General features: G+C 39.7%; 5 protein-coding genes and 1 pseudogene across 11 annotated transcripts; all 6 read right to left on the bottom strand.

The window, feature by feature from the left end:
- Positions 1–87,818: 87,818 nt before the first annotated feature.
- Positions 87,819–108,374, bottom strand: ASB9 (ankyrin repeat and SOCS box containing 9). The gene is made up of 7 exons (XM_036304788.1): positions 108,231–108,374; positions 101,692–101,771; positions 99,486–99,593; positions 95,854–96,004; positions 94,836–94,970; positions 92,871–93,062; positions 87,819–88,443 (listed from the first exon to the last, which is right to left on the bottom strand). The coding sequence occupies exons 1-7, from the start codon at positions 108,322–108,324 to the stop codon at positions 88,319–88,321; spliced, it is 885 nt and encodes a 294-aa protein (XP_036160681.1). The 5' UTR covers positions 108,325–108,374; the 3' UTR covers positions 87,819–88,318.
- Positions 108,355–147,852, bottom strand: ASB11 (ankyrin repeat and SOCS box containing 11). Of its 4 annotated transcripts, none has more exons than XM_036304786.1 (8): positions 147,201–147,852; positions 137,464–137,543; positions 133,468–133,575; positions 129,913–130,063; positions 126,509–126,643; positions 124,372–124,563; positions 121,492–121,652; positions 108,355–108,470 (listed from the first exon to the last, which is right to left on the bottom strand). In XM_036304786.1, the coding sequence occupies exons 1-7, from the start codon at positions 147,379–147,381 to the stop codon at positions 121,528–121,530; spliced, it is 972 nt and encodes a 323-aa protein (XP_036160679.1). In that variant the 5' UTR covers positions 147,382–147,852; the 3' UTR covers positions 108,355–108,470; positions 121,492–121,527. The 4 variants fall into 4 exon arrangements, with proteins under 4 accessions (XP_036160679.1, XP_036160678.1, XP_036160677.1 ...); XM_036304785.1 differs by lacking the exon at positions 108,355–108,470 and adding an exon at positions 119,835–120,804; XM_036304784.1 differs by lacking the exon at positions 108,355–108,470 and having other exon boundaries at positions 121,073–121,652; positions 147,201–147,849.
- LOC118653885 lies at positions 118,030–119,226 on the bottom strand (annotated as a pseudogene).
- Positions 147,853–150,873: 3,021 nt separating the features above from the next.
- On the bottom strand, positions 150,874–166,394 carry PIGA (phosphatidylinositol glycan anchor biosynthesis class A). 2 transcript variants are annotated; one of them, XM_036304783.1, is made up of 6 exons: positions 165,973–166,394; positions 162,998–163,771; positions 158,078–158,210; positions 157,217–157,349; positions 157,049–157,051; positions 150,874–153,145 (listed from the first exon to the last, which is right to left on the bottom strand). In XM_036304783.1, the coding sequence occupies exons 2-6, from the start codon at positions 163,710–163,712 to the stop codon at positions 152,891–152,893; spliced, it is 1,239 nt and encodes a 412-aa protein (XP_036160676.1). In that variant the 5' UTR covers positions 163,713–163,771; positions 165,973–166,394; the 3' UTR covers positions 150,874–152,890. The 2 variants fall into 2 exon arrangements, with proteins under 2 accessions (XP_036160676.1, XP_036160675.1); XM_036304782.1 differs by having other exon boundaries at positions 156,845–157,051; positions 165,973–166,390.
- Positions 166,395–170,810: 4,416 nt separating this feature from the next.
- On the bottom strand, positions 170,811–200,792 carry VEGFD (vascular endothelial growth factor D). 2 transcript variants are annotated; one of them, XM_036305440.1, is made up of 7 exons: positions 199,972–200,792; positions 187,035–187,236; positions 183,643–183,833; positions 180,246–180,394; positions 178,918–179,018; positions 172,060–172,255; positions 170,811–171,440 (listed from the first exon to the last, which is right to left on the bottom strand). In XM_036305440.1, the coding sequence occupies exons 1-7, from the start codon at positions 200,059–200,061 to the stop codon at positions 171,314–171,316; spliced, it is 1,056 nt and encodes a 351-aa protein (XP_036161333.1). In that variant the 5' UTR covers positions 200,062–200,792; the 3' UTR covers positions 170,811–171,313. The 2 variants fall into 2 exon arrangements, with proteins under 2 accessions (XP_036161333.1, XP_036161335.1); XM_036305442.1 differs by having other exon boundaries at positions 171,348–171,440; positions 172,083–172,255.
- A 68-nt stretch (positions 200,793–200,860) lies between these two features.
- PIR (pirin) lies at positions 200,861–283,489 on the bottom strand. 2 transcript variants are annotated; one of them, XM_036305443.1, is made up of 10 exons: positions 283,359–283,489; positions 281,587–281,726; positions 275,783–275,875; positions 258,339–258,422; positions 255,528–255,734; positions 227,969–228,053; positions 223,195–223,239; positions 214,002–214,084; positions 205,415–205,481; positions 200,861–201,181 (listed from the first exon to the last, which is right to left on the bottom strand). In XM_036305443.1, exons 2-10 carry the CDS (start codon positions 281,680–281,682, stop codon positions 201,069–201,071), a joined length of 873 nt encoding a protein of 290 aa, XP_036161336.1. In that variant the 5' UTR covers positions 281,683–281,726; positions 283,359–283,489; the 3' UTR covers positions 200,861–201,068. The 2 variants fall into 2 exon arrangements, with proteins under 2 accessions (XP_036161336.1, XP_036161337.1); XM_036305444.1 differs by lacking the exon at positions 283,359–283,489 and adding an exon at positions 282,636–282,987.
- Between the last annotated feature and the right edge of the window lie 4,869 nt (positions 283,490–288,358).

The raw sequence follows: 288,358 nt of genomic DNA, 5'->3' as shown, positions 1-288,358 counted from the left end.
GACTTTGAGGGAAAGGCTGGAGGCATGGAATTAGCAGGCAGGGACTATGATCCAGCTATATTTGGGCATTAAAAATAATGTTATCATGCCCTAACCGGTTTGGTTCAGTGGATAGAGTGTCGGCCTGCAGACTGAAGGGTCCCAGGTTCAATTCCAGTCAAGGGCATGTACCTTGGTCAAGGGCATGTACCTTGGTTGCTGGCACACCCCCAGTAAGGGGTGTGCAAGAGGCAGCTGATTGATGTTTCTCTCTCATCGATGTTTCTAACTCTCTATCCCACTCGCTTCCTCTCTATAAAAAAATCAATAAAATATATTAAAAAATAATATTATCACATTTTATACCTCGGCTTGTGAGAATTAAGGAACTTTTGGGTTTTGATTATCTTGTCTGCCCCACCCACCAGATTTTGTTCAGATTGTGATGGAATAGAGCCCATAGATTTGGTTCACACTTGGCTGTGTATAGCCTGATGATTCCCATCTTCTGATATTCACATCCTTGCATAATCCCTTCCTGTTAATTCTGGGCAGGACCTAGTAACTTGCTCCTAATAAACAGAATATGGTAATGTCATGGGACGCCAAGTCAGTGATAAAGTTATGAAAGACTGTGACTCCATCTTGTTAGTAGACTATCTTTTTTTTTTATTATTGCTTAAAGTATTACAAAGGGTATTACATATGTGTCCATTTTATCCCCTTGCCCTAGACAGTCCCCTAGCCTCCCCTATCCCCCAATGTCTTATGTCCACTGGTTATGCTTATATGCATGCATACAAGTCCTTTAGTTGATCTCTTACCCCCCTACCTCCTGCCCCCCAACCCTCCCTGGCCTTCCTGCTGCAGTTTGACAATCTGTTTGAGGCAGCTCTGCCTCTGTATCTATTATTGTTCAAAAGTTTATAATGGTCTCTATTATTCATGAATGAGTGAGATCATGTGGTATTTTTCCTTCATTGACTGGCTTATTTCACTTAGCATAATGCTCTCCAGTTCCATCCATGACGTTGCAAATGGTAAGAGTTCCTTCCTTTTTAGAGCAGCATAGTATTCCATCGTGTCGATGTACCACAGTTTTCTAATCCATTCATCTACTGATGGGCACTTAGGCTGTTTCCAGACCTTAGCTATGGTGAATTGTGTTGCTATGAACATAGGGGTGCATATATCCTTTCTGATTGGTGTTTCTGGTTTCTTGGAATATAGTCCTAGAAGTGGGATCACAGGGTCAAATGGGAGTTCCATTTTCAGTTTTTTAAGGAAACTCCATACTGTCTTCCATAGTGGCTGCACCAAGTCTGCATTCCCACCAGCAGTGCACAAGTGTTCCTTTTTCTCCACATCCTCTCCAGCACTTGTCGTTTGTTGATTTGTTGATGATAGCCAGTCTGACAGGTGTGAGATGGTACCTCATTGTTGTTTTGATTTGCATCTCTCAGATGATTAGTGACTTTGAGCATGTTTTCATATGTCTCTTGGCTTTCTGAATGTCCTCTTTTGAAAGGTGTCTATTTAGGTCCTTTGCCCATTTTTTGATTGGATTGTTTATCTTCCTTTTGTTAAGTTGTATGAGTTCCCTATAAATTTTGGAGATTAGGCCCTTATCAGATATGACATTGGCAAATATGTTTTCCCACACAGTGGGTTTTCTCGTTGTTTTGTTGATGGTTTCTTTTGCTGTGCAGAAGCTTTTTATTTTGATGTAGTCCCATTTGTTCATTTTCTCTTTAGTTTCAAGTGCCCTAGGAGCTGTATCAGTGAAGAAATTGCTTCGGCATATGTCTGAGATTCTGTTGCCTTTGGATTCTTCTAGAATTTTTATGGTTTCCTGTCGTACATTTAAGTCCTTTATCCATTTTGAGTTTATTTTTGTGTATGGTGTAAGTTGGTGGTCTAGTTTCATTTTATTGCATATATCTGTCCAATTTTCCCAACACCATTTATTGAACAGACTATCTTGGCTCCATTGTATGTTCTTGCCTCCTTTGTCAAATATTAATTGAGCATATTGGTTCGGGCTGATTTCTGGGCTCTCTATTCTATTCCATTGATCTATATGCCTATTCTTGTGCCAGTACCAGGCAGTTTTGAGAACAGTGGCTTTGTAATACAACTTGATATCTGGTATTGAGATCCCACCTACTTTGGTCTTTTTCAGGATTGCTGCAGCTATTCGGGGTCTTTTTTTATTCCAGATGAATTTTTGGAGAGTTCGTTCTAGATCTCTGAAGTATGCCGTTGGTATTTTAATGGGAAGTGCGTTGAATTTATAGATTGCTTTGGGTAGTATGGACATTTTAATGATGTTGATTCTACCAATCCATGAACACGGTATGTTCTTCCATCTGTTTATGTCTTCCTCTATATCTTTTTTCAACGTCCTGTAGTTTTCTGAGTAGAGGTCTTTTACCTCTTTAGTTAAGTTTATTCCTAGGTAGCTTAATTTTTTTGGTGCGATGGTAAACGGGATTGTTTTTATAATTTCTCTTTCTGAAAGTTCACTATTGGTGTATAGAAATGCCTCGGATTTCTTGGGGTTAATTTTGTATCCTGCTACATTGCCAAATTCATGTATTAAGTCCAGTAGCTTTTTGATGGAGTCTCTAGGGTTTTGTATGTATAATATCATGTCGAGTAGACTATCTTTATTGTCTTCTTAGCTTGCACACTTCGATAAAAAAGCTGCCATGTTGGAGAGGCCCATATTGCAAGGAAATGAGGGAAGCCTCAGCCAGCAAGAAATTGACCCATCAGTCCAACAGTGCTTGAGGAAATGAATCCTGACAACAATCATATGGGTGAACTTAGAAGTAGATACATCTGCAGTTGAGCATCATATGAGACCATAACCTTAGTCAACACTTTGACCACAGTATTGTAAGGGTCTCAGAGCCAGAGGACCCATACATCTAAGCTATGCCTGAATTCATGACTCACATAAACGTTGAGATAATAAATATGTGTTGTTTTAAGCTGCTAAATTTTAGGGTAAAGTGTTATGCAGCAATAGATAACTAACATAGGCTGGGAGACAACAGACATTTGTGTGGGTTTTTTTTAATTTCAGGTTGGTGCTAACAGTCAATCATAAATCCTACTACAAAAAGAATTTTTAAAAGATAGCTACAAGATGGCAGGCTATTAACAAAAAGAGATACAGTGACAAACAAGTAGACTTTGGAAAGTCAAGTGAATCTAATTTCAAATTCTGACTGTCAAGTATAAGGCAAGGCCAAGGCCTGACAGATTTGGCCAGTAAAGAAACATGAACCTTTTTAAGATTCAGACAATTTATTACATAAACACTGAAAGAAGAATAGCCAAAGATGTTGGCTACCCATGACCCTTGCACAGGGAAACAGTGAAATAAAAGGGGCTAGGTGACTGCAACATCAATTATTGTATATTTTCATGTCTGTAAACAAGAATTATTTTGCATTGCTATCAGTATGTACAAGTTAGAGTTGTAAAATAGCTCCCATAGAAGAAGAAGCTAATAAAGAGGAAAGGTATATAGGTTTACACTGAAACATAAATTTTTCCTTATACCATTATTCCAAGTGCTATAAAGGTATTAACTCATTTAAGATTCACACTAATGATATAATATTGGCAGTATTATTATCAGCACTCTGTAAAGAAGAAATTTAAGACACTCAGATGTTAAACTGAGTTATTCAAAGTCACATAAAGTAAATGGCATGTCCAGGCTTTAAACTGGGTCTATGATCTTAGCCACTATGCTCTCCTGCCTCTCTGCAGTGAGCCAATTAGTTTGGTTGGACAAAAGTCCTGAAGATGAAACTATGGTAAAAGGGAAGCTCCTGACATTTATGGTCAGGAGCTCCAGAGAACCAAGAAAGAATGACATTCAGATCATAGACAGTTCTTTATGTTCCAGAAGCTGCTATGCTTGTTGTCTTCTATGAAGGAGACAAGAAACTAAAAGCAAAACAAAATGAAGCTTCTGTAAAGGGCGGTGTTTTCTTTCTTGTATAGACAAGAAAAGCACAAATAGGTGCTGTTCCTGAGATGCTGACAACTTAAAAATAGTTCAACAAACTACTGAGAAGAACCTTGTCATGTGGTAGCCACATTTTCTCTTAGGACATCCTCAGTGGCAGGTACTGATGAGCTTCTGTTGTTGGCCTGGAGGCTCAGAGACAGAAAACACTGGAAACCTCCACTTGGCACAGAATACACCCTCTCTCTCTAAAGCAGTGCTTCTCATTGGGGTAATCTCCCCAAGTCTCACCATAGGGGAAATTTGACAATGTCTGGGGATTTTTGTTGTCACAACTGGAGCAAGGAGTGGGCTACTAGCATCTAGTAGGTAGAAGCCAGGGATGCTATTATATCTCCTACCATGCACAGGATTGTCCCCACAACAACGAAGAGTTGGCAAATCCTATCCTAAAGGAAGTTGTGTGCTGAGTCATGACTCAGGCACCACCTGATTAGCAGGAAAAGAAGAGGGGGAACAGATTGATGAGCATAAAAGCAAGCACCACTGCATTGTCCTTTGGTGAAATGAGTTCCGCAAAACAGCCAACAAGATGGATCAATGGAGCTCTAAATTTGTTTCTATCTTAAATTATTGGTTTTACACATCTGGAAAAATCAGACATCTAGCTCTGAGCTGGAGCCAATAACTGAGAACCATGCCATGAAATTTAATCTAAGCAACCTTTTTCCCATGTCTGCAGCATCCTCAATCGACAATTAGGATCATCAGGTACCTTGCAAAATGCCTGGACAGCCAGTTTCTGGTTTCTAAGTATACACAAAAATATGGAAAACCTGAGTTCCTTCATTATTCAGCAACAAAATTAATTCAGTGAGAGCCCACAAGCATAACTGCTTTAACTTAACAGATACATTAGTATAATTTGAATTGCATAAAGGCAAAGCCAAAAAGCCATTCAGTCATTGACAGATACAAACAAGCCCAGGAAATTTAAAAATAACAGTTTTCCCAGAATAAAACCCAAAGAGAGAGAGAAATAAAATAATCCTACCAACAAAAAACCCTCTGTATCAATTATATTGAGAGAGGGAACACAATTTATTAAAGCATAAGCACAACCAGATTTACATGCATGTAAGCAAGCTCAAAAGTATCTACAAAGTCCAGACAGAATTTTATACAAGTTTCCACAGTGAAGCAGCAGGATGAATATTTCAATCTTCTCTTGTCTCCTTGAGAAATAAATAAATCCACCTTGTATAGTCTCCTGTATACCACACGAGACAGTTAATTTTGGAGGCATGTGTATATAGTGCCAAGGATCAGAAGGCTCCTGACCTTGCATTATAAAGTAAAAAGGTCAGGCCTCTTATTGATCCTATTATGTTTTCAAGGAAACACTCTAAGGATAAGAGGGTGAGGGAAGCAGTTACCCATCCCCCATGAAAGAAAATTCATAATTTTACCCTTATGCATATAGAGAGAAGACAAAGGAATAAGTATTTGTTTAGCTCCAACAAAACACCAGGCAGTTAGAGTACAGTCAATACTCATTATTCATGGTAGTTTCAGTCTATCAAGTCAACCCAAACACTGAATTAGCAAACACTGAACCATTGCTCATAGGAGAAATACAGGGTTAGGTTCCTGCGATCATCTGGTCACAGTGTTTTTGTCAACTGATCAATACAGGGCCTCATTTTGTGTGTTTCTGTTTAAAGACACTTTTAAAGTACATTGCTAATTTATAAACATTGAACTCACAATCAACAGCCCTATGACACATGCCTGAACAAAGATTCTCTAACACATATTTTTTCCATAGGGCATATCACAGCTTTCTCACACTTAGAAACACTAGCGAGCACATTAGCACTATCTTTGGGGGCCATTTTTAATAGTGAAATCACCAACAGAAAGTACAAAAATACAAACAATATGGCACTAAATAGACCCCAAAAAAGGACACTTGTTTACAGTATGAGAGCTGGAATAAGAAGACAGAGCATCATCTCTTTTTTACCTCAGCTAGGAATGTGTGCTTTGGATGACTCAAATTTTTTTGCCATTTTGTGTATCTCTGTAAATGATCACAAAGGAGATGTAAGTATTGATTTGGGGCTACAAATAAATTTTGGCAAATTCAAAAATACAGAATCAAGAATAATGAGGATCAACTGTAGATTACCCTGTTTAAACCTTACAATGTCCTGGCAAAGTAAGCATGATAAAGTCTATTTGAAATAAAAAGAGTATGCTAAGGAAGGTTAAATAACTTGTCCATGGTTATAAAACTAATAAGTGCTTGATCTGTTGGTGAACAATTCTTGTGTCTCCATTGCACCATGCTGGGACTTGATGTCACCCAACAGCAGCAGACAGGCAAAGTAGAAGTAAGACACATTCAGAAACTGTTCCTTGGCCCCTATTAAGACCTCTTTTTCAGTAATACAGTCAAACACACCCTCTAGTTGCCACCTCTACATGTTCTTCTCTATCAAAAGAAGCAGCTAGGTGGGCACTGCCTCTCTGGAAAAGCAGTTAAACAACACCTGCATGGGAAAGTTGACGCCCAGCCAGAAAAGACGATGGTACTTCAGAAAAATTGTAAATGTGGGGGTAAAAATTGTTTCTCCTTAGCCCAAACTCCAAGTTACCCAATATGGTGACTCTGAAGATTTAACTGTTATCAGAAAGATCAGCTGTCAGAAAGGTGAGCAATGTTCTCCAACTTAATGCTTCCTTTACCTTAAACAGATGGGTCAGTTCTCAGCCTGAAAATGGCATATTTACCTAGTCCAGTGGTCGGCAAACTCATTAGTCAACAGAGCCAAATATCAACAGTACAAAGATTGAAATTTCTTTTGAGAGCCAAATTTTTTTAACTTAAACTATATAGGTAGGTACATTGTTATTAACTTAATTAGGGTCCTCCTAAGGCTTAGGAAGAGCCACACTTAAGGGGCCAAAGAGCCATATGTGGCTCGCGAGCCACAGTTTGCCGACTACTGACCTAGTCTGAGTTTTTGGAAACTTCCACTGGGGGTTTAAGATATCCCAGGAAGCACAAAGACTTCAAGTTTCCTGGCCCTTTGGATCCGTGGTCCAACAACACTTCACCTTATTTATATGTGGAGTCATAGTCTCTCCTGCTCTCAAGGTCAATCCCTTGATCCTCTCTCCTCCCACTACACTCATTCTCAAGCATGTAAAGTCCCTAGAAACTTCCTCCAGAATTTTAAGTGAAAAAATAAGAGTTGCATAAGTTTGGCTAGTATAGTCCTATGCTCCAACCTGAAGTAGAGTCATTGCCCTTGCACCCTTTCTCCACTCCTCTCAGTGAGGTGACCATCAGTGTCCCTGGCCACCTGCTTAAGAAGCCTCAGTTACCTGAGACTGGATGCTCCATGTCAGGAAAACAGGGAACTTCAGGACAGCAACCTGGAGGCCAGGCAGACATCAGTTAAAATGGCAAAAGAGAAGATTCCTAAAAGGGATATGTTTGCTAGCACATACGGGAAACTCCAGGAATTCTGAGTTTCTCTTGGATTAGCAAGAGGAATCGGTTTTGTCAGTTCTGGGCTAGGGATTAAGAAATATTGCTTTACAATTATTATTGAGACCCTATTTTTTATGACCAGGCCTGGTGAAACTTGGAAAATGTGTGTTAGATCAATAATGTGCTTCCCAGGGTTCACAGAAAGGTATTCTGTTATACTTAGTCTAAATATGGCACCGTTTCTTTTCTCCCATCTGCAAAGGGCCGTAGCTGTGTAAATCAGTGCAGAGTTCTATGTATGAGTGATATATTCCCATGGGCACTAGGTGGGGATATCATAAGATTATAATTTCTGGCCTTATTTTAGGGGAATGGGAAATATTTATTATCAGTTCATATTTGATGCCTACATTTCAAATGAGACTTCTTATAACTATAAAAAGCATTGGTAGTTTATTTATTTGATTTGTCTTTATTAGATTCCACATATAAGTGAAATCATATGGTATTTGTATTTCTCTGACTTATTTCACTTAGTATAATACCCTCTAGGGTCCACCCATGTTACAAATGGCAAGATTTCATTCCTTTTTATTGTTGAATAATAATCCATGGGACTATAGTAAATAATATTATAACTTTGTTTGGTGACAGATGGTTAGCAGACTTATTGTGTTGATCACATTGCAAGGTATATAAATGTAGAATCATTATGTGGTACACCTTAAACTAATATAATATTGTATGTTAAATATGCTTTAAAACAAAAATCATTGGTAGTTTATAGAAAACTGGGGCTACTGGCAATGACAGATAAAAGGAAATAAATTCAAAAGAATTATTAATATTCTTCAGATATCCTTGTTTGACACCTAGCTGAGAATAAGTTATACTTTTAAATTACAAACACTGTAAGTTAGAGAGTAAGAAGTTTCCAAAAATACCTAATGTAGATCTTTAAGAATGTTTGAAGCAACTTCAGTGAAAAATATAATAAAAAACATTCAGAAGGAACTGAATAAATCTTATTTTTTCAACTGTTGATGTTTTTGACTAGATCACCATCTAGAAATTCCCAGCTCAAAAAAGCAGAAGATTCAAGAAAAGAGGTCTTATTTCATTTTACAAAGAAATCCATTTCCTTCATGAGTGAGAATGAAATGAGATATTTAAAAAGTGTGTAGGGGTTAAGTATTACATAATGGTTTTGCCATAATACAGAGTAGTCCCTCTTAGGTGCCATTCTTTGAGAAAGTGCTATAATTGAGAGGACAATAAAACAAGATTTTTAAAAAAGAATAAAACAAGTAAGCCAGCTTTAATAGCTCCCAAGGAGCCTTCATGTCTTTGTTTAAATACCTGCCTGTGAGATATTTAGTTCCATTTAAAAAGTTGTAATCAATAGAAAGAGACATGGTCCCCTTTGTCAAAGCCAGGTTGTAAAACTACAAGTAACAGACTAGTTGGTCAGGAGACAAATTGCATGAGTCTCTAACTCAGGCTTATTAGGACTACGTCTTACTTGTGAATAAACCATGGTGCCTAAAGAAACATCTTGCTCCTAACTGGTGTCTGATAATTCTTGCAAAATGAACTCAAAGATGGTTGATTGTATGGGGAGTGGGGGTGGGTGAGCAGAGGAGGAAATGAATGAAAATCTCACCAATGATAACCCATAGGAACATGCCACTCAATAAAGTTCTACTTTCTCCTTTGAATCTGACCTTTTCAGAAAAATCCCACAATTTTACCTGTTGACTTTTTTTGTATGGAAGATTTATTCTCTCCTCTCTTAAGCAGATATACTAATAAGCCAAATTAACTGTTATCTGGGTTAAAGAAAAACTGTACCAGATGTAAGAATGGGGCTGGGAAATATGTTAAACTCCCTACCTGCAGTAGCAGTGAGAATCTGTGTTGCTAAGTTATCTTAACAAAGCTGGTCATGTGTAAATAACTATGGTATGTCATTATATGCTAAGATATTAGTCTACCATTGTACTAATATTTACTATACATGAATTTAATGACTCCATTACCTTATCTCCACAGGAGTACAGATACTCAGGAGAGGAGTTTAGCACAACTCCTTTAATGATGCCGTTAATGTTTCATAAATCTAACTATAAGACTTAAATTTCATCTTGATGTTTTCCTATTTCTAAAAATCTTTTAGCCTAAAGTGATTTTTCAATTTTATGATCAACCCTTGGAAGAGATTCTAAAGCCAAGAGAATATCATTGCTGCTACCACCCATTGATTCAGCAAACATTTGCTGGGCTCCTTGTATGTGATTGGCTGTGAGCTGGTTGCTAAGGATACAAATGAATAAGCTATAGGCCTCATTAATAAGCACTTTTAGTCTAGGAATCATAAACAAACATCTCTGTAAACAAATAATTCTATAAAGAGAGACATAAACTGTGATGAATGCATGTACAGTATACCGTGAGACCCAAAGGAGACCATCATCATTTCTGCCTAAAAGATTACAGAAATGCTTTACAAAAAAGAAGAAATTGGCCTGGCTGGTGTTGCTCAGTGGTTGAGCATCGACCTATGAACCAGAAGGTCATGGTTTGATTCCTGGTGAGGGCACATGCCCAGGTTGCAAACTCAATCCCCAGTAGGGGGTGTGCAGGAGGCAGACAATCAATGATTCTCTCTCATCATTGATGTTTCTATCTCTCCTTTTCCCTTCCTCTATGAAATCAATAAAAATATATTTAAGAAGAGAAGAAATTTAACTAAGCCCTGAGTACTGACTTAGTCCCAAGGTAACTTGAACCCTTACAATGAAGTAGCATTTGTCAAACTTAAGTGATAAAATGATAGAAAAAATGGTTTGGCCTCTCAGAGTTGACCTATAATATTTTTTAAAAACATTTATTGTTGAAAGTATTATATATGTCCACTTTTTCTCTCATTGATCCCTTATAGTATGCTGCCACCTTCACCCCAGGCCTCCACCACCCTATTGTTTATGTCCATGGGTTATGCATAGATGGATACAAGTTCTTTGGTTGATCTCTTCCCACCCACCCATTCACCCCTGCCTTCCCTCTGAGATTCGACAGTCTGTCCCATGCTTCTATGTGTCTGGATCTATTTTGTTCATTAGATTCCATGTATGAGTGAGATCATGTGATACTTGTATTTCTCTAACTGCCTTACTTCACTTAGCATAATACTCTCCAGGTCCCTCCATGCTGTCTCAAAGGGTAAGAGATCTTTTTTTTTTTCTTTTTCTTTTTTTTTTTTACTGCTGCATAGTATTCCATGGAATAAATGTGCCATGGCTTTTTTATCCACTCATCTACTGATGGGAACTTGGGCTGTTTCCAGATTTTAGCTATTGTAAATTGTGCTGCTAGGAACATAGGGTGCATATATCCTTTCTGATTGGTGTTTCTAGTTTCTTGGGATATATTCCTAGAAGTGGTATTACTGGGTCAAATGGCAGTTCCATATTTAATTTTTTGAGGAAACTCCATACTGTTTTCCCTAATGGCTGCACCAGTCTGCATTCCCACCAGCAGTGTACTAGGGTTCCCTTTTCTCCACATCCTCACCAACACTTGTCATTTGTTGATTTATTGATGATAGCCATTCTGACAGGTATGAGGTGATACATCATTGTCATTTTAATTTGAATCTCTCTGAAGATTAGTGATTTTGAACATTTTTTTCATATGTCTCTTGGCCATCTGTAAATCCACTTTCGAGAAGTGTCTATTTAGGTCCTTTGCCCATTTTTTAATTCGATTGTTTGACCTACAGTATTTTTTAATTCTAATGATATTTTTTGTAATGTGCATACACAACACTAGGTATAAAATCTGTATGCCTTCATTCCATTATCAAGTCAAAACAAATTTACAAAATAAATATGATCAAAGTTACAATACCAATGGATTTCAAATTAGCCACATTTCATTTAGTGTAATGGATGAAGTTGTTCTCCTGAAACCAAATTGCTAATGTTGCTGATGATGCATCTTCTGTTTCTCTGGCTTATCATACTAATATGTGCAAAGTAATATACTAAAAATGAAATAGTACAAAAGAGCATAAGATGAAAAACTGCAGTTGCCTACCTTGGAAGAAACCACTATATTTAATTTTGCTTCCCTAATGGGTACCACTTTATTTCTCAATAATTTGCATATACTGGTATTTTTTATTTATGTATCAATCTTAAGCATTTTATATCAATTTCCTGGTTTTTAGATGTAGACTTAACCCACTTATCTACTCCTCACTTTCCCTCTACATTCCACCCAAGAGAGTGAAAAGAATGGTCACCTCTACAACATTAAATTGCATTTTAAATCTCCATGTCTGGAACAATCAAACGCAGGTTCTTTTCTATTTTATTTTATTTTTAACATTATTAAATATTTTATTTTTTAATTTATTTTTTTCTTTTGTTATTTTTTTCTTTATTGATTAAAGTATTACATATGTGTCCTTATCCCCCCATTGCCCTCCCACCCCCACCCTCATGCCTTCACCCCCTGTTGTCTGTGTCCATTGGTTAGGCTTATATGCATGCATACAAGTCCTTTGGTTGATCTCTCCCCTTACCCCCACCCTCCCCTACCTTCCCTCTGAGGTTTGACAGTCTGTCTCTGGATCTGTTTTTGTTCATCAGTTTATGTTGTTCATTGTATTCCACAAATGAGTGAGATCATATGATAGTTATCTTTCTCTGACTGGCTTATTTTGCTTAGCCTACTGCTCTCCAGTTCCATCCATGCTGTTGCAAATGGTAAGAATTCCTTCTTTTTTTACCGCAGTGTAGTATTCCATTGTGTAGATGTACCACCATTTTTTAATCCACTCATCTGTTGATGGTCATGTAGACTGTTTCCAAATCTTATCTATTGTAAATTGTGCTGCTATGAACATAGGGGTGCATATATCCTTTCTGCTTGGTGTTTCTGGTTTCTTGGGATATATTCCTAGAAGTGAGATCACAGGGTCCAATGGGAGTTCCATTTTTAGTTTTTTGAGGAAACTCCATACTGTTCTCCACAGTGGTCGCACCAGTCTGCATTCCCACCAGCAGTGCACGAGGGTTCCTTTTTCTCCACATCCTCGCCAGCACTTGGCGTTTGTTGATTTGTTGATGATAGCCAGTCTGACAGGTGTGAGATGGTACCACAATGTCAAACATAGGCTCCTTCTCTTTTCTCTCATTCTGTTAGATGAGGACAGTAATATCCCACCCTTCCTTCTATGTCTCCTCCAATCTTTCAGCTCCCAACTATTGTCAGTTATATCTTTTTTGGATAATAACATTTATATCCTGAGTTGTAACCATAGTTAAGTTTCTTGTGATTTGTCTATAGACTGATTCTAAAGTTTAAAAACCTGTAACATTAGTTTGACCAACTATTGTTCACCCTAGAAGCAAATGTTCTCTGGAGGAAGACTGCCAGAGGCAGACTTAAAAGGTCACCTTCGTTTGTACTATCAGTGTAATCTTGGGTGAGTAACCTCACTGTGCTTTCATGACCTCACCTGAATAGTAGGGAATAATAATTTACCTACCTCATAGGGTTGCTATGAGTATTTAAGTGAACTAGTACACATAAATTGTACAGTGCCTACACATAGTAACTCAATAAATATTAGCTTTATTATAATACTAGAGGCCTGGTGCATGGATTCGTGCACATTGAAAGGAAATTAATTAGAATGTGTCTGGTGGGGCAGGACAGAGCGAGATGGGCCGGACACACCCTGCAGCCAACCTCCCACAGTCCCTCCCCTGCTGACCACACCTTGGGCGGCACTGGGGCTCAAAGGGCATCTGCAGAGTGAGCAGGGTCCCTCTGGCAGGTGGGGTCCCTCAGCCTGGCCTGCGAGGATTGGGCCAAAACTGGCAGTCCAACATCCCTCCAGGGGTCCCAGAGTGCAAGAGGGCACTCTGTAAAATTGTTGTCGCTCATCAGCCCCTGCATTGAGCGTCTGACCCCTGGTGGTCAGTGCACATCATAGCTACTGGCCAGTTGGCTGGTCACTTAGGCTTTAATATATATAGACAGTTCCTTCCCATGCCTTTCAGAGGAGAATATCCCTAGTGTCAGGTTCAAATTGATTATATTCTTTTATATATTTGACTAAATGACCTTTGCCTCATTCTATATCACCTCCAAATTGTTAATGTTGTCTCTTCTGCTGACTCCCTTTATATCTGGACACTGGACACTTTACTTTTAGATTCCTCCATTCTCTTGTGTCCTTCTTCCTATGGTTGAGCTGAATGTTCTCTAAGTAGGCTCACAGCTTTGTGAGCTCAGATTTCCCTGCCCCTTCACCACAGAATTCCTTTTTCCATCTCTTCTTTTTTAGGCCCTTATTTTCTCTGTCCCTTCTCTTTTTATCTCTTGGCTTATTTTATCACTCTTTCATCTAATACACATCTCTTCACCCCCACCCAATCTGGCATGTCATATATACAAACAATTTTGGCTAACAGTCATAAGCAGTGACTTTATTGATTAATTGGTTGATTAATAAATAATGTTTCTAGTTCTAAGAATAACTTGTTTTGTGTGTGTTTTTCAAAAATTTATATAATTGGTTCTATTTCACCATTTTTTTAAATAAAATATATTCTCAAGTATCTTACCAAGAAAAAACATGCATGGGTGCCACACTTTTCTTGCATGTCTGAAAGTCTTTATTATGTCCTCCTACTGGTTCAATATTTTCTCTATTTATGGAATTTTAGGTTAAAATAATTTTCCCTCTGAATTTTGAAATCCTTGCTTTAACAGCTTTTGGTATAACGACCATTTGTCCCAGTGTGCCTAGGATAGTCATGGTTTGTACCTTTTATCCCAAACACTGATCCATATGTTCCAGGTAAGATTTCCTGGGTTGAACAATATATTACATGGTACCAGTAGCATTTAGCACCTGGTGTTGCTGATGAAAAGAAAGATTGTGGTTTAATTCTTGCTCCATTCTAGAAGTGGAACAAAAATATTCTTCTTGAAAATGTTAAGACTTTTCTCTTTAGCCTCAGTTTTCTTTTAAAAAATGTCATAGGATGCATAGGTGGGTGTGTTTTTTTCCTTTTATTGTGACAGATTATCCCTTTCAATTTGAAGGCATTTTCTTATTCAGCTATAGAAAATTATCTTTCCTAATTTCGTTGAAACCTTCTCTCTTTCCATTTTCTCTATCCTCACTTTCTTTAATTCCTAAGTTTATGATTTAGTGACTGGGAGGATATTTGGTCTACTTATCAAAGCAGGGAATACAGACGGAGAAGCAGATGTAGTGAGGAAATCAGTTTTGGACAAATGCTTTGCCTGTGGGGACATCTAGGTAGAGATCAAGATAGCATGTTCTGTACTCAGAAAATTTTCCTCTCCCTTTATAATTCTCTAAGACTTAGGAGTATGTCTCATTTGTAGTGTTGATGGGGGAAAAACATCCACTTGGGAAAATATTTGGGGGAAGTGTATTTACCCAAAATCCCAAGAGTCAAAATATGTTTTCTCAATTATACCAAAGGTCTTAGTGCAGGTTAAAATTTTCCACTCCTTGTAATAACCAAACAATAACATTCATGATAGGCAGGGGAGAATTAATGCTAATTCCAAAGGCACAAAACTGGCAGCCAGGGGAATAGAATCGAACAAGATGTATAAAACATATGCCTCTCCCATCCTTTTCTTTTCCTTCTCTAATTTCTCCCTTCTTAATCACACATTACCAAAACTTTTCAGCTCCACATTCCAGGGTAACTTGCAAGGCTTGGAGTATAGTATAAAAATACTTCAAGGTCATAAGACATTTTCAGTTGATTATTCCACTTGAAAGAGAGAAGAGGCTTGAGAAGATGAAATATTAAAATGTCTCTCATAAAACTCTCCTGAAACCCTGTGGGTGCCACTACACAAAATGTTCCCTTTTAGTACAGGAAATTTGGAGCCTTGGGGACCCCAGTGGCTGTTCAGTTCATTTAAACATTTAGCCCACAGGATTTTAAGATGGTTCCTAAGGGATTCTCCTCCTTAGTTCTTTCCCACTGTTATTTCCTTGACACAGTGTTGGCAGACATAAATGCTAGAGTATTTAAGTAGGCTCCAATCTGGCCTAGGAATCTGTGATTATTAGGAGGACCTAAAGAATGGGTTGATTCAACAGACTGTTGAGAATTAGAAGTAGAATATTGATAGCAGAATGCCTTCTATCTTGCATGATAGTGAAATTCTGCATACAAGAAAGATTTAGAAGTCAAAGGGGTAACTGAAAAAGCTATTATTTCCTTTTTGTGATGGAAAAATCTCTTATTGGAGGTCCACAAAGATAAGTAATGTTGTGATGAACACTATAATGGACTGCTCAGATGCCCCTTCAGGATTAAAGGGCTTATATTCAGTAGAGATAGCCCCTGATAGCCCCTGAATCCTCATCAGGGGCTATCTCTACTGAATCTAGCAAATTGGACCAAACTCATGCACTCTTTCCAGGGCAATTTTATCCAATGATGAGCAATGCATGGGTCATAACGTCTCAGATACTGGGACATTCCTGGACAAGTTTGAAGGGTTGTCCCATCTCCAATGTTTCCATGAAATGAGCTGGCACTTTGTTTAGATTACATCCCAGCTCAACTTCTCCCTGGCCCATTCCTGCTTCCTCCCTATCCCTTCTAAATGTGTGATCCCAAACATTCCCTACTCCAAGTACCATACTATTCCATCCTCATGTCTCCTTCCCAGGCAACCCAACTTGTAACAAATGGAAAGAGGTTAAGTGCAAGTGCCTTGCCAAAAGGTATCCTGATAACTTCTATGGGAGGAACCTCCAGATGTCTGTGTGGTGTTTCCAAGCTTATAAGCTTCATCTCATTAGAATCTTAAATCCACGCCGTGAGTTAGGGATACTTTTATCTCCATTTTACAGATAAGAAATGTGAATCTTAGAAAAGTTAAATGACTGGTACATGGCTCAATTCACTAATCTAATGGTGGGAATTCTAATGATGGTAGTGTAAAGAGTGGCCTTAAGGTTGGGTACTGCTAAGTTTGACTTATCTCTTGTATTGGTTTCTCACTGCTGCCATAACAAATCACCACAAACCTAGTGGCTTAAGACAAGATAAATTTATTATCTCACGGTTCTATAGGTCAGAAGTCCTAGTGGGCTTAGCTGGCTTCCCACCTTCATATTTTACAAGGCCAAAATCAAAGTGTTCACTGACTGGGGTCTTACTGGTAGACTGAAAAAACTCAGTTTTCAAGCTTGTTCAAAATGTTAACCAAATTTACTTCCTTGTGGTTGTAGGACTGAGGACCTCATTTCCTTGTTGACTAACAACCAGGGGCTGGTCTTTGCTCCTAGAGGCTGCCCACATTCTTTGTTTTTCCTTTTTCTTTATTGTTTAAAGTTTTACATATGTCTCCTTTCCCCTCCCCCCAATTGACCCCCACTGGCCACTCGCACCCAGGAGGGCAAGCCCCCACTGCCCCAGTGTCTGTGTCCATTGGTTATGCTAATATGTGTGCATACAAGTCCTTTGGTTGCTCTCTAACCCTCCTCCTCTGCCATTTGTCTCTGGATCTATTTTTGTTCATCAGTTTACGTTGATCATTATATCCCATATATGAGTGAGATCATGTGATATTTATCTTTCTCCAACAGGCTTACTTCACTTAGCATAATGCGCTCCAGTTCCATCCATGCTGTTGCAAATGGTAAAAGTTCCTTCTTTTATACAGCAGCGTAGTATTCCATCATGTAGATGTACCACAGGTTTTTAATCCACTCATCTGCTGACCAGCACTTAGGCTGTTTCCAAATCTTAGCTATGGTGAATTGTGCTGCTATGAACATAGGGGTGCATATATCCTTTCTGACTGGTGTTTCTAGTTTCTTGGGATATATTCCTAGAAGTGGGATCACTGCATCAAATGGGAGTTCCATTTTTAGTTTTTTTGAGGAAACTCCATACTGTTGTCCACAGTGGCTGCACCAGTCTGCATTCCCACCAGCAGTGCACGAGGGTTCCTTTTGCCTCCGTATCCTCACCAGCACTTGTCATTTGTTGATTTGTTGATGCTAGCCATTCTGACAGGTGTGAGATGGTACCTCATTATTGTTTTCATTTGCATCTCAGATGATTAGTGACTTTGAGCATGTTTTCATATGTCTCTCGGCCTTCTGTATGTCCTCTTTCGAAAAGTGTATATTTAGGTCCTTTTTTGATTGGAATGTTTATCTTCCTTTTGTTAAGTTGTATGAGTTCTCTGTAAATACTGGAGATTAAACCCTTATTGGAGATAGCATTGGCAAATATGTTCTCCCGTGCAGTGGGCTTTCTTGTTGTTGTGTTGATGGTTTCTTTTGCTGTGCAGAAGCTTTTTATTTCGATGTAGTCCCATTTGTTTCTTTTCTCTTTAGTCTCCATTGCCCTAGGGCAGTGATAGTGAACCTATGACACGCGTGTCAGAGGTGACATGCGAACTCATTTTTTTGGTTGATTTTTCTTTGTTAAATGGCATTTAAATATATAAAATAAATATCAAAAATATAAGTCTTTGTTTTACTATGGTTGCAAAGATCAAAAAATTTCTATATGTGACACGGCACCAGCGTTAAGTTAGGGTTTTTCAAAATGCTGACATGCCAAGCTCAAAAGGTTCGCCATCACTGCCCTAGGGGCTATATTAGTAAAGATATTGCTACGACATATGTCTGATATTTTGCTGCCTATGTAGTCTTCTAAGATTTTTATGGTTTCCCGTCTTACGTTTAAGTCCTTTAGCCATTTTGAGTTTGTTTTTATGTATGGTGTAAGTTGGTGATCTAGTTTCATTTTTTTGCATGTATCTGACCAAATTTCCCAGCACCATTTATTGAAGAGACTGTCTTGACTCCATTGTATGTTCTTGCCTCCTTCGTCAAATATTAATTGAGCACAATGGCCTGGGTCAATTTCTCACATTCTTTCTTATGCTTTCCATCTGCCCTCCTCGCCCCAGCACCTCCCCACCTGCCCCTTTCAGCAGCATCCCGTAAAGTCTTTCCCGTGCCTCAAATCTCTACAAGTTTGTTTTGTTTTTGCTGCATCTCTCTAAACACCTCTCTTCTCATTCTGGCCACACAATTTTTTTTTTTTTACTTGTCAGGGCCTATGTGATTGGACCCATCTAAGTAATCTGGTTAATCTCTTGATTTTAAGGTCCAGTAATCAGAATTACATTGGCAAAATTTCTTTACATACTATAATAATGTTTCAATGAATAACTAGGGGATGGGAATCTTAGGGAGACATCTTTGAAATTCTGCCTACCACATTTCATGATTTGTTTATCTAAAGCAGATGGCAGCTTCAGGGCCCAGAGAGTGGGCTGTGTCTGATACATTTTAACTTGCTAACTTTGATCAGTGCTATTGTAATTGCTGAGTCTAATGAGAGGCACTATGAAAGACCAACAAAATGACACATTATTCTTTACACTTAACACCCATCTTTTTGACAAATCTATGGTCTAAAAATCACTGATATTTCCTATGGCTAGGGTTTCCCAAGTATTCCTAATGATAGCATTCATCTGTTCCCCAAGACTTTCCTCCATAGATCCCGATTCATTGAATCTAGGATGGGGACCAGAAATTTACTTTATGAAGTACCCCTCCTCCAAGTCACCTTGTCTTAAGGGAAGATGAAGCTACTGTCACAGGACTCAGGCCCTTTCCTGCCACTAGGCCTTTATATTTCCTGTTCCCTCTGCCTATGTTATACCTCCCCTTGCTCTTTGCAGGTCCAGCTCCTCCTCATCCTTCAGACCTTAGTTTTTACATTCTCTTCTCAAAAGGCTCTTCTATGACCATCCTATCTACTGAGATTTTTTTCTCCCTAGTTATATTTCAGCCTCCTCACTGTTTTCATTTCCTGTGTAGTGCTGATCATAATCTGAACATATTTTATTAAAGAATTTACTTGTTTCTTATCAACCTCCTAAACTAGCATGTACTATTGAATAAGGCAAGGGACATTTTGTAATCTAACTCTAATCTAAGCACACTGCTTGATGCTCAACAAGTGTTCATTAAATGAATGAATGAATGAACTACAGCAAACCTGCAAGCATGGTGTCACACTCAAATAAAAGCCAAACAGTAATAGGGCAAAAACATCCCTTAGCAGCTCATCTGGTGATCATTCCATATTATCAATAAGAATATGTAAAAAAATTCTGTCCAATTCCATTAAATACATTTTGGAGATATGGGTGCAATATTTATTCAAGTGAGAAAAGATTTGTGTAACACCATTGTTTCAAATATTAAAGACATAATATTTGTTTCATGAACACTTATTACTATCTATTGATATGATAGTTATTGCCACAGTTCTCTGCTTAAATATGTAGCCAAATGTGTATAAACTTTCACATAAATGTTAGGGATAATTTAAATTTTAGGCTAAAAACTATATCAAGTGTTCCTTAATTGGTTATTGTAATTGCTGCGTCTAAGTTCTATCCTTTGGGGGGCTAAAGCACTCCTGAAACTTCATTTCCTTGGGTATATTTCAGATTTGATTCACGAGTGAGTAAGCAAAATGAGAGCCTCCCTCTTCCTTCAACAGTTCCTAGATCTCTTCTACATCTTTCTTTGTCCTTCTATGTGCCCCAGCAGGCCTACTTCCATGGACTATATCAGCCAGACCTCTGTACCTCTGGTTGTAGTTGGGTTTAGTTAATAGGAATTACCTGGAGAGTGAACAGAGTACGGGAGACTTAAAAAAAGATCAAAGCAATTATCCCCTGGCTCTCTCCCAGCTCTATACTATTCTTCTGTGATGACAATTCCTATGGGGAACAGACTTCCATGGTTCCAACTATCACTGTGTCTGGTAGCCCTGTTTCCTTTTTTGCCTCATCAAGCCCGAGGGTGCTAACAGCTTCCCGATGTTGCTATACTCTGGTGTCCCAACATCTCTTAATGGTTCCCTTAACTCTATACCTCTAAATAGTTCCCTCACTAGAAAGATTTCTTCCAGCATCCTAGCTGCATGTGCTGTTTTCTTCTGGGACTCTGACCTATATACTCATTTTCCTTGGCCCAATTTGCTACTTCATTTGTGTGATTGCAAGACTAGAGAACCCGAGAGGGCATTCCTAAGATATCTTCTGCTCCTGCCTGTTATTTATGACCATCAAGGATCTAGGCACATTTCTTCCACCAGTCTTTTATCTATCTTCATACTTCTGATGTTTTCAGAGACTTAGAGCCCTGTCCAGGTAGCTCAGTTGATTAGAGTGTTACCCCAATACACCAAGGTTATGGGTTTGATCCCTGGTCAGGGCACATGTAACTAACAACTAATGAATGCATAATTAAGTGAAACAACAAGTTGATGTCTCTGTCTCTGGCTCTGTCTCTCTTCCCCTGTTCCTCTATCTCTCTCAAAATAAATTAGCTTTAAATTAAAATTTAAAGACTTATAAAGGTAAAATAAAAACAGTTCACAATTGGACAGGGATTTTCTTTTCTGCTTAGTAGAAATTAGAGCTAAGACTTTAAAGCTAATTTTATTTTTTAAATGAGGAAGTCAACCTTGAGTACTTACATTTGAAAGCTTAATTGTGCATTTTCATTTATTTGTGAATGATAATAAATCATTTGAGTGGCCTATTTTGTTTAATTTGGCTGTATTTCAAGAAATGCAACACGACAAACAATACATTGTAATATGAATGGCTTGCAAAACAAACAAAGCTAATAAAGTCTCCATTCTCTGAATCACTGTAAATGGGGCCCTAGAACTTGAATATAGCTCTCATCTAATGAGTATTTACTACGTTTTCTAACTGCAAAGGGGCCACTTTCAACAATTGGCTTGTAAAATACCCAATGTCTGTCTATAATAATGAGTTTTTATACAGATAAATGAGATATTACATGGGAAATGCTTTGGATCTTAGGTGGAAATGAGACCCCGATGTTGTGGAAACAGTGGGTCAGAATATATTCCTAGATATCACACATCCTATTAATAAAACTTTGAACAAGATACTGCACCTATCCATGCTTCAGGTTTCTCATCTTTAAAATAATAAAACCCTCCAGCTTCATAGATAATGAATTAATATATTAGCTTCTGTTTTCTCCAAAGTAGGGCCAGCAACAAGGACTAAAGAGCAAGTGGTTTACTTGGGAGCTAGTCCCAGAAAGCAGGAGTGAGAGAGCGAGAACAATGAGACAAGAAAAGAGAAAAACACAATTAAAATCTTCATAAATGAGCTTGTTACCACAATGAATAACTTGAATTCAAACCCACCAGAGTCTTTGAGCATATATTTATAGAATGATTCTTAGAATTGCTTCTGTGAAGGAAGTGGAAGAAGACGTTGGCTAAAGCCTTCATATAGAGACTTTCCACTTGTTGAAAACTGCCACCAGATATTAACTTCCTAGCACCTCCAGTTATTACTGTCCAGAGTTTAAGAGGGCCTGTGGGACCCTAGGGCAGAAAAGAAAAGCAATGCTCTAGGTTCCTGAGGTTGGATAATTTTAGGTTAAATGGAACTGCCCACCTCAGAGGTACTGAAATCAGAAGGTATTTGTTAGAGAAAATATATTATAAATGCTTTTCGTTTATGGCCTGAACTAAAGTGGTTGTGATTGGGGTAGGGAGGGAATAAAGTTTCAAGAGACAACAGAGGTAGAAATGACAAGGCTCCTGACTAACCAAATAGAAAAATCCAATGAACTTGATACTTCTAGCATGGAAAGATGGATAAATAATTGTGTTGATCACTGAGGTAGTAAATGTGGTGCCAGGACAATTTTCTTGAAGGAAAATAAAGAAATTGGTATTAGGTAATACTTGGTTGAGAATAAGAAATCTGTTCAATTTTTGGTTTTCACAATGTTCAGAAAGGTCTCTTAGCATCATGATGTCATTACAGAATTCTGCATTTTTTTTTTGTAGTACCAGCATTCTCAACCCAAGCTAATAAGTAGGAAATTAGTGGAGCTTTCTTTTCTGCAGCAAAGTAGGGAGTATGATGACTCAATGGGTTTAGAGCTCAGGTAGTAGAGGGATGCTATTGAGGATTTGTGAACCCCCACAAATGAAAGCCATTTAACTGGAAAGAACCACCAAAGCCCACAAATTCCAGCTCATTCCAAAAGGGCCTTTGTGGTAAACAGAGAAACTTAGTGATTACTTAGGAATCTGCTAGGTTTTGAAAATGAAACAAGAAAGCACACATTTCTAGAAATTTAAGAAAGGAATAAGCCAGAAATCTAGACAGAGCTTTGACCAGTTTTAAAATATATTTTTATTGATTTCAGAAAGGAAGGGAGAGGAAGAGAGAGATAGAAACATCAATGATGAGAGAGAATCATTGACTGGCTGCCTCCTGTACACCCCACACTGGGGATCAAGCCCATAATCGAGGCATCTGCCCTGACCAGGAATCGAACCATGACCTCCTACTTCATAGGTCGATGCTCAACCACTGAGCCTCGCCAGCAGGGCCAGAGCTTTGACCTTGAATGACTCCAACTGACCAGACATACAATTATGTATGTAATTAGAGTGCATAGGTGGCATACAAAGGAATATTGAAAATACAAATGGATAGAAAAAAATGAAATATTTTCTTTTGGAATAGAATGTCTTCATAGAACATACTGATCTAATTTACCAGAAGGAACAGTGTTCTCTGGCTATTTCTCTTTCAGGGCCAGACAGCCAATTGTCCCTGTTACCAAGCATCTTGTCAGAATGGTTGTCTCTGTGTGTTTGAAAGGGCTTTAGAAAATTAATGCAGCTCCTTTATTTTCTGTGCCCTCTAAGCCAAGGTAGACATTTTTTTCATAAAGGCCTGGACAGTAAATATTCTGGATGCCACATGGCCTTTGTCACAACTCAAACCTGCCATTGTGGCACTGAAAGCAGCCATGGACAATTTGTAAGTGAAGGGGCATGGCTGTGTGCTAATAAAATTTTTCCAAAATAGGCAGTGGGCTAGAATTGACCTGTAGGCTGCAGTTGGCCAATCCCTGCTTTAAACCAGTGCTACTTAAAATGTGGTCTATGGATCAGCACCCATCCAAAACAAATGTTTGAGTCCACAATGAATAGGTACAGAAATTGACAGTAAGCACTTAGAAACTTGCATTTTACTAAGACATTGGTGTCACCTGAGCACATGATTTGTTTAGTAATGATTCTTAAAAAAAAGTATCAGTCAATGATGAATTGGAAATAAAACACACAATCCTTCACCCGTACAGTTTGAGAAGCAAGACTCTAAATTCCAAGTTCATCCTCATTTTCCAGATAAGTAAGGAGATTCAGAGAATGGATCTTTTCAGTGTAATCCAGACCGTTAGGGAAAGAGCCATTCTTAGTCCAGCGATGCTCCGTCATGGGGTACAAATTTCACAGTCTACGTTGACTTTGTGCCTTAAACTCTTCCTGCAAGACCATAGCTATAGCTTTGAATCTTTTCATCTGCTCAGAAAGTTGGACAGTCACATACCAGGTGATTTTCTGTCAGGGTAGAGAGTATAACTCTTCAACTTCGGAACTCCTAATCCTGTGTCTGGGGTTATATGGACCCAGACAGTTGTTCCAGGATAGTCTGCTCTTTCTCAATTATTTAATCAAGATTCTGTAACTTCCAGGCTAAATTCCAGTATTACTTTTCATTTCAACCCATGCAAAGTCACTCAGTTATAAGGAGGGCCCTATGGATCGCAATCAAACAGAAAGCCACATTATTCCAAATACTCTGTTCCCCTCTGTTCCCTACCACCCACCTAGAAGATTTTCAACCCTCAGTTACATCGAAAAAATAGATAGCTACTTATATACCTAAGAGTCCAGAGAGCTATTAAAATACAGTGAGTAATGAGGGACAACTACAATGTCAGTGGAAGATGGAACAGCTGACATTATTTGTTGGAGGGCCCTTAATGGCCCACAAATCTAAATAATGCCAGAGATTCATCGACCATGTTGACAAGATCAGCTTAAAGTATGGTTACTTAAAAATGAATGAAAAATATCGATTTAGACATAAAAAAGATGATTCCTGTTAACATAATTCAGCCTGTGGGAGAAAATGGCCACACCATGATAGGCCAATGATCAGTTTTAGACAAAACTGCTTGAATTTTAGTTAGAGAATATTTAAATGCATAACAGTCTCAATTTCAAATTCCACTGATTTAACATCATTGGTGAATGATTTAATACTTGGCAAAAGTTTCCCTTTTCTGAAAAAACTCTACAGAGATTGGAGACAACTAATGTTAGACATTTATTATGGACTTGATTCATACTTATAGACTTATTTTGGAGCCCTAAAGAGTTTTTGAAGAGACTAGGTGACTTACAAGCTTATTTGTTTCATTTAGTTTCTAAATATCTGAAAAAGCTAAAGGAGTTCATCACCAGCAAACCAGTATTACATGAAATGTTAAAGGGTCTTTAAGAAGAATAAGGAAAACAACATAAAAATATGAATAAAAAGGCAATAAATACATACCTATCAATAATTGAATCTAAAAATCAAAATAAATGAACAAGAAATCTAATGAACAAAATAACTGATGAATAAAATAGAACCAGAGGCATGGAAACATGGAAGAGTCTGACAAATCTCAGAGGGTAGGAAGGGGTGACGGGATGAGATTAACCAAAAAATTTATATGCATACTAGAGGCCCAGTGCACTAAATTTGTGCACTGGGGGAGGGGTCCTCAGCCAGGCTTGTGCCCTCTCTCAGTCTGGGAGCCCTTGGGGGATGTCCCACTAGGAATTGAGCTCACTACCCGGATATGTGCCCTTGACCGGAATTGAACCCAGGATGCTTCAGTCTGCAGGTTGATTTCTTTTGCTTAATCCCTTTACCTTTTTAAAAAATATATTTATTGATTTTTTTAGAGAGAGGAAGGGAGAGGGATAGAGAGTTAGAAACATCAATGAGAGAGAAACATCAATCAGCTGCCTCCTGCACACCCTCTACTGGGGATGTACCCGCAACCAATGTACATGCTCTTGACCAGAATTGAACCTGGGACCCTTCAGTCCACAGGCCGACACTCTATCCACTGAGCCAAACCGGTTAGAGCCCTTTACCTTTTTTACCTAGCCCCCAAACTCCATCTCCTCTAACAGCTGTTAGTCTGTTCTCTGTAACCATGAAGCTGTTTTCTATTTTGTTTGTTAATTTATTTTGTTCATTAGATTCCACATATAAGTGAAATCATATCATACTCTGACTGGCCTATTTCACATAGCATAATACTGTGGGGCCTTGACTTACGAGTGTCCCGACTAACGAGTTTTTCGAGATACGAGCCGTCTCTCGCCGATTTTTTGCTTTGAGTTGCGAGCTAAAATTCAGGTTACGAGCCAGCTTCAGATACCCCACCACTAGTTGGCGCAGCGAACATCACAGTGAATGCCACAACATCAGCCCCGCATCATGTGTCTCACTCGTCCACTTTTTGATTTGACATATGAGTAATTTGAGTTATGAGCTCTGTCACGGAACAAATTAAACTCGTAAGTCAAGGCTCCACTGTACTCTACATCCATGCTGTTACAAAATATAAGATTTCCTTGTTTTTATGGCCAAGTAGTATTCCATTATGTAAATGTGCCACAGCTTTTTTATTCACTCATCTACTGACAGGCACTTGGGCTGCTTCCAAATCTTGGCTATTATAAATAATGGTGCAATGAACATAGGAGTACATATATTCTTTCAAATCAGTGTTCTGGGTTTCTTCAGGTATAGTCCAGAAGTGGAATCAATGGGTCATAAGGCAGTTCCATTTTTAATTTTTTGAGGAAACTTCATATTGCTTTCCACAGTGATTGCACCAGTCTGCATTCCCACCAACAATCCACAAGGGTTCCTTTTTCTCCACATCCTCCCCAACACTTGCTGTTTGTTGATTTATTGATGATAGCCATTTGGAGAGGCATGAGGTGCTATTTCATTGTGGTTTTAATTTTTATTTTTCTGGTGATTCGTGATGTTAAACATCTTTATATATGTCTACTGGCCTTCTATAACAGAGTAATTTTAAATGATGAGCCCACACCTCTTATTATTCCAACTCTCCATTTCCCAGAAACAAAATAACCTTCTCAATTAACGACCTGCACCTGGCTGCAACTAAGTTTTGCAGGCATTGGTTTTGAAAGAAATAGTCTGTTTTCAAAAGCCAGGAGGAAAACTCTTCATACCACACTTCATCCCTTCTGTCCTTGGATAAATTCATCTCCATGCTCACATATGCTAGCTGTCATACAACCTACATGTTTTATGCCTGGGAGTTACAGATTATAATGCCATGTATTGTAGTTACTCTAGAATTTGTCTGCAGTGTGGATTATGGGTCTTCCTTTTGAAATTTTCATCGTAGGAAAAACTTGTCATGGAGTATAATGATTTTGGCTGTAAATAATTTTTAATACAGTGTACTGGGTTCTCATGAAATGTGAATGCACAGAAAGAAAAGGTCAGATGACTATAAGAGTGGTGGGTGGGTTTTTTTTTTTCACCTTAAGTGATCAGTAAAAACAAAGCTCTTAAACAAGTTTTATATGTTGATTAGTGGCCCAGTGCATGAAATTCATGCACATTAAAAGGGAATTAATTAGAGGAAATATTTTAATATTGCTATTTTCACTTTCTCTATAATAGAAGTGTCAGAGAGGAAAGAAAATTAGTAAAATATATATGAAAATTTCCCTCCTGCCAGAGTCTGGAGTACAATGTGGGACCTAGAGTCAAGTCCCTGCCCACCACCTGCATGCACTTCGAAAACACAGGAGACCCAGACCTGGCCAGCCCCACCCCCATTGGGTGAGACCCAGACCCAGCCAGCCCCACCCCTGTCAAGCCCCTTCAGGGTGCAGTCTCAGGTCTCCCTTCAAGCCCTACCTGGCGGGGGGCAAAGCCACAGGTCCCCTGGTCCAGCGCCAGGGTGGGGGGGCACGACCTGAGGTCCCCTGACCCAGTGCTGGGGTAGGGGGCACCACCTAAGGTCCCCCAGCCTGGTGCTGAGGCGGGGGGCACAGCCTGAGGTCCCCCATCAAACCCTGCCAGGCAAGGGGTGTGGCCTGAGGTCCCCCATCAAGCCCTGCCAGGTGAGAAGCATGGCCTGAGGTCCTCATCAAGCCCTATGGGGCGGGTGGGGGGTGTGGTCTGATGTCCCCTGTCAAGCACCGCAGGGTGGGGGGCACAGCCTGAGATCCCTCGCCCCAGCCAGGCGCCATGCAGCCTCACGTCCCTGCTGTTTGGTCGTGATGTTACAGCGTCCTGGCTAATTTGCATATTCCTCTATTATATAGATAGACTAGAGGCCTGGTACACAAAAATTTGTGCACTCGGGGGGGGGGGTGTCCCTCAGCCCGGCCTGTGCCCTCTCACAGTCTGGGACCCCTCGGGAGATAACGACCTGCTGGCTTAGGCCTGCTCCCGGGTGGCAGAGGGCAGGCCCAATCCCTAGGTGCAGCCCCTGGTCGGGCTCAGAGCAGGGCCGATTGGGGAGTTGGGGCGCCGCCCCCTGTCATGCACAGAGCAGGGGGGATCGGGAGGTTGTGATGCCACCTTCAGTCGCGCTCAAGGTAGGGCCGATTGGGGGGTTGGGGCACCGACCCCTGTCACACTCAAGGCAGGGTCGATGGGGAGGTTGGGGCACCGCCCCCTGTCACACACAGAGCAGGGCCAATCAGGGGGTTGGGGTGCTGCCCCCTGTCACTCACAGAGCAGGGCCGATCAGGGGGTTGGGGAGCTCCCCCCTGTCATGTACAGAGCAGGGCCAATCAGGAGGTTGAGGAGCTCCCCCCTGTCACTCACAGAGTAGGGCTGATAGGGGAGTTGGGGCACCGCCCCCTGTCACACACAGAGCAGGGCGGATCAGGGGGTTGGGGCCCTGCACCCTGTCACACTCAGGGCAGGGCCGATGGGGAGGTTATGGCTCTACCCCATCACACACAGGGCAGGGCCCGTGTGGGGGGGGGGGGTTGGGGCGCCGCCCTCTATCACCCACAGAGCAGGGCTGACCAGGGGGTTGGGGTGCTGCACCCTGTCACACACAGAGCCACAGGGCGATCAGGGGGTTGGGGCGCCACCACTCTCACACTCAGGGCAGGGCCGATGGGGAGGTTATGGCTCTACCCCGTCACACACAGAGCAGGGCCCGTGGGGGGGTGGGGGTTGGGGCGCCGCACCCTGTCACACAATAAGCAGGGCTGATCAGGGGGCTGGGACGCCGCACCCTGTCACACACAGAGCCGCAGGGCAATCAGGGGGTTTGGGCGCTGCCCCCTGTCACGCTGATCCCGGTGCTGGGAGGCATATTACCCTTTTACTATATAGGATAGAGGCCTGGTGCACAGGTGGGGGCCGGCTGGTTTGCCCTGAAGGGTGTCCTGGATCAGGGTGGGGGTCCCGCTTGGGTGCCTGGCCAGTCTGGGTGAGGGGCTGAGGGCTGTTTTCAGGCTGGCGGGTGACTGAAGCTCCCAACCGCTCCTTTTTTTCTTTTCTTTTTTTTATTCTGGGCCAGCTTTTTCTCTGAGGCTTGGCTCCAGCTCTAAAGCCTCCGCTGCTGAAAGCAGGTATCTGGTTTGTTTGGGTTCTATAATTGATACACTGTTTCAACTCCAGCTCTGAGATCCCGGCTGGCTGAAAGCTGGTTTCTGGGGTTTTATTTAACTTCTATATTTGTAACAATGTTTCAAACTGCAAGCTCAGAGGCCAGCAAGGCAGGCGGGGAACGTTGGAGTCCTCCGTCACTGAAGCAAGCAAGCCTCATGTTCGCTTGAAGTTGCCTGGCTGCCGGCTGCCATCTTGACTGGCAGTTAACTTGCATATCGCCCTGATTAGCCAATGGGAAGGGTAGTGGATGTATGGCTAATTACCATGTTTCTCTTTTATTAGATAGGATTATCTAGTCCAGGGGCTAGCAAACTGTTTCCTGCAAAGAGCCATATAGAAAATATTTCAGGCTTTGCAGGCAACACTCCCTCTGTCACAACTACTGAACTCTGCTGTTACAGCATGTAAGCAGCCATAGATAATACATAAATAAATTAGTGTGGCTGTATTTATGAGCACTGCATTTATGGACATAGAAATGTGTTCTAGTACAGGTGTTTTTATAAATAATAAAAGTTAATTTCAAATAATTTTCACTTGTCATTAAATATTATCCTTCTTTTGATTTTTTCAATGATTTAAAATTTAAAAATATCATTCTTAGTCTGTAGGTTGTACAAAAATAGGCCACAGGCCAAATGTGACCTGTGGGCTATTTTTGCTGACTGCTGATCTTGGTAAATTTTCATTAGGAATGTTCTCAATACCAAAAGGGGTCCTAAATGTCTACAAAATAAAATCCAAACATCTTACTGTAGCATACCAAGTTTTGTTATGTGACCTGAATATATTTTCCCACTACTATTCTCCAGCCATCTTTCATCTAGGTATATCTAATTTTTCATCATTCCAGAATATACCATGGACTGTCACATCCCCATGCATTTTCCTCTGCCTTCTCTTTCCTTACCAGCTCTACATGGTAAAAATCTACCCATGGCTTAAGGTACAGCTCCCATGCTATGTCCTCCATGAAAAATTCCTTGATGCACTCCTTCCCCTAGTCAGAACAAACCACTCATATCCTTCTAGTTCACATCCCTTCCTGTATATTTCACCTGGAACATATGATAATGACATGTATCATTATTATATTTTTACCTATATTCTAATTAGGTGGTCAATCTCTTGGTGCAGACTGAAAATGTGTTTCATTTTTGGCTGTGTTTTTACTCAAAGCCAATTAACACAATGCCTTGCATGTAGCAGGTGTTCAGTAAATACTTGTTGATGACTGTATTTATTAATATATCCAGTCACAGGATCATAGCAAGTTTAAAATACATCTCTATCTTTGTTCCCTCTGAACCCTGATTGGGAGGGAATGGGGAAGAGTTTTCCTCTGATAAGGGGACAATTCCTGAAGAGTTATCAGACATTTTGGACGACTTGCAATCTGAGCCCTTACTCCTGCGGGCAGCAGGTTGGCACAACTTTCATGGCTTCTGCCATGAGTCACATCTCGAGGGAGTCATATTCCATACAATCTTAGCACATAGAACTTTAAGGAACCTTAGAAATCACCCAATCCCACAAATTCTTGTAAAATGAGAAGGTAGACCTCAGAAGATGACAGAACCCACTGAAACCCAGAGTCAATGCTGGGACATAGCTCTGAGTCAGAACTTGTTCACTTCCATTTGGTTGAATGTACATTTTCATTCCTTATGGGTAAATACCTAGAAGTAGAATTGCTAGGGCAAACGCAGGTGTGTGTTTAACTGTTTAAGAACACTAAGCTCTTTGCCCAAGTGTTTATACCATTTCAAATTTCCACCAGTAACATATGAGAGAATTCAGTTCCTCCACATCCTCGCCAGTATTTAATATGGTCAGTGTTTTCAATTTTAGCCATTCTGGTAGGTAGTAGTACTTCTGATATAGTTCCAGGGAACACCTCACACATACTTACTTTGCATTTTCCTGTTAACTAATAATGTTGATAACTTTTTCATGTGCTTATTGACCAGTCATATATCTTCCTTAGTGAAGTTCAAGTGTTTTGCCCACTTTTTTTTTGCCCACATTTTATTGAGCACTGGGTCTTTCTACTGGGATTTAGTAGTCCTAGAGTATGCTATATTTTAAAAAGAGATTTTCAAATAGCTTTTAGAACCTTTGACCAAAACAAATGTATTTTGTCTCACAGTATTTCATTAATGCCATATATATATATATATATATATATATATATATATATATATCCCACATCATATTCCTAAACAGTGATACAACCTATATTTCTTTGTTCACTAAACTGACTTGTACTCTCAACTTTAGCTGAAACACTCAATTTCTGCCACAGATTCCCACAAAAAGCCAAATCTTCCAATCCAATATATAAAAATAGATGGGGAGTAAATTGAATTTCTCATATTGTCATCAGGCCTGTTGACCAAAAGCTATTTGATTTGCAAAGCCCTTCCTGGGTAGATGGGTCAGTGTTTATTTTCATGGATTTTGCTGCTCTAAATCAAATCAACCAACCAACAGGTCTTTATTGAGTGCTCTAAGTCATCTCTGTAAGGCATTTCATGCATACATATTAAATTCCAGTTCACAAATCCAATTCCTCTTTTTTGACCTAGTTTTATTTGCTTCCCTTGACAGCCAGTATTAAGCCTTTTCATCATTTTTAGCAGCCAGATATCCAATTTGGAAAGCAAATTCTTTCTCTGAAACTTGACATCATCATAATTCCAGTACAAGTAACAATAACAATAATAATAACACTAATAAAAAAACCTTAGTTTTTCATAATAATTCATAGCATGTGCATACATTACAATTACACCATACTATACTACTCCACTGGGTAAAAAATATCTTCCTGTTTCACCCTTAAGGAAGTAGTTTCAAGAAATAAAGAAACTAGTCTGAGGCCATGTGGCTCAGACTAGTAAGGAGAAAATCTGATCCCTTGTCTCATAAAAAAGCTCACTGGTCTTTCCACATTGTGAGGACGTTTTTCCAAAGGCAAAGTCTATTCCATAATTCCACATGAAATTGTAAATATAATTCCTGCTAAGTGTTTCTATAAATCAGTAGCCTGGGAATTTGGTTCCTTACTTAGCCCATGTACAAATATTTTAATGACATAGTCTCATATGTAAAAAGAAAAGTAAAAGAAAGCAGAAAGGTACAAAGAAGAAATTAAAAATCAGTCAAAGTCATGCCACAGTTAATTTGAAACATTTAAACATCTTTCCAAACTGCTTGCTCTCAATTTCCCTCCATTTTGTCTTTCATGCTCTACACACACACACACACACACACACACACACACACACACACACACACACATATACACAAACCGATTTATGCACATACACATACCCTTGTATGGAATTATTGGGATCATGCACTTGTATATATTTATTGCCAAAGGTCCTCCACCAGTTTTATCAGAGATTCCAAGGAGCACCTCACACATGCTAGGAAGTACATTCTACTCCAGCATCCCTGTTACATGGCCAAGCTGCTGCCTCCCCTGGTACAGAGTATTTATTGTGAGCTCAGTCCCAACTCTGCAGGGTATTGCTGTCTTTGCCAAATGACTGCTGCTGATTCTTTACTCTAACTGTTCACAAGAGAACACTATTATCTCCTCGCCATCTTTATCACAGATGAGGGATATAACCTCTTTTATATCTCTCATCAGCATATCACAAACCAGGCTCTGCCTTTTCACAAGGCATTCCTGGTGATAATCAAAAGAAAGTAAAAAACAGGATAGTTAGATAGCAGTAACCAAAGGAAGAGCTACCGTTAGGGTCCCTCAGAAGGGGAGTTGCTCCCAGACACCACATGGCAGATTACACCTAGGAATTATGGGGCTTCACTAGCATCCTGATCCTAGGTTCCAGAAAGAAAAATTCCTTACTACACTCTAGTAGTCACCTAACCAGTGCTCATTTCACCTAACAAATTAACTTCTTTGTAGGATAATTAAGAGGGAGAATAACATGCTACCTAGGTACAAACTAGGAAGATGCGGTCCAATTTTACATCTTCAAGAGAGGTAAGGTAATACCTATTAAAGGAAAAGTTTATTAGGCAATGGGCATGAGAATGTGAACTAATTGACCCTTGACCCACTGGAATTTCAAGCAACCCATCCCAAACTTAATTGAAACCAGCTTCCCGGCATCAGTCATACAAAACTTAAAGGCAACTTATCATGACTTGTACTCATGACCTGCCTTTTTTGGTATACTTCCTTTTTGTCTTATGTCTATCTCACCCTTTCAATTTCTGTTTAGAGAGATATGCTGAACTCACACCTGAGTGGCATAACTCTCCTTTTATAGGCAAATTCAGTTACAGAACTACTTCATTATTTTTTCCATTTACCACATAAGTTCAGTTCCCAAAGTTCCCATTACTCAGGCTCAAATAAAATTACATGGAAGAACAAAGAACTCAACAGCCCATTTCTGGCTTGCTAAGAGCAAGAACAGGCAACAACAGGAGGTTACCCTTAATTTCTTCCTATGTACTTGTTCTGTCAGAGACAGAGGAATATATCTTACACTCTTTCACTATTATTCCATGTCTTGCAAAACATTTTTGTCATATTTCTTAATGTTAATTGGGATAGCATGCCTTCTGACAGTTATATCTTTGTTGTAGATTTTACCCTTCATGGTTTTAAAGTGGCCCTTTTTGTCCTACTTAATGCTTTTTAATCTCTAATTAAATCCTTGTTGCTTTGTATTTGCCTGATATATTTCCCATATACTTTTATTTTTAATCATTTGATTCTTTTGTGTAAGTTCTCTTATATTTGGATATATTTGTATTATAGATTTTTCCTTGTACAGAGCATGCATTTATGTTTTTAATATCCATTTTAGAGTTTTATCTTTTAATATGTAAATTTACCCTCTTCCATTTAATAATAAAACAAATGTTTTATTTTAAATAATCTTTTAAAAATATTTTTATTAATTTTTAGAGAGAGGAATGGAGAGGGAGGAGGGAGAGAGAGAGAGAGAGAGAGAGAGAGAGAGAGAGAGAGAAAGAAAGAGAGAGAGAAACATCAATGTGAGAGAGACATTGATCAACCTCCCACATGCACCCATACCTGGGATCAAGCCCGCAACCTGGGCAAGTGCCCTGACCAGGAACCAAACTAGCGACCCCGGAGTGAATGGGACAACACTCCACCAACTGAGCCACACCAGCCAGGGCTAATGCTTTTTTGACATTTCCTTATTTATTTTTTTTTACATAACTGTTTATCATATCTTAGCTCCCCTCTAGTAAATTTATAGTCATGCATCTTATTTTAAAATATTGTGATTAACATACATACATATCACCTATATAAAATATATTAGTTTTACAATTCTAAATGGGAATGGAACAGTGTATTCGAATAATTTTATGAGAACTGAGAGACAATTCTGACTCCTCTCACCTCCTAGTTTTGTGACGGTTTCTTTAATGTTTCACCCAATTACTTATATTATTTATTTATATCATGGGATCAAGTAAGTTTAGATTTAGCTACAAATTAGAAATTTCAACTGTGGTACATCTACACAATGGAATGCTATGCTGCAGTAAAAAAGAAGGAATTCTTACCATTTGCAACAGCATGGATGGACTGCAGAGCATTATGCTAAGCGAAATAATCCAGTCAGAGAAAGATAAATAGCACATGATCTCACTCATTTGTGGAATATAATGAACAACATAAGCTGATGAACAAAAACAGATACAGAGACAGAGAAGCATCAATGACTAAATAATGGCTTGAACAAATAATGCTCATCAGTCATTCTTGCTAAAGCCAATTCACAGCTCAGCCCTGCCCTAGTCCTCAGAAACTTTATCTCTCATCTCCAGTAATATTGCACCTACCTCACATGCAGAAAAATCGTTCTTAGCTCCAAAGTCATCTCTCAACTTTGACTACTTTTTAAAAATTTATCTTTATTTTTGAAACTATTACAGATGCCCCCTTTTTATCCCCCCTATGAGTCCCTCCTCCTTACTCTCACCCCCTCCCAAGGCCTTCACTGCACTATTGTGTGTGTCCATGGGTTATGCATATCTGCATATAAATCCTTGGTTAATCTCTTCCCGCCTCCTCCTTCCCTCTGAGATTCCTCAGTGTGTTGCATGCTTCCAAGTCTCTGGTACATTTACACAATGGAATACTATGCAGCTTTAAAGAAAGAAGGATCTATTACCCTTTGAGACAACATGGAGGGACCTGGAGATTATTATGCTAAGCAAAATAAGCCACTCAGAGGAAGATAAATATCACATGGAAGCATGGAACAGACTAATTTTATTGTGTCTGGCTCCAGAGACTTTGTAAAATATTAGTGTCTCTCCTTGTATCCATGAAGATTTTGAATTAAATTTTGTTTTTTGTGTACATTTTGGTAGGTAGAAATCATATTTAATCTACTTTTTATAAAGGAGTATACCTTTATTGTTAAAATTTGGAAAATATCAAAGTCATAAGGAAGAAAATGAAATTATTTGTACATGTTAGCATATTTCTTTCCAGTATTTCATATATGTATGCAAGTGTGAGTGAAGGAGTGCCTTTTTGCTTTTTGGGTTTTGTTGTTATTTTTTTTACAAAAATTGGGATCATAATTTATATCTTCCTTTTTCACTTAATTCAATGTTAACATTTCCTATGCCATCATATAGTCTTTAAACATATTTAAAAGCTACATAGGATTTTATTATATAGATGTACCATAATTTATATAACCATTTGCTGTCTTTAAAGATCTGTTATTTCTAATTCTATGTCATATTAAGATAGTGCTACAATGAATATTGTTTTCCATATATCTGTACTCACATACCAATTATGTCTTTAGGATATGTATCCCTGAAAAATAAATATCTAACTTTTAGATGCACATTTTAAATCTGCCCTCCAGAGAGGTCAACATACTTGGACTCCCAACATTTATTTTGTGACTATTTAACCACACCCTTACCACTACCAAGTATTATATGTTCTTTTAAAAATTACATTTTTGGACAGGCAAAAAAATTTCCTCATTATTGCATAAACTAGAGGCCTGGTGCACAAAATTCGTGCACTGGGGGAGGGAGTTCCTTTCGCCAGCCATGAGCCCGGCTTCTGGCTGCGCGGCACCCCCCCCTGTGGGGTCGGGCCGAAACCGGCTCTCCAACATCTCCTGAGAGGGCGCAGACCAGGCTGAGGGACCCCACAGGTGCACGATGGGACCAGGGAGAGACACGGGATGTTGGCCTACCATGGAAGAGCTCCAGGGCGTGTCCAGCCCCTCTCACTCAGTCCCCATCCCCAGGACCCCAGCAGCAAGCTAACCTACTGGTAGGAGTGTCTGCTCCCTGGTGGTCAGTGCATGTCATAGCAAGCGGTAAGTGGCCTTAGCATTTCATTAGCATATTACGCTTTGATTGGTTGAATGGCCAACTGGTTGACCAGACACTTAGCATATTAGGCTTTTATTATATAGGATTACATTTATAGTGCTTGACCACCAATGCTGTACATGTTGCCATTTGTGCTTCTTATTTTATGATTTTTGTTTCTAGTGCCTATATTTTTCTAGATGAATTTTAATGTTTCATTGATTTCTTTCTTTGGTCTTTTCCACCTTCACTCTTCAAAGATGAAGTACATCCAAATTGCATGTTGAAAGAAAACCTTCAGTATTTTATTCTATAATCTTAAGACAGAAAAGAAGGCAATCAATTTTTCAACAGCAAATTTTCTCATTTTCTTTCAGAGCCAGAGGCACATTACCATGAAAACTGTGTTGTCTTTATGAAAGCAAAATGTGTGTTCCATTAATGGACACAGGGGAGAAGGTAATTAGCTTGCACTAGAAAATAACTATATTTAATCTTCTTGGATAAAATTATATGAAATAAACTCAATCAGTTCAGATTTGCTCAGCAGACTCCTTGCGAAGTTTTAATCACATGAGTTCGTTCTTGCATATCTGTATTTGGAAGGGATCCCAATGTGGACAGGGCCTAATTTGGGAAATGAAATCCCAGGCCTCCAAACAGAAATGATATTAAAAATATTTCATGATGATGTTAGGCGTGGAAATGTACCAATTAAGATAGACATTGGCTGTAAACAATGTTTCTAGCCACCGTGGGTGTACAGCAGCTGAAAAAAAATGTCATGCCCATGAGGAAACTTCTCTTATAAAAATGAAACATATCTAAGGGCCTTTAGCTCCTTTTTCCTTCTTTAAATCCTGTGATTCTTCTTTTAGTTGGTATTCTACCATCAATTTAAACCTCCCTAAGCACATTTTTTAAAAATACCTGGGTATTGTGGGGGAGAAATTAAAAGGGGGTGAAAATAGAGGAAATAATTTTAGGCAAGTATTCAAATTCAATAAGTGTCTATAATTGAATACCTATCAGGACATAATTACTATACAAATTTACACAGAGGCCATTATCTAGAGACTGGAGAACCAATTGAAAATTCAAGGATTAGAAGTTCTGTGTATAGTTCCATTGGAGAGGTTAAATATTTAATAGTTGGCTAAGAACTCCTGTCCATTAAACATAATGGTGTTTTACAAAATTGTAATTGAAAAAATTTCACAAAGTCAAAGAGAAAAGAAAAAATTCCTAAAATTGGAAAACAACTGAAATAAAAGAAACGAAGTATATATCAAATTGGCAATATAACCAGAGAAAATAATTATTTTAAGTGTCTCTAAAACACATTTTGATTTTGCATCCTTAGGATATATATTACAAGGGAAAAAAGAAATGCAAAAAAAAAATCTTAAATTTCACTCCGTAGTTTTTTGGTTAGTGGCAATACTATATTGTATTTTTAATTAAATTTATTCGGGTGACATTGATTAATAAGATTATATAGGTTTCAAGTGTACATTTGTCTGATACATAATCTGTATATTGCACTGTGTGCCTACCACCCAAAGTCAAATCATCTTCCATCACCATATATTTGGCCCCTTTTACACTTTACTACCCACCAGTCCAGCCGTGGGCAAACTACGGCCCGCGGGCCGGATCCAGCCCGTTTGAAATGAATAAAACTAAAAAAAAAAAAAAAAGACCGTACCCTTTTATGTAATGATGTTTACTTTGAATTTATATTAGTTCACACAAACACTCCATCCATGCTTTTGTTCCGGCCCTCCGGTCCAGTTTAAGAACCCATTGTGGCCCTCGAGTCAAAAAGTTTGCCCACCCCTGCACCAGTCCCTTCCTTCTGGTAACCACCATACTGTTGTCTCTGAGTTTCAGTTTTATATCCCATATGTGAGTGAAATCATATGGTTCTTAGCTTTTTCTGACTGACTTATCTCGTTTAGCATGATATTCTCAAGGTCCATCCATGTTGTCATAAATTGCAGTAATTTCATCGTGTCTTATGGCTGAGTAGTATCCCATTGTATATATGTACCACATCTTCTTTAACTAATTATCTATAGAGGGACAGTCTGTTTGCTTTCATGTCTTGGCCACCATGAATAATACTGCATAGCCCATATGTTGGGTCACAAAACTAGCCCCTCAAAATTTAAGAACACTAAAATCATACCAAGCATATTCTCTGATTACAGTGCCTTAAAATAGAAATCAACTTCAAAAAGGAAGTAAAAACACACAACCATGTGGAGATTAAACAACATACTACTAAAAAGTGACTGGATCAAAGGAGAAATAAAAGGTGAGATCAAAAGATATATAAAGACAAATGAGAATGACAATACAACATCAAAACTTCTTGGATACAGTGAAAGCAATAGTAAAAGGTAAGTTTATATCATTATAGGCCTATATCAAGAAACAAGAAAAATCTCAAGTGAACAACCTAACATTGCATCTTAAAAAAAACTAGACAAAGAACAAAAGCAGCCCAAAGTTAGCAGAAGAAAGGAAATAAAAATTAGAGCAGAATTGGATGACATAGAGAACAAAATGAGTATACAAAAATTTAATAAAACAAAGAGCTGGTTCTTTGAAAAGATTAATAAAATTGGCAAATCCTCTGGCTAGACTCACTAAGGAAAAAAGGGAAGACCCATATAAACAAAATCATAAATGAGAGAGAAGTTACCACAGACATCACAGAAATATAAAAGATCATACTAAAATATTATGAAAAACTACATGCCACCAAATTCAATAACATAGAAGAAATGGATAAGATCCTAGAAATATATAAACTTCCTAGACTGAATTATGAAGAATTGGAAAATCTAAATAGACTAGATTTCTACCCTGGCCTGCTGTGTGGGTCAGTTGGTTGGGCATCATCCTGTGCACTGAAAGGTTGCCAATTTGATTCCCCTCAGAGCACATGCCAGGTTGTGAGCTCGATCCCCAGTAGGGGGTGTGCAGAAGGTAGCCGATCGATCGATCGATGATGTTTCTCTCTCATCAATGTTTCTATCTGGTTATCCCTCTCCTTTTCTCTTTCTCTCTCTCTCTCTCTCTCTCTCTCTCTCTCTCTCTCTCTCTCTCTCTCTCTCTCAAAAAAAAAAAAAAAAAGTGAGGAAATTGAAAGAACCATTAAAAACCTCCCCAAAAATAAAAGTGCAGGATCAGATGGCTTCATTAGTGAATTCTACCAGACATTTAAAGAAGATTTGATACCTATCCTTCTCAAACTCTTCCATTTATATTCAAGAAAAGTAAATAGTAGAATACAAGATTTTTCAGTGTAAGAGAAAAGAGCCATCAGTATAAAATCAAATAAGAATGCTAAAAAATCAGTTAGACTCAGTGTGTGTGTGTGTATGTGTGTGTTTTCTAAGGCTGTCTGCTGATACTGCCTAGAAACAATGACATGCCCTAAACTACAATTCCTAAATGCCATCAACAGCTAAAAAGTGGCAGGGTTCTTGAGAGTAACAGCTGTTTCTAGGTATGGGATGTGGTAAATATGGGATGGCCTGGTGAGCCAGAAAGAAAGTACTCAAAGACTAATGGGATTGAGTTTCCACTGACCAAATTTGGGCTTATTAAGAATCAAACAGCATATTAAGGGTGTACATTTAAAAAATAAAAACTAATTTTCATAATATTCTAATCGAAATTAGTTGGCAAGTTTATAAACCTCTGTAGCAATAAATGAAAACCACATGCCTTCCAAAATATAATGACTATACTGATTGAAAGGCATTAACTATATTAAAATCCATAAGTCTATAAGAAGAAAACAACAACAAAACACTCATTTGCCACCACTGGAGGAGATTAGAACACCTACTCTTTACCTTGGAATTTATCCCGGTTTGCAATAGGAATTATACTTCAGAGTAACTAAATTGACACAGCTGATGAGAAAGCTCTTTCTCAAAGTAGAATGACAGCTGACAAATTGTAGCACAAATGATAGAATTAGAAAACTACCAATCAGTAGCCCCTTATGTAGTCTTTCATTAGGGCAAGCATTATCCACAGATGTTAAAACCATTAGGTGAATTGTTGATGAAGAATTGGATAATCACATGGTATCAGAGTTCTGCCAGAGATTACAAACTGCTTGCCAGGGGGGAAATGTAACTTTACAAGGGAGGGATTAAGCTGTCACCACTTTAACCCAGTGATCAATCAGCATTTTCAAATAATAATGGGACAATTAGACCTTAGGAACCCCCTGAGGTGTTGAAGTAGGAAATATACACCATCACTTATGAAGTATTCCTTCCAATAAATGTTTAATGTGAGCTAAAGCAAGCCTGAAGATCTGACTTCCACTTTACAGGAATTAACAGGGCATAGCAGGGCATAAATGACTCCACAAGGTAAAACTTGATCAAGTCCAGGAAGTGAAACTATTATGGAGCTATTGTTTGAAGCAGAGGGTCCCATTGATTATCAAAGGCTCTGGACAAACACCAACCATCTTGGCACAGTGTATGCTGGAATTCACAGGCAGAGGGTTCTACAGTAGGATATGTGCACAGCAGAAAGCACCATGAGTGATGTTACAAAAGAGGGACTCCCTTTCATGACCCACCTTGAAAGCAGAGGGGGGAGTCTGGGAATCCTGAACTCAGGAAAGTGGTAAAAAAAAAGTACAGTGGGGCCTTGACTTACGAGTTTAATTCGTTCTGAGACCGAGCTCGTTAAGGAGCTCGTTAACTCAAATTATTCTATCAACTCAATGCAAAAAATCGGCCAAGAGACACCTGGTATCTCAAAAAACTCGTTAGTCAGGACACTTGTAAGTCAAGGCCCCACTGTATTGTGAAGTGGATGCCTCTGCCGATAGCATCCAGCAGTCTTGTGGGAAGTTGAGGCCATGTGCAGCACCATTTGCTGGGCTACCAATTCCAGATAGCAGTACACCTGGAGAGTGCCACCCAGTAAACAAGTCTACTTGTCTCCTTAGGGCAGCGGTTCTCAACCTGTGGGTCGCGACCCCTTTGGGGGTCGAACAACCCTTTCACAGGGGTCGCCTAAGACCATCCTGCAGATCAGATATTTACATGATGATTCATAACAGTAGCAACATGACAGTGCAGTGATGAAGTAGCAACGAAAATCATTTTATGGTTGGGTCACCACATGAGGAACTGTATTTAAAGGGCCAGAAGGTTGAGAACCACTGCCTTAGAGGGATAACCCCCTATGGGGACTTCTGGCCTGGTCTCTTCACCAGGTCAATGGGGGAAGGGGAGAGAGAGAAAGACAGAACTTCCAATGTCTGTGTCTGTGTCTAAGAAGCTTGGAAGTTACCACCACTCAATCCTAACAACAAGTAAAAAACTGAACAAGCTGAAAAATTAATAACTCTTCTTAGATGCGTAAGAGAAATAAGGTCACAGGGGAAACCGCTTCCCCCAAAATTGGAGAGAGAGGCAAACACAGAAAATCACAACTTACCAGAGCAGAAACTTAGGACGTTGCAACTCCGTGGGAACCAGTGATGAGGCAGGAAAACCTGAACTGTGATTGATGAATTGCTGGAGGCTCAGAGTGGACAGATCTGAGAGCTAAAAACTCTAGGGGACCCAGTCATAAAAGGGCCCCCACACTTTTGTAAATTTTAACTCCAGGAGCTCAACCTGGTGCTTCTGACAAGGGGAGAAGAAAAGGAACCACTTTGAAATGTGCCAGAACACTCTGCTCTTAACAAGGTCTACCCTCAGGAGAAGCTATTTAACCAGAGCCTAACTGACTTGAGGAAAGAGAAATACCCAATTCCAGCCCACTCCAGCCATCCCGTTACATCCAAGACAGTGGTTCTCAACCTTGGCTGCACATTAGAATCACCTGGGAATCTTTTTAAAATCCTGATTTCTGGGCCTCTTCCTCCGGAAATTCTGTTTCTTTGTTATGGGGTGGGGCCACAACGTTAGTAACAAAGAAAGAATTTCCGGAGGGTGAGGCCCAGAAATCAGGATTTTAAAAAGATTCCCAGCCGAACCGGTCTGGCTCAGTGGATAGAGTGTCGGCCTGCGGACTCAAGGGTCCCGGGTTCAATTCCGGTCAAGGGCGTGTACCCTGGTTGTGGGCACATCCCCAGTGGGGGGCGTGCAGGAGGCAGCTGATCGATCTCTCTCATCGATGTTTCTAACTCTCTATCCCTCTCCCTTCTTCTCTGTAAAAAAGCAATAAAAAAATATATTTTAAAAAAATTCCCAGGTAATTCTAATGTGCAGCCAAGGTTGAAAACCACGGATCTAAGAGGTGGAAAGGAGAAACCGAGAAGCACTTGTGAAGGTCACAGTCCAGAGGCACGGGCTCCCTAAAAGACAAGCCTAATCACAGGACTATAGAGCCACCACATCACTGAAGGCCTATTTACAGCAGTTCCTTTTACCTGGCTATCAAGAAAATTTACAAGGCCTACCAAGAGGCAAAATTCAATTTGAAGAGACAGAGCAACTATCAAAACCAGACATTCCAGGGATGTTGAAATGATCAAAGCTGGAATTGAAAACAATGATGATTAATATGCTAAGGGCTCTAATGGATATAGTAGACATCATGCAAGAACAGGTGGGAATGTAAATAGAGGTGGCAAACCTAAGAAAGAACCCAAAAGAATGCTAGAGATCAAAAGCACCATACAGAAATAATGATGGGCTTATTAGTAGACAGGGCACAGCAGAGAGAAGCATACTGAGGTATTTAGGAGTTGTCACAAGGTCTGTGAGTTACTTTTAAATACTTCAGACAAAATAGATGAAGCAAATATGGGGAAAAATCTAGATGATGGATGTCCATTATATTTCTATTTTATGTTTATTTGGTAAATTGATATATTCCAATAAATGTTTAATGAATTAAACCAAGCCTGCAGATTTAACATGTTTAATTAAATATATATCCAATATAATAAAACATTTAATTATATGTATTTTTAATTATATACAAATAAATTATATATAAATAATAGAGTTTATTATATTATCATTTATACCAAGTACTAAATGATTGCAAGCAAGCTGAAGACTTTAATTAAAATAATTAACATGTCAGTAGAAGTCTAAGCAGAACCTGAATTAATAAATGTGCTTATTGGATAGCCCTACTGAGACCCTTAACTCATTTGGATTTAACTGTGGCATACATTATTTCTTATAGGAGATTTAATATTTGTACAGTACTTCATTTTTATAGCTTTGTTTTAAAACTTTATCCAAATATTGAAAAGCAAGTATTCCTTATAGCTTAGGCCCCCATAACCTCTTCAAAGAAGGAAAACATATTTTCCCAGAATTTTTTTATGCAGATTCATTATTAGATTATTACACTTATTATCCACCTTGCTTTTTTATTTTTATTTTTGGTTCATTTTAATGTTTTTAGCTTTCATTTTTAACTATTAGTTTTGACTTTTTACTAGGGATAATTTCAAACACTGAAGAAATAAGAGTGTAATAAAACCCCATGCTTTCATCATCCAGTCACAGTAATCTTCAGCTCAGGGCCAGCCATGTCTCATCTATACTATCCTTCCTTCCCACAGATTAATAGATTATTAATCTTTATAACCCATAGGTTATTATGAGCAAATCACAAACACTATATCATTTTACCCAGAATGTTTTATTGTGTGTTTTTCTTTTAATATAAGGGCTCTTCTTTAAATATAACTTCAACATCAATATCAAACTTAATAAAATAACAATAATTACTTAGACTCACCAAAATATCCAATCAGTGTTCAAATTTCCTTAAATGGCTCATAAATGCACTTTTAAAGTTCATTTGTTTTAAGGATTCAAAGAAGGTTCACGCATTGCATTTGGTTAAAATGGCTTAGTCCTATCTAATTTATATGCTATTTTAATGAATAATGCCTCATTCCAAAGACCTATTTTTTTCTTGCCTGCATTTTTTACCATTGTACAGGTGTTCCACAATGTATTTTATCAGTCCCCAGTGATGGATAGTGAAGCTTTCTTCAGCCTCTTACTGTTATAAACCATGATACAATAGTCTCAAATATATAGTTTTGTACATATATGCAAGTGTATATGTAAGACAAATTCCTATGCAAGGGATTGTTAGGATAAATGGCATGGGACTGCAATTTTGACAGAAACTAACAAATTATCTTCCAAAGAGATCACCTCAAGGGTATGTCTGTTTTCCCATACCCACATTGACATTGGGTGCTGTACAATTCTGCCAATAAAATAGGTGAAAAATGGTAACTATTATTTATTCTCATTTTCTTAACTAAGAGCAAAAATCAATATTCTCTTGTATGTTTATAAGACATTTGTTCTTTGTTTTCCTATGAACTAACTCTTTGTGACCTTTGGACCATTTTTCTATTGGATTATAGGTCTTACTGATTTGCATGACCAGTTTATATAGTAGGGAAATTAGTTCTTTCTGATGTGTGTTGCAAATATTTTTCTTGGTTTACTGTGTTCCTTTTATTTGTGGTATTTTTTGTGCATGGCATCTTCCCCCAAAATTCCACATGTTCTATTTTATCAGCTCCATAACAAAATTTCTCCTCTGCTTTCTCTATACATAGGACATTAGAATTTCCAAAGTCTCCTGCATATGTTATCTCATTTGTAACAAATAAAGTGTGACAAGAGTTGGCTAAGCCACTCCACTCACATCTTTCATCTTCACTGTGAGCACTTGACTGGTAAACATTAATAAATATGCAAGCATGCGTTTCTCCTTAAATTCATCCCAGATGTGTTCCACAAGAAATGAACACATTAGTCAAATAATTTTTAGAAATACTGGATAACTTCCTGGATGGTCTCTATTCTACATGTTACATTTTGTAATTTAACTGAGAGTAATTGAAAAACAATTGGTGAGTAATGGTAATTTTCCTGAGTATTAATAGAATTTCCAATATTGGTTAATTGAGTTAGGCATTCACTGTAATTAGTTACCCCAAAAAAACCAATTGAAACAAAAGCAAAAATAATTTTTAATGGGAAAAGCTAGAATTCAGGTTTGTTTAGCCCCTTAATATTGGATAATAGAGGAGATAACTTAGTCCCTTTTGCTGAAATTCTATGTTGCTGAGGGGGAAAAAATGAGAAGCTAGACATTAAATGAGTTGCCCAAGGTCACCCAGAGAGTAAGTGGTGAAGCCAGTATTCATATCCAAATTTCGCAGTTTAGATGCAGCCACTATCCATTGAAAGTAAATTTTGGATGTCACAGGGCTTCATTTATCTTGAAAGACAACAGTTTCTGCCTCTAATTAAATTACTTTGCTTATACAACCCATGAAGCATTTATTTATAAAAAAAACTTTTGACCTTCCCTACCCCCTGGCACATGCCCTCACCCACCCCAGTGTCTGTGTCCATTGGTTATGCTTATATGCAATACAAGTCCTTCAGTTGATCTCTTACCCCCCCCAACCCCCTCCCCTTTTGCATATATTATTTCTTCTTCCCATAGTTGTTGAGGAGTCACACCATACCTTCTAAGCAATAAAGACTTGCTATCTGTTGAATGGACTCTTACTGTTACTCAGAATCTCAAAGGAAGTTCAACAGTTGGCTGTTACTTATGAATCTTGCTTTTCTATACACATGTACTCATATGTAAGATGCCCACATTAGTAAAGTAGCCTTTTTTACTGTAAAAATATAAAATCATTTGATTAAGAAGTTTTCATCATTAAATACAAAACACAGAGCCTGAGCTGTGCCAAGGAAATAAAACACAGACTTTCTTTTTAATAAGCAAAATTAGCACAAAATTAGTATAAATAAAACATTATATAATCATATATATATATATATATATATATATATATATATATATATATATATATATATATATCAGCCCACTGAAATCTGATGTGTAAACTATAACAACTTTTATTGAATATTTTTCATGTGCTAGGAACTGGATTAAGGCCTTATTTGGATGATCTCATTTCATCTTTATAAGAAACTTTTGAGTTATATACTTTTAATTTTTTCATTTTATAGACAAAAATACTATGGCTAAGAAGTCAGGGTGTATCTAGAACTCAGATTAGGGTTATACAAGATTGCTGTGCAATCTCTCTCATTTGCTGAGTGCTGAAATGATCTGCTAGAACTTAAGGACCCAGCTTTGTCATTATGGCACCATTTATCCTCAAATCTATGGCATGACTCAGAGAAGGTTTAAAGAAGGAATTAGACTGGAACTAAGTCTTAAAAATCAGGGATTCAAAATAGCAGAGAAATAGAAGGGAAATAAGGAAGGTCCATCCCAGGAAGCAGAACTAACATATGGGGGATTTTTAGCATTAATATTTGACAAATGACTTAATGTATTAACTTTAAAAATGTGATTCACAGGCTTTTTTTTAGGAATAATAGTCCCATACTTTCATTTCCATCCCTAACTGGTCTAATCAGTTACCCAACTTGCCAAGAAGCCTCTAAAATCACCTTCTTCCCTGAGATGCAAATTCTAGACATGATACAAGTTAAATGTAAAACTGAGTCATGTTTTAAACTTTTCAAGTTTAAACAATGTGAGCCTTCACATACAATGGACTGATAAATACAGTCTAAACATTGAAATAAAATTAGCATGCTGTTGTCCTTCATGGTGCAATCAGTCTTATCAATTACAATGACAGTAGCCGTGAGCACCTTGTGAAGAATTGCCAATAAAAATATTAAAATAACTTTTGCACAAGATGGGAGTATCATGAAATCTGCTTTCAAAATTAATCTGCTGTAATTGTTGAATCTCATTATAGTTGGTAACAATTGTATTCTTTCACCTGAGGTAAGTGCCTGTGATTTTAAATAGCATCATTTTAGAAATGACTATTACAAATCCAAGCTAATTATACCTTTGTGTCATGCTTGCCATAAAGAGAGGATTCTTACCAATGATCTGTATCAGTAGGATGTTTATTGTTGTGGGCAGCAATGAACTTCATATCAAACTTAGGCAGGGAAGTAATATGATAAGACATGCAACAGAAGTCCAGAAGTAGGGTGGGATTCCATTGAGCCATGAAGGACTTGAGTTCTTTCTGTTTCTCCCCTCTGAGGATTTGCAATTGGCAAAAAGGAGAAACAATTTCTTCTCAAGCCTGTAGGTTGGTTTCATCCTAAATTAAGCTTCCTTTGTAGTTGCAGGATGGATGCAGGTAGTAATCTGCACCCTATCCACCCTCTCTCATGTCTATCAAGTGAGGGGAAGCTTCTCTCTGAGATCTCTTCTAATATTGAGGAAGCTTCTTTTCCATATACCCTCAGAAAGTCTCTCCTAGCATCTTTCTTTGTCCAAACTGGCTGTCCAGCCCTGAACTAATCATTGGCAAGAGGGATAAAAAAAATCCATAATTGGCTTAGAGACTAATTGGCTGAGGTAGAATGGGTTCTGGAGAATTAACCACAATATCTACCATACCACAATATTTTAATTCAATAGTAAACCTTAGGCCATCAAGGAAGCCATCTCTGAAAAACTGAAATAGTCCCAGGAAGTATGATTTAATTTAACAGAAAAAGTCCAGGTAAGAGATGGTAGAAAATGTGGAAAGTTGGGAAGTGGGAGTGGAACTAAATGAATGGATTCCAAATCTCTGTGGAGGAAGAATAGAAATGGCTTAGATTGATATCCTCTCTTCCAATAAGCCCTCCCTGATGGCCCTTGCCTCCTTCCATTTGCTTTCTAGAACTCCACTCTGCTTCCACTGTCATTCCTCCTACATTCAGCTTTAGTCATTGGTGGGGAGTGTAGCACAAAGAGAGGCACAGAACAGGAGTCAGAATCCCTGGTTTTGAATTCCAATTATACTACTTAGTTACTCTGACATTTTAGGCAAATTGCTTAACTTTTCTACTGTATGTCTATAAAATGTGAATTTCCAAACTTTATACCAGAAAGTTGGCTTAAGACTCAAATATGATAGTGTTATAAAGATTAGATAAAATATGAAACACTTGTTTTGATATTATTGTGTCCATGACTATCTCTTACCTCCCCCAGTTCACATATAATATACACAGACCATGGGCAAGTCATAATCACCTTGAGACTTGTTAATAATAATAGCAAACACTTCCTATATAGAATTAAAGCTAAAATTTTCTAAATAGAACAAAACAGTTTGAACTACTCTGCATGTTTTACCTTATTTAATCCACACAATAACCCTATGATGTAGGTATTGCTATTATTCTTCCCTTTTTATAAATGAGGAAACTGAGGCACAGAGAAAGGGAATACTATGCTCAATGCTTCACATTTAATAAATATTAGAGCCAATATTTGACCCCAGACAGTCCATTTCAAGAGCTGGCATCCTTGACCAGTCACTACGAGTACCTTCTAGCTATAAGAGTACGATTTTATGTTAGCACATTGCAGGGTTATTTGCATGTAGGTGTTTCACTCTTTTTTTTTTTTAAAGGCTATTTGTAATCTCCATTTTCATCCTTAGCTGTCCTTGATAATTTGCCAACATGTACATTTATCTCATTAATTTCTCTGGACTAATCTTCTAATCTTCCCATGAGTATTTCAGGGCTAGACAAACTCTCCTAAGATGTATTATGAGTCACCCTCCCTATTTCAGATGCTTGGTGACTTCAGCTATTTCTCTAGGGAGCCTAGTTCCTTGTTTCACATCCCAGTAATTCTTTAAATGAAAGTCATTTCTAAAACCATCCTCTCAATTTCCTTTATCTCTTGTTTGTGGTCACACGTTTTATTTGGTCCTTCCTACGTGTTCTTAAACACAATCACACATGACCTCAGTCAGCAACCCTTCATCCTGGTAATTCACAGAATTTCTCAATCCCTGTTCTAATACCTAAAGGTAAATATAAAAATCACACTTTACTTTAATGAATATTTTATTCAATGAATGTTCATTTTTCATGCTCTGTCAACATGCATAAAATACATTGAATTCTAAGACCTTTCCAAGGTATCTTGAGGTGTTCCTCTCTCGCTCTCTCTCTTTCTCTCTCTCTCTCTCTCTCTATCTCTATCTCTCTCTTCACACACACACACACACACACACACACACACACACACACACACACACCTTTTAAATTCTTTCACCCATATCAGAGACCAGTGAAATATTTTATAAAACTCAACAAACACCTCTGACATTTCACCCCAATGTTCAGTCGCATCTTCAAGCCATAATAGAAACCACAGCATAACACATCCAGAAGGTTGCTTCTTGTGCTAATGTCAGGACTGAACCTATTTATAAATGGCCTATCTTCTAAATGGCCATAATTTAAATAGTAATAAATAGCTAAAATCTGTCCAACAGTCATTTCATAAACAGTGTTTAGATAGTATCTAACCAGTAGTTGTCAACCTGGGGTGATTTAGCACCCTAGGGAACTTTTGCAATATCAGGAGACATCTTATTTGTCACTACTGTTGCAGGAACAGGGATGCTATTGGCATCTGGTAGGTAGAGGCCAGAGATGCTGCTAAACATCCTACAATAGACAGAACAGCCCCTATAACAAAGAATTATCTACCCCAAAATGTCAATAGGGATGAACTTGAGAAACTCTTAAAACATCTGTCAACATTTAACACAATTTATGTTTGCACAATTCAACTTCCTAAAAATATGCTTTCTGAACAATTACATAACATTTTAGCCTGCAGACAACTTGGTGCCGCCAAAGTTCCCCTCATAAGTCAATCATTCTGGAAATAAAAGCATAGCTACAGCAGATTGTAAAGATAAACCAGGCCCCAAACCTTAAGTAACCAAAAAAAAATCAGCAATCTACAGCCAGATTTTTTGAATGTTTCTAAAATTCTTCATTTTTGAAAACAAGCCAACATTTAAAAGCAAGGCCAATTTCTTCTTGTAATTTAATTTCTTATTCTCAGAATTTCAAGTTTCTAAGACTTAGTGCCTGTCATCTGATCTCACTTTTGCCTTAATTTTGTTTTCCTATGAAAGACTATGTGATATAAGCCCTCTTGAGCTTCCAAATGAGAGAATCTAATGTTATGACATATGACATAGCTTCAAATGCACCTCCAGATGAGATCCAAATCTGAATAATTAGAGAGAGGTTATGCTGGAAAGGGTTTTATCTTCTTAGTTTTCATACAAAAAGTTCTATTTATTCTTATCAACCTCATTTCCACAGTGAGTCACCAGTGGAAGAAAATGGCATCCCTTCAGTTACTCACAGGCATAACCTTCTAAACCCAGCCTAATGGCCTTTCTCTGCTTGGCTTAGTGCCACCAAGAAATGTCCCCAAAATCAATCCTCTCGGCTACTCTCTAATTTTTATTTAGTAAATTTAGAATTTTATGAAGAACCCTTCTAACCTCTCTCTGGGATGATGTCCAGGAGCCACTTTGCCTAAACAAAGTCATTGATTTTAATGGAACAAATGAGAGAGCCAATTTGTATTGCATGGCACCCTGACAAAGATGGAAAAATGCTAGGATTCATTTGTCCCAAATTCTATCCCTAATTATAACTACTCTGCAACGAAAGCTATTTTTTTTTAAAGTAAATTAGATCATGTCATTCCTGGGTTAAATCTCTTTCATAGCTTTCCATTACTGTTAGGATAAATTCCCAAATCTGCTCTATAGCCTGTGAAACTATTTTCTAGTTTCTGCCTTTCTCACCAATCTCAACATACTCCCTCTCCATTGAATTCTGTGCTCCCCATTTCTGGATCTCTTTAGTATTCTTCCCTCTTCAAGGAAAGCTCATCATCCCAAAGCCTGTCCTCTTCCTTTAATTGGGTAAACTCTGCTCACCTTTCAGAGATTGGGTTTAATTCATTTCCTAAAAGAAGTCTTTTCTGCTTGTGTTAGGTCTGATAAAAATTCCATTGTCCAAAGCAAGTAATATGGCCAAGTCCAATGTCAAAAGGTAAGGATTTATACTATGATAATGCCAAGGAAAATGTATGGATGTAGGGAAGAGGGAGGAATTGGGGCCAAAAAAAAGCAATCACTACCTTTCTTTTCCATGTGTTTACAGGAGATGATTAGGAATATGCCAGTGCTCATCTGGGCATTTATAGAGTTGAAAGTTGTCTAGTTCAAGTTTTTGGCTAGGCTTGTCCTCCACTTGAAGCCCTATCACACCCTACAATACCATAGTGATATCTGGTAAGGTCCCTCTTTCCTCCAAAAACCTTAACAGCTTATTCCTTCTTTGAAATTCATCTGAAATTCAATCTAATGGAGTAATTAAATACAAGAGGCCAGGGGCAGGTCCTAAAGTTGTCCTGAACAAGAAGGCAGCCATGTGCCTGAGAAAGTGATAAACAGCCCTATTGGAACCAACCCTGATATTCTCAGCTGACAATAAGAAAAGCTGACAGAGAATGAACTCTACTCTGACAAGTCCATCCTGTGACCATGTCTGGGACAAGGCTAATCCACAACCACAAAAATGATTTACTTACCTCCCCTTATGATCTGCATGAGTGACTACTGCTTCTTTACCAGTGACCGCTCAGCCTTGCTTTAATTCTCCTGCCTCTTAGATAAACATTATTGAGATACCCAATCATCAAACTGTCCAGCTCCTTGATAACAGGCAAGCTAGAAGGGGCCCTGATTTCTTAAATCCTCTTTAGCGGATTTAATACAAGCTGGAGCCCTCTAAGTAGGCCTTCCCAGAAACCTCTTACTGAGATGCTCCTAATTCTTCTGAAAGATAGTATTTCTTATGGCAACAAGCTCAATAAACCTAACTCTGAGCACAGGTGCCTTCTTAGGGGTGTTTGTTCACTGGGCTTCAACCCACTTTCTGGTAACTCATCCCTATTCAATGGGTTACGTGCACTCAGGCCTGGATTGAAACACACTGAATTTCAGGCACAGCTGAGCAACATAAAGGAGGATTAAATGGTATCACCATGTGAATTTAGTATTCACCTAGGCTAGACAATGTGCTAAGTACTAGATAGATGCAGGAAACAGTTACTGGTAAAGCAAGATGTTCCTCTCCTATAAGTTCTGAATAGAATAGTCAATAATGTAATCAGTGAGTATATTTATTCTCCCATTGGTGCCTAGACTCCAATAAGATAAAGTAAGGTTCTGTAAGGTAAAATGGTTTTTATTCCTCCCACATTAACTTCTTATCAGACACAAACCTGCACTGAGTAAGCAAAATCAGTTCTTATGAGGACTCAGAGACTCATTCTTTAGAGTTTGTGTGGCCTAAATTTCTGGTTCATTTACCTTCATAGTTTTCCAATGAGTATTTTATACTCTTATATGGCACTGCTTTCATTTGTAGTCACTGAAGAGTAAAAATGAGCAGTAAATTATCAGTTCTATCAATTTTCTAAATTTCATAAAAACCATATACTACCATGGTGCTAGAAGACATGTGTACACCATTGCAAAAATATCATTAATCATAGTATTATCAGTAACTGGTATATTTTCTTAAAATAAATTAGTATTTGGGAAAAGTAGATATGCATGTAGTATCACCCTGATTACCAGATCAGAAATGTTAACTCCAATTGAAACATTTTCCCAGGTATTCAATCAATAGGAGCAACAACCTACTTTTTCAACATACAGTGGGGCCTTGACTTACGAGTTTAATTCCTTCCGAGACCGAGCTCGTTAAGGAGCTCGTTAACGCAAATTACTCTATCAACTCAATACAAAAAATTGGCCGAGAGACAGCTGGTATCTCAAAAACTCGTTAGTCGGGACACTCGTAAGTCAAGGCCCCACTGTACTGTAAATTCTCTGGTTCCATGAAGGACTTGTATGCATGCGTATAAGCATAACCAATGGACACAAGCCACTGGGGGATAGGGGAGGCCAGGGGAATGTCAAAGGGGTGGGGGGGAAGGAGACATATGTAATACTCTTTGTAATACTTCAAGCAATAAAAGAATAAAATAAAATAAATAAAAAATAAAAGAATTCTCTGGTTCCATAAATAAAGGTGACTGTTTTTTACTCAAATGAGGAAGGGAGTAGGTAAGTAACTTTCAAGTGTTGATAAAGTTTTTATGAATGTGGAGGTCTGAGTTCCAGTTTTCTCACTTAGCTTTTTCTTCTTTCATAATTAAAAAGAAAATTATGCAAATGTGGCAGACATTAGGGCTATTCTCCTCTCTTTGGACACAAGGTCTATTTGTATTTTCCCACCCTTAGGGACTCAGGATGGCCATGAGATTCGCTTTGTCCAGTGTAATTTAAAAAGGTATGTGTGTTAATTCCTTCTAGGAGAAAGGCTTTACACTGTCACTGCAAGAGCCCGTATCATCTCTGTCCTCTTGCCATGGTAACCGGTGAAGCTTCAGGTGTAGGCTTCATCAACCTGGGTCCTAGGAGGACAAGACGTGGAGCAGAGCCCACCAGCCAACTCATGATGAACATGTGCAATATGAAATAAGCATGTGTTAAGTCACAGATGTTTTTAGGGCAGTCTGTCATTACACCATAACCTAAAGGTAAGTGTTTTTATTGTTAAAAATATTATGAGTTTTTTCAAACAATACAAATGTATGTAGAGCTGCACTGTCCAACAAGCAGCCATGTCATATATAGCTACTTAGTAAAAAATAAATAAAATTAAAGATTCATTTCCTCAGTCACATTAGCCACATTTCAAGTGCTCAACAGCTACATTTCACTAGTGGCTGCTGAACAGGACAGCACAAATATAGAACATTTCCCTTGTCACACAAAGTCCTTTCAGACAGCACTGAAAAGTTAAACATCAAAGTACCCAAATCACCGCCCATACCCCTTCACCAACCCCCTTCCCTAAAGGCCATCATCCCTTCCAAATTGTTAGATCTCATTCCAGTCCTTCTTCTTCTATCTTTTATAGTACTTTTTCTTTGGTTTTACACTATAAATATAAATACTCAAAAATGGCACCTGAGTGTATGGTTATTTATTTTTCTTGACATCAGACTTGCCAAAGTATAGACAATTTTGGGAGATCTTTTAAAAGAATCAGGTTTGTATTCTATTGATCAATATAATTTTTAAGAAAAACACTATTAACATCTGCTTTACCTTCGTATTTGTTTCTACTTTTTAAAGATTTTCTGTTGTTCTTTTATTGGGTTTTAGATTTCACTGCTACTTTCATTTTCTCTGTCTCTCTAGGAAATGCATTTATAACTGCATATTTTTCTTCACTTTTTTGTCTCTACCCCAGATGTTTTGTTTTTTTGTAGAGCTCCTATTAACATTTTCCTTATAATTTTCTTTCTTTTCCTCTTCATTGCAAGAATAATCTGGGTTATTTTGGCTTTTATTTTGTCATTAACTTCTAATGTTATTACATTGTGATCAGAAGATATGGCCTGTGATTTCTGCTTTGGAGAATTTGCTGTCATACATGTTTGGAAAGAATATTATCTTCAGTCTCTTGGTTATGAAAATATATAAAGTTAAGCTTCATAAATGTGCAATTAAAAGCTCTAGATACCAATGCTTTTGTGGTTTTGATAATTGCTTTCTGGAAAGTTGTGTTAAATTTGACCAATATACTTGAGAATTTGTTTATTGTCCTGTATTTCTATTCAGTTTTCCTTTATATATTTCAAAATTCCATTGTTCATAGCTGTAATGTCTTCTTAAAGCAATGTGTTTATTGTCAATATGAACTCTTTTACTACTTTTTACCTTAAATTTTATTTTTAACAATGTTAATATTTCTATACTTTAATTTTTCTTTTTAAAAATATGTTTTCATTGATTTCAGAGAGAGGAAGGAAGAGGGAGAAAGAGGTAGAAACATCAGTGATGAGAGAGACTCATCAATTGGCTGCCTCCTACATGTCCCCTACTTGGAATTCAGCCCAAAACCTGGGCATGTATCCTGATGGGAAATCCAACCAGTGACCCCTTGATATATGGGATGACGCTCCATCAACTGAGCCACACTGGCCAGCCTCTTTGTTCTTTTTTTCATTTTAGCATTTCATGATACGTCTTCCACCTTTTACTATTTAATTTTTCTATGTTATTTCATTTTAAGGTTATTTTTATAAATAGCAGAGAGCTGGATTTTTAAAAACTAATCTAAATTTTTCCAAACAGTGTATATAACCTATGTACATTTAACACAGTTATTAATATTCTTGAATTTATTCATGCCATCACATTTAAATTTTTCTTGTTATAATGACTTTTTCTTGTTTCTTTTTTTTACTTCCTTGCCTACTGCTATGCTATTAAATGTTTTTTATTCTATTTAATTTTATCCAGTAACCTAGAACTAGTCACCATTTATGTATTTTGCTACTTGATACTCTTAAATTTTTAACAAAAGTATATTTATAATTACAGAATTTTAGTTGTTTTGTCAATCAGTATCTAAATCCTCTTCCTGAGCCAAACAGAAATCTCCCTTCCTTCTCTCCTTTTGATCTCCCTTTTAACATCTAGAATTTTAGATTCTAGATCATATTAGTAGTAGTAGTACCAGTTTACTTTTGCATCTATAACCTTGTACAATTACTGATAGCTTTTTCTGGTATTCTTTTGCTTACCACTATTATTCTTATGTCACATTTTTCTCTCTCTTGGCTCACATTTTCACTCTGTCGGTAACCATCTTTAAGTAATGGTTTCAAAATGCCTCATGAGTCCCTGCATATCCAAAAATAACTTTATTTTTCTTTACACTTGAGTGGTAGTTTGCCAGGTTATAGGATATAAAATTTAAAATCATTTCCCTCAAATTTTAAAAAATAGTAGCAACAGGGAAGGGAAGAAAACTAATATTTATCTAGTGTGGGCTACTCTGCCAGCCACTTTCAACAAACTCATTATTTTTACCATCATAATAACCATCATTTTTTACCATCAAAATAAAGTAGAGGTATTAGTTTACACAAGTGGAAACAGAAGCTCAGATTGGTATTCTCTGGCCAGAGTTACAGAAAGAGTGGATGGCAGAGATACTTTTAGTTTAATGTTGTTAGACATCAAAGCCCACATTCAGAGTCTAGATCACTGCCTTCCAATAGAAATATAATGACAGGCATATGTGTAATTTCACATTTTTAGTAGTAAAATTTTAAAAAGCAAAATTCAACAGGTAAGATTCATATTAATAACATATTTTATTTAGTACAATATATCCAAAAATACTATCATTTTGGCATATAACCGGTGTGAAAAATTATCAAGGAGCGATTTGGATTTTTTTCTTCCTAAGTCTTTGAAATCTGATGTCCCTTTTACCCTTACAGCCACATATTGGGCAGCCCATCTCTATGCCCTGCTGCTTTTGAAAACAAATACTTTTCAGCAGTGTTAGAAAGGATCCTATGTGGGTGACTTTTTTCCATCCCATTTTGAATGAGGAAGTCTGGCTCTTTCTGGAAAAAAACAATTTATGGCAATTTTTTTTTTCTGATTGCAGATACACAACTAATTCCCTCTCGGCTCACATCCTCATTATGTGGCACAGCCTCTCCTCCTGGTCTTCTCACGGCCAAAAGTCAGAAGTGCTTTCTTAAAGCCAACTGTTAATCCATTCAAAAGAGATAGATTAAACATTTCTCCCATTCGATGCCAGCTGCATGAATATTTCTATATACGCCTGACTTCCTTTTTCAGGCAAATACCTGGCCCCAGTTCAGACAAGGTTTTTTATCATTCTTGGGACAGCACTGGGGCTGGAGTGAGCATCTGATAGTTTTCCTTTATTCAGCCCCCAAGAGTGTTATGAGAAGAAAAAAAATCACACAAATAGCAATTTATTTTAAATCTCAGAAGCATCCACCATTTCATGTTTTCTTCTGCCAGCATTTCCACCAAAATTAATCTCCCAGGCCCCTCAAACAAGCACCCCAGAGCCTCATAACTTCAACAATGTCAACAACTTAGAGACTGGAGTTTTAAATAATAAAAGACACCCTTTCTCAGTGGTGCGTATAACAGGTTGACAGGCTAGGCAAATAGAGACTGGATATCAGCATTTGGGAGCTCCACATTGCAGCTTGACTTACATGACAGCACAGAAGAGCTGGTAAAAGCCATTGCAGAAACCCTTGGGAGCAACATACACAGCTCTGTCTCATTTACGATTTGTATGATCTTGGGCAAGTCATTTAATCTCTCTACCCCTTATTTCCTCAAAGTCAACAGCTCACTCCCTGGGGCTGTTGGGAAGACTAAAGGATGTGATGTGTATAATGGTTCATTATGTCTCCCACAATAAAAGTTAGCTGAAAAATATTTTTAAAGAGGCCCTATCCGGGTAGCTCAGTTGGTTAGAGTGTTTTCCCGAAATGCCAAGGTTGCAGGTATGAACCCTGGTCAGGGCACAGGGGCACATACAAGAATCAACCAAGGGGAACAATAAATCTCTCTCCTGTTTCTAAAATCAATAAATTTAAAAATATTTTAAACAGTTTATAGTCTTCAGCTTTATTGAGGTATAATTAATAATAAAATGGTATAATTTAAGGTGTATAGTGTAATGATTTGACATATGTATACTTTGTGAAATGATTACCACAATCCGGTTAACTAACACAGCCATTACCTCACATAGTTACTGTGTGTGTGTGTGTGTGTGTGTGTGTGTGTGTGTATGTGTGGTGAAACATCTAAGTTTTAATCTCTTAGCAAATTGCAAGTACACAATACAGTGTTGTTAACTATGGCCACCATGCTGTACATTAGATCTCCAGACTTATTCATCTTTATAGCTGAAGCCTCGTACTCTTCCCCCACCCATCCACCCAAAACACCTGGTAACCACCATTCTACCCTCTGTGTCTATGGGTTGGGCATTTTTCTTAGATTTCATATACAGTGAAATCACACACTATTTTTCTTCTTGTTTGTGGCTAATTTTACTTACCATACTGTGCTTTAAAAATGTTGATACTAAAGCAATTACCTTCAAGCTTAGGTTCAAATGCTGGCTCTGCTGCTTACTAGGTTTGAGGCCTTAGACATGTTTCTTATTTTTCTAAGACTCACTTTCCTTGACTCTAACCTGATAGAGTCAAGGTCTTGATCTCACAAGACTGTTGCTAGAATTAAATAAGGCAACATATATAACGTACTTTGCACAATATGAGCCACACATTGAGTACTGCTCTTGTTATAGTGGATTAATGTTATATTATAATATATCCATCATAAAGTTTTAAGAAGTGAAGATTAATTCTAATAGGCTTTCCTGGAGGAATGTTGATCCAACACACCAGCATACTTCAAATTCTTGCAGGTATAGTATCAATAACCAACTGGTGACCTTTGAACATACTAGTAAAAACATTGCATTTATTTTGAAAGGAACTTATGAGGATACTAGCAGAGGACACATGAGACCTTAAAGACAGGATTATTGGAAAAGTGTGTTTAGTGCAACACCTTTGTGCCCAGAGCAGTAGTTAATCAGGCTTCTTCTTAGTCCACCTGGTATGCCCTGTCCAGGTTCTCTAATCACACACCCTGCCATTTGTATCTTTCACATCCAGTCTCAGAGTGGCTTTTGCTCACATCGCTCAAGATGCATTTCATCCTGATCACTTAGCTCCTGATGTTAGATAATCCTTTTGCTCTCTGCCTGACCCTGCCTGGCCATTAGCACCATATGGGCCCTTGGTAGATTTTTCTTCAGCTTCTTTAATGACAACATGGTATTTATTTCAGCAAAGCAAAAGAGGACCCTTATTACCTAGGCATCAGGAAAGCAAGATATGGCTATATAACCAGAAAAATCTCATCTCTTTGGCTTAAATTAAATTTGTGCTGAAAATGAGCAAATGCTGGCATGTGGCAACTGATTTAAATCTATCTATACAGTGGTCCCTGTTTTCCGTTGCTTTCAGGATCTCCAAAATAGTCAATGCCATTAGCCATGAAAATGCCTCTAGCAGAGGAGCAGCTTGTTAGAGGACAGTGACAGCAGGATGTACATGCAGGCCTGATGAAAAGCAGGCTTCTCAAAACAAAGGGCTTCCCCTGGGAAATTAGGGCTGGCAAGCTCAGGAGCACACTCCATATGCCTTGTCTACCATCATCAACCACAGCCACCTGTGACAAAATGTCCCCACCTCCTAATGTGCTGCAGGGCTAGGATCACCCCAGCTGTTGGCTTCTTTGTTTACATCTCCCCATTTGTAATCTCATTTTCACTCATCTCCTGCTCCTTGTTCAGTTAATTATTCATTTGACAAACATCTCTTTAGCACTCTGAGAGACCATGTTCTCCCCATTTCTCAAAATTGCCTTCCTGGTCTACCTGCACCAAAATTATGTAAGCTAAAGATTAAAAATGCATATCCTGGGCCTCTTCCCAGCTCTGTTGAATGTGCGGAGGTCAGAGATTGGATTTGTGATAAGCCTTCTAGGTATTATTGTGATACCTAAGTAAGTGCATAAAGCATTCAGATGGGATTCCCTAGTCATGGAGTTCCCTTCTGCTTTGTGTACCTTCCTCCTAGTGCAGAATTCCCTTTCAGCATCAATCAAATCTACACAACACCCAGTCCCTCATAAATGAGACAAGGTAACACAAGCTGCTTTAACAGACACAACCCCAAAATTTTGTGGCTTAACACAGTAGTGGCTTACTTCTCACTCATATAAAATTTCAATGCAGTGTAAGCAGTCATGCAACATTTCTCAACATGGTGATTTAGGGCCCAAACCCCTTCCATCTATGGCTGCATTATCTTCAAGGTGTAGCTCCCAAAGTATCCTCCATGGGTTCCCTCCTTCAAAACCTGCCAGAAGAGGAATATGAAGGACCATAGTGGAGGTTTTCATGAGTCAGGCCTGAATGTGGCACTTTCCACTTATGTCTATATTCCATTGGTCACACTCAATCACATAACCCACACCTAACCTCAAGGAATGCTGAGAAGTAGTCTAGCCATGTACAAGGAGCAGAGGATTTCAAAGAAAAGTTAATGGTCTCCACTTCATACAGCTCATTCAAAGAAAACTGTTTTTTCAACACTGGGTCATAATAGCCATAAGCCTGCAAACTGGGAGAAGCTCCAAAGTCTTGAGACTTGAGAACTTCATTCAAATGGGCTGCAACTACTGATGCCAGCATGATCTTTGTGAAAGAACAGAAATGAATCAATCTACTCCATGCATTCCTTCTCCACCCAACTCCCTGCAGGCTTCTGGGATCATGCTGGGCCCTAAAGGTAAGTTACATCCTTGTTGTAAAGCTCAGGACCAGAAATCTCAGGTAAACTCCAGATGGCTTAAAAAAATTTTACCAGTTGCAAATCTGACGACAGTTAATCTGTAAGCTAAAATAGAATATTCTTTTGTTGTTGTTGTTGTTAAACCTCATCCAAGGATATTTTTCTATTGATATTTTAGAGAGAGGGGAAGGGAAGGGGAAAGGCAGAGAGAGAAACATCAATGTGAGAGAGACACATTGTCTCCTGCATGCACCTCAACCACAGTCAAGGATCAAGCCTGCAACCGAGAGGTGTGTGCCCTTGACCAGAATCAAACCTGGGACCCTTCAGTCCGAGGGCCGACACTCTATCCACTGAGCAAAACTGGCTAGGGCTAGGACAGACTATTCTTGACAGACAGGAGAATTCCTGTAAGGCCTGGTCACCAGAAGTATTCAGTTAAAGGTGTGTTATACTGATAGTGATCCTGTAGCAAACCCAAAGCCCAGAACCTTGAAGGCTGTGATAAAAATAAATAAATATAGCAATCCAGAAGAGTCAAAATTCATTATCTGAGCCCCTTTACTCTGGGGCTATAAAAGGACTAGCAGAGAAGTGAAATCTCGGGACTCAGTTTTTTAAAAAAGAAAGAACCTGCCCCAGGTGAGTCTTAATCGTGAGATGGGCAGTTAGTAACAATGAGAAAGGCACCAGGGTACTGTTGTTTGATGACAATACAAACCAGGTCCTCTGGGATGAGTCTCTTTATATTGTCCCTGGACTCAAGAAGATGCTACAGCTCCAATTTGGCAAAACAAACAGGGCATATAGGGGCTTTATTTAAAGCCCAGCTGCATTGTACATGTATAAAGATTAACAAACCATGCTCCACAGCTATACTTTTGCCATAAATGCAGAAACAGCAAAATATAATTAACTACTCAGACACACATGAATCGGCACTGCTAGCTACTTAATTTTTTGGTTGACCTTTGGCTGCAGAGATGTATGTGACAAAGGAGGTGACCCTGTATCCACCTCCATAATAATTCCTGACATTTGCAAAGAACTCTGCCATTTACACAGCACTTTCACTTAACATGGGGGTTATAATAATCAAATCAGAAAAAGTGAGAAGTAAAATTGTATCTTCTTCATTATCTTTGTCATCACCAACATCACCACAATCTACAACATTTCCATTTCATACATCCATTGGTCTTTATTAATCTTTGCTGGAAATGTCCCCTTATTATTCTCCACTTCACCCCAAACTTTCAAAATCATATCTATATTAAACATTCTATCAAAGCTTTCCCAATCCATTCACCTTGATGATCTCTCGTGGAGCTTTTAATATGATATGGTTACCTGCTTATTTCTTTGTATCTTTAATTCTTCTTTAGGAATAAGATAATGGGTGATTGAATAGCCAGATGAATTTTTGAGTGGATGGGTAGGTAGATGGATGGATGGATAGATAGGATAAATTGGTAGAAGAGACAGAGCTATAGAAATGTAGAAAAATAAGCAATGTAATATTACAGTTAAATATTTGAGCTTTGGAGCCACCCTGAGTTCCAATTTCAGTTCTTCTACTTACTTGGTTAAGTTACTTAGTCACAGTTGTATTTCCTCATCTGTATAATGGGGCTAGTAACACCCTTCTCTGATGTTATGACTTGTATTAAATGAATTAACTCATGTAAAGTGCTTAGAACAGCATTTCATATGTAAGCATTCAATAAACATTAGCTGCTTTTATTTACTAGTAGAAAGATAAATAGACAGTGAGCTAAAACAAAACCTACACACTTGTGTTTTCTTATCCACATGTCTGTATGCATTGTGAGGGTTCACTCATGCTTTGTGCAAAATTCCAAACAAACCCATCAGGCTATGAGCTTCTCAAAGCAGGGATTAGGTTCTGTTCATCTTTTTATAGCCCGTACAGTGTCTTACACAGAGAAGAAACTTAACTGTTATTTCTTGAAAATGTGACTGAACAAATGACTATTTGTTACATTTAACTCATAGCTGACCTACAGAGTGCCAAAAAATAAATAAAAATTGTCAACTCTCTTCATTTTCTTTCTTTTGAAATAACATTAAAAATAATCTAGGGAATATGAGACGTTTATGGAAATTAATGCCTTTTACTCCAAGAACTACTAGAACTGGTTAATATTAGCTGGGAATTGAAAATCTTGTTATACCTGAAGTAGATTTCCTGAAATAACAAATAAAGCAGCCTGGGTGGGACTTTCTAGAAATATAGATACTTGGGCCCTGGCCAGTGTTTCTCAGTGATCAGAGTATCAGTCTGAGCACTGAAGAGTGTGGGTTCGATTCCAGTTAAGGGCATACCTGAGTTGCAGGATCATTTTCCACCCTAGTTGGGCATATGCAGGAGGCAACCAATCCATGTGTCTCTCTCACATTTCTCTCTCTCTCTCTCTCTCTCTCTCTCTCTCTCTCTCTCTCTCTCTTTCTCTCCTCTCTCCCCCTCCCTTTCTCCCTTCCACTCTCTCTAAAAGCAATGGAAAATATCTTCTGCTGAGGATTAACAAGAAAGAAAGAAAGAAAGAAAGAAAGAAAGAAAGAAAGAAAGAAAGAAAGAAAGAAAGAAGGGAGGGAGGGAAGGAAGGAAGGAAGGAAGGGAGGGAGGAAAGAAGAGAAGAGAAGAGAAGAGAAGAGAAGAGAAGAGAAGAGAAGAGAAAAAAGAAAAGAAAAGAAAAGAAAAGAAAAGAAAAGAAAAGAAAAGAAAAGAAAAAGAAAAGAGAGAAAGAATAGGGAGACTTGGGACTGGTTCTATGTTCCTTAGGATGGTATCACCAGGTCAGGGTTTTCAGGAGGAAGAGCTCTGAAGTCAGGATGTAGTACCAACTAGTCCTGCCTCTTCTCTTCAAGAGAAGAATGAGCTCTTTACTGGTCAGCAGACAGATACTCATATGTCCTCTGAAATTACTCACTATCCTCTTCCACATGCACAATGAACCATGCTACTAAGAGATAAAACCTGGATGTCTGGCTTTGATAGGATGAAGTTCAAGGCATACCAAAGCTGTCAGGAGTCAGGTGGGATGTCTCAGTTGGGCTCCCACAAAATCAGAGACTGAGGCAGCTTATTTGAGAGGTAATGCCAGAAAGTTAAGTGGGACATGGAGAAGGAAAAGCCTATATCAGGGTGCAGAGAGGGAGAGGGAGAGGGAGGCACAGACTAAGAAGTGAGCCCTCCAAAGTCAGGGACATGAGTAAAAATCAGCAAAATATCCTTCAGTTTGTGGTTCTCTCCTCACCCAGCACAATTCCGCTTTGGGAAGTCTCTATTAAACTCATGACTTCTCCTGTCACCTACTGCCAGACCTTCCTGAGGTTCAGCATCAAATACCCACATGAGTGCTAGTGTCTCAGGAACTTTTTAGTTCACATAGCCAAAAGTGTACTACTTATTCCTTCTCATCCCACCACTGTAAAAGAAGCTCCTTCTCTCATCAGCATATTCTGATTCATAGAACCATTATCTAGACCAGTGATGGTGAACCTTTTGAGTTTGGCGTGTCGGCATTTTGAAAAACCCTAATTTAACTCTGGTGCCGTGTCAATATAGAAATTTTTTGATATTTGCAACCATAATAAAACAAAGATTTATATTTTTGATATTTATTTTATATATTTAAATGCCATTTAATAAAGAAAAATCAACCAAAAAAATGAGTTCGCGTGTCACCTCTGACACGCGTGTCATAGGTTCGCCATCACTGATCTAGACAGTAACACAAGTCAGAAATATGTGTATCATCCTAGCCTTCTCCATCTCCTTCTCACCCAATGTTCAGTTTCCACTGGCATGCATATTTCCTCTTTCAGACTGAGTAACATCAGCAAGATGGCCAAATAAGATGTCCCTTATCATATTCCCCCAACAACAATTTGGCATCTATCCCAGGATAAAAGTGCCTTAATTGGAGCTATGGGATCCATATAGGAGATTGTAAGGCCCCAGTGCAGTCCAAGAAAGAGGAGAATCATATTGAGAGGACAGACCCATATCCAGGTGGTTGACTCACTAACTGTAGTCCTGGCTATAGACTCATGAACAACTCCATGCCCCTGGGAACTTGGCTCTGGCCCATTTGGCCTTGGTTCTGTCACCAGCACCATATGCCAAGAGATCTGCATTGAAACAAGCTTTTTGGAGTCATCAATGATTCTTCAGACTGTAAAGACTCCCAAGACTAAAATGTTTGAGAACTGCTTATTTCTATTTAAATAAAGATTATTTTATGGAAGACTGGATGAAATAGTTAAAGGGATTAATAAGTACAAATTGGCCCTGGCAGGTTTTCCCAATGGTTAGAGCATTGTCCAGAGGACTGAAGGGTCTTGGGTTAGACTCTGGTCAAGGGCACATAGCTGGGTTACAATCTCAATTGCCATCCCCAGTCAGGGCGCATTTGGGAGGCAACCAATCAATATGTCTTTCTTACATCAATGTTTCTCTCTCTCTCTCTCTCTCTCTCTCTCTCTCTCTCTCTCTCTCTCTCTTCCACTCTTTCTTTTTTTCTTTTTCCCCCTTTATTGATTAAGATATTACCAATGTGTCCTTATTCCCCCAATGTTCCCTCATCCCCCCAATCCTGCCCTCACCCTGACCCCCTGTTGTCCACATCCATCGCTTATGCTTATATGCATGCATATAAGTCCTTTGGTGGTATGAAGGGGAGAGATCAACCTTCCACTCTTTCTAAAAATCAATGGAAAAAATATTCTTGGGTGAGAATAACAGTAACAACCAAAAATTACAAATTGGTAGTTACAAAATACTCATGGGGATGTTAAGTACAGCATAGGAAATATAGTCAATAATATTGTAATAACTATGTCTGGTGCCATGCGGGTACTAGAAATATTGGGGGGAACACTTTGTAAAGTATATAATTGTCTAACCACTATGCTATACATCTGAAACCAATATAAAATAATACTGAATGTAAAATGTAATTGAAAAAAATTAAAAATGGGCAGAAGACCTGAATGAGTACTTTTCTAAAGAAGACATACCAGGTCAACAGATACATGCAAAGATGCTCAACATTACTAATAATCAGGGAAATGCAAATCAAAACCACAATGAGATATCACCTTATACCTGTTACAATGGCTATTGTCAAAAAGTTGATGATCAAATAAGTGTTGGCAAAGATGTGGAGAAAAGGAAACCCTCATGCACTGTTGGTGGGAATATACATTGGTTCAGCCACTATGTAAAACAGTATGGAAGTTCCTCAAAATATTAAAAATAGAACTACCATAGAGTCCAGCAATCCCATTTTTGGGTATGTATCCAAAGGAAACAAAATCAGGATCTCAAAGAGATATCTGCATGCCCATATTCATTGCATTATTCACAATAGCCAAGGCATGGATACAACATAAGTGTCTGGCTATGAATGAATGAATGGATGGATAAAAAAGGTGTGAATATATATATATATATGAATACTATTCAGCCATGAGAAAAAAGTAAATACTCCCATTTGGGACAGCTTGGATAAAACTGGAGGACATTATTCTAAATTAAATATGTCAGACAGAGAAAGATAAATCCATATGATCTCACTTATATGTGCAATCCAAAAAAGCCAAATTCAGCCCAGCCAATGTTGTTGGTGGTTGAGTGTTGACCTATGAACAAGGAGATCACTATTCAATTCCCAGTCAGGGCACATGCCCAGTAAAGGAGATGTAGGAGGCAGTAGATCAATGATTCTCTCATTGTTGATGTTTTTATCTTTCTCCCTCTCCCATCCTCTCTGAAATCAATAAAAATATATTAAAAATAAATAAGCCAAATTCATAGAAACAGAGTTGAGCTGGTAGTTGCCAGAGGCTTGGGGATGGGGAGCACAGGGAGATGCTGGTCAAAGGGTACAACTTCCAGCTGTAAAATGAATAAATTCTGGGGAGCTAATATATAGTGCATTGACTATAGTTAACAATATTGTATTAAATACTTGAAAGTTGCTAAGAGAGTGGAGCTTAAATGGTCTCATTACACCCATAAAAATGGTACTTATGTGAGGTGATGGAGATTTTAATTAACCCTGTTGTGGTAATTACTTTTTGCAATTTGTATGTGTTTCCAATAATCACATTGTACACCTTAAACTTATACAATATTGTATATCAATTATATCTCAATAAAGTTTGGGAAAAACATTTCACTTTTCACATCTATCCCCTCCTCTCCACCCCAGTGTTACAGGCTCAGTCCAGCACCTCATCATTTCTCAGGGATTAATGCTATCATCTCCTAGTGTCTCTAACTCTAATTTTTTCCTGCCATCTCATTTTCCTACTATGCTGATCAATGAATAAAAAAGTAAATTAGGCCACACTTTCTTCATATTGTAGTATTACACACAAGCCAGCCAACTGAACTCAAACATCATGGCTGTTCAAAGGTTTAATAAAGAGATCAGGAGGATCTTGCTTACAATTAGAGTCTACTCAGTTCTGATGACCATTTGACAGCCAAAAAATTCAGACAACTGTGCTAAGATCCTTCATAAATGGATCATGTCAGTGCTAATATAAACAGTTGGTGCTCTTAAATGAGGAGAAATTGTTTGAATTATAGTGATTGCCTTATTCCTGTGAATTCCCTCAGCAGTAACACAATCTGTTCACCCAAAAGGGGCTTTTGAAAAGCATCCCACATTGCAAAGCTATACTTGATATGATGAATAAATTCACTCAGAAACATCTGTTAAGGTGCAGTTTCTACAAGACAGCAGTGATTTCTTTAAGTGTAGTGAATTACATGGAAGTACTTCTCTGTTTCCCAAATGGTGTCTGACATTTGAAAACCTCCTAGTTTCCCCAAAGAATATACAGCAACTACAAGAGAAAGGGGAAAGACAGACAAGGGCTAACATTTACTAAGTACCAAATATTGGTGCTTAGAGCCATTATTTCATTGGTGCTTAGATGTATTATTTTATTTCATTCTCATGATAACTACTTGTAATTTTCTGCATGTGCTGTTCTCTTTCTTACCTCTATCATTTCACATAACTGTTTATCATATTTTTATAGCTAAATGTTGCTAATTTTTTAAGACATAGATCAGGTGTCATCTCTTCTAAGAGCCTATCTCCAGCTCCCTCCACATCCAGACATACCTCTATCACATTGCAATGCAGTTTTCCTAATCTTGCCTGCTTCTTTTACTGGACTAGAGGAGCCTTGCAAGGGTTACTGTCTTTGTATCTCTAGCAACTGAAACAGGAGCTCTTCCTGAGTTTGGCCTTGTAAATGCTTGTCAAATGAAGATATACATACTAGAGGCCCGATGCATGAAATCTGTGCAAGAGTAGTCCTTCGCAGTCGTGGCAGCTGCCTCAATCCCTCCTTTGCAGCCTCCTCGGCTGCCTGGATCCTGCAGCTGCAGTCCCAGCCTCGTCCAGAAGGTCATCAGGAAGGACATCCTGAAGGACATCCTGTCTAATTAGGACATTATGCTTTTATTATTATAGATGTTCTGGGTGTTCTTAGCCAGAGATCATGTGTTCCCTTTCACAACTCTGTGATGACTAATTTTAGGTATCAACTTAAGGGGTCCACAGGTAGGATGCTCAAGCATTTGATTAAACATTATTCTGGGTATGTCCGTGAAGGTGTTTCTTGATGAGATTACAATTTAATGGCTAGATTTAGGAAAGCAGATTGCCTTCCCTAATGTTCATGGGCCTCACCCTATCAGTTGAAGATATGAATAGAACAAAAATGCTGATTCTCTTGCAACTAAGATAGAACTTTTGTCTCACTACCTTTGAGCTGGAACATCAGTTTTTTCTTCCCTGCCTTTAGACTTGAACTGAAACATTGGCTCTTTTTTGGTCTCAAGTCTTTGGACTGAAACTATCGCATCAGTTCTCTTGGTTCTCAAGCTTTCAGACTCAGACTGGAGCTCCATTATCAGCTCTTCTGGGTCTCAAGCTTGCTGCCAGCTTCTATAATCATGTGAATTGGCTACCTTGGAAACATATTAACTTGTGTTTATTCTTTATATGATTCGGGCATTTGAACCCATATGACTATTTTACTCCAACATCAGGGGAAAGGAAGCCTTCATCCTATTCTCCATCATGACAAGGAACTAAAACAAGATTTTAAAACCCAAAAAACTATTTTTTAAAATTCCACTTTCCTGATCTGTCAAGGAAGACTTAGATGACAGATTTATGAACTGCAGTATCACCGAGAATATTTAATTTTTGTGGTAAATTGTACTTTCCACCTCACGGCACCACACAGTATACACAATTCCCACTATCACTGCATCAACACCCGTGAGAAGTCAGAAAACACGGCCATGGTGTGCATGTTAATGAGGTCTCCACAGTTGGCTCATCTTTCCTTCTTCTTTCACTTGCACAGACTTATAGAGAGTTTCAATTTCTTGACTTTAAGACCTGACTTTAAAACTTGATCAGTTTTATACAGGCTGGCATCTCTTGGGAGACAAGAGAATTTTGAATATTCATCATCAAGCATCCCCTTTTTCTTGACATGATTTTCATCTTGACTTCTAATTGTAATGTACTTGCTTTATTGTTCTAACATCTCTCAAAACACCTTTGCTTTGTTAACTGAGCAGGATCTTGTTATCTCACCTACTAACCATCACCATTGGCATATCAAATTCTTAGACATTTTCTCTCAATAATTAGATAATGTATGTGTGTCAGTCAGGGTTTGGCCACAAAAACATAAACCACTCTAGGTATTTTAAACATGAAGGGATTTGCCATAGGGGATTAGAGGCTTACATAACTCCTGGAAGGGTTGAGGAATGAAAGTCAGGGAAACCAGTCAGTACAGGAGTCACATGAACTACAACCAGCAACCTCATATGCCTGCAGTGCTAGAGTGACCAATGATCAAGCATACATCTACCACTCCTATCACTTTCCTCCAGCCACCACTGGAAGATAATGGTTTTCCAAATTTCGCCCTCATTAACAGAATGAAATTGGAGCCCTGATGGTAAGGCCTCTGGAAGTTGTTTCTAGTCTTTCAACCCCTGTAGTATAGGGCAGGGCTCAGAAGAGCTGGGATACTACTCAGTATCCACAGAGGGCATTTGGCATCACATGTGCATATGCTCAGGAAAACTCTAAAGTTCCAAAACTGTAGAGCCAAGAGGTCACTCAGTACAGGTAACGAGAAGATAGAAGCAAAAGCATGTGGCCATTGTAATCAGGCATATATGAGGGAGTGGGGAGAGTGGGACAGAGAAGAAGAAAAAGCAGCCATCTCCAAATCCACTTCCTCACCTACCATTTGATTTCAACCTACTGCCATTTGTTTTCAACCCCCCATGATCAAATTTCAAACTCAATAAAGCTGAGTTACAGCTTGACTATTATATTAGTGACTTGTAGCCCATTGCACAATATCGTGCGCAGTAAGCCGCCCGCAGCTCCCACGGGAACCGGTGGGAACCGCAGCATGCCGCCGGGAGCCGCACTGCTTCCACAGGAGCCATGCAGCTTCTGCTGGAGGCAGAAGCGAGCCGCTGGTGCCCACAGGAGCCTGGAGGGAGCCATGCTGCTTCCGCAGGAGGCGGGCCCACCATCTCCTTTCTGGGCCTGTGCTCAGCCACGGAGGCTTTGGGCCGGCCCCCTTGTCCCTGTGTCCCCTCCGGCTCTGGGGTGACAGCCTGAGCCAGGGCGCAGCAACTTGCCGGCCCCCCTGTTTCTGTCTCCGTCTCCGCTCTGGGCCTTACCTGCGCGCGCAGCCTCCTCCTGTCTGGTTGTGACCCGTTACTGCGTCCTGTCCTAATTTTCACATTTCATCTTTATATATATAGAAGATTGGAAAATCAAATGATCACTTCTCAGTTCCTGTGTTTGGGAGTTATTGGTACAGAGGTGGCATTTACAGTCATGGAGCTGGATAAGACCACCTAAGGTTTTGTGGATCATAAGGAATGTGGTGTACAGGAATAAGCCATGCTGTTTAAGAGAACAGAGATAATAGACACCCTAGGAAGGGATTCTCTGAATTCACCATTTAGCCCCAATATTTGTTTTTCCAACCTACATAAGCACGACTAGAAGCTATTCTTTTGTATTTTGAGGACTTTTCTATTTCTCATAATCTTAAAATACTTTTCTAGAAGATATCTTAGGCTTTTAATAGCAAACATCAGAGTAGGAATAGTTAGCAGCCAGTAGACCGCAAGATGGTTATATAAATGAGTCATGGATTCTATGGTAGGAAGAGGAACAAGAAGCAATTAAGAACAGCCACTCAATCAAAGTTTGCCCTACTTCTTAATATGCCATAGGTCTGGTCTGAGTCCTATTCCTGTCTCTCAAAACTCTTTAAGAATGTACTTTCTTTCTTTTTTTTAATATATTTTATTGATTTTTTACAGAGAGGAAGGGAGAGAGATAGAGAGTCAGAAACACCGATGGGAGAGAATCATCGATCAGCTGCCTCCTGCACATCTCCCACTGGGGATGTGCCCGCAACCCAGGTACATGACCTTGACCGGAATCGAACCCGGGACCTCTCAGTCCGCAGGCCGACGCTCTATCCACTGAGCCAAACCGGTTTTGGCAGAAAGTACATTCTTGCCGAAACCGGTTTGGCTCAGTGGATAGAGCGTCTGCCTGCGGACTGAGAGGTCCCGGGTTCGATTCCGGTCAAGGTCATGTACCTGGGTTGCGGGCACATCCCCAGTGGGAGATGTGCAGGAGGCAGCTGATCGATGATTCTCTCCCATCGATGTTTCTAACTCTCTATATCTCTCCCTTCCTCTCTGTAAAAAATCAATAAAATATATTTAAAAAAAAAAAAAAGAAGAATGTACTTTCTTACTTCTCCCCTATCCATTGTCATTGTCCCATCATGTTCTTTCCTTGATATGGGGCAAGTCAGAGTATCTCTAACTCTAACTTAAGTCAGCACTAGAATATCCTTTTATCATCTAGTAGCTCCACCATGTGAGTTACGACTGCATTCAAGTCCTTTATTTGGATAGGAGCTAAAAATAATATTAATTGGAAGGATGACATATATCAGTATGCAGTTTATTATGATATACAATAGATCAATATTATGATTTATTAAGATTTTAGTATAAGATTAATTGAAGAAATGAACCCCACGTGTGGGTGCTTTTCTAGATGGTGCCAGAGCCTTGCTTTAACCTTCCCTAAGTGTGGCTGCCCCTTTTTTCACACAGAAAACATGAAAGCATGACAGAAATGAGTAATTGCTGTGAAACAACCTGAAGTCAACAGTAGAATCATGTTGGGAAAATGTGTCCGAACAGACAAAATGATATATACCTTTGCTTCCCTTTTCTACCACGCCATTTTGCCCCTCCTTTGAGATTCTTCTCTCTGCAAGCCTTACCCAAAAAGGCAGTTATGTGCACCATCCTCTACACCAGAGTCTTTCACCCTTGACACTACTCACATTCTGAACCAGGGTTCTTTGTTGTGGGGACTGTCCTGAACACTGCAGGACGTTTAACAGCATATGTAGCCTCTACCCACTAGATGCCAGTACCATCCAATTGTAACAACCACAAATATATCCAGATGTTGCCAGATGTGCCCTAGAAGAGGGGTTATATATCACCCCAGTTGAGGACACCTGTAGGCCCACGAAATCAATGAGTCCAAGAGGACCCCAGAAGATTCCACTGCATTGTGCAGGGTGGAGAGAGGGCTGCTGGATTAAATGTTGGTTGTCATCACAGAATTTAGACGATTGTCTGATGTGGTTAGAGCCCAGATCAATAACTGAAAAAGAACACAGAGGCACATATTTCTCAGCATAGAGGGCATGATTGAGCAAGCCCTTTTTCATTATTTAAATAGAGCCTTCAGACAAAAGTATTTCTGAATAGCCAAGCTGTATAAACAAATATCTGGTTACCTGAGAGAAAAATCAGCAGAGGTGCTGGTTCCCTGCTGTGTTCACACATTTCCTTAAGCTTTCATTTCGCCTTCAGCAATAAACTGATGCCAGTCCATTTGTGACCTGCTAATGGGGTGCATTTTCATATTTATCTGCTTTCACGTTGTCTGTGGTCTCTTTGGGAACGCTCCCTGATTGCTCTGCAATCATTTCCCACCCCTTTCAAGAACATTAGGTATTAATTCAAGCTTGTCAAATCTTATATGATATATTCCATTCAGGAGCTAATACCCCATCAACCTCACCTGGCACTGGAAAATTCAATTTCTCAAGATACCAGCTGTTATTCCAGAGACCTTGCATATCTGTTTGGAACAGCTAATGGGAAATTTTCTTGCTGAACTCATTTTTTTGCAGTTGGTAAAGTTCTTTGAATTGTACAGAAAGTATACCTGAACGACTCTTAAAAAATAAATTAAATGAATAAATTAATGGCATAATCATTTAAGTGCTTTTTTGTAATAATTCCAAATAACAAATAAAATAATACAACACATCTGTGCAAGTTATAGAATTTTTTAAAAGCCATTTTGTTTGAAAGCTGTTGTTGCTTAGTTTCATAAAGAACATTGAACTGTAGCATGGTCTTTGAAAGGCTAGAGACACATCATGTTGACTATTCAATCAACATCATTTTTTGTTTTTTTTTAATGGTTACCAATGCTAAAAAGCCAATCAACGGACATACATTATTGCACATTAAATTGAAAGTCCCTAGTTCATTTTATAAGGCAAAGCTCATCTTCCCTTGAAGACATAAGAATTTTCTAGAGCTTTCTATGTTCAAATCTGTTTGTGAAAATATTCAACTTCATCATTTGACCTGGAGACAGGAAGATCATGGTCATGTGCAATCTAGCAGCAGATTAATAACTACAGTGGTTTCAAAGAAGTGATTGAGCATAAAAGATATTTCAGAATATTTGCAACAATTATGATCTGATATAAAAATATCTGTGAGATCTATGGATGGCAGTGTTGTGAGTACTGCTAATACTTCTCTGGTTCCCTGCATTCCTAATTGAAAGAAATGCTCAGTTTCAGTTAGAGGTTACTGAAAAATAAACATTTTTTGAAACTTAAATTTACTAGGTCTCTTGAATTCTACCCATAGATTCCCAGGTTAAGAATCCTTGTTCTAATGAACTGACATATTCCATTGTAACACGAAAGGAAAAACAAGGCAGAGTCCAGGAACATTTCAAAGAGAACGTGATTCAGATTTCCACTCAGCATCTGCTCACTTCTTTGAGATCATGTAATCTGTTTCCCCACCATGCTTTTAGCCTTGACCCCAGAGACCTCTTACTTTCCCCCAAAAACTATCCTGCCTCAGGGCCTTTACACTTGCTGATCTCCCTGCCTTAAAGAGGGAAAAAGCTTCCTTCATTTAGAGATTTTGTCTTAAATGTCACCTTTTTATTAAGCTCTCTCTGACTTGATATTTAGAATCTGTGCTGTGAAAGTCAATTTCAGCATGCCTAGAATTAGCCTAAACTGTCGAAATAAGAAATCCATTGGTGGCAATGACCCCTGACCAAGTCATGAAACCTATTAATTAATAGTGCTGCAGTGTAAGCATGGGTTTGAAGAGTTTGGGGAGATTTGTACTAGCTTGTCAGAATTGTTTACTGCTAACAGTGACATTGGTGATCTGCGCTTGGTCAAGATGAGACTCTCAGAGGTCTCTGTTGTTAAGGCTGATTACCCTAGCAGGAATATGCATACATACCAGCAAAATATTATAAACTCCAGCCAAGACTCCCATTTTGAGTTCCGTTACCCAGGGGTACTATGTACACATATTTGGCTCCTGATCAGAAAGCAAGAGTGCATTCTACCATAGTCATTACAGACTCAAGAAAGTAGAGCCACATCCCAACCTCTCCAGGTCTCTTGGTATGAGACAGTCTTTGTCTATGATGCATATCCTCATTTTAATGTTCTTTCTCTATTAAATCCTTTTCCTGTAATACGTTCAGATGTGTAAGCACTGCCATTTAGAGTCCTATAAGTCTTCTTTAGTAATCAAACCCCACTTAACTGCCACTATTAGTGCACAATCACTACCCCAACTCTCCCTCCCCTTTGTCTCTGTGGCACTTAGCACCATCTGACATACTATGTATATTATTTATTTTGTTGCCCACATTAACATATTTATTACCTTGTTTATTAATTTTTATCATCCTCCCACAGGGGGGAGTCCAGGAGGGCAGGGTTTCTCGTCTTTATTTCCCCTGAAGTATCTATGGACCATAGCAGACATTCTGCATTTATTATTTGATGAATAAATGAATGAATTGAAGAAAGAGGCAGAGTAGAAAAATCACTTAGAGTTCAAGGCTGTTTGGCCCCAGCTCTGGGGTTGAAAATCAATACACAGCAGCTTAGAAAGATAGACAATGATAAAGAGTGTGTTCACCTGCTGATTATACTCAAGTCAGTTATCATATGGGACAGAGATATTAACTGACAGTTGGCTGCAATAGGAATTGATGCACCTAATCTACATTGACTCAAAGACAAAAACTGATGCCCGTGAAGGGCAGCAAGGGGCTAAGAGCTTCTCTTTCTGACAGCTATTCCAGCCTCTGAAGGCAATCATAATCACCCAGATGGGGCATCTCTTTCAGTTTTCTTAATACTTTCAGATTTGTTTGTGTTTCAGGGACTTTGTTCAAGGGATGGGAGAACAAAATGGCTGGCGGCTGGCAAATACTTTGGGCTTGTCAGACAGGGACATTAGCAGTGAAGTTTAGGGAGCTAAAACTTTGACAAGTGATATCATCAAAACATATTCATTAATTCTCCTCTCCAGTGTATATTGGAGCAGTTGACTATAGTCCACTGACACAGAGGTTTGGGTTATCACTGGCAACATTAATCTGTAAATGCCTCAGTCTCTCTGGACGCCCAAATGAACTGGTAATCTAGAAAACACGGGTTAATTTTGAGCACTGCTTAGCTGAGCAATCAAAAAGTCATTTTTGGTCTAGAGCAATGATTTATGAATCTTCACCTGCATCCGAATTATCAGAGGAATTTTGTAAAATACAGGCTCTGTCCTTCCTCTCCACTTCCATCTCAATTGGGATTCTAAATCATCAGGTCTGATGTGGAATCTGGAAAATCAGTATTTTTAGAACTTCTGTGTGTGATTTTACAGTTAGGGAATATCTTCTCTAAATTGTATTATAAAGAATCAGTGAATTCAAAAGTGATTAGTACTTTTAATGAGCCAATTATATTCATTTCTTTTCAATTATAGGAGAAAACTCCTCTTTTTTCATGTTCATTTTTCTCCCAAGTAATTTGTTTGTTTTTCCTAGTTGTATTGAGATATAATTGGAATATAACATTGCATTAGTTTCAGGTGTACAACATAATGACTTGATATATGTATGTACTGCAAAATTATCACCACACTCTGGTTAACATACATCACCTCACATAGTGATAATTTTTTCTTGTTATGAGAACTTTTAAAATCTCCTCTCTTAGCAACTTTCAAATATACAGCAGTGGGCAAAAGTAGACTAGTAATAATAAATAATAAAATAATAAATAATACAAGAATACACTGTTTCACGTAGTCACAACTGTAAACCTACTTTTGCCCACCCCTATACAACACAGCATTGTTAACTATGGACACCATGCTATACATTACATTTTTAAGTGTTATAGTGATGTAATCCTTTCAGAGGATACTGTGCAGTTTGCTCCAGACTTGGTGAGTTTGCTGACATCTTGTTTCTATCTTTCATTCCCCAATGGGCTCCACCCACACTCCAAAACTACATTCTTTCCACAATTCAGTACTGCCACAGTAAAAAACTGCAGTAGTCAGAGGTCACATACAAATTATCTGGAGTGGCCAAATAACTCCCATCAAATTAGATAGCTTCTGCCAGGCCTGTGTGGCTAAGTGGTGGAACATCGACCCATGAACCAGGAGGTCACAGTTCAATTCCCTGTCAGAGCACATTTCCGAGTTGCGGGCTGGATCCCCAGTAGAGGGTGTGCAGGAGGCAGCCAATCAATGATTCTCATCATCAATGTTTCTATCTCTCTTCCTTTCCCTTCCTCTCTCTAAAAATCAATATAAACATATTTTTTAAAAAAAATTAGACAGCTTCTCCTCAGCTTGTGTTTAAGCCATGAATGTGAGGCACAGGTAAAAATGACATCATCAAAACATATTCTTTAACTTTCCTCTCCAGTGGGTATTCTTCTAAAGCAGTTGACAGGTGCCAACCTTGTTTTATATGGTCTAAGTGGTTCTCAACCTTCTGGCCCTTTAAATACAGTTCCTCATGTTGTGACCCAACCATAAAATTATTTTCGTTGCTACTTCATAACTGTCATGTTGCTACTGTTATGAATCGTAATGTAAATATCTGATATGCAGGATGGTCTTAGGTGACTCCTGTGAGAAGGTCGTTCGACCGCCAAAGGGGTCCCGACCCACAGGTTGAGAACTGCTGGCTAAGCATTCCTAGAAAACAGTGGTGGCTTGAGCAATTGGTACCGGCTCCTAAAAGCTAATTGTGCACATTTGTTTTCAACTCTGCATTCAATGGTAACACACTGGTGGCCTGAAATTGGCCACAGTGGGTGTACTTCTACCACAGAAATTAGTAAACACGATAAATCAGATGTTTGTACTTTTTCTGGAGGCCTGGATGTTAAACATTAATCAGCATACCCCTACTTAAAAGCTATTATTATCCATGCCAAGGCAGACTAAACTAAAATGTCATTATGTTGCCTCCACTGGTCAGGTAAATTGTTTGATGAAGTGGGTCATCTACCTTGAGACTAGCCAAATATAAAATATCCTCCTGTTATTCCACATCAGGGGAGGGGGCAGGGAACAAGCCTCCTCACTAATTTCCGAGTCATTCTTTTCATGACTAACAAACTCGTTCAGAGAAGCTAATCAGTCCATGACGCTTCATATAAAGAGGAACCTTTGCCCCCTATGACAAGATGAAGGTTCACAGAATAAGGCATTTGTTTTCCTGACTTCTTACAGCACGGTACAATTGGAAGTCTCACATCAGACCGAAGTTTTTCTCCCTCCTCAAGTGGCTGTCTCTAGTCCTGACCTAGAGGGGAAATCACAAGACACAAAAATTCACAGCCCAAGGAAAACTATCTGCCAGCCTCATTTAACAACCAATTTGGCATCCCCACCACTGGTGAGGATCTATAGCAGAACAGCTGCTTTCAATCCAGTTTATTGAACTAAAGACAGACAACTGCTTATTCATTAATCAGAGGGAAAGGAGTCATCATTGGCCACACATGGGAAAGATAGTGCACTTAGAGCAGTAGTTCTCAAGCTTGGTTGCACATTAGAATCACCTGGGAATCTTTTTAAAATCCTGATTTCTGGGCCTCCTCCTCTGGAAATTGTTTCTTTGTTATGGGGTGGGGCCACATCATTAGTAACAAAGAAACAGAATTTCCGGAGGAGGGGGCCCAGAAATCAGGATTTTAAAAAGATTCCCAGGTGATTCTAATGTGCAACCAAGCTTGAGAACCACTGACTTAGAGCAGTGGTCGGCAAACTCATTAGTCAACAGAGCCAAATATCAACAGTACAACGATTGAAATTTCTTTTGAGAGCCAAATTTTTTAAGCTATATAGGTAGGTACATTGTTATTAACTTAATTAGGGTACTCCTAAGGTTTAGGAAGAGCCACACTCAAGGGGCCAAAGAGCCGCATGTGGCTCTCGAGCCGCAGTTTGCCAACCATGGACTTAGAGCATTGGAACCTGAGACATCAGGATTCCCACTGGTCAAAATCTTTCAAAATCTCTGGTATAGTGTTTTTGCTGAAGCTGGTACTAGTACACATGTTGGTTTTTTCTCTAGAACTTCAGCTGCTAAATCCCCAAACAGCAGAGTGCATTTTCACTAAATCCAGCAGTCATAGGAATTGACTGGGTCAGAAGAACTTATTAATGAGCCCAAAGGCACACCAGGGTCTATTTTCATCAGTAACTGTTGGTAGCTAGGGGCTGTGCAGGTATATATTTTTTAAGGTTTTATTCCCCATCACTGCAGTATGACAGGTCCAGGGCATAACTGATACAATCACATTTTAAATACATTTCTTCAAACACCACAGTGAATGTCAGTTCTGGAAAATGCAAGGAGGCAAACAGCCAGCTAAATGCTCTAGTTAATAAAAATCTTCCAAAGAAACCATTTTCACCTCAAATGCTCACGGTTAGCTTTGTCTGAGAGAATCCTTAGGCTATCTTTGGGTGGCAAGTAATCCCAGTGGCCCTTGCTGTTTGAGTGTCAAGCCTCCATTAAGATGAGAAAAGTACATCTGTTCAGAAAGTGGGCCTACTGACTGCTTCAGTTGGGTGTGTGCTGTCAGTGGCCTTCCCAAGAGTAAAGTCTGATTTGCATTTGTGCTACTCCCTCCATATTCTTTTCTCTTTATAACAAAGGGTATTAAGGACTATTGGTCTAAGGAACACATCTTACTTGAAATCCTAGAAGAGACAAGACAATAAACTCACTTATGACCAAGAACCTGGCACTCAGACTGTTTTAGTGATCATTTTGTTCTAAGGAATAGGATCTACTCAAGCTAGTTTAACTAAAATGATAAATATCTCATGGAAGAGGAATCTATATAGAGTCCAGGCTCCAGGAATGAAAAAAAAAAATCATTTCATAAGTGTAACAATAAGCATATATGGATACTTACTCTGGTGTCCCACCATTTACTTGACTCTGTTGACCACTGTCTGAGTCTTTTTACTGCTTGATTCAAATTTTCCAGAAAAGGAATATGAGTGACCACTGTCAAGCCTCAGATTGACTACTCTGGGAATGCTGTCCATGCCTGTCTCATTATACTGGGAAAAGCTATGCAGGACAGTTTCCCAAACTTGAGACTAATAGCAAGGGACAAGGTAAGCTAGAACAGGATATTGGTTGTGGAAGACAAATCCATGAGCTCTTTATTCACCCTAACAAGCCATAAAGTAGTGCCATCGTCTGCAGTTTATTTTGGAATAAATGGCAATCTGGATTTGCATATGATGAAATTCACCTCTATAAATTTCATACATTACAAATCATGTATACTGGTTCTGGCTTACATGGAAAAATATATCCATGCACAATGCTAAAGCAGCTAGCCAATCTGACATTTCAGTCATCCAATGGGTTGATTAACTGTGAGAAAAAAATCCATTGAGCCAAAGTGGTTGATGTGATGACTTAGAGCAGACCCAGGCTGAAACAGAAGGATTTGACATTGGTGTGGCAAGATAAGTTATTGTGCAATTAATCGTGCTTATTTCTTACTGGGAAGTTAATGTTCTTCATTGCTAATTCTAGATCAAGTCAGCAAACTTTTTCCTGTAAATGACCAGATAATAAATAACTTAGAATTTACAGGCTTATGGTCTCTGTCACAATTACTCTACGCTGATGTAGTGCCAAAGCAGGTATAGATATGTAAATGAATGAGAATAGCTGTGTTCCAATAAAACTTTATTTACAAAAACAGGAGGCAAGATGGATTATGTCTGCTAATCATTTTGCCAAACTCTGTTCCAGATCATTTCTCTTCCTTCTCCCTCAAATCTATTTATTTATTTATTTATTTATTTATTTAATCAATCCTCACCCAAGGATATTTTTTCCACTGATTTTTACAGAGAGTGGAAAAGATGGGGAGAGACAGAGAGAAATATCTATGTGAGAGAGACACATCAATTGGCTGCCTCCTGGACACACCCTGACTGGCAACGGGGATTGAGCCTGCAACCCAGGTATAAGCCCTTGACAGGAATTGAACCTAAGACCCTTCAGTCTGTGGACTGATGCTCTAACCACTGAGAAAAACAGGCTAGGGCCCTTACCTCCCTTTAGATGTACACCATCAGAAAATACAACCCACCAACCCTCCTTATTATGGTCATCAACAAATGTCTGGTGGGTAGACCTGGCTACCTGTCTTCATCTTAATCTTTTGTTTGCCATTGTTATTGGCAACTATTGTGCTCTTGGAGAAAATAATTAACCCTACATCCTCTCTTCTCTGTGCCATGCAGCCTTCATCACTTCCAATTATCTTTTCTTTAATCTACCTATGTTCTACTAGTCTGTCATTTCCAATAACCAACCTACCTCCAAATCTGATTTCAAGCCTCTCACTAACAATCAATCCCTCTTGCTCTAACCCACTTATTCTAGATCCCAACAACTCTTTGATTCATTGAGGTCACGAGGACTTCCAATCCACTGGCCATACCACTTTTTCACCATGCCTGCCCTCCCATATCTTCCTATAGCTCATTGCCCTGTTTACATAGCAATCATACTGCTGTATACTCACTCCCCTTAACTCCTTTGTCATTCTCTCCCAGTTCTGCACCCATGGCATAGCTGTACCTGAGCACTGAGTATGACTGGAAGAAAAATACAGTCATGACCATGGCTCTCAAATGGGTACTCCACATATCTAATAATCCTACCATGATTCTCTAATAGAGTTAACTGTTCTGCTCTCAGAGACAACCATTTTATATCTTTTCTATCCTCTCACCTCCAAAGTGACCTCCTCCTACTCACTCTTTGTTTCATTGGGAAAATATAATATACCCAAGCCTGTACTTCCCTGAACTCACAAACATTTATGATACAGGGTTGAAAGCTGGGGTTTCCTGGAAGTAGACACCTTCTGTGTTAAGTGCCCATTTTCTTTGTTTGTGTTTCTGAAGCTCACTAAGGCAGTGGTCGGCAAACTCATGAGTCAACAGAGCCAAATATCAATAGTACAACGATTGAAATTTCTTTTGAGAGCCAAATTTTTTTAAACTTAAACTATATAGGTAGGTACATTGTTATTAACTTAATTAGGGTACTCCTAAGCTGGCCTTTGCTAAAAATGTCCTCAATCTGAGGGGTCGACCTCAGCGAACGTATCCCCACTTCTTCTAACACCACTTCTTCAAAATAGACTCGCCCAGGCCGAAAATTGACTTCTGCGCATGGGCCATTAAGTTTCAATCGCACTGTACATGTGCGCCCACACGTGGTATTTTGTGGAAGAGCCACAGTCAAAGGGCAAAGAGCCACATGTGGCTCACGAGCCGTGGTTTGCCGACCACTGCACTAAGGGGATCATGCTAAGTTTTTCCAGAGTTCTGAAAGGGAAAGAAAACTTAGAGACATAGGATAGAATCTGCTAACATGAGGAGAAATAAATGTCCCAAGACTATAAGGGGACTGTGATTTTTGGGTGGGTGCCACAAGCTCATGTTCTTTCCCACACAATAGCTTGGGGAAGTGGTACGCCATTAAGAGACAATGGCTACAAGGTCTCTCTCTAGGGAGGCTGGGTTCCCAGTCCCACCCTGAGCATTAGGTTATGTGGTTGGCTCATTGCCTCCTGTCTCCAAGGAATCACATGGATCTGGGAAACAAACATCATCAGTGCCTACCTAGACATAAGACCAGCAGGCCCTCCCTGCATGTTCCAAGCAATGTAAGACCCTTGAGATCTCTCTTTAACTCTTCAAATAGGTCTATATTGTGACTGAGACTGAATTTATAGCCAGGCTGATGGTGAATTGGGACCACTCAATTTCAGTTTAGAGAATTAAAAGAAATGGAACATTCCTCATGTTCTATGTTGAAGAGTAAAGTGCATACCCATTACATTTGATATTGTACAATGTTCACAGGTGGCTTTCTAAAGAGCATTCTTAAATATTTAAGTAAAATGCATGGAATGTGAATTGGACAAAAAGCAGGTGATACCATCCCTAGGTGTCATGGTCATGGCCCAACACTTATGATATGAATATTTAGGTTTCCATATAGTATCTTCTAAGCCAATGGAGCTTAAACATCTGAAACATCACATTAACATTTCCACAGACTTCTGGAACTTCCTGATTAGTTTACTCCAAAAAAGCCAAGCTTTTCAAAATGGCTTAGAAAGTTGAAAAATCTATCACTAGGAGTGAGCAAAGAGGCCCTGAGTGGGGAAGAAAGTGAGCAGAAATCAATTTTACTTGCTTGGCCTTACAATGTATTTTACAAAGTAAAGGGTAGAAAATCAATCTTGTCAAATCAGTGAGAATTGATACACTTGAAGGAATCTAAAGGTCTTGGAGGGTGTGTTAGGCAGTAGGATGTTCTCCTGCATCACATCATGGAGGATACAGCATGAAGGTTGAACTCTTTTTTTGTGTGTGCTAAGGGGATTGTGCTAAGGATTTTTGCCATTTTCATCAAGATGAGCTTACAGCGGAAGCCAAACCTGAGCGTGACTGCCTCAGTCCCAGCCCAAACACCCTGAATGGGGGGAACTGGAGCAAGACACAGGAAGTCTTAGGAGTGCCTGTTCTTGACTCAGTAGAACAAGCCTCCAGGTTACATCTAACAGAAAGCCCCCTTATCCTGCCTGTGATGGTGGGTGCCTCTGGCATTTGGGGGCTGTTAGGCCATCTGACAAGACAGACCTCCTGTGGCTGTAAGAGTAAAACACAAAATTGATGGTTGTTAGCCATTACCAGATATGGTAAGCAGAACTGTAAGATTACCCCCAAGATTCTGAGTCCCCGCTATACACACTCCTTCTGCCAGTTATTTAACTAAACACTAATCAAGGTGTTCGCTTGAAGAGCTTTTACAGATGTAATTAAGGTCTCAAATCAGGAGATTATCCAGGTAGGTCTGACCTAATCAGTTTCCTCCAGCTGGCCACAGCATAGCCACTCAGGGAGATGCAATCCGCCTGGCCTGGAAGAAAGCCATGCTGTGAACATCCTATGGAGGGAGTCACATGGCAAGGAACATGTGGGTGATCTCTGGATGTTGAGGGCAGTCCTCAGCTGGCAGCTAGCAGGCACACAAGGACCAGAATCCTGCAACAGCAAGCAACTGAATTCTGCCAACAACCAGTGATCTTAAAGGAAGACCCCTACACCCCAGATGAGGACTGTAGCCTTAGCCAATACCTTGATTTCATCTGTGAGCAGAGAATGCAGTCACGCTGTGCCTGGACTTCTGACCTACAGAAACTATGAGATAACTTTGTGTTGCTTTAACCCACTAAATTTGTGATAATCTGTTGTGTAGCAATAGAAAACTAATACAGCAAGAAAGAAAAAAAAAGAAACAACATACACAATTATCAAATCATCAGTCAGATGATTTTGTTCAAAGCCCAGGCAGCTTCCCCTCAATCCTGCCGCATTACAGATAAAGATTTTGTCACTGACGATGTCAATACAAAATACTCAACAGTGCAGGAAAAAAAAATCTCATTTGCCACACTGGGCTTGTCCCCCTGGGAAGGTGTTCTGTACTCACCAGCTTCACTGGCAAAGGGCAAAGCTGACCCACCTGTCCAAGAGGCAGCAAGTTTGGGGCCTGCAAGGCTGGTTCATATGGTTAGAGCAAGGGCTGAGTTGTGTCCAACCAAAAGCTGGAACAGCCTTCTGACATCAGGCTGAGATATATGACCTACAGATTTGGCTCCACCTCCACCTCCACCTCCAAGCCCTTCTGGGAAAATTAGGCAGGGAGTTTTAGGACCCAGGGACCAGAGCTCTGAGGTTTATTGAAGAAAATAAAAGGCAGAGAGTGTAATGATTAAGAGGTCCTGTTCCTGCATTAAACTCTGGCTTCACCACCTACTGTGTGACTTTTGCAAATTCCTTAGCCCTTCTTCATCTTCATCTGTAAAATGGGGATGATGGAGTTGTGAAGGTTTCAGGTGAGGCTTATAAATCACTGATACATGGGACCTTCTGTTAATAAGCTTCTAAAATGGGAGTTGTTTAGTTGCTGTTGATGCTGACTGGGTCTTATACTCAATTCCCAATGCTGGGCTTTCATCCTATCTAATAAAGAGGGAATATGCTAATTGACCCTCACGCCATCACAAAGATGGTGGTGCTGCAGCCAATAAGGAGGGAATATGCTAATTGACTGCCACACCCTCAAATATGGTGGCGCCCACAGCCACAAGATAGTGGCACCCACTCCTTTCAGCCCCGCTGGGGCAGCAGGCACACAGCCGCTCCACACACCTGCCTCCAGAGTCCCCCAGTCCCCTCAGCCCCCCAGCCACTCAGGGCCAGCCCGAGGCACAGGCAAGCCTCGAATGGTGGCTGCCCAGCTGTCCAGGGATGCCTGAGGCTCAGGTAACCAGGGCCGGCCGAGGCTTGTGCTGCTGGCAGTGGCAGCGGCAGAGGTGTGATGGGGTGTCACCTTCCCCTGATCACCAGGTCGCCTCCCGCCCCTGAGAGCTCCCAGACTGTGAGAGGGGGCAGGTGGGGCTGAGAGACCCCCCTCCCATGCATGAATTTTCATGCACCGGGCCTCTAGTCATATAATAAATGCCCAACTCCATGCCCCAAAACAGACAGCTGAGAATATTTTGGTCCCTTGTTTCTGAGCTTCGAGTGTCTGCCTAATGACTAACCACTCCAGCCTAGTATATGGAGTATCAGGCCATGTCAGTCAGGCCCAAAATAAACCCAGAATAAAGCAATTGTCCTTCCCTGAACTCTTCTTGCTTTCTTCCTTTATTATAAAATAAATTGTGCTATCAATGTGTACCCAATGCTCAGCATTTCTACTGGATAAAACCAAGGAAATAATAGTAAACTGACAATATGAGAGTGAGCTACAATAAATATGGGCTGTTTGCTCTCTAAAAACAGACAAAGTAGTTACCATTTTTAAAAGATGGTTTCACAAGGCTAAATATTTACATTCCTCATTCATTAAGGTGGGGGGGTCTATTAAAGTCACTGAACCAGCTTCAATGATAGAATTTATGAAGTTGTGCCAAATTGTGATGATAAAACATTCAAAGGTATAGGCCATTTACAAATATAACTACAGCTAGACTCCTAAACACAGACTTTCCCTTTTAATAGAACCTTCTTTCTGAGCATTTCTAAGTGAGGTAATTTGAAATTTTCCTAAACTACAAGAAGGGAGGTGCTGGTAATACTTTCCCCATATGCAGATATGACCATCTATTATATGGATTTGCAAATTGGTTAATTGGAAGATTTAAGAAGAAAAATGTTGTTGTAGTAATTCTGTGCAGTCCTGGATTAAACTCAGAGGATTTAGCCAAGAGCAGATTAACATAAGCAAGAGTCTGTCAAATACATTTTAGATGGGAAAACAGGCTAATTTTTAAAATAGTGTTCTCAAAAAGAAAACTATCGCAAAATGTCTACAGCCCCTTTCTCCTTAGCAAATGACTCCCCCAATTTGAATATAAGATCCAAAAAGTCAGTATCTTTGCCTGTGTTGTTCACTGTGGCCATTCTGGTGTCTAGAATAATGCTTATCACAGACACAGGCACTCACTCAATATTTTCTGAGTAAATGAATTAATGAAATTAAATGAATTAGCAAGTGGCAGGATGCTGTCTAAATTCTGAGCAGTTACAAATGTAAACATGATCAGATCAAGAAGAAAACAAAGAAAGAAGCAGGTAGGTGAGGTTCTATAAAGCCACATTTGAATTTTGGGGTACATTGGAAAAGAAGGAAACACAGTAACATTGGCATTTATTATTACAAAGTTCTTATTCCTGGGTGGAATTTTCCAGAGTCTGTTGTAAACCATCTTACAATGGGTTATTTATGAGGAGCAAGCCTTTTGCGTACCTGTCTATGTGACAGCAGCGCCATCTGTTGGGTAGTTAGTTGGGCATTGTAGAACAACATTCTAAGTATTTTTCCCCCTGAATTTAGAATTACAGAAAATTATATCGAAAATATCTTTAGAGGTCATCTAGGCCATATGTAATCTTCCAGGTAAATATTTTCCTTAAGTAGGTACAATATTTTCTTTATTTATATTGATGGAATGGAATTCCAAATTCATCTCTCAGAGAGAAGTCTGAAACTACAGCCATTCATTACTGAATTATATCACAAGTCTCATGTAAATGAGAAACTTAAAGGCAGCTAAAATCCATTTGTTGAGCATCTGAAGACCACTGTCCAAAAGAAATGTCTTCAAAAAAACTTCTGCAACAATGGAGTGAAAGAAGCTTCTGCAATGACATATATCTGTGCTGTCCAATGTAATAGCCACTAGACATGTGTAGTTATTGCACATCTGAAATATAGCTAATGACACTGAGGAAATGGATTTTAATTTTATCTAATCTCAATTTACATTTTTAAAAATATTTTTATTGATTTTAGAGAGAAAGGGAGAGGAAGATATAGAAACATAAATGATGAGAGAGAATCATCAATTAGCTGTCTCCTTCCTGTATGCCCCCTACTGAGGATAGAGCCCATAACTTGGGCCTGTGCCAGTGACCACGTGGTTTATAGGTCGACCCTCAACCACTGATCCACACCAGCTGGGCTCCATTTTAAAAAATAGTCACATATGGCTACTGGAGGGTTTCTCAACCTTTGCTGTGGGCATTGTTCTGTGCACTGTGGGGTGTTTAGCAGTATCTGTGGCCTCTATCCACTAGATGCCAATAGCACATACCTTCCATTCTCCCCCAGTTGTGACAACCAAAAAGTCTCCAGACATTGTCAAGTGTCCCGGAAGGGTCAAAATCATCCCATTTGAGAACCACTGGTAGTAGCTACTGTATTGGACAGTATGGTCTGCCTCATATGTATATACTATTTGGGTTGAGAAAAAGAACTGGCCCCTACACTATACTATGACAGTTGTGATTTTGTTATAAGAACAGGGAAGGTTAAAAAAAAATCAGATGTAGCAAAGAAATGTTCTTCCTTCTTTATCTGCCTTCCCATGTAACAGAGATGGAACCAGAATAGTAACACTGGAAAATTCTGCCTCACTCCAAAGTCCCCAGGTTAGCATCAGCAAACCTGTACTCAAATCTGGCTTTCTTGTCCCTGCTGTAGGTAACTGGACACACTGACCTCACAGATCTCTGTGTCTCACCTGGAGAGGCAAGGATAGCACCCACCTGACAGGGTCACTGTGAGGGCTAAATTAGATAACGTACAATGTGTTCCGGGCTCACTGTTCAGCACATAGCAGATATTTAAAAAAAAAACACACACACAGTTGTTCTTTTAGCCACCCTCTTTCAGGAAAGAGGGGAAAAAGTCTTTATTATCAATAAACGAGTGAGATCATTATAAACTGATGAACAAAAAATAGATAGAGGCAGAGAAGCATCAAACAAACTGTCAAACTACAGCAGAAAGGCTGGGGAGGGTTGTGTGGGGAGGTAAGAGATCAACCGAAGGACTTGTATGCAAGCAGATAAGCATAACCAATGGATGAAACACACTGGGAGAGGGGTGAGAGCATGTGCCGGGGGTTAGCGGAGTCTGAGGGAAGGTCAACTGGGAAAAAAAGGAGGCATATGTGCTACTATTTGTAATATTTTAAACACTAATAAAATAAAATAAAAATGACAACAGCCAACATAAAAAAAAGAAAAAAGTCTTCATGTCTTTGAATCAACAATATAAAAGTACCCAGTGTGTTTCCATTGAAAAAAAACAACAACAACTACAACTTTATTTAGGAATTCCTGTGGCTACAGCACAGTGATAACGCTTGCCTTGACACACTTAAATGTGCAGGAGAAACTTTTTCAGTTCATCTGGGAGGAGGAGTTGATTGATCTTATGATGCTCCTGGATCCCAAAGCACTTCCGGATTCGAAGGCGGCATAACTGCCTCAAAGAAGGGGGCTCTGGAGAGAGATCATAAGACAAGCCAGCATTGGTTTCAGTGATCTAAGATGGCTTTTCCCTTCCTTCTTTGAAAGCATACAAAACACAGGGTGGAGCAAAAGTAGGTTTACCGTTGTGAGCATGCAAAACAGTTTATTCTTGTATTATTATTTATTTATTATGTTCCATATGAACAACTGTTAACCTACTTTTGCCCAAACCTGTATAACATTTTTTATAAGGAAATAAGGTACTGTTTAAGACCATTTTCTGTTTCTTATAGGAGGCATTTTAGGCCATGTTCTCCCTTTTCTGATCTAACTGAAATTAGTTTATTGGGTTTTAATTTAGAACTGTCTTAAAAAAATTCAAAGCTTAGTCTCACTAATGGAGGCTTAAGGAAGGTAATGTTGGAATTACAAAGCTACACAGAATTCCCAGTAATGAGAACAAAATTTGTGTTAATGGCTTTCTTGTCTTTAACCTTTACAAATAAGGTCATATTTCTAGATGCAAAAATTTTTGTAATTTGAGCAATTTTAAGATATTCTAATATAATGAATAAATCATAAGTGTGTTATCTTAAGTCATATTTGTTTATATATTCTGCATTCAGAGCTAGTCCAGTGCTTGAATTCATAGGTGAAAAGTGAACTAGCACAAACTTTGCATAGGGAACCAGCCAAGAGTTGATATTTTATAGGACAGTGGTTCTCAACTAGGCGTTAGGGGAAGGAAAAAGGACAAGCATTTTGCTCTCCAGGAACACTTGGCAATATCTGGAGACACTTTTGGTTGTCACCACTTGGGGGAAGGTGCTACTGGCATATAGTGGGCAGAGACCGGGGATGCTGCTCAACATCCCACACTGCACAGGACAGCCCCCAATGGCCCAAAATGTAAACAGCATTGAGGTTGAGAAACCCTGTTATAGGGTAAAAAGATGGGAAATTACTTCCCACCCCCACCCCCTGTACTAAATTGTAATGGGGATTCTCTCCTGGTCATTAGAGACATTTTTAAAAAGCAAAGCTATGTACCCTCAAGAACTCCAATCCAGACTGCACTTGAGAATCACCTATTGGGGGAGAAGGGCTCTCAATTACATGTTTGGCCCCACCCCAAAGATGTTGCTTCAATTACTGTTGGGTAGGGATCATGCATGCATCTGAATGTATTAAAGGCAGGGGCCCCAGGTGATTTGATTGTGCTGCCAGTGTTGAAAATAGAACCAAAAGGATACAGTGGCTTCTGGTTTCCTGTAGTGTCACCACAAGCTGCAGGATAAAGTGGGCTGCATATTTCTCAGGTGATGAAGAACAAAGAAAGGTGGAAATTGACACATATGCAATTAAAAAATAAGTGCAATATTTTCAATCAAGCCCCCACAGAACATTCAGAAGCCCCTATTGGAATTTAGGGTACCTTCCAGATTATGTTCAGTGTACTCAAGGCATATATCAGTACACTGTAAAAAGTGCACCATGGGGAAACAACTTACCTCACTAAGGAACACTGAGGGATGTGACGAATCATCTGTGCTAGATACACTGTTAGGGACAACTGTAGGAAGTACTGATAAAGAATTATGAAGAGCAAGCCTGATGGAGACTTAGGAAAAGCAGGACGCCCAAGCAAGGTCAGTGTAACTACTGATGCAAACGGGTATCTGCTGTTTCCCACAGGTTGGATGATCAACAACAGCTGTAGCCTTCATTCCATTCTGGAGCCATTTACCATACTCAATAATAAAATCATCTAATTCTATGTTGATGAATTGTAATATTGCTTTGGGTCTCAATTTCTTTTTCTTCTCCAGCAACCCTCATGATTAATAAGGCCAAAGCATATTCACAAGTGGCTCCTGTAATGCTGGGCTGAGAGAAAGTGATTTTAATTTTTATTGTCTGCCATGAGTAAACACTACTTAGATACTTTTACAGGTGGGTGGGATGGTAATATTCTTCAACTCCTTTCTGGCACCACCCAGAGACAGAAATCACTGTGTTAAATTCCCAGGTCTGGCCCTGGCCAGTTTTCTCAGTGGTTAGAGCACTGGCCCTCAGACCAAAGGGCTGCTGGTTCGATTCCCAGTCAAGGACACAAACTTTGGTTGCAGGCTCCAGCCCAGGTCAGGATGAGAACAGGATGTGTTGGTGTGCAACCAATCGATGTGTCTCTCACAAAGATGTTTCTCTCTCACACATCGATGCTCCTCTTTCTCCCCCCTCCCTCCCTTCCACTCTCTCTAAAAACAAAAAATCAATGGAAGAAATATCCTTGGGTGAGGATTAAAAAAAAAATTCACAAGTCTGGCTTTCTGCACTTGCGTGTCCCCCTTTTTCATGGGCTTCCAGCTGCTGCTGAGAGCTGACTTCACCCCAAAGATAACTCATGGAGGCAAAAAAAAGGTGATTCTCTCTAATGGCAACTGACATTTTATGAACCACTGGGATCATTAGCCTCACACTCTCACCAAAATGTGAATTAATGAAATTAAAGGCAACATAGGTGTCTAGGAATGGTTTTGGGAAATAAAGTTGAAGGGAAAGTCCCACAACCCCTAAAATTTAATGTCCACACTCTGGTAAAATAAAATAGGTCCTAAGCTAGCTGCTCTCCTCCTCTAGGGACAATCCTATATAATAAAAGGGTAATATGCAAATAGACTGAATGGCAGAACAACCGAACAACCAATCAAAGCATAATATGCTAATGATATGCTAAGGCTGCTCAACTGCTTGCTATGACGTGCACTTACCACCAGGGGGTAGATGCTCTGACCAGTAGGTTACCTTGCTGCTGGGGTCTGGCCCATCAGGACTGAGTTAAATGGTCTGGACATGCCCTGGATCCCTCCCGTGCCCCTCCCTGGCCTGATCATGCACCGATGGGGTCCCTCAACCTGGCCTGAACCCTCTCGCAATCTGGGATCCCTCAGGGGATGTTGGAGAGCCAGTTTCAGCCCGATCCCGCAGGCCACTCCCCTTGGGAGGGCTCCAGACACAGGGCTCATGGCTGGCGAGTGCTGCTGTGGCAGCGTGATGGGGACTGATTGGGTGCGAGTCCACAGCAGGCACAGTGGGGCCGGGATGAATGGGAGAGGCAGGTTGGAGCTGCAGGTGGCATTGGACTGTGGGTTGCGGCCCGATCCCTGCAGGCCACCCAGAGGGACCCCATCATGCATGAATTCATGCACTGGGCCTCTAGTTAAGAATAAAACTGAGTCTGACTGGTGTCGCTCAGTGGTTGAGCATTGACCTATGAACCAAAAGGTCACTGGTTTGATTCCCAGCCAGGGCACATGCCTGGGTTGTGGGCTCAATCACCAGTAGGGGATGTGTAGGAGGCAGCCAATTGATGATGTTTCTCTCTCATGGATGTTTCTATCTCTCTATCCCTCTCCCTTCCTTTCTCTCTAAAATCAATAAAAATGTACAGTGGGGCCTTGACTTACGAGTTTAATTCATTCCGAGACCGAGCTCATTAAGGAGCTCATTAACTCAAATTACTCTATCAACTCAACGCAAAAAATTGGCCAAGAGACAGCTGGTATCTCAAAGAACTCGTTAGTCGGGACACTCATAAGTCAAGGCCCCACTGTATTTTAAAAATGAATGAAATCAGAGGAGTCTTTGCTCCCCACCCCAACCCACCCCTGACTTGCAGCCCAGGGAATTGCCCTTACCCCCTTGCACACTGCTCAACCACAGGTTTAGTTGTTAGGATTGGGTGTGTCAGTTCTTATTTATGGAGGAATGTGGACTTGGTGTTGATTAAGTTATACTAATAAATGTTTCTAGATTGCTGTGAATCATTAAAGTAATACCTTATAATGCTCAATTAGTTGCATTCTTACCCCCAGAAACCAAATGACCAGTAGTTTGGCCCACCTGTAGTGTAGTAAGACATCCTGGGGCACTGTAAAATACCAAAGAGGCTTCTGCTCATTCTAAAGCATGTTTTAGATAAAGTTAATATTAAAATTTTAGTCCTGGCGGGGTAGTTCAGTTGGTTAAGAGCGGCATCCCCAATATGCCAAGGTTGTGGGTTCAATTCTTGGTCAGGGCACATACAAGAATCAACCAATGCATGCAGAAATAAGTGGGACAACAAATAGATGTTTCTCTCTCATCAATAAATGAATAAAACATTAAAAATTTTAAAACATTATCTTCATTCTTTGAAAACTGGCCTAACCCACAAATGAATATTAGATCATCCAAACAAGCCTATCTCCCACATGTCAAACAACAGATGGTTATTTACTACATCACTAGTGTTGTATGTACCTTGTGGAGTACTAAATTATCTCAGTTCCCACGTTTGGTAATGGCTAGGAATTATCTTTTCTGTAGGGTTACAAGTCAGAACTCAGTAAGTACCTGCCTCCTGCCCATAGGACTCTCTACAGATTAGTGCTTAGATTCAAGCAAAAACGAAGCACCTTCTCTCTTCATGAAGAGCTGAAACAGAGGGTCATCTGGAGACACCAACTCGAAGGGACGTTTGCCTTCGGCATTCTTGGCCTGCATGTCTGCTCCGAAGTCCAAGAGCAGGGTGGCCAGCTCCTCACTGGACGCCCTAGCCGCTGCATGAAGAGGAGACTCCAGGTCTCGGCCTCGGTTCACATTTACTCCTAAAGAGTCACAACAAGAGAGTGTCAGTCAAGGAGCAGAGTCTAAGCATCCCCCTTCTCAAAGTACTATGCCTCAAAATTCCCTAACAAAAGGGCATCCATACTGGCCATGGTAATTCTGAGAAAATGAAAGATGACTTGATTCCATTTAATAACATGGGGGACATGCTATTTGACCACGTCACTGAATGTACAACATGAGCTATCTACACTAATAAAAGAGAAACATGCAAATGGTGTCACTCTGCTACATCCACCAGCCAATCAGAGCGATTTTGCAAAATAACCCAACAAAGATGGTGGTTAATTTGCATACGCAGGCACTGAGCGAAGACTGAAGACTGAAAACTGGAGACTGGAGACTGAAGAGGCTTGGCTTCTCCACTGCAGCCAGACCAAAGGCCTGGGTCCTGAGTGCCGGAGGAAAACCGGTGCCAGCAGCCAGGGGAAGAAAGGCCTATTGCACAAATCTCTTTGTGCAACGGGCCTCTAGTATAGTATATGAGGTTTAAAATCTCACCTGTGAGCACTTTCCATAGGTGTGGATACATACAAGAAAAATCCTGGCGGTCTAAAAGCTGCACATTATTAATGCAGCCCTAATATTAACCAGTACAGACCAGAAGTGAGGCTACATGATGAAATCCCATCTATATCAAGAACTGAGCAACCGCCATGGGGTTAAAAACTGGGACTTGGAATACTGTAATTGGGTCTGTGAAGAGCAACCACCTTTTGAGGATATCTCTTAGATCAGGGTGGCCAATCCCAAGATCACAGGGAAGGTGGCAAAGTCTTCCTCTTAAAGAGTCAGGTGGGTTTCTAGGATCATCCCACTTAATCATACCCCTACACTCTCAATAAATCTCTACCCCAGCCTAGATGCTGGCTCACACTGTAAAACGTGGGGACATGTGGCTTTGCTTAAGCTGTGGTCCCTCTATTAAAATGGGAATCTATGTCCACTCAACAAATGTTAACTGCGTTGTTCTCAGCTTTGTGAGGGATGCCAAACTTGGCCCTGTCCTTATCAGGAGCTTAAAATCTACCAAGGGGAAAAGAAGAGAGAAAGAGAAGAAGAGGTGGAGGGGGGAGGAGATAGTAATGGAGAGCAGGATGGAGGGAGAGAGAGAATAAATATGAATGCATAAACATGACTCTCCTAATCCATGGACATGGCTATCAGGTGAGTAGAAGGCAATAAGAACTATAAAAACTTAAAGGGGAGAAAAAATTACTGGAGTTTTAAAGGACTCAAATAATTAAAGAGGGGAGGGAATGGTGCTCCAAGTGTTGAAGAACAGACTGAACAATAGCAGGAGGTGAAAAAGAATGATGCTACATAGGCATTTTCTAAGATAATATAATATTTATAGTGAACTAAAATGGAGAGAGTTAAATTTCCAAATTGAAGAGAAGTAGTGAAGAATGCCCCAAATAAGAAGACTCAGCCCTAATCTAGCAGCTTTGGGAGTTGTGCAGGGCCTAAAAATATGATTGGCCAGAGGAATAAGGCAGAGGAAAGGAAGAAGGAAGTATTCATTACCAAGGACCACCTTGGGAATCCACCACCACCACCACCACCATCATCATCATCACAAGAGAGAGCTAAAGTTCTAACAAGTTCAATAATTCCTATGGGAACACAGTCAATATAAATCCCAACCATGTCTAACTCCACTGCCCACACTCTTTCCTCTGCTACAATAAAAAAAAACTTTAAAATGCATTTAATTTACTTCTCATCAGCCCTCCTCGTTTCAATTTTTTTACCTGCTTCCAGAAGCTTCTTGACACAGGCTATCTGCTTGTTTTCACAAGCCAAATAGAGTGGAGTGCCCAGGTGGCTGATATGATAGTCAATGTTACCCCCATGAGCTGCAATGGACTCGATGCACCCCACGTGGCCTGCGGCCCAAAATAGGAGAAAACAGTTACACAATGAAATCTCTTAGCTAGGGAAACATATTCCTCATTTTTCGTGTTTTTTAATATTTTAATTAAATTTATTGGGGTGACACTAATAAGTAAGATTATATAGGTTTCAAGTGTACATTTCTATAATACATCATCTTTATATTGCATTGTGGACCCACCACCCAAAGTCTAGTCTCCTTCTGTCACCACATATTTGGCCTCCTTTACTACCACCCCTTACCTCTAGTAAACATATTTTTAAATCTGCCAGCAACTTATCCAGGGGGCCTAAGTTATTTCCTTTGCTTAGAATACTGCCATCAGTTCATAAGTTGACCACAGATGTAGCATCGGCTCTGGGTGGAACTGCACTTGAGTTTACTAGCCATGTTAAGCAACTAGCAACCATCCACCTTTTTTAATTGTTTGAGCTTTGCAATCAGTCCAAGTACAGAAATGGAAGTTTGAGTTGGGTAGAGGTATGGAGGAACAGAGACTGAATATGGACTTGAAGAAGAAAGGGCACAGTGCGGGCTATGGGACAGGGAATCTCACATACAACCTCACCAAAGACAGGCCCTGGGAACAACATTTTGAATGCTCTGGAAAGGTAGTTCTCAGGTTTCCTGTTCATCAGAATGACCAGAGAGGGCTTTTTAAATGAAACAAAGATGGCTGAACCAGAGTCACTGGTTCAATGGGTCCGGAGTGAGGCCCAAGAATCTACATTTGTATGTTAGGTCACACTGATGCTTCCGACCTGGGACCCGACCTTGAGAACTACTGCTCTAAAACTGACTTCTTCTTCCTTCTTTCTTTCAACAGGGAGGTCCCTTGAAGGGTTGGTGGGAAAACAAATGCTCAACAACTTTACCTCTCTTAGCAGCTTCATGGATGGGAGATGCCAGATCACATGCAGGGTGGGGGCTGGCTCCATACTGCAGAAGCAAATTCACACATTCCTGGCTGCCACTGACACAAGCATTAAACAAGGGAGTGTGCCAGTCTGTGGCAACGCCATCCACCTGTAATGAAAAGCTCCACAATGCAGACAAAGCAATGGGGTGACCTGCATTCAAATCTACACTCCACCACTTCCAAGCTGGTATTTTAACTTCTCTGAGCCTTAAATTCCACAGCCACAAAATGGAGGCAAAAATATGAAATTCCACGAGGTTATTGTGAAAAACTGAATAAGGCATGGAATGTAAGGCACCCAGAATGTTACTGAGTGCTCTGTCTCCTTCATGCCCTCCCCAGGAACGCAAACTTGGAAACCAGTTAGGATAATTTCAATACCTTACAAAGTCACCTCTTTATTTTAAACATTCCATCCTAGACCCATGCCACATCAATCCAGTGTCTTCACAGCAGCCAGAGTAACCTTCCAAAATTGTTTAAAAAATTTTTAAAACATGACCTTCATACAAATAGAGAGTTGAACACAGGCCAAATATTTTCTCTCAATTCATTCATTAATGAGGGAACCAGTAAGATGGTAAGGCTGGCTGAAAGGATAATTTATGTAAGTCATTCAATGGAATGCTGAAATCAATTTGCTAGACACAAAACTGATTAATGCCCTATTGGGGTATAAAAGTATAATCTTTGGGGATATTTTTTCTAATGTTGGAAATCAGACAGAAACCTACAAATTAACATCTCTCTTCACAGGGTTTGGGCTATCATTGAATAGGAAAGAGCAAAGCCAAATGCAGATGCATTTTTCTATATTGTTAATAAATTCTTTGGTGAACTGTTAAACAATAATATTGTGAGACAAGGCCAGGACCAGTGACAAAAGACACTCAGGGGTATAAAATTTAAGGAGACAGCCACTCCCAGGGTCACAAAAGAGCTGCATGCCTCTAAAAGTGGGCAGCTCTTTAAAGTTTGTGCCGTAGGCACCTCTCTTGCCTGTCCTTAGTCATGGCCCTGTTTACAAGTTTTGGGTGCCCTTCCTTAACCAAAATATAAATCTGATGATGCACTCTCCTATAGCTCTCTATTGCTGTCAGGACAAAGTTCATTTTCTTGGCATGGACAACAAGGGTGTTTGTATTCTGACCCATCACACCCACTTTATTCTCCTGCTATAAGGAATGATTTGAAATCACAAAAATGTGCTTTTCATTTCCAGGCCTTTGCATTTGGTATTCCCAGTGGAAAGGAAGCCCACCATTTTCCCCAACCCACCATTTAGCTGAGTAACTCCAATAGGTCCTTGAGGTTTCAGCTTAGACATCATTCATTTCCTACAGGAAGCCTGTTTTGTCTCTCTCCCCATCAGAAATAATGAGTTGGGAGCACGTCTATGTGCTCCCAACAACCCCCTTACAATTAACACTTAGTACACTGTAGTTTGCAAAAAAGCCACAGATTCTTTGCATGGTATGCAGTGTGGCTTTGCAAGTCTTCATAAGATGGAGACTATTTTTTCCAGTCCTTGAATCTGGGCTTGCCCATGTGACTTGCTTTGGCTGACGGGACAGTAACAAATGTGTTACAAGCAGAGACCTTGCCCTCTTTTGCTTCCCTTGGAATCCCTGCTACCATGTAAACAAGTCCAGGCAGCCTGCTAAAAGATGAGAGACCACATAGAGATGTTTCTGGCTCCCCAGACATCTCAGCTAACCCAGTCAAGGTTACCATGAACTTGCCTGCTCCAGCCAATCTATCAGCTAATCTCAAATGCATAAGTAAGCCCTGCTGAGGTCAGCTGAACCATCCCAGACCAAAAGAGCTGTCCAGCCAACACAAGGAATTGTGAGATAAACAATGGCTGTTGTCTTAAGCCATTAAGTTGGGGTGGTTCGCTACACAGCAAAAACTAATGGATAAAAATAGTGTATTGTAGCCGAAACCGGTTTGGCTCAGTGGATAGAGCGTCGGCTTGCGGACTGAAGGGTCCCAGGTTCGATTCCGGTCAAGGGCATGTACCTGGGTTGCGGGTGCATCCCCAGTAGGAGATGTGCAGGAGGCAGCTGATCGATGTTCCTCTCTCATTGATGTTTCTAACTCTCTATCTCTCTCCCTTCCTCTCTGTAAAAAATCAATAAAATATATTTTTTAAAAAATAGTGTATTGTAAATGCTTTCTGTGGCTGAGATGCTATTTCTTCTCTCTTGAACATACAACCATACTATATTTGCCAGCCTCCCTGGCAGTTAGATGTGGCCTGAGTTCTGGCCAATGGATGTGGGCAAAAGTGATCTATCTTACTACCTAGACTTGTTTTAAAAGTTTCTATGAACAAATCTCCACATCTTTTCAACCACCTGGAATGGAGATTACCCCAAGAGTACACATGGAAGCCACTTGTTGAAAATAGTGGAGCAGGATGGAAGAAGCTTGTATTCCTGAATAACCCTTGGGAAAGAGCCACCCACCTGGCAACACCCACACTGGAATTTCAGTTGAGCAAAAAACAAACTTTCATTGTGTTAGGCTACTGTTCATCTACTGAAGCAGCTAGTGTTACAGCCATTTAAAACACCTGTTTATTGGGTTGTCTCCTCATTTAGTTTAAGAGTTCCTAAAAGTCTTATCCACAGTTAGGTATATAATAAATGCTCAATACATGCTCAATAAATATAATAAATGCTGGTTAAGAGAATATGAGAAAGTCATATACAATTTTCAGATCAGATTTTCCTATCACTTTTGAGCATGAGAAGACTTAGTTAATGGAAGACTTACTCAAATTAAATGGCTTTGCCTCCTTCTTCCTCTAGGATCTCTCATTATGCTATCCTGATTCTCATTCTCCAAATAATAATCATATACTGTATATATTTCAATCCTTGAAATAGCACAATAAGTTACACAACTCTTTGTTATTTCTTCCATTTTTAAGATGTAGACTCTAAAGCTCAAACAATAAGTAACTCGTTCAAGTTTTCAATGTTAGTAAATGGTAGAGATGGCCTAGGACAAAGATGGGGAACCTATGACACGCGTGTCAGAGGTGACACGCGAACTCATTTTTTTGGTTGATTTTTCTTTGTTAAATGGCATTTAAACATATAAAATAAATATCAAAAATATAAGTCTTTGTTTTACTATGGTTGCAAATATTAAAAAATTTCTATATGTGACACGGCACCAGAGTTAAGTTAGGGTTTTTCAAAATGCTGACACACCGAGCTCAAAAGGTTCGCCATCACTGGCTTAGGACCACTACTCAGATCAGAAGCTAAATGTTGTGTGTTTTCTACAAATATTTCACTACCTTCAAGCCATTAGAATGAAGACAGAAATCTAACAGCTATTTAATAGTACTGAGTATCAAAGAGAATGAGATAGACAGGAACTATTACTTTCTAGCTGAAAATTCGGTACATCTATTGCTAACGCAGACAACCTTGATGGACATAATACTTTTGAAAAACATCCCTCTTCACATTTCAAATCAGGCTAATCAAAAATGCTGGGAATTATTCTGAAGGGATAGAAATAGTAATTTTTCATTCATGGTTTCTAAGATGTTATTTGAGCAGCACTTACCTGAGCTCCATGCTTTAATAAAATGGATGCACAAGAGGGATGACCTCCAAGACACGCTTCATGGAGTGGGGACACACAATCTGCTGTGAGGATGTTCACACCCCACCCCTGGAGGAAGGAACATGAGCAGAACAAGGGGATTTACTCATGTTTATTGCATATGCAAAGCATCAGTTCTGTTAAGGTTGGTTTTCAGCCAGGAACCCAATACTATGACAATTCTTTTAAAAGTTCACCTGACTCAAAATCTGACAATATACAATGATGCAGAAAAACAAAAACAAAAAAGGATCTTTCATACTGCTGATGGGAATGTAATATGATACAACCATTCAGGAAAAGTTTGATGGTATCTATTAGAGTTGATGATATAATACTTATGACCCAACAATTTGACTCTTAGGTACCTATACTCAAGACTGACTTTCATTTTGCTCTCTCTCTTGTCCTCTCACTTGGTGGCTTATTGTTTTGATGAGCTCCATGGCAAGGAATTATTCCTGCAAGTACTCTTGCATTGTTGGGCTTGCCCTGCTATGTTCCAGTCTTTTGCCATGAGAGGAAAATGTCTCATGTAGCCAGTGGTCAAAGAAGGATGGGAGACGAATGCAGCAGAGCTGCACCCAACCCACAGCTTGAAATCAAACCCAGACTAGATCAGCTGATGTAAAGACTTATTAGCAAGAAATGTTTATTGCATATGCCACTGAGTTTGAGGTGGCTTGTTACACAGGAAGATCTGACTAATGCAGATAGGTATTGGAATGCTCATTTTATAAAGGTAGAAATTCAGGTTCCACAAAGATAACTTGCCCAAATAATGAGATAGAGCTTAGATAAAGGCATAGTTCTGGCTGATGTTCAGTAAACGCATAAATACTGAATATAAATGAGTATGAGTCCAATTTAATAAGTGACATATAAAAGCTGCAATGATCATTTTTCGTCCTATTAAAATAAGGTAAATGTCTCATTTTATCTGAGAAGAAGCTTAACTTCTTTTAGCTAGAGTTACTATCTATATTTCTACTTATAACAAGCTGTTGCTATCAAAAACAGCTTAAGATAGGGGCTTAGGGTAGTCTGAAAATTTTCTTTAGAAATTGCTTTCTACTAGGAGAGTTATTTATTCTAGAAAAATCCGTGAAATTGGAATTTGTTTTGAAAGCACATTTATTTTCACTAACCACTATCTGAAATGTATCATGTCCTTCAATTATTTATTCAATTATGGATGTAGACAATAAACCACAGTAGTAATAACAGTTTATAGAACTGTCATGGAGAGGAATCACAGATAATTTTATTACATACCAATTCTTACAAATATTTAAAATAGCCAAAATATATGTTCATCCTACTTAGAAATTATGGTAGTCATTAGAATCACCACTAAATCTTCTTTGATGCATTAATGAAGAAGTGTCACGCATTTGTCATGTAATATCTTGATAGCTTTTCTCTGTATTATGTCTTGTGTATTTAAAACATTAATCTGAGAAGGGGTCTATAGACTTTGCCAGACTGTCAAAGGGGATTATAGTCAGAAAATGTCGAGAGCTCCTAATTTAAAAGATCTATTGTCTTTTCAGAAAACAGAACATACTGAACAAAAACTTTAGAATTTTGAATGGTGGCTTAAAATTAATATCAAACTGGGCAGATCTACTATCAACTGAAGATTCAATAGAACTACTAACATTTTAGGCTAGATAATTTTTTGATGTGCAGAACTGCTCTGTGCAATGTAGGATGTTTAGTGACATCCCTGGTCTCTATCTGCTATATGCCAGTATCACGCTACCATACCCACTCCCAGTAGTGAGCACCAAAAATGTCTCCAGACATTGTCAATTGTCCCTTATGGGGCAAAATCACTCCAGTGAAGAACCAAAATTACATTATAATTTTAAAGAACATAGTCTATATTGAATAAAGTAAAGACAACTTAAATGCACTAATTTCCCCTTTATTCATTTAATAGATACTTATTATAGTACCTATTATGTGCATAGAATTGTGCTAAATTCTAGTATTATGCCAGCCTCCAAATTTTAAAAATAGTTGGATAGGATCAGATTCGCTTCACTTTGCTGAAGAGGAATTTATATCTTAATATCAGGCTATGATTTTTTTTCTCAGTGTGGTGAGCGATAGGATGTGCTTAATGTTTATCGTTTTTTTTTTTTCTCAAAAAGCTACCTACCTGGCTGATGAGACTCCTCAAAGAGAGCAGACGCCCATTGACTGCAGCTTCATGCATTGGAGACCAATCAGACTCAACACCTGTATGGAAAGGGAGGAACAGGTTACATCCAGCTTATGTACTTTAGACTGGAGGCTCATCCTTGTCCATCAAATAAGAGCCTAATGGGCATTATTGGTTGGAGTCAATCAACCAAAAGCCCTATCAGGACTTCAGCATTTCTCCCCTTTATTGATGTTTTTTGTACACAGTTTATTAGAAATGTCTAGGTGGCTAAAGAACTACATCCAGTATCCAAACTAAGGACAAAAGAGGTAGACTGGGATGACAGATGGATTACTGTACTTCCATTTACACACTGATTTCAAATGGTCCATTTAGTTAAGTTAGAGCTTCACTAATTACCAGCATTAATGTGTTAAGCTGCGGTTGCCAGTCTAGTTTCCTACATGAAATACAAACTTTGGCATCTCAGCAAACAGTGCCATATACTAATAGTAGTAATCAGGTAATTACATACACCATTAGGTATGGAATCAAATCTAAATCTACATCTATACCTCCTGTCCCAGTATCAAGTGCAAATCAGAGCTCAGTCTGACTTGTAACAGGGACATTATTTACTCCCAAAGGCAGTGTGCTAATGTGGTTAGGAGAAAAATCTGAATTCAGATCCACTTGGTTTCTTCTGAGCTGTGGGTCCCTGGACAGGCCCTAAGCTTCAGTTTCCTTCTCTGTAAAGTGAGAACAGCAATATACTTAACCAAGGCTCAATAACTATTAGATACTAATATTATCATGCCCTAACACTAAACAGAGAGTCTTGATTACACCCCATAATCACTGCTATTTAAAATAGCACATTTGTTCCACAACCATTTGGAAGGAACACACATTCTTAAGAAGGAAGCCTGTAAACCCTATCCCCACACATTAAATGCTTTCCTCTTTCTAATTGACTGTGGATCTAATCTGAATGAGGCACAGACATGAATTTTTCTTGTCTTAAACTGCGATTGATTTCCAGAACAAATGCAGGAAGTCAGAATGTGAAAAAGCTCTTCTGAGCTTGCTTTAGCTCCAGCTCTGCCCACTTCAGTTCCAGCTCTGCCCACTACTGCACACAGACAAGGCGGAGTGGTCTAATGCCAGTGACATCTTGTAAAGGAACTGCTGTTTCCTAAAAGCTGAGAAGACCTGGAGAACCTGGGTTACTGATGCTTTGCAATTTGAAAGGCCATAAAGAAGGAGGCAAGAATGCTTTGTACTTGACACGTGTTGGCTGAGGTCTGCCTGCTCCATAGAGCTAGCAATGTCCCGGAAAATCTGTCCCAGTGAGCAAATTACCATCTTCCCAGATGGATTCATGGAGCATGTAATAGGTAAGGGGAAGCTGAATGAGTCTACCTACACACTGCCCATCCAATGCTTTCCTTCTGAGCTCACTGATGTGCATGAGGCACCTTAAGAGAAGTGGCTTTTCCTACCTCAAAAACCTTAGGCTCAGTAGAAACCCGGTCTCCTCAAAGCCTTCTCTGAGTTTCTTACTTCTCTCAGAAAAAAAAATATTGCTGCTCCTAGCACTTAGAGCCTACAATCTACACTGTAGAAACAGAAATATTTTTTTCTCAATTAGAATTAAAGGACAACTAATTCTGCCCCATTGGTGCTATTGCAAAATACCATCCACACCAAATCTTGTGAAAAGAGCCAAAAATGTAAAAAGGTTTTGAAAATCAGTTGTAAATAGATTTGCAAATGGACCCTAATAGATCACCCTGTGTGATGAGTAATCTGTTTTTCCTTCCAAGTGCTCAGCTGCCACACTTCTCAACCTTTCTTAAGGCAACCTCAGGTAATTAGAGGTGACAGACTAAACAGTCCAGACAGGTAATTTGGGTCCTAAATGGCAAATATGTTTAGGTTTCATTAAAATGATGCAATTACATTATCAAGTGTAGACAAAAATGGGCTTTACTTTCTATTCATTCATCATGGAATCATTACTCCTTCTATTTAGTGTAAATTAAGAATTATGTACTTCTTGAAGAGAAAAAAAAGCTACCTGAGGTCTTGTACCCCTGCTTTAGAATGTAGCATTTATAGAGCATAGACATATGTGTCTTTGAGAGGCACCGGGTATTGTCCTGATACATGTGGTAGAGGTTGACAATATCTATCTAACAGCTTTATTGAGTTCTAGTTCACATACTGTACAATTCACTCATTTAAATCTACAATTCAATGGTTTCTAATACATTCAGAGTAGTGCAACCATCACCACAGTCAATTTCAGGACAACTTTATCTTCCCCCAAAAAAACCCTTGCCCATTAGCAGTCACTCCCCATTTCTAATTCACCAACCCCTGGAAAACATTGGTCTCTTTTCTGTCTCTATGGATTTACCTATTCTGGACATTACATATAAACATAATCATACTAGAGGCCCGGTGCACGAAATTTATGCACAGGGGGGTGCATCCCTCAGCCCGGCCTGCACCCTCTCCAATCTGGGACCGCAAGGGGTTGTCCGACTGCCAGCAGTCGGACATCCCTCTTGCAATCCAGTACTGCTGGTTCCTAACCGCTCGCCTGCCTGCCTGCTTGATCGCCCTAACCGCCTCTGCCTGCTGGCCTGATTTCCCCCTAACTGCTCTCCCTTGCTGGCCTCATCGCCCCTAACTGCTCTCCCCTGCTAGCCTCATCGCCTCCTAACTGCTCTCCCCTGCCAGCCTGATCGCCCCTAAGTGCTCTCCTCTGCCAGCTTGATTGCCCCTAACCGCCTCTGCCTTGGCCCCCACCATTGTGGCTTTATCCAGAAGGACAGCTGGAAGAGGCTAAAGTCCTTGTATACATTTGAGATGAATTTTGCCTTTACAAGGACCCAAGGCAAAATTCATCTCAAATGTATACAAGGACTTTAGCCTCATGGGTCGCTGAACAATTGAATGATTACATAAAAATTTAAAATTGTGACAATGAAAGGTTGATATTTTTCTAGCATTGAGAGCATGAATTATGTATGTATATATGCATATACATATATGTGTGTGTTTGCATGTATATATGTACATTTATATGTATATATACACATACCAGTATATGTATACAGTTTAGCAAATGGTATAATTTGCAACATGGGTTAGTACACACACTTTAGCTCTTGAAAAACACTGAAGAGATATCTGAGAGATTTTTCTCCAGGGTTTTCTAGAGCCCACACCCCAACCAGGCAACTCATGTAAATTAAACCCAGAAGCTGCCTTGCCTGCCTTCCTGCTGATAACTGGAAAGAGGAAAATCAATGGGAAAGGGGACATTTTCCTACCAGAACATGGGCGATGCTCACAGTAGGAGACTATGGAAGAAAGGGAGATTCAAGGTCACAATCCCCTTTCCACTGACCCCAAACTCTTTGAAACTCAAGAGCCATTATCAGTATAGAACACATTATCCAAGCCCTTGATGTACCAGTATGTTAAAGATTCTTCCCCAGCGTTTGTTCAGCCAGGGTTTTACCACCAAAAAATAGATACTAAATGAGGTCAGTGGCAATACCACAGATCCAAAATGGGGCAGGAAGCTGTCCTAACAAAAACACTGCATAAGTCCTCCAATTAGTGCCATTAAACTTACCTTTCTTTCAAACTGAGTCTCCATCAAACCCTGCAGCACATTAGAAAGGCTGCCACTTCATTTTTGTTGTAATTTCTGTAATCATTTTTTAAATTTCCATTATTTCAGAAGAGATTTAAAATGCACTAATTGGCACATTCTAAAAAGAGCTATTAAAGAAGCTCCAAGAGCCCCCAGTGAATGCCAACAGAAGCATAAATGTTTCCATCCTAAGAAACCTTTTGCAAGGTCAAGGGGGGAAAAAGAGATGCTCCAAGAGAGTGGAAACACTTGCCTTCAGTCTTTGGAACGTGATAGGGTAGGGCAGTGGTCGGCAAACTGCGGCTTGCGAGCCACATGCAGCTCTTTAGCCCCTTGAGTGTGGCTCTTTCAATCGCACTGTACGTGCGCGCCCGCACGTGGTATTTTGTGGAAGAGCCACACTCAAGGGGCCAAAGAGCGCATGTAGCTCGCGAGCTTCAGTTTGTCGACCACTGGGTTAGGGTCATTCCTACCCTATGCGATTCAGAGCCTGCCCTGTAATCGTTCCCCAGCCTCAGTCCCACATCATCAGGCTGTGTATTGGCCATTGGAACTTTTATGGTCAAAACAGATCTCCCTTCCTCATTCTGCTACCAAGCAGCTCCCCCTCCCAACTTCTCTTTTGTCTAGCCCTCTTATCTGACATTAATTTAGGCTTGAAAACTTTACAATTTGGGCTGCTTTCTCGCCTTTAGCCCTAATATTCAATGAAGCAACATAGTCTGATTTATCTTTCTTTTGAAATGATCACTCATATTTTCCCTTTCTCTGTCATTTCTAAGTTTGATCCAAATGTGAGGTTCATGCTTGGATTAGTGCAATGGTTCTAAAGGTATAGTCCCCAAATAGCACGATCAGCATCACCTTTTATAAATGTAGATTCCCAGCCTTATCCCAGACCTACCACTGCATCAGAAGCCCTGGGGGTGGGGCCCAGCCTCTGCATCTTATCACACCCTCCAGGGGATGCCGGTGCACATGAGAGTTTGAGAACCTGTAGGTTAGCGCAAGAATTTTCCGTGATCCCACCATAATCCATCCTGATTATGGCTACCAGTTTCATTTACTACAGTCTTAATTATTGCTGGATCCCTGTTCCAGAATCACTGATGGCTCCCAATTCTCTGCTTCATAAGCTAACTCTGCCACCTACCTTTTGAAGTTTCATTATTGGGCTTCATCTCTCCAAACTTGTTCTCACTAGACTTTCTAAGAAACTCTGCATTCTAGTTGTGACAGTGTGGTCACTTTAAGTATTTTTATTGATTTTTACAGAGAGGTGGGAGAGAAAGAGAAACATTAATGATGAGGGAGAATCATCGATCGACTGCCTCCTGCACGCCCCCTACTGGGGATCGAGTCCGCAACAAGGTACATGTCCTTGCCAGAATCAAACCTGGGACACTTAAGTCCACGGGCTGACTATCCACTGAGCCAAAATAGTTAGGGCTGTGTTCACTTTTTAAGTATTGTATTTTGAAGTATACTTACACCTGTCCACCCCCACCCCACTCATCCAGCCCCAACCAGGGTTTGGACTGGGACCTTTAGAAACCCTCAAAAGTGAAAAGTGTTTGTCACCTCTCTCTCATATGAAAATAAACATAATACTTAACTATAAAATAATCCTATGGAAGTCAACCACTAAATTATTGATTCTTTCCCATATTGATTGGTTTACTATTTCGCAAATATATTTATCAAATTCATTTTAAAAAGTGATTTTCGGTGCCACTCTGCTTTCTACTGCTCCAAGTCTATGCTCAACCCAGATGATTAATCCAGTTCTGCCTTTGCGGATCCAAATCCCACTCACTGTTAAGTGTTCTGCTCACTTTACATGCAAAATGGGAAAAATGAATGAATGAATGAATGAATGAGCAGTCTTATCTGTTCAATTAATTCAGAGGAAAAGCATTTTGTGTCATTACTTCGGGTTTTTCCCCCTTTCGGCACTTATATAGTAGGAAATTAATAAGTTATAGTTGACTGCAGGGTCCCTGCTTACTGATTGCAAGTGTTATGAGCAGTCTACCAGGGTGCTGGATATAATAATCTTTACTCAAATGCCTCCACCATTTTTTCAGAATACTTTCAGTTAGCAGGAACCTGATGAATTCTCACAGGAAATGACTGTTTCCTGGAGGTGTAGACTCTATACATTAACAAAGACACCACCTGACAGGTGATAATCATTCCTGTAAGATTTGTCTCCAAAGTTTTTAAAAATCAGGTTCCTTGTATTTTTAAATATATTTTTATTTATTTCAGCCAGGAAGGGAGAGGGAGAGACAGAAACATCAATGATGAGAGAGAATCATTGATTGGCTGCTTCCTGCACACCCCCCACTAGGGATGGAGCCTACAACCTGGAATTGTGCCCTGACCAGAATTGAACCGTGACCTCCTGGTTCATAAGTCGACACTCAACCACTGAGCAACACCATCCGGGCAAGGTTCCTTTTAAAGTGAATTAATCACTTCAGTGCTCAATGTTTGAACATCCTTTATTAACCCAGCCCCATGTCAATTCCAAATACCAAAAACTTCTTAATAAATGTTTTGGCAGTAAAAATGTTTCTATTTATAAGTAACTTTTAAACCTCCAATGTAATGTGATATATTTGACCTTTCGAGTTAAAGTTTTTACCAGAAAATAAACACTGACAGCTCTCTATGGTCTATAGGACTCTGCAGATAATGCTGGACACATTTTTGAACAATCGTGTAAAGAATATATACTAGCAAGCCGTGTGCATCTGCCTAGCAAACTGCCCCATGGACATATCTCCTAATGAGCCACTAAAATTGCCCAGCCCTCTTCTCTCCTCTCCATTAACCAACCTCCCCAGCACTCTGATTCCACAACCCCTAGACTCACCTCCCATCAGTGGATTTGAGAGAAACCTGGTGGCAGTAAAGTCTCCTAGACCTGAGGGCTTGCTGCCAATCCTGTTTGGTGGTTCGCGATCCATTGTGCTCTCCTGGGTCAGTCAAGCTCCCTGTTCCACTTCAGTTGGTCAGGAAAAGTCCAAATTCCAGGCTCCCCCGGCTCCTGGGAAATTCCAGTGCTGTGGCTGGCTGAGCTGCACCGTCCTGGTCAGATGGTAGGAATAACCGTCTGCAACAGAGAAAAGAACAGGCACAGTAATCTGAGTACTACCTGTGGTTGTTCTCTCTCTCTCTCTCTCTCTCTCTCTCTCTCTCTCTCTCTCTCTCTCTCTCTCTCTCTCACACACACACACACACACACACACACACACACACACACACACACAGAGAGAGAGACTCAGATACACGCACCACCTAGCTCTCTGGAGGCTGGCTAAAGCCCACAACAGCCCCCTAGCCCCAAGTCTATAAAGCTGCTGATGTCACGTCCTTTCTAAAACTGAGACCAATCAGTGAGGAAGGCTTGGGGTTATCAGGAAGGAAACTCACACTTTGTAACTTTTGGAGAGCGAAGGAACAGGGTGGGGGTGAAGGAAACCTTGTTCCTGGCTGCAGCCTCATTCCCCTGCTGGGATCCTTTCGTTATTTGGGGGCTTCCTGTTGAGACAAGTCCCAGAACCCAAGAGCAGACAAAGCTGGTGTTGCTGCAGCCCTGCTGAACTGCTTGCACAGCAACATGCCCAGTGCGCCCTGGCCATCTGCACATGTGGTTTCAATTTTTCTGGGAGTTTCTTATGGGAAAATGTGTCTATATGTTACAAACATGCAAACTTAGAACGAACTTTTATTTTCTTCCTTCCAACTGCAAGGATTTCATTAAATGCCCTATATCACCCTTCCTCCACACATTATACATTAACTTCTAAGTAAATAATTAATGGTTACTATTGAAAAATGAATTGCTGGCTGGCATGGGGGCATGAAAGAAGCCTGCTATGTTATTGTTAATTATAAAGTTTTAGTTTGTGAAAGTCTTGCCTTTACAAAATATTTGCTTTTTGTACATGTGTCTTTGCAGATATGCCCTGCTTTGCCGCACCTCTGGGTGCTGGTTCCAGCTGACGGGCATCCCTAGACTCCAGCTACTCCTCTTCCAGAAGGGAGTTTTGCTTCCCCATCAGGGAAGACTGAGTGAATATCAAGCAGAGTCTAGCTGTGAAATGATTGCAGAGTAGCCTCACTGTTTCAGACTTATGGATCCTCAGTTGAAAAACATGGTGGCCATTGTTAGCAGTTTGAGGAGAGTCATTTATATTTCGTAATACATTTCCATGTATACATATGTATACATATACATTTACCCCCTTGTAATTTTCACATAATTATAATTATCTAACCTAATAATAGACAAACATGGTAACTGACCATACCTTTGCTATGCCTCCCATTGGCTAATCAGTGCGATATGCAAATTAACTACCAACAAAGGTGGTGGCTAATTTGCATACTGCAGGCAGGGCGGGCCAGCGCAAGCCACCATCCGGCCCCTGTGTGCCACCTAAGCCCTGCCCCCAGCCGGAATCCCCGTTTGCGGCCCTGGGCGGAGGGGCTTGGTGGAATGAACAAGCTGCCTAAGCCCGTCCCCCAGCCAGGACGCCTGTGTGCAGCCCTGGGTGGAGGGGCTTGGCAGAGTGAAAGCGCCGCCTAAGCCCCGCTCCCAGCCAGGACCCCTGTCTGCAGCCCTGGGCGGAGGGGCTTGGTGGTGCGATCAGCCCAAGGAAGCCCTATTCTTGCAGGAATCCTCCTGCAACAGGCTTCTAGTATTATCATATAGTTCTGTGTTTTTTTACACTTACTTTGTCTTGGAGCTCTTTACATTTCAGCATATAGAACTATGTCCCTGTTTTTAGCCACCACTGGAAGTATCCCATATTGTTCCAAAAGTATTTTATCATTTCCCAAAGATGAAGGTAGAATGTTACCATTTTATTTATGACTAGAGGCCAGGTGCACAAAAATGTGTACACTCGGGGGGGTCCCTCAGCCCGGCCTGTGCCCTCTCACAGTCTGGGACCCCTCAAGGGATGTCCACCTGCTGGCTTAGGCCCACTCCCCAGGTGATCAGGCCTAAGCTGGCAGTCAGACATCCCTCTGGCAGCCCGGGACCCCTCAGGGGATGTCCACTTGCCAGCGGGGAACAGGTCTAAGCTGAAGTCAGATATCCTTAGCGCTGCCGAGGAGGTGGGAGAGGCTCCCGCCACCACCGCTGTGCTGGCAGCCATCAGCTTGGCTTGTGGCTGAGCAGAGTTCCCCGTGTGGGAGCACACTGACCATCAGGGGGCATCTCCTGCATTGAGCACCTGGTGGTCAGTGTGTGTCATAGTGACCAGTCATTCCCAGTCATTCTGCTGTTAGGGTCAATTTGCATATTACCCTTCTATTATATAGGATTACAAAAATACTGAGTCCCTATTTCCTTACATGCAGCGTTGTGCACACATGCAAATATTTCTGGAGGAGAGATTCCTAAGAGTGGAAATACTGAGTCAAAGGTGTGTTCATACACGTAATAATTTCTCTAGAACTAAAGACACACACAGGAGTACAAATCAAAATGAAAAATTCTGAACGAGATTAGTAGAATGTGTTATTAGTAGAATAATTTCCTAGTTGTGGTATTGATAGTGGGGAAGGGCATGTAATTAGAATAGAGCCACAGTTGTCTAATAATCATTCAGCTTACTAACTATAGATGAGAAGTTTTCTTACAGGCCCTGGGAAGCTGGAGGACGAAACAAGGCTGTAAAAAGATAAGATGCCTCAATGGGTCCATTATTCAGAAAAGAAATACATTTTGAGAACAGAACAAAGACAAGACATGATTTGATTTTGTTGCTGTTGCCAGAGCCTGACCCCCTCCAGTTTTCTCAGGAATGCTGACCATGCTCTGGTCCCAGGAACGGACTGATCTGTTTGTAACATCACAGAAGATTAGCTACCTTGTTATCAGACTTTGAGCTCCTGAAAGCCGGACTGCAGACCCTATCCTCCCCTTTCCATGTTACACTTTGCAGCTCGCAGCTGCACGTAGCTATCTTCTTCCTCAACCAACCAGCAAGAGGGGTCAGAGCAGAATTTCCAGAGTGACCAACTGCTCTCCCCATACTGCCGGCATTATTGGAATAAACACTCATATGTGATTCAACCTTGTCTCTGCTTAATTTGGCTCAAGTAGTGACAGGCGACCTCAGACCCATTGTGCCCAGTTTCAATATTATACAACAGTTTTGCAAAAGTAAAACTGGGCAAAGCCACAGGAGATCTCTTCATATTATTTCTTACAACTGCATGTGAATTTACAATGATCTCAATAAAATTTTCAATTTGAAAGAAGGGTGTCCACTTAAAATTGAGATCAGCACTGCCAAATTGCCCTTCAGCTCTATTTGCAGAATTAACTGAGAAGTCCATTAGCATATACATGGTTCACTACTCCAACAGGAAAGATATGAAGAACAATAAAACATGCATTTGGAGAAGAAGGAGAAATTTACTCTCAACTAGACTGTATGACAAGGAGTTAACAAAGGGGCATAATGGAGGAGCTGGATGCCATCACCCTTCTTTCTGAGTAAAATCTTCATAGTACAGCTTCTTTATTTACCTTTAATTAAATTCCAAGAAGATAAGGTTGTTCCATACTCAAATTTAAGTCTATTGTCCAAAATGACAATAAAGAAGATGTCCAGGTTGTTCCCTTAGTACCTGAGAGGGAGTTAATCAGCTTTTAATCTTATTATATTTATAATGTTGATCAATACTTGTAAATATTAGAGGATGGGAACTAATTTTTTTAACCATTTAACAACAGTTCTTTTAGTTGGAAATTAGAAAACCATTACAATAGAAGCTCATGCATTTTTAAAGATCTGTCTGAGGATAGAGTTGAATTACGTAAGTATGAGCTGTGCTTATAGAAAAATAGTTACAGTGAGCCACAAGAAAACAATCTTCTAGTCAGTCCTCGATGTTTTATGTCTGCATGTTCAGGAAACTTGGCCCAGGTTAGGTAAGAATTATGGCCTGCAGCAGCATAAGGCCACAATCACTTCTTATCTAGTGCAGTCCTAACACTAGCCGCATCCTCATCCCCACCCCTCATCTAGCTGTCCATGGCAGACATCATTAATGGTGACTCTTTCCTCTTGAGGCCTTGGGAGGCCTTGAATGTCACCTCCAATCAGCCAAAGCTGGCCTAGGAGCTGAAACCCCTTGTCATTCTAGTCAGCAATTTTTCTAGCACAAAATCTCTAAAACCTAAAAGAAATACATTTCCTCTGATAATTTGGAATGAACTACTTTTCCAGAACAAATCCCATCTGTTTCAGTTGTTCTCACATAACTGGCTCTGCACACTGAGATATCTTATGTTGCTACTTTTAAAAAGCAACATCATTCATTACAAAGCAGTCACTCATTCCTATTCCATCTAGCTGTACAATAAGACTCGAACAAGAATATGTTTTTAAAAATCTGGCATGATGAAGTATTCTTGAGGAAAAAGGCAAATAAAAATTGAGAGATAGTCTACATAACAATGGAGCTGGACTCTTCAAAAATGTCAATGGTGTGAAGGACAAAATGGGGGAGGCTTTCTAGATGAAAGGAGAATAAAGAGACTTGATAACTAAATGTAATGCATAAGCTTTTACTGGATCCTGATTTGGGGGGGGGGGGAGAAACAGGGGACAAGGCATAAAAGACATCAGTGCCACAATCATGGGAACTTAAAATGGACGTATATCAGATAATCATAGTACATCAATGTCAAACTTCCTGCATGTGGTCACTGCACCAAGTTATATAGAAGAATCTCTGTGTTCTGGGGAGATGCACACTGAAGTGTTTAGTGCAGGGCCATGTGGGAGCATGATACAAATGGAGGCATGTGCGCCCCTATGTGCACATTTTGCATCAAAAAGTTAATGCAAGCTCTACAACCAAAACACGTGAGTATATATAAAGCCCACATTGCCCAATCTGTTTGAAAGCCATTGTCATTCTTCTAAAACCCAACAGCTACATGTCCCACAACCGCAGGCCGATTGGAAACACTATTATCATTGTACAGTTATGCAGGGTGATAAAACAAACAGCAGCTTCTCTTTAAAATTTTTAATGTTATAGTCATCATGGGCTTTTTTATTTAACATTGAATTTTAAAATACTGCACTAAAATATTTATTTTGATGAATGAGTTTTTTTGGTGACCCTTTAAATTTTCTGCCTCACTCACCTCATCCTAATCCCAGCTCTGGTAAAGAATCATGAGGCCCATGGTTTATTCACAAAAGGTTCATTTAGAAAATATTTTATATGTATTAATTACACATGTGCTTACATATATATATTATGTAGGTGTGTGCACACACATGCATATACTATGTGTATGTACATATACATAAACCTGTGTACATACATACACAGAGTGATAAACAAATATGGCAAAATGTTAATTGGTGAACTGAGATGTTGGATATACAAATATTCATTGTATTATTCTTGCAATTTTTCTGTAAGCTGGAAAATTTTCAAGATACAACAATGGTGAAGGAAGAATAATTAATAAATGGAAACAAAAACCTGGTATAAAATTGTTTCAGGTTCGCCCTAACTGGTTTGGCTCAGTGTATAGAGCATCGGCCTGCAGACTGAAAGGTCTCAGGTTCAATTCCTGTCAAGGGCATGTGCCTTGGTTGCGGGCACATCCCCAGTAGGAGGTGTGCAGGAGGCAGCTGATCGATGTTTCTAACTCTCTATCCCTCTCCCTTCCTCTCTGTAAAAAATCAATAAAATATATTTTTAAAAAATTGTTTCAGGTTAAACTCATATTAATATTTGAAGTTGCTATTCTGAGTGTGGCCATGTATTTATCCTAGTACTCTGCTAAAGGAAGAAGATGATATATTCTGTATGCAAATGCCCATGCAGGAGCGGCCCCTGGCAATGATTTGTGATAGGAGAAAACCTAAGGTACTCCAGTGCAGAGAGCACCCTCCCCTGACAAGCTGTGACTATTCAAGGTTTATCCCTCACCATGACAGCTTCAGGCAATGTCTCTGAAACATCAGCTGTTCTCTTTGTGTTAAGTGCATAAAAATTTCTTGCAATGAGTATTGTTACTGAAAAATGAATCATCTGTAAACCTCGGGTTTATGTGACATGGCAATATTAGAAATATCAGGAAGAAGAATTACTTTGGGTAAAACAGTTCCTTAGTAAAATGAACAACAACAACAAAACTTAGAGATGTTGAATGACATACCCAACTATATAAACAACTTAAAGGATTTTAAAAGAATTGAAGGTTAAATCTTCAAGTGACACAGGCAAACTTATTCTTTTAATAATGAGTCAAAGCAGATGATGGATACAGTCAAATAAATAATGAATGGATAGATGCTACAGAGACACATGGTATATGAATAGGTAATATTGGGTATTTGGTAATTAAAATATTTTCCCTTCCCCCTGAGGTTCAACAGTCTGTTCATGCTTCTATGTCTCTGGGGTCTATTTTTTCCCCTCAGTTTATCTGGTTACTTAGATTCCACATATGAGTGAAACTATATGATAGTTGCCTTTCTCTGACTGGCTTATTTCACTTAGAAGGCAGGGGAGGGTAGGTGGAAAGAGATAAACCAATGAATGTGTATGAATACATGCACAGATAATGGGGTAGCGAGGGCCTGGGCAGGGGCAGGGGGAGGGGTGAAAGGGGGGAAGGGGAGTGAGCTGGAAGAGATTAATGGGGGTGGGGGGAGGAGGACCTATGTAATACTTTCAACAATAAAGATTAAAATAATAAATAAAGGGGACAGAGACAGAAAAAATCATTTTCCCTTAAAATGACTCATTTTGTGTATATATAAAATGGTCTTTCAATGATTATTTTATTTTATTTTTTAAAAATATATTTTATTGCTTTTTTACAGAGAGGTAGGGGGAGGGATAGAGAGTCAGAAACATCGATGACAGAGAAACATGGATCAGCTGCCTCCTGCACACCCCCTACTAGGGATGTGCCCGCAACCACGGTACATGCCCTTGACCGGAATCGAACCTGGGACTCTTCAGTCCCCAGGCCGATGCTCTATCCAGTGAGCCAAACCGGCTAGGGCGAATGATTATTTTAAATAGTCATCTTAATCAATAAATACCACTTTAAACACTGTCTAAGAAATAGTATTACCGCGGGCAGCCGTTAGAGCGCAGGCCTACCTGGCTGCTTCGTCCGCGTGCGGGCTGTGCAGAGGACTTGGGCTCACCGGAACCTCCAGAGGTGTCCTCTGGACTCCCACTAGCTCCCTCAGACGTGCAGGCACCGTGTCCAGCGTCGGCAGATGAGCTGAGGACAGCAGCAACTGCAGGCTTCCCGGCGGGGGTCCTGCGGCCTCGGTCTCCCCTACTAACAAAGACGGTGCAGAGGGAGGCTCTTGAACCCAGTGCACCAAGTTAGAAGATGATTGGACAGCACCCCAGCCCGCCAAAAGCTAGAAAGATGATTGGACAGGGCCCACCCTAGACCGGCAGGGAGCCTATGGGAGTCTCCTCAACTGGCCAAGATGGCGCAGAGGGTGGTTCTTGCACCCAGGCATCAAGTTAGAAGATAATTGGACAGGGCCCCAGCCCGCCAAAAGCTAGAAAGGTGACTGGACAGAACCCAGCAGTGCCCCTTCCCCCCCACCCCCCCACCCCCCGATGCTGTAGACCACAGGGAGCCTCCGGGAGTCTCAACTGATCAAGATGGCGCAGGGGGCAGCTCTTACACCCAGCACGCCCCCCCCCTAAATAAAATGATTGGACAGGGACTCAGCCCGCCCAAAGCTAGAAAGGTGACTGGACAGGACCCAGCAGCGCCCCTTCCCCCCCACCCCCCACCCCCGCCTGCTGTAGACCACAGGGAGCCTCCGGGAGTCTCAACTGATCAAGATGGCGCAGGGGGCAGCTCTTACACCCAGCACGCCCCCCCCCCCAAATAAAATGATTGGACAGGGACTCAGCCCGCCCAAAGCTAGAAAGGTGACTGGACAGGACCCAGCAGCACCCCTTCCCCCCCCACCCCCACCCCCGCCTGCTGTAGACCACAGGGAGCCTCCGGGAGTCTCAACTAATCAAAAATGGTGCAGGGGGCGGTTCTTGCACCCAGCACGTCCCCCCCCCCCCAAAAAAAAAAATGATTGGACAGGGACTCAGCCCGCCCAAAGCTAGAAAGGTGACTGGACAGGACCCAGCAGCACCCCTTCCCCCCCACCCCACCCCCACCCCCTCCTGCTGTAGACCGCAGGGAGCCTCCGGGAGTCTCCTCAACTGATCAAGATGCCACAGGGGGCAGCTCTTACACCAAGCGCATAGAAAGCTAGAAATATGATTGTACAGGGCCCTAGCAATCCCCCTAGGCTGCTCTAGACCAGGAGAGATCCTCGGAAGCCTCCTCAACTGGCCAAGATGGTGCAAGGGCGGTTCTTACACCCAGCAAGTCAAAACCTAGAAAGATGAATGGCCAGGGCTCCAGCTCGCCAAAAGCTAGAAATATGATTGGATAGAGAAAAAAAAAACAACCTCCTTTTCCTACACTTATAAGAATAGCAGCCTTGAGCAGGAAGGGGAAATGGTCTCTGAGACAGGGGTCCACAGTTTTTTGCACGAGCATCTGTCTCATGAGTTTGGCTCTCATTGTGGTCAGCTGAACTCACGTTTTCAGTTACAATACTTAAAACATTTAAAAACATTTCTTAAAAAAATACAAAGTTCAAGCTAGTGTCATTTATAATAGCAAGAAATTAGAAATAAGTATCCAGCAATATGGAAATAGCTAAGGAAACGATACAACCATTTAAAAGGATAGTTCAAAGGATTTGAAACTTAGAAAATCATTGCAATATGGTTTATTGGAAAACCAGAAATCAAAAATACTTTCAGAATAGGATTGCTATATTAAATCAGGCAAAGAAACAATAAAACAGTACCACGATGTACTGAAAAAAAGTCACTAAAAGTTTAATAGTAAAAATTAATAAATATTAGATATGTACATGAATAGTTCTTTTTAAATGAAGTCACCCCACCAGTCTTTGCTTAATTACCTTACCTAAAAATAGTAGCTCTATTACTCTTTACCCTAATCTGCTTTATTTTTCTTATCAGTTCTGAAATGATGATATATATGTACATGTTGCTTATTTCCTGTTGCCTCTACTAACACATATACTTTTCACAGCCTCAAAGAGTGTCTGGCATATACTAGATGCTGAGTAAAAATGTGTTGAATGACTTGAGAAGTTAGCCTATAGCACTTCAAATAAGATTGAAATTGAAAAAAAAAAGTACACCATTTGTGGAATAAAACATATCACATCCTGTGAAAAATGAAATAATTTCTATTGTGTTAAGAACCGCCCCCCCTCAAAGAAAGCAATATAACCTCACATAAACCAGATGATTCCTCTGATGGTCTAATTCTAGCTTGATGGATGTAGGTTTTAAAGTGAAATTAAAGACTGCCTCCTGACCAATCTCTAAATTCATAAATCATAAAACACTGACCGCAGCACTCTGAGAAGTAGGCACTGGGGCCTGTTCTGCTTCCACATATTTCTGGAACCAGAGGAGCAGCTCTGGAAAGTGGTCTCTTGAGACTCAGTTCCGGATTGGAGTGTCCCACTCCACACACACAGACACACATTCATACATACAGACACACACACCTACCAGAGTTGGGAGGTCCATACACATGATTCGTGAGATCCATGGTCTGCTGATTCAGGAAGTGAATGGAACGGAAGGATTCTGTAGTTCCTTGGGGTCACAGATAGACTGAATATCCTAGGACACCCTGAGACTTAACACAGAGCTCAGACATTCAGCAAGAAACAGGTTGACTAAAAAAATGCCCTCAGGATAACACTTTAAAGGTACAAAGCCTCTAATTCCTGAATGTTCCATGATATGTATTTTATTTATTTTTTGGCACTTCTCAGTTTATTGCATGAAGGAGTTACACTAGCCCAAGTTAAAAGCAGACCCCAAATGCTCACATTCTACAAGCTGTGAAATTTTTAAACTTGTGACAATGGACAGAAAGGAACTTCTACTCATTGCAAGAAAATCCTCACTTTAGCTTCAGTGATCCAAAAGCACTTAAAACCCGTGAACCTTCAGCTGGTTATCCTTAGCCAGTTCAGTCTCTATGAGGAACCAGAATTTGTTCTTCTGGTGGTCACCCTGTAGCTGAGTTATTTCCCCATATATTCTAGATGTTCAAATACAATACCATTGCAGGCAAATTTCTTCCTAGAAGCCATCACTAGTTTCTTTTTATCATCATCAGCAGCAGCAATCCCTTGGACAGTAGTAAGGGTCTCCCTGCTGCTCCTCTGTTGAATTCTTATCCTATATAATAAATGCCTGATATGCAAATCAACTGAACAGTGGAATGACTGGTGGAATGACCGGTTGCTATGATGTGCACTGACCACCAGGGGGCAGACGCTCAATGCAGGAGCTGCCCCCAGGCTCCAGGCCAGCCAAGGCGGATGCCAGTGGGGGCCCCTGATCACAGTGGCAGAGCAATTGGGGGGCAGGGCCAGCGAGCAGGCCAGTGCCACCCCCCGTTTGCCCTGCGGGTCACCTACCACAGAGGGAGGCGACCGGCGGTGGCTGCAGGGCTGGCAAGCAGGCAGTGCCAGGCCAGCCAAGGTGGGTGCTAGCGGAGGCTCCCCCCAACCCCCGATCGCTCCGCCAGTTGCCCCACAGATTGGCCCTGATTGCCAGCCAGGCCTAGGGACCCTACCCGTGCACAAATTTCATGCACCGGGCCTCTAGTATAGACATAATCAACCCTCAGTGCCAGCAGGAAGCAGATCATCACCCTTACTTGCATCATCAAAGGGATCAAAAGAGTGGAGGTTGTGGATAGTGGACATACAATAGGATTCCTGTTCCTTTGTGTAAATGGCTGGCCTTCAGCTTCGGAAGGCTGCTGAGGAAGAAGGCAGGTGTCTGGGACAGAGCATCAGAAAGTGAGGGAGCTCAAGGTGCTGAGTCCTTGACAGGCATCTCAGTGACTGGGGCTGATATGTATTTTAATTTATCAGTATTTTCCTTTAAAGTTTCTCCCTTTGATATTATGCTTAGAAAAGACCTTCCCTTTCATGCATATTTATGGACATTTTATTCTAGTATTTTATAGATTCATTTTCAATTTTTTAACATTTAGAAAACGAGATTTGTTTTTGAAATATGATGTAAAATAAGAATTTAATATTTTCCCCAAATAGTTAACTAATCAAGATTAACTTATTTCACATTCCAAAGTCATCAAAATGAGAAAAAATGGTCTAGAACAGTACTAACAGAAATATGATGCTAATGACATGTGTAATTTAAATTTTTATTGTAGTCACATTTAAAAAGTAAAAAGAAGTGGAAATAATTTTAATGATGAATTTTATTTAAGCTATCATTTTGAATATATGTGTAATCAAGATCAAAATCATAATAAAATATTTCACATTCTTTTTATTTCTACTGAATCTTCAAAACATGGTGTGTAATTTATACTCACAGCACTTCTCAATTCAGCCTCACTACATTTCAACTGCTTGAGAGGGTAATGGCTAATGGCTTCTGTACTGAATAGCATGAGTGTAGAGCAGTGCTTCTCAACCTCAGCACTGCTAACATTTTGGACCTAATAATTCTCTGCTGTGGAGAGCTGTCCTGTGCCTTATAGGATGATCAGCTGCATCTCCAACCTCTATCCACTAGATGTCAGGAGCATCCCTCCCCCAGATGTTACAACCAAAAATGTCTCTAGACTTTGCCAATTGTCCCTGAGGCTGGGTAAAAGTAGGGCAAATTGTCCTCAGTTGAGAATCAATGGTCTAGAAAAACTAGGAAAAAAACACGTTTGGGAAAAACCTTAGGATCGTCCAAGAGAAAATTTTCTGTTTAGAAGCTAATATTACTATAGTCACTGAACCATAATAGGAGTACTTACAATAATTAAAGTCTGTGCAATTTTCATGTTTTAAATTCACAAAAGAGATGACAGGAAGAGGTTGGGAAGAAGAAAAAGGAGAGGGAGAAGAAGAGAAAAGGGAAGAGGAAAGCTGTTTCTGAGTATACCTTTTTGTTTATTTTGGGCCCCTACTTAAAGAAATAATATTGACCCACAAATGAGTCTATTTTGGTGACTGGCATCAACCTGTAATTATTTCAAACACCCTGGTACTCTTGGTTTTGAAAATATGTTGATGGAAGCTTGGGTTGAAACATGCATCAAACTGTGCCCGTGGGTTCGGGTAGTAAGAACACTCAGTGTTGCTGGATCCTAGAACTGTCTACCTCACATAACAGCATCTAATATAAAAAGTGATGGGAAACAGACCCCCAACTTCCAGGTGAGCTAATATCTTCCAACAACTCTCTTACCAACCAGGAGCTCCAAAACTGCAAGCCTCAATTAATTGTGGTGTTTTAAAAGTATTTCTCTTTTTTATCTGTAAAAAAAGGCAAGGAAGGCAGCTATGCTAACCACTATACAAAAACTCATAGACACAGACAACAGTATGGTGATTACCAGAGGGAAGAGGGTGGGTGGTCATAAAGGGTAAAGGGGGTCAAATATAGGGTGATAGAAAAAGATTTGATTTTTGAGTGGTGGGTACACAATGCATATACAGATAATGTATCCTAGAATTATACACTTGAAAACTATGTAATTTTATTAACCAATGTCACCCCAATAAATTTAAAAAGGCAAGAAAATCAAAATAATAGCAGAGATTTATTCATAGAAGGAAAGAAAGGGGGAAAGAGGGAGGAATTAAATCACATTTTATAATATTCACATTCATCATAATCTTATTCAACCTGATTTACATGTATCTACATGATACTCAGAATGTTGACCCTTAGATAATTGAAGATAATGAGACTTCAAAAATAGCTTATTATTTTCACTCTACTTCATAGTTTTTTAAAAGTTTATACAACAAGTGGTAAAAATGAAAGGTTTCTGACTGTCCCTTGGTTAATGAGAACATTAAACTAACCACAAGTTTCCACTCCCTACATGTTTCTGATTCATCCGGGATTTAATCTAACTGGCTTAGCTCATTTTATGATACTGAGATGTTAGCTGTTGGGCATCTACATTAAGTACCCTGCGTACAGCAGGCAACTACCTGATTATTTCCAAGACCTTCCATGGAGAGTTGGGACTACTGGTAGAGGAGGAATCTTTGCAGTGGCTCCGGTAGATGTAGCTTATGGATGCTTTGATGACACGCTCGACCCAAGCACTTTCGGATACACAGGCGACAGAGCTGGGAAAGAGCAGGTGGGCCTAAGGAAGGAATTAAAATGGTGTGAACTTTGTGCTAGTATGGCCAGGGTTGAGTAAAGACTAGAAGAGGCGTAAACTTTCTAGAAGATTAAGAGAAGCTGCATCTGTATAGGAATTAGAAAGTGAGTTAGCAAACAATCAATACACCCAGGATTCTGGTTTATCCCTTAGACAGGGTCGTGTTTCTTTAAGTTGAACCTCCAATGGTAATTATATTACCGATATTTAAGAACGAAGCTAACTAATATGACAAACCTACAGCCAACATCATACTCAATGGGCAAAAACTAAAACCATTTCCCATAAGAACAGGAACAAGACAGGGATGCCCACTTTCACCATTCCTGTTGGACACAGTACTGGAAGTACTAGTCATAGCAATCAGACAGGAAGAAGAAATGAAAGGCATCCGAATTGGAAAAGAAGAAGTAAAATTGTCATTATTCGCAGATGACATGATACTGTACATAGAAAACCCTAAAGACTCCATCAAAAAACTACTAGACTTAATAAATGAATTTGGCAATGTAGCAGGATACAAAATTAACACCCAGAAACCTATGGCTCTTGTATACACCAATAGTGAACTCACAGAAATAGAAACTTAAAAAAAAATCAAATCCCTTTTACCATTGCAATGACAAAAAATTAAGACACTTAGGAATAAACTTAACTAAGGAGGTAAAAGACCTATACTCAGAAAACTATAGGACACTGAAAAAAGAGATAGAGAAAGACATAAACAAATGGAAGAATATACCGTGTTCATGGATTGGTACAATCAACATCATTAAAATGTCCATACTACCCAAAGCAATTTATATACTCATTGCAATCCCCATTAAAACACCAATGGCATATTTTAAAGACCTAGAAAAAACTCTCCAAAAATTCATCTGGAATAAAAAAAAAAAAAAGATCCCTGCACAGCAAAAGGAACCATCAACAAAACAACAAGAAAGCCCACTGCATGGAAGAACATACTTGCCAACGTTATCTCCTATGAGGGTTTAATCTCCAAAATTTACAGGAAGCTCGTACAACTTAACAAAAGGAAGATAAACAACCCAATCAAAAAAATGGGCAACAGACCTAAATAGACACTTTTCGAAAGAGGACATACAGAAGGCCAAGAGACATATGAAAACATGCTCAAAGTCACTAATCATCTGAGAGATGCAAATCAAAACAACAACGAGGTACCATCTCAGAATGGCTATTAGCAACAAATCAAGAAATGACAAGTGCTGGTGAGGATATGGAGAAAAAGGAACCCTCATGCACTGCTGGTGGGAATGCAGACTGGTGCAGCCACTGTGGAGAACAGTGTGAACTTTCCTCAAAAAGTTAAAAATGAAACTTCCATTTGACCTAGTAATCCCACTTCTAGGAATATATCCCAAGAAATCAGAAACATAAATCAGAAAGGATATATGCACCTCTATGTTCATAGCAGTACAATTTACCATAGCTAAGATTTGGAAACAGCCTAAGTGCCCATCAGCAGATGAGTGGATTAAAAACGGTGGAATGTCTATACAATGGAATACTACGCTGCTATAAAAAAGAAGGAACGTTTACCATTTACAACAGAATGGATGGACCTGGAGAACATTATGCTAAGTGAAATAAGCCAGTCAGAGAAAGATAACTATCACATGACCTCACTCATTTGTGGAATATAATGAACAACATAAACTGATGAACAAAAATAGGTCCAGAAACAAAGAAACACTGAACAGACCATCCAACATCAGAGGTTGGTTGATAAGAGATCAACCAAAGGACTTGTATGCATGCATATTAGCATAACCGATGGACAGGGACACTGGGGCAGTGGGGGCTTGTCCTGGGGGGGGGGGGTGGGAGTGGCCAGGGAGGGGTCGATTGGGGGAAAAGGAGACATATGTAATACTTGAACAATATAAAAGAAAAAAAAAGAATGAGGCTGACCAGAGGCAAGTTAGAAATGAGGCATGTGGTCTAAAGGGAATTTGCTTTATTCATGTACCACATGTGCTAATGGATATGAGCTGAAGAGAAAATGCAAATAGAAGCACTGGGCATGCAAGACCCTGAGACAGAACTTCAGAGCAAGGGAAAACAGCCAAGTGGATGTCAGGAGGAAACCCAGTCTATATGGTCACAGATGCTGTATCAGGAGATATGCGGGATGCCTGGAACTCAGGGTCCTCCTGTATTGTCTGGCTCTAGCTTCCCAGAAGGTGGTGGTGCCTGAGTCCTGACTCACAGTTGGAGGGCCCCCCATTTTCACAAGGAGATCAGGATAAAGGACCCAACTCATTAAGACCCCATTATAACCTGATTCTTTGTCTCATGGAGTCTCATGGAGTCATCATGCCTCTGACATTGAGCAGCTATGAGTCCTAAGGGCAAGTAAACTAATGAGAGTCCAAAATATGGTTGAGTAGGATGAATGAGCTTTGCGTTGGAATACTAGTTATACAGGGGCATTTGTAACATCCCATTACTTTGTAACCTGACTCTGTCAATAAAGATGTAAATGCCCTTTTGTTATAAGTGAATATATACAGCATATAAAATCCCACCTCAGCGATGCTAGGACTTTCCACCTCCTACATGTCACATCCAATCAAAAAGAGAAGAGGGAAAAGGTAAGAAATCCTAGAGACTAGATAGAAAGGAGAGAGAGCAGATGCACTTAAGGAAGAGAAATGGACACACAGCCATTCCTTACCTTCCCAGAGCAGGAGCGCCTGCTCCACTCTGCTTTTCGGGGCCGCCAGATCAAGTGCACTTTTTCCCTGAGCATTTCTGCACTTCAGGTTAGCCCCATAGTCTACCAGCAGGTGAATGACTTCCACACTGGACTGCTTCGCTGCAGCATGGAGAGGGGTGTCCAGCCATTGGCCGTGGTCAACACTGGCTCCTTAACAAAGCAGATGGCCATGATTTAACAATAAATGTTAAATGTAGAAACATAATGAGCCTAAAATATAGTAGCTGCATAAAGACATCTTAAATACCATGACAGTTTGACAAATATTTAAAAATGTGCCGTAAGCCTAGAACCTCAGCAATGCCTATTAAGACTGTTTCAAAATATTTGAAGAGCCCAGCCAGCGTAGCTCAATGGTTGAGTGTCTACCTATGGAGGTCATGGTTAAATTCCCAGTTCCCAGGTTGCAGGCTTGATTCCCAGTAGGGGGTGTGCAGGAGGCAGCCAATCAATGATTCTTTCTCATCATTGATGTCTCTATCTCTCTTTCCCTCTCTGAAATCAATAAAAATGTATTTTAAAATATTTTGATGAGAAAAGTGAATTAAAATATTTTTATTCAGTTAAAATATTTTACTTACTCTTCCATATGAACTTTGTGACATATAAAATTAAATATTTGAAACTCCTTTTACATAGAATTATTTTCTTTTTGGCAGAGAATAAAGCTAAGTTTATTTAGTAATTATATTATTCAGAGTTCACAAATAATATTTAGGAACTACGGAGTAGTATATGATGGCAGATAAAAAGAAAACACAAAAAATATTGGAGAGAAAAATTCTTATTTAAAGGCTCTTACTACAATTTCCACCTTTGTGTCAATGGCCAAGTTTGGGAAATCTGTAAACAAATAATAGTTTCAAGACATTTTACTTTTCCCTAGACTCTCAGTTTCTGCACATGCCTTTTTTATTTTTTTAAATATATTTTATTGATTTTTTACAGAGAGGAAGGGAGAGGGATAGAGAATTAGAAACATCGATGAGAGAGAAACAGCAATCAGCTGCCTCCTGTACACTCCCTACTGGGGATGTGCCTGCAGCCAAGGTACATGCCCTTGACCGGAATCGAACCTGGGATACTTGAGTCCGCAGGCCGACGCTCTATCCACTGAGCCAAACCGGTTTGGGCTCTGCACATGTCTTTAGATTTAAAAATATTACTGCCTCAGTCAGGTGGCTCAGTTGGTTGGAGCATTGTCCAGTACACCAAAAGGTTGGGGGTTTGATCACCAGTCAGGGCGAAAAGGGAAGGCAACTGATCTATCAATGTTTCTCCCTTTCTCCCTTCCTGTCTCCCTCTAAAATAAATAAACATATTCTCAGGTGAGAATTAAAAAATCATTACTAGCCTGGGATGGTGTGGCTCAGTTGGTTAAGCACCATCGCATGCACAGAAAGGTCACCAGTTTGATTCCTGGTCAGAGCACATGCCCAGGTTGCAGGTTTGATCCCAGATCAGGGTGCATGCAGGAGGCAACTGATTGATGTTTCTCTCTCAATCAATATTTCTCTCTCTCTCCCTCTCCCTTCTTCTCTCTAAAAAAATCAATAAAAACATATTTTTTACAAATGACTAAATAAGCAGGATTGATCGTAAGTAGTCTATGGCAAATGTCTGTTGTTTTTACTATCCAGAATCTTCATGGTAACCACACTTAGATTTCCCCTGGGGAACCATCCTCATGATTCCTAGTTCATATGTTGCAAATGAAGCCCAGCAACTGCAGTGTAGACTGAAATCTAGGGATAAGCCAATCAGTGTTGTATTGTATTCCCTTGGCCACCATAATTGGTTCAGACAGGGGTATGTGATTCAAAAAGAGCCAATGAAATACAATTGCTTTTTCCCCTGGGACTTAAATGGGAAAGACTCTTATACTCTCTTGAGACCACCAAGGAGACCCATACCAATTAAACAGAACGAATATCAGAGGAAGCAGAATTAAAAAACACAGATACTCATTCTCTGGAGTTCTGTTTTAAGCATTCAAACATCAAATGCTGCCAGATTTTGTCCAGTCTGACAAGAACTTTGTCTTGGAAGTCCATGGTTAATAGGTTCTTTTCATGACAAGATTTCTGGAAGTTACCTAATTCTAGAAGTTTCTTCACACAATCTACCCTTTGGTGGGTGCAGGCCACATACAGGGGAGTTCCAAGCTGAGGCACTTCCTGATCAATATTCACGTTATTTGCCAGCAGAATCTCCATGCACTCTCTATGACCTGGTGGAACATAAGATAAACCTCACACGAGTAAAAAAAAACAACAACATATATTGACTATCCACAGAATTAAAGGATTGCTTATCAGGAATGGGCTTTAGAAATAATAGATGTTTTAAGCAGGAAAAAAAATTTTGAAGATCTTAGAAACCTCCAAAACTAAACTATTAGAAAGAGAAGCATGCCTATTTTTCCCCCCATGTAATTCCTCTTTGCAGCCTTTGAGGTAGCTCCAACTAAACTAGGGGCTCCAAGGAGCAGAGCTGAAATCCTCTGGAATTAAGACAGCAGTTTACAAATAGAGGCTACAAGACCCAGAGGGGTAAATGACTCATCTTAGTATTACTCTGAAAAGACAGGGCTCAAATCCAAGTCCAAGCCCTGATCCCTCTCCATTACAAATCTCTCATTCACTTCTTCATCCATGCATGCAAGGTTGGGTATGATTGCACCATGTAGTAAAAGCTCCTTATTTTGGTTAACCTGGAAGATACCTATGAGAATTAATTTAAATGTACTTCCAAATTCAAGAACTTTGTACAAGTACTCTCCTAAGAGAGTTTTCCCACTGAACTGATAAACATGGTTAATCTGCAGCATATGAATGATTTTTTCAGGAGCAAATGTTTTTTCTCTTTGAAAATTTAAATGTTTCATTTTTAAAAATTTTATCATTGCTGATTAACTTAACCAAGATTTTCTTTACAAATAACATAAAATTAAGTTTCACCTCAAACCTGCTTGATTTATCACAAATTCTGAGTTATGTGTAAATATGCATTAAAAATGTACAGATAAGGATTCTGTGGATTCAAACTATTTACTTGTTCACATAAGTAAATATTATGCCTGGATGATAACATCAATATATCAAAGCATTGTCCCAGACTGACCAAGCTTGTTCATAGAGGTTTAAAGCTGTTAAGAATCTAGAAATAATATCTAATCAGTACCTAAACCTGGCTGGTAAATACAGGATATCTAATAAACATCGTTGAATAATTCTATTCTTTTTTGCAGAAGAAACTGAGCCTCGTTTGAGTTAATTTAAGTAATCTCAGGACGTTTTAAAAAAATGAATAAAGTACATAAGTCAAATGGTTATCACTACTGTAACAATATCTAAAAGTGAACTTGCTATTCATCGTTCCACTCTGTGGACATTGGTCCCAAACATACAGGAAAAAATATGTAGAGACATAGATACCAAGCACAACATATGTAACCATTTAAGCACTGCAGAATTATTTAAGTAATTCAAATCATTCCCAATAGTAATCTATTTTTAAATATTTAGATGAAATGCAAAGAATAGATTAATTTTTACTTCAAATCAATATTTAAAAATTTTAAAGACTTTTATATCATTTCCAAAATAGACTATTTCCCTACAACTTAAATAACTTAAAGTTTGTGAAAGGGCCATCACCAGTTATTAATAAATAACTGTTTATTAAATATATATAGGACATCAAAACCATAGATACACTGAGATTTGGGTCTTTTTATTGAATTTATTGGGGTGACATTGGTTAACAAAATTATACAGGTTTCAGGTGCACAATTCCACAACACATCATCTATATATTGTATTGTGTGCTCACCACCACAAGTCAAGTCTCCATCACCATTTACTCTCCCTTATACCCTTCGCAATCTCCCTCTATCCCCCTACCCCCAGCCATCACCACATTGTTGTCCGTGTCTATGAGATTTCTCTCTCTATTTTTTTTTTGCTCAATCCCTCCACCTCCCCCACCCAGCCCACCCCTGACAGCTGTTAGCCTGCTCTTTATCTATGAGTCTGTATCCATTTTGCTTGGTAGTTCAGTTTGTCCATTAAATTCCACATGAGTGAAATCATATGGCACTTGTCTTTCTCTGACTATTTCACTTAGCATAATGATCTCCATGTCCATCCATGCTATCTCAAAGGGTAATATTTCCTTCTTTTCTACAGCACAGTAGTATTTCATTGTGTAAATATATCAATGTTTTCTAATCCATTCATCTACTGATGGATACTTGGACACTTCCAAATTTTGGCTATTGTAAATAGTCCTGCAATGGACATTGGGTCTTTTGTATCATTTAAAGTAATCTACTCCAAAACAATTACCAAGTGACATGTTTAATAAATTGTGGCAAATATTTCACTATTGCCTTTTGAAAGAAAGACTTTCATCCCCAATTATACCAGCAAAGGTCACTGTTCTACAGTGTTCTAATTTCTCCATTGTATTTTTTTTCATTTTATACTAATATATATTTTTATTTTTTAAATGTATCTTTATTATTAAAAGTATTACAGATGTTCCCCTTTTCCCTCCATGACCCCTCCTCCCCACTCCCACCCACTCCCCATGCCTTTAAGGCATTATTGTCTGTGTTTATAGGCTATGTCAATATGCATATAAAGTCTTTGGTTAATCTCTTTCCTCCCCCACCTTCCCTCTGAGATTCCTCAATCTGTTGCGCGCTTCCATGTATCCATTTTATTTCTGATCTCAATGTAAGAGAATAATTCCACCACTGGGTAACATAAATGTTGCTCTGTAAGTGTGGCCTTTGATAAATGACCTTGGGCTTTCAATGGCATCTTGTTCATGTTTAACCTATGCATATAACTTTTAAATTCCTTAATTTTATTCTTTCCCCTCATTTCAAAAGTAATGAGGACACAGGATTCTAGAGTCAACTTCGAGGATTTCAAAGTCATGCTTTTTAATTTTGCAACTTTTTTTTTTTCAGTAATTAAGGACCTTAACGTCATTAGCTCATCTAGAGTGTATTGCCTTTTGTGGACAATTACATTTAATCTTCCATTAGAGAGACTATCGGCCTTGGCTTTCAGACACTTTCATAATTTATTTTATGTTAGTGGTTGATATTTTAAGGGCTTGGGGGATGAGCTATTCTTTTCTAGTAAGGACAGAGACATAATCACAGTATGACTCATGGAAGTCACCTCTGCAGTCTTGACTGTACCAGTTAACACCAAACACCAGTAAAGAGCCTCAAGAAAGGTCTGTCAAGAGAGTGTGCTCAGGAAATAGGACATTTGAGACATAAAGCCATTCCCAGATTATAAGAAGAGCTGCTTCATGCCCCAGTGGTATTTCATGAAGATTTAGGCCAATTGAAATTGCTGCAGAATTTCTAAGCTACACATAGTATACTGGTAAAGATCTAGGTGATCCTTACCACTGATTCATGCAGACTGGAGCGAGTCCACCAATGTTTTGCATGTAATGTGATGTCTCATTTACCTCTTTTTACTGCCTCATGGATGGGGGAAGCCAGGTGCACTTCGAGCTGGGCCTTGGCTCCGAACTCCAGCAGCAGGTTGACGCATGCAGCACTGCCACTGCAGCAAGCACTGAAAAGGGGTGTGGCTCCATGAACCGTCACTGCATTGACCTAATGATGAGCAAAGAGAGATCCAGAGGATTTGCTATTTCTTTATCACCATTTCCAAGTTACATTCCTATATATCTACCTGGAGAAACTTCCCGTGCTGGTGAATGAGTGAAGGAACTCTACATCATTACAGTATTATGTTATTTAGGCACTAGTAGCCTATCAACTCTCACCTCTATAAATAATATCCTAAATGGGGCAAAATAGGACAAAGCCTTTAAATGCATTTGTGGGTATTCCAGAGATTCTTAGGAGCCTCCTAATCATTGAGGAGCAGTCCTGTATGGAGGTTAAAAACATGGCCTACGGAACCATTAGTTTGGTTCAAATCACAGCTCTCTCTCTCTCTCTCTCTCTCTCTCTCTCTCTCTCTCCCTCCCTCCCTCCCTCCCTCCCTCTCTTATTTGTTCAGAAACCTTGGTTGGGATACTAACTTTCTGTGCCTAGGTTTCCGTACATATAAAATGGGGATCATAAAAGAATGTGCCTTCTGAGGTTATTGGGCAGATTGAACTACTCTATGTTAAACAATTGGAACATTGCCCGGTGCCCGGAAAACATTCAGTAAACATTTGCAACAATAATTATTTCCACTTTTCATTAATATTGAGCTGACCTCCCTCTCAATCATGAACAAACGTGGCAGAAACCAAAAGTACTGGAGAAATCAACTAGTTTAAGGTCTCAAAATCTGTGATTGCAAAAAAAATATCCTCAGCAACTCCCCACACTTTTCTTTCTTGCCACAAATTTCCTTCCTGGACTACCATAATCCATACAAATTACATATGCCAACAGCAACTCCTAAAGAGATCATGACGAAGCCAATGGCACAAAGAAAATAGCCATTAACATGGTGTTTATAACCATCTCCGGGGCCTTCTAGGGATGTGGGAGGCACTTGGGAATGAGCATGGCTGGGAGACATCTTTGAGTATTAGCAATAGATTGGAAAGAATATCAAGGGAACAAGGCACTCTGGTGGGGAAGCTCTGATATAATTGAAATGCAGGACAATAAGGGCTTGATGTCAAATCATATTGCCTCAACAACTAAGCATATATGCTTGTAATAATCAGGATCCTAAATTTCCTTGTTTCAGAAACAAGAAGTATTTTGCATCAGAGCCAGGATAACCCCATTAAATTAGTAAGTTAAAGATGAGATGCTAAGATGGCAGAGACAGGCAAGGACAGGAAAACATGTGTGTTAATTTATACACTCTAGCGATTTCTAACCTATTTACATTTTTTTCTAATAAATATTTGATGGAATTGATTTGATTTGTTTTCACTAAGTATTATCCTCTTCCTGAGTCCAGGAAATCTTCTAACTAGATTTCCTATAAGTTTCTCTTTTAGTTCAGGTCAGCAAATATTTATTGAGCATCTATTAGGTGCCAATGTTTTTAGAAACAAAGATAAGAAAATTGCCTCTTGTTGAATAGGTTGAATCTACAAGAGAAGACAAACACAAAAAGTGATCTTTTTTATACACTATAGGAACAGGACAAATGAGAGCATAGACGTGAGAAATATTTAGGAAGTAAAACCAGTAGGATGTTGTGATTAATTAGATGAGAAGATAGAATAAATAGGATGATTCCCAATTTGTTGCTTGGGAAACAAGGGATATGTTTCATCTGGTCTCTGAGGCTGAGAATCCAAGAGAAGGAACCAGTCCCCAAAGGAAGAATATGATAAGCACAGTTGCAGATGCACTGAGTTTGAGGTACCCATGGGACTGATAATTTTGAGGAATTTTCTACTGATGGACCAAGTTTCTCTTATTCCATCTGTCATGCTGATTTAAATGTTAAATAATATTTATTGGCTGTTTTCTCATAATATTGCCAAAGGCAAGGGACCATGTCTTACTCTTTTCTTTGTCCCCCAAAGAACTTCCCAGAATTGTACCAGCAAATACTCCTATGTTGTCTGATATTTCCCACCCACAATCTGCCTGTGACTTCAGTCATTCAACTTGAAAGGAAATGGCCTGCCCCCAACCTTGCCCTAGCCATTACACGTGAGTTGACTAAGAGTACCTTAAGGAAACGCTACCTAATGGAAATACACAACCACTATGGCATCAGGAAAATCACTTTGCCCACAGAAAACTCTGATATTCAGTTCTACATGCAGAAACCCAACTTCCATATAAAATCTAAAGAAAATCTTTGTTAAGTGCTTAAAACATTACAGCTCATGAAGCAAAGAATTCAAAGACTTAGTTTAAAAATAAAATGATCAGGAAAACAGTATTTGGCAACTAAATGTCACTAAGATTTTCAAACGGTTTTATAATTCTATTCTGGTATCTAATTACATACAGCACCTGAATCACTCCTTGAAAAAAATGAATTTAAAAATAAGATAAAATCAGGGGTGTATGGTAAATGGGAACATGGGCCCCTTCTCATGCTCCAACTCTCCCTCCCACTCTGTGGGAAACAAAGTGAAGGCCATCAGTAAGCAGACTGTAAGACCTTGGGAACCTAGCCAGCTCCTCAGTCAAGAAAACAACTAGCAGTTTTTATCTCCCACAGCTTGCATGTAAAAACACCCCCCTCCTCCTGCATGCCCTATTTTTCTCTGGTTTCTGTACTGGGTGGCGATGAAACAATAGCCCCTCTGCCCCCACCTCCTCACCCCCACCCCCTGCTTCTGTGCAGCCCATCCGCAGGCCGGATGGAATTTATTGGTTCAACCACTGGTGGCAAGTAAGTCCTAATAAACCCATGTCTTTCACAGCCAGTCCTCTGGATTATTTCTTTGGGAATCCAAGAACAATACAATGAGGTTTTCGGGACCTTAGCACTGTGCATAACAAGGGGGAACACTTCATAAATTATATAAATGTCTAACCACTATGCGCACACCTGAAACTAATATAAAATAATATTAAATGTCAACTCTAATAGAAAAATATTGTTTAATTATACAATTAAAAAATAAGATAATGTTAATTTTGTAGTTTTTTTCACTGTACTATTTAGTAAAAGCTCATTCACTTTAATAATTTTGCTCATAAAGTAGTTGTTGGTTTAGGGTTTTGAAGTAAAGGTGGGTTTCTTTGTTGTTCTTTTAAAATATGTTCTTTCCAGTGTTTTACAATAAATTTTCCAAGATCAGTTTTCAAATTACTTTAGTTAAAGTTGATTTTTTAAAAGGCAACATAACAATTTTGAGATTCCTGTGAATTACCTCATCTGAATGTTCACACATGGACATAGAGGCTGAAGAGAGTATCAAGCAGGGTGTCTTCTTGATCATGTAGAAATATAGATCAAGATGGGGACAGACCTGCACACCCACAGCAGGTAAGCAGTCTGGAAAGTCATGTCTCAGACAGTAGTGCCTGCACTTAGGTAGACAGACCTGCGAGGCGGGAGCGGTACGCACCTTTGCACCATTTTCCAATAAGGCTTTAGCACAGGCAACATGACCTCCAAGGCACGCCTCATGGAGGGAAGAGACCCGGTTAATTGTCACGAGGTTCACATTGACACCCTAAAATTTGGAGAGAAGTGGGTTAAAGGTTGCATTAGCCATAGCAATGAAAGCAGTGTTGTTGGACATGTTTTTATTGGCCTATGGGATAATACAGAAAGGAGAAGAGGCCATGACCAAGGAATCTAAATATGGTATTGGGGGCCTTGAATTCATTTATTCACCAAATGCTAATTCAGCATTCTGTTTATGACACAGATCTCTCTCCCTCAAGAGCCTAGTGGAGAAACAGAAATCGAGGGGAAAGCAGAAATATATTGCTATACAGGATGCATGTTCATATTTCAATTGGGAGCACAGTGTATATCCTTGAATCTGGCTTGGAGAGTAAAAGAAACCTTCGCATATGAAGTAGTATTTAACTGAGACTTGAAGCATAAAAAATTTCAAGCTAGGAAGGCGAGAGAGAGAGAGAGAGAGAGAGAGAGAGAGAGAGAGAGAGAGAGAGAGAGAGAGAAGTTGAACCTTAAACAATGCAGCAAGTAAGGACCCCAACCCCATGCAGTCAAAAATCTGTCTATAACTTGACTCCCCCAAAACTTAACTATTAATAGCCTATTATTGGCCGGAAGCCTGATAACATAGTTGATTAACACATACTTTGTATGTTGTATGTATTGTATCCTGTATTCTTACGATAAAGTAAGCTAGAGAAAAGAAAATGTTATTAAGGAAATGATAAGGAAGAGAAAATACACTTAGAGTACTGTAATCAGATTGGGAACAGAAAGATGACCCCCTACTTAAGAGTAGAAAGTAAAGTTGGTGGTGCTTCCAGGACTCATATGCCACAACTCCACTGAGTCCGGAAGTCTTCAGTGCCAGGGTTGGGGGCCAAGGGTTTGTCCTAGCCCATCTCCTCACCCAGGTCCCAGCAGCTATGCCCAGGCCTAACACACAAACCCTTCCATACTGCCGTGCTCACCCTCCTCATCTTGGAGTCCAGGTGACAGAGGACAGGATCAGCCCGCTGCTGCCCAACTCTGACTTCATGCCCTGATTTTAACTTGGCCCTTACCATTTCCCCCCAGGATTACCACTTTCTATATGTGAAAAGAATTAGGTCCTTGGCTGATCCTTCCCAGCTGAGTTGTTTTTGATCCCCTGCCTTGTAACTGACCTGCTGAATGCTTCCCAACCCTGGTGCATGACCCTGAACCCAAACCCCAAGCGAAGTACCCACCACCTCTTGACAGACCTCCATGGTACTGCCTGTCCCTTTCCACTATTGCCTATCCCTTCATCTTAGGGGTTCTCTATGCCGCCTTAGTCCTGCCCATTTTCATGTCCTGAATATGATATCATTACTCCAGAGCTGTGCTATCGATTTCAAGTTGAGTATCAAATACAACTTTAAAAGTCCCTTTTCCTTTTCCCATATTATATGTTTTCAAGAACAGAAAAACAGACTAGTCCACAAGGTGGCAGCTATGTGCTAGAAAAAACAACAAACGGATCAGTGCAAACTCAAAATCCCTGCAATTATAGAAATGTAATGCTGAGCAGGCCTGAAAGAACACTGAGAGTCAATCACCTTCACCGTGCATGAGAAATTGGAGAAGCAGAAAGTTGAAATTATTAGCAAGACTTGAGGCTCCCCAGCTGGCGGTGACAGTGGCGTGAATATGAGGAGCTCCTGATTCTTAGTTGAATGTTTTACAGAACACCACACTATCTTAATGTAAAATAAAATTGAGTAATACACTTTGGCTAGTGAGTAAAAGCAAGGAAGTGATGTGTACTGAGGAAAAATTGAACTTCTCTATGAACAATGCTCCCCAACATGTTTAAGCACACTATAGAAACCAACATGCTTATGAAGTATAGTTAAAAATAAAGACATGCTCAGTGCAACATGGGATCCTGGATTGGATCCTGGAAGAGAAAATATACACTAATGGGAAAAACTGGTGTTAATCTAAATAGTCTGGCGTTTAGCTGATGGCATTAGATCAATGTTGATTTCTTATTTTTGACTAAAGTACCATGGCTATGTAAGATGTTATGTAAGATGTTAACACTAGGGAAAGTTGAGTGAAGGGTATTTGGGAACTCGCTGTACTATCTTTGCAATACTTCTTAAAAATCATTCCAGCCCTAGCCAGTTTGGCTCAGCAGTTAGAGTGTGGGCCCTTGGACTGAAGGGTCTTGGGTTTGATTCCAGTCATGAGCACATACCTCGGTTGCAGGCTTGATCCCCTGTCCCAGTCAGGGCATGTGTGGGAGACAACCAATTGATGTGCTTCTCTCACATCAATGTTTCTCTCTGTGTGTGTCTCTACCCCTCCCTTCCATTCTCTCTCTTAAAAAATCAATGGAAAAAATATCCTCAGGTGAGGATTAACATAAATAAATAAATAAATAAATAAATAAATAAATAAATAAACAAATAAACAAATAAATAAATAAATCCAAAAATAAGTTTATTAACAATACTAATAAAAGTATTAAAGTGGGAGCCTGAGAGAAAGAAGGTAGATATAAAAAACTTTTTTTACTGTAGACCTTTCTTATATCATTTTAATTTTGTACTATGTGAATATATTACACATTAAAATAATCAAATCAAATATAAAGTGCTTAAAAATAAATAAGCAAGTGATAAGATGAAGTATAAAGCCCATTTGATAATTACAGGCAGTTTGCTTTTTGCCTCTACTTTCTTAAGAACTAACTCAACTCATAAAGGAAAGAACAAAAAAGGCATATACGTGCACACATACACACACACACACACACACACACACACACACACACACACACACACAGAACACTGTGCCCAGCTGTTTAAATTTAAAATGGTAAGGAAGCCAGGTTTGGTGTTAGCTAGAATGTGAAAAAAAGATTAAATGACTGGCCTTCTCTGTACACACACAGATGCTAAAACAAACAAAGTAAATGGAGCGTACACACTTTCACTCATTTCACAAATATTTACAAGGCCACTATTCATTGTTCAAGGGATACAGTCATAGATAAAGTAGCCTTAATAACTAAGACTTTAATAATTCCTCCAAAAGGAGAAGATTTACATGATTGTCAATCTATTCTAATGTTTGCTCTTGAAGTAGTGGTGTCTTGCTGGAGTGGGCAGCCTCTAAGATGGATCCCAGTGATCCCTGATTCTAGTGCTGGCTCACTTGCATTATCCCTTGAGTGTGGGCTGGATTTACTGACTCACATCCAATGAAGAAAATATGGCAGAAGTAATGAGATGTCACATTGGACCTCCTTCTTAGACACTCTCGTGCTCTCTCCAAGGGATGCCAGCTGCCACCTCATCATGCAGGCATCCCATGGAGAGGCCCACGTGGCAAGGAATTGAAGCTGACCAGCAACCACATGAGTGAGGTTGGAAACAGATCCTTCCCTGGTTGAGCTATGAGATAACTGCAGCCCTGGATGAAACTTCACAGCCTGCGAAAGGCTCACAGCCAGAACCACCCAGCTAAGCTGCTCCTTGGCCAACAGAAACTGTGAAAATCTAAGTGTCTGTTGTTTTCAGCTTCTATGCTTTGAGGTAATTTGGTACACAGCAATAGCTGACTAATGCAACTTCAGGGCTGCTGCTACTAAGGCACATGGGAGAATTTAAGGTGAGTTAGTGCAACATAAATTTGAGGGCATCCCCCATCAGCTTCACAGGGAAACTTCCTATGAGATAAGAAGAAGGCCCAGAAGGGGAAGGATGGAACTGGGCAGAAAATGAGCCAGTTTCCCAAGAATAGAGAGGCAGGAGAAACAAAAAGTGAGCTGTATGAGGATACATACCCCTGAAATGGCTGTGCTGGGACCCAGCAAGCAAACCCCCTGCTACAGACAAAGCTGATAAAGAAGGATGTTTGCTTATAGCATAAGCCCAAAGGATCCAGTCTTCAGTTTACTTACCTGTGCAATTAATGTTTTAAGGGCCAGTAAGCGCCCCTGGGCTGCAGCTTCATGAAGTGGGGATCGATCAGCCCAGCAGTCTGAAACACAAATCAAACTCAGTGTCAAGGTCTGGAGTCTTCTTCCTGCAGCTCATTCATGCTGCCCACCCACTGTGAAAGAAGGTTTGGGGAAAGAGGAGGAAAGTTTGTAGCAAGCAGCAGGCTCTCTTGTCAGTCACTTTCAGGGTGACAAGCCACTGAGTGTGTAGTCCATTAGTTTGTTGGTGGGTGCAGAGGGAGAGCACAAACTCTCTCTGGCTTTGGGGGGGGCAGTTTTATCAAGCAATAGATGTAGTCTAGTGCTTGAATCAATAGTTTTAAATAAAGCAAATTGAAGGGCCGAGCTGGACAATGCACTTCCTCAGTTTCATCTTTCCCCTGCCTCTCACCCTTACCTCTGCCCTAAAGACTCAACAGCTTATCATGTACCATGAAGGAGATTCTAGCGGGTCAGGGGAAATGGTCTTGTTCTAAATTCCTTAGGTAATTGTCTGTTTCATTTTTGGAATGAAGCATATCTATCATCATAATGCAGGATGTCCTTTTTTCAGGTGATGTAAGTTTTTCCCTAAACAGCTTTGTTGGGGGCAGTTGACTGTAATGGCTAAGCTTGGGACAAGTGGAGCCACACTGCCTGGGTTAAAGTTCTACCTTAACCACTTTCTCTGCCAAAATGGGCAAGTTACTAAAATTATTTGAGCCTCAATTTCCTGATCTATAAAATGAGGGTATAGTAGTCTAATATTTAGCAAGTGCTCTGGTCTCTCAGTAGGCCGATAATATACACCCATGATGGTATATTCTCAAAACAATTTACTAATAAGTACATATGGTAACATAGTGCTCTAGAGAACAGTTTCAGAATTGCCTTAGAAACATATTTCTCTTGTAATTGCTCATCAGCAAACAAGACTAACCAGCTTACATGTGCATTTAAGATGTAACCCTCTATTAAACATGCCAAAGGGCAATCAGTCATCTATTGCAGAAGAAAACCTATTCTGGTTTGCAAAATTTGGGCATTCTTCAAATTATAACTCTGCTCTTCAAACACTGAGTAGCAGGTAATAAAAATTTGGATTTAACACAAAGGGTCCATCTTATCAACCTTTCCTAGGTGATCCTGATGGTGTCGGGAGGGCAATGAGGGGATAAGCACACATATGTAATACCTTAATCAATAAAGAAAAAAAATAATTAAAGAAAGAAAATAAAAGAATTCTGGTTTCCCCATACCTGCAACCTTGGCAGAAACAATCCCACCAAAGATGGAATGAATGTGACTTTGAGGCCTCAGAGACAAAGTAAACTTTTCCAATTGATGAGAAGCAGGGCTATAAACAGTTCAGTAAGCTTTCTTCTTAGGTTGAAGCTCAGTTTTTATCTCCTTTAACCCTTTAGGGTATAAATAGAAGGAAAGCTAGAGTGAACTCTACAGGGTTGGATTGAAATTGTAGTAATTGGTATGAAAACGTGACTGTGTGTGTGTGTGTGTGTGTGTGTGTGTGTGTGTGTGTGTGTGTGATTAAATGTGTGTGTTTATAGATGTGTGTTATAGGGCTCCTTGGAGAAATGGCTGATTCCAGGGCTGAACCAGGAAAAATGTAATATGGGCCTCAAATACCTTTCCAGAAAGTATGGAAGTGCTCAATTAATGATGGGATATGTCAAAAAGACACAGAAGCTGGCTTGAAGGGGCTTCCACTAGCCAAATATGGAATGATATGAACATCAAAATAAATAGTGAAACTAAGTGATACTAAGAGATTAAATAATTTAATTCCTATTAATAAAATAGGAACCTATAAGTCCTCATTAATTTATTATATCAATTATATAACTTATTATATGAATATTATATCAATTATATAATTTATTATATGAATATATTATATAAATTGCAAGAAGAGAAAGTTCTTTCTTAGAGTAAAATTCCAACTCGTAAGTGTAGAAGAAATAATAGAATCTGCCTCAAATTATCTCCCCATAAAATAATTACCAGTTATAAAAGGACAGAGGTAATCTTACAGTAAAACAAAATTGTGGAAAGCACCCTACCTAGGGGATTGAAGTTAACGTCAGAAATGATGGAAACAAATTGGCCGTGTGCCATCTGATGGAACACAATGAGCGACATCATGTACCATGGCAGGAATGCAGTGGAAAGAACACAGCATGGCTCTGTGATATTCCTGCTAAAAAACGCATAACCTGAATCTAATAGGAACACTGTGAACCAACTCAAACTGGGGGACATTCTACAAAATAACTGGCCTGTAACCAGTCCGAAGAGGAACTGACAGACTGTTCCAGACTTAAGGAGGCTAATGAGACGCAACTTCAAAAGGCAAGATGTGTACCTGGATTAGAGCTTTTTGTTATCAGGGACATTAGGACAGTTGGGAAAACATTAATAGGGTCTCTGTGTGAAGTGGGAAATCTTTGTACCACTCGTAACTTTTCTGTCATTTTGAAATAAGTTTCAAAACAAAAAAGTGTGTGTGTGTGTGTGAGTATATAGTATGTTATATATAAATAAAATCACTAGTGTTTCCATACTCCACATATGTGTAATGCTTTTATAAAACACAAAAACAAAACAAAACAACAACCAAAAAAACCAGCCCAACAGGTGTGGCTCAGTGGTTGAGCATCGACCCAGGAGATCAGGGTTCGATTCCTGGTTAGGGCACATGACCAGGCACGCAGGAGGCAGCTGGTCAATGTTTTTTCTCTCTCTCCCTTCTTCTCTTCCTCTCTCTCTAACAATTAATAAAAAATCATATTTAAAATCTACTTTGAAAAAAAAGATATAATTGTTTGCATCTCCACTTGTTCCTGAGTTAATTAAAAGGTAATGAATGGCCCTGGCTTGTGTGCTCAGTGGTTAGAGCATCGGCCTGCACTGAAGGGCCCTGGATTTGATTCCTGGTCAAGGGTACTACCTGGGTTACAGGTTCGATCCCCACCCTGGTCGGGGTACATGTGGGAGTCAACAAATTGATGTGTCTCTCTTGCATTGATGTTTCTCTCTCTCCCTTCCTCCTTCTCACCACTATCTCTAAAAATTAATGGAAAAAAATTAGGTGAGGATTAACAACAAAATAAAAAAGTTAATGAGTGGAGTATTTTTAAATCTCTTGGACACTTATAATTTGCATAAACTGAGAATGAGATAATGTATGCATCCTCAATTGGTCAGTCTTGGTTTTCTTCTAATATATCTCCATATCATCAATATGAAGCATACTTCATACATGTTACAAGTTGCCCTCTAGCCTAACTGCTCTTGGAAATGGACACCGGCACTAGGGTTTTGAGGACAGTTTTCACCCCTGGACGGTAACACAGCACCCTGACCAATGAAAGAATCAAACCCACCGCCATTTGTTATTCTTTTGTTCTAACAATACCCAGTCAACCAGTCACCTAAAGGTACTCTAATATTTGATTCAAAAATAAAAATAAGATTTAAGTGGTAACTCACTATTATTAACTTAGGATATCAACATAAAATGGCTTTGTTATTTGTAAAACTTGCCTTTAAATGGGCTGTGGTGTCGTCCCCATTCCTGGGAAGCAGAAACCATTGCATCTTATTTCTAGTGACTTTGCTACTCATCAGTCCCATAAGACCCGCTCTGTGCACAAAACCTAGAGAGTTCTCACAAACCTAACATTGACTGAAGAAAGCCAGGCACAAAAGAGCATGTGCAGTGTGATTCCTTTCTATAAAGTACACAAAAGGGCCAAACTCACCTTGGGTGTCAGGATTGCAAAGTACCCTGAGGAGGGGCAGGGGCTGAGTGGAAGAGGGCCTGGTGCGGACCATGCTGATAATATTCAAGTTCTTGCTCTGGGGAGGTGGTATAGCTGATTGTGTCTGTTTTGTGAAAATTCGTCCAACTGTTCACTTAGGATTTGTGCACTTGTCTGTATTTACATCTGACTTCGATGCAGAGATTTTAAAATGACCACTTTTTAAATGACCAGCTGCACTCTGCTCCTCTGCCAACTCCCAGGCAGGGTATGGCCCTCTCTGCAGCCCCAGCAGCTGGAGGTAGAAAATCAACATGTTCTCAAATATGTCTGTACTTTATTCTTCTAGGTGCCAGTGCATCTGGCATCTTAGGAGTAGGGAGAACTGAGGGACAGAGAAGATGTCTTCCCAATTAACAAAGAATAGGCTGGTCCTTCTCACTGGGCCTCAACAGAAGGTCTCAACCCCAGGCTCCTTTCCTATGTATTGGCATTTGACCACCTCTCCTAGAGTCCACTGTCAATGCAGCATCCTCTGATGCCTCTTACTCCCACCCCGTGCTTTTGAGGTTGTGGCAAGCCTGTGGGGCCATCACCCATGCCATCAAGAAAAAAAGAATAGCAGGTTTTCCTGGGTTTCTCTCTCATCCACCACTGCTTTCCAACTCTATTCCCCCAGTTGGGTAGGACAGGGGGTAGTTCAGTGAGTTATTTAAACAAACTTCTGAGAGTAAAATACCAGGCTCCCTCCTGGAGCTGGCATCCTTTGGCTTTCAAGAGAGGAGGGAAGAGCCTGTGTCATGAACTGGGACACCCCCAAATGCACAATTCCCTTGGCCCCCATGAAGAGATTTCACTTCTAGTAAGTGGGAGAAATACGACTAAAATCCACAGTTTGAGATTTCAGAATATACCCTATTCTGGTTTTAAGAACCACTGGTCTTTAAATTCTGCCTGTCCTCATGATAGATTGACTTGTCTGGAGTGCTTTGCTAATACCCACCTTCTTTCTATAGATAATGTGAATTAAACCAATCGTATCATCTTAAATGTAGAAATAACTTTTGATTCCAAACTGGAAACAAAACCACTCTCAAGGAAGTCACCTTTCCAATCACATTGTTCTCCAGCACTTGCTCAAATCTTGAAGAGTTCTCTCACAAAACCCTTTTCCAGAAAACTCTGCCAAGGTGGGCTCTCTTGCTTTCTAACTCTTATTCCCAATACTCAGTCTCTCACTCTTATCATTCCTGTTTTGCAAATTGGAGCTAATTGTGAGAAATTAAGGATAAAAGTTATTTGGCAGCTAGGGAGTTTTTCCATTCCTTTCAGGAAATATGCAACCACGCTCTCCAAATAAATGAATGCTTAAGTAGGAATCAGTCACTCTCTTCTAAGACAGTCTATTTTTACTTATTTGGCAGAATGCCTGCATCACAGGGCTGCAAGCATGTTATGAGGATAGTTTACTCTACAGACATGTTTACTTGTTCCTGACGAGGCGTACGGAAAATGTTCAAGTACTTTTTCACTCCCCCCCTTTGACTTTTTCTCAGAATATGATTTATATCTCTACTTCCAAGACTCCGAATAACAATTTCATGACAAATTTCAAAACCATAGATTTCAATAACAAAATGGGTTCAGATGGAATACAGTTGCCTGATTTCAAGTGTTCAAGATAAAAATCAATTATTATATTTGAAAGTTTTTGCAAAAATTCCAACAAGTACTTGAGATTACTGGTTGTGTGTGTGTGTGTGTGTGTGTGTGTGTGTGTGTGTGTTTAGGTTAATCCTCACCCAAGGATATTTTCCCATTGATTTCTAGAGAGTGGAAAGGAGAGGGAGAGACAGAGAAACATAGATATAAGAGAGACACATCAATTGGTTGCCTCCTGCATGTGCCCCGAATGGAGCCTGGATCGAGCCTGCGACCAAGGTGCATGCCCTTGACCAGAATCAAACACAGGACCCTTCAGTCTGCAGGCCACTCTATCCACTGAGCCAAACCAGCTAGGGCTGGCTTGTTATTTTTTTAAAAAAAATATAACCATCTGGTTAAAATATCTAGTTCACATGAAACAATCTTTATTCCCTTTAGTCAAGTCCCAAAATCATATGAAGTAATATCTTCTCCTGCAGCATTTATCAAAGGAAAGAAAATCCTAAAGGAATTTCAATTTTAAACCAAAATATAGGCAAGGGCCTAGTGAAATTAATGATATTTTAAGCAACACAAAAGTAATTATAGCCCTAACTGGTTTGGCTCAGTGGATAGTCGGCCCATGGACTGAAAGGTCCCAGGTTCAATTCCAGTCAAGGGCATGTACCTTGGTTGCGGGCACATCCCCAGTAGGGGGTGTGCAGGAGGCCGCTGATCAATGTTTCTCTCTCATCGATGTTTCTAGCTCTCTATCCCTCTCTGTAAAAAATCAATAAAATATATTTTTTAAAAGGTAATTATAAAAAAACCATATAGTAAATTTCCTGAGATACCTAAGATATTATAATATAATTGAGTTTAAATGCACTCTCTTTAGAATACTCAGCTCTGGTCAGGAGGTGAACCACAGTCAATGAACATCTTTTTGTAGTGTGTTAGAAAGAAGTTTCCTTTGAACCTATTAGGAACAGGCAAGCTGAGTTAGGTGACAGGTGGGGAGGCAGAGTCCCTACTGAGGACTGGTTGTCCCAACTTGGGAAAGCCAGCAGGCACCTGTGATATGTAATCACTCAATGGTGGTTGAGCCAAGGCTGAGGAAACAAGAATAGAAAGCTAGATAGAAGATAATGTAAGAATGTACCAAATGCAGGAAAATCCTGTCCAAATGGGAAAAATGAGAAAAAAGAGTCAGATTGATGAGTCTGGCCGAGGCATGGCCATCAAATCAAGGTCAGTCCTTTTAATTTAGAACAAGGACAACTAATTTTAAGATTAACACTTAGAATATAATCAATATTTTAGCTCAAAACAGCCCTTTGAAAAAACAAAAAGTACAATAATTGTATAATATCTGATCTACCATTATAAAAAAAAAAAAAACACCCAAATTCTAAAAAGCAAGTTTCCCCAAGGTTGACCCAAACTCCTTTGGCAGCAGAACATGGCCAAGACTCAGGTTAAGCAACTTATTTTTATATTTTTACTTGGTGTGAATATTTATATGTTCACTATAGAAATATCAAAATGTTTGACTATGGGAGGCATCTCCAGGCCCTGCTGGGAGTGCTATGTAATATACACTATACACTCTATGTAATCTTTCTAGTATCCCCCCCAAACTCCTGAATCCTATCTGGCCCAAGGGTTGTGAAAACACATTATCAACCTGTATCTATACTTTATTTTTATCAACTTTGATGACCAAGTTGCTGGACTTAAATACAGCTCCAATTCTGGCCAAATTAGCAAATGTTGAAAAATCATGCGCCACATCTCTTCGGAGAAAGACAGTACCTGAGGAAAATCTATGGGCTGAAGGTGGGATCCAGTGACCTGTCTGGTGCTCTCGATGTAATGTCAAGGGCCAATGACAATGTTTCAAAATATATATATGACAAACTACACAAAGCAGCCTGACAAGAGCAAAGTAAAATAAGCAACCATAGCTTAATTCAATCCTGACGAGTTATATACAAATGTAATAACTTAAACCATAAAGACATTGAATGATGTATTCCAGAATAAGAAATAAAAATAATTTTTCCCAAAAGATTTTACAAAGGAAAAAAAATATATTTAATAAGAGAGCTGATGCATGGTGCTGTTTCCAAAAGAAAGAATGCCAGCACCTACGACAGGTTCAACTGTGTCCTGGCTGAGTTTTTTCCTGCCCTCCCTTGTTTTTGACAGCAATTATGATAATGTACAGGAACATAATACGTGATTGAAATAAAAACATGTACCCTTCCTCAGACTTTGCTAATTTAATTAGCTAACTTACTAATTAAATGTTACATATTTTCCCAACAAACATTAGACCAATGAACAGCAAAGGCAATTTCAGGTTCGAGTTGAACCCTAACACAAAATTTTGTTCTTGATTTTTAAGTGTCAAGCATCTGACTGTTAACAATGTCAACAGAAAACACACTGTTAGACTTTTGCAAAAACCACTGTTTCTAGCATGTTACTACCTGTATTATTATAGAAAGCCTTATTTTACCAAATATGGGTATACTCTCTACTATGTTCATAAGTGCCCGTATGCGTGCACAGTGCACACACTTGCGCGCGGGCATGTGCACGCACGAACACACACACACATATATATAACCTCCCTCAGACTTTATAGGGATATAGATATAGATATAGATATAGATATAGATATAGATATAGATATAGATATATAGATATAGATACATATGAAGGAAATTAAACTGATAAATAAACATGCACTCTCCTCTCTGCTGTCTCTGGTTAATGATAACTGAAAAATACAGTTTTAAACACTATGCTACTTACAAATTAAATGAATATAATCCTAGGACCTTGAACAAATATATTTCAGCTAAAGAATAAATGAGATCAATTGAAGAGGTTTATTTTGTGGCCCCAGACTTAAACCATACTTATATAGATTCTATTATAAAACCCTTCTAAGAGTGTATTCAATTAAGGGTCACAAGGACAAAAATAATGCACACAAGCAACAGAAAACATTTTAGCGCTCTTATCAACAATGACTTTGTTGGACTTTAACTAATTTAAACCATGAGGATGATGTATCTATGAGAACATCAAAACTGTTACTGAAACGTCTAAACAGCCCCTGCCCAGATTTACAAATAAATTAAATTACAAAAATAGCTTTTTCAGATCATGCTAAGCTTGAAACTAAAGGGAGTTTAAGTAACATACCTCCCTGAAATGTGTGACAAATGTAATCCCCAAAAGAAACCTCTTTCCACACTCCGGGCCTTCTGACACTTCCTGAAACGTCAACATTCTTCTCATTTTCCCCAGTTAATTGAAGCATTCTGATGCTTCGTCTTTGGAGGTCTTATTTCCTTGGATAAGACTGCTGTTATCTAATGTCTTCAAAGTCATCTAGTGTATTCTAATCACAAAGTGTCGGTCTATTTTGAACGAGAACCCTAGATGCAAATAGAAATGGATACTAGATAAAGACTGATGTAATCCTGGAACCCTACGAACACTAAAAACACATAGGGAAATTCCATACTGTTTATGAATAAATACTATTCTATTAAGTGAGGATCCTGGCAGTGACGAGGATGTCTGATTCATTTCCTTTTGTAGCATCTCACTACAATTAAGTGGATCATTACACTAAGTTCTACAAAGCAGGAGACTTCAAAATGTTTTACTTGGATGTTGGCATTTCATATAATAACCTTTGTTTGTAGTGCTTTGCATGGTACTGAGTATAAATGGGTTTAAGTAAAAGGTTTTTCCTTACAGTGACAAGTGGCTAATCAATTCGGATTGCAAATGACAGCACCAAAATAAATACAGCTTGCCACATTTGCTGCTTTAAATCAAATTTCTTGGTCCTGAGGAAACTCAGGTTTGTTAAAATGCATTGTTAAAATTTGATTAAAAATATTAAAGACAATAATCCTAGATAAGTAACTCTTTAGGTTAGTAGAAATAAGTTTTCTCAAAATACTTTTAGAAAGCCACTACTTTAATTATTTCTTAAGTAGTAACTCTTAATTGAAGAACTAACTTGCAAAAACTAAAGCTGAAAATCCTTCACCACTGGTGTAGTCAACACCATTTGCAACTTTAAATAATATATACTAATATATATATTTTTTAAATGACCCACTCAAAGCCAAAGTATAAATAAAGTCTGCCTTCTAGAAATATGTATATGAGTTATCTGGGAGGTTTTTTTAAAAATGTGTACTGCGACTCAAGACTGTATTCCCATGCATCAGCTCTTTAACAAACGCTGTAGTTTTTTACCTGATATTCCACCATAGATCTCTTCAGCTATCCTAGCTGCTTCTTTTCTATTTCCTTTGACGACATAGAAATGGGTTAGGAGAGCCAAAAAAACTTTAATTAAAAGCTTGAAGAAAAGAAAAGTAGCAAACATGGTAATAAAAATGTTTTTAAAGCCATAGAAAAGAGAACCATCTTCCATTTTGGCTTACACTCTGCACAGGTTCTCGGGACTGCAAAATTTCACTGAGTTGTAATTGGTATCATATGACATCTATTTTAAACCTTCTGGCCCTCAGTGTCCTGTCACGGAGAACTCCGTTTGTAGGTTCTAAGCTAACTGTGATTTGGCAACTTCATGTTCTGACGTTCACAGCAAGGTTAAATAAACTTCCTTCCAACCAGAAACAGCCGTTAATTCTAGACCTGCATTCCTCAGTACTATCTAACAAACAGGATTCACATGCAAACCATTTTTATCCCTAAATCCCAATTTTTGCTATATTATGTTGGAAGGCAGGATTGGAAAGAAAACAAACTTCTCAGATCCCCTGGGGAACAAGGCAAGTTTTTTTAAAGTTCATACAAAGAAGTACAAATACATCCTATGTTCTTGGTGGGAAGCACTAGCTCCTAGAATACTTCGTTTTTAATTCATTCTGAGGTTCATGGGAGATAAAGTCCAATTCTAAACCATGACCAGTTACAAAAGACCACTTACTCTAAGGCAGTATTTATAACAGGCCCACCTTGGATGGCTCTCCAAGTAGAAGTGTCATACTGGAAGCATTAGACCACTTACCGTAATCATTTCATCCATAACAATGACCCCCAGCAAGATAATTCCCCATTTCAAGCGTTTGTAAAGGTGGTACCTCTCTCTGAAAAATGTGAGCTATCCTTGATTATAAGAATTATAATAAAATGGATGCTGAAGATCCCTAGGTTCTGGGTGAAGTACCCAAAGATTATATGAATCTTCCCTAGTTGGTCAGTTGTAAGCCTAACTGTTCAACATGCATCAGCTTGATTTCTTTTTAATTTTCCACACCTAGGAAAGTTAGGTGAGGCCAATCTAGGTCTCCTCTTTCATTCTTGGCTGTATTAAGTTTTCTCAATTTCTGCAACCAATTAGAAAAGATAAGCCAAAATCCTATATAATAAAAGTCTAATATGCAAATCGACCGAACAGCAGAATGACCAGTGGAACGACCAGTCGCTATGACATGCACTGACCACCAGGGGGCAGATGCTCAATGCAGGAGCTGCCCCAGCCTACAGGCCCCAGGCCAGCCAAGGCAGGTGCCAGCAGGGGCCCCTGATCACTGCACCAGTTGCCCCAGATTGGCTCTGATCGCTGGCCAGGCCTAGGGACTCTACCCATGCATGAATTTCGTGCATCAGGCCTCTAGTAAAATTATAAGAGCAGATGAAATAAACCTTATGTAATAAATGCTTTATGCAAAAAATACAGGAGTTTCTCCTAGCACTCAGTCAAATTAGAATGGCTACCTATATAAGAACTATTTCCCTATACTTTATTAAAAGGCTGGTGCATGAGAATACGGTCTTGAATTACAAAACAGAGTACATCACTTCAGTGTCAAAATAAGTATCTCATACCCTCTGATACAGCATGGAGGGACCTGAAGAGTATCATGCTAAGCAAAATAAACCAGTCAGAAAAAAACAAGTATCATGTGATCTAACTCATATGTAGAATCTAAAGAACAAAATAAACTGATGAACAAAATAGATCCAGACATAGAAGCATGGAACAGACTGTTGAATCTCAGAGGGAAGGTGGGGGTGGGTGGGAAGAGATCAACCAAAGAACTTATATGCAGCTATGCATAACCCATGGACACAGACAATAGGGTGGTGAAGGTCTGGGGCGACAGTGTGGGGGCAGGCTAGAAGGAATCAAAGGGGAAAAAAGGGGACATCTGTGTAACTTTCAACAATAAAGATAAAAAAATACATAAAGACCTTGCATTGTTTCTATTCTCAAGAACAGATATTAACATATAGGGTTGACTTTACCAAGCTTACATTAATTACCTGGTAGAGTGCCAGTGTACAAAAATACATGGATGAACACAAGTATTTTAGCTCTTCTCATGTCTCTCTTCAACTGTGCTCTATGGAAAGTCATTATTTACTCATGTCAGTCCAGGGATGTAGATTGTATTCTATAACATCATTCAATCTTGTTTTGGCCTTGATTTTCATTTAAAACATGGCTGTAGTTTGTTTTATATACCAGAAAAGTTGATCATGAGAAGCTCAACTTTTTAAAGCTTCAAATGGATATCTATACTATTTCTGAGAGACCATCTTTACATTTGAGATGGGTGTCAAAGACTACTGAAGTAAGAAGTCAATTCACAGTATCTTTTACAGGAGATGAAATCATCCACAGCACCAGCATGTCTCAGCCTCAGCGCTATTGACATTTTGGGCCAGATTATTCTTTGTTGTTGGAGGCCATCCGAAAGCATTAGAGGGTATCTAGCAGCATCCCTGACCTCTACACACTCGCTGCCAGTGCCCCACTCCCATCCTGTTGTAACAACCAGAAATGTGTCCAGATACTCACTGCCAGATGTTCCACTGGAAGAAAATCGCCACCTCCTTTCAGATCCCACACCCAGTTGAGAACCACAGAGCCATAGTCCAACATAAATGATCAAGAAAAATGAACTCCCTAAAGTACTGATGACTATAAATCAAATTCTGCATTGAACTTTAATTTTCAGAATATCCTATTTTAAAAATTCAGCCACAGGATGATATAATATAACCACATCTAGCCAATTCTTTTGGGAATGCAGAGGATAAAGAGGGTTTTAAAAATATTTCACAAGCCAGGCCATTGTAGCTCAGTGGCTGAGCATCAACCTATGAACCACGAAGTCATGGTTAGATTCCTGGTCAGGGCACATGCCCAGGTTGTGAGCTCAATCCCCAGTGTGGGGCGTGCAAGAGGCAGCTGAACAATGATTCTCTCATCGTTGTTTCTCTCTCTCTCCCTCTCCCTTCCTCTCTGAAACCAATAAAAAAATATATTTTTGAAAAAATATTTCACAAAAGTAAAAACAGATCTATATCCTGATTTTGCCAAAAATAAGTTTCAGAATAAGATAAATCAGAATGTACCAATGTAGGTGACTGCTTTCCACTGCTTCCAACAAAAGGGGTTGGAGAAGCTGCATTTCTGTAAATAAAATCAAAATTCAAGTTTCTCTTAAAATAGCATACAAAACCAAGTATAATTACGTAGTTCACATACACAACAGTTAACAGATGTATTCATTTGTCTAATGTGGTAACTCCAGCACAGTGCAAAACCGGGATTTGTTTGGATCAGGAAACAAAGGCACTATTGAACTTGCTAATAACGCATGAGTAAAAGAGAGACTGTATTCTAGGAAAAAAAAAGATGACAGAGTAATTCGTCATTGGAAGGATATTCCCTTTTTTACTAAGAGACATAGCAACACATCAAATTGCACTGAAAAGACGACATATTATAGAATTGCACACCTAAAGCCTATGTAATTTTCTTAAACAATGTCACACCAATAAGTTCAATAAAACATTTTCTTAACAGAAAGCATAGAAGGGAAGAGGGAGGGGAGAGCTAATAAACTAGTAAATAAAATTCTGGTCATAAAAAAGACAAACTCAGAAAATTGTGAAAATGTTAATTTGGTCTTTATTTTTCTAGGACATGTAGGATGTTTTCATAAATCAGTTTTACAAGTGCTACTTTTTGTAACATCATAAGAAACACATTTTTCATAAAATCCTCATTACTGCAAATTCACTTGCAAATAAATGTTAAGTAGAGGGGAGAACAATATGTTTCCACATATTGACCAGTGCAACACTGACAGTTTCAATTAAAGTATCTGGGAAGCCTAAAAATGATTTAGTAGAACAAGCAAATTTACTTCCATTTGTCAAAAAAAAAAGAAAAATAATTTTAATTTGCAAATTATATATTTTACGTGCAAGAACTTTAATGCCTATGTCCACCTGAAATAAATGACAATAACGATTTTGAAAATAATATGCCAAGAAACAAAAATATAAGAAAAAAAGTATGCCTTTGAAAATTGCTGAATAAAACCAAATGTTAGTTTCTCACTTTATGGTGAAGATTGGCACTGTTTATTCAATATTTATATAAGTCAGTTTCTGTGCATAAAAATCCCAATAAGATTTAATGGTTTGGGTCAGTCCATTTTTCATTAACTAAAGAACTCCTAACTTCTAGATTTAAAAATTGCACTCTGGCATTTGCGTTTTAGTATGAAACACGAATATACTTCTTTATATCAGTGGCAACTGGTTAATAGGCATGATAAGATACTTTTTAAAAAGTTGTGTAAATATTGTCATTTTAAAAAATCCTGTACACAATCACAATACTGCCAGAATCTATGTAGTGCACCCACGTGTGCCTCTTTTCTTTCCATTTCAACCCTTTATCACAAAAATTTATTCAAAGGAGTTCAGTAAGACACACCATGTGGATAATTTGGGGTTTTAAAACCCATGGCTCTGGGCAACAATTACAGTTAACAACGCATCCATCCACGAAGAGACTTGTATTCCTTAAATTTTCAGACTCAATTCACCAGGAAAAAACATTCTGGGGTAAAGACTTTTTTGCACACTGACAATACTTATCAGGTATCAGCTAGGCCACAAGTGAAGGGAAGTGACTTCTCCCAAAGGTACAGGGTAGCAGCTGAGTTTGAGATGGCACATCTCATACATTCTGCTCGGAAAACGTGAAGGCATTTACAGAGAACTAAATTATGCACTGAAAGATGTGGAGGGTTTGTCTCTGCACTCTCATCAACAGTGGTATCGGTCCCTAGTACTTAAAAAGCAAACAGCATTTTCAAAGGAAGGCTCTACCTAGAAGAATGCACACAGCAGGATCAAAGTACTCAGAGCGGATCGGCAACTGTTTCGTGGCATTAAAAGCATGAGCATTTTTGGCATGTTTTATGGTTTACCATTTCATGTCAAAGTGACCCCAATGAACTGAGCAATTTGAGTGGTAAACAGTGAAAGCACCCTGGTCCTTCAGGGCAGAAAGTGTCTAGTTCAATGTTCTACACATAGGAGGCGCTTAAAGCAGGCTAGTACCTGACAGACCTTCTTATTCAAGAAACCTGCTGATTATATGTAACACTTACTGAGTGTTCCCAAGAAAAGGTTAAGAACATGACTAAAATATCTAATAAAGTTGCATGGACATGACTTAAAATAGTTCATAGGGTTGTTGTACTTCCCAAAAGGAAACTTGTAAACATCTGGTGAATATCTAATTAATGGCAGAACATTTAAATTGGCCAAAAGAAAAAAATGCCCAGAAAACATTTGGCCCTTCAGCACCCAAAGCTCCCAAAATATATGAAAACATTTCTGCTAGAAGGATTTCAGAAATCTGAAAAATATCATACCTGAGTGACTTAAATAGGTTCGCTCTTAAATTTTAAATAAGTGCAAGAAGTTTCTACACTCAGGAATTGCATAAGTTATCTTTCCTCAAAGTAAAACATTGAATGATATAGAGGTAGCACAACTTACTAAATTAACCTTAAAAAAAGGGAAAAGCAAGGTTATTTTCAATAGGCTTACTATAATAGCACTGTTACAAATATTTAAAATCTTCCAATCCAGGCTTTCTTCTACCTGGTTTTATTCCTGCCCCGTTTTCTACTATAAGGATATTGATTAATCCAGGCACCCTTTGGCCCTGTGGCATCAATTGCCACATCAATGAGAGAATCTGGAGTCATCCACCTCAGGAAAGTGAGGAAGAGAAAGTTGAATACGGCCAACAAAGCAAAAATGCAGCCTGTTACTGGGCCACAGTGAGACATGAGTCTTTCCAGTCGTTTGTCCATTGGTAACACAGTTTCTCCTGCCACACGATTGTACACCTGGTGGAAGAGAGGCCGAGAATGAGCACTGTGATCTAAAATAAACGATGACCAGGAATGTTTTTATAGATATAGATTGAAGTCGCTTACATTTCGCTGCTGTTGTTATAGAAATGATGTGGTTAATGAAATTCATTACAGTAATGTATTGCCTTTTAATTCAACATTCATGGAGTGCTTATTCTGGAAAAAACACCAGGCTAGATGCTGTGATATAAAGACAAATATGCCACAACTCCTGTCTCCCAGGGCATCACCATCAATTTTAACCCAACTATGAGAATTCTGAAGTCCGGAGAGTTTGAAACTCCTCTTCAGGTCACCTCTGTAGAGGCCATATTTAATTCAGCAGTGACTCCCTGAAGCGGGGCTGGCCTTCTAAGATTCCTTGGCTTGGCTGAGAAGCCCTTTCCACTATCTGGTAGACACCAACCACAATCAGAGACTGACAATCTAGTGTGCTTCTTTCTGGGTACAGAGTGGCTCTTCTTTCAACAGCTACATGAGGCCTGCTGCTGAGCACAGATGGTGAGAATATACAGAAACATTTCATGGATTCCAAATAAAAGAAGGGGAAAAGAGATGGGGGGAAATCTTAGTAGATGGTAGAGGTCAGGGGTGGGGAACCTTTTTTCTGTCAAGAGCCATTTAGATATTTATAACATCATTCGCTTAATTTAATTCACTTAATATAAATTTATGTTGCTATGAAAAAAGCGCCTAGATTTACTGAATTTCGAGTCCCACCTGCAGTTGCCTTGGCAGAGCCAAACCAAATGATTTCTCAGGCTTTATATGGGCCCGTGGGCCAGATTTCCACCCCCCTCCCTTGGTATAAACACTGGCAAAGAAAACAAAGTTTATTGCTGAGAACTGACAGTAGGTGACTTGCTTTTTAAATCATTAAGCACTAAACTTGGCAATATTTTTAAAAAACACACAAAGATCTTTAAACATATTTATTTGAACACATCAAATGGGCCAGCGTTAATTTTAATCATATTTGAGCACTAGCTGTCCTCCTTCTCATGTATCAATGAGATCTGTAACGAATCTCCTTTTGAGCGCAAGAAAGTTATGATGTGCAGTACAAGTTCTGTAGGCCAATGGCCTTTGAAAGATACAGAATGTTTCATCTAGCTCTTCTACCCCAAGGATATTTAGAATACCTTTGAATCAGAATTTTGTTGCAAATTATACTGAGAATGGTGAATCACAATTGTTCAGTTTTCTAAAGAGCAGTTAAACTAGGAAGGAGGAGTTGAAAGGGAACAAATGTCCTGTGCGGGACAGGTAGAACTAAAAGAGCAACTACAAACTGACCACTGTGTCCACCTTTATTTCTAGATCAATTAATTTATGATCTTAAGCTACAAAGTAATTTACTACTGTGAAGAGAATAATAGGTTAATCCATTATAGAGAAGGACTTTGTTTTCTGAATTAATACTATAAATCAGCAGAGTATAAAACAGAGAAAATACAAATGTTTCACTATTACTTTAAGCAAAACATGTGGTTAAAAATAATACTAATTAGCTTCTTTAATATATGCTGACATATTGTCACCAGAGATCTTTGCCCCGAACTTAATATCTACAGTAGCTCACACTTCCGAGGTTTACATGATGTGATCAAGAAAGTGAAGTCACAACTTACGGAGCCATGGTTAACAAGCAGAGTAGAGTATCACTGAAAAAAACAACTGTCTAACCAAATATCCCTGCCAGCCATTCCCAAATTCCACCTGTGCTCTTAAAGGGTCATATTAGAATCAAGGGAGTGGCTGGGATGGGAGTAGGGGGGGGGGGCGGGGGGCAGGAAGATGGAACAAACAGCTCCTGAAAAGGCTTCCTAGGTGATTCTGACATGTATTCCTGGCAGGTAATCAGTGCTACACTCCAACCTCCAAAGGAAAAAGGCAGTTATTTCATACTAGAGGCCCGATACACAAAAATTCATGCAAGAGTAGTCCTTCCTTCCCCAGACTGCTGACACTGGCTTCCCTCCGGCACCCGGGATCCAGGCTTCCCTCCTCTGGCCACCAGCAGGCACCCGGGAACCAGGCTGGCTTCCCCCAGGCCACTGGCAGGCACCTGGGACCCGCGCTGGCTTTCCTCTAACCCCAGCTTCATCAGGGAGGACGTCTGGAATGACATCCAGAAGACTTCCAGTCTAATTAGCATATTACCCTTTTATTATTATAGATGGGTAGAGATATTGAAAAACTCCTAGAAGGTGAGTGTGTCTCAGAGACATTTCAGTCAAAACTGTTAACTCAGCCCAGCTGGCATGGCTCATTGGTTGAGTGTCGACCCATGAACCAGGAGGTCAAGATTTGATTCCAGGTCGGGGCACATGCCCAGGTTTCCGGCTCAATCCCCAATAGAGGGTGTACAGGAGGCAGCCAATTGATGATTCTCTTTCACTACTGATGTTTCTATCTCTCTCTCCTCTCCGAAATCAATAAAAATATGTATTTTTTAAAAACTATTAACTCAAATATCTCACACTTCAATGGGAAATGTATATGACAATTTTTAGAGATAAAAGAGTTCTCCTGCACTTATACTCAAATATGAGTTCATCTTATGTATGGGAATTTATAAATTAAACCAGATAAGAGAGGCTTACAGTAAAGAGCTATTCTATCCACTCGGAGGCTCCATCTTGCTCTCTATTCTGGCTAGCAACTAGCTGCTTCACTGAGTACAATGAGAGCATAAAGCCCTCGTCTAAACTACTATCTCCTCCATGCTCCCAACTGACTGAGCTCCTGGTTCACAATTTCTCTGTACTGACAAGCAGAGTGTTTCCCCCAGTGTGTTACCTGGTAATAAGAGGCATGAAGCAGATGAAGTAATGAGAGTAAACAAAGGACAAAACCCAGCGGAATAAATGAAGCCCCTAACTTGAAACAAGGAAGCATTTTCCACAGTCACACTGTCCCACCTGAGGGTATTAATCTATATCAGTGGTCGGCAAACCGCGGCTCACGAGACAACATGCAGCTCTTCGGCCCCGTGGCACGGGCCATGAAGTTTCCATCGCACTGCATGTGCGTGCCCGCATGTGGTATTTTGTGGAAGAGCCACACTCAAGGGGCCAGTTTGCCGACCACTGATCTATATCATGTACCTATCCTGGAAATTCTCTATTACTGCTTTTTTCTGTGTGATCATACTCCTGACATGTGTCATGTGCATTTTGAATTCCAACTTATTATGTTCTCAATCAGCCCAAAGCTGAAAAAATCCTTTTCCTGTAGAAAATTACAGTAGTTAGCAAAAGCGACACAAGTGTTTTAGGAAACAGCCTGAATTAAATATTTGCAAGTTATAGAGTTGCTGCAACCAGACTAAGTAAAACCATATATTTAGAATACTTTAGTATTCTAAACAGCGTCAAGAAAACGTCTTATAGATTTTAATATTACTTCTGACTGTAATGGCTGTGACTTGCAGACAATTACGTGTAGATGGCATTACTGCTACTTTCAGATGTCAAATGCAATAATTTGACGAGAAACGTAAATATACCAAAAGTACACAGTTCACTTCTTTTCATTTGGGAGAGACTTCATAAACGTAAGCAATAGAACAGAAATGGTAAACCTGTACAAGACAAAGCCAGCGTGTACATGAAACCTCAGGAATTCAGACACAATCTTCAAATACCCTTTTCTGGGCAGGTGACATACTTTTTCTGTTCGCTCCGCAACATTCCTCCAGGTGTAGAAAGTCTTTACTATGTTATGCACTTTTTCTGGAGCTGGCAATACTCCGGACTTCAGTTGGGAAATAGCTTTTTCCAATCCTTCACACAAGGATTTTACAGAAGGCTCACATAAGATAATAAGATTTTCTGGAAGTACTTCGGGAATTCCACCAACCCTGGTACTTACAACCTTAAAAAGAAAAAGAAAAAAGAAAAAAAAAACATGGTCCAGCATAATTCACATCTCAGGAAAATGAGCAAAACCAACCTAAAAAATTACTACAGAATGTGTCTGATTAGTTTTCAGAATACATGCACAGAAACCCCAATAATGTAAGCCCTCAAAGCTTTTTACCTGTAAACCACAACTGGCTGCTTCCACAATGGCCATGCAGAATGCTTCAGTAAGGGAAGTATTAAGAAAAATATGTCCTTGAACTAAGACATTTCTAACATCCTTGTGTTCTAAGGCTCCCAAGAGACGCACTCTGATTTTTGAAATGAGAGAAGAAAGAGGACAGTGAAAATCATGCTATGGACGAAAGGGATATAATTTATAAGCCAAGCGTGCTATGCATATTGTACTCAGATTTTACTGGTCCTAATGCTTTCCACCACAAAGAAAAATTAATATTGCCAAACTCTGATCTAAAAGAAAGTCTTAAGTAGGTTGGTTAAAACACAAACAGCTAACATAGTTCTCACTTTCATCACACATCAAATTTCATCGTTTCCAAAGTGAGTTTGCATTTAATGGAAATATTAATACACTTTAATGAGTAAATGTTAGTGTCATTTCTAACCAGGGGAACATCCCCTTTAAACTGATGTTTCACAGGCACACCCCTCACATGGTATCCAAGTTACTGAGGAAGATGTTCACATCTGTATGTGCAGAGGAACTGACATGATTTGGGCCATGCTATTAATTTTTTAAAATATTTCTCTCTTAAATCTCTTTGTGCCTTCCAGAATGCTTCCAATCACTGCCCCATAAAGTCAAGTAACATCAGGCTAACAAAAAAATAAATAAAATTGTGAATTCTTTAACTAGGGTTTCCCATTTTATATATTTTAAAAAATAGGCCTTGTACTACATTTTACATCAAATACATGTAGGAAAAAGCAGCCCACTTAATGCAGGCATGTAGCCAAAACCCAATTTAGGTCACTGATATTTTCTCACCCAAGACAATATGGAAGCCATCATCAATACCTGTCATGTAGCTGGTATCTTTCCCGTACTTCTTCCAAAATTATTCTCTTTGGTCCCTCTCCTCCAATTATGAAGTTTAAATCTTGATATTTCTGACAGAGTTCAGGTATTATACCACTAAGCAAATCAGTACCTGGAAATAGAAAATAAAGTTAAATGTTGGAGATATTAATATTTAAACTTTTTAAAAAAATCATCAGAACTACTGCAAATCCACTCACTTTGAAAAGTATTAGCTATGCCCTCCTTATGTAGAGAAATGAATTTCTTAAACCTTTCCTGGGAGGGTAGAATCATTCCCAAACTGCCAGAAGTCCCCCAAGAGTTGCAATTCTTAAAGATACACTGGCATCCAATGTTACCTTCCATACATCAAATATGTGTACTATTCTGTTTTCATTTCAGTATAATGTTCTTTAAGTTATTCACTTGTGTTTATACATTGCTCATGCATAGAAAAGGTATTTGAGGTAGCTAACGTTTGAGTTCAAGTTTTCTACAGAGCAGGACAGCTGACTGGAGATCTAGATCTTGTGCGAGCCTTTTAACAAGCAAGGTCTTTGATGATGGGAAAGTTTCGTGATACAGAATATTAAGAGGCCTATGTACGTCAAGTCCAAGGTCTCTTTCCTCTATGAAGTTCTACTACCTATGATTCCACTTCCTGACACAGGAAAGGGATAAGCAATAAAAGTATAACTGCTAGCTTCACTTTGTGCAGAATGCAATTTATACAGAGGATTCTGCAGTGAATACTATGGTATTAGCAAAATTTAAAACAGTCCATCCAAGCCCTCTATAGCCCACTTCCCCAAAGGAGGGTAAGTGAAGGCGGCAAGACCATCAGCCAGACCATTACATTCCAGAGAACAGAAGTGTGCATCTCTGTTCTTTTTTTTTTTTTCTAATGAAACATTTTTCTTATAATATGTAAATACAACCTCAGGTAATGTGAAGCAATAAAATAAATCATGCCCTACTAGTCTGAAAGTGGCTATCTAAAGTGATAGCAATGTTGACACTACCTGAGAAGTTAACTCATTAACAATTACAAATTGTACACAAAGTAAAAATGCAAAACCCAGGTAGCTTATTAATTTAAGATATGCATACACACATACACACAAGAATTGCACTATCAATCTTCCCAAATATAAGCAGATCGATTATAAAAAAAAGATGGTGGGAGATATAAAGGGTGTCCCCTCCAAAAATGTATATACACTTTAACAGCTGATAGATCGCTCAATTTTGAAAATGAAATATATTTTAATAAACACTACCCTTATAATTACTCAGTGTGTGGATACACTTTTTGAGACACCCTATGTATAGGTCATTTTTATTAAGTAATTCAAAATAAGATTTAAGTAAACTCTGTTAGTATTTTCAAAATGATTGCACTAGCAAACATAAATTCACATGTGGGTTTTCTGAATTATGAAGGCTTCTCATTAAAATCTTAGCTAACTTTGTTTCAAGTCTATTACCAAATCTATCAATTGGATTTCTAGATGAACAAGAAAGTGGCTTAATGACTTTTAACATTTAGCCTCCTATAATTCTTTCATTTTCTTTCTTTCCCCACTCTCCCTTCTAATACAAATATTAAGAACCCATTCTTGAAGTAAAAACAAACACATATAGAGTAATAATTCTAATTACTGGTAATAGCTAACATTTACTGAGTGCTATGTCAGGCAATATACTTTAGATATACTATGTCATTTATTCCTGACAACTGCCTTATAAGAAATGGAACGGATTAATATTGTCAATTATCTATAATATTATTCTGAGAATAAAAGGTTTTACCCCTCAATAAAAAATGTTCTGGTGCCTATAAGAAGAGTCTAACACAGTGGAACAGACAAAAGGACTTTCAATCTCCAGTTACCCAAAAGGGACAAGGAAAATTCCTGATTCGAACTGTTTCAAAGATCAATCTAACAATATTTTAAAGAATCTTCTGAATCTATACTTAAGATAATGGTGGTTGGGCCAGGGTAGAGGAAACAGACCTTAACTCAGGAAGAGCTGAACTCGTTTGTCATCTGTTACTTACTGTGTAACCTGAGCGAATTACTTACCCTCTCTGAGACTGTCTGTTACATGCACATAACAGATACCCTACAGCTGCTGGGAGGGTCAAGTGAAGCAGTGTACCATGCACAGGCTTTATCAACTGCAGAACATAAACATAAGCTGTCATTACCACTGTCACCAGAACTGGGTTGTGCCTGCACATTCGCAGCACTACTGTGAACCCTCACTGAGCAAAAAGGGACTCAAGAAAAGAGGGAAGAAGCCAGTCAGGAAACCTGAGTGATAAGAACTTTGATTCCTCCTGTTCCTTACTTAATACATTCCAGTGGACCTTTGATATCTGGTCCAAATGAACACTTAAGGAAATTAATTTGTTAATCATTAATGGACCATTAATAGAACTGCTCACTTCGGGGCTACAGAATGTTAATTTTTGCATGATGTCTGGCATATGCAAAGGGTTCGATAAGTGTTTGTTAAGTTATCGAATTGAGAACAGGAAAGGCTATAACCTCACCCTGTTGGTAGTTATCTCAGCTGGTTAAAATACCGTAACTAGTGAAGTACATGTAACAAGTTTAATCATTGTATTGTTAATTTTGCTCTGATCCTCAACCATGCATGCATCATACTTCCTTAGCTAGCTATCCCACAAAGATATACTATTGGATTAAAAAACATTGTAAACACATTTTCTAAGTTACAACAAACACATCAACAATATCCTGAGGGATTCAAGATCCAGAATGCTGGTCAATTACATCTTCTTGGTTAGAGGATGACAGCATCTCATTGCTTTTAACCCAGAAAACGCAGTTCAGTAAGTTTTCTCACCAACCTCTGCTTAAGAGCCTGACCAACCACAGTTCTCTATTACAACGGCCCTACTACATTGTACACTTCTGATCCCACCACTAACCTTAACACTTACCAAGAATCAGCGGTGTCCCCAGATCTGTTTGATGCCAGCTGCACTTGTTACTATGTTGGGTAATTGAATTAAAAGCACCGAAACTGACAAAATGAGTTTCTGAGACTAAGCTCAACAGTTTGAAGAATAAAGTCACAGGAAAAAGCTCTTGTCATATTAGGGGGTATCCTAAACCACTATATAAAATCAAAAGCAAATGAACATCTGGAAGCACGTTACTTTATATGCCTTTAGGTTCTCACCTCATTTAAAAGAAACCAAACTGGCAATTGTAAATGATGCTTTTTGAAAATGATGCAGCTAAAATCAGTGGACCTGTACTCTTAAGCCTGAAGGCCTACATAAAATTATTGGTATTTCAGTGCACATTAATAATATTTGGAGTTGAATTCAAATATTTAAGGGGAGATTATATATTATATTTTTAATGATTCCGTACTTTAATTTTGATTACTAGATAGGTTTTCAAAGAGCATCCAGAAAACCATTTATGTTTGGATTAACCCAACTGTTTCAGACAGTAAATGAGGCTCTACAAATTCTATTGCAGGGACATGAAGTGCTGCAGAGGTACTAAAAAAGTCCTTCTTGAGAACAGCGAACACTCATCAAGAACAAACCAGGCTAAGTACTTCATAGGAACCATCAATGAATTCTCACATGATTCCCACTGTTACCCAAATTACACAAATGAAAACACTGAGAATCAGAGATGTTTTGTAGCTTGTCCTCAATGACACAGTGGGACAGCGCCAGTCCTTTCCTTCATCACTTACCTGACAATATGTCACTAACGTCTTATCTATGATTAAATGAAATACAAAACAGTAATGGCAGAACAAGCTCAATGATTTTGAATATATATATATATATTTATATATATATATATATATATATATATATTTATATATATATATATATAAAGACAGGAAAGCTGTAAGTTAAAATTTTCACTATAGTCATCCCTGAATAGTACAGTAACAAGTTGATTTTAGTTTTCACTTTCGTGCTTTTGTTCCCAAAATATCTGCAAAGACAAGACATTACTTTTGCAATTAGAAACTGGTGGTGGAACCGGCCCTGTACTTCTTACTGCATGCCCAGGGCTATTTTAACTTTTAAAAAGACCTGATCCAGGTACAGCCGGTGTGGCTCAGTGATTGAGCGTCAACCTATGAACCAAGAGGTCATGGTTCAATTCCTGGTCAGGGTACATGCCTGAGCTGTGGGCTCAATCCCTAGTAGGGTGCGTGCAGGAGGCAGCTGTTCAATGATTCTTTCTCATCATTGATGTTTCTACTTCTCTATCCCTCTCCCTTCCTCTCGCTGAAATCAATAAAAACATATTTTAAAAAATAAAATTATTAAAGACCTGATCCTGATCTGTTAAACAGCATCACGTTGGTTTTATTTTTAAGTAACTATTAAAATACCAAAGGTGGAGGGGGGGGAGCAGCATTCACCACTGTTCCAAAATTTTCTTTTTGGATGTATAAAACAATATTCAACCTTTCTTTGCTATATTTAATGCAGTAGTCACCCTATATAATAAAAGGCTAATATGCGAATAGACCGAACAGCGGAACCACTGGTCGCTATGACATGCATTGACCACCAGGGGGCAGACGCTCAATGCAGGAGCTGCCCCCTGGTGGTCAGTGCACTTTCACAGGGGAGCGCTGCTCAGCCAGAAGCTGGGCTCACAGCTGGTGAGCACAGCAGTGGTGGCGGGAGCCTCTCCAGAGGCGAGAGGGTGCAGGGCACAGGCCGGGCTGAGGCGCCCCCCCCCCCGCCAGTGCACAAATTTCATGCACTGGGCCTCTAGTAAAACCATAAAACAAAATAAAAAGCCAAACAATCATTATAAACAAGTATCCAACAGCTTTCTATAAGAAAAAAAAAGTCTGTGCAGTGCAACTGCAGCTATTATTTCATTTCATTACCTTTTCTGTAAACAAGTCTGCTGACAATAACAATAGTTATGCTATCATGCCTTCTAAATGGGTCTGGAGTGAAGTCAGTAGGATCTACAGCATTAGGAATGACGGACACTATTTCAGGATTCAGTGCTGCTCTTAGCACAGTGTTCTCCTTACTAGTGTAAGAGACACAAATTATGTGGTTTGTGTCACAAAGAGAGACAGTTAGAAGCTTGTTTGTAAGCACCGAGCTGACATCAGCAAATCCAAAAAGGGAATGGTCCGTGAAGACTGTACGGAGCCCCATTGTCTTGGCGTGGAAGAGGGCGTCATGGGCCATGGCGGAAAAGGAACTATGTGAGTGGATTATGGTGACTCTCTCTCGAACAAATATGTACCTGAGCAAAGGCAGACTGTGAAAGAGGGTTGTGGCTGTAGATTGGTTGTACATAACTTTCAGAGGCAAGTAATAGACTTTGAGGCCTTTAGTGAGGTAACGGATGCCTTTTCGATTTCCGTAAGCATGGGTGACAATTATGACTTTGTGTCCTCTTTCAATCAGGCACTGAGAGAGCTGGTAAATGTGGCTTTCCACGCCTCCCATATTCGGGTAGAAAAAGTCCGACACCATGCATATGTTATGAGTAGGAGTTCTACATGTGAAAAGACGTCCAGGGCTCACAGGGTAGAACGCCGCTGAGGGACCACGGCGGCGCCCACCTCCTCCTCGATAGGCCATGCTGAGACAGTTTAGGCATTAGTCCTTTACAGCAACCCCGTTAAGATGTCATTAAATACCTGAAAAAGAGAGGAAAACAGGATCTCAGCTCAGAACTACATTCTACATCCCAAATCCAGATATAAATATGGCTTTAATATTAATGTAAATTTGTTAGCTTTTCCCTTAGAAATAAAACAAAGCATATCATGAATTTACTCATTTGGCATTTACCTGCTTAGCATTTGCTATGTGCCATACAACTAAACAACATCCTGCAATGTCTTTCTATCAATTTTGCTTTAAAAAGACTGCTATACATAGTTTAAAAAAAAATCAGTTTATTACACCATCGTATATAATAATTTGCCATGCTAGTAAATCAGTTCATTCCAATAATTACATATTAGGGCTCTTTACAGAAATAGGGTGCCAACCCCACTCAGGAACTTAGCCACTGATTCAATGGATCTCATAAAGTTCTGCTAGTTTTACCTTTGTGTGGTTCGCACTAAAATATACCTGGAGCTGGAGCTGTCTTTTTGAGAGCACTTTTTTCAAGTGCCACGGGTAGCACATGCTGCAGACATCCACTTTGCTCCTCCTGTACTCAAGGACAGTGATAATCAAACTACTCACTTCATGTCAAACTTTCTTTCAGTTACATGGGCCTTTCTGCCATGAGTGTCCGTTCCTTCAGTTTGGAGTCTGAAGATAAAGACTGAACTAGAGCCCGACTGACGTGGCTCAGTGGTTGAGCAACAACCTATGAACCAGGAGGTCATGGTTCCATTCCTGGTCAGGGCACATGCATGGGTTGCAGGCTTGATCCCCAGTGTACGATGTGCAAGAGGCAGCCAATCAATGATTCTCTCATCATAGAGGTTTCTCTCTCTTTCTCTCTCTCTCTCTCTCTCTCTCTCTCTTCCCCTCCCTCCCTCCTCTCTGAAATTGACAAAAAATTATTTTAAAAAAGACTACAGATTGGCTGAATCTGGGACCATTTTCTGCATCTAAAGAAGGAAATGTTTATCTCAGGGGAATCCTAGATTCCTATCAGTGCAAAATACCCACTCAAATACTCAGTACTATTGCAGATTTTTAGAGTTTTAAAGCCAAAGAGTATTGGAAACCTACTGAAACTCTCCCTCAGCTTCACAAATGAGATTTCCATCCCCCCAGAAACTCAACTATATAATGGGAAGCCATCCTAACCATTTAACTTTCCAATTTCACCTGAAAGCTCATAAAATGCAAATTAAGTGCAGGTGTAAAGTCTTATCTATTCTCTCCAGCAAATTAATCTATGTTTTAAATATAAGGTGTCCCAAAAATGTATACACACACTTTGAATAATTATAAAGGCACTGTTTATTAAAATACATTTCATTTTCAAAATTGAGCTATCAGCTCTTAAAGTGTGTATACATTTTTGGGGACACTTCGTATAGTGTCAGAAATACTCTTGTGCTCGTTGACCGGAATTTACTAATTATGATTCAATATTATCAAATTCTGAGATTCTTCAAGTTTGTACTTGTAAGAGGCTTCACCAACATTTTAATTGTGGTTTGTCACCTAAATCCGAATTTCAAGTTCTAGTCAATTTAAAAAGATTAATGATAACGAAAACAGTGAGTAATGAACCAAAAGGTATCAGTTTTTCATCAACCTGCGATGTTCGGTGGGGAGTCTGTCTACTTCCACCCGGTTCCACCTAACAGCTTTAGGGTGTAAAAGCTCAACAACCTGTACATTCACAAAATCTTAGATTTTTAAAGCTAAGGAGAGGCTAGGCGATCTATCGGTGAACACCTCTTACTCTACAAATGAAAAGCCAGACAAGTTGAGCGATTTGTCCCGGCTCTCCATCTTCACTTAAGTGGCAAAGGCGAGCTAGCCATAAAGTCTCTACCCTGGCCGAGGAGTCCCTGGCCAGTCATTAGCAGCAGAGGTTCCCAAGGAGCCTTAGGGAGACCCAGCGGGGTTTGGGGGTCAAGAGGACGGGGCTTCCACCCACCCCCAGGTAATGCCCTGGCTTTATTCACTGAGAGGACACTGGGGAGCGCCAGTGCCAAGGAAGGGAAGACCCGGTTCCACTAAGTCTGCCCCAGCGAGTCCTCAGCCACGCTGGAGTACAGAGACCCTCCACCCGGACTTCCGATCCACAAGCCGGGCCGGCCCCGCCCCTCCACGGCCAGCCCAGCTCCCACGGGGGCAGTCCTGTCCCACCCGGAAGCGGCGGAGAGAGCCGGCGAGGGGAGGTCAGACGCGCACTTACCGGCGAGTCCTATGGCCGCCAGTGTCCGGACCTCCCGCGGCAGCATCTGGAGTCCCACCCCTCTGCTCCCAAACACCAATCCAGGGCGTCCGCGCCCGAGCACCGCGCCTCGAAGCAGCCAATAACAAAGAGGCGCTGGAATCACGCGCAGGATCAGCGCTCAGACCCCACTCCTCGGCTAGCGCTGTAACTTCAGCGCGCATGCGCATGTCTCCACAAAGTTACGGAAGAATTGTCGTCTCCGTATTGAAAGTAGTAATCGTCGGTTTAACCTTTCATATGAATCCCTAATGTCGCGAATCTATGAAAATCGGCCGTGGTGTCTTGTTACACAAGCAGTCCTCCGGGCCGGCCGCACGGTACAGAGCCAGAATCCCCAGCGTGCCTCGCAGCGACCGGTTAGCGCTGCTGGGAGTTGTAGTCCGGTGGCCTTTGAAGGCAAGTCCGAACTTAGAAAACTAACTCCCACAATGCACCGCAGTTCTAAAGCTGAATCTTGTGCACGATGGAGTGGTCAGGTGGGTTCGAACCTTGGTTGCCTAGTTACAGCGTTTCTTTTCCCGAAGCCTGTTCTCTCCGGCTTTAGATTGGAAAGATTGGGGTGGGAAGGCTATAGAAAGGCGGCGTCATGGTGTCATTCTGTTTCTGACTTATCTGCCACAGCAGAACCATTCTGGTTCTTACCATTCTGGTTCTTACCATTCTGGTGGGGTTTCCTGATGTAGCAAATGAAAATATACAAATAAGTCAAATCAGATTTTTAAAAAATTCGAATTTCAGATAAATATTTTTATATAAGTATGTCCCAGATATTGGGGACTTTATAAAAAAATTATGTGTCGTTTATCTGAAATTCAAATTTAACTGGGCATTTTGTGTTTTATCTTGCAACTTGTATACTCTGGAGAAGAAAAAAAAAATCTGAGCTGAAATATCAACTCCCACTCAAACTGGTTCAACTGGCTATAGTTAGTGGTGCTTGGCCAAGAAGCTAATGAATCAGTGGGTGTGGTCTGATCCACCTTTCACTGTCAGTACTTGAAGTTCCCCAGCCCTGCCCTGCATACTTGTGAGAATGAATGCCTTCCTTGAAACCATCACTAACACCCCTTTTAAGCCAGTAGAAAACCTATTCATCCCTGAAAATGTCAGCTCCTTTCTGATGCTCTCCCCAAACCTTCAAAGAGAAGTAAATCCTCCCTCTTTTGTATGTTGATAGTACTTTGGCCACTTGCTGATACAGCATTTATCAGGTGATATTCAAATCGTTTGTCTGGCTGTAGTCCCCCTTCCTCCTCAACCTGATTCTTGAAAACTTGTGTCTTCTTGGAAACTCACATGGACTTCTTTCCAAAAGCTGACAATTGTATTTGCTTATTGAATGTCTGCCTTCCCAGCCAGATAGTAAGCTGAGGCAGGGTCTGTTCCTGGTAACAGACCAGGAATAAGTTTTAGTTGTATTAATGAATTTTTTTATCCAATGCCAGCACAGTCCCTGACATATTATATAACCAATAAAATGTATTGAAAATATTTTGTAGAGTGTACCTCAAAGAGCATTTTGGCTGTAGGATTTGAAGTATATTAATGAGTTAAACATAATGAGTAAGGCACAGGTAGGAGTGGATTCTCTGCTCTGTGTTATTGACGCATCAGAGCATAAAAGTGATGAAGACTCAAGGATATTTATTCAAGCTCAATAACCTAAAGTTGGCTTCACAGATAACACTAATACTATCAGATGGTATACAGCATTGCTTTGGTCTCCTTTTAATTTTTTTCAATAGGTGAAGACAAAGGGTGTGGGCAGACATCCTGAAAGGTATAAATGAGGGTTAAGCCTCATTTATTGAGCTGCTGGTTTTCCACAGCCATAGTTCTGATCACAATACAGTTTAGAAATTGTACCATGAATCTGCTAAGATCTTAATGCCAATGCTTCTTCAAAAGAGTTGTGATTTTTTTTCAAATCAGAACAAATATTTTTTTATCTTTATCATCAAACATTTACTGAGTGCTTACTCTGTAAAAGATTTTGTGGGGAATACAAGGATTATTAAACGTAGTCCCTATGTTTTAAAACCTTTTTATCTTTCTATGTAACTTTTACCAGTAGTATAAAGAAATTCACTTTTCTTGAAAGGTTCTTTGTGTTTAAATACTGTAGAATAGGCTGACCTTTATAAATAGATATTCGTAAAGGTACACTGTTGTTGAGTCTCTGTGGGGGAGGGAGTCGAGAAAACTTCAGACTTTTCCAACAAAGGCTATAGATTTCAACAAAGTCTGAAAACATTGAACATTCATCATGCTTCAATCTCTAGCCTAGGTGCTGAGCATTAAAAGTCAAATAAATTATGATTCTGCACATGGGTCACAATCTCCCGTGGGTACAAGACTCCATTTATAATCAGTTAAACCTTAAGCAAAGGTCTCTATTTTCTAAAGTGAAAAGACAGTTGTAGCAGCAAAATTAAGTTATAAATCTGGGGATAATTCTAATTACAGTATAGTGTTCTGCCTGGATGTATGGAATCAAGGTATGCCTTTAGAGAATTTTCTTAGAAACCACTAAAAGTAGACTAAAATACTTACATGCAGCGTATTCTGATTATACTTCATAACATATAAAGGTAATCAGTAGCAGTTATAATATAAAATGACCTATAAATGGAGAAAGTAAAATAAACATGGAGTTCAGTTCACCTTCCCTTGAAATTCAGCTCTTTGTAAATACATATGTAAATTAGTTATGTTGGATAATGTTGAAATGGGAAGGCAACACAGTTGTAGTGAGAGCCTGCTATCTATGTCTAAGTCACAAGGCAAGAAAAACCTGGCATGAGCTTTACCCCCAAGGAACCAAGACGAAGTTAAGGCAAATGTAAATAGGGTAGTAAGTGATACATGCCAGTAGAGAAACACAAATATAATCACTGGGAGTTCAGAGAGAAAGAGTATTTCTAGCTGCCAGCATTTAGCTAATAGAAGTAAAGGGTGCTTATGCATCTTTTGGGAGCAAGACCATCCCAAGAACAACATGATCAAGGTACAGAGACAGGTGCTGACTGTCCAGTGGACAGTACTGTATAATTATACAGGGGAAGGGTGAGGGAAGGGTTCAGACAGGAGAAGTGTGGCGTTAGGAAAATGGACTTGAGGTTGAGCCAGACTTCGGGCCAAGATGACGTTTTTAATTAATATTTTGAGATTCCTCGCTCATCATTCTGCTTAAAATGGAAAAATAAGAGATATAAGTGATAAAATTAAAATGTTATAGCAGTTCTTTTTAAAATAACATAAACACTTCCATGTATGAGAAACAGAACCAAAATGCAAAATGATAATCAGACCAAAGCCATGTAGGTCCTGGCCTCTGTATATGAAAGCAAGAACACATGAACCAAGGTTCAGCTCTTGTAGAATAATAGACTAACAGCTCCATGTGTGGCCTTTGTGGGAGATTTACATCGGTGGCCTTCAATGAACCACTCTCCAATATCTGCACCCTTGTCTAAGCCCCTTCCACGCTGACTCTGCGCTTGGCCACTCAAACTTGCTTAGCCAATGGGATATCTGTAAATGAAACAAAGCAGAAACTTTCTAAGTGCTTATGTACTGGGGCATGTCCTATTGGAACCTTTCCAACTGAAAACCAATGGCTATGCTGTGCAGAAGCTCTCGCAAGACACATGGAAAGCCAAATGTAGAGAGGCCTTGGAGAATGAGAGTTCACTTTGGGCATTCCAATGGCAGATGAGTTCCCATTCCCTGGTCACAAAATCAATGCAATACTTCATTATGTATTAAATAATTATTAGGCATCTACTATATGCAATACATTGTTCTCACACTGAGGATTATGAGTAAATTAGACAAAGTCTAGCTCTTATTGACCAAATCTATTAAGCTTACAATTTTCACCAATCTATCGCTTCCCTTAAAAGCCTTAAAATGGATTATGTGTGCCATCTCCTTTATCAAGTATCTCAAACAGCATTTTAATATCACCCAACTTGATCGTTATGCTCTCCAATATGTTTGCATCTCTAAACAACCTCCCACCACACTGCCTTAGTCACAGATTTATAATCTGAGCTGTCATATTACTAACTCTCTGGCATTGTGGCTTAGATAATTAGGGATATCATACACCACTGGCATTTATTGTATTTGCTTTAAGCTCTTGGTAATTGAGACTTATCAGCCCACATATCAAAACTATTAGTATGATAAGTATTTCTGTACAATAACCAGTGAATTCTAATAAGGCAATAGGCCAATTACCCCACCTCCACCCTGAGGACCAGCCCCACCCCAGGTCAGATCCAGCCTCAGAATCCAAGTGCAAATCTCTTGGTGGTTATTGAGGGTTGAGGAGGCAACGGGGAGCGGTTGTAGTGCAAAGCCAAATTGCAAATAGTTTTGTCCTAGCCCAGAATTCCTGATAATAGCTCCACCTAAATGGCAATTAGGAAGATAGAGCCACTAACCAAAACATGGTTTGAGTAGGGTTGTGGGCAGATCCAAAGATGTCCAGGGAGCCAGCAGGCTCCCCTGTGCCCTGGGATGAGGGTCAAGTCAAGTTAAATTGAATCTCAAAGAAAAGATTGGTTTCCAGCTGATTTGGGGGTCACATTTAACATTGTTTAGCATCTTAAACCTTGTAATAGCTACTCCTTAGGTTTTCCAAAACTGGTGTGAAGTTTTGTTGTGCTTATGTCTCTCCCCACAAGCCCCACTTCTAAATTCTTTTCTCTCTTCACAACATTATTTTCTTTAGCATAAAATTTGGAGTGGAAGCATATTAAATAACACACAAAATTCAGTGGCTTGAATAATGGTGTTTATTTTCTTTAAATACACTTAAATATGAAACAACAGACAGGAGTTTGGTAAACTCAAAACTACAAGCTGGACAGTAATCAGAAAATCAGTGCTGATCATATGAATCAAATCTGCATAAGGAAGAATCAGAATAATTCACAAGAGAGTTGCAATTAGCAAAGGACTCAGAGACTATTCGAATTGCCTCATCTGCTGTGAGTAATCAGTGACAAAGCACTTATCATTCCATGATGATCAAACCTTTTTCATTCACCAAACAGAAAGGGTTACACAGGCTCCCTCTTCTCCACTCCTTGGTGTGCAGAGAAGATATCTATCAAGGAACCAGGGAATCCTCAACTGCTGTTTAATGGAAGGTTGGTTTGGATTCCCCCGGTACTATGTGAAATGAATTTTTTCCAACCCCTGGAAAAAAAGAAAAACAGTGACAGCAACTTGGCAAAGCAGCATGCTGTTTAAAATGAGGGAGGAGGAACTTGGGAACAAAGCTGAATCAAGGATTTTCTTGACTATGGAGCTCAGGGGTAGGCCTTTTCTCCTTTGGAAAGCGGCAATGCTTTGCACAGGCTGGTTTAGCATTTGTACACATTCTGGTGTGAAAGGGGCATCCTTCCTCACAGCTGTTGTAAAAAATAAATAAATAAATAAATACACGTGAGAATTCAGAATCCAGGACTATATTCAAAGAAATAACTCTGTTCTGATTTAAGTTTTTAAAGTAAATTTTTCAGATATGTATTTAAAATGTCAATATAAAATCCTGAATAGTTATCCCACATGGAATCCAAATCTACTAAAGTGCACTCAGTAACCTTTAACTGTTCTAGTCATCAATAAATTTCTTGCTACATAAATCCAGTAATATCCTCTTTCTCAAAGAAAAAACAACCAAATAAACATATATGTTCATATATTGAGAGAGACTGAACCAAAGAGTCTACTGACCTGAACCCCCCCACCCACTATCCTCCACAAATAATTGTTTACATCTCATCATTCTAGTTTTTGCTTAAGATCCATAAGCCAATAATTGCAAGCAGGATTTTTCTTGATTTCTCAATTAATCATCACTCTGTAATCTCTTGCTTATTGTTAGTTGCCAAACCTCTGTTTTACTATCAAAAAGGGGCTTGGGCATTGAAAAAAAAATGGCTTAATAAGGAATCCCACTGAATCAAAATGGCATTTACATTAAATGGTGATGAGTCAAGTTAATTCGAAAGTGAAAAAGCCATTCACCTGCAGGTATCTGGGTGAAATACCTTGTGCTTCCGGCAGCAGCTCTCCAGACTCTCTCTGCACTCAATGCAACTGCAGTTTTCTGGGTGCTGGATGAGATCTGCGGGACAGGTTGTTTTACACACGCACTCGCAACGATCTTCATCAAACTTCATGTGCGGCCCACAGAGGGTCAGTTCCTGAAGGTGAGAGGGGTCTACATGGAAATAGAGAAGTGTTGGTCGAATAGCTGTAGCATGGATAGCATAATTCCCCAAGTGTATTCTTTACATCATTCTCAAATCACTTGAATTCACGAAATCTCCTTTCCTGTAGATTTCCCCCTGGTCTTTGCACAATGAAGGAGATTCACCTCTAATTTCACAATACAAATACAGAATTCATATGTTCTCTTCAGTTTGTGATAATGTTATAAACTGAATATTCTTGGTAATATTTTTTTAGAGATTTTTAGGTTGGTGAATTGTTAAAAAATGCAAACTTTTACAATCAAGTATGAATAATAAAATATAGTATGTGTAAGGATTATGAGTCTAGTCATCCCCAGTTTTTAGGTGAAGATTAAAAGGAGAGAGGAACAGAAGTATTGGAACTGTAGAAATACACTTCAGCCCTTCCAGATTGTGGATAGAAACAGTGATGTATTTCCTCACCACAGATCACAATACTGATATAAAAATGAAATAGTGATAATGAACTTGGATTCCACAGAGATCTGAGAGTTATGTTCAGCTGAGAGAGGAGGGTCTACAAAGTTTTTTATACAGTTAGCTGACAGACATTTCTAGAAAGTGTACAATTGCTCCATGTCCAATTCTAATCATCAAGTTGAAATTCATTGCAAAAAAATGAAAGAGAAACTTTGAAAGAACTTGACTATATCACCTTAGCATTATTGAAGGTTTCAAAGCAAGTACATGTTTACTTTCTTACCCAAATCTGCTTCTCTCCAGTTTGCTTGATTTAAGTAATAGTGTCATTAGTCTTGACTCATCTGCTATATTGAACCTAATCACCATGTCCACCCACTTTTGAGTTCTGCCTCCCTGAATTTGTTCGTTCTTTTCCATCACAACTACCACTGCCTCAATTCAGCCAGTACCTTGTATTTTCTGTGTAGATGGCTGTCACTCATTTGCCAGCACAGTTTTACCCTTTCACTTCATTCTCCATAAGGTTATCAAATGCAAATCTAATCACTACTGATTTAAGTACCTTAAAAGGTTCCCCTCTCTTTCAAAATAAAAGCCAATTTTCCTACCAGGACATACAATACACTCCATGAACTGACATGAACCATACTCATATTCATATTCTCTCTCTCTCTCTCTCTCTCTCTCTCTCTCTCTCTCTCTCTCTCTCTCCCCGCCCCCCCTAGGTTCCACCCATACCAATTATAGTTATAGTACTTTTCATTCTCCTGATATGCCAGGGTGTCTCAGACTCATGCCTTTGGGCTCATACTTCCCTTTGTTAGTAATTCTTTCCCCCAATATCTTTCTCAAATTCTGCAAGTTTAGCCAAGTGCCCTTGCTATGTGCATATTTCCATCCTGTCCTTTTTTTAGACTTCTTATATTTGTCTGTTTATTTCTCTGTTTCTTCCATTAATTAAAAGAATCCTAAAGGTTATAGGAACCAAGTCTCATTGTTCTGGCATAAAATAGGCACTTTATAAATATTTGTTGAGTTTATTTGATGTAATAAAAGAATCCTGAATCCAGCTGATGTATGGAGACTGAAAAATCTCATCCAGCATTCCAAAACATTGGGTTACACCATACATTATTGCCACTATCTGACCATTAATAATGGCAATCTTGTGTCATCCAATCTCATAGTTTTAACTGCTCGGTAATTAATGATCTTTGAAGAGGAAAAAGATGAGCTTTGTAAGCCATGTTCCAGAGAGGCAAATGTCACTTTGGGGCAAGATGAGAATAGCTTGTTAAAGGATAGTTAAGAAGCGCTTACAGATTTGCATGGATCACAAGGTGGCAGTAGAGACTCATTCAGAACACTCTGGCAGGACTAACTCCATTCTTAGACCCATGGTGTAGGGAAACACAGCCCATTAGGTGTTTGCTGAACTTCAACAAGATAGTTGGCAGAGGCAGGCCTCAGTTTCTCTAGACAAGTTAAAAGTAACAGACTGGATGTAGGAAAACTGAATGAAACAACAACCAGCTAAAGGTAATACCCTGAAGTCATTCATAAATATATATGGTATTTGTCTTTCTCTGACTGGCTTATTTCACTTAGCATAATAATCCCCAGGTCCATCCATGCTATCTCAAAGGGTAAGGGTTCCTTCTTTATTACAGCAGTGTAGTATCCCATTGTGTAGATGTACCACTGTTTTTTAATCCACTCATCCACTGATGGGCACTTGGGCTATTTCCAGATCTTGGCTATTGTAAATAACGTTGCTAGGAACATAGGGGTACATATATACTTTCTGATTGGTGTTTCGGTATTCTTAGGATATATTGTCAGAAGTGAGATAACTGGGTCAAATGGTGGTTCTATTTTTAGTTTTTTTGAGGAAACTCCACACTGTTTTCCACAGTGGCTTCACCAGTCTGCATTCCCACCAGCAGTGCACGAGGGCTCCTTTTTCTCCATATCCTCACCAGCATTTGTTGTTTGGTGATTTATTGATGGCAGACATTCTGACAGGTGTGAGGTGGTACCTCATTGTCATTTTAATTTTCATCTCTCTGATGATAAGTGACTTTGAGTATGTTTTCATATATCTATTGGCCATCTGCATGTCCTCTTTCAAGAAGTGTCTATTCAGGTCCTTTGTCCATTTTTTTTAGATTTTGTTTTATTGCTTAAAGTATTACAAAGAGTATTTCATATGTCTCCTTTTTTCCCCCTTGACCTTCCCCCAGCCTCTCCTACCCCCCCCCCCCAGTGTCTTGTGTCCATTGGTTATGCTTATATGCATGTATACAAGTCCTTCGGTTGTCCTTTGTCCATTTTTAATTAGATTGTTTGTCTTCCTGGTCTTGAGTTTTATAACTTCTTTATATATTTTGGAAATTAACCCCCTATCAGATGTATCATTGGCAAATATGCTCTCCCACACAGTGGGTTTCCATTTCATTATGTTGATGGTTTCTTTTGCTGTACAGAAACTTTTTAGTTTGATGTAGCCTCATTTATTTTTTCCTTTGCTTCTTCTGCCCTAGGAGATATTTTGGCACAAATGTTGCTATGAGAAATGTCTTTGATTTTACTGCCTATGTTTTTTTCTAGGGTTTTTATGGCTTCACCACTTACATTTAAGTGTTCTATCTATTTTGACTTTATTGTGTATGGTGTAAGGTTGTGATCTAGTTTCATTTTTTTGCATGTACCTGTCCAATTTTCCCAACACGATTTATTGAAGGGACTGTTTTTACTCCATTGTATAATCTTGCCTCCTTTGTCAAATATTAATTGACCATGAAGGTGTGGGTTGATTTCTGGGGTCTCTCTTCCGTTCCACTGATATATATGCCTGTTTTTGTGCCAGTGCCAGTTTGTTTTGATTATAATGGCTTTGTAGTATTATATATTGATTTTAATCCTAGGGAGGTTGATGATGTGATACTAATGTATTCTGTTCCCAACCATGTTTCATTTATCATTTTTATCAATAAACTGATGGATTTTTTCCAAGTAAATTCTTAAAGTTGTGGCTATCTTGAGTAATACAAAATCAGGACTACCCAATTTTTCATTTTTTATTTTTTGGTATTTTTTAAAACAGGTTAGAGCAATGACCTGAATCTAACCAGATAAAATTCAATTGGAGCCCTAACCAGTTTGGCTCAGTGGATAGAGCGTCAGCCTGCGGACTCAAGGGTCCCAGGTTCAATTCCGGTCAAGGGCATGTACCTTGGTTGCGGGCACATCCCCAGTAGGGAGTGTGCAGGAGGCAACTAATAGATGTTTCTCTCTCATTGATGTTTCTAACTCTCTATCCCTCTCCCTTCCTCTCTGTAAAAAAAAATCAATAAAATATATTTTTAAAAAAATTCAATTGGACTTAGATTCACTAATTCAACAGTGCTCATTCAGTGACGAGGTCATTGTACAAAAGGCAGTTGACTGCCACAAGTGTGCAAAAGGTGTTTAGTGAACAATTAGCTCAGTATATTCCATAAAGTAGATAAGACTATTGGAAAAGTGACCAGGAACTTGACCCACATTAATTGAATTATAGGACATGAAAATTAGAAGTGATCATGATCCAAGTTATCCTGTGCCTCTCACTTCCATCATTGCTACAACTTCTCAAAAGCTACCCTGCCTCCTTTCCGGTCCCAGGACAACCCATCCTCTTCTACTCTGTCACTGGGTTAATTTTGCTAAAATTCTAATTGTTGCTGTCAGTTTCCTGCTTGAACGAGTTGAGTGATTTCCCTTTGCCCCTAGTATCACATCTAAGCTCTGGGACAAGGTTCATAGTGTGCCCTATGAAGCTCTCAGCTTTCTTTCTCACTTCTACCCAGCCTTCTCCTATTATATCACCACCATGCAACTTCCTCCAGCACTCCAACATGCTATGCTCTCTCACCTCCAGTCCTGAGCATTCATTTTCCCCATGCTCAGAGCACTTCTCTCTTTCCCCACTACTCTGCTTACCCTCAGCACCCATGTGCACCAGCTGCGTCCCTCCCCAGGAATTACCTTCAGCAGAAAGAGGCCGTGTTACCTAAGGTTACATCCCCTCCCCGAGGTAGCCCAAATACAATGAATGACAAGTTCATAGGACCCAGCCTTGTTCCATTTATCATTTTTACCAATAAACTGATGGAATTTTGGGGGCATCCTCCCAAGGGCCATCCCAACTTTAGCTCCCCATAGGATTGGTTGACACCTCTTAGCAACTGCAACACAGTTCAACTTCTCCATCTGCCCACTTTAATGCATGGTACTTGCATGCAAATCTCCTGAGTACAAATCTCTCTCAGAAGCTGTGGACCAGGAAAACCTTGACTAGAATAGCCTATAAGTTCTATGTATATTGCCTCCCACAATAACTTTCTAACACTGTTATAAATGAGTCACATGGAGAAAGAATTATACTTGTTTTACATGACTCTATAGCAGTAGTTCTCAACCTTCCTAATGCCGCGACCCTTTAATACAGTTCCTCATGTTGTGGTGACCCCAACCATAAAATTATTTTCGTTTCTACTTCATAACTGTAATTTTGCTACTGTTATGAATCGTAATGTAAGTATCTGATATGCAGGATGTATTTTCATGGTTACAAATTGAACATAATGAAAGCATAGTGATTAATCACAAAACAATATGTAATTATATTTGTGTTTTCCTGTGGTCTTAGGCGACCCCTGTGAAAGGGCCCTTCGACCTCCAAAGGGGTCGCGACCCACAGGTTGAGAACCGCTGCTCTATAGGGTAATCCTGAAATAATGAGTTGATACTCTAGAGCTGGTCTATCCAACATGGTAGCTACAGACCATATTGAGCATAAAATGGCAACTCCAAATACAGATGTGCTGTGTGTATAAAGTACACAGTATATTTCAAAGACTTAGCACAAAAAATGAGGACAAATCATTAATAAATTTTGTATTGATTGCATGTTAAAATCACATAATTTTTGATATGTTGGATTAAATAAGATATATGAAAATTCATTTCACCTGTTTATTTTGACCTTTTCGATGTGAGTACTATAAAATGCAATTTACATATGTGACTCTCACTGTAATTCCATTGACAGTAGTGCTCTGGAGTGAGAGATTTAGGTTCAATATAGCTTACTAGCAATAAGAGTATGGTCAGAGTAAATATGCTGCCTCGGTAGGTGGTGAGTTTCCCCATGACTGATGTATGTCTAGCAGAGGATGGATGAGCATTTGGTGGGAAGGACGTAGATAACATTCAAGATCTTCATGGGCATTTAAACTACATGACCGTTAAATTTCCCTTAAAACCTGGATTAAACTTTCATGCTGACAGACAGAAATATAGGAAGTAAGTTATTACTTATGGTTTCTAAGGACTGATTCCTTAGAGTTGAATCCTTACTGGTTGCTTGCAAATCGTGGTTTAAAACAAGCAAAGTTCAAAATTGCACGATTCCTTACAATTTTTTTTCCAGTGGAATCATATCAAGTTCTCTGGTAAATGACCAAAAATGCATTCATTTTTAGCCAAATGCTCATCACCAAAAATCATAGCATTATGAGTTATGAGCAGTGATGGTTGCTTATCTCACTTGGTTTCCAATTCCCCTTAGTCTAATAGCTGTGTTTTGCTTTTAATTTGATTTCGTTTCAGAAAAAGTTTCCTCTTATCCCCCCTTTTTTTCAAATTACTGTCATGTTTTCACATGACACAATTTAAAAAAAACCAAGAAATCCAAAATTACTTTATCTTCTGGTGAGACTTTTATATAAATAAATTAGTAAAATGTGGTTAACTGTTTAGTTCTGAAGTGGCTTTCATTAGAGGTTACCATCCCCTTTCAAATTAAATGTATTGGGATGCTCTAATTGCTTTGGACTTTTCTTTAATATTAAAAAGCAGATAATGCATTAGTGGGTTTTCTATATAATTAAAGCACAGAGAGCTGTGGATTCTGACTGCTTCTATCACTTTTAGCTTGTGTGACCTTGAGAAAACCACTAGACATTGTAGTATGTACACTTTGTGATTGTAAAAAAGAGGATAATAATAGTATATTATAGGATTATTGTGAGGATATAATGATTTAATACGTATAAAAGGCTTACAACATTGCCTGGTCATATTAAGCACTCAATAAATGTTAGTTGCTGTTGTTGTTATTTTTATTATTACTATTATTATTTCATTCTGCTCTCATTACCTTCCATTCCAGCAAGTGGATTCTCCTCCTGTAAAACACATTTACATTTGCTGCTATCCCATAGCATGTCAATAGGACAGAGTTTCTTGGGATGGGAACAACTAGGAAAAAGAAATAAACCGGATTTAAAAGCTTTCAAGGGCAATCATACCTTTGAAACATTTTTAAAAAACATTGCATACATTTCTGAGAGAGAATAGTTAAGATTTTAAATAGCTTAATTCATATTTATGAACTGCATATTATTAGTAATTCTGTAATTACAAATATTCTACTTAGAAACCTTTGGAAATGAAACTGTAATTTTGGGAAGTTATAATCTTTAAGAAGATTTGTGTTAAAATGATGCAAATTACCTGTCAACAGAGCTTATTTACCAAAAGTAAATATTGTTCTAACATAGCTCCTAAGCACTATCTTCTTTAAAATAAAGAACATTGGTCAGAACTGCAGGAACATCTTGAGGATAAATGTTCCTTATAGATGAGCTTTTTTTTTCTGCTTAAGGGAGGTAGCGATGTCTTCTTAGCTCACTGTTAAGTAACATATAACCACCAGCTCACTCCTTCACTTGCCACTCACACATGTGTTTACTGATTTACCTTTGCAAGATCTAAGTATCCAACTAGTTTATATTTTTATTCAGTGTTTATAATTTGACCTTCATTTGTTTCTCAATTTTTTTCCAAATCAATGATTCTTCTCTTTGATTCCTGAACACTTTAGCATGTTATAATTTGTGTCATAAATACTCTCAGAAAAATTTCAAAGTCAATTGAATTTTAAGTAATTTTCATTTAAAATAAGAATTTTTCATTTGGTAATCTCAAGAGGAAGGGTTAGAAAATCTCCAAACTCAGCTGCAGATAATTTTGGCACTCGCCAATGACTTCAGGAACCTTTTTCCCACTCCTGATTTTGGGACTGAAATGTATAAACAGCCTAGAATGAGTTTTATTTAATGTTTGTGGGTTTTTTGGAATGAGGGAACATGTGCCAAAGTTGAGGCTGGAAGGAAGTTTTACAACTGCATTAGACTATGCAGAGCATAGTCTATATTAAGAGCAAAGGTGTCCATAAGCAGACATGCTAAGTTCATAAGCACTGAGTTGTTCGGTCCTACTGCAATATACATCTAACACCTGATTTAAAAAAAAAAAAAAAAGCAACGTATTTGCCAAACAGTTATTACCAGTAGATCTGAGTTAGAAGCTAAAAAATGAAGAACTTGGAAAGAAAGTGATGACTCTATAATTAATGAAGTATTCTACACACACAGCTTAGGCAAGGGCAAGAAAAAGTACTAATCAAATACAAGAAATGCTTACCCATTTTCTTCTGTGACCTCAATGGATCTTCTGATAATGGGGTATGGATGGCTGGGAGCTGTTGACAAGCACTTACAACCTGTATGGTTGGCAACTTTAACAGGCACTAATTCGGGTACTGATGTCAAAGGCACTGATATTTCAAAGAGCTAAAGTAGAGAAAATAACCGTAATACACATATATTTAAAAGAATAATTTCTACAGTTTGCATTTTTGCCTTTGTCCTTTATGGTAGTGACTTTAGCAAAGTTTTTTCATCAAGAACAGAACTAGTAAGGATAAAGGCTAACATAGTGGGAAGACTGCTGGGCTGGGAGTCAGCTGACTGGGGCCTTATCCAATTTTACCATGTATTTAAGCTTGATTAAATCTCCTAATTTTTCTATGCCACTGGTGCCCTTGTAAAATGGTACTGTTACTCCATGCCCCTGCTTTAAATGTGAGTGTAAATAGTAAAGATTAAATGAAATTATACCTATGAAGTTTCTTTTTTCTTTTTCTTTTTCCTATGAAATTTCTTTGAGACCATGGTGAAGAGATTATTGTTCAAAAACAATTTACTTATCACTTCTCATACTGTCTCCATTGAAGGAATATAGTTTCCTGTTCTTTGACTTTGGACTTGGTCATGTGACTTGTTTTAGTCAACAGGATGGTAGCAGACATGACACAACTACAAACTTGAACTGTGCATACTTTGTAGGGCTTGTAGCCATGAGAAGAGAATGATCTGACAGGCTTGCTGGTCCAAGGGATGAAAGACATAGGGAACAGACCTGGATTCAACCTGTAGCTTGGAGTCAAGCCCTATGGAGCCTACTCTAAACTAACTAGATCTCAGGTACATGAGTAAGAATAAGTCTTTCTTGTTTAAAGCCCCTGAGTTTTAGGATGTTTATTATGCAGCATCACACAACAATAACCGACTGATACATGATCATCATGCTCAACCACTGAATTATCGGTAACATGAATGTCATTCGTTCTATGTTTCTATATGCCAGCCCTGTTGTAAGCACTTTTATATTCATTTATTCCTTATTACAATGTTATAGGGTGGGTTTTTGTTACCCTCCCCAACCCTCTACAGGTGAAGAAATAGATGTACAGAGAAGTTATACAACTTGCCTAAGGCCATATAACTATTGATTAGAAGAGTGGACATTTGAACCCAGTCTATTCTAGAGGCAGAGGTGATACTGTTAAGAATATTCTTTATTACTTTTTGGAATGAAATTGCTGTGACCAGAAGAAGCAAGGTGGTATCTTGAGAAGTAGAATTTAGAGAAATGTCAATTACTTTGTTTCTAGAGTGGTTCTATGATATACTAATGAATTTGAACTTGATTTTAACACTCTGTCCATTCAATCACCAGTTGATGTAGTCTTTTCTACATAGAGAATTCATTTGTTCACTTTGTTTCTGAAAGGTATTTCATGAAATAGTCCATAACTTTGGGATGAGAGGTAGTTAAAAAAACACAATTAAAATGTTCAGATATGCATAATTGGAAATAAAAACTGCTGTACACTTACAGTTAAGTACAGTCTGTAAAACCAATCATTTGTTGAGTACAGCAGTCAAAATAAAGTACTCAGCTATCTATTAAGTGAAAACAATCCATTAACGTTGTGTTTATTCTGACCTTTCAATATGTAATGGAATTCCATGAGTCTAAGTAAGAGAGTGTTTTTAGAGTGTTTACTTTGCATAAATTTCATCTTCTTGCGAAATTTTTCAGCTATGCTCTAGGGAATAACGTGGTCATGAACTAAAGCCTTTTACATTAATGCAAGCTTTGTTTTTTCTGACAGTTGGTGCTTAGCCATGCTTATTATTTTTTGACCTGATTGTCAAATAGTAGAGGTCGGAATTTACAAGTTATGAGATTCTCTAAAAGGATTTGGAAAATTAAACTCTACAGTTTAAGGGGTATTTTAGGGGGTAGGAGAAACAAAATTAAGGATAACAACCTATTGCCAAACAAATCAACATTCCATTCTTTATATCTAATTAAGATAATTACCTAACATGGATATATTTGGCACATATGTAATTTTATTGTGCTACTATATACATATGCATACAGAATAAAGACTATATAGGCAAATGTGATAATTAAATGAATATATGAATATGCACAAGGAATTTGCAAAATAGTGCCAAAAGGAATGTAGTTTGACTTACAGCTTTTTAATATGTTTTCCTAAATTTGTTATTACTTCTTTCCTATGCAACAATTATATTTTGCAACAATATGGTAGCAATAAAAAGAAAAACTTATCTGCTGAGCAAAAAGGATTTTATGAGATGGAAAGGGAAGAATTACTTCTTTCATGGAGACTGCAGAATTGTTTTCAAATGTCTTTTGTGCTAGATATTTTCCATTTGCCTCTCCAGAGATGGTATCCTCTCTCTCTTTCCTTCCCCACTGGGCTCTGTGTCCCAGGACACTGACATCTATGGATGACATCTATAGGTCTTTTTGCCGACCCATACCCCCTACCCCCCACTCTTTGCCAGGCTAAGGGTTGACCGTGGCCTCCATTCCTCCAGCCAGTCCTGCAGCCCTCTTCCTCATTTTCTCTCTGGTCCCATAACTACTCTTCAATGAATGTGTGTGTGTGTGTGGGGGGGGGGTAATGGAGGATAAGGACACATATGTAATACCTTAATCAATAAAGAAATTTAAAAAAAATAATAATAAATTTTAAAAATATAAAAAGGTCCCCTTTTGCTAGCTCTGGGTACTGCACCAGCCCTTCCTCTTTTCCCCTAACCCAGTGTTTCTCAACCTTGGCTGCACATTAGAATCACCTGGGAATCTTTGTAAAATCCTGATTTCTGGGCCTCATCCTCCAGAAATTCTGTTTCTTTGTTATGGGGTGGGGCCACAACATTAGTAACAAAGAAACAGAATTTCCGGAGGATGAGGCCCAGAAATCAGGATTTTAAAAAGATTCCCAGGTGATTCTAATGTGCACCCAAGGTTGAGAACCACTGCCCTTAAACTCTTCTCAGTCACTCCATTTGAACAACACAGAACCTAACTAGTCATCAAGGCAGTGCAGCTGTCTTCATTCCTTTCAATGTCTCTTCTAGTAACTTCCATATGATTATAGCATCAGAGAGGCAATGACTGATAAAAATTCAGGCTCTGGAGTCTCACAGACCTAGATTTGAAGCCCAGCTCTGCCATAAGTTACTTCTCTGAGCCTAAGTTTTCTCATCTATAAAGAAGGATAAAAAGATACCCCTTTAGCTTGTTTCATGGATTAAATGAGACAACACACACAAAGCATTTAGCACAGTGTTTGGCAAAAAGCTCAGTTGCAGCTGTCAACACTATCATCATTGGGACTTGGCAGAGGACATGCTAGCTGGTGTCCTCATACCTGTTTGGAAACATACGAGGTGCTGGTGTTCATGCAGATGACGCTCTCTTCATTGCAGCAGCCGCCACACCGGAAAACGTTCACACAGGGAGGTTTGAAGAACCTGTTGGTGCTCCTCCCCAGCTCACTGGCGACCTCCACACACGTCTCTCTAGGGCTGCACTGGGTTCTTTGCCATTCCTCATCTATAACTGCAGAGAGGAAGCTCATTGGGGCCAGCAGAAGAAACGGTCCTGACATGCCAATGTGAGCCAGGGTTATGCCGGGCACAGTCGTAGCGCTTATTTTACTAGTTATTTTTTGTTGGTCCTTTAACCAAAGATTGTTTACAGAAAAATTAGAGTCAAAATCTGTTCCTTCACACTTACACAATACCTTTCTAGAATATAATTTTATTTTTCTTCGGTGAAGAACACCATATCCTGTATATAACCACATTGGTACATCTGGAGAAGCTGGTCAATTAAGAAGTAAATGGAAGTGTGTAAAGAAATAACGTGTTATTTATTAATCAATTTATATGACACAGCTGAATAGTATTTCTTCTACTTGAAGCCAGGAATGCACAGGTTTTAGCACCATTGAGGAATACATTTTTTGTTGGTTGCTTAACTAAGTCCTGCCAACAACCACTAAGTGAACTTGAAAACACACCCTGCCCCAGTTGAACCTCGAGATGCTACCTGTGGCCCACACTGACACCTTGACTGCATCCTTTGGAGAGGCCCAGGAGGGACACTCATCTAGGCCATGTGTGCATTTATGACTCACAGAAACTGAAATTAAAAAAAAAATGTGGTTTTAAGCAGCTAAGTTTTTGGTTAAGTGTTATGCATCAATAGATAAATTCTTCTCCATTTTTATCCCATCTTCAAAAATTTGTATTGGTCTCTCCCCAGAATATTCTAAATTCCCATATATGTGAACATGTTTCCACTAGAAGAGACAGAGGAACATCTGCTTAAAGAACACAAACATAATATTATTGTTGGAGATCTGACTGTAGTCTATAAATTATTCCCTTAAAACATGTTTCCATATTTTCCCCCTCTTAATCGCAATTTTGCTCATATGTTGCTTCTTCAATCACTGAAAGTCACAAAATACAAGATGTTTGGCCAGCTGAGAAACATTACATACACTAGACAGTTTGCCTAAACTCTTTTTTAAATAATAAAATCTTTTATCCTAAGAAACCTTTTTAAATTTATGATTTTGAATATTTATATAAAGAGCCTGAAGTCTATAAATATGAGACATAAATTATGCAATTAGGTGTTAATATGGGTATCTCACTACCATTAATCATGAATCCTAGAAAAAAACAAGTGATTAAATTATGAAGATATTACTGTTTAAAATTCTACTTAAATACTGTTTTCCATTTGCTTTTTTATAAAACTAAGTTTTGAGAGTTGGAGCAGTAATCAAAGATTTTAATCAAAATTGTGTGGAACTATGCCCAATGTCACTGAGTAAAGGCTGCATAACTCTACTATTCTTCATACCGCCAGTATGTCTGTTCTGCCTCCAAGATTACCCTGAAATCCATGAGGGAGTGTTGATAACAAATTATAAGTGATGTACTACACCCATTTGATTATTTTGATTATTTATTGCTTCTAACTTAGTCAAAATTTCAGATGACCCCCCCATATAATGAAATATTTTAGAGTTGTTAAAAATATTTTTACTCTTTTTATGGTTTCCTCCTTAGGAATTGTCAATGTCACCGACTTTTAAAAATCACCTAATTTTGGTTTTATGGTAATGCTTGTCTAACTCCGTCTTCACAGAGTATCTCCAGCCCCTTTCAGGTCTTTACACAGGTAATCTGGTTAAGGCCTTGGATCTCAGGTGAGGTCTGACCTCTTTGCTTTCATAAGGTCCAGGCTAATTTACCACAAAGAAGTGACTGCAGCCGTGGGAAAACTACGGCCCGCGGGCCGGATCCTGCCCGTTTGAAATGAATAAAACTATTGAAAAATAAGACCGTACCCTTTTATGTAATGATGTTTACTTTGAATTTATATTAGTTCACACAAACACTCCATCCATGCTTTTGTTCCGGCCCCCCCGGTCCAGTTTAAGAACCCATCGTGGCCCTCGAGTCGAAAAGTTTGCCCACCCCTGAGCTAGAGCTTCAAACCTCTGGCTAAAGTGGGTTCTAGGCCATGGTTCCAATGATCTCCACTCATTTCGACACACAGTCATACAAAAGCACAAAGAATCCTCTTCACACTGAGGCCCACGATGCAGCTGAGGATTTATCCCTGCCTACACAAAGCCTCCCCACATCCAACAACAGCGGCCTGTGCGACCTCATCATCTTTTTACCAGTGGGGAAAAGTAAAGATAACTCTAGAAAGAAAGAAAAGAATGATTTTTGGCTTAGTGGTCAAATTGAATTATTTGATAAATATAACCATTAGCAAGCAATCATATCTTAATCAATTCTAAAATGCTAGGTCCTGGGGTGGGGCAGGAACTGGGTAGAGGTGGGCAATGGGGGAAAAAGAGGTGGACATCTGGAATATCTCAACAATAAAGATGAAAATAAAAATTAAAAAATGCTAGGTCAATACTGCCACAGTGGCTTCTTGAATTATGTTGACATGTCATAAAAAAGTTAAATGCCTAATTGAAAGCCACAAAATTTTATTTGCATGCATTTTATTCATTATGGCACAGTACATACAGACAATGGTTTTCTTATAAAGGACCACCATACCTTACTATTTTCTTTATTTCCAATTATGTTATTTTATAGTTTGAAGTTTAGATTATTTCATCTAGAGAGAATCAATTATTCTGCTACTAATACCAGCATACGTTATTACAACTTAGCTTCCAACTTTTACTTTTCATTTTTTACTTTAAAAAACCATAGAATGTCAAAGAAATAAAAAATCTATATCTAAACTATTAGTTTTTATCCATGTATGTATAGCAGTAGAATGTTTTTTATTAATGAACGCCAAGGTTGTTTTATTTTTTAAGTAAACACAATGATTTTTTAAAAATTAAAAACCATCTTTCTGGGGTGTTTTGCCCTCACATCTTTGAGTTAAATATACTCCTGTATTTTGAAGTGTTCTTTTGTGTTGATTTTTTAAATCTCAGAATCATACTCAATATATTTCTCTGCAGAGTTAATATAGGAAAACAAGAGTAGATATAGGAAAGTAGGATTCTCTGTGAACACCAAAGCTATGAAATCAGAGCCCCTGTTCCTCTCCCTAACACATGCTGCCTTGCTCAAACTTGTGGCAGAGTTGGTGCATTTGATACTACCTGAGAAAGAGCAAGAATTGGCCTACACACACACACACACACACACACACACACACACACACACACACACATACACACACATATACACACACACCTACCTTTTAATGTTTCAATGTCATAGAAAGTTGCCGCAAACCTGGTGGACCGATGGGATGCTGAGCGAGAGTCCGGGGTGGTAAAACTTTTCAGCTTCAGTCGGCATCTCCACAGCTTCCAGTCCTCGAAGTGTGTGATTTGCAGCAGTTCCTCCAAGCCAGAAGCTGCCCTAATCTGCTGTTCAGATTGTTCTAACAGGGACCGCTTGGAAAAACAAACAAAATAGTGGTATGAAACCAAGTTACTAAAGTTTTAGTTTGTCTGATAACCTTCATTGCTAACACTTAAAAATGTAAATAGAGCTGAAAAGGAATTAGAGAGATGATTCAAATGTACAACAGTACCTAGGGAAAACAAAGTAGTATTTTTTTATTCACATTCTGCTCACTTATGATTGAATCAAAGGGATTACGTATTTCCCCCTGGGTACTCAGAACATTTTTAAACAGTGGTGAGCTTCAAAATATGTCTACATCTTAACCCCCAGAACCTGTAAACGTGACTTTATTTGAGACAAGGAATTTTGCAGATGTCATGAAGTTAAAGGTCTTGAGATGAGATCCTTCTGGATTATCCATGTGGACCCTAAGTACAAAGACAAGTATCCTAATAAGAGACGGAAGAGGGGAAGCCACAAACACAAAGGGGAAGATTTTTTGGAGACAGTGGCAAATATTAAAATAATGCAGCCACAAGCTAAGGATGGCCTGTAGCCAGCAGAAGCTGGAAGAGGCAAGGAAAGATTCTCTCTAAGAGCCTTTGGAGGCAGCAGAGCCCCTGCTTACACCTTGGTTTCAGAATTCTGAATTCCAGAACTGAAAGAAAATACATTTCTGTTGTTTTAAACCACCAAGTTTGTGGTCATTTGGTACAGCAGCCACGTGTTATTAATATATATTTTTTCTATTTATTTATTTATTTATTTATTTTTAATTGCTTAAAGTATTACAAAGGGTATTACATATGTGTCTTTTTTTTCATTAATATATATATTTTAAATTGCACTATTTTGTGACAGGAGCTAATGACAATTGTTTTCATTCTATTATTTGTTTGGGAAACTGACCCATAAAGTCCTGGGGAACTGCCTAAAGTCACACTAGGAAAAAAGATTTTTAAGATTCTAACAACTGAAATTTCTGACTTCTAATCCTCTGAGCCTTTTTTCTTTTTAAATCTGTTTGCTATTTCAAAGATATGGGTGTGTTTTTTCTCATAAAATACACTTCTTCAGTTTATGCTGAAAATTGCCTTTGCACACAGTTGCACGAACTGTATTGACTGATATGATGCCTGGATTTGTAAGTAAAAATGTGGTTGAGCGTCAGCCCATGAACCAGGAGGTCACAATTCTATTCCGGGTCAGGGCACATGCCTGGGTTGTGGGCTTGATCCCCAGTAGGGGCCATGCAGGAGGCAGTTGATCAATGATGTTCTCTCTCATTGATGTTTCTATGTCTCTATCCCTCTCCCTTCCTCTCTCTAAAATCAATAAAAAATATTTTTAAATTAAAAACATGACTTGGCCAACAAAAGATTTTCAGTATGCAGCCTATTTGTTCAAAACTAGGGTCATGGTTATATAAATAATGATACATGTATACAATTAAATACTATGTGAGCATCAAAACCAGAGATGTAGGCATGTATTGGGAAGAATGAATCTGCATTCAACAGTGTTTGGGGAGTAGATTTTTTTTAGATATGATGATGGATACTGAGTTGTCTGAAAGTGGGTGCTCAGAAGAGCAAGTATGGTCATGTATGACTCAGTTATATCTTTTTAAAAGTTATTTGTGTGTATAATGAGCATCAAATATATAAACGATTAACCATTGATAATTAATCATATATAATTTAAAACATATATAATATCTGGAGGAATATTCATGAAAACATATACAATAGTTAATTCTCTATATTAGAAATTATCAAAATATACCCCCCTGGCCTAATTCAGCTTGTTGCCCTCCTGTTTTTACAAATAAAATTTTATTGAAATACAGCCATGTCCGTTTATTTACATAGTGCCTATAGCTGCCTTCATTCCACAACAGCAAAGTTGAGAAGTTGAGACAGAGACCTTCATAACAGTTTAAATCTGAGGCCACCCACTTTTTTAAAATTTCAGTTCTGTTCTCAATCATTATATTTTTCATTATTCCATTGTATTACATTGTCTTTATTCTCTTTTTTGTAATACTTATTAGAAATACATTGGAGCCTTTCAATGATCTTACGTATCTCTTAAATATCTTTTTCAAATTTATCCATTTTTTCTCCATCTCATTTTTGTGTGTTATAGATAAATTAAATTCATCTCTTCAATCACCAATTTTTCAGTTGTGTGATCTACAAATTATTTTGCTAAGCTTTTAATTTCAACCATCATATTTCTAATTTCTAATATTTCTATTTCATTCTCTTTCCAATCTGCTTTTTGTTTCATTTCTGTATGTTTTTCCTAACTTGTAATTTTATGAATATTTCTTTCTTTATCTCTAAGAGTCTTAATTATAGTTACTTTAAACTTTTCTTCAAATTGTTTTATATTTTTACTTCACATATGAAGAAACCTCCTGTTCTAGATGAAAAAGGTGACCAGCTAAGCAAAGCTCCTCACTGACCTCTTGAGAAGTGTGGCTCTGAGACTATGCTCTCAAGCCTTTACAAACTGTTGATGTTATGTTGTCAAACTACGTTGGCAACATGTTTTCAGGAAGTTTGCTCATAAGGGCGTGAGATGAATAGAATTTGTATATTTTGAAAACCCAGAAGCTTCAGTGTGAGCAATGGAGGGAACACATTTCAAACAACTTTCCCTAGATTTGCTTAGGGATTTACAAGTATGGCCTGGGGGCACAGTTCTTTGTAGCAGGTTTAGGGAGGCAGATCAGGTTGTAGTACAAATAGTTCCTGTTCCCTCCAACTCTTAGCAACTTCAATTTCACTGGAAGAGCATTTTGCATTACACCCTTAACTTGGTGTTTAAGGCTTAGCCAAAACTGCAAAATTTCCCCTAGTTTGGGGTCCAAGTTGCACCACCAGGTTCCCGGCTATTCTCCAGAGATATCCCCCACCGCTGCCCCTCTATTCCCATTTCTCACTCTTCCACCTGTCAAAAAATCTGTTCAGGCCATGTTAAATTTGTGAGTTCAAGTTGAAGTTTTGTGACTTTGCCTCCTTCAAGTCCCAAGTGGAAATAACATCTCCCCAAAGGAAGTTTTGCCCGATACAATAAACCCCTCTGTCCTCTGGACAGACAGCTGATTGAAGAGGTGAGAACATGGATTCAGAGTGTTCAAAAGTGGCTTTGAATGCTATAGCGCTCTGGAAAATGTGTTGGCAGTTTCTTGTAAAGTTCAACATACACTCACCATGTGAATCATAAGTCCCACTCCTAGGAATTTACCCTTGATAAATGAAGACTTATGTTCACAGAAAAACCTTTACATGAATGTTTATAGTTTGGCTTTCTTTGCAATAACCAAAATAAAACTGGAAATAACCCATATGTCATCCAATGGGTGAATGGTCAAGCAAACTGTGCTACATCCATCCCACATAAAACCATGCAGCAATAAAAAAAAAAAAGGACTGTGGTACACATAGCAACTTGGATAGCTCTCAAAGGCATTGGGAGTGAAAGAAGCCGATCTCAAAAGGTTACATACTATACTGTTCCATTTATGACAATCTCAAAAAAAAAATAAAAACCAAAATGATAGTAATGGAGATGAGATCAGAGGTTGCCAGAGATTGGGGGAGGGTGTGACTATAAAAGGGTAGCATAAATGAAAATTTTCCTGTATCTTGATTGTTGTGGTGATTACACAAATCTATACATGTGTTAAATTTCATAAAACTGCACATCAAAATGGAATAATGTTGATTTTACTATATAGTAACTTAAAAAAAATTCAGGCACTGCTCCTTTTTAGCTATTTGACCGAGGGGTCAATTTTTGAACTTCCTTAAGCCTTGGTTTCCCCATTTAGAGATGGTAATGCTAATAATATTTCATAGAACTGATGTAGAGATTATACTAGGTCATATGTGGGAAATGATCAGGCATAGAGTAGGAACTCAATGACGTTCATTTCATTTCTTCCCTTTCTCGGGAGCAGGGCATATTGTCCTTTGCTGGGGTTTATAGGTCTCTGATGGCCCTTGATTTTCCTTAGTAACCAGAGAGGTGGGTTTGAAAAGAACAAGATGGGGCAACTCCAATTAGAGTAAATAAAAATTAAAAAGAGGAAAACTTTTCAGGGTAAATCAAAGGCACACTTTTCCTTTTCCTTTAAAAAAATTTCCTGGGGATATCTCTCTCTATATAAAAAGCTAATATGCAAAGTGTCCCCACAGGAGTTTGACCGGGAGAGTTCTATCGCTTGCTATGACGTGCGCTGACCACCAGAGGGCAGCACAGAACAAAGGAAGACCCTGGCCAGCAGTTGGCAGCCAGGGAAGGGAGGCCCTGGCTGGAAGCCAGAAGGCACCGATCAGCTCTGATCGCCAGTCAGGCCTAGGGACCCTACCTATGCACAAATTTTGTGCACTAGGCCTCTAGTTTTCAGATAAAAGGCCAATTTCAAAGTATCTGCTTAGGCTTTACATATATCTTTATAGATGGATGAAGAAAAAAATGACCCACTTCTTAAACCTTTGTGTTTTATTAGGGTCTGGCCTTATTCACAATGGATAGTACCTAACAGTAGGGGGCATACCAACTGTGGGAACTTACTAATAATCACTGCTCTGGCTACACCTGTTTCAGATGCTCAGCTGGAACCAGCAGAAGGCCTGGTCCTCCTTCTCTGAAATCCAGAAACCTGGTCATTTGGGGGGGGGGGGGGGGAGTGGGGAGGCTCATGCTACCAGCAGTTCTTATACTTATGCAGTTCTATATTTAAATGCATATATATGAGAAATCCAGGAAACTTAGACTAAGGAAAGGAACTACATATGCAGGGAAAGTGTGTGTGTGCGTATGCTCACGTGCATACATACACATGCATGCATACACTTCTGTGAAAGTGAATGCATAGCTGTCTGGGTATTTTAAGGGGATTCTAAAGGTTTAAGATGTCTGAGACCTTCAAAGCCTCCAATTTGATGACTATTATTGGTGGTTTTCTCCCTAGCCACATTGTTTAGCATCTGGGGAGACGTCTATGCCCCCCTAAACATTTTAAATCTGGGCTCTACTCAAATGTCTCTGCTCCCATTTGATGCATTTGTGCTTAGGAAATGTGGGGGCACATGAGTGTGGGATGGTTTTGAGTGGCAAAGCTCTAAAAGAATGCTCTGAATAACCCCATGAGTATATATATTCATGAGTTAGAATCTCTTTATCATTGATCTCAAAGATCAAGGGCCCAACGTCTAAGGAAACAACCCAGATCCTTTTTGGTAATTAGGTTATTACAAACAATTTCACTGCCTCTCCTGCTCCCCCCACCAAGGAAGGAGTCTATTTCTCAGCCCAATGACATTGGGGCATGTGACCTGCTTTGACCAATAGGATACATGATACAAGCAGAGGACTCAAAAGTACTTATGATTGCACAGTTCTCCTAGATTTCCACCATTACCACAAGCATTGGCTCCTTCTAGACCACTGATCCAAGGAGGAAGAAAGACATGTGGGGCAGACCCACACTCAACCCATGGCTTGAGTCTTGACTCCCAACTGACCTACCGAAATATAAGTGAGAATAGATTTTTGTTGTTTGAAGCCACTGAAATTTGGACTGGTTTGTCACACAGCATTATTGTGGCCATAATTAACTGCTCTAGTCCTATTTCAACCTAACTTCTAACATAATCCATTGGGTGGGCAGAGAATTTGTATTCAGAATTTCATCATCCTTTTTACAAGGCAGCTTTGCTGTGCTGCTGGAAGCACAGTATGCCCCCTTTCATCTTCCTAAAGATGCAGTGGCTCCATGTGAACACCTACTGCTCTCCTTCTCCTCCTCTCTAATATCCTCTGCATTCTCTAAAATACTCAATGATCCTGAGTCTTGCTGTGACAGTATAGTTATGAACCAAGCACACCATTACAAAGGCTGCTTTTACTTTATCATCCCACTCTGTTCCTTTTGGGGAGTCTCTTATTTAGGATGAACTCAGGGTACTCATTCAACCAAAATTATACTCTTCCTAACTCTCTCCAAAATAAAACAGTAGGCAACAACAAAATATTTGCCATAGCAATATTCAACTCATATAATTTTTCTCTCTCCAGAAACTATTTTAGCCAAACCTGGATTTCAGGAAAACAGTACTTTTCTCCATGTGAGTGTTACAGTTATTTAGGTAACAATGAATAACAAAAGGAGAGCCATTATAAAGAGTTACAGTGTTACTTAAAATGTTCGGTATTAAAATGAGCCTTTCCACAGGTTAAATTGAACTTTTTGGCTGTTGGTAAGACGCAAATAACTAAGACCTCTTTAGTTTATATAAAAACAAACAAACATCACTTCCACTCATATGCCTGGCACATAGAAGACATTCCACAAATGTTTACTGAACCGAATGTACAGCTTTCCTTTTTCAGGGAGAAGGAGCCCCCTGAGCAGCAGAAATAATCCTGAGTGTCTTCCTTCAGTGATTCTATCCCAGTGTCCAACCATGGCTGTTTCCCATCTCAAAGGTACGATGAGAAACATTTAGAAGCAACTCAAGTTGTGTGTGTTAGTCATTAATACTGTTCACCAAATATTTACAGCTTTCTACCATCTGAGCACATGGAAGGATTGCACTTCTGGGCCCCTTGTGGTTGATGGGGTGGTGAGTCAAGGGCTTATGAACAAAAGTGATGTCTGTCACTCCAGGCCAGAGCATTTAACTGTCAGGGCAAGACTCTCCAGGGCTGTCCTTTCTTCCATCATGGTGATTAATGACATTCAAGATGTGGATGCTAGCCTGTTTCATCCTGACGTAGAGTTGACCCTGGATGAATCAGGATGTTCATGTGGTATGAGCAATAAATAAGTCTCTATTGTTTGTGAACCCTAAAGATTTGGAGTTGTCATTTCAGCATGTTCTGGCCTAGCCTGACTGATAACATTTCTGACCAGAGTACTTTTCCATAATTCACCACATCTTCACAAACCCAGCTGGTGTAAAATGAAAACAGACAGCACTTCTTAAGGATCTCAAAGATGACGGAGATCAAGTTGTTCAAGCTTTAATTAGATCTGTTGTGTGGCCAGATTCTGCTTTGCCCATCTCTTGTTCTGTGACCATCAAGCTGGAATGATTGGCTAAGGTGACTTCCTTCTATAACTGGCTCCTAGAAGTGAACACCTTACAGAATAGCTTGCAGCTGGAAGGACACTGAAGGGTTCTTTGATACCTCCACCCAAATATTCTCTAATCCCCACAGGAAAATATCCCAGGGTGAGTATACTGCCTTCTAAAAATGCTTTAGGATTTTCAATAATGAAATCAGACAAACCATAATAAGAGTTGATGTTGGAGACTGTTTAATGTAGTAGTTCGTAAATTGGGTATGTCAAAATCGGAGAAGCTTACTCCATCAGTCAGCCAACAAATATCTTGGTATCCACTCTATTACAGGCTTTGTATTAGGTAAGTGGGACACTATAGTAAAGAAGACTAGGACAAGTCCCTGCTCTCAGAAAACTTTCATTCTAATGGAGGATAACCAAGCAATAAGCTTAGACACAAGCAAATAAAAATGAGGAGGACGAATAGTGTAATGATACAGATCAGGATTGATGAACTATGACCTGTGGGCCAAATCCAGCCTGCAGCCTATTAGCTAAGAATCATTTTTAACATTTTTTTTTGTTAATCCTCACCCAAGGATTAACCCACTGATTTTCCCACTGATTTTTAGAGAGAGTGGAAGGGAGGGGGAGAGTCAGAAACATCAATGTGAAAGAGACACATCTATTGGTTGCCTTACGCATGCACCCGACCAGGGCTGGGGATTGAGTCTGCAACCGAGGTATGTGCCCTTCACTGGAATTGAACTGGGACCCTTCAGTCCATGGGCTGGAGCGCTATTCACTGAGCCAAAACAGCTAGGGCTATTTTTGACATTTTTAAATGGTTGTAACAAATGAAAATAAGAATATTTCCTGATACATGGAAATGATATACCGTTCAAATGTCAGTGGCTATAAAGCTTTACAGGAATACAGCCATACCCTACATGATCTGCCCTGGCTACTTCAACTTCAGTGACTGCAGTGCTGGCCTCCACTCTCCTTATTCCAGTCATTCTGGCCCCTGACTAATATCCAAACACTTGAGTCACCTCCCTGCCCTTACCATGGCCATTACACCATGGTGGACTCTGCCTCCCTTACTTTCTTCAGGAGTCTGCACAAATGAAACTGAATCAGAGAAGTCGTTCCCACCCATTACTCTGTTTCTGCTCTCCTTGCTTAATTTTCTTCAAGGCACTAGTACCCTGAGTTGTTATAAATTTGTATATTGTCTGCCTCCAACCATCGCACTTGGAATATAAGTTCCATTACACTTGAATTGTCTTATTTCCTCCTGCATTCTCAGCACTGAGATCAATGCTGAGACATAGTAGATATTCAACAAAAAATGAATTGCCAAATACTGAAAAGTTCTCATGAGAGACAAGGGAGAGATGAACTAGGACACCACAACCACTCAAGGCTTTCATGGTGCAGTGGGGACCTCTGAGTGTGTTTGCTTTATAAAGTCCTAGTATCTTGGTAGAGACTAACACTAGTGGCAAAACAGAAAAGTGGAGTTGCTACCATAAATGCAACCAAAAAAGAAATGTCTCATCTCACCTCAACTTAATGACATCCCAGTTATGCAGATTCCCACCCTCTCTGCTAATCTCAAGTGGTAGAAAAGAGTTAAACTTAGAAATGTGCTCAGAAACAATATTACTGTTATTTGTGTCTCTATTTCCCTAGTACCTCTAAATAATTGTGAAAATATTAAATGTACCTGGGAGTTTCAGATCTTATGTCAAGTTCTACATAGAAGCATCCATGTGTCCAAATACTATATTTCCATTCCATAAATTATCTTTATAAACCTATCCCAAGAGGGGTTCCATAATGGAAGTTGTTCAATATTTAACTTTAATATTATTTTTCCTAGAAGCCTTAGGGGTCTAGAGTAAATATTTATCTACAAGTCCAAATCATGTTTTAAAAAAATAAGTCATACAAAGTAGTACTATATTCAAGATATAAGATGCAGGTGGTTCTACTGTATCCTAAATACCAATAATATGCTATAGTGATATAAAAGCTTCAACCACTAGTTAAAAGTGACTACCTAGGATAGAATATGTCGGTGTATAGAAGCATGTAATTCAACACATTCAATGATAAGGTCATAAATAAAGAAATTAATGGAAAACATTTCAAATGTCTTTTATGCCAAAGACTGTGCCTGATAGAAAATTGGACAAAAGCTTGTTGGGCCATTTGACTAAGAACAAAGTGAATGGACACATATGTAATAACTTTATTAATAAAGAAATTAAAAAAATAAATGTAAAAAGTTTTTGGAAAAAACACACACAAAACAAAGTGAATGGACTTTCCTGTGAATGACTTTGGAAGTGGGATAGGGAGGGGAGTCAGTATGAGTCTGCTTCCTGGAGTTAAATATGAAGAGTGCACCTCAGTCCTTGTTATTCAATTCACTTTAGAGAAAATTTCCAGAGAAGGCAAGTGATACAAAGTTTATGAAGTCTTGTCAGCCATGTAGCTTTCTCATGAAAGTTGTAGTTATCCCACATCCTGTGGATCTTGGACATATTCCAGTCTTATGTAGAATTTGAATGACTACAGCACCCAGCAATATTCTTCTACTAGTGAAGTTAAGAAAGAGGGGGCTAAAAGGAAGTATGGGGGAGAAGGAAACAAATTTTGCCAGAAAAGAGTTGGGAAAGCCTACCATGACCTGGAATTATTTCTTCATCACTCTATTGATATGTCTGCATTAGTGACTTTGAAAAGATTTATGCAAGATGGCTTCCCCTAGTAGTGTATCAAATATACCAGAAATAGTGCTGGCCAGAATGTGAATGACAGGACAGTGAGAATTTCATTTACCAAATGCCCAGTGTATCTACACTATTGTACTCAGGACTGTCACATACATATATAGGTCTATGTGGATGGAGCTTCCTAGAGTACCCTGCTCAACTGTATATGACTATGATATCTGTATAAAAAAGCTGAAGAAAATAGACAAAGAAATAGATCTCACATCTAGATGGTTAATCTGGTTATATTATTGAATAAAAAAGGCATTGGGTTAACCTTATTTTTAGAAGAAAATGTGTTTTGCTTAGATTGAGAAACTTAGCAGCTAAGTAGTATTTACAGATTGGAGTTGAGATTTTCAAACATATTTATCTCAGTTCACAAATTCCATGCACTGCTTACCCCAAACAGCTCTCTTGAGTACAAGTGGCATGGGTAATGAAATTAGGATGCCATATATTCAAATGGCATTAAGCACAATTGTCCAAGGTATTAGCAGCTGTTTACATGGTTGCTACAGAAAAAAAGTATACACAGATTCATGTAACTATAGTAGAGGCAACTTTATTCTAAGCTGGAAAAAAAACAACAGGAGAATGTTTAAGACCAGAAAGTAAGGACTATGGGGGAATATGAGGGAAGGGTAATCTGGGAATAGACTGGCATTGCCATCCATTCTGGAAAAGAGGTGGTTAGAAGAGGGGAGGGTGGAGAGAAAAACCTTCTCCTGCACCTACTACTGAGGAGGACCCTGAAAATGTTGTATAATAAATAAAACATATTCATCTCAAAAAGCAAAAAATAAAACTCATATCCCAGTGTCCAAACCACTACTATCCTGAATATGCTTTCATACTAAACTTTGATTTAAACAAGAGGAACATTAATACTAAGAAACATTTATTTCTTTTTAGATTTTCTCATAAGAAAAAGTTGGAAGGGGAAGGACTAGTATTACAAACAATACTAGAGGCCCAGTGCATAAAGTTCATGCATGGGTAGGGTCCCTAGGCCTGGCAGGTGATCAGGGCCAATCGGAGCTATCCAGCTGCTGGTTGGTGCCTTCCTTCCAGCTGCCAGCTGGGGCCTTCCTTTGTTCCATGCCGCCCCCTGGTGGTCAGCACACATCATAGTGAGCAATCAAACTCTCAGTCTCTGGTCTAACCCCCGAGGGGACACTTTGCATATTAGCCTTTTATATATATAGATGATAAACCTCCTTATCCTTCCCTCACCACTCAGTCACATGTATACCAAAACTTCTGTTTAACTATAGGCAATCTTTACTTAACACAGACATATTTAATTTAGCTGGGGATTGGGTGAATATAAGCTGAATATATGTAGCTTTACTTTTTAAAGGAAATTATAATATACATGAAGAAAATCATTAATATTATTAAGCATATAATGCTGCATCTTCCATGTGGAAGAACATATTTTCTGTCACATGCAAATTCAACTGCTTTCCTCTGTTGCCCCATTAAAATGAGTTTCTATGGTAGCAGTAAATTTGAAACTTTTAAAACCTCACTGTGCCCAGGGCACCTAAAGAATTATTGGTACCTGTGCTCTTTAAGAGTTGAACAACCTCAAGAACAGTACTTAATTACAACAAATCAGTCTCTTCCTGTCCCATCAAATACATTGATGTTTTCAAAGTACAATGGGAACATTTTAAAACTCCATGCAATAATACTGGGGTGGGGGTGGGGGGTAAAAGTGCAACTCCATTAACTCGGCACATCTAAACCTGAGTTTTGTGCACGTAAGAAAAGCTGAACAGTCTGAAAAGTCTTACTTGCTTCAAACAAGTCAGATTTTTCTCTCTCCTGTTAAATAGGCTCAAAATTGGATTCCTTGCCACCTGGCATTGAAGTCCAACATGGAGGCTGGTGGCAATGAAGGGGAGCTGAGTAACGGTGACCTATCCCATGTGCATTTGGAATCTGGAGATTTAGAAAAGTGTAAACTTCTGGACAAGGTGTCTCTCTACCCCTAGCACAGAGTTCACCCTCTAAAGATATACTGCATATCTGTTTATGTACTGCATGTTTATCTGTGCTTTATACATAACAAGAATAAGACTTTCAGCCCCAAGGACCAATTTCCCCTGTTGGGGGCACATTCACCCCTGGTAAAAATACATGTATTAACAACAGCTACAAAAACTCAAGGCCACATTTGATTGATTGCTCTCAGCCAGAAATTCCTAAATCAACAATGATTTAGCACTGCTTCAGTTAAAACAATTATATCAGAATCATTTTCAAAATAAAAAGCAAAAAATATATGTTCTATGAAATACATAAAACTTATTGCTCAGTCAGTAACATCCCAGTTTATTTATTTTTGCATTATCCTCAGTCTATTGGGCTCTATCTAATGCTTGCTCATAGAATCACAGATTCAATTACTGTTGAATTTTACACGTTTCAAAGAGCAAAAAAACTAAATTAACTTCCAAGAAAATATTTTTCTAGATGGTGGCAATGAGTAATTTGGAAAAACAGATAGAAAACTTCTGTGGCAAACACATAGGTTTCCATTGACAGAAGTAATGAACTAACTAAATTAACTAATATTTGGTGCTCATAAACAACCTGAATATAAATGGCCACAAAGTTATGTGTCACAAAAATAAGTCAGTGCTTCATTAGAAAATCAAATCACTATGCCATCCACATATAAAATTGAGGGGAAATTTGCCCATTTGAAAAGATTCCAGAATATTTGTTCATATTCTTTTATATCCCCAAACACCCCTCAGCATTTTTAAACACGCATAGCAAGAATCATAGGACGCCTAAGAAACAGAACACTCATTAACAAATAGAGGATGCAAAAAAGAAAAGTCTTCCATGTAAGCCAATAAAAAATCTACATCATATTAAAACATAAGCTCACCTACCTTCATTGATCCATGTTCATCACTGGAGTCTTGCACCAATTGCAGATAAAACATCATGAAAATATTCACCACTGCCCACTGTCTGTACATTTTGAACACTTTAATACCCACTGATTACCAAGTAGTTGACAATAGGTAGCTAGAGAAAACTGTTTCAAAAGGCATTCTCCAGAAGGAAAGTTCGAAACCCCAAGATTTCACATGGAAAAACAATCAATTGTGATAAAAATCCAATGAAATGATTAATCAAGGTACGTTTTTGCACAATCTTATGCAGATAGAGAGATGAAAAAAATTTTAAATGTTCTCATGCTCCAAGAATAATTAGGAGGTGGACATGTTTTCCCTTGCAATGAGAAAGCACTTTAAATCCATTTCATGCCCAGCAATTTTTTTAAAAAATCTCTCTACCCTATGCCCCAGGTTCTAGCTGCTTTATAAAGAGGTGGTGTGGCCACCAATGTTTGCAGCTACAGAAAAGCTGGAACCCAATTCTGGATTCCAACTCTTTTCACAACCCTCATGGAAGCTTGCAGGAGCATGTGTCTTAAATCTGACACAGATTTTGGCAGAATATGCAGGGAAGTCTTGGCTGTAATCCTGTCACATCCCTACCAATAGCAAGGATGTTTTTAAAAACTGACTCAAATGCTTAGGACTGCTGTTATTTTAACGCAGATAACCTGTAATGTGAAACCTCTGCACATAGGCATGACTCTGTATTGAAAATTGCAGTGCTCAGTAATGGACCTCAGATGCTCATGAGGCATCAACTGCTAGTGACACACAGAAGCAATCAATTATGCTTTAAAATCTCAGACGTTCACAAAAATAACAAAATATCCATACACACATGAAAAACAAACATACATAAAAGGAAGAATACTGATTTTTAAAGAAGCAACAGTTAGGTTTATTTGTATGTGCCAGGAAATATCTCATGTACATTGCTATAAAAACAATGCTGTCACTGTTTGTGGAATTCCTCAGATGCACTGGCTAAGTCAGTTTTGGAAACTGAATGCATTGACTAAATGGATGCGACAAATGGCAAAATTTCAGAAAGCATCGAGACCTGCTTCTGTGCTCGCTCTTCACTAATTTCCAATCTTTGACTTCCAGGTTTTGGCTCTTTCAAACCCGTTTTTTGCATTTCTGAAATCAAGAATGGCCTGTGAAATCTCTTCATTGGTGTTCATCACGAATGGACCTAAGGCAGAAAGAGACATTCAGAGAGTTCTGGGTGATGATAGCATGTTCTTTTACCACTAGAAATGGTTAACTTGAAACAATTCCAGGCATATCTGAACAGTAAAAGGTTATTTTCACAGCATCCAATCTCCGAGGATGGTAGCACACGTTTCTTGACAAGGACTGTGTTTGATTATAAAGACCGAACTTGAGATAAACAAAGGCAATTACATCTCATTCATCCATTGCAAAGTTGTCATCAACAATTGCAGTCCCTTTATTCAAAATATTCTTAGGTTTGGTTCTATTACAGCCATTTTTTAGTTGTTAGGCTTTTTTTTTTCTTCCTTATTTTTGGAGATATAATTGACATGCAACATTATATTAGTTTCAGGTGTAAATATAATGATTTTAAATTAGTATATATTGTAAAATGATCACCACAATAAATCTAGTTAGTACCCATTTTTTCTTGTGATGAGAACTTTTAAGATTTACTGTAGTGTTAGCTTTATAGCACTAGCTAATGTCAATAATTGAACCAAACTGGTACAATGAATTGGCAAATCTCATCCTAATTTTGTATCTACACAGTATATGAGACTATGTACTTACATGACAGGTCTAAGTCATTTAAAAAAATATGTTTTTATTGATTTCAGAGAGGAAGGGAGAGATAGAATCATCAATGATGAGAATCACCACTCGGCTGCCTCCTGCACGCCCCCTACTAAGGATGGAGCCCGCAACCTGAGCATGTGCCCTGACCAGGAATCAAACAGGAACCTGGTTCATGGGTTGATGCTCAACCACAGAGCCACATTGGCCGGGCATGTCATTTTTGAAGACTAGTAACAGTTTGTTGACAATAAATGGGAAATTATAAAAATTTCAAATCAAGAAAGCATCATATTTTAGATTCTCTAAGGCTGGCAAACTTTTTCTGTAAAGGGCCAAATAGTATATATTTTAGATTTTGTGATCAGTCTGTTTCAACTACTCAACTCTTTCATTGAAGCATAAAAGGAGCCACAGACAATATGAAAATGAATAGGCATAGCTGTGTTCCAATAAAACTTTCTTTACAAAAACATGAAGTGGTTTGCTGGTCCCTTTGCCTAATTCCTAGGTTTGAATTCAGGTTTTTCTAAAAGTGCAGAAGTCTGTAATGTCTGTCTCTTCCCTTTTTTTCACACATTATAGGGACAAAGGGACACTGTCCTCGACTGTACACTTCCAAGATCTCCTGGATAAACAAGCCCAGCTCCTTGGTGCCATTTACAGTGTCTTAAAAGCAGGTGACAGATTTGTCCACTCAGTATATTTCTTCTACCAGTCTGCAGAGGTTCCTGGCATTCCTTTTATAAAAGTTCCTCATTTAAGGGGCCTTCTCAGAGAGACCCAAGTTAAAATAGAACTGTATTACTTAGAATTTCTTCACCACTGTTAGCGTATCAGGGCTTTGGCTCTCACTATAATATGCTTTGATGATGTTGAGGCCTTTGGAGATGTTGCAAGGAATATAGGATGATCATACAAGGAGAAACAGGCAGAAAGCCTCTAACTCATTCATTCATTCAATTACCTATCTATCAAGTACTTATTGAGTGCCTATTAAAGGACAAACATTGTGCCAGGAGTTAGAGATGAATGACAGACTCTCTCCCTCCAAGGGCTTCAAATCTATCACAGAGACAGATATGAAAACAAATTATTACAAGCACTGTGATAGACGAAGTGATAAAAATATGTAAAATGTATGGAATCAGCACAGAAAGGTGAAGAAGGGTCCAGGAAAGGATTCACAAAGCAGATGATATTTGAACAGGATATGTGAAGGAATGGCATTTCGGGATTAGCATGTTGGAAGAAATGAAAATGGAGGCACAGTGTTTGAAGGAAGGATCAGAGGAAAGAATTGGAGGGATCTGATGTATAGGAAGAGGCCAGACCCCTCTGCACTTTGAATTCCATCTACTGAAAGATGTTTGGACATAATTCTGCAGGTGATCAGGAATCACCGAGTTAAGTAGAGAATAACATGATCTGATTTGCAGTTTTTGAAGAAGACTCTGGAATCCAGATAGAGAAGATGTCTGACCTGGAAGGCTGGCTGATGGTGGGATTGTGAAGGATAATTGAGATACAGGCCATAGGAGGCTGTGGGTAGAGCCTTTCAGTTCTGGATATTTTGACATGAAGGTGCTAGAGACAATAAAATGGCTTCCTGCCAGAGGTGCTTAGTACATTGTTGGAAATATAGATCTGGGGTTCGTGAGAGAATTTTCATCTGGAGTCTGGAGATTTGGATGCTCTCGCATAGGAAAAAATGAGAGAGCCCTCATGTGTGAAATAAATAATAAATCCAAGAGGGCACCCTGGAGAAGCCAAGTTTTGAAAGGACACATGGGGGAAAGTATTGGAACTCGGAAAATGAGAGCAGGTACAGGGCCAAGGACAGATTTCCTGCATGTCATAATTTTGCTATAGCTTACACTTGTAGAACAATTCTCTCATCCCTTAATTATTTTTCTGTAAAATCAGTGCACTTTTGGGCTCCCATTTTGACACTTTTCTGGGGGTAGTCTGATGTGCCTCTCAGTTTGTAGTGTGCACATGAATCAACTGGAATCTTATGAAAATTTATATTCTGATTCAGGAGGTCTGGAGTAGGGTCTGAAACTCTGCACTTCTAACTCTCTCTCAAATGATGCTGATGCTGCTAGTTCACAGGCCACACTTTGAGAAACAAGGGATGTATTATTGGAAGCTTGACGCCCTCCAAAGTCAGATTGAGGAAGCTTATCTCCTCAAATCCTCAAGCAGAAAAAGAAAACTGAAACCAGAAAGCAAGTTTTGTGTTTCTTTTTCTTTTTTCTCATGTTCTTTTTTTCTTTCTATTACATTACCAAATTTATTTATTTATTTGTTTGTTTGTTTGTTTGTTTGTTTTTAAATATATTTTATGGATTTTTTTTTACAGAGAGTAAGGGAGAGGGATAGAGAGTTAGAAACATCGATGAGAGAGAAACATCGATCAGCTGCCTCCTGCACACCCCCTACTGGGGATGTGCCCACAACCAAGGTATATGCCCTTGACCAGAATTGAACCTGGGACCCTTCAGTCCACAGGCCAACGCTCTATCCACTGAGCCAAACCGGCTAGGGCAATTTATTTATTTTTAAAATAGAGGTATAATAAACATAATATTAGTTTCCGGTATCCAACATAATGATTCGATATATGTAAAATGATCACCACCATAAGTCTACTTAACATGCATTACATAGCTACAGCTTTTTTTCTTGTGATGAGAAGTTTTAAGATTTACTCTCTTAGCAACTTTCAAATGTGCAATATAGTAATAACTATCATTGCCAAGCTGTACATTACATTCTCCAGAAAACATGTTTTTCATTGATCAACTATAAGGGTTATAAATAAGAAAAATGTTTGATAGTTGTCAATAATCCCATAAATCCTCTTTCAAACTACAGTTTTCATCTCTTCTATAATTGAACCTTTGAACTCCTCTGTAATAAAAATGGTGTGCATTTAATCTCTCATGATGTAGACTCTTGGTATAGTGGAGAGAGCACAAAACGTGGGATCAGGAGTTAGTGTTCAAATCCCAGCACCACTGCCAACAATCGTGTCCCATTAGAGAAACCACAGGGCAGAGTGAGGGGCAACTGGCATTGTGCAAGGCAGAAGGGGTAGTTGGAAACCAGAAAGCCTGAGTGTAAATCCAACTATGTGGCCTCAGGCAAGCCAATGAACCTTTGCATCTCTGTTTCCTCATCTGGAAAATGGGGATGACAGAATATACCTCATAAGTTTGTTCTGAAGATTAAATGTATTAATATTTAGAAAGCATTTCAACCAATCCTAGTTAATGGCAGATGCTACCCAAGGATTTGCTATGTAAATAAGTAAAATATTGAGATTTCATTTTCCTCACTTATAAAAGGGCCATGACTACAATTAACACTATGGACATTCCCTATTCCAACAATCTATGACACCCTGCACTTAATTTGTGGGCACATAATTAAAGACATTCCATGATAAAAGAAACAAAGGCCTTAGTTAATTCATTCCCAAGTAGTGGATATACAGTTGTGGCTATCTTTAAGCACAAATAAGTAATAGAATAACTTAAACGTCTGAATTTTTAAAAGTTAAAAAAAAAAAGAAAACAAAATGTTCTTCATTAACTGAGATTTCAAGGAACATATCTTTTGGGCTTACCATGTTGGACAACTGGTTCTCCTAATGGCTCCCCGGCAATTAGAACGAAGTGGCTTCTCTCAGGATCCTAAAGTCAAGGTGGAAAGCATCAGTCAATAAACGTGCTTATTTTTAAACTAGAGGCCTGGTGCACAAATTCGTGCACGTGTGGGGTCTGGCCTACCCCAATTGAGGCTGATCAGCTGGCCGGGGGGAGGGGACACAGGAGGTTGGCCAACCGGCCCAGCCCTCTGGTCAAGCTCCCAGTAGAGGGGACAATTTGCATATTAGCCTTTTATTATACAGGGTATTAAATTAGGAATAATTTGAAGTTAACATGCTAGACAAATGGACAAAGTTCCTAATTCTGAATATAAACTCCAGATATACTTCCAGATATACTATCTCTGCAGTACTCAATATGGAAAGGCTTATTCCTTAAGATTTTTGGTGGCATTTAGAACATAAGTCTAGACTATGAAAATATTAACCTTCTTAGATAAGGAAGAATTTAAATTAAGAGTTTCCTTAACTAGAAACATCTTTAAGACAAACTGTGTGACTGACCTGGTTATGAATTGACTATGTGATGATAGGATTTGTAATTTCCCACTAACAATATCATTTTGTTCAACATAACACGCCTCTTTATTTCAAGCCAGATCTATACAGAGGAAGACCTGGCAGACCTCAGATTTAGGTACTAAATATTCATCTAAAAATTCCATTTTAAAGTAGTACTTCCTGGTAACTACTGAAGTCTCTCAGTTGCTCCCCATCCAGATAAAATTTCTCTTCAAAGTAGGAGCACTCCAAGCTCAGGTCATTTTCAGGCAGAAATTAGTTCTACTTGTGCCCATTCAAAAACAATTACTCTAAGGCTCTGTGACCTGAAGATGTGAGCACAAGGAGTAGAATAAGCTGACCTCAGAATTTGTGTTAAGGCCATGAAGGTAACTTTAGGCACAGCCAACTGTAATTTTTAAATTTCATTTTTATTTTGTTTTCAATTAGAGTATGCATTCAATATTATTTTATATCAGTTTCAGGTGCAGAGTATACATTCAATATTATTTTATATCAGTTTCAGGTGTACAGCTTAGTGGTTAGACAATCACATACTTTACAGAGTGTTCCCCCTGTTATTTCAAGAACCCACCTGGAACCATATATAGTTAATTGTACAGCAAAGGAAGCCATCAACAAAACGAAAAGACAACTGAGTGAATGGGAGAACATATTCTCTAATATCCAAAAATTACAAAGAACTCAAACAAATCAACACCAAAAATCAAATTAGTCTTGGTCCACTTACATCATACTTTATAGCTCACTGATATGTTGATGTCCCAAGGTTATGAATAAGTGAAATTGTGCATAATAGACTCTAAGCCCACAGGAAAGGAGCAGGTTTCTATCTGAAATGATTTTTTAATGCCATGTTTAAATGACTAAAAATTCAAGCAAAAAAAAGCACAGTTATCAAAAAAGGTTTATTCTCTAAAGACTTTGAAACTGACCATCTGTGTCATGGATGCACTGACTTTTAAAACTGCAAGTTTTTTTAATTCAGAAGATGTATCTTTTGTCCTACAGTTTATACATTTTAGAATAATAATGTTTTAAAAATTAAAGTTTTGCTCCTTTACATATTACTCAAATCAAATGATGACTTTCCATTTATAATTTGGACAATAAGATAAACGGACACTTGCATTTGGTCTGAAATGAAAAATGATTAAACTGCTGGGTACTGAGGCGTTCAGGGGGTTCGTTTTTCATTTCAGAAATCTGAAGGATGGTCCAAGATTCTTCTAATGATTTTTCCACGAAATTAACCTCTGAGCGGCCCCTTCTGCTCTAACCTAAACCAGATGTTTTATGTCTTTTTCTCTTTTTTAAATGCATCTTTTCTCTTTCCTTAACTAGCCTTTTTAGTGAAAGCTGATAATCTTTTTGGATATTCAGTTGAGTGCTGATGTAGTTAAAAGTTCCAGTTGCTGTTATCTTGAAAAGTCCTGTTTACTAGTATGTTGAGTGAGCTTGAGTATCATGTCAAATGATGGAAATCATGCAAAAGCAGAGAATAAAAGTCCTGTTTAACACATGAGTCCCTGTGTCGATCTAAGTCAATGCCTTTTTGGGGTTTGATGCAAGACCCCATACAAAGGTAAGAGAGTCCCACTTATTGCTTCATGTATAATTACCCCAACTATAATTCATGATCTTTTGGGGCCCAGACCATGTCTTTTTCTTTACATGTTTTCTTTTTTATTTGTTTTTACTCTGGTGTACATTCTCAGGGTTCCTAGTTCAGAGTTAGGCCCTTTTGTGTTTACTTAATTTATTTTTACGAATTGCTCTTGTTAGGCCATAAATCTTATTGCCAAGATATGTCTTGGGTTCCACCGATGCCAACAATAAATTAGTAAAGCCCAGATGAAGGCTCTATGATTCATTTAAAGTGGTGATAACTTCTACACTATGAGTATGTACTCATAGTTTGTTTGATTGATTAGACTCTGGGAATGAATCTAAGGGCATGCTTTTGCTTCAAGAACATTTATTATAGTGAAATATTACCTGAAAAAGTTACCAGAAAAAAACCAAGTTGTAGCATGACTTAATTGCATACAATTGATCTTACTAGATTTCATTGTTTAAACTGCTTAGGCCAATTAAAAGACAAAACAATGAACTATTAACAGTTTTTAAAAATTAATGGCTTTTCAAAATAGAGAATCATAGATAGAGAGCATATAGACAGCTCTGGTGTGGGGGGTGTTGAGGGGTGGAGGGATTGACCAAAAAGCAAAAGAGGGAACTTATGGACTTGGACAACAGTGTGGTGATGGTGGTAGATAGGAGGGGCATGGGTGGAGGTGTAAGAGAATATAGAGGAGATAAATGGTGATGAAAAATAAAATAATAATTTTTTAAAAATAAAAATTCATAGCTTGTTATGAATTTTTACACATAAATAAGCAAAAAAGTTTTCTCTAACTTTAATAGGGTGCTTTGTTTTATTTTTGTCTTCCCATCTTTATTTTAATCAAATGTTAATCTGTATTAATTTAATGAATTCCCCATGAATGGTGCCAGTTAAAGAGTGTTGTTACTCTCAAGTATGGTTTTGATGGCATCCCATGAGGAATTGATTGCCTACCATTGTTGGAGTTAGGGCTTCCTCTAAGAAGTCAAAGGGTCTGGCTGAAAGACTTCTACATCTAACATAAACCAAGCCTCCTGTAGTTGCTTCCTGCCAGGGAAGACTTCAGAGTAATGGTAACAAAAGACAACTTGCCCTCTGAGTGCTAGAAGGAAGCCAAGGAGTGTATCAACACCTCATTCTTGACCATAAGTCAGTACAAATAGGATTGGGGGGAGCACTGGGAAGTCACATTTTCCTTCTTTATCTAATGCTCAGGCTAAGTATAGTTCCAAGTGAAGATAACCTTGGGCTGGAGCCTGAGGGAATCAAGGTCCTTTAGTGCCTTTTGCTTGCTATAGAAACTGTTCCGTGCCCTATACCTTAGGGCCTACATACGGTATGAATCCTCATGTATCTAGCACAAGAATTTGTTAAATAAGGTGTTTAGGTCAGTGAATTTTCCAGCTAGCATTTTTTGGGCACCCACTATGTAGCAGACCAGGGATTAGCAATCTTTTCTTCATAAAGTGCCAGAAAGTAAATATTTTAGGCTTTGTGGTATCCAGTCTCTGTTGCAACCACTCAACTCTACCATTGCGGTGTGAAAGCATCCATAGACAAACAGCAATGAATGGGTGTGGCTTTAGTCCAATAACACTTAATTTACAAAATGGTTTAAATTTGGCCTATTGGACATAATTTACTGACCCCTATGCCAGATATAGAGTCAACTCTTAACATATGTAATCACATATATTCTTTCTAACCCCACCCCCACTCCATGCAGTTGGCATCATTATTTCATTGCAGACAAAGAAACTGAAGCTCATAGAGGTTAAGAAACATGTCTAAAGTCACACAGCTAACAAGTGGTAAAGCCAAGATTCACACCTTCACATTCTCTTCTTTGTTGTAATTTAAAGGGGACTTTCTACTTTTCATGAATATAACAAACATGCAGACTTAAATGTTAATTTTTAAAATAAAATTGTTCATAGAAATCTTTCTAATGTCTTTATGGCTCAGATATGTGTATACACAGCAATAATTACAGAAGTGCACATAACAGAATGATGCCCCGGAGCTAGGAGCACTGCTTATCAATAAACTGATGGTTTCAGCCGATTCTTTTCTATCCTGCTGCCTCCCATCTTTCTGGCTCCCCTTAGCATTTCTTTCTGCTGTTCCATTTCAGCTTCCAAGTACTTAACATTAACAATGTGCCCTCTGCTATATTATACAAAGAACTGAGGTTGTCAAGTTAAAGAGGATAGTGCTACAAATGAATCTGCTACCAGTAGTTTCTGGCCTATGTGTAGCTTCCATGCCTCTTTCCTGCATGGGGTTGAAAGAAATAAAATTGCCATTTTTGTATGTCAAAAGTGGCAGTTTCATAAAGGTCAACCTAATAACAGAGAGCATAGATACTGAGATATGAATTTCATCTGGTGCTCATTAATGTTTCTATTTACTTCACAGTTCATGGTTACAGATGATTAAGGCAGCAGTAGGCGAGCTGCCAGGAAAATGGGCTAATCCTATCTAATAAAAGAGAAACATGGTAATTGGCGTACGACCACTACCCTTCCCATTGGCTAATCAGGGCAATATGCAAATTAACTGCCAGCCAAGATGGCGGCCGGCAGCCAGGCAGCTTGAAAATAACATGAGGCTTCCTTGCTTCAGTGACAGAGGACTCCAACGTTCCCCACCTGCCGCTGCAGGCCTCTGAGCTGCAACTCTAAGCAACTATGTAACAAATATAGAAGCTAAACAAAACCCCAGAAACCTGCTTAGTCCGGGCTTCAGCCAGCAGGATCGCAACATTGTAAGCAAAGGCCAGAAACCTACTTTCAGCAGCGGAGGCCTAAGAGCTGGAGCCAAGCCTCAAAGCTAAAGCTGGCCCAGAATAAAAAAAAAGAAAAGAAAAAAAGGAGCGGTTGGGAGCTTCAGTCACCCCCAAACTGAAAACAGCCCTCAGCCCCTCACCCAGACTGGCCTGGCACCCCAGTGGGGACCCCCACCCTGAAGGGTGTGTGACCAGCTGCAAACAGCCATAATCCCCTCACCCAGGCTGGCCAGGCACCCCAGTGGGGACCCCCACCCTGATCCAGGACACCCTTCAGGGCAAACCAGCCAGCCCCACCCATGCACCAGGCCTCTACCCTATATAGTAAAAGGGTAATATGCCTCTCAGCACCGGGATCAGCGGAGCCGCGAGGCCTCCTGGCACCAGGATCAGCATGACAGGGGGCAGCGTCCAAACCCCCTGATTGCCCTGCGGCTCTGTGTGTGACAGGGGGCGGGGCCACAACCTCCCTATCCACCCTGCTCTGTTCGTGACAGGGGAAGGCACCCCAACCCCCTAATCAGCCCTGCTCTGTGCCTGATAGAGGGGAGCTCCCCAACCCCCTGATCGCCCTGCGGCTCTGTGTGTGACAGGGTGTGGCGCCCCAAACCCCTGATCGGCCCTGCTCTGTGTGTGACAGGGTGCGGCGCCCCAACACCCCCCCCCCACGGGTCCTGCTCTGTGTGTGACGGGGTAGAGCCATAACCTCCCCATCAGCCCTGCCCTGAGTGTGAGAGTGGCGGCGCCCCAACCCCCTGATCGGCCCTGCTCTGTGGGTGATAGAGGGTGGCACCCCAACCCCCTGATGGGCCCTGCTCTGTGCATGACAGGGTACAGAGTCCCAACCCCCCGATGGGCCCTGCTCTGTGAGTGACAGGGGGCAGTGCCCCAACCCCCTGATTGGCTCTGCTCTGTGCATGACAGGGGGTGGTGCCACAACCTCCCCATCGACCCTGCCTTGAGTGTGACAGGGGACGGTGCCCCAACCCCCCAATCGGCCCTACTCTGAGCGTGACTGAGGGTGGCATCACAACCTCCCAATCCGCCCTGCTCTGTGCATGACAGGGGGCAGCACCCCAACTCCCCAGTCGGCCCTGCTCTGAGCCCGACCAGGGGCTGCACCTAGGGATTGGGCCTGCCCTCTGCCACCCAGGAGCAGGCCTAAGCCAGCAGGTCGTTATCTCCCGAGGGGTCCCAGACTGCGAGAGGGCTCAGGCTGGGCTGGGGGACCCCCCTCCCCCCTGAGTGCACAAATTTTTGTGCACCGGGCCTCTAGTCCTATATCATAAAAGGCTAATATGCAAATCGACTGAACAGTGGAATGACCATTTGCTATTATGTGCACTGACCACTAGGGGGAAGACACTTAACGCAGGAGCGCCACTTAGCCAGAAGCCAGACTGATGGCTAGCAAGCGCACTAAGGATATCCGACATCCCCCAAGGGCTCTTGGACTGTGAGAGTATGCAGGCCTAGCTGAGGGAACCCCCCTCAAGTGCACAAATTTCATGCACCAGGCCTCTAGTATAGAATATTTCCACAAATCCATTGCATTCTACATACCAGGGTTACAGGGCCAGAGTCAGTCAAATTGCCTCTCTACCAGTCACTTGCACAGTGAAAACAGTTTTTATCCCTACTTTTCAAAATTCATCTTTTCAGGATCTTTTGCAAAATTGTCTCTTCAATCTTCTTTATTAGAATGATACAAAGCAGTCAGATTGGCTTCATCAACACACAAGATAGTGGGTAAGTGAATCACTCAAGGGAATGAATAGACACAGGAAAGAAACTTGGTAACCTTGGAAGGGAAGTTCCTAAGACTCCTTAAATATCAGAAACTTTACTTAAAAAGCAGGGCTTTCACACAAAAGTACTATAAAATGCATCATATGTTTCTCTGGGTTCAAAATGGGGGTGACTTCTAAAGGGCTCTCTGTGAGTATGTGCACATCGATGCTTACACTCCTAAAGGGCTGATCTATTTTCACTTACACTAAAAACAAATCAATTGTATAAAGAAAGTTAAGAGACAAGGAAGATGTGTTGTCTCCAGATTCAAATTTCTAGGGGTAAACAATAGGGACATAGATGATTTTTGAAGATGACAAATCAGTATTGATAAAATCTTAAAATAAACCCATAGAAATAACAGAAGTTAATAAAAGGGGTTGATAAACTTATGGCATAGTTTTTCTGCCCATAGAAGGAAAAAAGAATTCTAGATACACTGGAGATTCAAGCATCTTCCTGCAAAGTAGTAGAAAATACAAGTTAAGAAAAATTAAAGATTTAAATACTCACCTAAGGATATGTTTCCATTGATTTTCAGAGAGTGGAAGAAAGAGGGAAAGACAGAGAGAAACATCGATGTGAGAGAAACATCAATTTGTTGCCTCCTGTATGAGCCCTGACCAGGGCCCTGGTCTGCAACCACATGCCCTTGACCAGAAATGAACCTGGGACCCTTTGGTCCGCAGGCTGACGCTCTATCCACTGAGCCAAACCGAATAGGGCGTGGTCAGTAAACTGTGGCTCGCAAGCCACATGCGGCTCTTTGGCCCCTTGAGTGTGGCTCTTCCACAAAATACCACGTGCGCCGTGCACGTACAGTGCGACTGAAACTTCGTGGCCCATGCGCAGAAGTCGGTTTTCGGCCTGGGAGAGTCTATTTTGAAGAAGTGCCGGGAGCCGGTCCCTGCTTGCTGTTTCAAGGGACCTGGCATATATGGCATACTGTTCTTAATATGTTTGCTCACCTTCTTGGCACTATGTGTTTTAACCAAGGTCTCTGAGAAAGGTTGTTTCCCCAGGTAGGGATTTTCCCCTGAAGTTAGGGAGGGAATAAAACCTCTTAACTAAGTGCCAGGTGGGTAATTAATCACTTTAACTATGAACAATCATGCTTAAGCTACATAATCTTTACTCCCTGGAATGGAGATAAGAAATGCCCTAACCTTTGGAATAGAGATTGATAGGATTGGAATCAACTGGTATAAATACAGATGTAAGAAGACAGAACCAAGAGAGACAGAACCTAGGCACAGAACCTACACAGAACGTTCTCTAGAGACAGAAGAACTTCGCTGGAGAGAACATGGCAAAAGTTCCTGGACAGAAACTGGCCTCAGAACCTAGAGACAGAACCTAGCGAGAGAACATGGCAAAAGATCCTGGACTGAACCTGACTACAGAAATTGGCAATAGAACCTGGTAACTGAACCTGGCTGGAGAACCTGGAGAACCTAGCGAGGGAACATGGCTACAGAACCTGGCTGGAGAACCTGGAGAACCTAGCAAGAGAACATGGACACAGAACCTGGTTGGAGATCCTAAGCAGAACCTCTCTGGAGATCCAGACCAGAACTTGGCTGGAGAACTGGCTACAGAACCTGGCTGGAGACCCTGACAAGAGAACCCAGCTATGATGATCACCTGAACGCTGCCTCTGTGTCATTCCTTCTTCGCCGACTCCGTCCACACCTTTGGGGACCCCTGGACCTGCTGGGGTTGGACCCCGGCAAAGAAGTACTGTTGAGATTTGGCTCTGTTGACTAATGAGTTTGCCGATCACTGGGCTAGGGCAATTAAAGATTTTTAATATTTACCTTGTTCTCCACCTGGACACTGTCACCTTCCCCCAGCACTGCTGTGTGATGAGGTTCTATTTTTTGTTGTGCATCATCAGGCCCTACAAAAAAAGGTGACCCACTAAATATAATACTCATCATAGTACATTTATCATATGGATACAAATCTGGTTAACTACATAGTACAGTAAAATTCATTTAACTTCAGAAATAACAGGCTTAGGACTCTTCTTATGCCGGGAGCCGGTCCATCCTTGCTGTTTCAAGGGACCTGGCATATATGGCATACTGTTCTTAATATGTTTGCTCACCTTCTTGGCACTATGTGTTTTAACCAAGGTCTCTGAGAAAGGTTGTTTCCCCGGGTAGGGATTTTCCCCTGAAGTTAGGGAGGGAATAAAACCCCTTAACTAAGTGCCAGGCGGGTAATTAATCACTTTAACTACGAACAATCATGCTTAAGCTACATAATCTTTACTCCCTGGAATGGAGATAAGAAACGCCCTAACCTTTGGAATAGAGATTGATAGGATTGGAATCAACTGGTATAAATACAGATGTAACAAGACAACAACACACAGAACCTAGACACAGAACCTACACAGAACCTAGAGACAGAAGAACTTCGCTGGAGAGAACATGGCAAAAGATCCTGGACAGAAACTGGCCACAGAACTTAGAGACAGAACCTAGCGAGAGAACCTGGTAGGAGAACCTGGACAGAACCTGGCTGGAAAACCTAGCGAGAGAACATGGCAATAGAACCTGGACAGAACCTGGCAACAGAACTTGGCAGGAGAACCTGGATAGAACCTGGCTGGAGAACCTAGCGAGGGAACATGGCTACAGAACCTGGCTGGAGAACCTGGAGAACCTGGCTGGAGAACCTAGCAAGAGAACATGGACACAGAACTTGGCTGGAGTTCCTAACCAGAACTTGGCTAGAGATCCTGGCTAGGCTGCTGATCAACTGAACACTGTCTCCATGTCATTCCTTCTTTGCCGACTCTGTCCACAACTTTGGGGACCCCTGGACCTGCTGGGGTTGGCCCTCAGCATTCTTAAATCTCTTGGTTGATTAAATGCACATTATTAAAGTCTGAAACTGGCTGGTTTCCATTGTAGAAAAGAATAAGGAGGTGAATCTTGCACTATGCTTCCAATTACACCTTTTATGTAATCAATTAATAAGCAAAGTCCTTGCCATTACATGATAAGAAAGTATTTACTTGAGTAAGTTATAAGCCTCATAAGAATTAAGCATATTTAGGGAAATGAGTAAATGCTATCATCAATAAGTATTTATTGAGCACCTACAATTTCTAGTACTGAGAAAATACAAATAAATGCCAAGCAAATTCCTTGTATACAAATAATTCAAAATGTCATTGGCAGAAACAAAATAATATTAACAAAATAATAAACAATTCAATTGAAATATAAGTTGGATAGCTAGTGAACTATGAACAAGGCCCAGTGCTAAATGCTGGGGAGGGGAGAGTGGGGGAATCTTCAAGATGGATACATTTCTATCCCTTCTATACTAAGACTCACAGATGAGATAATACAAATGAAATTATGTCTTAAAGGTAACAATAAAGTGATAAGCAAAGTTCAATGAGAGAACAGAGAATGCAGGGGTTAATTCAGGTCTAGGGACCTTAGGAATTTGTTGTGGAGGAGTTATGACTAGAACAGAGCTCTACAATACTAGAGGAACCACACAAAAGGCAAAGTTAGGATGAAGGGCATTCTAGATAAGAGGACAGACTGTACAAAGGTAAGGCACTGGGAATGTGCAGGGCATCTCTGGGAGAACAGTGAATCTTCTACAATTGCTGGAACATTCTTCTGGGAAGAATGATGAAAAAGTAGACTAGAAAAGTAGATTTAAAAAAGTAGATGGAAAAGTAGATCAAAGTGAGACCTGAAGGCCATGCTCATCCACATAGAATGGAGGGCCTTTGATGAAAGTGTGTGTATGTGTCTGTGTGTGTGTCTGTGTGTGTGTGTCTGTGTGTGTCTCTGTGTGTGTGTCTCTGTGTGTGTGTGTATGTGTGTATGTGTGTGTGTCTGTGTGTGTGTGTCTGTGTGTGTGTGTGTCTGTGTGTGTGTCTGTGTGTGTGTGTCTGTGTGTGTGTGTCTGTGTGTGTGTGTGTATGTGTCTGTGTGTGTGTGTGTATGTGTCTGTGTGTGTGTCTCTATGTGTGTGTCTGTGTGTGTGTCTGTGTGTGTGTGTGTATGTGTCTGTGTGTGTGTCTCTATGTGTGTGTCTGTGTGTGTGTCTGTGTCTGTGTGTGTGTATGTGTCTGTGTGTGTGTCTGTGTGTATGTGTCTGTGTGTGTGTCTGTGTGTGTGTGTGTGTGTGTATGTGAGAGAGAGAGCGAGAGAGAGGAGAGAGAGAGAGAGAGAGAGAGAAGGGAGAGAGAGAGAAGGGAGAGAGGGAGGGAGAGAGAGAGAGAGGAGAGAGAGATCTGCATCTTGGAGAAATAACTCTTGGAGCAGAGCACAGAATAAGTTGGAGGGGGTAAGACTGAAGTTAGGATAACCTATTGGGAGTTTATTGTAACACTCTAAGTGAAAATGAATTATGGTCTGAACTGAGAGAGTGGATACACAAAAATAGGTGTGGATTTGAGAGGTAGAGTTGAGAAATAATCTAAAGGATTTGGCAACAGTGGGGGAGAGAAGAATCTAATATGATTCTCACTAGGAGCAGAATAATGTAGTGACCTGAAGATTACAACAGTGGTTCGTCAAGAGAAAGCTAGAGAATGAAGATGCTAAAGCAGGACAGAATAGCCATGGGAACAGACAACAGAAAGAAAATTCTAAGTAGGGTAAGAAGCTCAGAAAGATGTCTAGGCAGATACACCTATAGGACAATAATAATCAATAAGGAAGTGCCTATTGAAATAAAAATAATTGCTGAAGGAGCTATATGAACAGAAACATAATTTTTGAATTTTGTGAATATTGCTTGGAGTCCAAATATAGCTATATTTTCTAGAGAAATCCTCCAATTTGCCGATAATCTATATGATGCAACAGGGTTCATTCTGACGTGCACGAACATGAAATAGGATTCTAATAGGGAAGGAGTTCTCAACCCAGAGTTAATGTGTTCCCAAGGGGTCTGTGGATAGAATTCAGAGCAATCACAAACTAGGATGGGAGATAAATTACATCTTTATTTTCACTAACACCTAACTGAAATGTGGTCTTTCTTTCAATTATGAATATAGCCAACAAAGCACAATAGTATTAACTGGACCAATGATTTTGTCTCCAGTAGAAACCACAGATGTTTTCGTATCACATTACAGTGTCACAGATATCTCAAAATACACTTTATGCTAATCACTAATTAGAATTCAGAGTATACTGGCTGCTGGATCATGTTATTTCAAATGCCGTTAGAGACGCAGACATATAACTACATCACAAACTTGTTCTTTTAACGTTTTAATGACTTTAATGAGTTAAAAAATACATCGTTCAGAGGTGGGGCCTTGGCAAATGTCAAAAGGGTCCATGGCACAAAAAAAGATCAAGAACTTCTGTCCCGGAGGCAGCGGTGTGCTAATCAACTAGTTTTGCCTCTGAGGTTTGGGGTGGGGGGAGGGGTAAGAGACCAACCAAAGGATTTGTATGCATGCATATAAGCATAACCAATGGACACAGACAGTATAGGGGGGTGACAGCATGTGCTGGGGGGTGGGAGTGGCTGGGGAGAGGTCAATGGGGGGGGGAAGGAGACATGTAATATTTTAAACAATAAAGAATTTAAATTTTAAAAAATAAAACTAGTTTTTGAAGACAAGGGGGAGAACAAATCTGATTTGCAGCTTGTGCCAATTTATGTGATGTAAATGCTCCCACTGTGGCCAATTTCAAGCTACCAATGTGAGGTCAGGGAAGAGGTGCACAACCAGCTCTTGAAAGCTGGCAGGAGCCAGCCCCAGCATACCACTAAAGGCTTTTTCCTCTATCCAAGATTTAGGCCAACAAATGCCATGGAAGTGAATGATAGAACTCTGTTTATTTTTCCACTCATGCAAGGATTTGACAATAAAAGAGAGTTCTGGGAATCTAAGAATAATCTCATTTAAAGTCGGGTAATATTTTTTTTTATTGCTTAAAGTATTACAAAGGGTATTACATATGTGTCCTCCCCCCCCCCCCCGCCCTTGACAATCCCCTGGCCTCCCCCACCCCCCAGTGTCTTATGTCCATTGGTTATGCTTATATGCATGCATACAAGTCCTTCGGTTGATCTCTTACCCCCCTCCCTCCTGCCCCCCAACCCTGCCCGGCCTTCCCGCTGCAGTTTGACAGTCTGTTAAAGAAGGAACTCTTACCATTTGCAACGGCACGGATGGAACTGGAGAGCATTATGCTAAGTGAAATAAGCCAGTCAATGAAGGGAAAATACCATATGATCTCACTCATTCATGGATAATAGAGACCATTATAAACTTTTGAACAATAATAGATACAGAGGGTAATATTTTTAACTGTGATATAAAGCAGCATTTTATTAAGTGTGTTTTACTGAGATTTTCTGGGAGCAATGAATCATGTCTTTACCTTCAATTAATTCATACATGAAACCCATTACTCACATGGTCTACTCCTGGCCCCTAATTTCATCATGCAGGATGGTTCCTGATACATAGACTCAAATAATTGTACAGCCCCTTCCCTATATTTTAATGGAGTAAGCTGGCAAGAGACAGCTCTCAAAAAGAATGCTGGATTGGGATTTTTCTGCACCTCCTACCAGGGGCTTGCTTGACTATGGTGTTCATTGGTCTGTGAGAAAATCTTTATTTAGAAACAAAGAACTCGTGTTTTCCTATGAGCTCTCATTCTAGCTTTATAAGAAATGTCATTTCTGCTTATTGTCCTTGCTGATCCAGGAGAGGAAGCACAGTGTTGATCCTGAAGAGCCCCTTTGAAATGCTCCCCTAAAAAATAAAACTAGTTTTATTTTTTAAAATTTAAATCCTTTCTTACGGATACTGGAGTCGGGTTTCCAGGTTAATCATTCTAAGTGTACCTTACCTGCTGTATTCTCTTCTGAAATATTTAAAACAGGATCAAAGAAAGCAAAGACTGATTCTATCATCAGGTCATTTCTATGCTATTTAACCCATCTGGTTATCTCCTGAGAATGAAATAAGTCTCCAAGAAAATATATTTTATTGTTTCTGACTACTTTGAATGATAAATGGAGCCAAATCAGATAATAAATAGTTTCCATTGAGAAGCTTGGCCAAGAATGTTAAACCTAATAGTGCAGTTAAGGCAAATTTAACTGAAAACAACTGAATTATAAATATTTTTGTTTGCCCAAACAGTTATAAAAGGGCAAAATATTTTAAAACATATTTTAAAGTTAGTGCTACATCTATAGTATGTGATTAATTGCTGTGCAGCTTTCCCCTACACGCTAGCTTTCCCTTTTCTTTTACTTCTCTTTGTAAGAACTGCTGCCCCATTTAGTCTAGTCCACATACTCTGGTACTTCCATCATAGATTTTTGACATCATCAATTTTATACATACAGTTGTAGCCTTCTTATCTAATTCAATCAAGCTCATTAACTGAAAAAGACAAACTGTATTAAACATTTTATTTTAAATGAAAGCGTAATGGTGCCTTCATTTGGCAATTTTTTAGAAAGAAAGCCAAGGCAGGTCTGCTGATTGGATTGAAGCACGATCTTTCCTTATACAGCATGTACATAATGAGCCACTGAAGTCCTTCTAGATTATTATAGTTTCCCCCAATCTTTTACTGTCACCTCTCTCATACTAATTCAAAACTTTTCTTTAGTCCATGTTTACATAGCATTTGACTTAGCTGTTCTAGAAAAACTAACTTTTCACATTATTTCATTAATTTACATCTTGTTTAATTAAACTGCATAATTGCAATTATTGGTGCAACTGGCATAAACAGATTTGAGAGCACTCATAACTGCCAAATTCACTTGGATTTGGCTGGAAGGAGTGGCCATGGGCAGGTAGCTTAAGGGAGCTGGTTATCCTGGTGTTCAGGCACCTCACTCAAGGTAATCACCATGAAATGAAGCACATTAGTTAGTCCAGTTCATTTTGGGTAAGTGGAGGTCAATTAGGAGGGCTTCTAGTGTGTTTCCTCACCTTTCTTGATATCCAGGAGTTGTGTCAAACTTCTTAATACTACCCAGAACCAGAAGCAAAGAATTGAGCACAAACTAAGCATGAATAATTACTTAATTAAATAAGTTTGAAACATTTTACTACCCATAAGTCAGTTAGCTGTCAATTCAATAATCACAAATATTTTTTATTCCTAAATATATTTTCCAAGCCCCAACAGTAAACTTGATAATGGTCCTTCTAGGGGACTGGAATCCAGGCTGATACACTGTCCCAAGCTTCAGGAATACAGGATCTAAACTTTTCTATCCTTTTGATCTCCGTGTTAATGTGTAATGCCATTTTCACTACAGCTATAAGGAAGGGGTTCAGTGCTAGTATCTGTGGGATCTACTGGTTTTCTGGCCATGTAGTTCTTTTTATTCTTTTCTTTGGATTTTTAAAATCATATACTGCAAAGATTTCAGCTAAGAGCTGATCACAGGACTTTCTGCCTCAGTAAAAGATTGTGTCAAAGATACCTCTCTCCTGGACAATTTCTAAAGCTACTGTTTAATTGCCAGCTTAGAAGGCTTGAAAAAAACAATGTATCAAAAATTAAGATCACAGACAAGCATAAGACATCTCAAATGCATACTTTTTAAAATAAAAAGTATTAATTCTACTCAACTTATTTTATTTCTGTTAACTCCTTCTTTTCTTCAGGGTGTCATTAGAAGACCATTCCATGGCTTCACCATACTCACCTTGAAGTTTAAACTGTTGGACTAACTTAGACATCCAGCATTTTCTACTGTTCAAAACTTCACCTGTCTATACTCTAAATCTACTGATGTTCATCTTTTAAGCACTTCCTGCATCAATTAATATTTTAATAGTCCTCCTAAATCTCCATTTTATGGAACTGCCTCAGATTATTTTCTGAGCCCAAAGTGTCTATTTAATGCAGCCTGATGCACAAAGTATATATATTTATAATACCCATTTAAACAGAATAGAGGTGCTTGACATTTTGACAAGAATAATCACTTGCTTATCAGCTCCTACAATCTGTGGCTGACAGGTACCATCCTGGTTTTATAAGGAAGATAAAATTGAGGCAAAGTCAGAAAGCATTTTCTGAATTCTCTCTATAGATTTTATAAATCAGTATACATTCAATAGCTATTTCTACTTTGTCATTTCTTTTTCTCTAGTGATTTGTTTTTGCCCTTTTGTTTTTCTCATTAACATCTCTGTTAGGAGGTCCACAGAAGGAAAGGAAGGAGATAATATTCAAATGAGGTAATCTGGCCAGTCACTCATTGGCTAAAGCAGAATCCCAAGAGGCCCATTTTATGAGCTGGATTCTCTCCAAGGTCCAGTTTACTCTGGACAGATGCAAGTTCACTCCCATGCTATAGACTGTGACCCCATTTCCTGCCAGATGTGTTGCATTTGTGGCTCATGGTCATGAGAGGGACCAGGCCAGTGAGTAGAGATGACTCAGGAAAATATGCCTCACCTACAGAACAACAAATCGATGTGTAATTCATTCTCTCCCCGCCCCCCTTGAACTGTTGAGCTTTTTACCTATAAATTCTTAGACTTAATTAAGGTCAGAAAACAAGGCTATAACTACTGATTAAAATGGGTTTGGGATTATTTGTTAATTTTTCTCCCCTTTCTCCTTACAACATTTTAACCAGAATCAAATGTTATTTTTGTAGTGCCCACTAAGAAAGTTTTTACATGTTTAAACGTAAAAGAGTAGTATTTCATGATGTAACTTAATTTTTTCAATATGACCTTTTCTAATGTCTTTCCTTTTGATTCAAACTGGCCTCATCCAGCACCTGACTCACCTGCCTCCTTCCCCCTTTCACACTCACTCCCTTAATCATTGAGCCCTCAGGACAATAAGGTTCTGGTCAGCATCAGATAATCTAAAGAACCAAGCCTCAGGTCTGTAGCTCTCAGAAACAGAATCCCTTGGAGCAGTCAGGTACTGTCCCCCACCCCCCATCCACACCACCCTTCACTGTCCATATAGGGTAGGAAAGGCGAGAGGTAAAGCTGGTTCTTTTATTTTAGGTCTTCCCAGAAGCAAAGCCTTTCATGCATATTTGAGTACAAGGTGTTTATTTGGGAGGCAGTCCTAGGAAACACCAGTCCAAGAAAGTTAGGAAAGGGAAGGCAGACAATGAAGGGTGTTATCAAACACACACCCACAGTGGGCTGCTTGAACATAATCCCACAGGAAACTTTAGGAAAAGGCCTCACTCACAGGCTCAGAGTCATCCCACCTGACGAGTGAGGTAGCTCCCAGGAATGTCAATTCTCCAGCACTGGCTGGGGCTAGAACAGCCTTCCCAGGTTTCATAAAAAGTCTCAAGCCAAGAGACATAGACATTACTGACAGCAGGAAGTTGGTCAGTGGGCCCTGAGGAGCTAGGATGACAAGCTAGATGGTATGGTCACTGCATTGTCATTGTACAAAGAATATGGGGTGGAGTGTAGGGTGGAGTGTAGGGTGGAGTGAGGAACTCTTGGTTCTGGTCCTGGATCTAACCTTAGCAAGTTAAATAACTTTCTTTAGACTTCACTTTCTTCATCTATAAAATGAGAGTTGCTTGAGTCTTGAACATCCCTTCTAGACTAGACTCAACAAGCGACATACTAGTATATACAACCCTTAGAATAAGAGAAAACCACCTTCCACCCCTGGGAGCCTGCTAGAACTCCATCCCTTTATCAGTATGGAGGTTGTCAAGATCTTAGCAAAGTGTCAACCCACGTAATCATGCCTGGACCTTATATCTGCACACAGGCCACAGTGAAATGGCTGATGTCATGACTGGTGTTTGTCTTCTCCTCCCTCTCTGAACATGCTGGAAGCTGAGTGGTGACCCACTCTGGGTGTACCGGGATATACTAGGATGTAAAGAGAGCTGATGCTGGACAGAAGGAAGTGTAGTATTTAATTACATAAAAAGGTTCATCCCATCTTTCCTACCTTTCCTCCCCTTCGGTAATTTAAATTATATTGCTATTGAACCCAAAGTAGCGTACACATCACTTACCAATATATGCATTTCCAGAAATGGTATAAATGAAGCTTGTCCACCCTGAAAAAGGACCAGCAAAATTAAAAGGTTAGTGTCTACAATACCAAAAGGAACAAAGATATAACAATATTTAACAATATCTATATGAAATATAAATATATGAAATATAAATGTATAAATTTATATAACAGATATAAAAGATAAATTTGGAGATGAAATCCTTTATTTCCTTTTAGGCATATATTTAAAAATTTAAGTTCTGTGAACTGTTTAAAACACACACTCACACATGGACACACCCACACATTCCTAAACCTAAATGATTTGGCCCCAAATGTTGTAGAGCCACCCAAATAGACAGTGTACAATTTTCTTGGCAATATATATCTATATATCTATATGCCAACTGCTATATTAACAAACTGTTCCTTCCAGTTGTAACATCATGCTAATAACTGCAACACACCAATCTGGCTTATCTATAGTTCATTGTGCTTCTTTCTCTCCAGGAACCAAATGCTAGAAATATGCTTTCCTTTACTTAGTTGCACGTTAGTTTTCAGTGAACTCATTTCTTCTTATCTATCATAAAATAAAGTATGAGATCCAGGGATGCATAATCCATGGGGCCACAAATAGGTTTTAGACAGCCTGTGCACTCCCTGGAACTGTCCCCACAATTTTTCTAGTGTGGAAACTTTTCTGTGAAGAGGGTACACAGCACTCACCAAATTCCTACTGTGACCCATGGAGCCAAGGGCTCAGAACCATGAACCACCTGCCTTTGGATCTTTGAGTACCAGCACTGGATTTTCATGGACATTTATGTATTGTACTCATAGCCCAGAAGAGATCCTCTGGTACCACTGAGAGACATGAATCTATAAATGGCAAGCTCAAAATGGAATTAGGATGTCACTCCATGCCTTCAGTGGAAAAGGAAAAGAGCCGAGAGAGGGTCAAAGAGAGACAAAATGGGAGACATATCTGTAATACTGCCAATAATAAAAAAAAAAAAGGGAAGGGAAGGGAAGGGAAGAGGGAAGGGAAGGGAAGGGAAGGGAAGGGAAGGGAAGGGAAGGGAAGGGAAGGGAAGGGAAGGGAAGGGAAGGGAAGGGAAGGGAAGGGAAGGGGAGGGGAGGGGAGGGAGGGGAGGGGAGGGGAGGGAGGGGAAGGGAAGGGAGGGAGGGGAGGGAAGGGGAAGGGAGGGGAGGGAGGGAGGGAAGGGAAGGGAGGGGAGGGAGGGGAGGGGAGGGAGGGAAGGGAAGGGAAGGGAAGGGAAGGGGAGGGGAGGGGAGGGGAGGGGAGGGGAGGGGAGGGGAAGGGAAGGGGAGGGGAGGGGAGGGGAAGGGGAAGGGAGGGGAGGGGAGGGAAGGGAAGGGAAGGGGAGGGGAGGGAGGGGAGGGGAGGGAAGGGAAGGGAAGGGAAGGGAAGGGAAGGGAAGGGAAGGGAAGGGAAGGGAAGGGAAGGGAAGGGAAGGGAAGAACCTGAGAAGAGAAGGGAAGGGAAGGGCAGGGAAGAACCTGGGAAGTGAATACAGGGCAGAGTTCAAGGTGGAAGAGCAGGGCTCTAACTGAGTCCTCTAATAGAGGACACAGTTTTTTCTCTCTGAGGTTTTATTAGAATAAGTTTTAAAGCCTCTGGAAGTAATACGATATGCTCATAGCTCACTCACACTTTTTCTCCCTTACTGACCTACTCGCTCAGTCTTCTAAGTTCGGTCTACCATCCATCATTCAGTGAACATTTACCACTCATTGTGGGTAGAGATAGGAAGATGAATAAGGCACAGCCAAATTTTCAAGTCATGTAATTTCAGGGAGGGAGGTTCGTGGTAGATGTAAAAATACATGCTAACAATTTACAGCCCCAATTCCATGTGTCTTATCAGGATGGGCTGGCTCTACTAGAGGACTTCTCTCTCTGCTTTGTACTGATGCTAAGCTTCCCTAGTCCTATTTAGCCTGATTTATATTAAATTCTGAAACAAAACCCATTCCTTCCCTTCCTTAGCTGCTTTTTAAAATTTTCACCATGGAAAATTGTTTAAATTTCTTTTTCAAAGTATAAATATCTTATTGATTTTTCCATTATAAAAAGTAATACACATTAACTTGAAAATACAGGTGTGGACAAAAGTATGTTTATAATTGTGAATGAAATTCTTTTGAGTTAATAAAGCTATTGTAATAATCTGCGTGTATTCTTCTGTATGAACAACTGTAAACCCTCTTTTGCCCATCCCTGTATTTTAATACCATGAAAGTATGGGATGTTATCGAAACAAAAAAAATCTTTCTGCAATCTTCATACTTATCCTGACATGAATATTGTTAGTATTTCTGTATTTGTACTTTAAGTTTCTTTTATCTTTTATACACTATATATTGTTTGCTTAAAAATGAGAATTAACTCAATAATCTGTTTGGATACATTTCCATGTAAAAATTTAGATAAATAACTCATCCTTGGGAAGGACTGAAAAGCATTCTATTGTAAGGACACATTGTAATTTATATAAGGTATTAAAAAGTAATGGTTTCTGAATTTGACAGAACCTCAAAGTTTTCACCTGCTAAACTAGATTTTTATTTGGGACTATTTTGATTGTTCTAATACCATGTCTCCTCTACCCACTTTGCTTCATTCCTACTTACCCTCCAAGCAGAAAACTAGTCTACACATAATTGCCTGGGTCTGTTTTCTTTCCCTGTTTATTTTCTTACATGATCCAAAAGGACCAAATATTTGCTTAAAGGAATGGCCAAGTCAATCTATAAAGTACATTCACCTATTTTTGCCCTGTGAAAAAAAGTCTCCTATTAGGATATAGAATCCAACTTCATTAGTAATAACATAATTCATGCTATTAGTTGGAAGACACAGGGTTAGAGGGAATGGTATAGGAACAGGGGCGATTTCCTCCCCCCCCCCCTTCTTTTTAACATGTTCTTCTGCTCTTGCTTCTGTTAAACTTAGATTAATTCCATCAAGCATTGTTTCTTAAAACTACAGCAAAGTAAGAGCCAAATTGTTTAAGAACCACCACATTTTATTAGATTTCCTTCTCTGCCTTGCATCAGCAAAGAGTTATCTTGTGAGATTTTCAAATTCTTCTTCACTTTCTTCCCCCACCTCTCCTCCCACTTTTATGTCCTGCACTAGGAATGATACCATCCCCACATTTTTATTGTGCTGTCAGAGGTCACTGGCCCTACAGTTTCCTGTCTTCTACAAATGTCCTCTCCAAGCTACTGGCTCTTTGCAGCTGGGAAACTCTTCCCTTTCCTCAGGCAATAAGAAAGAAAATGAGCTGGGATGGAGGTCACATTTTACCTCTGGCCCTGTAGGACAGTTTAATCAGTAACATATTTAAGTCAGAACTCCCTTAGTCAAACATAAAAAATGTAAAACTTTGCTTTTAAATATGTAAATCATTTTCTGTGGCATTTGCTCTCATTTCCATGGAGGTTCCCAATTCTTGCAAAGGTCCCTAGTGAGAGCTTTACTTGGCCTACATTCCTTGGCTTAATCCCGCTCATTTTCCTTCTGCCTCTCAGTTTTAGAGTTCATTAGTTCATTGAATTTTACAACTATTCCTTATACATACATGAGTTTTAGTAAAACAATAACAAAATAACCCCCAAAATGTGTATATTTACATGCATATATATGTTAGTGTACAAAAGTAAGTGTGGATACATCTGTGATTTCCCCTAGTTGTGGGATATATAGAGAAGGTATTACTATGGGCTGGTAAGGGAGGAAAAGGGAATGTGGGGACGCAAACTCAAAACAAAAAGAAAAAATTAAAGTATGTATGCTACCACACTTATTGTCATAAAAATTATGTATAAGGGTAGGCATATGTTTAAGTGAATGACTTAATTTGTTTTTGTTTGTTAATAAGCAGAATGGAAAAAAAAAAAACAAAGAAGAAAATAATGAGTCTGAGGTTGCTGTCTAATAACCTCAGGTGTAACCATTCTTTTAAGTGTTCTTTTTTTAAATCTTTATTGTTGAAAGTATTATAGATGTCCTCCCTTTTTTCCCACTTGCCCTTTCCACCCATTTCCCTCCCCACCTCAGGCCTTCAATACCCTATTGTCTGTGTTCAAGGGCACGGCATATATGTGTGTAAATTCTTTGGTTAATCTCTTCCCACACCCCGCTCCTTCCCTCTTCCCTCTGAGATCCAGTAGTCTGTTCCATGTTTCCAGGTCTCTGGTTCTATTTTTTTTTTAATAAAATTGGCCTTAAATTCCTGGGAGTTTTCTAATTACTAGTATTCTTTGTACTTAAATGTCAACATAAAGGTAAGTATTCCATAGCAATATTTTTTCAAGAAATGTGTATATCTCAATCAAAGATGTGTGTACCTCAATCAAAGATGTGTATCTCAATTAAAGATGTGCTTGCTCATAAGTAAGAAGGTCTGAATTTGCCTCCAGGAACACTGCAAATCAATAGTAGCCAGGAAGTCAGGAGACATGCGTAAAAACCCTGCCTTGTCCAGTAAGCCTTTACGTGGCCTTGATACCTAGCTAATTGTTAGGTCTTGGTGTTCATACCTGTAAAATGAGGGAAGTGGCCCAGAGGGTCCTGCCCTAATATTCTATGATTTTCATAACTTGAAAGGACCCATCAATATTGGCTAGTTTACACATAATTTAACATAGACTAAATTCATAGACCTTTGTGCTGAGGTTCAGAATCAAGAACATTCCAGAGCAAGTACCCTCCCTCCTTTTTTCCTGAAATGATCACTAAACCCCAGAACCCATCATACCTTTAGGAACAGGCTGGGAATGCTTTGCTCCTTGGTCCAATTTGAAGTCCAAATATAAGGTTGGTGTGCGAGTGTAAATCTTGGACTGAAAAGAAAGGGGAAACCATCAGCATCTTTCCAAGAATAGGGTTCTTCTTTACTTCAACTGGGCCCTTCTGGACGGGCCTGGGGCCTGAATCCATTATATGTACAATTCCTCCTTTGTAATGTGCAGTTAAAGCAGGGTAGGGGGTAGGGGCTGGATGGTTTGCCATTACAGCTCCCTCTTAAGGGTCTTGGTCTAAGAGTTAGCCTTCCTGGCTTTACAATATGGTTGACAAGCTATTTCAGGATGGCAGCTATCTCCCAACAGCCATTTCTCAAATATGGTCAGATGTTAATCATTTACTGGCCAGTAGTTGCTCCAAATTTCCACTTGATATCTCTCATCCAACTATATATTTCTTCCCTAGGTCTCAGTAAAGTTATGTGTATTTTGAAATTTAAAAAAGGGACCTGTAAGCATTTTTTACTTGTTCTAACTTGGACCTATTGAAAAAAAAAGTGGTCTACTATTGCTGGCTTGAAAAAGCCATGACTTCAAATGTAAGAAAGGCAAACTTTTACAGGATTTTCCATTGTACACAGTGGCTTTAATTCTGGCAACAGTTAAATAGAGTTTGTAATTCAATATGATACCATTCTGAATCACTGGCATAGACCAAAAATCCAAGGGATTATCACTGTTGCTATAAATTTGATGATGCCTCATTGTTTATCATAAAGCCCAATTGCTAGTTTTTTAAACTTAAAATACAAACAAAAAATGAAAAAGCACATAATGACATATTTGGCAAGGATATAGAGTAATAAACTTTTATACACTACTGGTGGGACTGTACCTTGGTATAAAACTTTAGAAAACTGCTTGGCAGTATGTAATACAGGTGAATATGTACATAATCTGTGACCCAGCACTCCAACTCAAAAGTGTATCCACAACAGAAATGTTCACCTAAAGACATGTACACAAATCTTGATAGTGACATTTTCAGTAACAGACAACAACTAGAAATAGTCCAAATGTCCTTAATGATAAAATAAATAATGAATTATACTATACAATGGAATACTACATAGCAAGGAGGATGAATGAACCCAACCACAAATAACAAGTCAGATAAATCTCACAAGCATAATGCTAAGCGCATGAAGGCAAACACAAAAGATAATATACCATATTATTTCATTTCCATAAAGTTCAAAACAAAGCAAAACTAGCTCTGACCAGTGAGGCTCAGTAGGTTGGAGTGTCATCCCATGCACCAAAAGGTTATGGGTTCAATTTCAGTCAGGGCACACACCTAGGTTGTGGGTTTGATCCCCTATCAGGGCGCTTATGGGAGGCAGCTGATCGATGTTTCTCTCTCTCTCACCCCCTCCCTCCTTCCCTCCCTCTTTACCTCCCTTCCTTAAACAAATCAGTAAACTGTCCTCAGGTGAGGATTTTAAAAAGCAAAACTAGTCTATGTTGCTAAAAGTCAAAAAAGTGGTTAACTTGGGAAGTTTGGTAACTGGATCAGGTTTAAAAAGGGGCTTCTGGGGCATGATAATGTTCTGTTACTATTATTTTTATTTTTAACTTTTTTTGTAAAATTTATTTTTATGAAGTTGCAACTTAAATACAGTGAAATGCACAAATCTGAAATACACAGCTTTTATTTATTTTTTTTTGCTACTTTTTTTTTTTTTTGCCTATATACCTATATCAGGCCAAAGAAAACTATCAAACCAGAAGGCTTCCTCATGTCCCTTCTGAGTAATTACTCCCAAAATTAATTTTGCAAATTAAAAAAAGTACAACTTTTGAAAAATATGATTGATAGACAATAAATGGGCTATCTCACAGTGTACAATTGGATACATTTTGATCTATATAGACCTCTGAAAACATCAATCAAGAGAGTAAGCATATCCCATCACTCTCAGAAGTTTTCTCATGCCTCTTTGTAATCCCTCCATCTCATGCTCCTTAATCCCCCAGCAACCATTGCCTGTACTTTACTGCATTTTATATAAATGGAATCATATACATGTAATTTTTGGTCTTGCTTAATTTACTCAGTAATTATGTTCTGTTTCTTGACCTGGTTTTTGATTTCATGACTGTGTTCACTTGATGAAAATGCTCTGAGCTGTACACTTGATTTGTATACTTATTTCTGTATAAATATTATTGTTGAAAGTATTACATAGGTTCCCCTTTTCCCCCCATTAACCTCTTCCAGCCCACTCCCATCCTCCCCAGGCCCTCACCAACCCACTGTCTGCGTACACGGGTTTTGCATATATGCATACAAGTTCATTGGTTGATCTCTTCCCGCCCACCCTCCCCTGCCTTCCCTCTGAGGTTCGAGAGTCTGTTCATGTCTCTAGGTCTATACATTATCCTATATAATAAAGCCATGCCCTGACCAGTTTGGCTCAGTGGATAGAGAATCGGCCTGCAGACTGAAAGGTCCCAGGTTCAATTCTGGTCAAGGGCATGTACCTTAGTTGCGGGCACATCCCTGTTAGGAGGTGTGTAGGAGGCAGCTGATTAATGTTTCTCTCTCATCGATGGTTCTAACTATCTCTCTCCCTTCCTCTCTGTAAAAAATCAATAAAATGTATTTTTTAAAAAAATAAATAAATAAAGCCTAATATGTTAAGTGTCCAACCGTTCAACCGTTCAACCAGTTGCTATGACGTGCACTGACCACCAGGGGGCAGACACTGCGACCACAAGGTTAGATGGCTGCTGGGGTCCAGCCAATTGGGACTGGGCAAGACAAGCTGGATAAGCCCTGGAGTCCTCCTGCGGTCCCTCTCCAGCTTGCCAACTTCCCGCGGTCCCTCCCTGGACGGCCTGCTCTGATCTGCCCCGATTGCCCCCCATTGGGACTGGGCTAGACAAGGTGGACATACCCTGGAGCCCTTTTGCGGTCCCTCCCTGGCCCTGATTGTGCACCAGTGGGGTCCCTCGGCCTGGCCTGCACCCTCTTACAATCTGGGACCCCTTGGGGGATTTCGGAGAGCCAGTTTCAGCTGGATCCCCACAGGTCAGGCTGAGAACCCCACCAGTGCACCAATCTGTGCACTGGGCCTCTTCTATTTTAATAAAAGCTTATAGTTATTAAAAACATGAATGTGTAAATAGTCCAAAATAGCGAATCCAGGGCTCAGAATTATTTTCTCCTTCATAAAGGCATCATTTGCAGAGAATAATTATGTAAATTCCACAAGAACATGGACATTATGGCCTTTTTCACCCAAGGCAAACCCACTGTGCCTGTTACATAGTAGGTGTCTGATAAATATTTATTGAATGATGTTTCCTAATGGAAAATCTCATGTATAAATAATACTAGTAAATTTATGTACAGTATACATAGGATATTCATCAATGTTTTTCACCTACAAACAATTTATATGCATATATGCATGTAGCAAATGCCTTTTTCAGGAAGGGTGATTTGGTATGATTAAAGTGTACATTTGTATATTAAATTGTATACTAGAGAATTATAAATAATTCTAGCAGAAATTTATTCCCTTTCCTATGAATGTTTCATGCACTGGAGCTTTGGGTTTTAAATGGTCTGGTAGGTGGTTTTACATGGCTTAGAAGGTCAAGATGCATCAATATAGCTTCAAAGACAGGAAAGCAAATTCCCTTGTGTATACATAAATGAAACCAGAAAGACCTGTGACATCAAGTGCAGCCTGAGGCCAAAGATTCACAATCAATCTGAAGAGCTTGAAACATACATAACACAAGGGCAGCACCAGCAAGATGTAGGAGCTGATTCTCTAGAATCATTAGGTGTGTAAGGCACCATATGGAAAGAATCTGGTTTTGTCTAATGAAGACTTCCCAAATTACCTCTAAGAAGATCAAGGGTAAATGTCACATAATATCAGATGACTCCTCTATATGAGCAATATTTTGTTCTCTTCCAGAAAAAGAACCCCTGTTTGGTTTAAAGGTCATCTCACATAGCAAAATTTTCACTGATACAATGCGTAGGGCAGGAGAAACAAAGGAAAAAATAAATGAATGGGACTACATCAAAATAAAAAGCTTCTGCACAGCAAAAGAAACCAGCATCAAAATGAAAAGGGAACCCAATGTATGGGAAAACATATTTGCTAATAAAATAGCTGATAAGGAGTTAATTTCCAAAATATATAAAGTACTCAATACAACTCAACAAAAGGACAAACAATCCAATCAAAAATGGGCAGAGGACCTGAACAGACACTTCTCCAAAGTGGACATACAAATGTCCAAGACACATATGAAAAAATGCTCAATGTCACTAATCAACACAGAGTTGCAAATTAAAATAACAATGATATGCCCCTCACACCTGCCAGAATGGCTACCATCAATAAATCAACAAACAAGTGCTGGCGAGGATGTGGAGAAAAAGGAACCCTAGTACACTGCTGGTGGGAATGCAGCTTGGCACAGCCACTATGGAAAATAGTGTGGAGTTTCCTCAAAAAATTAAAAATAGAGCTGCCATTTGACCCAGTCATTCCCACTTCTGGGAATACATCCTAAGAAGCCAGAAATACCAATCAGAAAGAATGTATGCACCCCTATGTTCATAGCAGCTCAATTTACAATAGCTAAGATCTGGAAACAGCCCGTCAGTGCATGAGTGGATAAAAAAGCTGAAGTACACTTACACCATGGAATACTGTGCAAACTGTAAAAAAGAAGGATCTCTTACCCTTTGAGACAGCATGGAGGGACTTGGAAAGTATTATGCTAGGTGAAATAAGCCAGTCAGAGAAAGACAATATCACATGATATTATTTATATGTGGAACCAAATGAACAAAATAAACTGACAAACAAAATAGATCGAAAGACATGGAAGCATGTAACATAAGTGAGGGAGGGAAGAGATCAACCAAAGAACTTATATGTATATATGCATAACCCATGGACAATAGTGGGGTGAAGGCCTGGTGAGGGGTCAGGACTGGGGAAGGAGTGTCAATGGGGAAAAAAGAGGACATCTGTAATACTTTCAAAAACAAAGATAAATTTTTTAAAACTTAAAAAAACACATATATAAATGTCTTTCCCAACCTCTCCCTCAGTGGCAGATGCAGCATCCCTGCCTACAACAAAGAGATTAATCACAAAGAAGTTTTTAGTTTAATTTTTACTAATATTCTCCCAGAATGTAGTCATAAAAATGATCTTGACCTGGAAACCAAGTCTTTGATGCTAGGATCACTTTTCCTGCTGACTAGCAAAACACTTTTCTTCTTCTGGGCTTAGTTCACTCATCTGAAAATCTCATCTTGAGACTCACTGATGTTAAAGTCTATCTCTGATTCTAAAATTCTGAATCAGAAAATTAATGTTTTCCTGCACATTTTCATTTTTAAAATTCCCTTCTGACTTCTCAGACTAGAGCTGTAGAAAGGTGAGATGTGGCGGGGGTGAGGAGGGCAACTAGGCCTATGGGGAGTAAGAAGGGAACCGCTGATCAATTCATTCTATTCTTGCCCTCAAACTCAGTCATCAATCTTGCTGTCTGGGCTGGCTTTTCCTTTTCTTCCTGACTCTAATTTCTCAACCTCATCTGTGTTGTCCAAAAAAATAGTAACTTATCTCTCTAAGACTGCAACTACATAGATACATGTGTGTGTGCACAAAACACACATAATTCTGTACTTATTTATTCATTCATAAATTTTAAACAGAAACCAATTAGAGACATTACAACATTATAAAGCCACAAATATACTCTATTGTCTTTCAGCATGAAAAAAAAACTAAAGGGAAACTTTTAATTTATTTTGAAGGTGTTTTCCATCACCTTACTAACCTAAAATAGAATTCTGATTCTAATACCCTTTTTATATTGAAAATCAGATTATTGAACACAATATAACACAGGTCTTGAATAATCAACTACCCCAAACCTAAAAGTACATTATTCTATTTCAATTAATCAATAATGTGATAAAATTCTCAAACACACATAGTTTTTGAAAAGCAGGTAGATTTTGTTTTTGTTTGTTTTTTAGTTTTTAATCTTCCATGGTAACTCTGTTGAAATAGCAAATATAAATTATATTTGTTTAACTCAAGGATAATAACATCAGCTTCAAATACAGTTTAAGCAAGCCTGGATTTAATTTTTCTATTACACACCGCTGATTTGCAAAAATAAAGAAATATCACCAATAGGCACACTCTTTTCTGTGTTCTGTTTTGTTTATTTTTATGTATAGTATTAAACTATCAATAAACCTTCATAATACAATGAGAATTTAATTAAATTATTCTTTTTTGGTAAAAACTTAGCTATATATCTATTTCCATAGGATTAAAATAAATCGGTCCAGTCTAACCTAAAGTAAAACATTCCTCTACAGATGTTTCAGCATGAACAAAACAAATCTCTGAAATGTTCCTCTTCCCTTTCTCTATTTTGGTCCTAATAGTGCTGGCACAGGTACCAAATCCAAAGCTATTCCTCTTTTGTCTTTCTTCTCATTTCATAATTCTCTGTTAAAAGTATTTAGAAAACTTATCTTTAAATGAGTTAGTCTGTATGTGAAAAGCCTATTGGATTAAAATCTTAAAGTTCAAATATCAAGTAGGCAAAGCTTCTAGAAGGTGAATAACTCTTCATAAAAGGTTAGGAGTAAATTTTGGGTAACCAACAACAGGAGTACTACCAAATCCATACAAATCTCGTCTCTCGTTCTCTATAAATATGTCAGAATTAAACCTTTAATGGGCCAAAGACACCACTCCAATAATGACCACTAAACAACCAAGACCAAACAGGGTCTACAAAACCACTTCCTTCCGAACCCCAACTACCTTCATCTTATATCCTTCAAAGGCTTACCCTGGCTTTTGGTATGATACCCCTGTCAACCTGGCTTCCTTCCTGTTTTTATCTGTAAATGTGACCTTAATTAGGAGGTTAAATCACTTCCACATGGAAGGCATCTGGCTTGCAAACGTCTTCCCAGAGTGTGCTACAGTTGATTGCTTATGTGTGAGAGTAGCAAAGGAAATCTTTCATTTTGCCACAGCTACTTTCACAATTAACTGCCACCCATTTATCCCCGAATGCTGCTAATTTAGCCACCATGCTGGTCTTCCTTCCCTAAAAGCAAGTGGCAGCAATGTGTTACATATCAGAGTTGTAATAAATGCTTTTACAGTTCTTTTTGGGAACAATTTCAAAGACCCTTTATGATGTAATGATTTTTCAGAAAATGCACTCAAATTCTCAATCTTAATATAGGTTACTTAAGCAAATTATTCTAAGTAACTATACTAACAAACGTGAAGCTCCAATATCCAATAAGAAAAAGAAATAGTGTTTCTGCCTATTCCTGACTGCTCACCCTCTTGTTGACTGGCGCCCTTAATGTTGAATGTTGTTTTAAGTTGGTTTTTTTTTTTCCTTTTGCATGGTTGCTAACTTTTGATGAATATCTTTACAGATAAACCTTTGACCACATTTCTATTTTTTTTCTTCACTGTGAAATTTGGGGTCTAAAACTGTAGACATTTTAAGGGCTCTTGATATATCTGTGGGTTTCTGACTAAATGCAATGTGGCCAAAAGCAAACTGGTCAACATGATCATGTGCATAAACAGCAATTTTGCTGAACATGTCTACTAGTAGTCATTGGTTTTTCTAGACTTGTTAATTTTGCTCACCACAAGGCAGTTTTCAACTCAGTATGTGCTCTACAAATTTTCTCTCGTATAACTCCCTATCGTTAGCAAGTTAACTAATTCCAACAATTCCCCTGTTGTTGCCCATTTAGATTTTTTCCAATATATCTTTGCCACAAACATCTAAAGCAGTGGTTCTCAACCTCGGCTGCACATTAGAATCACCCGGGAATCTTTTTACAATCCTGATTTCTGGGCCTCATCCTCCGGAAATTCTGTTTTTTTGTTATGGGGTGGGGCCAGAAAGAAACAGAATTTCCGGAGGATGAGGCCCAGAAATCAGGATTTTAAAAAGATTCCCAGGTGATTCTAATGTGCAACCAAGGTTGAGAACCACTGATCTAAAGGAAGGGTTAATTGCTGAAATAAAAGGTAAAGAAAAAGAAAAACATACCTGAGAATCTGAAAAAAAAAATGGGCAAAAAGAAAAAAATACGGAAAAAGCTTAACCTGAAAAAAAAGTTTAAAGGCACCAACTCCATAGTACAAATAGCAATGCTTGAACAACCATTGTCTAGCAGTATTTGTTTTTGAACAAAAATTCATTTTAGTAAATTGATATACTAACTGACTTGCTTTCATCCAAATTGTTTTTTGTCAAATCACTTAGTAACTATCTGTAAATAGTACCTATTTCATCAAAATGTTGACCATCTAATATTTTTAATCTTATCTAATTTAAGAAGCAGAAGTTGATTATCTCCTTACTCTTTTAATTTGGCTATCAGTTTAGGTGACAATACTAATTTTAATTTTCCAAATACTATTAAACATTATTAATATAAAACAATATCTAAATATATATAGGGCTTAGTACCTAACAGGTACAATTCTAGGTGCTTCATGTATATTAGACTACTTGTGTTTCCCTTTTTATAAACTATCTTCTCATCAACCTATTTAAGTTTTTATTCATTATTAATTAGTTCCCTCATTTGAGAAATACTGATAGAGAGCCTGTAGTGTGCTGGTCACTGAATATGTATATTGGTGAATAAAACATCTGGTCAGACTTTGTGGCGTTTACTTTCTAGTGAGGTAGACAATTTAAAAAAATAAATATAAAATTTTACAGACTGTAAAAGAAATAGAGTACAGAGAGAGAAAATAAATGGGGAATAGAAGGCCTCAAATGAGAAGAGGTGGGGGTAAGAGGTTTCTGGGCAGAGAAAGGAGCACGGCAGGCACAAAGGCCTGGAGGCAATACAGAGCTTGGAGGAATCAGAACTGGAGAGAATGGCATGCGATGAGTTCAAAGAATTAGAAAAAACTCACTCAGGTGTAAGTCAGAGTAAGGTATTTAGGATTTCTTTAGAGTTCAATGACAACATGTTGACCCAAAATGTATCTTAAAAAGATGTCTTGAGCTACCATGTGGAGAACTGGAAGGGAGTAAGAATAGGAGAGGGGCCCCCTGAAGAGGCTGTTGCAGTAGGCCTGGCCAGGGTTGGACAGGGAGAGAGATAGCTAGATTTAAAATCTATTTTGGAAATAGAAAGGTTTTGTTAATAGACTGGATGTGGGTTGGGGTGGAGAAGGACTAAGGATGACCACCGTGTTTTAAATTTGAGCAGCAAGGGATGGTGCCATTCATTCATTAAAATGGAGAACACCAAAAGGAAGACAAGTTTTCATTTGTTTGTTGTCAAGACAGGTGGGGGTAGGGGAAAACAAGGCTTCAACTTTTGCTATTTAAAATTTGACATGCCTTGGGACCATGCAAATGTCTGTCAAGTAGAGAGAGTACACAGAGCTCAGAGGTTAGACTTGTGTTGTGAATATAAATGTGGGAGTTACAAGACTATAAATGGCATATAAATCCATGGAATGACACTGCTGGTGAGAATGCAGACTGGTGCAGCCACTATGGAAAACAGTATGGAGTTTCCTCAAAAAATTAAATATGGAGCGGCCATTTGACCCAGTGATCCTGCTTCTAAGAATATAGCCTAAGAAACCTGAAACACCAATCAGAAAGGATATATGCACCCCTATGTTCATAGCAGCACAAATTACAATAGCTAAGATCTGGAAACAGCCCAAGTGCCCATCGGTAGATGAGAGGATAACAAAGCTGTGGTACATTTACAACATGGGATACTATACAGCTATAAATACATGAGATGGATAAGGTCACCTAGGGAGATGATGTTCAATGACAGAGAAGAGGACTCAGGACTGAGATCCAGGGAACTTGAGCATTTTAGGGGTCTTGTAGAGGGAAAGGTACCTACCTAAGAAAAGAAACTGAGGATTAAGGAGCATCCAGAGACACAATAATGCATTATCTCAGAGGCCAAAGTGAGGAGGAGGGAGCATTCAACCCATGGAAAGGAAGAGTTATAGGGGGATAAAAAAGACCTCTGGGTTTGGCCACATGGAAGTCAGTGGTGACTCAGTGCACTGATGAGGGTGGAGACCAGGTTGAGAGTATTGGGGAAGTGGGGAAGTAGAGATAGTGTATGCAGACAAATCATCTGTGAAGTATGACTCTGAGAGGGAGTAGAGAATTTGGGGGCTGTGGGGTCAAGGGGTTGGGAGCTTCTCTTACCAATTTATATGAGATGTGTTTTTTAAGTAAAGTAAGGTTATCCTATCTAATAAAAGAGAAACATGGTAATTGGTGTACGACCGCTACCCTTCCCATTGGCTAATCAGGGCGATATGCAAATTAACTGCCAGCCAAGATGGCAGCCGGCAGCCAGGCAGCTTAAACTGAACATGAGGCTTGCTTGCTTCAGTGACGGAGGACTCCAACGTTCCCCGCCTGCCTTACCGGCCTCTGAGCTTGCAGTTTAAGAAACATTGTAACAAATATAGACGCTAAACAAAACCCCAGAAACCAGCTTTCAGAGAGCTGGGATCTCAGAGCTGGAGTTGATACAGAGTTTCGATTATAGAACCTAAACAAACCAGATACCTGTTTTCAGCAGCAGAATCCTCAGAGCTGGAGCCAGGCTAAAGCTGGCCCAGAATAAAAAAAAAAAAGAAAAAAAAGGAGCAGTTGGGAGCTTCAGTCCCAGCCTGAAAACAGCCCTCAGCCCCTCACCCAGACTGGCCAGGCACCCCAGTGGGGACCCCCACCCTGAAGGGTGTGTGACCAGCTGCAAACAGCCATAATCCCCTCACCCAGGCTGGCCAGGCACCCCAGTGGGGACCCCCACCCTGATCCAGGACACCCTTCAGGGCAAACCAGCTGGCCCCCACCCATGCACCAGGCCTCTACCCTATATAGTAAAAGGGTAATATGCCTCCCAGCACCGGGATCAGCAGAGCCGCGAGGCCTCCCGGCACCAGGATCAGCATGACAGGGGGCAGCGCCCAAACCCCCTGATCGCCCTGCGGCTCTGTGAGTGACAGGGGTGGGGCCACAACCTCCCTATCGACCCTGCTCTGTTTGTGACAGGGGAAGGCGCCCCAACCCCCTGATCGGCCCTGCTCTGTGCCTGATAGTGGGGAGCTCCCCAACCCCCTGATCACCCTGCGGCTCTGTGTGTGACAGGGTGCGGTGCCCCAAGCCCCCCACCCCACGGACCCTGCTCTGTGTGTGACGGGGTAGAGCCATAACCTCCCCATCGGCCCTGCCCTGAGTGTGAGAGTGGCGGCGCCCCAACCCCCTGATCGGCCCTGCTCTGTGCATGACAGGGGGGAGCTCCCCAACACCCTGATTGGCCCTGCTCTGTGCGTGACAGGGGGGAGCTCCCCAACCCCCTGATCGGACCTGCTCTGTGCGTGACGGGGGCAGCGCCCCAACCCCCTGATTGGCCCTGCTCTGTGCGTGACAGGGGGTGGCGCCACAACCTCCCCATCGACCTTGTCTTGAGTGTGACAGGGGGCAGTGCCCCAACTCCCCAATCAGCCCTGCTCTGAGCCCGACCAGGGGCTGCACCTAGGGATTGAGCCTGCCCTCTGCCACCCGGGAGCAGGCCTAAGCCAGCAGGTCGTTATCTCCCGAGGGGTCCTAGACTGCGAGAGGGCACAGGCCGGGCTGAGGGACCCCCCCTCCCTCCCCGAGTGCACAAATTTTTGTGCACCGGGCCTCTAGTTAGTCTTTAATAATATCTGTTATAAAAATCTCCCACTTTGGCCAAAACTGGTTTGGCTCAGTGGATAGAGCGTCGGCCTGCGGACTGAAAGGTCCCAGGTTCGATTCCGGTCAAGGGCATGTACCTGGGTTGCGGGCATATCCCCAGTGGGGGATGTGCAGGAGGCGGCTGATCGATGTTCTCTCTCATCGATGTTTCTGACTCTCTATCTCTCTCCCTTCCTCTCTGTGGCAATCAAGAAAATATATTAAAAAATAAAAATAAAAAAAAATAAAAATCTCCCACTTTGTTTTTAGCCTTTAATCGCATTGATGACAGTTCTAATATGGGACAGATCTATCAATCTTTTCTTTCCAATGCTTTTAAACTTAGAAAGTCTTTCTCCATCCAAAGATGAAATTAAATATTTGCCTATATTTTTCTAGTTCAACATTTTAAGCATTTTATTCTTTGATCTATGCCATATCTATATTACTGTGAGGTGTGAGATCATGAGCTAAACTGGTTTCTTTTTATAAATGGTCAACCAGTTGTCCCAGTTAACTCTTTTCCCCACTTGATGATAATATTCTTTATCATTATTATGTTTGCATATACACTTGGATCTATTTCAGGTAGGTTCTGTTTCTACCAACCACAAGGAAGAGCCTCAATGGAGAAAACTTCCCTAATTAGTTCAGGAACCCGAACTAACAGAGGAAGATGTACGCCATAAGGAATTCTTGTCATCATCTAGTACTTCTCCCACAGGGCTTCCCAATCTCTTTGTCTTCTCCCACCACTTTCCCACTCTCATAGTCTGCTGGGCTTTGCACTAGGGAGAAAACCAAACACAGAACATTTTCTCTACCACTTATACCTTTACACACTCAGGAAACTCACTACCACACCCCTTTGGCCCCTGTGTGAATAACCATACCTTCCTCTTTTTCCTGGAGATCTTATGGCTTTGAGGAAATGAAAAGTTGATTTACCACATTATTTAAATCAAATTTGCAACTCTCACTGTTTAGAATAGGCTGATGGTCTTCAACAAAATGATGTCTTCTGTCCTCCATCCAAAGCACTCTGATTTCTGAATTCTTGGTTATTTTAAAGAATTCTGATAAGGAGTGGGAGATTAGTTTCCGTCCCCAGTGCCAAAGGTATCGTGGGAAGGATTAAAACCCTGTAATCATATTTTGACATATACATGAAGTGCTACATAAAGAGAAAACAAGAAACTCTTAGGCAAAATGCCAATGGCTCTGTATAGGGTGAGAGTTAGAAAGGGCCAGACAACATTTTTAACTTTTGTGAACAATAATGATTGTGAAAAATCTTGAGCATCAAACTGTGCAGCTAACCAAGAATTTTGGTCATGGCCAAAGTATCCTGCAGTCTATTCTCTACACCATCCTTTTCAAGCAGCACTTTAATCAACAGTAACACTCGCGTCCCTCTCCTTCTCACCTTTTGGTTTTTAGGGGAGTAGTAGTGAGGATAGGAAAGCTAAAGGGGAAGAGGATTTCACAGTCCTGAAATTTAACCACAGACATGTAAATTGTGAAACTGGACTTTGATTTCTTCACCCTTTGAGTCAGCATTCTTGAACAAAATTGGCTTACAAATGTTCTAATTTTTTGAAAATTAAAAACAGAGAAAGAGCATATGCTCATCTCTTATATGACCAATCCATCTATAATCCTAAAAAGGCTGAAAAGTACAATAAAACCACAAATGATCCCCGAATATGACAATAGGGAGCCTTCCTATCCCTTATCACCCATGCATGGGTAAGGTATTCCAAGGTGAGTCAGCAAATCTATTAACCAATGCTAGAATATTCTTCACCAGGCTTTATAACATTTTTAATTTCTATTAGTTACATTTGGTATTTACTAAGATATTTTTATGAGTTCTTGCAAGAAAGTGCATCAAGATGAGAAACTATTTGGCAAAGTTAAGATTTTATAGAGCTCTGGGGACTGATAACTTTGTGTAGATATGATTAAGGGGGAATTTATTATGGCACAGGGCTTCTCCTATGTGATCATTTGTATGACATTGTGACATGGTCAGAGGTGTGTGCTTGTACAGACATGAAGGTACCCTATTTGTGTAGAGAGAGAGGTTCATTCGGAAACTTCTTTCCATGAAAATCAACTATGGTATTCCCAAACTATAGAGACACTCAGAAAGTTTAAGTACAGGGGCTAAATGGTATGATAAGGCAAGGGTACTGTGCAAATAAAATGGGGAAAAATTTAAAAACCCGAGTGTGGGTCTAGATTCCTTCTACAATGAGCTGTCTGACCTTGGGAAAGACTTTTTTGCTTAGTTGGGTTGCAGTATCCTCATCTGCAAAGTGTTGGGATTGGAGAGCTGATCTCTCATGTCTATTGCTGCCAGACATTCTGATTCCAATAGAAGTTCCAGAAGAAAAAGGAAGGGTAGTTCTTGGTCAGCTCTGAACAGCATCTCATACTATCAATTCTAGACTCATGCTGCTCTAAGGACTTCGTTCAGATCTTAATACCCTGTCCATTACAGCAATGGAAGAAGTAAATGAATGGAATGTTTCTGTCCAACTAAATCTGCTGACGGGCTGGAGACCTATGGAAGGGTCAGTACCTAGCTCCCAGCTGGGACAGGAAATGGTTCAGGAATTCCTGGGCAAGTCAGAAGTGGTCAGCTCCTGAGCAAATTACAGAGGGGTCAAGAATGTCCTCTGTAACCTTCAATATCTATCTCTTCTCTCAGGCCCTCTCTGTCTTTTAAGTTTCTGTGGATAAAAACCTGCTCTTAGCAGAAAAACTGATTTATATTGAGCTGTTTCAAGCTGGTAATGACCTATATGAGCTTGTGTTTAAGAACACAAACTGGGTAGCAGCCATCTCATTAGAATGTCTCAGTTCCCTCCAACATTAGGTTGTTTGAGAAATTGATTGGACACATTTTATGTGCCTCCTCAGAGTCTCTCAGCTTTAGCTTCTGAGTTCTTGGCCACTTATGAAGACCCCTCGGTGCCGTCACTATCGTCATCCTAGCAGCCTTGGCCTTTTTCCTGACTACCAAGTTCTGAACGGCATTGATTGCTCCCACTTTGGTGGGAGATACAGAAGCTCCAGAGCTCCTGGGCTTGACCTGATAGACCTACTGAAGCTCTGGATCCACACCCAGACTTGAGTGAAAATCCAAGCCACAGGATGTGGTATATGGCCTCCTCAGAGGCTGCCTCAAGGGTCTAGGTATCACAACTCAGAAGGGCACAAAATTAGCTCCCATGGGGCAGACTTTGCCCTAAAAGGAATGGAAGATGTAGGATGACAGAAAAATTCTTCCTCTTTCTTTCTCCATTAGGAAGTCTTTAGGTCCAGTTTTCTGAACAGGTATTCTGCACCAGCAAAGCAAGTATCTGCCTCACTTCCCTTCTCCTCCCTCACTCTCACTGCCCTGGGATTAAACATAAGACCTGTTTTTCAGAGAACCCATATTAAATATAATAGAGGAATATGCAAATTAGCTGGGACACCATAACGTCACAACTGAACAGCAGGGACCTGAGGCTACATGGTGCCTGGCCAGGGCGAGGGACCTAGGGTTGTGCCCCCCGCCCGGCAGGGTTTGACTGGGGACCTCATGCTGTGCCCCCCACCCAGCAGGGGTTGATGGGGACCTCAGGCCATGCCCCCCACCCAGTGGGGCTTGACAGGGGACCTGAAGCTGCACCCCCCACCCCGGTACTGGGCCGGGGGACCTGAGGCTGCATCCCCCACCTGGCGCCTGGCTGGGGGACCTGAGGCTGTGCCCCCAACCCAGAGGGGCTTGACAGGGGTGGGGCTGGCCAGGTCTGGGTATCACCCAATGGGGGTGGGGCCAGCTGGGTCTGGGTCTCCTGCATTTTCGAAGCACCTGCAGGTGGTGGGCGGGGACTTGACTCTAGGTTCTGCAGCACGCCCCAGACTCTGACAGGAGGGAGATTTTCATATACATTTTACTAATTTTCTTTCATCTCTGACACTTCTATTATAGAGAAAGGGCAAATAGCAATATTAAAATATTTCCTCTAATTAATTCCCTTTTAATGTGCACAAATTTCATGCACCAGGCTACTAGTATTAAATAAGGAGTAAAAGAATGGATACATGTCAAGCACTTAGGACATCACTGCCCCATATAGTTATCACTAGCCATATGAGGCTACTGAGCACATGAAATGTGGCCAGTGTGAAGTGAGATGTATTTTAAGTGTAAACTGCACATTGGATTTCAAAAATTTGGTACAAAAATACAAAATATCTCATTATATCTTTATACTGATATATGTTGAAATGATATTTTGAATAATTGGGTTAAAGTATAGTGTTAGAATTAATTTCTTTTTACTTTTTTGTGTCAACTGAATATTTTAAATTACATATTGGTCTCATAATGTTTTCATTGGACAGCTCTGGGTTTAGAAATTAGTAACCTGTGAGCCCACAAAAGATATTAGCCATTTTCATTTCCTTTCCCAAAAAGTTCTAGAGATTTGCTATCAGTAAAGACTAATAATAAAAGGGAATGTGGGAACAGACAGGAAGACATGAAAAAGGAAATAAACATTTGTTAAGTACCCTCTTTTTCCATAGGCACATTATATAACATACAAATAATTCAAATACTATTCATTATTATCCCTATTGAACAGATAAATAAAAGCTCAAATATTATTTTCCTAAGGTCACAGAGGCATTAAACAACAGAGCTAAAATTTGGACCCAGGTCTGATCTACTTGACTCCATAGTCCATGTACTATTCAATCTATCATACTGTCAAAGGATTGACTCTCTGATGGTACAGTTTTGATAATGTAATAGATTTTTCAGCTTATGTTAGGGCTTTCTTTACCTGTCCAGAGGAGCAGAATTCTTAATTAAGCTTCAAGTAATCATAATTATATCTGACACCAAGTTGTCTCAGTACTTTTTAGTATGAGTTTGACCCAATTATTTAAAAGCTACATGATCTCAAGAACTTGTGCTGCAGTCAAAATAAAGTAGTGTTTACAGCTATCAACAGCATAGCTTTCTACAGTATATATGCCAATACAGTTCTTTAAAATACTGACATCTATCTCATGTATATCCACAAGGGCTCAGCTTTTAATGCAACATACAAGAGCCTCTGAAGCTCCCTGAAGCTGTCCTGTATATTTCACTGTGGCTAGAGAACATATATGTAATGTATTCCTGGGGAAAGACTTATTATATCCAAAAAGTATAAGCCTTGACAGCCATAGAAGTGATTACACTAATATGCAAAGTGGTTACTCATCTTTATTGAAGGTGACACCTTGTTGTTTTTATAGCTTTCATTATCCTCTTAGTCAAAATTTCCTTGTTAATTTTCAATCCCAATTACTAGGGCCAATGATGTATGAATGGCACAGATGTAACTTCTGGTTTAAAAGTGCAGCTATCCCTTCATTTACTGGCAAAGTAGGGCTTGTCAACACCATTGGAATGTACTTCCTAGGTGATTAGGTCAGCAGGGACATCTTGAAGGACTAAGAACATCTGGCACCCTTTGTACACACCAAGAATTGTATTTCTGGGATGAGTGGGCTGCCCTGGGCAAGAGCAATCTTTTGTACAGCTGATCTGATCAGATGCAGACCACTGTTTATTTTAACATTCCTAACTGCAAATGAAGTGCCAACTATGGCTGCCTACCATAGGACAAGTCTTTGAAGTGCTGGGTGCATTTCTTTGGTGTCCTCTGATTTACAACAAGACCTAATTGTGCCTATTCTCAACATTGAATCAGAACCAAGTTTTGCACTTGTCTGTGGAATGATACCGATCATCTGCTTGGGCTACATGGTCTGTGTTGGGCAGGTCCTATACAATGAATTGCTTTGTAAAATTCAAGATGAGACAGGACTGCACACAGCACCCCTCCCTACCCTAACCACAAACCACGCTATGGAAAACCCTGGGAGAGAGAGATGCAGGACTATACATACAACCAAAGTCAGCCTTAGGCAAAATCCAGGAATAGACAAACTTGGTTTTAGATTTCCCTCCAGCCCAATATTTTGCATCATTTCCCTTTTCCTTGTCACAACCCCACCAAATCTGGTTGCCTATGCAGCACCCCATCCCATCACAATCCCCACACACTTACTACACTCCTACTATCCAAGCCTTTTATACAAATCACTAGAGGCCCAGTGCATAACATTTGAGCTCAGGGGTGGGGTGGAGGGGTGGGAGTGGTCTCTCAGCCTAGCCTGCACCCATGGGAAGCGGCTCTAAGCTGGCAGTCAGACATCTTTAGTGCTGCCATAGAGGCAGGAGAGGCTCCTGCCACCACCCCTGCACTCGCCAGCCGTCAGCCCGGGTTCTGGCTGAGTGGTGCTCCCCCTGTGGGAATGCATTGACCACCAGGGGGCAGCTCCTGCATTGAGCGTCTGCCCCCTGGTGGTCAGTGAGCATCATAGTGACTAGTCATTCTGCTGTTTGGTCAATTTGCATATTATCTTTTTATTATATAGGATTATTATATAGTATTGTAAGACACGACCTCTGCCCCCTCTCTTTTCTTTCTTTCCCTCCCTCCATCCACACAAGCAAAATCAATTCTCCCTCCTCCAGATTACCATGCAAGTTTTACATACTGCTATTTTAGCATTTCTCGTATCACGTTATACTGCTGATGTTTATCAGTTTCTCTCCCAAGCTAGACTGTGATCTTGATGACAATGGTTGTATCTCATTCATGTATCTCTAGGGCACTGCATGATGTGCACTCAGCAGGTGCCTAATGACTGAATGAACAGAGCTCATAGAGAAATGGGGACACATGAATTAAATAACTGCCACTCCAAAAACCTTATGTGTGGTTGACAGATGGCTGTGTGGATCTAGAGCAGCTAAGAAGGCTTCATTGAAGAGTGGGGACGTACATTGGACTTTGGTGAATAGTGGCAAGGAGACGGAGATGGTGAAATCAACTCCACATTTCTACTTTGCACTTGATAATATCTCTTCCCCTCAAATGCTCTGTTTCCCCTTTGCTCTATGTCAAAGGGAGCCCAGAAGGCTCTCTGCCTTATGCTGGAATTTCCTTTCCTCTCTCCCTACATTCGCCCATTAAAATACATTTGTTTAATGTCTCAAAAGGGAATTTCAGCCAGAATTCATTGCGTGATTTTGACTCTCATAGGTGGGACTTTTTTTTAGAATTCCTCATAACATCTAATTAAACATGGACCAAAAAAGAAAAATCAATGTAAATAAGAACCAGAAGAAAATGAAATGGTTATCAGAAACATAAAATTGCATTGTTAAAAATCTTAGATTCTTAAAATGATCAAACATACTAGTTCTTAAGAAACTACCTTATAGATAATGTGCCGGGGTCCAGCCCCAGCAGGTCCAGGGGTCCCCAAAGGTGTAGACGGAGTCGGCGAAGAAGGAAGGACACGGAGACAGTGTTCAGTTGATCAGCAGCCTTGCCAGGATCTCCAGCCAGGATCTCCAGCCAAGTTCTGGTCTGGATCTCCAGCGAAGTTCTGGCTAGGATCTCCAGCCAGGTTCTGTGTCCATGTTCTCTTGCTAGGTTCTCCAGGTTCTCCAGCCAGGTTCTGTAGCCATGTTCCCTCACTAGGTTCTCCAGCCAGGTTCTGTCCAGGTTCTCCAGCCAGGTTCAGTCACCAGGTTCTAGTCAGGTTCTCTTGCCAGTTTCTGTAGTCAGGTTCAGTCCAGGATCTTTTGCCATGTTCTCTCCAGCGAAGTTCTTCTGTCTCTAGAGAACGTTCTGTGTAGGTTCTGTGCCTCCTGGTTCTGTCTTCTTAGTTCTGTGTTCTAAGCTCTGTATTCTAAGTTCTGACTCTTGCTGTCTTGTTACGTCTGTATTTATCCCAGTTGATTCAATCCTATCAATCTCTATTACAAAGGTTAGGGCGTTTCTTATCTCCATTCCAGGGAGTAAAGATTATGTAGCTTAAGCATGATTGTTCATAGTTAAAGTGATTAATTACCCGCCTGGCACTTAGTTAAGAGGTTTTATTCCCTCCCTAACTTCAGGGGAAAATCCCTACCTGGGGATTCAACCTTTCTCGAAGAGGTGACCTTGGTTAAAACACAGCGCCAAGAAGGTGAGCAAACATATTAAGAACCGTATGCCATATATGCCAGGTCCCTTGAAACAGCAAGGATGGACCGGCTCCCAGCAATAATGGACATCTATTTTTTTAAATGTCCATTCAATGCTTAATGTAACAGTATTTTTCTTCGCTCTTGTCTTTTGCATTTGTACCTATTTTTCTTACACTGAAAATCTTGATTCCTAAAAATATAACAAATTTACTCATTGTTTGATTTTAAAACTGTTTTAAAATTGTAATGCTGCCCTAGTTGGTGTTGTTCAGTGGTTAGAGCATTGGCCCACACACTGAAGGGTCTCAGGTTTGATTCCCAGTCAAGGGCACGTACCTGGGTTGCAGGTTCAATCCCCGCCCCTAGTTGGGGCCAGTGTGGGAGGCAACATCAATGTCTCTCTCTCTCTCTCTCTCCTCCCTTCCACTCTCTCTAAAAAATCCATGGAAAAATATCCTCAAGTGGCCCTAGCCTGGTTTGGCTCAGTGGATAGTGCGTCGGACTGTGGACCGAAGGGTCCTGGGTTCGATTCCAGTCAAGGGCAGGTACTTGCTTGTAGGTTCCTCCCTGGCCTGGAGGCAACCAACCAATGTGTTTCTCTCACATCAATGTTTCACTCTGTCTTTCCCTCTCTTTTCCACTCTCCCTAAAAATCAGTGAAAAAATACCTTCAGGTGAGAATTAAATATATATATATATATTAGAGGCCCGATGTATGAAATTTGTGCAAGAGTAGGACTTTGTTCCCCTGGCTGCCGGCACTGACTTCCCTCTGGTACCCGGGACCCGGGCTTCCCTCGCAGCCCCAGCTTTGTCTGGAAGGTCGTCTGTTAGGATGTCCGATCTAATTAGCATATTATGCTTTTATTTTAAATATATATATATACACATACACACATACACACACACAAATATATCCTCAAGTGAGGATCAAGAAACAAAAAATTAAAAAATAAAATAAAATTGTAATGCCAGTATGGACAACAATAAACTAACAAATTAGAAACAGCCTCATAGAGAACAGACTGACAGCTGTCAGAGGTGAGGGGGGCTGTGGGGTTATGTGAAAAAGGCGAAAGGATTAAGCAAAAAAAAACACACAAAAACTCATAGACACAGACAACAGCATGGTGATGACCAGAGGCAAAGGGGGTGGGGGAGGTAGAAGAGGGTAAAGAGGGCTAAATGGTGACGGAAGGGGACTTGACTTGGGGTGGTGAACACACAATACAATATACCGATAATGTATTATAGAACTATACCCCTGAAACCCATATAATTTTATTAACCAATGTCACCCCAATAAATTCAATTTAAGAAAACTATGAAGTTCAAAAGTTTGTGCTGTTCTTTTTGTCTTTAGTATATTTCCCATTAAAAATGTACACTCAGAGAACTATGTTTAAAAGCCCTTAAAATAAATATTTTCTCTGTGTGGTAATGTTGATATCTTTACACAAATGTTAGGTTCTTCATTTGTTTCCACTTGTTTTTCATTTTAAGTTTTTTTTTTCTGTTCTGGTTTAACTTGATGTTTTAAATATGTTTACATTTTCCAAATTAAAAAGAAAAGACATACTGAGAGAAGTCTCAGGTCCATCCTTACCCAACCCCTCAGCCCAAAGGGAATGTTTTTAGAATCTCCAGTTTTTAAGTCTATCACAGAGCACTGATTTATAAATAAAATAAATTAACAGAGAGGCCTTTGGAAGGGAGAACTCCTTTCTGAGCAAGGGTTGTTTTCCTTCTGTGAGAGCTGGGCGACAGCTGGAGCCCGTTATCACAAGCTCCCTGTCACAAACCCACTGCCTCCAACGCAATCTCTGCCATTAGGAGAATATCTATCATTCTTTTTTGAACTAGATCCATGAACTTGCTGGAGTACTTCAAGGCAAAAAGAGGAAAAAAACAAGGTGTGCAAGTGCTACCTGTTTTCCTGATTTAATAGTTTTTAAAATGCTATTTTGAGAGTTGTTCTTTCAAGCTCTCCCCATATCACAAAGTGAACAGAAGCCAACTCGGAAAGGTAGGTGAGGGGAAGAGCTGAGAATTTGAGGTCAACTGCAAAGTTAGCAAGATCTATTTAAAATGTGCAACATACATTCAAAGAATCCAAATTTACCCTGAAATAGAGAAATAGGTACCATGCCAAAATGTTCTAAGTTTACTCTCTAGTATTATGATTGTCAAAACCCCACTGCTGCTTGGACATGCTATAAAAGTATTTCCCTGAAAGCTACATAAACTGTAATTTTTAAATCCAAGTAAGGTAGAAGGAGTACTGACAAATTGTGTATCGCTAATAAGGTGTTTCAAATGAAAGCAAAAGCTGGAAAATGTGGTTTTCTCTCTGGTTTCTCAGGTGTTTCTCCCTAGTTCTGGTCTAGGACAGTGTGTGTGTTTCTGCATGTGTGGACGCCAATGGCCTGCCACAGCCCGGAGACTCTATCAAAGGTGACAACTACAGACTTGGTTATACATTTCATACCAACCCACAACCAACACAGGTTGCTTAGTGAACAGGTTGCTTTTGGCTGGGAGAGAACTGCCCAAGGAACACAGGGTCTTCCAATGCCTGCTGGAGCTAAACCAGGGTAAAGAACGGATATATCCAGCAGGGATGCATTGAAAGCTGGTATGTGTTCCCCTACTTGAGATCTAGCATGCCCTGAAAGCCCACAGTAAAGATGCAAGTAAAGCAGACAAGAAGCCTTCCTGTGGACCCCCAAAGAGAACCACGAGCCCCAAACCTCTGCTCCTCATTGTTGTCACTGTTTCAATTTAAGAAACCTGCAGGAAACAGTTTGGGTCTTGAAAAACAGTCTGGTGTCCACTTTTAAAGGAAAAACATCAATCTGGTTTTCATTTCCCTACTACCTAATTCCTTAAGTAGTTTAGTTTATTTTAAAATATAATTTAGCTTATTTTATTGTTCTCTCAACTCTTTAGTTAGCTCATATTAAGCTTATTACAGTAATTCTTAATCCCTATATTGTCTTATCTTCTTACTACTTTGCCCACATTTCTCTCATTCCAGCATTCCTTTACATTTTAATGATTTCACTTATGGACCCAGAAAAATATTTCTTGATTTTCTTGTATGTATCAGGCATTGATTCAGGCCCTGGAGACACCATGGTAACAAGATCTGAGTGAATTACATGAGGCTGTTTTGGAAACTGAATGTTTAAACGTTTGGTTATCATCCAATACATGAATAGTGGTATACAGTCTGTCCTTCAGAAGGAAGATTCTTTTGTTACAATTATAGGGCACACGAACACTATACACAGTTTTTGCAAAGGAGTATTGTTCTAAGTTTGTACACATATTAACCAATTTAATCCTCCCAATGATCCTCTGGGTCAGTATAAGCACCTCCATTTTCAGATGAGTACCCTGAGGCCCCACAAGCATAAGTGACTTCTTTAAAGTTAGTCAGTGGTGGTGTTGGCCTTGACCCAGGCAGTCTGGCTCTGGATTGCCTTTTTCTGACCCCATGGGGCTGAGGCCTCCTTAAGGTTTCCTTCTGACATAATGGAATTTAAAACAGCAGGAGGCAAGTAGAGGCGTTTGCTGGAAAAAGAATCATGTTTCAGAGAAAACTGGCAATAAATATTGCTGATTGGCTGCCTGATAAGGATGGAATGGGGTTTGAAGGATTTCATACTCTCATGAAATAAACATGTGATTTTGACCTTCCAGAGGTGACAGAAACTATTCTAAGTATTCCATCTTTATCTGCCCCCCCCACCCCCCCACTTTCAGCCTTCACTTTAGACTGTGTTCTTCTGGCAGAATCTTGCTCAAAATTGGCTGTGGCTTCCCAGGGCTGAAACACATATAAACTGAGAAACAGGGACACATCTGTCTTGGGACTAGCAAAAGGACAGCTGAGTTGCTTGCAAAAGCTAAATAGTATCTTGCACAAAACCCCCTCGCCTTTTTTGTGGGTGTAGGAACTAAAGTCCAGAAAGGTTAAATAAGATTTGCCAAAAACCACAGAGCTGAACCCTAAAATCTTCTATAAGCTCATAATCAAACTGGTCCTAGTGATGAGTAAGCCCCCTGTCTTGGATGTCATGGTCATTACACACATTACAAATAGTGGTCCCCAGACCACAGCTTCAGCATCACCTGGGAGCGGTTAGAAATGCAGACACTCGGGCCTCACCCTGACCTGCTGAATCAGAATCTGCGTTTTAACAAAACACCCAGGTGATCATGAATTTTGAAGTTAGAGAAGTGCTGGAATGGTCACTAATTACATTTTCTAGATATTTTACTTGTGGGGGTGGGAATTGATGTTGACTATATTAGTTACTAGAGGCCTGGTGCATGAAAATTCATGCACTGGAGGGGGGTCCCTCAGTCTAGCCTGCCCCCTCTCACAGTCCGGGAGCCCTCAGGGCCAGGAGGTGACCCGGTGATCAGGGGAAGGTGACACCCAATCATACCTCTGCTGCTGCCACTGCCATCAGCACAAGCCTCGGCCGGCCCTGGTTACCTGAGCCTCAGGCTGTCCTGGTTACCTGAGCCTCAGACAGCCCTGGGCAGCTGGGCAGCCGCCATTCAAGGCTTGCCTGTGCCTCGGGCATCGGCTGGGAAGCTGCCACACAAAGCTCGCCTGTGCCTCAGACCGGCCCTGGGCAGCTGGGGAGCTGAGGTGACTGGGGGACTCCGGAGGCAGGCGCAGGGCGGGCCCGGCCTTGCCACGTGCCTGCCACCCCAGCAGGGCTGAGGGGACTGGGTGCCACCATCTTGTGGCTGTGGGCGCCACCATCTTTGAGGGCGGGCAGTCAATTAGTATATTCCCTCCTTATTGGCTGTGGGTGCCACCATCTTTGCAATGGCAGGCGGGTCAATTAGCACATTCCCTCTTTATTAGGTAGGATGAGCACATCAATCTCTTGAAAAGGTATATTCTAAGCCCCACCTGGCAATTTAACCTAATGTTATCTTCAGTTTGTTTTATGGAACATCTAGACTTTTTATGATCCAGTCAGTCCTTGGTGAACATAATTTAATTTAAGGTTCCAGATGTAGAAAACTATGTTTTTATGAGATCCAGAAAAAAATGGCAAATAGTCCCCCATCTTTACACTGACTCATGCTGGTGTCTTTTTCTTCAAAGCAAGTTAATTACCTTTGTCAAATCCCAGCAAGTCCCTTTAGCATAATGAGCACACATAAATCTCATCCCAGCTCCTACCCAAGGTAACATGAAGTAATCAAAATAATAATAGTAACAGCGACTACTTATGTGGTGCTGACAATGTGTCTGATGCTGTTTTAGTAGTTTAATGTATAAAAAACTCACTTAATCCTCTAAGCAATCCTATATGATGGATGAGAACCCTGAAACACAGAGAGGTTAAGTGGCTTAACCAAAACCACACAGCTGCTTCACGGTGGGAATTCTAATCTAGGCCATTGGTCTCCAGCGTCCATACTGGTACCCACAACAACACATTGTTTCTCAAAGTTCAAATTAATACTAAACAGGGTTGGAAGAGTTCCTTATTAAAATTCTCTCATAATAAAAACCATCATTGACTTACGAAAATGTAATTCACTTCAATGATTTTACTCAACAAAAATAAGAAAACTTAGAGGCCAGCAGCTATCAAGACATTATTTTACAAAGTTAAAACATTACCGTTCATCTCTAATTCTTGATTATGACTGCAAGACTATGCAGTCTGCTGCTTGGAAGTGCTTTAAATGTCCTTGTGCCTGTAATTGGAATCAGCTCTGACATTAAAATGGCATTGTGTTTTCTATAAATGAAAAGCAGTTGTGAACTCGGAGGATTTGTGACATTGCTGGCTTTGCTTGCCTATTAAATCAGTGGTCTCATTTCTCATTTTAGCTGCAGACAGCTCAACACTGTTTGTAAAGGAAATGTTAAGGACAATTCCACAAAGCCTTGTGCTCTGGTTGAAGTGGAGACGGAGGTATCTCCTGACATGTCCCTAGAACATTAGAGTCCTGGAAACATGGAGTGAGAAGCCCCATAGGAAACAGAGGATGCAACTTCTCATGTGCATGAATTCAGCTCTCCTTAGGCCTCCCTGACTCCACACATAGCTACGTCCTTTGCCTTACACCAGAAAGACCCCACAGTATCTGAATTGTCTTCTGTGGCGCTGAAGGGAAGGGAACTCTTGCCATACCACTGGAAAGGGCACTGCCCAATGATTGATGAAACAGAAATGGGTCACAGAAATACAATGAAGGGTCATTTTCCCAACTGCAAAGTACACATAGAGAGCAGGCAGATATATTTGCTTAATAGGGAGCACATTTTGATTCTTTTTCCTTCAATTACTTCTGTTTGCACTGAAAACACAAAGCAAAATAATGCACATGCCCAGACCTGGTACAGGTAAAGAACTGTGGTTATAGCGTAGGAAATACAAAATCTGTAAGTCCCAACCAAAAATCATGAACATCCTGTTGCCCATGAAATGCACCCCACTGAGTGGTTGGCTAGAAGCCACTGTCAAGCCATTGTCCCTGTGGGTGTATCTAAACAAAATTTAAGTTTATATAAATTAGTGTGTAAAGTAGTTTGAAGTGCTGGCTGCCCACAGGGAGAATGGCAAAGTGGTTCCTAATTTCTTGATGCTCTCAGCTCCTGTTGGCTTGTGTGAAACTGGGTGTCAGGACCCCTATCAGGTCCCCTGGGATCCCATTTCTGTGTCCCCCACCCCAAACTCAAGGGCCATGAGTAATGACTTGGGGTAAGACAGCATGAAAGCCCAGCTGCCTAGCACTGGGGTGGATCAGGACAACTTGGAGGTGGACTGATCCTTGAGTGCCCATCCTCTTTGGGACTTTACCTAAGATGATACCCTTGCTTGGCTCATGCCCTTCCTATCCTGGTTTCTTTTACTGCCCCCCCCCCAGGGGAACTTCCTTTAAAATCAGTTACACATGAATTCTCATCTTGGGTTTACTTCTGGGAAACCCTACCTAAGAGACGACTCTATGTAGCTAACTTCCCAGCTGGCTGCTACTTTGAACTTGGCCTCCCCAGCAGCAGTTCTCATGTGCATCTGACATAGTACCTAGCATACCCTTTTCCTACCACAAATCTGTCCATAATCTTTAGCGTCAGTTGATCTAACGTGATTAAAATGGCGGGAACCTAAGCTGAAATATTATAGTCTTAGTTGAGAAGAATGTACAGTGTAAAACAAGTACGGGATAAATAAATGTTCAAATTAATTTTAAAATAAACCTTCAGGAAGTGGAGTTGGTTTTTGTTTTTGTTTGTTTCTTAGAGTTGGTGATCTTGCAGTTCCAAGGAGTTATAAACTCGCACAATAAGCAAAAGGAAAGACATTAAATCTGCACACACATTAAGATATACCTTGAAAATTGCTTTTTGACCACATTTTTAATATGAACTTGTTTTCTTATAATTTTTCTAACTCTCTGGGTTTGCATGTGGCAAAAAATTCTGGGTCCCATTAGTTCCACTTATTCTGACACCTCTGAAGCAAGTCCAGCCCATGAACTGTGGCACACTAACTGTGATGAACCCAGTGAGAACTGACAATCCAGACAGGGCCATCCTATGTCATTGAGCAACTCAGTTTTCACAAACACACAGCAGCATGGCTTACCTTTACTCCCAGGGCTTCTCCAGAGATGACAGCAACTGTCACACCATCCTTACTGGGTTTAGGAATTTCTTTACTTTTCAGTTCCTGGTACTGAGGCTCTACCATCTTCTCTGAGCTCCTCAAATTAACCCATAGTTGTAGGCCATGGGCTGGTTCCTCTGAGCATGGCATCTCGGCGTGAAGAATGCCTCGGCCTGCAGTCATCCACTGCAAATACCAGGCCAACAAGAGGGAAATGTAACCCAGGCTTGAATAAGGCTGCAGGTGGGACCATTATGACACAGTAACTAAGTGAGGTACCTTACAAGTGTTTCTTTCACAGCCCTGGGCCTCGTGAGGAATAAGAAAACAATGATAACTTCTGGAATCCTTTCTAGTTTTCCCAATGTATCCCATGCTTCCTATTTTAAATCAAAGCATCAGATCTGAAATTCATACTAATAGAAGGAGTCTCTCTTTAGTATCCTGAGTCTTCAGCTGAGCACTGAGATGGGGAGATGCAGGCAGACAGTATATTGGGAATTGCTCTTGGGAGGAGGAGGAAGAAAGAAGGAGAAGGAGGAGGAGGAGGAGGAGGAGGAGGAGGAGGAGGAGGAGGAGGAGGAGGAGGGAGGAGGAGAGAAGGAGAAGGAGAAGGAGAAGGAGAAGGAGAAGGAGAAGGAGAAGGAGAAGGAGAAGGGGAGAAGGAGAAGGAAGGAGAAGGAGAGGCGAAAGGAGAAGGAGAAGGAGAAGGAGAAGGAGAAGGAGAAGGAGAAGGAGAGGAGAAGGAGAAGGAGAAGAGAGAAGGAGAAGGAGAAGGAGAAGGAGAGGAGAAGGAGAAGGAGAAGGAGAAGGAGAAGGAGAAGGAGAAGGAGAAGGAGAAGAGAAGGAGAGGAGAAGGAGAAGGGAAATGAGAAGGAGAAGAGAAGGAGAAGCAAAGAAGGAGAAGAGAAGGAGAAGTCTAAGGAGCAGAGAGAAAGGAACGGAGAAGACGAAGAAGTAGAACGCAAGAAGGAGAACGTCTAAGGGAAGGAGAAGGAGAGGAGACTGAGACAGTAGAAGTCGAGCCTTAGAAGTAGAAGGAAAGGGCAGAGAAGAGAAGGCAGGAGAAGAGAGGAGAAGGAAGGAGAAGAGAAGGAGAAGGAGAAGGATGAGACTCATCAGAGAAGGAAGAGAATTCCGACTGATACGAGAAGGAGCAAGGGCTCGAGTACAGTAGAAGAAGGAGAATGTCTTATCTGAGAGGAGACTGTAAATTATCCTGATAAGGCCAGAGCCGTATCCTTCTCCTTATCTAGCCTCGTTCATCATCCGCCCTTCCCCTGGGCAGGGGGTGACGCCAGCCAGCAATACAGTTACAACAAAGGCCTTAGCCAATCTAACAGGGAGGTCTGAAGTTGGATAAACCTTCAGAATTGTCCCAAATTCAGATGAGGTAGCCAGGTTTTTTATCCCCACATCAGCAAGCCAGTGATTGTGTGTCAACCCCCCAGGAGGGAGCACAACCTTGGAAGAGGCAGTTCTTGCTGCAGTGGGCAGTGCCCAGGGTGGGATGCAGCTGTGAGCCATCAGCAGCCAATATTCACAGCAGCTGGAGAATGGGTAAGTGCAAGGGCCTAAAGATACATGTGCAGGCCCCATAGTATCCACTATACCATGGATGGGTGACTTGAGTTACTTGCTCAATTCCAGTAATGGAGCCCTCACTACTTGGAGAAAACAGTCATTGTCTTCACTGTTATGCAGATTCTTCAAGCATTCATTTATTCCTTTATTAAGAGCATATTAGGGAAGAAGAATGGAACATGATAGATTTCCTGCCTGTCTTAGCTTGGGTTCTCCCAGAGAAGATCCTGAGACAAAGACTTCAGTGCTGGTAGTTTATTTGGAAAATGGTGCAGAAAGCACAAGCAGGGAAGAGTGAGCTAGGCAAGGGAGAAAGCCAAAAAGGGGAGGTAATGAGCAGGTTACATCTGTGGGTATCTGGAGCTTAACCCCACAGGGATCCACACAGACATACTTTATAATTGTTGCATGGAGGGCAGAAGAATCACCACGTCCCTGGTCAGGGCACACCAGTCATCATATAGACTTTTCAAGGCCATCTCCACTTTATAATTCTGCTCCAGTGAAAGGTTACTGTTAACTTTTGGCCACAACTCTATCCTTTTGCTTTTTTTTCCCTTCAAATTCCATGTTCATTAAAACACCATGAGTCAAATATTTGCAGTTATTAATCTGCCAAAAATGTAAATGATCCCAGAAAGTAGCTGATACAGAGTTCGGATTTACAAAACTCGCAAAGATTACCCAAGCATTTCCTAGAGATTTTAAATTCTAATACATATCAGACAAGACTAGGATGGTGTCAGGGTTTGGGTCATTGTCTTAAGTGACAACACCTACTCCTTCAAATGAGCTAGAGATAAGTAGTAAACTGTTTCAAATACAGCAGAAAGGTCTATAAAGATGAGGATTAAAACTGGAATGCTGAATTTGGCAATTGGGACATTATGAGTGACCGTAACCTGAACAGCTTCATGAAATGTGTGGGGATTGCTGAGAGGCCAACACTGATTTCAGTGAGTGAAGAATGAAATGGAAGATAAAGGAAGTTGAGACAGTCACTCTTGATTACTCTTTTGAGAAATGCAAGTAAGAGAAAGACTAGGTGGGAATTAACAAGTGATTGAGGGAATCAAGAAAAGTGTGAAAGAGGAATACGAGAGACCTGTGCAAGTTTCCAGGTGTGAATGTACTGGCAGTTGGCAGATCAAACATGCATACCCAATGACTAGTAAACCATCAGCAATTCCTTGTTCTTAGCCATACCTGCAGGTCTCCTGGGTTCAACTGACCAACGTGTCCACAGAAGTCTTCATGGGCCATGCTGCCCCCTTCTAGGAGGTAAGATACCTTTGAAAAACAAGCATAAGAACAAGTAGGTGTTGGATCGCTGTGAATAGTTGTTTACTTTTCCCACAGAAAATAGGTTCAAGAGAGTTTCAGGAGTAAATAAGATAGTAAAGAGGGCCCAGCTGAGGGAATGAATCTCAGTGAAAGGGCAGTGCTAGCCCACACAACGTCTTTGAGATAATTTCACATAGGAGCCACTTCCTTCCAGCAGAGACAGACCTGGGCATGTCAGAGCTTAGACCAATAGGCCATGGCCCTGCCATGGTGGGTCCTGGAGCTCAGGGTGAAAGAGAAGCAGTTCCTGTTAAAACAACAGGGGCCCAGTGACCAATGCCACATCCACAAAGGTATGCGGAATGACAGACCTAAAAGCTAACTTGAGAACACTTAAAGTAAATGTATTTCTGACACCAGGCACATAAACTCACTAAGTAATCAATAAATGTTTGTAAAACATGTCAAATGAATTCATATGAATTAAAGTCAACTTTTCCAGAGGCAAGCCCATACTAAAGCTATAAGTGAAAAGAAATCTGGGCTGTTCAATAAAGTAGTCACTAACTGTGGTTGCCATTTTTTGATATTTCCATCCCTATGGAGATATCCTTTAACATTAACACTCCTAGGCTCTTGCTGTACTTCACCACCCCTGAGAAGGAAACAACTTAATCTGACCGGTGGACGTGAAAGCAGAAATTGCTTAGCTGAAGCCCTGCCCCTCTCCTTCCCACAGAAAGCAAGTGCCCTCTTTAACTCTGTCTCTGTGAGAAGGGCCAACCCTAATGGTGGTGACCTGCAGGAATCCCGCACAGCCAATGATATCTGAATGAAGTCTGTTTGTTTCAAGTGCAGTATTCAGAAGCCCAGTTGCCTGCATATATAAGCCATATTCCCCAATCTCAGCTTTATCAGAAGTAAAGGTATATTGTCTGCCATCTTTCTTACTCTTTTATCTTCTCAACTAGTTCAGAATTCAGACTAGGAAAACAGGCATTGTTTATTCTGCCTTCTCATATGTCAAACTAAGGTCAATGAAAGACGTGATACCATCGTACTGTTGAAATCTTATACCCTTATAATAATCCCACCTCTTCTTCAGCTATTGGGTGCCAGTTCCTGAAACTAAATGTTTATAGAGCACTTACTACAGTGCAAATCTGAGCTAGCTGACATAAGGACTTTCCATGTGTCACCCTGCAGAGCAATGTCATTGAAGTGTATAGAATGGCCTCAGTAGCAACTTTTATCCAAGCAGGTGACTACAGAAATTGAAGGTTCTAGATTGTGATGGTTAATTTTATGTGCCAACTTTACTGGGCTAAGGGATGCCAAGATAGCTGGCAAAACCTTATTTCTGGGTGCATCTGTGAAGGTGTTTCTGGAAAAAAATGAGCATTTGAGTCCATAGCATAAAGAAGATAGCCCTCACCAATGCCGGGGGATGGCGCATCACCTGATCCATTGAGGGTCCAAACAGAACAAAAAGGTGAAGGAAAAGCCAATTCTTGCTCTCTGTTCTTTAGATAGAACATTTATCCTCTTCTGCCCTTAGATCAGACTCTGGGACTTATACCAGTAGCAAACCCCCACTCCAGTTTTCAGACATTGGACCTTGAAATGAATTATATCACCAGCTTTCTTGGTTATCCAGCTTGTAGACACCAGATTGTGAGACTTCTTCACCTCCATAACCATGTGAAGCAATTCCCATAATAAACTCCTCTTTATATCTATCTCTGTATATCTTATTGGTTCTGTTTTCTGGAGAATCCTGACCAGATGTTAAGTCTTAAATCCCCACCTGGGAACTTAGTATAGCAATGGAAATAGTGCAACATTGGCTCAGAAATAGAAGAGACCCATTTGTATGGAAAATTAATAAATGATGACAGTCATTTCAAATCAGTGGGGCAAGGATCCATTTTCTAATGAACAGTATTGGAACAATTGATTGACCATATGAAAAAAGGGAGTAAGCTCCCACTATACACAGAAACATGTTCCAAATGGATGAGAGATTTAAATGTAAAAAAATACACTTCTAAGATTTAAATCTAAGGAGACAAGGATATAAAATGCATATGCAAATCGATCTTTGAGATTTTTATTATAACAAAAAGACAGGAACAATCTGGATGACGGGTTAATAGAATACACTTAGCTAAAGTATGGTATACCTATACAAGGGAATATTATGCAACTGTTAGAGTAATATTTATATGTAATATAAATCTCTATTACTGACACAGAAAATGACATATTATTTAATCAAAAAAGCAGGTTACAAAACAGTAATTTTATTTAAAGGGTTCATATACAATGATCCATGTAAATGGGTTTATTTAAATAACATTGGATCCAGTTATGTCAGGATATGCATAAAGGTGCTCTTACCAAAGGGGTTCATTCACCTGTGCACATTAAGCCCAATCAAACTTGAACAGGAGTTCTCTGCAAAGAAACTAAAGGTTTATTTAAGGAAATGATGCCAAACCTGGAGTCACACAGGTGAGCTGTTATCTAAGACCTGGCTCCCCGTGGCTCCCAGAGGATGGGTTATATAGGGGAGAAATCATTAATCATAGTAACTAAGGGAGTTAGGATCGTGGTCTCTATTGATTGATTGTTGCTAGGATAGGGGTAGCTGATCATTGTGGCTGGGCCTGATGTCAACCATGGCGTTGCTCTGTCTGGTTTCCCAAGGGTGTGGTCAGTGGGATCTTTCTGCTTTTCTGGGCCTGGAGCTGAAACACAACTGAGGCCTAAATGACATATTTAGTTTGACCATAGTCTGTCTCTATGGTCAACAGACCTAGCCTTTGTTCCTAAGATTAATTGATGCTGACCAGAATCTCATTGTCCTAAGGGCTTAGAGAACACGCAACAGAGAAGGAGGCAGGTGAATCAGAGTGTTCCTAGGCTGGACAAGGCCGGTTTAAATCAAAAGGAGAAAAGGTCAGAAAAGAAATGAAATTTCTGTGTGGTTACAGAGCCTGCATGGACACACAGCAAAATGTGAACTGTGGTCATCTCTAGATGGTGGAATTGCATCTACATGTTGTGGCCTTTCCACTTTTCTTATAGTTTGGGTGTTCTGGAATGAGTACTGTACTTTTGTACAACAAAAACAAGCCATTTGTTTTGGTAAAATATAAAGATGCTGCTGGTAATCCGTGAATGAACATAAGTGATATGCTTTGTTCCTAGGTGAACTTTGTTCCTATTAATGAACTGTTTTGGTGAACTAGGGCTGGGCAGGAAGGCAGTGAAACATATGGGAAAACACTAAGAATCAGAAGAATAACTCCATGTTACATGTGAGGACAATGTAGCTAGCTCTGACTTCAATGTATTAGCAAGTGGAGAAGATTTGGAAATGCGATAGAGGACACTCAGGCCAAAACAGGATTCAAGCACAAAGCTTAAAAATTCCAAATTTCAAAGTAGCAGCCCAACTACCAGGAGCATTGTCTAGAATTGCTTTCCTTTTCCTGTTATGCATGCATTTTTTAATTAAAAATAACTGCATAATAAAGGCAATTTTCATTGTTTGGGCTGAAACTCTCCTTTAGGTTCTCAAAGGGGTCTCTTTCAAATCATATTCTTTCCATCCCGTAAGATTTTTTCAATTATCCAAGTTGAGGGGCTTTCAAGTTGTTAATCATGTCAGGCAACTTTATAAAGTAAATTATGAAATTATTTCATTTAAAGATGAAAATGTACATGGACACCAAGAGAGGTTTTTGTTTGTTTGTTGGTGTTTTGGTTTTGTTTTTGCAAATTTTATTTTAGAAAGCAATTCCAACATTGTTTCTAAAAGATTGAGAAGCCAATTGAAAAGGATACCCTTTTCCTCTAGTTTTGAGGTAGGCATTTCTACTTCTCTCTGGTAATACAAAAGTAAACCTCACTTCTCCCATCCTAAATACTATAAAATCTGAATTAGAGAGGTCTGGTCTATGAGGATTTGCTGAGTCTGCAATGCCTACCTTTGACTACTTACAGCAAAAACCATACTTTTAGTCTTTTGGGGGAAATCTGAAACCAAAGAAATGACGGACTCTTTATGATTATCTATCTTTCATTTTATTTATTTTTGCTAAGCGGTATAAATGCTACACTGAGGCCTTAAGTCTAAATTAATGCCTGCAAAGAATTTTTTAAAAATCTCAAGCAATAATTTTTGAGTTGACACAATCCAGATGATTTTTTAGGACATTACATAATTGCTAACACCTGGAGATTTGCCATGGGTGGTTGATGGATTTGGGAATGTTATGTTTAAACTCAAGAGTTGCATGTTAAGTAAGAAATGTGTAATCGGAAACAGGTGTTTTCTTAAAGGACTTGTCATGCTTCCTGATCCTGCTTGTCCTTTTCCTTCTTCTAGCCCTAAACTTTCCATGGATCTCTACTAAATACTTTTGCTTCCTTGTCTGTTATTTCTTTTTGTATTTTGTGTGTTTGTATTTGGAAGGAGAAGGGTACAAACCCACAACAATAATGAAAGAAAAATGTCACTTGCAATGTGAAATTTAGGAAAGGTATACCTCAAAGAGCTATAAATTCAGCAGAATCACAGCACAAGATATAATATAGTTTGTTGTTTCTTTCTGGCTGATATTCAGAAGGAAGAGTGTGATGACCTAATTTGATATTACAGATGCAAGGCTTATTCTTTAAAGCAAAACGTCTATGTTATAGATAAAACTATGTTTTCTTATAATTTCTATTTGCCCTCAAATGGTGGTTTTTCTCTTGGTAGCTGAGAAGGAAAAGGAGGGGGGAAAAACACACAAGTTGAGTTCATGGCTGATGAAAAAGGCCTGAATATGAGATTCTGATGATCGTATTCCTGAATCTAACTATGCAGATGAGCTGAATTGCAGACTCCCTGAGAACCTTCCAGCTGCTTCTAAAACCCCAGAGCCAGGAATGCCCTTCCTCTTCAAACCCCACTCAGTATTCAATCTCCCACGGAATCTCCTCAGACAAACTCCCCATGGCTCCTCATGTAGTCATCAGGCCAGCTTCTTAACTGATAAACTTGTATCTTCTAAATCCAAAGTCAGGGTGTTCACATTCATTGTTTTATTTCCATGGTTATATTGAAGGAATATCAAGAAAATGGTTTGCCAACTTCTATGATTAGCCAAATTTCCTACACACAAAAGTGTTGTGTCTGTACCCAGGGGGAAAGTGGGTGGTTAGAAGTACTTTTGTTTAAGAGTGCCCCCTGCTGATCCTAAACGTGTGCTCAATATTTTTCTGCAATAGGCCATGTATCTCTGTGGCAGGTTGTCATTTAGACATCAAACGATGAGCTACGTTGTGGTGTAGAGGGAGGTTCTTCTGCTCAGCACAGTCTCTAGTTAAAAGCTGTCAAAGCAGACACTTTAGAATGAAGTGCCTGAATACGCTCCCTTGCATACATGGTCCCAGGCAGTTTTGGGGCTCACAGGGCTCTTACAAAGAGAGAGAGGTTTAAGGGAACTATGTCAAGTCCCCTCTTGTTTTAATATTTTGTTAAAATTCCAAATAATAATAATATTTAATTAAGCACCTGATATCTTTTGATTGGTGCATTATTATTATTCCCTGATTCGATTCATTATAAGGATTTAATTTCTCAGACTTTTAGTCAATGTGTTCATTGTACTTGATATTACTGGGCCACAGTTTTCAAAAATTTGGACTTCAAGAAGCAATAAAACATTTTAGAATAAGGGGTTTTGAGCCTGGCCAGTGTGGCTCAGTGGTTGAGTGTCAACCTATGAACCAGGGGGTTACGGTTCAATTCCTGGTCAGGGTGCATGCCCGGGTTGCAGGCTCGATCCCCAGTGTGGGGTGTGCAGGAGGCAGCTAATTAATGATTCTCTGTCATCATTGATATTTCTATCTCTCTCTCCCTCTCCCTTTCTCTCTGAAATCAATATAAATGTATTTTAAAAATAAGAGGGAAAATAAAGAAGTATCAAAAAAATAAGGGGGTTTGATATAGGGATGCCAACTTTTTGTCTCTTAAATAAACTTTAAATTTTGTAATAATTTTTAATCCCTTTCTCTCTCCTCTCTCTCTCTCTCTCTCTCTCTCTCTCTCTCTCTCTCTCTCTCTCTTTTCTCATTTTTGCCTTCACAAGGAAAATGTCATCACAGACTCCTAAGTGGAAAATTAGAAAAATGAACACAATGATCAACCCTTGTTCACCTAAGAAACACTAAGAAAATATGAAGATAAAAGACATGAACACTAAATAGAAGTACATTAGTCCCAGTAGAAACATAGAACAAAGATTAATTTTGATGAATAAAAATCTGGAGGAATTGGGGAGTAATTCATGGAGGAGGCAAGACCCCACCTGGTCCTTAAAAGATTGGAATATTGGGGAAAAGCTGGAGTGAGGTGGGGTAAAAGGGTTAATAGAAGGAGGAAAAGAGTTTTTAGGTTGTAATAAAAGGTCATAAGCAATGAAAGGACAATTTTATTTATTATGTTATTACTCGATAACAATTTGTCTCCTTGTGGCTACAAGAAGGACATAAATGATTGTCCTTAAATATCCAGGCAGCTAACCAACCTAATCCATTTTCTCATTATACTGGAAGTTCAGAGAAGTGAGAGCATTACTTTGCACTGACAGGCAGGAAAATTTGGAGCCCTCAACCATGAACCATGAAAGCATTGAGTCCCATAGTAAGTGAGTAACGGCAAGAGTATGAGGTGTTTAGTTTGGGGATCTGTATCACCTGTAGAATCTAATTTGTAATACTAATGTGTCAATGTATTGAGACAATATCAGATGTAGAGAAATCAACATTGTTCCAGAAGGAGTAGGAGCATGGGAGAGTGGTGAGGCATGGGTCCGGGATCAGATGGGCCAGCCCAAGCCTGCCCTGTATGAGTTGTGTGAGCTTGACAAGTCAGCACTTCTCTGAGCCTCTGTTTCTTCATCTGTAAAACAGGGGCTAACAATTCCTACATTTCAGGATTGCTGGTGAAGAACAGAGGTAATACACTGAAAGCATGTGTAGCTTCTCATGAAACTGGAAGCTAATGTTATTGCATGGCAAATGTCATATGGGTTTAATCCTGTAAGGTAAGGCATTTCATTTTAAGTAGATTGATGGATAACTCCAAAGCAGCTTTGCTAAAAGTGTTGAATATCTGCAAGGAGCTTTTTATTGTGCAATGATCTATGTTCATTTATTGTGGACTTATTTTTAGTCTCACTTAAAAATTAGAATCATTTTAAATTTGCTGACATCGAAGAATATTTAATAACTGGTTGATAGTCTTTATTACATTGTGCCTCCAATTTGTCTACTTAACTCTAAGAATGCGGTCTCTCAGATATAAATAGTTTCTGTTTGTAATCATTAATCAGGTGGGGGGAAATGGGGAAATTTGTTAAGAATTTATGTGAACTACTTTGAAAGAATATTTCAGTGAAACTGCTATTTCCTCATGTAACCTATGTTCATTGACAGACCAGGGCTTAAGTCTTTGCTGTGGGAACTGTCTGCTCGCTGTAGGATGTTCAGCAGCATTCCCGGCTTCTACTCACTAGATGGCAGCAGCATCCCCCAGTTGGTATGACCGGAAATTACCACTTATGGGCAAAATCACCTCCAGTTGAGAACCACTGACATAAGACAGTCTAAAAGCTGAACTTTTAGACTAAAGATAGTTCCAATTTAACATGATTGGATTAATTTGGGAGTTTCAGGATATAGAATTTTGGCCATCCATTTATAAATAAAGAATGAGTTATGCTTTCAAGGCTGTCCCCAGTAATGGCTCAACCTACAGCCTTAGATCCCACCCCTCCCCCCCCCACACACACACATCCAATTTTTAAATCCAAATAAACTACTCACCATTTAGTCTATCCCCATACTATGCCCTCCATCTTTACCCCCACTATTCAGTGAATCATACCTAACTTATTCCTTCAGATTTTACTAAATGGCTAAAATTTTCCTGAATCCCTCCCCGATCTTTCTGTTAGAAGTGCTAGCTTCCCCCTTAGAACATGAAACTTCTTCAACTGGACATCTCTTATTCCTTCTTAATCTTCTTCTAACTTTCTTGCAAAGTAGAAGTCCTCTACCCCCAGGACTAACTCACACATGCATGTAAGCACATGTGTGTGCATGTACACACACACACACACACACACACACACACAATTTTAATTTCCGTTCAGCCAGGGTACATGTGGAAGAGGAGAAAGTTGTGATTATAAATTGAGACACTCTTTTAAGTTTCATGGGAACCTCTCATAGTCCTCAAATATTTCATAGAGGAAGCTGCCCCTAGGTCATCCTCCCCATTACACCATTAGCTTATCTGGTTGACTGGAATAGAACGTAAACTGGGCTGATTTTATGTGGAGGAAGCAGACCCAAGTCGAAAGCCTCAGCAAGAGTTCCTGGAGAGCAGGTGAGCATCAGGAGCTTCATGAGAACACTTTAAAAAAAAAATATATATATATATATATATATATATATATATTTTATTGATTTTTTACAGAGAGGAAGGGAGAGGGATAGAGAGTTAGAAACATCAATGAAAGAGAAACATCGATCAGCTGCCTCCTGCACACTCCCTACTGGGGATGTGCCCGCAACTAAGGTACATGCCCTTGACCGGAATCGAACCTGGGACCCTTGAGTCCGTAGGCTGATGCTCTATCCACTGAGCCAAGCCGGTTAGGGCACAAGAACACTTTTTTTTCCCTTCAAATATGGCATAAGAAGAGGGCATTTTGAAAATATTAGTATTTTAAATAACCAATAGGCATAGGTCGAAACTCTAAAAATACAAAAAGAAAAAGAGAGAGTGAAAATTAACTCTTTCTCATCACCCAGTAACCTTTCCTGGGAGGTGCATTACCAGTTTCTTGGGTATACTTTCAGAGAAAACTTAGGCATATCCAAGAATAAAGGCATCAGTGAAAATAACCCAAGTGTCCATCAATAGATGACTGGATAAATAAAATGTGGTACGCTCATATAATGGAATATTATTCAGTCATAAAAAAGAAATGAAGTACTAATATAAACTACAACATGGATGAACCTTGAAAACATTATGCTCAGTGAAAGAAGCCAGACCTGAGAGACTACATATGGTATGATTCCTTTTCTATGAAATGTTCAGAACAGGCAAATCCATAGACACAGAAAGTGTGGTGGCAAGAAGCTGGGGGAAATGGGAATGAGGACTTATTGCTAATGGGTATGGGATCTTTTTTGGGGGGAGATGAAAAGGTTCTGTAATCAGGTGATACTTGCACAATCATATGAATATACTTAAAACTAATTAATTTTTTAAAAGTTTTGTGAATATATATTTGTATCTGTCATAATGTGTTTGTTTTTTTCTCTAAGCATCATCTTCTTTTGGCATCAAGACATGAATTTTGTAATTTTATTTTCTTTGTATCAATGTAGTCTGTGGAAGTAATCATTCACTAAATTAGTCTGTTTTCCCAACAATAGAATTGATAATAAACAATTTTAAGAGAATAAAGGTATAGTCTTTTCATACCTTTATATTTGCTTTTTAAACAAATCCTACACTGCCAATTCTGTACCTTGCCTTTGTCACTTTCCAACTATCATGGAGATTGGTTCTATATTAGGACATAGCAAACTATGAAGTTTTTCCTGATTGCTGTGCAATTTTTCCTAATGGCTGTGCAGTATACCCTTGTATGGACACATATATTAAACCATTAGTTCTCAACTAGGGCAATTTGGTGGCCCCCTGCCCTGCAACAGACATCTGGCAATGTCTGGAGACATTCATGATTGTCGCAACTAGAGGTAAAAGGTGCTTCTGGCATCTAGTGTAGCAGCAGTTCTCAACCTGTGTGTCGCGAACAATGAAAATACATCCTGCATATCAAATATTTACATTACGATTCATAACAGCAGCAACATTACAGTTATGAAGTAGCAACGAAAATAATTTTATGGTTGGGTCACAACATGAGGAACTGTATTAAAAGGTTGCGGCATTAGGAAGGTTGAGAATCACTGAGGCCAGGGATGCTGCTGAACATCTTAGGACAGACTCTCACAACAAAGAATTATCCACTCGGAATGTTGAAAGTGCCAAGGTTGAGAAATCTTGATTTAAACAGTCCATGAGTAATGAATATTATTTACAATATTTTTTTATAAATAACCCTACATAATATTCCATCTTCCAGATAGGTAACAATTTCCTTACAGATAATTTCCAGATAGATAGATAGATAGATAGATAGATAGATAGATAGATAGATAGAAATAGAGACACAGATACAGATACAGTTAGATAGAGATAGAGATAGAGATAGAGATAGAGATAGAGATAGAGATAGAGATAGAGATAGAGATAGAGGTAGAGGTAGAGATAGAGATGATAGATGTATACTAATTCCCCTATTATTTTGGATACTTTGTTCCTTTTCTACTTTGTAAAATTGCACTGGAATAAATATTCGTATAATAACCTTTTATTTTTATGATGAATTTTTTTCCAGGAAATTAGATTCCTGAAAGTAGGATTACTGGGTTAAAGGGAATAATTTTCCCCCTGGGATTGTATAGTGATATTATTGCCATTGTGAATGGGATGTTCCCATTATATCTGGTCATTGCTTTTATTCAGGAAAATGGGTGATTTTTGCATGATTTATACCCATGTTTTGGTTGATATTCTTAGCACAGTGGTGCCAAGGGATGTCTTGGAGGTAAGGGTGGCTTTAGCTTCCTTCCTATAATCTGTTAGCTTCACCTCTCAATCATGCCAAATAAACATATAAGCTAAAATCCACGTGCTGGCATTGTAACTATAACTTCAGGACAAGTCCTGTGCCCTTGGTCCTCCTCCAGTCATATCGCCACCCAAAGTTGGAGGCAACCACTGTGGGGTTTTCTTTTTTTTAGCATATTACCTACAAATTAATATTTTCCCTCTTCCTTTCCAATAGCTCTAACTCTTATTAACAGCTTCAAAGCTCCCAGAACCATATTAAATCATAATGGTGCTGGTTGATATTCTTGTCTTTTTTTTCCTCAAATTAACAGGGTTATATCTAATATCTCAGTGTTAGATATGACATAGGATGTTCATTGAACAATAGTCTTTATAATGTTGGGAAAGTATCCTTCTCTCCTAGTTTCCTAGAGTATTTTCCCTTCCATCCCCCCAAAATAGATATTAATTTAATAAAGCTTCCTCCCCACAGCCTTGATTCCATAATGGTATGATAAGTTTTGAAAGTGCACAGCAAGCTAGAAAAAGCAGGCTGTATGGGAGACAGGAGATTTGAATCCAGTGTGAGCTTTCCTGTGAATCACCAGGACCTTTCCTTCCTCTTCAGGATATTGTTCAGGCATTGCCTGCAAACTCTGCTGGCTGCCAACCAGTGGATGCTAGTGTGGCCATTCTAGTGGGCACACCCTTAGAAACAAGGAAGGTTTGTTCTCCTGATCAACAAACCTGTTGAGGCTTGTAGTGAAGAACTTTTAAAACATGTCTAAGCTCAACTAAGAACATAATGGACAAAAACATCCTAAAATGTCCCTGAGAAGCAGGCATGACAGTTTAGTCCTGACAGTTCTTAAATTTAACTAGGCAGGAGTGACCAACCATCTTGGTTTCCCCAGGACTGAGGGGATCCAAGGGACACTGGATGTTCAGTGCTAAAATCTGTAAAGTCATGAGGCTATAATTTGAAGGAAGATGTTAAAAGGCATAAAATGCATTTCTTCTCATCAACAAAGTGTGAACTTTGATGGTTTTTCAAGCTAAACTAAACCTTATCAGGGCATGGATTAAAAAGAGAAGAATGTTGCCCAATTTAAAGATCTTTCTTTGTTTCTGATCATTTACAGTTGCTCTAAACCAGCGGTTCTCAACCTGTGGGTCGTGACCCCTTTGGCGGTCGCCTAAGACCATCCTGCATATCAGATATTTACATGATGATTCATAACAGTAGCAACATGACAGTTATGAAGTAGCAACAAAAAGAATTTTATGGTTGGGTCACAACATGAGGAACTGTATTTAAAGGGCCAGAAGGTTGAGAACCACTGCTCTAAACAAATAAGGGGAGGGGGGGTAGATATCAGGCCTGACCAGAAATAGGTCACTGCAAAATTATTCCACCACTCAGGCCTCTGGAAAACAATGCTCCCCAGAATCTAAACTCCTGGCAGGAAATACTGAACAAATTTTCCCCTTTGTCTTTGTGACCACCAGCTGTGCCTCCTCTAGGACATTTCTTCCTCCTCAATTTTCAGGCAAGTCTTTAACAGAAAATATACAGCTAGCCAAACCAAAGAGCTAAGTTTTTTTTTAAAAAATTATTAACATTAACTCAGTAAAATCAGCTTCTCTTATCTCATAGAATTACAATATCTCTAATTTGCAAAGTCATCTAGAAGAGCACTTCTCAAATGTTAGTGTGCACATCAGTCACTTGAGGATGTTCTTAAAATGCAGGTTCTGACTTAGTAAATCTCAGGAGGAGCCTGAGGTTCCAGGTGAGACCAGGCATACCCATCACATTGAGGTAATAAGAATTTTGTAGAATAATATTCTCCACATTTCTTTGATTGTGTATCATTATTAATTTTAAAAATGAGCATGGACTCAAAATATGTGTATTTATTTATATTTTATATTCATGTGTTAGTACAGCGTAATTTCATTCTTATTTTAAAAATCCTTCTGAGCTCTAATATTTTTTTATTCCAGCACAGCACTGACTCATGTAGTACACAACCATTTTAAGGAACACTGAATCTGGTAACACATCCATTATGTTAACATTCAGTGCATGTCTGTATTTCCCAGAAATACAAACTTCAACTCAGGGAGGCTGTTCTACCTCCGCATAATGAATTGTTATAAAGTTCGTCCTTTTGGTTTGATTCTATGCTTTGTATCCAAAGGTTTACCTTTAGAGGTATGCAAAACAAGCCTAATCCCTCCTAACACTATTGAAAATCCTATCACTGAAAAGGGCCTGATTTCCTTACTATAAACAGAGCTTCTATAAAATAATACCAGCAGCCGAAACCGGTTTGGCTCAGTGGATAGAGCGTCGGCCTGCGGACTGAAGGGTCCCAGGTTCGATTCCGGTCAAGGGCATGTACCTGGGTTGCGGGCATATCCCCAGTGGGAGATGTGCAGGAGGCAGCTGATCGATGTTTCTCTCTCATCGATGTTTCTAACTCTCTATCTCTCTCCCTTTCTCTCTGTAAAAAATCAATAAAATATATTTTAAAAAATAATAATAATAATACCAGCAAACCAACAGAAAAAAATAGGGCAAGGATATAAATATGTATGGTAAACAAATGCTTAAAAATGAAAAGTTAATCACTTCACTCAGATAAAAGAAATACAAATTAAAACTATCATGAGGCATTATTTTTCACTTGTCAAAACATCAAAGATAAAGAGAAGTTGGGTAAATATATTGTGTTGGTGATACTGAGGGAAAACAGGTACCCTCATACATCATTGCAGTCATGTCAACTGATACAACCTTCACAACAGATGTTTAATAAAGCCAGTAAAGATTTGCTTTTTGAAGAATATTGGGAAAATGCTAAGAGTATAATGTTAAGTTTAAAAAAGACACAAAACATATACAGCATGATACCAGAAGAAAGTACTAGAAGAAAACACATTAAAACAATAACAATACCTACTTCTGGATGGAAAGATAACTTAAGAAGTAATTCTAACTTTGTTCTTTGTACTAATAGCATTTTCAAAATTTATAGCAAGCCTGTTGAAAATGCTCCAGGGATGTATAGAGCAAGAGCAGAACAGACTTGCTGGACCTCTCTGACAATTCAATATGCAGTCAGTGAGCCATGACTGTTAGTTATGTCAAGTGCTGTGCCAAGACTGAGGTAATGAGCCCTTGCTGGTTTGGCTCAGTGGATAGAGCGTCAGCCTGTGGACTGAAGGGTCCCGGGTTCAATTCTGGTCAAGGACATGTACCTTGGTTGCAGGTTCCCCAGCCCTGGTCAGGGTGCATGCAGGAGGCAACCAATCGATGTGTCTCTCTCACATTAATGTTTCTCTTTTTCCCTCTCCCTCTCTAAAAAAGTCAATGGAAAAATATCCTTAGGTGAGGATTAACAAACAAACAAAAGACAGGTAATGGGGTGTAATGGGAATGCCCTTATGGAGGGCCTAGAATGCCCAAAACCACAAGTCTGGACACTTGGATACGGACTCCATAGGGACACCAATATGAATGGGATCTCTACCCTTTGTGGGCTATAAGAACTCAGAGCTCCCACCACCCAATGCTTGAGCTTGGCCATACCATGGGTCATAGTCAGAGCCCTGCTGGACTTCACACCACCGGGCGTGTGCTGCCACTGTTGCCACCTGGCTTAAGACCCCTGCCCACCTCTCTACCTGCAGACACTGCCAGTGATTGGGACTTTGCTCTGGACACTTGCTCTCTCGCTTCTATCGCATAAGCTCCCCCTCTCTGTGTGTAACCTGTGTGTGACTCTATTGGCTTATTGGGGCAGTCTCCCCTAATAAACCTGGCATTGTGGAAAGACACAACATATGTAACTCCTTTCGGGGATGCTCCCTTGCTGAAGACAAAGGAGGCAATACCAGCCTACAAGTGGAACTGGTTTTAAATTGCATACTTTTAAAGTTTATATTAAGACCGAGATGACTCCTTGGCTTATCTACACTCCTGGGGGAAACTGATACAGTTGATTCTAGTTACTCTTAGTAGTAATATTCTATTAAAGGTGCCATGATCACTGAATTAGCAAACACTGAGCCACTGCTTCTAGAGAAACACAGGAATGTGATCCTACAAGCTTCTGGCCACATTTTCGTTAACTGACCAACACATAACCTTGTTTTATATTTGTTTCCATTTAAAGACACTTTATTTAACATATATTGTTGATTAATTAATATTGAACTCTTAGCCAACAGCACTATAACTCATGCCTGAAAGAAGGTTATGTAACACACGTATTTTCTCTATAAGGCACCTCACAGCCTTTTGCACTTAGGGACACCAGACTGTACTTCAGTTGGAGGTCATTTTAAACAGTGAATTAACCAACAAAAAAAAAGCACTAACATGTAAAAAATGTGACATTAAATAGGCCTCAAGGAGGACACCTGTTTACAGTATGAGAGCTGAAACAGGAAGCAGAGCATCACCTTGTTCATCCTCAGCTGGGAACATGCACCTTGGGCCTGTCTGTGCACATCCATGAATTAAAAGTATTGATTTTGGGATTACAAATAAATTTAGCAAGTAGATGATTCATAAATACAGAATCCTCAAAATAATGAGGATCGACTACAGTTATGAATATATTTTTTTTAAATATATTTTATTGATTTTTCACAGAGAGGAAGGGAGAGAGATAGAGAGAGTTAGAAACATCGATGAGAGAGAAACATCGATCAGCTGCCTCTTGCACATCCCCCACCGGGGATGTGCCCGCAACCCAGGTACATGCCCTTGACCGGAATCGAACCCGGGACCTCTCAGTCCGCAGGCTGACGCTCTATCCACTGAGCCAAACCGGTTTCGGCATGAATATATTTTTAAGGAAGATTCTTACTCAAAAGAAAAAAATCAAATACCAATATTCTACAGCTAAACTCCTTGAGTAGTTTAAAGTTGAGTACCTTACAAATTATAGCAGTCCCCCTTTTCATAACGGAGAGGAGAGCAATGTATTTTGTCCTTTTATATAGTCATTGTCTTAAGGAAAAGCCATCTCTTTTTATTATTCAGTTAAATTTAGCCAGTAGTTGTGGAGTATATCCAACTGGAAAACATGGAGATGTGTGGGATTATCTCAGCTGAAGCAATTTACAGTCCTCTTGGGCATGGCCAAGGGAGGTGGCAATTAAGGCAATTCTTCAATTGCCGCCTCCAATTCAAGACAGACAGGATATGATTGGGGTCACCATAGAGACCTAATATTCTGATGTGCATGAACCCAGTAAAAAATATAATGCTAAGGAGACCAAATGAAGGAGAAAGTGCATCTACTTGGGATTGTCTGGAAAGCCTGATGGAGAAAATAATATTTGAAAAGACGATGAAAGATTAGCAAAATGGTAACTGGAGCTATAGGATGGGATGGTGAGAATGTCTTCATACCAGTAGCAGAAGAGCACAGTGGGGACATATGATTTGGAACTGGCTCAGAATCCAGCAAGAGTATAGGGTAGGTGAAAGGAATGAAAAAGAAACTGGAAAGCAAATGGCTAAATGACGAAGGGAGACCTGACTACTTTGATCATTCATGCTACGTATTTCCAGAAGCTTCTTGCTTCATCCCTATAATGGTGAACTGTTTACCTGTCCATCTTTTGCCTCCTTAACTAGACTGCATACTGGAGGCAATCAATGGTCAGGCCTCATTCTTTGCTAGCCTCCCTCTCTCTGTGTTCTCCCCACACTCCCCAACATACAAACACACACACTAGTATGCAAAAGATTACTCAACACCAATGCCTGCTTGCCACCAGCTTTCAATAAATATTTACTCATTTAATAATTGGCTTGACAAACACACTAAATCTTTAACAAGCCCCGGTATGTTCCCAAAATTACTGGTTTTTCTCAAGGAGCAGATGGCTAAACTTTGTAACTATCCTGGTATTTTTCCAGAATATATGTATATGTGGAGAACAGGAATTTTTGAAAGTGCCGCAATATTATATTACACATTTCTATTTCTATATCTAAAACTGAAAACAAATTTGCAGCAGAATCTCTATAAATTTTACAGTTAACTTTGTAAATGTATATGTATGTCCTTAAAATTCTCATTTTTAGGCTATGTTCTATTTTAACCACCTTGATTATATAAACTTACAACTGAGTTTAAATACTCAGAGTGATCTTAGACTGTCTTTTGGGTTTAAACTATTATATTACATGAGGTTATTTCTGAATATTCTTGAAGAGAAACAAGTTTTAAATATAAAATTATTTTAATCATATCTTAAAGTTTTTCTCCTACCTCCAACAAATTTTAATTATATAAATATTTTAAGAAGTCAATTCTTGCTCTTAACTGCTTGAATAGGAATGTCTCCAGTGTTATAAATGCAAAGAATATTAAAAATCAGTAAATATACCCATTTGGGTATACGTCGTGTAAAATAGATATTACAATTCACTAATAGCCAGTCAATAGCCAGGAACTTATAAATTAATTTTTGCCAATATCCATTGCTTCAGAAGTTGAATTTATCATTAAAAATGATTAGTAAATTTAAAAAGAGGCAAGTTTTAAAATACACACTTTTGCAGTTAAATTATTTTACTTACTGTCTCAAAACCTCGATGTGGGTGATCAGGAAATCCACCTGGTCTACCACCTTTAAATTCATCAAACAGCAAAAATGGATCCAGATTTTTTAACTGAAATAAAAATAAAATTCAGCAAATTAGGCATGCCTTTTAAGCCACACTACTAGGGACCACATTCATGAACCGATCTAGAAGAATTCACTAAAAACCACATAGCCAATGAGCAACTTATTGAAATGAAAATTGCTTTCAGAAAAGAAATACACACACACACACACACACACACACACACACACACACACACAGATTCACTGATTAAGTTAGAATTGACATTTTATGAGAAGTGTGAACAAACATTTCTTAATCATCTAAGATCTAAATAATCCAGCAGAAACTGATAGAGTCTGTATCCTAAACAGATTGATAATCTCATGGGGGAACAGACTAGAAAGTCACTGATTGCACTGTGTTGATAAATGCTCTAGAGGAAGACACTTTATTACACATGAGTGGGGCAGGATCAGGGAAGATGTCACTTAAACTGGGTCTTGAAGTATATGTAGCAGTTCAGTAGAAGGGGGAGAAGGAAGATTATTCCAAGAAAAAGAGCAAAGACACAGCTTGGCAAGCTTGAAGAACTACAAGGAAATGACTCTATTGGGGCAAAGGATGCACCTAGAATTATGATGAGAGATCGGCTGAGGAGAGAGGTCAAACCTTAAAGAAGTTTGGGTTTTATCTTTAAGAAGATGGATTATAATCAGAGGTTGCGATAATCAGATTTAGAAAGATCACTCTAGCACACATGTGGAAGGTGGTTTAGGAAAGGAAGAGGACGGAGACAAAGAGTATTTAGAAAGTCACTTCAATAGTCCAGGCAAGGAGAAATGCCAGGCCTAAGGCAATGGCAGTGGTGATGAAGAATGGGAACAAGAAAGAGCATTAGATAATTCCCAAACTTCTAGCTATGGTGCCTGGGAGGATGGCAAGGCCATCCAGAAACACAAGGAATATAGTAAAAGCAGCCATGGTGACTTCATTTTAGTTCACATTGAGTTTGCGCTATCTACATAAATGTTATCTGTATAAATGGAACTTTAAATATTTAATGTCCAGTATATTGTGCAAAAGCTAGAAGACAACTGAAGATAAATATCAAGCTCAAATGAGAGGTAGAAACAGATTGGAGTTGCTCTGAATCTAAGAACCAATTTGGGAAAAATGCACATTTACATAATATTGTGTTATCTCCAGTTTAGATCTTTGAAAATGTCTTTGAATAGGATTTATTTTCTCCACAAAGATTTTGCATAATTTTTTCTAGATAATATCATTTTAAAGGTATTATAAATAATATTTTTAAATTATATTTTTGAACAGTTTGCTTCTGGGGATAAGAAATGTGGATAGAAAGGCAATTTTGAATATTTCTATGCTCTTATTAATTTTAACAATTTATCTGTAGTTTCTTTGGGTTTTCTTTGCAAATATTCACAGAATCTGTGTATATTTATCAATAAGCTTTTGCCCAGAAGCTTACAAACAAATTTTTCATTTGCATTAAAGCTGTAGCAGGTTGCTAAGCTTAGCTGGCCTCTGCATGTCTTCTCATTCTGGGTCCCAAGCGTTAACAGTGGTCACTATCAAGAAGATGCTTTTCTGACAGCCAAGGTCAAGAGCAAAAATGAGCCAAGTCAATGGTGCACAATCACATTAACACATCCTATTGGTCAAAGCACATGACATGGCAAGTCCAAAGTTAGGGAGGGAGGAACTTAAACTCTCCATATGGGACTCAGGAAAATTCCTCAACCTTATGAAGAGATCTACAGAAAACCTGCATTGAACCACCTGGTTACTGGTGAAACTTTAAAAACAATCCGTAAAATCACGGACAAGATAAGGATGTCTATTACCATCATTTCTACTCAGCTCTGTTGTAGAGGTGCTAGCTTGCAAAAAGAAGAAAAAGGAATAGAAAGCATAAAGATTTAAAAATGAGGGGAAAAAGTTATTTGCTGATGGGTGTTAATTGGAATATTTCCTCCCTCCTTGTAATACAGCAATTTTCAACCTTTTTCATCTCATGGCACACATAAAGTAATTACTAAACTTCTGTAGCACACCAAAAATATATTTTTTGCTGATCTGGCAAAAAATAGGTGTAACTGTGATTCATTCACATCTGATGGCTACTGTTATGTTGGAGGTTATAATTTTTAAATTTGACAATTTCAGGGACAAGAGGTCAGTTCTCCTAACTAGTCAGGCATTGCATGTTTTAAATATTTCCGCACACTGTTGAAAATTACTGCTGTAATGGGATTATGCTCTCCCTGATATTTCCAGTACCCACCTGGGACTATACATAATTATAGTATATTCCCCTATATGTCCTATGCTGTACTTTACATCTCAAGACTATTCTGTAACTACCAATCTGTACTTGTCAATCCCTTCACCTTTTTAACCCAGCCCTCAACCCTCTCCCCTTTGGCAACCATGAGTCCATTTCTGTTTTGTTTGTTCATTTATATTGCTCTTTAGATTCCACATATAAATGAAATCATATGGTATTTTTCTTTGTCTGGCTTGTTTTGCTACCTAATTAATTTTATTTGTTTGTTTGTTTGTTTGTTTATTTCAAGGTATCTACTCTGTCATATTGTTAGACCTGAAAGTATCAAATGCTTTCTTTGACTCTGTCTCTGGTTTTGACTCTTCTTTTCACTATCTATTGGTGCACACCACATGTGTATGTATATCATACAGGTGTATATATGTAACATATATTGTACATACGCACACAAATTCAACAATCTACTGAAAGATTTTTTTGGTTTTATTTTATTTTATTTTATTGTTGACATACAAATGTACATTCTATATAATCACCATGAGGTAAGATATATGATTATATGTAAAACTAGAGACCCGGTGCATGAAATTTGTGCACAGGGGATGGGGTGGGTCCCCTCAGCCCAGCCTGCACCCTCTTCCAATCCAGGACCGCTTGGGGGATGTCCAACTGCCAGCAGTCAGACATCCCTCTCACAATCCTGGACTGCTGGCTCCTAACTGCTCACCTGCCTGATTGCCCCTAACTGACCCCCCTGCAAGCCTGATCACCCCTAACCGCCTCTGCCTGCCAGCCTGATCGCTCCGTACTGCCCCCCCTGCTGGCCGGATTGCCCCTAACTGCCTCCCTGCCGGCCTGATCACCCCTAACTGCCTCTGCCTGCCAGCCTGATCACCCTCAACTGCCCCCCCCACCAGCCTGATTGCCCCCAACAGACCCCCCTGCTGGCCTGGTCGCCCCATGCAGCCTGCTAGTCAGTGGTTTGCTCGCCCCTCACTGCCCCCCCCCCCTCCGCTGGCCTGGTCACCCCATGCAGCCTGCTGCTCGGTTGTTTGGTCGCCCCTCACTAACCCCCATGCTGGCCTGGAGGCCCCATGCAGCCTGCTGCTCAGTCGTTTGATAGCCCCTCACTAACCCCCCTGCCAGCCTGGTCACCCCACACAGCCTGTTTGGTCGTCTGTTCAGTTGTGATGGTCACTTAGGCTTTTATATAGATAGACCAGAGACCTGTTGCATGAAGAGATTCTTGCATTAGGCCTTCCTTTCCTCTGGCTGCTGGCACCTGTTTTCCTCTGGCACCCGGCACATAGGCCTTCGCTCTGGCCAGGCTCCAGCCGGAGCTGGCCCTGCGGGTATGAGGCTTTCACTGCTCCGCTGGCCCCGCGGCCATGAGGCTTTCGCTGCTCCGCCAGCCCTGGAGCTGTCAGGCCTCACTCCACCGCTGGGAGCCTATGTATGCAAATTAACCACCATCTTTGTTAGGTTAATTGCATACTCTCCTGATTGGCTGGTTAGCATAGTGAAGGTATGGTCAATTTACATGTTTGTCTATTATTAGGTAAGATGTTTGGGTCTTTAAAGCATAGGTTGTGAGCCAGGGACTCTTAACTGGTGTAGAATTCAGGGTGGCTGTGAACTTGGCTGAGGAAAAAAGAGTATATCCTTATTTTCCCTAACCTCTAACTGAAATTTTCTTTTTTTTTTTTTTTGTAGTAAAATATACATAACATAAATGTTACCATTTTAACCATTTTTAAGTATTAGTTCAGTGGCATTAAGCACACTGTCATTGGTGTGCAACAGTCACCATCATCCATCTCCAGTCTGAAATTTTGACATTTGCTTCAATTATGAATGTAGTAAAAGAATCACAGTAAAATACTAGTACCTGTGACTTTGTCACCAATACAAATCAAAGGTATTTACATTTCATATTACAGTTGTTGCAGGTATATTGAACTATTTTTCATGCTTTTAACAACTTTGAAATTAGGTAGTTAGAACTGCCACCAAGTCTTGCTGTTTAATGTAAAACTATTAGATTACAAATGTGTTTTATAATATTTTGCTAAACATAAAGTTTTCCTTTGCAATCCTATGTATTTTATGCATTTAAAAAACAATATTCTGAAAAGGAATTGATAGGTTTCACCAAACCACCAAAAGGGGTTCACAAGTCAAAAACAATGTAGGAACCCTCAGCAGATGTGTTCCTGACAGATGGAGTAATTAAAGTATTAACTACCCTCAACAAATAATAATGGGTTTACTGATAGGTGTCCAAATTCTTTACATCTGTTCTATTGGTGATGTGGCCTAATAGAATATGACACCACATCCACCTGCATCTCCCAACATCCATTGTGCATTTAATAATCCCTTAGGATAATCCTGTTTGCATCTATCTTTTGGAAAACAATGTTGATGGACCTCAAAAGTTATTCATAGTTAAAAAGTAAGCTAATGATAGAAAGAGTATGAGAATATCAGAGCAGATTTTAAGAGGAACAAACATTTCAAAATGAATCCATTGCCCTACATGGGATGTAATATACAGTATGGTGACTATAGGTAATATATTGTATTGCATATTTAAAATTTGCTAAAATATATCTTAAAAGTCCTCATCACAAGAAAAAAAAAATTTGTAACTATGTATGGTGACAGATGTTATCTAGACTTATTGTGGTGATCATTTCACTATATATACAAATATTGTATCATTATGTTGCACCTGAAACTAATACCTCAAAAAACTTTTTGGTTTCTTTTTTTTTTTAATCTGGTAGGGTGCTGGGCACAGTACTCCCTGGGTTATAGCCATTATTTAATGGGCACATAAGATTTTCTTTTCCACAAGTCCCATGTTTCCCATAATTTTCAAATGAAAGAGCTCTCTAATGTTGAAAAACATCTACATAACCTATAGCTGCCTTCTCTGATAGCCCCTACTTACCTCCACCACCACAAAAGGACCACAGTGTTGGGTCCCAGCAGTCTCCCTATGAACCCAAATCCCTGGCAATGGCTGACTGGCCAAGGGTATAGACCTGACCCATGCCAATCCAATCAGATTCTCTCTCTTAGGAATTTGGAACTGAGACTCAGAGTTAGCCCCTTGTACTTTTACTTGTAGGCATGTAGAGTTGAGGGCATACAGCGGGCACGTCTGCTAATACGCATGCTGAGGCTGGTGGGATGTGGGTATGCAGAGAGAGGCAGAGACATTTCATTAAGCTCATCTACACCTTCTGCTCAGGACCTCTATATCCACAATACAGAAATCCCCTTTTGGTTGGAGTTAGTCCGTAGGGGACCACAAATGCCAGATCTACACTTGACTCCTATGGCCCCACACAAAGCAGCTCATGTTGGTTTTGGGCCCGCTATTCCCAAGTTTGCCCTCCGTGTCCTACCAGTCCCTTCCTCAAAAAAGCACAAAACAGCCACCAAACCAACATACCTCAGGTCTGCCGATGCTTCTGCGGACCCTTGCTCCAACCCCTTCTGACTGCTCCTGGCTGAGCACTGAGAGGGTGACTTTCTTGGAGGACACCATGTTGCAGTCTTAAAAGGAACTGTTCTGATGCTGAACTGTAGAGGCTGGAGGGCAAAAGGCAGGGGGGAACAAAAAAATAGTCACTAAGTCCTAAGTCACAGCTAAGGACTGCAAAATAAAGGATATTAAAATCAATCATGCCCAAGGCAGCTGGTCGATGTTTCTCTCTCATCGATGTTTCTAACTCTCTATCTCTCTCCTTTCCTCTCTGTAAAAACTCAATAAAATATATTTTAAAAAAAATCAATCATGCCCAAAATACTAATTTATTGATTGCTTCCTATATATGAGATGTGGGTTAGGTGATTTAAACAGCAGTCATGATGGTGAACGAATGTGTTTGAATACTTACTTGGTTCCTAGCTACTAATTATTTACTACTGTTATCTCATATGATCCTACAGCCATCTTCTACAAGGTTTAGCAATACTAGTATGGGCACTTTATCTGCTTTACCTCACTGAAATTTCTCAGACTGCTCTCCCCTTTTCTCTCCCCCCCCCCAGGCTGAGAGAGCTTCACATGGTGACTCAGGAACACAGAGAAAAAAACAAGATGTCTGTGACTCTCTAGATCAGAGGTGGGCAAACTTTTTGACTCGAGGGCCACAATGGGTTCTTAAACTGGACCGGAGGGCCGGAACAAAAGCATGGATGGAGTGTTTGTGTGAACTAATATAAATTCAAAGTAAACATCATTACATAAAAGGGTACGGTCTTTTTTTCTCTTTAGTTTTATTCATTTCAAACGGGCCGGATCCGGCCCCAGGGCCATAGTTTGCCCACGGCTGCTCTAGATGCTGAAGACAGTGGCATTGAAAGGGATCTTTGAGGATCATTATCAAATTCAAAGACCCATCTATCCCTGAAGTCCAGGACCAACATTTCTGGCAAGAAATCTTTGGGCTTTCTCATGAAGTCTTCAAGAGCACAGGAAATTCCTAGAGAAGGTACCTTTGGCAATGCATCCAGGATTTCAGGACCGAGCACAGAACAAATCCCTTTTCCTCTTCAAATGCTTGCAGATAGTAACTTCAATCCCTAAAGCTCTTCTTCAAGAGAAATATAATCCATTCCTTCAAAGATTCCCACTCAAACCAACTGATGCTTTACGAGCATAAACCCTGGAGCCAGACAGCCTGGGTTTGCATCCCAACTTCCCCATTTATCATCTGTGTGGCCTAAGGCCAACTGCTAATTCTCTCCTTCCTCAGTTTTTCCATCTGCAAAATAGGAGTGATAAGACTGCCTACCTCAAAGGAGTGCAGTCAGTGCTCTGAGCACTCTACCTGGCAATTCCCCTCCCCTGTCAGTCAAGGCTCACTAAGAGGAGCAGGTAATCAATATTTATTGGATGCTGGACTGTGAGAAACAGAAGTTCTCAAGCTTCAAAGCTGTACAGAACGAACAATAATCACCTACAAGCAATTCAAAAGTATTTTGACTCCATCTAGACTATTTCTGGGTCCTTCCAGGCTCCTAGAATTCAGAAAGAAAAGCTGGCTACCACTTTCACCAAATTGCAAAGTACTACACAGCATCTCTAGTCATCTCCCTCTGAGACTTCCCTAGGCATCAGAAGCAGGAGGGGCTGGGTGCTGATCCCTGTTGCCCTGCATCCCCACCCCCACCCCCCACGCGCCCCACCACCCACCCAGTGAGCACCCGGGTACTCACATGGCGACAGCTAGAGTCTGTGCAGCAATGTGAGCTCCGGCAGTGGGCTGGAGCGCAGGGAGGAGGCGTGCAGGGCGCGGAGGAACCCGTCTCATCGTGACTCAGCACTTCGCTGCTGCTGTAGAGAGGCGGGAGGCAGGAGTTCACAGGTCTCACAGGGCCTGGGCAGGGGCGATACTCCTCATTGACACGTGGTCTTGCAGAGGCTCTCGCTCCGCCCTTCCCTCCCCCCTGCCAGCTCTGCTGCCCTTTGGCCTCTGTGCCCCTCCCACCTGGGAGAGATGCGCCCCTGAGCCGGAAGTGGAGGGAGGGCGGGACTGGACCCTCAGAGGAATGTGTTGGCCTGAGAAGTGCCCTGATTATGGTGAAGGTCCCAGATGGACTCAGTAGGAAACCTCTCTTAAACTGGAGTCTGCTTGCCATACAACCCACAGAGCATGACTGTCCAGGTTTGAATCCTGCTCCACCACTTGTTAGCCTTGTGACCTTTTGCAGGTGGCTCAGACACTGTTTCTTCCATTGTAAAATGGGGATGTTGATGATCATACAATAGAACCTCTTACAGTTGTGATGAAAATGAAATGAGCTTGGCCGGTCCCTAGCACTATACAATCGTTTGTTACATAAATAAGTTGTGTGCTGTTTGCCACTTAGAAAGAAGTAGGAGGAGGCATTGGAGAGTTTTCCCAGGGGGAAGGTGGAGTTACAGAAGCCAGTGAAGGGATCTAGTTAATTGCTAGGATTCTTTTTTTTTTTTTTAATCCATTGCTAGGATTCTTTTTTTTTTCCTTTATTTTTATTATTGACACTATTACACATGTCCCCAAATCCCCCACCTTTGCCCATCTCCACCCAACCCTGAACCCCCTTTCCCTCTAGCCATCACCACATTGTTGTCTGTGTCTCTGAGTTATGCATATATGTTCTTTGCCTAATCCCTTCACCTTCTTTCATCCAGTCCCCTCCACCCCTCCCCTCTGACATTTGTCAGTCTGTTTCATGTATCCATGACTGTTCCTATTTTGTTCATCAGTTTTTTTGTTCATTAGATTTTATATAAAGTGAGATTACATTGCTAGGATTCTTAACCAGGGGTACCAGGTATGTTTCTGTCTTCTAAATACCAGAAATGGGTGGCTGTTTCAATGAAACCTAAATAAGGATACTGAAATTTGAATTTCATATTATTTTCACTTGTCACAAAATATTATCCCTCTTTTGATTTTTTTATTTCCACAACTTAAAAATGTAGAGACCATTCTTAGCTCGCAGGCTAAGTGAAAACTAGACAGTGGGCCAGATGTGGCTGCAGACCTGGTTTGCAGATCCCTGCTCTAAAAGAGGTTAGTAGTGGAACAAGGACCTTCTCCTGGATTTCTTATGTCAGTGGGGCTCAAAACCCCTCCCCACCTTACTTAGATGATTCAAGCTAAATTAAATAATACACATAAGCATTAAAAATGCCATGAAATAATGTGCCTTATATCATCATTTACTTACGTCTGTAACTGACTCCAAATAAAATAGAAGCATGGGCTTTCTATCTGGCACTTTGCAATCTTTAGTAAATGCTCTGTCTTCCTTCCCCCAAAAAGTTTAATATTTAGCCAGTTGGCTGAGCCTGAAACACAAGCTTTCTCATTTTTTCATCTTGAAATCCTATGAATTCTGCCTTCAATCTCTTAAATGCATACATTCCTTCACAATTTGATTGCTACCATCCATCTTCTCTATTAGCCACTGCACTCTTCCTGCCTTCAGGCCTATCACTGGCCAATTCATTCTCCAAGTCGCAGGGAAATGGAATAACTGCCTAAAGCCTTCATTTTCCTCAAGAGAAAATACTAGGATGTCATTAACCTGGCCTCACCCTCCACACTTGTTAAAGGACAAACTGAGACAGACACACACACACACACACACACACACACACACACACACACACACACACACAGGCATCCCCTCTTTCCACCATGCTGAAATGCTGAACTTCTTTTAGGTTTGGGGATGTGCATTCTCTCTCTTGTTGGCTTTCTGTGACTCTGTCTGGAACTTTCTCTCTACTGATCTGGCTTATCCCCATTTATCTTTCAACTCTCAGTTGGGATATCACTCCTCTGGGAAAACTTCCCTTTCTGTCCCTTCAAGTCTGGGTGAGATGTTTGACACAGTAATCATTACATTTACCAATTGTTAACCAGTCACTGTTTATCATCCTTTGGAAAATTCTATTTTCCTGAGATGGCCCCAACAGTATTTCCCATCGACATGACTTTTTCTGCAATGTGACCTTGATAATCTCCCCCATCACAAGCGGAGCTTACCTCTCTTCCTCTTGAGTCTAGACAGGGCTTGTGGCTGTTCTACCAATGCAAAATGGTAGAAGTGACACTGTGCCAATTCTGGGTGTGATTCTGAAATGGCCTGGCAGCTTCTGCTTCCTGCCTCTTGGAAACCAGCTACCTTGGAAGAAGAGCAATGGCTCTGAGACTACCATTCTAAGAGAAGCCTATGAATTATCCCTCTTTTGATCCCCTTTATGCCACATAAAGGAGAGGTCCTGGAGGAAGAAATGCCATGTAAATAAAGAGACAGAGGCCAAGGACATGAACACCCAGATATATAGACAAAGAAGCCATCTTGGAAATGGGTCCTCTTGCCCCAGCTGACCCAGCTAATGAAACATGAATACCCAACTGGTCCTTCTCCACTTCCAGACCCACAGAATTGTGAGAAAATAAAAATGGTTATTTTAAGCCACTCCGTTTCCAAGTCATTTGTTTTGTGATAATTGGAAAATATGATTTTATATGACAGGAGAGATGAGGTAGATTTTCAAAGCTCTCTGGGCTAAAGGAAAACTCTTACAAATATTTACCCTATTAGAAAGCAGAGATATCCAATTAAATGTTATTACCAGGGCAACTAGCAATCCAGCAAGATCAACAATTATTTTTTAAAATATATTTTTATTGATTTCAGAGAGGAAGGAAGAGGGAGGGAGAGATAGAAACATCAATGATAAGAGAGAATCATTGATCGGCTGCCTCCTGCATTCCCCCCTCCCCCAACTAGGAATGGAGCCCGCAACCCAGGCATGTGCCCTGACCAGGAATCAAACCATGACCTCATGGTTCATAGATTGATGATCAACCACTGAGCAACACCGGCTGGGCAAGATCAACAATTATTAAACTAGACTTGAGAGATTAAATGTTGAATCCCACAGGCCATAGCATTAACCTTGGAAGTTCAGGTGTCCCAAAAGGCTCCTCTGTTACAAGTAGCATTCACAGGGACAACTTCATAACAAAAGAAAACAGGAGAGAATGACTTCGCTGTACATTTTTACCCACTTCTATACTGGATGTGTAATACTCTTGGGGAGGTTCTCAGTTTATCACCTTTTTAAAGCTGCCTCTGAGCCTCAGAATCCCTTCCACCTTCGAAACTGTAATAGGAGTAAGAGCTTCCCTTTCTTCTCTTTGAGAATCCAGTGACAGGTAGAAGCCAAGTCCAAGGGCATGCATTGTCAGGCCTGAAAAACTAAAAGACTTAAAGTGAGGAAAAACAAAGTTAGGAGGGGACAAATTTTTACAAATAGAATATGGGGCATGTCACATTTCACTATAGGAGGACTCACTTTTGAGCTGAGAAATGTGACATAGAGCTTTAAGCACTTTTCTCACTGTCATTTGCCACCCAGACAGAGATGTAAAGCAGGCAGCTGGATATATGAGTGGGTAAATAGACCATTGATGGTCTTGGGAACCCTGGGAAACAAAGAAAACTACATGCTGATATGACAATGAAGAGAGCTTTCCCTAAATAATTCCAAATTACAGCATTATAATCTTTAAAGATACCTAATCAACAGATTTTATTTGACCTTTTTTCCTCTTTACTCAAAAAATACATTTTTCCTCTTCTGTATGACTTATTGACTTTCTTCTCAAAGATATATTTTATAGAAATATATGGACATCTTGGACATTTCATTATTTGCAACATTTTTTTCTCCTTCAAGCAGTAAACTAAAACATTCTTTCTTGCAGATTGATTAGGCTTTGGTGACATGCCTCCTAAGGCACTGTAGCTACTGTTCATTAAATGACAAATATCTCTGGACAGTTCCATACTAGGGATACAAATTCACTGAACCCAGGAAATCAATTAGTTCTAAGTCTGGGACTAATTATTTTGTAAACATTAGTTTATGAAGGCCATTAATGTGTTGGTGGTTGAGGACACCCAAATATATACAGAAAAGATGGGGATACGTGACTTCCATTTCCACTCTTGTGAGAGCAATCTACACAGACCTGGTTTGTTCCATCGACCATGGTTCTGGCTCAGAAGCTGCATGTAATCATCTGTTGTACAAAACTCAACTGTGTTCCTGTCTTTCCCATGTGCTTTTTGCAGTGTGCCAGAAAAGAATGGCTTATGAGTCTTTCTTTTAAGTAACAGAAGTTTCCTAGAATTCATCACAAGCACAACACTCTCAGCCCTGAAAGGCCAATTCATCTGTGAACCAGGGAAATAGAGAAATTTAGGTGAATGATTCCCTTGATTCTTATCTCAGTGACCATGATAACTTTTCTCATTTTTCAGTTTTTATAAGGTTGTGTCTTCTGGCCAAATGAAAACTGCTTTCAAGATCATAGTATTGGAGTTAAAATAAAGGCTAATTTGAATTAACCCCTAGTTAATGTTTTGTACACTGTGGTGTTTATGGATGAAGTATACTGATGCCAGCAACTTACTTTGCACTAAAATTAGTAGTAGTAATAGTAGTAGTAGTAGTAGTAGTAGTAATACCGATTAGGTGGACAGATGGATGGGTAGAGAGGTGCATAAATAGCTAGATGACAAAGCACCTCCCTTTATCCAATGTTGAGTTGAAGTTTTCATTGCTTAGCCTCTGTACACTTTGGCGTTACCTCACGGTTTCCTGACTCATGTGAGAGAAGTCAGAGTCAGAGTAGGGTTTTGCAGAA

The sequence above is a fragment of the Myotis myotis genome, unplaced genomic scaffold, assembly GCF_014108235.1.
Source record: "Myotis myotis isolate mMyoMyo1 unplaced genomic scaffold, mMyoMyo1.p scaffold_m19_p_4, whole genome shotgun sequence".
Lineage (NCBI taxonomy): Eukaryota > Metazoa > Chordata > Mammalia > Chiroptera > Vespertilionidae > Myotis > Myotis myotis.
Note: the sequence above shows the minus strand (reverse complement) of the source record. Positions and strands in the feature narration are given on the sequence as shown.

What these genes read in the sequence shown, in the direction of transcription:
- PIGA (XM_036304782.1), bottom strand. Translation starts at nt 163,712, where the DNA reads ATGGCCTATCGAGGAGGAGGTGGGCGCCGCCGTGGTCCCTCAGCGGCG. An exon ending in CAGACTTGTTTACAGAAAAG is followed by an intron (nt 158,211 to 162,997) that starts GTAATGAAATGA and finishes TTCTATTTCCAG; the next exon opens with GTACTGATTTGCTTAGTGGT. An exon ending in CAGCCAGTTGTGGTTTACAG is followed by an intron (nt 157,052 to 157,216) that starts GTAAAAAGCTTT and finishes TTTCTTTTTAAG; the next exon opens with GTTGTAAGTACCAGGGTTGG.
- ASB9 (XM_036304788.1), bottom strand. Translation starts at nt 108,324, where the DNA reads ATGGATCGCGAACCACCAAACAGGATTGGCAGCAAGCCCTCAGGTCTA. An exon ending in TGAGGAGTCTCATCAGCCAG is followed by an intron (nt 99,594 to 101,691) that starts GTAGGTAGCTTT and finishes TCCTTCCTCCAG; the next exon opens with GGGTGGGGTGTGAACATCCT. An exon ending in CAAGAAGCTTCTGGAAGCAG is followed by an intron (nt 93,063 to 94,835) that starts GTAAAAAAATTG and finishes GTGACTCTTTAG; the next exon opens with GAGTAAATGTGAACCGAGGC.
- ASB11 (XM_036304786.1), bottom strand. Translation starts at nt 147,381, where the DNA reads ATGGAAGATGGTTCTCTTTTCTATGGCTTTAAAAACATTTTTATTACC. An exon ending in CCATGAGGCAGTAAAAAGAG is followed by an intron (nt 126,644 to 129,912) that starts GTAAATGAGACA and finishes ATGTTCCACCAG; the next exon opens with GTCATAGAGAGTGCATGGAG. An exon ending in GGCGCTCCTGCTCTGGGAAG is followed by an intron (nt 121,653 to 124,371) that starts GTAAGGAATGGC and finishes TTCCTTCCTTAG; the next exon opens with GCCCACCTGCTCTTTCCCAG.
- VEGFD (XM_036305440.1), bottom strand. Translation starts at nt 200,061, where the DNA reads ATGTACAGACAGTGGGCAGTGGTGAATATTTTCATGATGTTTTATCTG. An exon ending in ATGAACATGGATCAATGAAG is followed by an intron (nt 187,237 to 199,971) that starts GTAGGTGAGCTT and finishes TGTTTTTCCAAG; the next exon opens with CGGTCCCTGTTAGAACAATC. An exon ending in CCTCGTATGTTTCCAAACAG is followed by an intron (nt 180,395 to 183,642) that starts GTATGAGGACAC and finishes TCTCTACTTTAG; the next exon opens with CTCTTTGAAATATCAGTGCC.
- PIR (XM_036305443.1), bottom strand. Translation starts at nt 281,682, where the DNA reads ATGGTGTCCTCCAAGAAAGTCACCCTCTCAGTGCTCAGCCAGGAGCAG. An exon ending in TTCCCAGCCTGTTCCTAAAG is followed by an intron (nt 223,240 to 227,968) that starts GTATGATGGGTT and finishes GTCCTTTTTCAG; the next exon opens with GGTGGACAAGCTTCATTTAT. An exon ending in GTGTCCAGGTGGAGAACAAG is followed by an intron (nt 205,482 to 214,001) that starts GTAAATATTAAA and finishes CCTTGACTTTAG; the next exon opens with GATCCTGAGAGAAGCCACTT.